At 45.6% G+C, this 211275-nt stretch overlaps 3 protein-coding genes across 8 annotated transcripts; 2 read left to right on the top strand and 1 right to left on the bottom strand.

Annotated features, from left to right (window-relative positions):
• Window positions 1-333: 333 nt before the first annotated feature.
• Window positions 334-72850, bottom strand: LOC144822141 (uncharacterized). 3 transcript variants are annotated; one of them, XM_078679291.1, is made up of 9 exons: window positions 72756-72850; window positions 57463-57526; window positions 49336-49462; window positions 47904-48011; window positions 32301-32414; window positions 27196-27294; window positions 19256-19366; window positions 13488-13598; window positions 334-2187 (listed from the first exon to the last, which is right to left on the bottom strand). In XM_078679291.1, exons 1-9 carry the CDS (start codon window positions 72800-72802, stop codon window positions 1445-1447), a joined length of 1524 nt encoding a protein of 507 aa, XP_078535417.1. In that variant the 5' UTR covers window positions 72803-72850; the 3' UTR covers window positions 334-1444. The 3 variants fall into 3 exon arrangements, with proteins under 3 accessions (XP_078535417.1, XP_078535418.1, XP_078535419.1); XM_078679292.1 differs by having other exon boundaries at window positions 72586-72765; XM_078679293.1 differs by lacking the exon at window positions 72756-72850 and adding an exon at window positions 72443-72494.
• Window positions 72836-123842, top strand: LOC144822143 (uncharacterized). Of its 4 annotated transcripts, none has more exons than XM_078679296.1 (7): window positions 72836-72971; window positions 105620-105746; window positions 106643-106753; window positions 107514-107627; window positions 119873-119986; window positions 122137-122229; window positions 123019-123842. In XM_078679296.1, the coding sequence occupies exons 1-7, from the start codon at window positions 72948-72950 to the stop codon at window positions 123669-123671; spliced, it is 1236 nt and encodes a 411-aa protein (XP_078535422.1). In that variant the 5' UTR covers window positions 72836-72947; the 3' UTR covers window positions 123672-123842. The 4 variants fall into 4 exon arrangements, with proteins under 4 accessions (XP_078535422.1, XP_078535421.1, XP_078535424.1 ...); XM_078679295.1 differs by having other exon boundaries at window positions 123016-123842; XM_078679297.1 differs by having other exon boundaries at window positions 72844-72971; window positions 105626-105746; window positions 123016-123842.
• Window positions 123843-149563: 25721 nt separating this feature from the next.
• LOC144822142 (uncharacterized) lies at window positions 149564-203682 on the top strand. Its single transcript, XM_078679294.1, has 9 exons — window positions 149564-149696; window positions 164375-164501; window positions 168466-168576; window positions 172653-172757; window positions 173859-173972; window positions 177470-177553; window positions 181741-181857; window positions 190982-191095; window positions 202054-203682. The coding sequence occupies exons 1-9, from the start codon at window positions 149670-149672 to the stop codon at window positions 202722-202724; spliced, it is 1470 nt and encodes a 489-aa protein (XP_078535420.1). The 5' UTR covers window positions 149564-149669; the 3' UTR covers window positions 202725-203682.
• Window positions 203683-211275: the final 7593 nt, after the last annotated feature.

Raw genomic sequence — 211275 nt, 5'->3', positions numbered from 1 at the left:
GAAAGGCAAATAATTGGCTAAATAAAACCACATCCAATACAGTACAAATCCTAAATGTGATATCACGGTCAACCACTGGTACTGCAACACCATGCCAGAGAAAATAACAGAGGCAAGGACCAAAAAGTGAACCCCATAGCAAATAATGCAAAACTAATCATTTAGACTTATATATATATATATATATATATATATATATATATTTACACATATGTAAAACAAATGTGTTAAGAAATATTTTAATAACTTTTTATTGTAAAAGTAAATGCAATGATTTGTTTAAAAAATAATTACATTCATTTAAATTAATTATATGCATACCATTTTGTAATTTTTAATACATAATAACTAAATGCAAACAGTTAACTTTATGTCGGATTTTAATGCATCTTAAAAAATATATTTAACCTAATTGAATAAAAAAATGTATCTAATAATCTGAAATTACTAACACCTTTTCACATGTAGTCGGAGTTCTCACCTGCCAGGGCACAGCTCTCCTTATAGTACAGTAAAGGGAAAACGTAAAAAGGTTTTAAGCTTGATAAAAAAACGAATAAAAATGTGTTCATGTTAAAAAGTATTGTAAATTAGTAATGTTAAGTAAAGTAAGTTGAAATAAATATATGTATTTAAACATTACTTCCTAAGGGGCTCTATTTTATGTACCGGAATCCATTATTTTCTACGGGAGGGTGGTACAGTACCAGGAGTTGGCTATATGTGGCACTGGACTTTCTCCATGGCTGAACACGAGTACATTTACTACAATTGTGGGTCCTTTTTGGCAGAAGTAACTTGATGAGTGGTTTGGGAATAGCAAAGGGCGTACTCTTTTGTGGGTGGGTATCTGTCCCTCACTAAGCCCCTCCTTAGTCCTACCTAACACTCTCCCATTTAGTTGTAAGTATTCCCTGTTTTCCTGGCACTCACTAAGTCCCTCCCACTCATATTACTAAGTAGTAAATTTACAGGTATGAGGATCTCGCCACAGAAAAAACAGGAGAGGTGGAGGTATGGTAGTACCTCACAGAAGTTGCCTGGTGATTGCTTAGCCTTGCTCCGAGCGACTAAGTTGAGTGTGGCCCTTTTCACCTCCATTAGCCATCTGGGGACTCCTCATTTGTGTGGAGCTTTGATCGAAATGCAGTGCACCACTGTGGTTTTTAAGCATGAATTAATAAACTAGTCGAGTAACAATGATCTTCAGATTACCTAATACGAAGCCGTGTATCATTTGCATAGGTTTAGAAGTTCAAAGACATTTACTTTTGCCACTCATGATAAGACTCTGATTTATGGATCTATTTATTTTCTTTTGTTTCCAAGTTCAGTTATGCTTTTGCATACTTATGAAGACAGGAGAGAATTTGGTTGTCCAGTCAAAGCATGTTAGCAACCTGCATAACACCAGCAAATGCTCAACTAAGTTCAGTTCTCTCGGTTAGGGTATACTCAGCTCTCTGGTGTGTAGTTGTTGGTGTCGCTTTAGGTTTGATGAATTTATGAATCCCCTTTCACATACAATACATACAAAAGGCTTCTCTCCTGTATGCCTTCGTTGATGCTTCACAAGGTGTGAACGCTGTCTGAAATCTTTCCCACACTGATTACATGTATAGGGTTTTTCTCCAGTATGTACTCGCTGGTGTATCAACAAAGACTGTGCTATTCTGAAACTCTTCCCACATTCTGTACATTTGTGTGACTTCTCTCCCATTTGTTCCCCCTGATCATTGTTCAGGTTGGTTAACTGACGGAAACTCTTATCACAATCATCGCAAATATTTGGCTGCCTGTCCATATTGCTTTGATGACCGACAGTCCCTTTCAGAGACTGCTGAAAGCAATTTCCACATTTTCTACAAATATACAGTTCCGATTCAGTTTGCATATTTTGATATGAACCGATAGGAGTCAACTTATTGATACTTTGCTTGGTTTTGGCCACAACAAATTGCATCTTCTTCCCCTTGTGGTTTCTTTTACGCTTAACTCGGGGTGACCAAAGAGGGAAGCCATTGTCAGAATGAGCGTATGGGATCATAGAATATTCTGGGTTGATGCTATGGTGCGGAGTGGCATCTACTTTGTGAACAATGGTGTTCTCACATTCACTGCTAATTGATGCTCCCTCCAAGTGGCTTCCTTGTTGATTTTTGATTGTGTGTCTGAATGTATTAACACCTGAGGCAGACAGAAAAAAACATTTTAATAACCACCACAGATTAAATAACATGATTTTCACACACTCTTTCAAATAGGACCAGGGATTTGTCACATTAGGAAGCAAGATAACTGGGCATCATTCAGAGGTACTTGCTAATTCATCACCACATCTTCAGTGGTGCTCTCTAGCACCTGATTAGAACATCTTAGGCAGAAATACTCATCTCCAGTACCCCCCATGAAGCACTTATTTGTCACCATTGCTGGTAATAACAACAGGAGGGGACAGAGAAGATCAGTTAAAGGTCCAAAGGCAGATTTGGTATCCTTGGAAAAGAAAACAGGATTTTAAAACAAATTGTCTCTAGTTACATTTTTGTTAAGCGCTAAAAAAAACAAAATCAAGAATCACATCATGATGCAAGGGGGCTATTTACCGAGCCCACCAATTATCTTTTAGAGAGTCCACAGGAACCAGATAATCAATCAGGTAGGATGACAGATGGTATGACAGGAGTGAAAGGGCCAAAGGATTTATGTGAGGATGTTGGCATATGATGGGAGTGAATTGGCCAATGGATTTATCTGAGGAGGGTAAATCCCTAAGTCCAGTGAATCTAGAGTGAAGCAAAGTATATCCAACATTGGGGGACTTACTGTATCCACTGACCTGAGAGGTCTGGGAGGGCATTCCTTGGGCCCCGACGTCCACCGGGTTCTTCTGCTGACCTGCTGCCTCTGTTTGCCTGCCGCCTCCCGGCCATTGCGGCGAGGCGGAGTTTTGGGACTACATCCCCCAGCAGTACTTGCGCCAAGGAGGGCGCGCATCCTGTCCCGCCCCCGGAAGTGCGCATAAGACCAGCGCGAGCCCCCGCGTCGCGGGACTGCGCCCGGGGCTAAGCCCGGGCCCTCTGTGGCCCTCAGAGGCACGAGGAGGACGGGACGGGCCACTACACTCGGCATCATCATCTGGAGAAGGTAAAGCCAGGTTTTATCTCATATCTCTATCCCTTGGAGTTGTCTACCTCTGCCACCAGGACTGTATCTTCAAATTACAATGTCCATCTGGGAAGAGCTGAATGCCCTCTGTGGCACAAACTATATCCCGGATGCACCAATCACTCCAATAGTGACTAGAGACACTGATCAAGTTATTTGTAATCCCCAGGCAACCCCCAACATAACTCTCTCTCCATTTAACAACTGTAGCCCCTCTGTATCTGGCCTGATCCCTGCCTCATTACCATCGGATAAGGCTGAGACTCTATCCCCTCTACAATCGACCCTACTGGCCCAAATCGAGCGACTGATATACACTGCTCTATCACCACTGGTAGTCAAAATAAATGACTTGGGGGACAGACTGTGCAGGATCGAGAAAACTATTGTCCGGTCACACCCACAAATCGGAAACCCTGTTAACTCCATAAGCCCTACTCCCATCAATACTATGATCAATGCCCCCACGATACTGCAAACTTGTGACTCCCCTGTCATACCACCTATCCAAAGTGGTCCCAATGATACTCTCAATCTCGATCACCCCCCACATAGAGCTCCTGTGATCGCACTAAAAAGAAAGCATTGCATTGATTTACCTCCTGAAGCAGCTCCATACATCACTCAGACCAGGAAAACGCGAACTGCATCAGGACCTACTGAACAAAGCCATCTTTTGGCTCCAAAATAATAGACCATTACCTTCAGCGCTAGACGGTGGGATACTGAGCGTAAGAAGGGTGGGGTGGCTTGGTCTTCTGCCCAAAAATGTTCCAGGGGACTTGATTTTGGTTAAGTTTAAACATAGGAACATTGCCCCCTACTTGCGATCTACCCAGCCCAAACGTGGCGATGGCTCCATCCGTATCTGGGACCTGTATGACTTTTACCCTTGTCCCCGAGCATCGAATCACCATAACAGCGGGTGTAGGAAATCCATAGACTGATATCGGTCATAACAATTGTTGTTTTTAAATGCTGCTTCTAATTGTTTCCTAATCTACCTTTTAATTTTACATTGGAATTTTATGTGTTTCCTTTTTTTTTTTTTTTTTCTTCTCTTTCATCTTGTTTTTAAAAACACTGTATAATAATGTACGCTTATATGATATTTCTTTGTTAAATATCGAATAAAGCTTATTTTGAACCTTTGAACCTATCCAACATTGACATTACTGTGGAAAGCTGATGATGGCAGGTAGGATAGTAAAGCACGGACTGAACGTGAACAAAGCTCTGAAGCAAAGACTAGTAAACAGGGATTTGCTTGCTGGTCTTTAGAATGGCAAAAAAAATAAGGAGTGAATTAGGAATCATGAAAGACGAAGCTCCACTAGAAGTAGAGTAAGGAAAAATTACTCTACCGACCAAAGAAAGGGGTGTGTTTTCAACCGTATACAAAATCTATGAATATCCCTTTGGGTATAAAGCGTAAAGAGAGGTTGCTCCATAGGGAGTGAATGTAGAACAGGTACGGTTCTGCTGCTGAAAGGAAGGATGGAAAGAAAGGATAGTTTGAGTAGCGGGCCATAGGATTCTGTGTGATAACTTTTGCGGGTATAAAGAAATGCAAACATAGATTCTCTTACGAGTGATGCACAGAGTCTTAAGCTGCATAAAAACCCTAATTAGGAGAAAATTGTGAGCTTTCAGAGCCAGACTAAACAAAAGAAGAATCAGGCTGCTTTGCTCTGAATTTCCAACTTGGTCTTTGAATACCCACAACTAGCTTTACTAGATCACTGGCCAGGGAGCGACTATATAAATATAATAAATAAATAATCCACATTTGTAAAGCGCACAATCACCCGTAAGGGTCTCTAGGCGCTGGGGGCCGTCGGGAAGATTAAGCGAGCTATTGCCCAGAGTCACATGGTGCTGGGCTAACCTGCCGCCGGAGCCGGGGATCGAACCCTGATCCCTAGATTCCAGCGTCAGTCGCCCTGGCCGCGGCGCCACACCTCTCACTATACCAACCAGACTTTATCCTGCTCCAATGGAAACCGTCAAGCCCAAACCTTCAAGCCACATCCTCTCTGAATGGGATCACAAGTCATCTCAGAATGGTTGGGCCTCAACAGTGAGGTGTGGATTTCATTCCATGGCACAGAGAGCACAAGACGCTTGTTTAGGCATACCAATCGTATTTATGCGGTCCCGTTAAAACAAAAAAAGTAATGGGTGGAATTCTCGCACCCAAGTCACCCACTGTTTATCACTCAGGCCAGACTACAGACCACTCAGCCTTAATGCTGCACTATTGCTAACTTACATACAATTGCATCGTGGCTATAGTGGCACAGCAAACTAAAACACACAGCAGACTGGAATATGGCCAATAGTAAATGCCAGTGGCTGGGATTAAATCAAGCATTCCACTTATCACACCTCCAGGAAACCCACCTCCTACACAAAGACCAAGGGAAATGTAAGCACGGGGCATACCCTATGAGTTACTACTCATCTGCTAACACTGAAAAAGGGGAGTGGCCATACACATGTGGCGCAACCTTTCCATGACAGTTCACAAGTATATACAAAGACTGCAGTTTTCTTATCTGGGTAGGGACACTGGAGGGGTACTCTCTCACAATAGCCACACTGTATTCACCTAATACCGCTCAGGAGGCATTCCTTGAGAGACTGGCAGGGATGGCATGAGGGGAAATCATCCTGACTGGGGACCTTAACATGTTGTGGGACCTATGGCGTCCTTACCTAGCTCTGGAGCGTGCAAATGACCACGCACGGAGCTCTGTAAAACATCTTTATTCTTCGGCATGCCAGCGTTAACTGAACGCACTATGTCTTAAACTTTGACCACACCAAGACTCCTCCCAATGATATGTAACATTGTACGGAGTCCACCGAAGATCACAAGGGTCTTACTGCACATGATCACACGACTATACAGGACCCACACAAAGATAGGGAGGGGGGAGCCGATTCCAGGGCAGGAGCCTTCTCTAAGAAACTAAAAAAGACCCTAGCAGAGCTGGCCCTGAGGGTGCCTGGCGAGAGTTAAATACGGCACCCATGGCATGTCCACCACACTCACAAATAGACTACATACCAGTGAGCAACTCTCATATGCGGCAGACACACTTGGCTGACTTTGCACCTGCTATGGTGGAGCACGTCCTGGGAGTAAGGCAACTTCCAGGAACTGGAGGCTTCATCCATCCCTGCTCAGAGACACAGTCACCAGAGACGAAACAGGACAACACATAAATGACTACTTCGAACATAATGGTGTTGGGGGAGTCAATCACGGCCCAATTCTATAAAACATACTCCTCACTACTAGTGTTAAAGCTTAAGTCCCCATTCAACTACTGCGACACAGATTATGGTATTCCCAATCATGGGTGAAGCAGTGGTCACAGTTCTACCTAAATCCAACAAGGACGTAAGGTGCTAAACTGTATGCGAAAATTCTGGCCATTCAGCTCAATGAAGTGCTTCACACTCTGGTACACCAATACTAGAGTGGTGCTCCTATTACTGGACCCAGAGAAGGCCTTTGATAGTGTGGATTGGCACTTCCTGTGCCTCACACTTTTGAGGATGGAGTTTGGACCAAAATTCCTGAAGATGATATCCCACCGATAGCTAGAGTCACGCTAAATGTCCTCCTCTCGAGTCAATTCCCACTCTCAAAGCACGAGGCAAGGATGTCCCAATGGCGCTCTTATTTGCACTATTCATAGAACCCCTGGCTAGCCAGAACTGTCAGGCAGCAACAGTGATGAGAATCAAATTTGGACCTAGAGAATTAAAAATCTCTCTTTACCCCCCATGACATACTTTTACCTTTGGGTGCATCATTGTCTCTTTCCTGGCCATTATGGCCCTTCTCCGAACCTTTGGGAGCGTCTCAGTTATAAGTTAGAAGAGGTGAATAGGCTGCTGACTGACTTCTCTTTCAGAGGGGCATATTCCTCAATAAAATATTTGGGAAACCAGCTTACACGGACCATAAAAGAACTTTTAAGGCCACTATGCCCCCAACCCCCAAAAGAACCTCCATAAGCGGGGGAACCTAATGCTCTCTTGGCTATGTAGAATCAATGCCATCAAGATGAACATTATTCCTTCGTCTACGATTGGGTCCACACATTTCACAGGTAGCTTAGGGGGAGGGCCAGACAAGGGGAACATGACCGATTTAGACCAATTTATGGTATAGAATGAACAGCTCCCGAAAAGTTTGAAAATGTGAAGGACCCTTGCTATGGAAAAGTAAGGCCTTGAGGGGTATAAGAGCATATCATCGGCATATAGGGAGATGCGTTCCTCCCAACTGCCAGGCGCTGAGAGGCCCCATATCATTGGATCTGACCTTATCCAGTGTGCCAAAGGTTCCAGCGCCAGGGCAAATAGCAGGGGTGACAAGGAACATCCCTGACTGGTTCCCCTATACAGCACAATGTGTCTTGATACCTCATCATTGACTTTCACCCTCGACAGCGGCGCTTGGTAAGGATGTATGACGTTACAACGCATACTTTTACAACGCCTACCTTCACAATGCGGTTTTTACATCGCATACCATTACAACGCATAGTGCTTTTAGGCGCTGGATAGTGATTTATTTTATTTACTATTCCAACTCCAGTCCCCGTGGATAGTAGGGAAGGTGTTGGATAGTATATTAAATACATTCCCTATCCTAGACCGCCCCCCAGCGCAATGCGTTGTAATGGTTTGCGTTGTAAAAGTTGTGTCGTAATGGTAGTGCGTTGTAAAGGTTTCGTTGTAAAGGATGTTTACCGCTTGGTAAAGTAGTTTCCCCCAGCTGCAGAATTTTGGACCGAAACCCAGTCTGGACAGCACAGCGAACAGATAGGCCAAAGGCCATTGAGGCAGTGCCATCAAGGCGGTCTGCTGGGGTGAGAGGGTCTTTGTCATGTGTAAGACTCCATATAACCTACATAAGTAGTGACGGGTACTTCTATGCACAATGTAGCCAGATTGGTCAGTGTGGATGATGGTGGTGAGGGTAGTCACCAACCTATTTGCTAGGGCCTTTGCAAACAACCTTTGCCTCTACATTTAGGAGAAAGATCAGCCTGTATGAACTGCAGCTTTCTGGAGGTTTGCCCGTCTTATGTATTACCACAATCATGTCTATGCGCTGGTCTGTGGGTAGGGAGCCAGTTTCCCTCTCCTCATCGAACATTCTGAGCAGTGGTTGGACAACAGCTCGACCAGTAGTCCGTTTGAGCCTACCGCTTTCCCTGACTTAAATGATCCAATAGTTCCGCTTCTGCGAGGTCAGCCTCTAGGGCGTACCTCGCCTCTGCAGTGAGTGTCTGGAGACAGAAGTCGGCCAGCAGCTCCTCACAGTCTCGATCGGATCTAGAGCCGACTGGGGCATAAAGACCTTCATTATAGGAGGCAAAGGTCTCAGCAATTGCTGTGTTTGTGGTCATCTCAGTCTCTGACGCCTGCCACCCATGACCTTTCCTTATCCCTTTTGTCCAGCCAGGCCAGTAATTTGGAGGCCTTATCCCCCACATCATATTGTTATTAGCAATAATTTAACAAGTCACACATCAAAAATCAAGGAAGGCTATCTGTACTTGAGTGAGGAATGCTCTCAAAGGTCCTGTGCCCCTGTATTCCTGTGGAGATGAAGATCTCTGTAAAGCTCTCCTGTACCTGCTGTGTCGCCAAAGCGTGCGTCGTCAGACAGAGCCCGCAGATCTTGCTAGCGCAGAGCTAGTTATGTCGTAGCTCTATGCTCCCACCGTACACCACCTCCTGCTGTAATGCCAGTATTTCTTGCTCTCAGGTATGGACTTTAGACGTTTCCTCTTGTTTCTTTCCTCCAATTAACGCTTGGGCCTGCCCTCACAGCACTGTCTTAAAAGCCTCCCAAAGGGTCTGATGGGATGCCACAGACCCCTCGTTCTCTTTGAAGTACAGGTCGACTTCCTTGTGAAGTCTATCTCTAATTTTGGGGCCCGTGGGTACCAAAGATCTATCCTGGGGAAATCAAGCCTGTTAATTAGTGGGCCCTTGAGGACAATATTTAGCGGGGAGTGATATAAAATTACTATTGCTCGGTGTGTCGGCCTCTCAAAGCTCCCCACCCAGTCATGGTGTGAGTAGGTAGTTAGGCCTCAAGAAAGACCCATGTCGTGCCAAGTAGTATGTGTATTATTTTTCATTTGGGTTGTGGGTCCTCCATAGGTCCACCAGGCCCATGGCTGACAGGAAGCCCAGGAGAATCAGCCTACCAATGTGTCCCCTTGTTGCACTTGATCGGTTTAAGTCAGCGTCCATCACTGCATTAACATCGCCTCCTTCTAGAAGAATGCCCATGGGCAGGCCCATCAGCAGTGCACTGATTTTCGGAAGGAAAATTTTGTGCAGCTTAGTCGGGCTGTACAATGGACAAAAGGCCAGGGAGTGTCCCTACCATCGGGCCACACAGCAACCTGCGTCGTCATACCAAATTTAAACCACTTTTGAGGGGCAGGGAGTTTCGTAACAAGATGCCGACACCCGATAGCCCGCAGTGTATCCAGTGTGAGCCACTAACTTGTACCCAAAGCGGTCTAGTGCCTTTTAGTAGTTTCCCTTCAGGTGTGTCTCTTGTAATAATACCACATCTGGAGCATTGCGTTTAATGTCCTGCAGGACTAACGTACGTTTAATCGTGTGCCTCAGTCCTTTTACACTCCATGTCTATGCACCTATGCTTGCTGTTTTCATCCCTGTTTTAGATGTGCCAGGTTCCATGTGCAACTTTTCTCCTCGCTAGGAACCCAGTGTGTACATTTGTTGGGTATTGGCTATGTATTATGAAAGCAACATTGAGCATCTTAAAAAAGATAAACAATTCCCACAACACCCCCCTCTCTGCATCCCTGCTTGACGAGTTACATACCCACCGTATTCCCAACGTGCAGAGTGCCTATCGCCCCAATAGTGTTACTATGACAAGAAAAGTAGGGTGGCGAAAGCGCCGTCAGTGTCGATTTGGATGCCATTTAGAACGGATAAGTCAATACCCCTAGCTCCCTAGTAGGCAGCACCTAGCTGTAGCTGCCTGAAGACGGGGAGAGTCTTAAATTGCAGGGTGAATTTCTAACAATGGAGATTAAAAAGTCTACCTCATCTCCTGGCACCTTCCCCACCGGCTCCGCTCAACACCCAAAAGAAAGAGTCACCTTTGTCTTCACTGCGACCTATTATCTGCATCTTGTGTCTGACCTGACAGGTACGATGGGGAGCCCAGGTCTCTCTCCCTCGGCAACTGTTCTTTCATGGGGCGCATCCGTTCTCGCTTGCCCCTTTGCCCAAACGTCTTACAGCACTCAGTACTCAACCCTCGCCTCGCCTCTTCCGGCGCTGTGAAGAAATGCTATTTCCCTTCTGCCAACACTTTGAGCTTGGTGGGGTACAGAATCATGTACTTCATATTTCTGTCTCTAAGGGACTTTTTTACTGCATTGAAGGTTCATCTTAGGCGCTGCACCTCGAAAGTGAAATCCGGGAAGAAGCGGATGGTAGCATTTTCACGGAAGAGGTCGCCATGTAAGCGTGCCGCCTGCAGGAAGGCATCTCTGTCTCTGTAGCTGAGCATTCGGGCCATGATCGTAAGAGGGGGGCCCCCCACTGCGGTCCCAGTGCTCGATGTGCCCGCTCTACAGAGAAAAGGGTGGACAAACACTTTGGCTAGAGGGTGTTGAGAATGTAAGTCCTCCATGACTGAGTGTCCCTCCATTCCCTCCGGGACCCCCACAACTCTGATATTATTGCAATGGGTACTGCCTTCGTGGTCTTCCAGGTGGGCTAGAATTTCAGTTTGCAGCTTCGTCAGGACCGATACCTGTTCTTCCACGCGTTTAGTTTTGGTTTGCAGGCCCCAATGTTCATTTCAGCTGTGGACATTTTGTCTGCCAAATATCGGAAGTCCACCCCGAGCAGATTCACCTCCCCCGTCAACGAGTCAAGCTTAGGCTCCAGGGTGCCACACAGGTCTGTGATTGCTTTCATAATATCTTTCAATGAGGGGTCTGGCATTTGGTCTTCTTCTTCAGTTGGTACAGGATTACCAGTTGCACCCCCTTCGCGGCCCAGAATGACCGTGCACTGGTCTGTTTGTTTGGCTTGGCCAGGGCTCGGGCCTTTAGTGCGGACCATTGTCACATTATTTCTAATGCCAAAAGCAGCACCAATGCCGCCTGAGGGGGGTGGTTGATATTCACTCCATGTCTCCTCCACTTCACCCAGTGTTTAGTTTACAAATTATGGCAGGAAGGAAACCCCTACTGTAGGAACCTGAGCGTTCTAATAGAGAGCTCTGATAGGGTTTGTGTCTTTGGTCGCTGTTTCTTTTGTGTTGTGCCTGTCCCACTTCCAAAGAATTGCACCCGCGTTGAACTACTGTCCTCAGCTATGAACAGATGCACCATGATGTACCAATCATTCACTGACTTCCAGGTCCTCTTGTATTTGTCAGTGCACAGGGTAGGCTCTCACTTATGCTACTTCAGTACATCTTGTAAATGTAAATGTATTGCGACTTATATAGCGCACGTATCACCCGAAGGCATCAAGGCGCTTGCCTTGGGAACCCGTCCTGGCTTTTCCCTGTGAGATAACCCCTTCTGGGTATCCCCAGGGTGAAAGCCAGGCATCCCGCAGCGGGTGGGCCGCCGTAGTGGAGATTAAGCAACTATTGCCCAGAGTTGCAGCGTGGGACCCCATGATTAGAATAGGCACCGAGGCGAGAATTATCGAGTCCGTGGACATTTTTGGGCTCAGGACCCTGCCGCGTCGGGAATTGAACCCTGGTCCCGGGCCAGACCTCTGCATCAGGGTCTGCCGCTCTAATCAGTGAGCCACACTCCTCCACTGCTTTACTCCGTGGCTCTGTAGGGTCACTTTGCAGAAAGCGAACACCTTTTTCCACCAGCTGTCTTACATGTGGGTCTGACTGCACAGCCCTGCACCAAAACAACCACTGTGTTTACCTTTTAATTTTTAGCAGGCGGTGGGCTATTGGGAGTACTGTGCATTTCTACTAAGCCCAGCAAGCGAGAGAATTACTTGAAGCATCCGGCTCCACTATGCATCTAGCCTCGGGGCCCTCCGAAGGCAAAGGCCTGGCGCTGGCGACTCTCGCTGGTCCCTGCCCACTATGCAGTTCGGAGCCTCGGGATCTGCCGCCACTGTTGCCGTCCTGTGGGTATGCCTCAAAAGGCTTCAAGCCAGCCTGCCAATCCACGGCCTCAGTTTTGTCTCCATTCCACTGAGGCAGCGCAGAATGCTTCAAACACTCTAGCAGGCCTCATGGGCCAGCGCCAGGGCAGCTCTCTACGATCGACTGGTGTTTCGGCTGATTAACGGTAAGGCGGGGGGAGGACACTCGATGGCAGAGTCGCTCCACCGCTCAACCAGTCTCCGCTCTCACCTTGTTAGATGGTCGCCCACTTAGCAGCAGGTCGTGGCAGGCGCCATCTTCTCTCATCCGGGCAGTATCTCAAGGCTTCTACTCCACCATGGCGTCCGCTTTCCGGTGCCTTTGTTTAGACGAATAATGATGGATATTCTGGGGTATGATCGTTGTCGGCTACCGCAGTGCGCTCAGTGTGCAACCATCTTCGCCAGCTGGAGGCCATGCCCCCTCTATATCCATCATCCTTTATATGCAAGACATCACCCAACATCTGTGGTGTTGCATTTCAGTGCTTTAAATCTGTCCGAAACCTGGTAATTCTTATATTGCAATTTGGATATTACTTCTTTTTTAAAATCAACTGAGGCTACATGGATGATCAACGGCGAGGTCATCATCAGAAAGGGTAATGTCAACAGCTTTTCGCTGACGATTTAGTTTTGGACGATAATGCTGGAAACCAAAAGGTATTTGTTGAGGAGATAATAGGCACATATTTTAAGTGTTTTAGAGAGCTGTGTCAAAGAGTGCACAGTCAATGACGAGTGCTCTTTAGCAGTGAAAATGGAAAACTGGAGCAGAACTTCTCAAGAGTATCGGTCTAACAATCTCTCTTCAGACCCATTTCTTTTCATCTTCACAGGGTCAGGAGAGCTCTCCAGAGATCTTCATCTCCACAGGAATTTAGGGGCACAGGACCTTTGAGAGCATTCCTCACTCAAGTACAGATAGCCTGCCTTGATTTTTGAAGTTTGACTTTTTTAAATTATTGCCAATAACAAGATCATTAAAAACAGATGATTCACTTACATTAAGATTTTACAAATCTCTCTCCCCCTCCATCCACTAGTGGTGATGTGAATTGGTAACTCTGGCACCCCATTATCAGTACAACTTAACTCACCTCTAGAAACCTTCATGTGGTCTTTTACTGTAGGGTCTTGATAACACATAAAGTCAGTATCATCTTCTTCTTTAATTCTGATTAAAATGTCTTCACTGTTAACGGCCTGTCCTGTCATAAGAAAAAAATTTGATCATATGAGACTAGAAGTGTACTCTTGTCTGTATGGCGGAGATAGATGGGAGAACTGCCTCTGCTTCCTGGGCGTTTATTGGGTCATTTGTAGAATACAATTAAATAATGAAGGCATACAATTAGTCCTTACAAGTTTGTAATATGGCTTCATTCATAACAAAAGGATGTAAGGGAGACTGCTCAATGTAAGTTTCTCGCAGGGCCTAGTTTATAAACAAGGAAAGTAAGAAGATGTGTTTATACAAATCTATATCAAGGTTTCATTCATAAGCAGCAAGTACTAAAGTGAGATCTCACCGCAAAAGAAAAGGGCAAATGAGATCTTTCAGCATCACTCTTATACAACTCATTGGGCAACTTCATAAAAAACAGTTGTCCAACAACTACATGATGTCCAGTGGGTATGTAGCCTATTTGACTTGAAGAAATGGGTCAATGCTGAAGTAGATACATTCACCAAACTAAGGAAGGGTGGTGTAAAGGGTCCATCAGGCCTGTATCAGATACTTAACTAGTGGCATTAGAGGCAAGGCCAGATGTCAGAACACCATGAATGGGATGTAAACACACGATATGTGAAACTTAAGTAGGAACTGGGTGGCTGTTTGAGGAGGGGGGCAGGAGCAGAGACAGTGCCTGGATTCAGGGGAACCGAACGTGGAAAATACAAATATTGGTAGGGAAGATGCCTATATTCAGTAGATCACAATATTTACTGAGGCCAAGTAGGATGCCCACAGGCACCACCGTCGTTATTTAAGTTGTCTTCCTAGATGTCTGCAAACACCATGGTACTGGATAACTCCTGTGACATGTCCCAGTTATTGTTAATTTTACTTCCGTTAAGGTTCAATTGCTTATGTCTGACTGTTCTAGCTCTTCACTTGGAGTAATATTATACAATTATGCTGGTCAGATCAAATGTAAGGGACTTTGACAAGTAATCCTTTGTGCGAAGAGAACAGCTCACTCACAGTACCCACTTTGGGTGCACATGAGCAGTGCGGTGGTGGAGAAGCGAAGAAACGTGCAACACATCCCTAAGCCGGAGCGTTTTCAGAGTGGCGCACTTAGGTCAAAGCAATTACACCACAGAAGTGGGAACAAAGGCAACATATTTTGCACAGAGGCCACTTCTTTTTGTGTTATAACATTTGAGAAGGGTTGCTTACTATACCCACTCTGAGCCTGCACAATAATTGACCAGTACCAACTGATAGGCAGTGCAGTATTTGAATTATTAGGTCACTCTCTGTAAATATTCGGGGTCATGCGTTGTGCTTGAGTTGAGAAGGGTCTCTTGCAGCCAATTTTAGTGATGTAACAAACCTCAGCTATCCGTATAATACATGATATCAGAATAGTTTTTTTCTTTTTCGTTTACATACAGCTTTCTGCAATTCTCCTCCAAATGTAAAAAAAAACAACAATCACCTTTGCAGTGGCAATATGAAATTAGCCTTTTTCAATACCTAGCCCCACTACAGACAAAGTAGATAAATTAAAAAAAAAGGTGCCACTTTATTTTTTCCTGTATCTTTTCAAATAAAAAAACACAAGTTATCTCCTTCTCTTTCAACTGCTACCTATATAACACAAGCATTTGCAATGCATAAGGTCTCGCATTAGGAAAGTTTGAGCTACTGGTATTGTAAATGACACATTTGTTATATATGTGTTGGTTTTGAAAATAGCAAAAATAATAGCTTTGTCATTTACAATGCCAATAGTTATAACTTGTGACACCTATACCATTTGTAATGCAATATGTGTTGTATTCACGTGACTTAGATGTATTGATATTACAAATAACAATGGCTTTGAATTTTTTTAATAATTAATACTTAAATAAAAGTTATTGTAATTTATAATGGCAATAGCTTAAACTTTTGTAAATAACTTTTCTGAAGAATATGTTCAGTGTATTTTATTGTGACGAAAATCCAAGAACAGAAGTGAAATACTAACCTCTTTTTGTGACATTTGTAATAAAGCTTGAAACATTGAGAGATCATATTTGACCCAGTTGTTGGTAAATGGTTGCACAGATTGATGCTGTGGTGGGGCTGAGAGATGTTGTGGTGGCGACTAGTGATGCTGTGGCATTCAATGATCCTGTGGTAGCGCATAGTGATGTTGTTGTGGTAGCGCATAGTGATGTTGTTGTGCCCCTTAGTGATGCTGTGGTGATGCGATAGATAGAGTGAGTGGGATAGATAGATAGAGTGAGTGGGATAGATAGATAGAGGGAGGGCGATAGAGAGATTGAGTGAGCGAGATAGATAGGTAGATAGATAGATAGGAGTGAGGGCGATAGATAGCTAGACAGATAGATAGAGTGATGGCGATCAGTATCTAAATAAGTAGATAGAATGAGGGCGATAGATCGATAGAAAGATAGATAGAGTGAGGGCGATAGATAGAGTGAGGGCGATAGATAGATAGCGTGAGGGCGATAGATAGATAGCGTGAGGGCGATAGATAGATAGAGTGAGGGCGATAGATAGATTGATAGATAGATAGAGTGAGGGCGATTAGATAGATAGAGTGAGGGCGATAGATAGATAGATAGAATTAGGGCGATAGATAGAGTGAGGGCGATAGATAGAGTGAGGGCGATAGATAGAGTGAGGGCGATAGATAGAGTGAGGGCGATAGATAGCGTGAGGGTGATAGAGTGAGGGCGATAAGATAGAGTGAAGGCGATAGATAGAGTGAGGGCGATTAGATAGAGTGAGGCCGATAGATAGACAGATAGAGTGAGGGCGATTAGATAGATAGACTGAGGCCGATAGATAGAGTGAGGGCGATAGATAGACAGATAGAGTGAGGGCGATAGATCGATAGACAGATAGAGTGAGGGCGATAGATAGATAGATAGTTGTGTGTGTGGTTGTGTGTGGTTGTGGTTGTGTGTGTGGTTGTGGTTATGTGTGCGTGGTTGTGTGTGTGTGCTTGTGTGTGTGTGCTTGTGTGTGTTATGCTTTGTTTTTCTATGTTTTGTTATGCTATGTTTTGTTGTGTTTGGTATGCTATGTTTTGCTAGGCTATGATATGTTTTGTTTTGTTATGCTATGCTATGTTTTGTTATGTTATGTTTTGTTATGCTATGCAATGTTTTGTTTTGCTATTCTATGCTTTGTTATGCTATGCTATGTTTTTTTGCTATCCTATGCTTTGTTTTGTTATGCTATGCAATGCTTTGTTGTGTTTGTTATGCTATTCTTTGTTATGCTATGCTATGTTGTGTTGTGTTGTGTTTTGCTATGCTATGCTTTGTTTTGCTATGCTATGTTTTGTTATGCTATGTTTTGTTATGCTGTTTTGTTATGCTGTTTTGTTATGCTATGCTTTGTTATGCTTTGTTATGCTTTGCTCTGTTTTGCTATGCTATGTTTTGTTGTGTTTGATATGCTATGTTTTGCTATGCTATTATATGTTTTGCTATGCTATGTTTTGTTATGCCATGTTCTGTTATGCCATGTTTTGTTAGGCTATGTTTTGTTTTGCTATCCTATGCTTTGTTTTGTTATGCTATGCTCTGTTTAGTTTTGCTATCCTATGCTATGTTGTGTTTTGTTATGCTATGCTATGTTGTGTTTTGTTATGCTATGCTATGTTGTGTTTTGTTATGCTATGCTATGTTATGCTATGTTATGCTATGCTATGTTTTGTTATGCTATGCTATGCTTTGTTATGCTATGCTATCTTTTGCTATGCTATGCTTTGTTTTGCTATGCTATGTTTTGTTGTGTTTGATATGCTATGTTTTGCTATGCTATTATATGTTTTGCTATGCTATGTTTTGTTATGCCATGTTTTGTTATGCCATGTTTTGTTATGCCATGTTTTGTTATGCCATGTTTTGGTTCACCCGAAGGCATCAAGGCGCTTGCCTTGGGAACCCGTCCTGGCTTTTCCCTGTGAGATAACCCCTTCTGGGTATCCCCAGGGTGAAAGCCAGGCATCCCGCAGCGGGTGGGCCGCCGTAGTGGAGATTAAGCAACTATTGCCCAGAGTTGCAGCGTGGGACCCCATGATTAGAATAGGCACCGAGGCGAGAATTATCGAGTCCGTGGACATTTTTGGGCTCAGGACCCTGCCGCGTCGGGAATTGAACCCTGGTCCCGGGCCAGACCTCTGCATCAGGGTCTGCCGCTCTAATCAGTGAGCCACACTCCTCCACTGCTTTACTCCGTGGCTCTGTAGGGTCACTTTGCAGAAAGCGAACACCTTTTTCCACCAGCTGTCTTACATGTGGGTCTGACTGCACAGCCCTGCACCAAAACAACCACTGTGTTTACCTTTTAATTTTTAGCAGGCGGTGGGCTATTGGGAGTACTGTGCATTTCTACTAAGCCCAGCAAGCGAGAGAATTACTTGAAGCATCCGGCTCCACTATGCATCTAGCCTCGGGGCCCTCCGAAGGCAAAGGCCTGGCGCTGGCGACTCTCGCTGGTCCCTGCCCACTATGCAGTTCGGAGCCTCGGGATCTGCCGCCACTGTTGCCGTCCTGTGGGTATGCCTCAAAAGGCTTCAAGCCAGCCTGCCAATCCACGGCCTCAGTTTTGTCTCCATTCCACTGAGGCAGCGCAGAATGCTTCAAACACTCTAGCAGGCCTCATGGGCCAGCGCCAGGGCAGCTCTCTACGATCGACTGGTGTTTCGGCTGATTAACGGTAAGGCGGGGGGAGGACACTCGATGGCAGAGTCGCTCCACCGCTCAACCAGTCTCCGCTCTCACCTTGTTAGATGGTCGCCCACTTAGCAGCAGGTCGTGGCAGGCGCCATCTTCTCTCATCCGGGCAGTATCTCAAGGCTTCTACTCCACCATGGCGTCCGCTTTCCGGTGCCTTTGTTTAGACGAATAATGATGGATATTCTGGGGTATGATCGTTGTCGGCTACCGCAGTGCGCTCAGTGTGCAACCATCTTCGCCAGCTGGAGGCCATGCCCCCTCTATATCCATCATCCTTTATATGCAAGACATCACCCAACATCTGTGGTGTTGCATTTCAGTGCTTTAAATCTGTCCGAAACCTGGTAATTCTTATATTGCAATTTGGATATTACTTCTTTTTTAAAATCAACTGAGGCTACATGGATGATCAACGGCGAGGTCATCATCAGAAAGGGTAATGTCAACAGCTTTTCGCTGACGATTTAGTTTTGGACGATAATGCTGGAAACCAAAAGGTATTTGTTGAGGAGATAATAGGCACATATTTTAAGTGTTTTAGAGAGCTGTGTCAAAGAGTGCACAGTCAATGACGAGCGCTCTTTAGCAGTGAAAATGGAAAACTGGAGCAGAACTTCTCAAGAGTATCGGTCTAACAATCTCTCTTCAGACCCATTTCTTTTCATCTTCACAGGGTCAGGAGAGCTCTCCAGAGATCTTCATCTCCACAGGAATTTAGGGGCACAGGACCTTTGAGAGCATTCCTCACTCAAGTACAGATAGCCTGCCTTGATTTTTGAAGTTTGACTTTTTTAAATTATTGCCAATAACAAGATCATTAAAAACAGATGATTCACTTACATTAAGATTTTACAAATCTCTCTCCCCCTCCATCCACTAGTGGTGATGTGAATTGGTAACTCTGGCACCCCATTATCAGTACAACTTAACTCACCTCTAGAAACCTTCATGTGGTCTTTTACTGTAGGGTCTTGATAACACATAAAGTCAGTATCATCTTCTTCTTTAATTCTGATTAAAATGTCTTCACTGTTAACGGCCTGTCCTGTCATAAGAAAAAAATTTGATCATATGAGACTAGAAGTGTACTCTTGTCTGTATGGCGGAGATAGATGGGAGAACTGCCTCTGCTTCCTGGGCGTTTATTGGGTCATTTGTAGAATACAATTAAATAATGAAGGCATACAATTAGTCCTTACAAGTTTGTAATATGGCTTCATTCATAACAAAAGGATGTAAGGGAGACTGCTCAATGTAAGTTTCTCGCAGGGCCTAGTTTATAAACAAGGAAAGTAAGAAGATGTGTTTATACAAATCTATATCAAGGTTTCATTCATAAGCAGCAAGTACTAAAGTGAGATCTCACCGCAAAAGAAAAGGGCAAATGAGATCTTTCAGCATCACTCTTATACAACTCATTGGGCAACTTCATAAAAAACAGTTGTCCAACAACTACATGATGTCCAGTGGGTATGTAGCCTATTTGACTTGAAGAAATGGGTCAATGCTGAAGTAGATACATTCACCAAACTAAGGAAGGGTGGTGTAAAGGGTCCATCAGGCCTGTATCAGATACTTAACTAGTGGCATTAGAGGCAAGGCCAGATGTCAGAACACCATGAATGGGATGTAAACACACGATATGTGAAACTTAAGTAGGAACTGGGTGGCTGTTTGAGGAGGGGGGCAGGAGCAGAGACAGTGCCTGGATTCAGGGGAACCGAACGTGGAAAATACAAATATTGGTAGGGAAGATGCCTATATTCAGTAGATCACAATATTTACTGAGGCCAAGTAGGATGCCCACAGGCACCACCGTCGTTATTTAAGTTGTCTTCCTAGATGTCTGCAAACACCATGGTACTGGATAACTCCTGTGACATGTCCCAGTTATTGTTAATTTTACTTCCGTTAAGGTTCAATTGCTTATGTCTGACTGTTCTAGCTCTTCACTTGGAGTAATATTATACAATTATGCTGGTCAGATCAAATGTAAGGGACTTTGACAAGTAATCCTTTGTGCGAAGAGAACAGCTCACTCACAGTACCCACTTTGGGTGCACATGAGCAGTGCGGTGGTGGAGAAGCGAAGAAACGTGCAACACATCCCTAAGCCGGAGCGTTTTCAGAGTGGCGCACTTAGGTCAAAGCAATTACACCACAGAAGTGGGAACAAAGGCAACATATTTTGCACAGAGGCCACTTCTTTTTGTGTTATAACATTTGAGAAGGGTTGCTTACTATACCCACTCTGAGCCTGCACAATAATTGACCAGTACCAACTGATAGGCAGTGCAGTATTTGAATTATTAGGTCACTCTCTGTAAATATTCGGGGTCATGCGTTGTGCTTGAGTTGAGAAGGGTCTCTTGCAGCCAATTTTAGTGATGTAACAAACCTCAGCTATCCGTATAATACATGATATCAGAATAGTTTTTTTCTTTTTCGTTTACATACAGCTTTCTGCAATTCTCCTCCAAATGTAAAAAAAAACAACAATCACCTTTGCAGTGGCAATATGAAATTAGCCTTTTTCAATACCTAGCCCCACTACAGACAAAGTAGATAAATTAAAAAAAAAGGTGCCACTTTATTTTTTCCTGTATCTTTTCAAATAAAAAAACACAAGTTATCTCCTTCTCTTTCAACTGCTACCTATATAACACAAGCATTTGCAATGCATAAGGTCTCGCATTAGGAAAGTTTGAGCTACTGGTATTGTAAATGACACATTTGTTATATATGTGTTGGTTTTGAAAATAGCAAAAATAATAGCTTTGTCATTTACAATGCCAATAGTTATAACTTGTGACACCTATAGCATTTGTAATGCAATATGTGTTGTATTCACGTGACTTAGATGTATTGATATTACAAATAACAATGGCTTTGAATTTTTTTAATAATTAATACTTAAATAAAAGTTATTGTAATTTATAATGGCAATAGCTTAAACTTTTGTAAATAACTTTTCTGAAGAATATGTTCAGTGTATTTTATTGTGACGAAAATCCAAGAACAGAAGTGAAATACTAACCTCTTTTTGTGACATTTGTAATAAAGCTTGAAACATTGAGAGATCATATTTGACCCAGTTGTTGGTAAATGGTTGCACAGATTGATGCTGTGGTGGGGCTGAGAGATGTTGTGGTGGCGACTAGTGATGCTGTGGCATTCAATGATCCTGTGGTAGCGCATAGTGATGTTGTTGTGGTAGCGCATAGTGATGTTGTTGTGCCCCTTAGTGATGCTGTGGTGATGCGATAGATAGAGTGAGTGGGATAGATAGATAGAGTGAGTGGGATAGATAGATAGAGGGAGGGCGATAGAGAGATTGAGTGAGCGAGATAGATAGGTAGATAGATAGATAGGAGTGAGGGCGATAGATAGCTAGACAGATAGATAGAGTGATGGCGATCAGTATCTAAATAAGTAGATAGAATGAGGGCGATAGATCGATAGAAAGATAGATAGAGTGAGGGCGATAGATAGAGTGAGGGCGATAGATAGATAGCGTGAGGGCGATAGATAGATAGCGTGAGGGCGATAGATAGATAGAGTGAGGGCGATAGATAGATTGATAGATAGATAGAGTGAGGGCGATTAGATAGATAGAGTGAGGGCGATAGATAGATAGATAGAATTAGGGCGATAGATAGAGTGAGGGCGATAGATAGAGTGAGGGCGATAGATAGAGTGAGGGCGATAGATAGAGTGAGGGCGATAGATAGCGTGAGGGTGATAGAGTGAGGGCGATAAGATAGAGTGAAGGCGATAGATAGAGTGAGGGCGATTAGATAGAGTGAGGCCGATAGATAGACAGATAGAGTGAGGGCGATTAGATAGATAGACTGAGGCCGATAGATAGAGTGAGGGCGATAGATAGACAGATAGAGTGAGGGCGATAGATCGATAGACAGATAGAGTGAGGGCGATAGATAGATAGATAGTTGTGTGTGTGGTTGTGTGTGGTTGTGGTTGTGTGTGTGGTTGTGGTTATGTGTGCGTGGTTGTGTGTGTGTGCTTGTGTGTGTGTGCTTGTGTGTGTTATGCTTTGTTTTTCTATGTTTTGTTATGCTATGTTTTGTTGTGTTTGGTATGCTATGTTTTGCTAGGCTATGATATGTTTTGTTTTGTTATGCTATGCTATGTTTTGTTATGTTATGTTTTGTTATGCTATGCAATGTTTTGTTTTGCTATTCTATGCTTTGTTATGCTATGCTATGTTTTTTTGCTATCCTATGCTTTGTTTTGTTATGCTATGCAATGCTTTGTTGTGTTTGTTATGCTATTCTTTGTTATGCTATGCTATGTTGTGTTGTGTTGTGTTTTGCTATGCTATGCTTTGTTTTGCTATGCTATGTTTTGTTATGCTATGTTTTGTTATGCTGTTTTGTTATGCTGTTTTGTTATGCTATGCTTTGTTATGCTTTGTTATGCTTTGCTCTGTTTTGCTATGCTATGTTTTGTTGTGTTTGATATGCTATGTTTTGCTATGCTATTATATGTTTTGCTATGCTATGTTTTGTTATGCCATGTTCTGTTATGCCATGTTTTGTTAGGCTATGTTTTGTTTTGCTATCCTATGCTTTGTTTTGTTATGCTATGCTCTGTTTAGTTTTGCTATCCTATGCTATGTTGTGTTTTGTTATGCTATGCTATGTTGTGTTTTGTTATGCTATGCTATGTTGTGTTTTGTTATGCTATGCTATGTTATGCTATGTTATGCTATGCTATGTTTTGTTATGCTATGCTATGCTTTGTTATGCTATGCTATCTTTTGCTATGCTATGCTTTGTTTTGCTATGCTATGTTTTGTTGTGTTTGATATGCTATGTTTTGCTATGCTATTATATGTTTTGCTATGCTATGTTTTGTTATGCCATGTTTTGTTATGCCATGTTTTGTTATGCCATGTTTTGTTATGCCATGTTTTGTTAGGCTATGTTTTGTTTTGCTATCCTATGCTTTGTTTTGTTATCCTATGCTATGTTGTGTTTTGTTATGCTATGCTATGTTGTGTTTTGTTATGCTATGCTGTGTTTTGTTATGCTATGTTTTGTTATGCCATGTTTTGTTATGCCATGTTTTGTTATGCCATGTTTTGTTAGGCTATGTTTTGTTAGGCTATGTTTTGTTTTGCTATCCTATGCTTTGTTTTGTTATCCTATGCTATGTTGTGTTTTGTTATGCTATGCTATGTTGTGTTGTGTTTTGTTATGCTATGTTGTGTTTTGTTATGCTATGCTATGTTGTGTTTTGTTATGCTATGTTTTGTTATGCTATGTTTTGTTGTGTTTGTTATGCTATGCTTTGTTATGCTATGCTATGTTGTGTTGTGTTTTGCTATGCTTTGTTTTGCTATGCTATGTTTTGTTGTGTTGTGTTATGCTATTTTTTGTTATGCTATTTTTTGTTATGCTATTTTTTGTTATGCTATTTTTTGTTGTGCTTTATTACGCTATGCTTGGTTATGCTATGCTTGGTTATGCTGTGCTTGGTTATGCTGTGCTTGGTTATGCTGTGCTTGGTTATGCTGTGCTTGGTTATGCTGTGCTTGGTTATGCTGTGCTTGGTTGTGCTGTGCTTGGTTGTGCTGTGCTGTGCTTGGTTGTGCTGTGCTGTGTTTTGCTGTGCTGTGTTTTGCTGTGCTGTGTTTTGCTGTGCTGTGTTTTGCTGTGCTGTGTTTTGCTGTGCTGTGTTTTGCTGTGCTGTGCTGTGTTTTGCTGTGCTGTGTTTTGCTGTGCTGTGCTTTGCTGTGCTGTGCTTTGCTGTGCTGTGTTTTGCTGTGCTGTGCTTTGCTTTGCTGTGCTGTGTTTTGCTGTGCTGTGTTTTGCTGTGCTGTGCGGTGTTTTGCTGTGCTGTGCTTTGCTGTGCTGTGTTTTGCTGTGCTGTGCTGTGTTTTGCTGTGCTGTGTTTTGCTATGCTGTGCTTTGCTGTGCTGTGTTTTGCTGTGCTGTGCTGTGTTTTGCTGTGCTGTGCTGTGTTTTGCTGTGCTGTGTTGTGCTGTGCTGTGTTGTGCTGTGTTGTGCTGTGCTGTGTTTTGCTGTGCTGTGCTGTGTTGTGTTTTGCTGTGCTGTGCTGCGTTTTGCTGTGTTGTGTTTTGCTGTGCTGTGCTGTGCTGTGTTTTGCTGTGCTGTGTTTTGCTGTGCTGTGCTTTGCTCTGCTGTGTTGTGTTTTGCTGTGCTGTGCTGTGTTGTGCTGTGCTGTATTGTGTTTTGCTGTACTGTGCTGTGTTGTGTTTTGCTGTGCTGTGTTGTGTTGTGTTTTGCTGTGCTGGTAAGGGTATGTGAGGGTGTGTGTGAGGGGGTGTGAAGGTGAGGGTGCGAGGGTGAGGAGGTGTGTGAGGGTGATGAGGTGTGTGAGGGGTGAGGGCGTGAGGGTTGTGTTGTGTTTTGCTGTGCTGTGTTGTGCTGTGCTGTGTTTTGCTGTGCTGTGCTTTGCTGTGCTGTGTTGTGTTTTGCTGTGCTGTGCTGTGTTGTGTTTTGCTGTGCTGTGCTTTGCTGTATTGTGTTGTGCTGTGTTTTGCTGTGTTTTGCTGTGTTGTGCTGTGCTGTGTTTTGCTGTGCTGTGTTGTGTTGTGCTGTGCTGTGTTGTGCTGTGCTGTGCTGTGTTTTGCTGTGCTGTGCTTTGCTGTGCTGTGCTTTGCTGTGCTTTGCTGTGCTGTCCTGTGCTGTGTTTTGATGTGCTGTGTTGTGTTGTGTTGTGTTTTGCTGTGCTGTGTTGTGCTGTGTTTTGCTGTGCTGTCCTGTGCTGTGCTGTGTTTTGCTGTGCTGTGTTGTGTTGTGTTTTGCTGTACTGTGCTGTGTTGTGTTTTGCTGTGTTGTGTTGTGTTTTGCTGTGCTGGTAAGGGTATGTGAGGGTGTGTGTGAGGGGGTGTGAAGGTGAGGGTGTGAGGGTGAGGAGGTGTGTGAGGGTGAAGAGGTGTGTGAGGGGTGAGGGGGTGAGGGCGTGAGGGTTGTGTTGTGTTGTGTTTTGCTGTGCTGTGTTTTGCTGTGCTGTGCTGTGCTGTGCTTTGCTGTGCTGTGTTGTGTTTTGCTGTGCTGTGCTGTGTTGTGTTTTGCTGTGCTTTGCTGTGTTGTGTTTTGCTGTGCTGTGTTGTGTTGTGCTGTGCTGTGTTTTGCTGTGCTGTGTTTTGCTGTGCTGTGCTTTGCTGTGCTGTCCTGTGCTGTGTTTTGCTGTGCTGTGCTGTGTTGTGTTTTGCTGTGCTGTGTTGTGTTGTGCTGTGTTTTGCTGTGCTGTGCTTTGCTGTGCTGTCCTTTGCTGTGCTGTCCTGTCCTGTGCTGTGTTTTGCTGTGCTGTGTTGTGTTTTGCTGTGCTGTGCTGTGTTTTGCTGTGCTGTGCTGCGTTGTGCTGTGCTGCGTTGTGCTGTGCTGTGTTTTGCTGTGCTGTGTTGTGTTGTGTTTTGCTGTGTTTTGCTCTGTTGTGCTGTGTTGTGTTTTGTTGTGCTGTGCTGTGTTTTGCTGTGCTGTGTTGTGTTTTGCTGTGCTGTGTTGTGTTTTGCTGTGCTGTGTTGTGTTGTGTTTTGCTGTGCTGTGTTGTGTTTTGCTGTGCTGTGTTGTGTTTTGCTGTGCTGGTAAGGGTATGTGAGGGTGTGTGTGAGGGGGTGTGAAGGTGAGGGTGTGAGGGTGAGGAGGTGTGTGAGGGTGAGGAGGTGTGTGAGGGGTGAGGGCGTGAGGGTGAGTGTCTCCAATGAATGTCACTGCTTCGCCTTCTTTGAAAATGTTCAGTGCTGCAAATAGAGCATGCCACCGTAATTATCACAGCATGAGGCCCCAAAGTGATAATTATCACAGCATGCAGAGAGCCGCCCCACGCTGCTGGAGCACTCAACTGCACATTAATTATAGTTGAGTGCTCCAGCAGCCTGGGGCGCCTGTTGACATGCTGTGATAAGTGGGTCTCATGCTGTGATAATTGTTGCAGCGCCTGAGGAAGTGGAGACTCCTGCTGGGATAATTGGTCTTGTGGCGCCTCAGGAAGTAGAGTTTCATGCTGGGATAATTGGTCTGGCGGGCTTGCAGCGCCTGACGTCCAACAAACGTGCACAAGCTGCTCAACCTTGAAGCTCGTTCACAGACCTGGGTCGGCTCGTACCCAGGTCTGTATCGGGCTCGTTCACAGCTGTTACTCCCTTGACAGGGAGGAAGGTGACTATAGTCTCGCTGGCGGGAGCGCTTCGCGCTCCAACGCCAGCTCGACCTAAAAATGAACCAGAAATTGGAAAAGTCATTGGAGATGGTTGCAAAATGAAAGCATCCACAAAAGCACAGATTTTAGCCTATTTGCCCTGGCACTGAAGTGCCTAGGCGGATGACGACAAGTAAAATGCCATTATTCTCAGTAAAGAGCCAATTGATGAAGGGGACTGACCATGTATGCTATGGTGGACAGTGGCAAAATGTGAATGACACTCTAAAACGACCAATGGATGACGAGGACTGGCCTAAAGCCATTGTGCATATAAAGTATATGAAAGTATTTTTATTATGATTGGTTTAAAACATACGAATAAAAACATGTAATATCTCACATTTAATGACACTTTAAAGAGTAATGCCAGACCGGATGGTTAAGTGAGAAGGGCATTACAAAGAGAAAACACCAGGAATAAGATGAAAGTAGTGTGAGGCGTCCAGCAGAAGTTAGGTATGCTTCCATTAGTAAAAGCACTCAGGCCAACAGGGATTCGAGGGGAATGGAAACGTAAACGCTGAACCTGCAAGAGGTTCATCAAATGACTCTGGTAATGAAATCTGAAAATAGACTATGACTGCAGCAGATCTGAGAATACCAAGAGATGTCTGTCACTGTGCTGGGACATTGTGGAAGTGTCATATTTGAGTGCTATGGCGTGATTACGGACTTACAAACCTGATTGAATGCTGGCGTCTTGTGTCCCAGAGTGTTGATGGGAAATCGCAGACTTTTCCCCCTCTTGGATTATCCTGAAAGAAGTTACTGGTCCTGCTCCTGTGTATAGAAAAACGCTGCAGTATGATCATAGAACACTAGAACCTCTGAAATTTGTGTCATGGCAATCACACCATTCATCCTCTCGAACAGCTGTTAAGGCTGTAGTTTGAAATCTTACCTTTCAAGTCATGCACTCCATTCACTTACTGTTGATGAAACATGGGTACACACAACCATAAAAGTCACACACAAACGCCCCCCCAACCCTATCCTTACCCCCGATTCATTGCATCTCTTCCACTGTGCAAACCATATATTGTAGACAGCAAGCCATCACCCAATAATTCTCAGCCACACTTACAAAAAGTACTACACTCTACAGTCGCTGTGATCAAGTGGGCATCAACATACGAGTACTGGCCTACCACTCCCTTCCTTCTTGCAGCCTTTAACCAACCTGTAGAGATCATCATCCAAGGATGGTCTACAAACGTGTCCCAGCATCAGCAGAGAACCTAGTCTGCTAAACACAGTTCATAGAGAACCAGGCACACCAAAACATTTCAACGTGGCCCAGGAACCAGAGAACATCTTCAATGACAAACACTGGACAACTGACAACAACTGAAGATGGCAAAGACACTCCTTTCTCTGTATTTAAATGAGTGGCTGTGCTAAGCTTTTTCCTGCCAGATAGGTATCTCTGATATCAATGTCAAATGAGCCTCTCCTACCAAAAGAGAATGCTGGTTGCAAAGCTTTTCAAGTCAGGAGTGTGAGGAAGGCTTTCAGCCAGGTCACTGTATATGCGAACACTAACTGTCAAGCCACTCCTGCCAGAACTTTCAGCTATTCACCTCACTTTGCTACTGCAAGATCCCCAAGCTGCCAACATCTTTTGTTAACTTATCAATGCTACTCACTCGCATTCATCAGAAAAGGGAAGTAGTTCCTCCTGCTGGACTGTAGGCGTCCACCTCCTGATGCAAGGGCAACCGGCTATCCTCCTCTCCCAACTAGGACCCAATCTGTCGACATTTCACTGGGCAGTTCACAAAATGAACTGAAAACACCAATCAAATATCATAGATGCCAGAACCATCCCTTAAGACTATTTAGTATCCTCTTCTCTACTGCAAATACATGGGCAAAAAGGAAAAGTTACTTGCTGAGCACAGACGCCTTCCCTTTCTGCTTGGACTTATTTCTTGCATGGATCAGAAAGGTAATTCAACCAACATTTGCCAATTTGTTTTAACTGTTATTTTTACATTTTGCAAACTGCGAAGTTTCTACGGTTTATACAGACTTGATGAAATGTTGTTATATTGGAGTAGGTGAAGTTATAACATTAAAGCTAACCATGGGTCTGAAAAGACAAAAAATGGCAAGACCATTGCCTCCATTGTTCCTGACCTGTAATTGGAAAATTGTTGTTTTGCATTCGATCAGTGTCCTGGTTATCGTCACTTTTGATCTTGTGTAACGCATCAGTCCTGTCAACTGGATAAGTTGTAGCGGCAAACAAGGAAACTTTACAAACTCAAAAGAAATATTTTAGACCATCAATTTATCCCTACGTTCCTGTGACGAAAAGGTCTATTTTTCCTAATGGAAATATGGATCTTGGTACAGCAAACACCTTCTTTTACCAGGAAGAATGGAAGGGTGACAGGTAAGCCAGATCGGCTTTACAGAGAGATATATCAAAGCTTTCCACTAAAAATCCACTCCATGTTGTCTCAGTTCTTTTTGGCATCTTTACCTGCATTTAAATCCAAGTTATCCAGCAGAGATGGTGGGTTGGAGTGACTGATCCATGCTAGACTGTCAAGATAATCACCGACTCTGTGAAGTAACCCCTTCAGGATTCATTTGTCTAATGAGAATCTGGTATCGATCTGCCCCAAAGTTTGAAAACTCCTGATCTCAAATATCATTGTTTAACTACCAATGAGTAGTCTAGTCCTGGGAGTTATAAAATCAACTTTTATCATCTCAGCTCTACGCTGTGTTAAACCACAGTTAACTGTGCAAAAGATTTTCTTAAAAAGACGCTGGACCTTAATCCCCCATTTAAAGGTATGCTTCATCATCGACTCCACTCCTCAATATAGACAGATGCCCATGGTGGGCTCACCATGAGCTCCTAATCTTTTTGCTTAAAGGTGTGAGCATTCATACTCTTGTCACAAAACTTAAAATTAAATAGTAGTAGGTGTGCATTTGTTTAATTGTGAATTACCTACCTCCCTATCACGGAAGAACAAGTATTGGTAAAGCAAATTTTTTTAGCTTACATTTTGAGCCCCAATCTAAGGCTTATTTGTAGTCTGGCGGGCAGAACATGCAACGGCAATCTTGGTGCACGTTCAATCCGTTATATTACAAAATGCTTTATAGTATGCGTAATATGTAATATGGCAGAGTGATATCCTCCATGTTTGGATGGAGTATGCCATCAGCCTGATTCTGAACAAGACCCTACAACATAAAAAAAGACTGCACTAAAAAAACAACCAAAAAAACAAATACTTTGTGTAGTACGCATCTATGAGCAAATATAGGAATGTGCAATGGTTCACTGTACTTTTGAGATGTAAAGTAGTCCCTCAAGCATTGCAAAGCATGATCTTCTTACGATACTAACCTACTTAAATAGTAATATACGCTATACGTTAACAGGAAAATAGGAATCGGACGTACGTTTCTGGACAGAAAAAGGTGGGCATATGTTCACAGGGGAAGCACATGGAAGAATGGTGGAAAAAATAGTTGGAGAAGGAACCTGGTTATACTTTGATCAAATGAAGACCAGGGTCTTGAGCTTTTATCTGAAACACTGCATGGATGAAAGGATGCATTGCAAATTTCAACTCGGATTGAAAAGGACTGTTTAAAACTTGCCTACAGTGAAGGGACTCATCAGGGATTACTATGCAGATCATTGGCATACACGTACATTGGGTACCCAAAGTGGTAATTGCCGAGGAGATTGGCCAGGAGGATCATTAAAAGGTATTAAATGTGTTGCTGAAGAATGCCAATCCATGTGGAGTTCCGCACTAAATGTTGGATGATTTACATAGGTAGGAAGCTAGTGTGATCCAGTGAGTACTACTGGACAAAAGGGAGGTGGGATATTGATAGGCTGTCTGCTGACTTAAAAGGTAGAGGAGAAGCCATTTAAGAGTACCGCACAGTCCATGGTGTCAAACGTCACTGAGAAATTAAGCAGATTAAGAGCCAAAGGCTGGCCTTGAACTAGAGAAGAGAGTAATTCTAGTGATGTGGTTCTGATCCTTGGTATTGGGCAGAACCGCACTAGTCTGAAGTCTGTATTGAGCAATGGTCTCTGAGGATTTATCTGCAGTTGTATGAAAAACCGGGGTTATCTTTCTTCAGCAATTAAGTAATCTGAGAATGATAAACTTGATGAGAGATACCTCCTTTTTCAGAGAGGCACAGGGGAATCTCATGAATGTGGGAGCAAGTGCTAGTTGTTGTAGTTTGTAATACTGTGTAATTCTATGAAAGCGACTATGGTGATGAGGGAGTTGATATACCGTGATATTACTGTAGAATCATGCATAAAAAGAAAAAGGGAGGGTAGAGGACTCTGCATAGTTAGTAATGTGTGGGGTGCCCTAGTGGTACCCTGAAGCGAAATTTGTTGCAACAATTTATTGTGATTGGTCCATCTCTTGATATAGCCTGTTTAATTTGTTTGACAACTTTTATACTGGGATAGGGACTTGGAGATTAGCTTATTTTGGATCAGTGGAAAGTGCACTTGTAACCTTGGTAGTGAAGGTGTTTTTTCAGTGCAAAGGTTTAGCCAGTGTTTTCAGGACTGTTTTGGAAAACCATGACACTGTTTGCAGTGAAGCTGGTACCAATGGTGTACTGATGCAATAGAACTACAGGACTATCATGCCTATTGCCTGGATGTAGTGCAGGACATATTACATTGCTTTATGTGTTTTTGAAATAAAGATTTGAAGTACAGGCTTCATCTACGTCAAACAAGGCTACTGTAACAGTTAAATGTTCCAATGACTGCAACAGTTTTCTCAGTATCCAACTAAAATGGCCCTTTTTCCAGTTTGAACATTCAAAGTAGTTCTTGAAATCAATATGTCAGTCCCTTTATGTTAAATACCAAATCTTCAGTACTCTTCACATGGTATTATGCTCATATCTGGCATCTTCTATGAAAGTTAAACACATTAAGCTATTTTGGTCATTTTTCAGATGTGAAAGCCTCTGTGATGTTGAAATATTTCATCAAATTTCTCTGACTTTTCGGCTCATAAAATTATTTTATACAATTGTGACCACAGGTGAGTAGAGGTCCTGGCATTTATAAAAATGCTGAATATTTTTTTTTTTACTGCTTTTATTCCCAGGATTCTTTAACTGCATTACTGTAATTGTTAATCACAATAAAACTGCAAATTTAACATTAAATATGAACCAACATGTGAAAATGATGGTTCTGCATGTTTTTCTATGGGAAAATGCAGCACGTTAGTACCAGCGTTTTCTGGTACTGACAGGAACGGCTTTGCCTTTCATTGATGGTAATACAGCATCACTCACAACTGCAAAACAGTGTTACCTAAGCTGAACCCAGGCTACCACAACTTTTCAGTATTTTTCCCATCGCCCAGGTATGGTGGTTTACTTTTAAATAACACTGGGTGCTCTCCTTCAATTTGCTACACCTTATTATATAACGACTCTTTTCTGTCTTTGCCCATATAATTTAGATTGTTTAGTGTTATGAAGATAGAAATGATGTATACTTGTATGACTATGATTATTCAGAATAGTTACAACTGTTTAAAGAAAGGTATTGCACCTCACCAGGTCTATTTTGAGGCACGGTTAGCCCCAGCAATGACTCTTCCTCCTGACTTATGGAAAAGTCCATATATACAGATTTCACATGCTATCAAACGCACCGGATACACACAACATACAAGACTGGCTTATTATTAATACTATGAAGCATAGCCTTGTGTTACTAATGGAAGGATTTAGAAACATTTGTAAGCTACCAGAGTGTGGAATAATAATACTTTCTTCTCCTTTTGATGTACCATCAAGCGCCAAGCCGACTTCGACATCTTGTTCCATCGGCAAGATAACATCATCATTAAGAGCAGGAAATCCTATTGAAAACAGAAAAGAAGCAAGCATATAAAACCTTAACTATTTTTTTGTGACTTGGGGGAATAGTTACGCTCTACAAATATTCCTCATATGTGGTGAGAGATGGACAAATGCAGCTGGTTCCCAAAGCACCGAGGCATTTGCCGAACACCAGCTGGCATAAAAGAAGCACAAGATATAAGTAGGGCTAATAGCCTTGTAGGTCCGAGTGAAACTCACAAAAATAGAGTTACGGCAGATTATTTGAGGGAAAACATTACATATATCTATTATTTCTATGTTGACCAAGCCCAGTAATGACTTAGCTGTGCCAATCAGTGTCTGAAATCAGAGTATCTTGGACAGCTTTACAATCAAAGAGATTACACAAACATACATAAGATCAATCAATCTAATGAGATTTCTTGTAAAGCACGACTACTCACCCATAAAGGACTTAAGGCGCTGCATCAATTGCAGAAGTACAGAAGGTCTAAACAATTTCATAGGTGATCGACTTTCTTGGCTGGCACATTTTATTAATTCTGAACTACAAGAACTGTTGTGGCCAAAGAGCGGCCCACCATGGATTCCCAGGACTAATCACAGCAGTACGAACAAGAGAAGGCTGTCCAAAAGCAGTGACAATAGAGTCTGATTATGGTCATCCCATTCAAGAGGAAGGGTGGTGTGCAGGAGGTTTTCAATATGAGCAGCAGGGAGCACCCATTCATTTATGTCCAGAAGAAGAGATGCATATAGCAAACACAGACTATATAGATCAACCTCAACATGCAGAAACAGTTGCCCATAACTGGAAGATGTTTTCTTCATAATGGACACATCAAATTAGCCAGTAGGCCTGCTAAAAATACTCAACTGGATATACACATTTCTTTCGAAAATTAAAAATATGCTGATCTTTACAGTTTATGTTTATGTTTTAACTTTTCATTAGCATGAGGATAACCTCACGGGTGACAAGTAGCGCTCTACAAATCCACCTTACATTACATTATGCGTTCCTTTGATGTTGTCTTTAAAGTTAGCTGTCATTAGCCTCTAAAACTGGTAGTGATATCAAAAGGTGACAGGAATTGTAATCTGGGCACCAATAACAGAAGCACAAGTACAAATTAAGATTGAAGTGTCCTGATTTTACTGCTGTGATAAACCTGTAAACACAAAATGATGGATCGAGTGCTGAAAGGTTTCAACCCCTCACCCCAGTCAAGACATAGGAGTTTAATCCATCATTCTTTCGGCCACTATGCCAACCCAGCCATATGCAAATCAGTCCTGACCCTGCTACTCATGAGAGCAGTCCAGCCCGAACTGTCAGGCTAGGTCCTCGCTGGACCAGAAAAAAGTATCCTGGCCCTGGATGCTATCACCCCTCAACAGCCAGAATAGATTGAATCCAGTGGTACAGCGAGGAGGGACCCACGTTTGGGCATACCCTTGGCCCCTATGGGCGAACATAGCAAACACAATTAGATGATGGATGGAGTGCTGAAACTTTTCAATCACTCACCCACGGTCAAGAGATCAGAGTTGAATCCATCACTCACCATGCCACCCCGGTTTGAACCTACCCTTTTGCAATTCAGTCTTGACCCTGCTCCTCATGAGAACAGTCTAGACCGAACTGCCAGGCCAGGTCCTCCCTGGACCACAGAAAGATACATTTTCAAGGTATCATCCCTCATCAGCCAGTTAGCTTATGAGGCTGGGTCCAAACTGTGGTGAGCAGAAAAACGATGTATTAAACCCAGATCTGTGACTGGTGGTAAATGTTTGATTTGTTCAGCATTCTGTCCATCAGCTGTACTTTTTGCTTTTGTCGCCCTAAGTGGGAAGGGAGAGGTGTGGCGCCGCGGCCAGGGCGACTGACGCTGGAATCTGGGGATCAGGGTTCGATCCCCGGCTCCGGCGGCAGATTAGCCCAGCACCATGCGACTCTGGGCAATAGCTTGCTTAATCTTCCCGACGGACCCCCGCGCCTAGAGACCCTCACGGGTGATTGTGCGCTATACAAATGTGGATTATTATTCCCAGACATAGGACCCTTGCTCACTGTGCCACTGAATTAAAGCTATTCTGGCTGATGAGAGGTGATACCCTGAAACCGGTCCCAGGATACTTGTTTCTGGTCTGGAGAGAACCTGGCCTGGCAGCTTGGGCTGGACTATTCCCATAAGAACAAAACAATGGATTAAACCTAGATCTGTAACTGGGGGGGTGAATGTTTGATTTATTTAGTATTCTGTCCATCATCTGCTCTTTTTGTGATAAACACTGTAGTCAAACCTTGTGGAATGGCACTTACTATTTCAAAGGTAGAAGGAAGTAAACAAATTTGAAACAGCCCAAGTAAGAAATATTTTAAAAACAAGTTAAGCTTAAAGTTTAATAGTAATGTAACACCTTCTTAGGTTTCGCCTAGACAGCTCAGGCACTGACCTGAGAGACTATTGTTTAGATACCGCGGGCTTACAGTCAGCCCATATCTTGCCATTTGTAAGTTTTAGCATTGCTCTCATTTGCTTCGCTTCCATTTGCATGTCACAGCATGCAGACATCATATCTGTTTCTTGATTTTGGCCCTCCCGTTGAGCATGGACCAAGTACTTGTGTCCATACACTGCTCTCATTTTTTAAGGTACTTTTTTATGTTCATGAGTGATTTGGTTTTCAGTCCGTCTTCCATATCCCCATACATATAGATTCTATGCTCTCCCACCTGCCCCCCTTCCATGTTGCTTCTTTTCCCTCCCACCCTTTACCCTCTACTCTATGCCACTGCACTCTATGGCACTGCACTCTACACCCATGTACTCTACTCTGAACCACTCTCTGCCACTGTACTCTATGGCACTGCACTCTACATCCCTGTACTCTACTCTGAACCACTCTATGCCACTGTACTCTATGCCACTCTTCTCTAATCTCCACCACTCTACTCTATGCAACTGCACTCTACTCTGCACCACTCTATGCCACAGCACTGTACGCCATTGCACCACTTTACATCACTGCACTCTATGCCACTCCACTTTATACCACTGCATATGCACTCCACTTTACATTATTCTACGCCACTTCACTCCCCAGAGTACCGCTATATGCTACTCTACCCCATTCCACTCCACACAATGCCATTCTATGTCAGTCTAATCCAAACCACTCCGCACTAATCTACCCCACCGCACTGTAAGCCATTCCACTCTACGCCACTCCACTTGGTACCACTCCATGCTACTCCACTCTACACCATGCCACTCCACACTGCTGTAGAACAAGGCTAAAAAACATAGTCATAGCCAATATGTCTCGCGTAGGTGAAATAGCTTGTATTTGCCAATGTTTGGTTGAAAAAATTCTGCCAGCATTAAACCTGGAAGGCTCAGTGCGCTGGATATGAACAACTATTCCACACAGGCAGGCTGGATGAATTCCCACCATGAGCGTGGAATCTACTACAGTCATCCAAGGTTAGCAAATACAGGCAAGTCAAAGAAGCACTTCCAAAATAAACAAAATCCGTACACAATGGTTCTACAGAGTAATCTGTGTCAGTAATATTCAACAAACAACTCTGAACTCAGAACAAATGGTGACAGCAAACAGAGCTTCATAACCTAGCTTGAATTGCCAAGAGAGTATTTCTACTTGGCCAGACATTATGTAGTCTGTGCGGAAAACGTATCAGCAGAATTGTTTAGGACATCAAACTTCCCTTGTGTCATCTCCCATTGGACCACAAAACTATGAGCTGGCCACAGATGAATATGATACCGAAAGGAGAATGTGTGGCCCGAATAATTTACATCTGTTCACATTGACAAGCAGCAGGCTAGAAAGACTCCCATGCCTATTATAAGGCTACAGTACTCTACATCACAAGTGAAAGCATTTCATACCCTTTATCATACTTGTCTTAACCATTATAGCTCTCCAACAAATACATTATTTTCAATTTTAAAAAATGCTCACATTTGCCCTTATTGTTTCCGAACTTACACAGAGAACATCACTGCTTTTTGTTACTGCCTACACTGTGGGACATGAAAATAATAGTTTACCTCTTTACTTAGCACGAATAAGTGAGAAGTAGAAATCTTTGCACCTGTAAAAGACACATTTTTAGGCCTCGCACCTGCGATGCATTGCGAAGCAATGTCGCTGCGAGGCCTATGGTGATCGGTTCTGCTTACAAGGAGCTAAGGGAGACAAGAGATGTGCACGTGCCGCCTGCCGTAATCGGATCAGGTCGCGCGCGCGTTCACCATCTCCTGTCTTCCCTAGCTCGTACAGCACACAGACGCACGCACACACACACACACACACACAGACACTCGCGCGCACACCCCCTCTCCCGCCCCATTAGTCATCGGGCTCTTTTTACACACGCACGCATACATACACACGCGCGCACACACAGACACACACACTCGCACACACATGCGCGCACACATCCCTCCTCACACCCCACTAACCGGGTTCTTTTTGCGTGTCCCTCTCTGCCTCTGCAGCCAGCGGGTCATTCTCGGCAACAGGCGGGGCTCTCCACAAGCACGGGAGCCCCGCTAGCTGACACGCAAATCTTCCGGCTGGCGTCACGGGCACAGGAGCGCAGGGTAGGCTCCCGTCTGCTTCCTGTATTTTTGCGGCCCCGCCCCCGTCCCAACACAGGTTGCCTGGCTTCCTGTTCAAGCCGGGCTGCGGCGGTGAGTTTTTTTCAATACCTAACTTGTTTTCTAAATAGTCTGCTTTCCCACATCTGACACGGCTGTTGTGTAAAACGCTCATGTGAAATGTCTTTGTGGCATCTTGATATCCTTGCATAACGTGCAAGGTCTCATTCGCGATAACTAGGACTTCACCCCAAAGCCGACAACGCTGCTCTTCAAAAGCCCCATGTCATGCGCTGTCTGTAGTAGAGCAACATTGTTTTACAGCACTCTGCACGGTAATCGCCTGTACATAAGATCACCCCTCCAGAATATAAATAGGCGTCCTCTCCATACACTTCTCTCAGGCTGAGGCCCACGTGCACATATCCCCAATATTTAGTCACTGTCACTCCCGCGAATTTTTATGATCTCGTCGCTTATAAATAAGAATTTGTGCAACACATGAAGTGGGGTTCTAGCGGCATCGTGTTAAAATTGAAAATCCTGGTGTGCCGGAACTCGACCAGAGTGTTGTTCCCATCCGAAGTCACACAGGGCGAACTCAAGTTTCTCCACTGGCGAGGTTGTTATCTCACCCCTAACCCTCGAGGCATCAATGGACAGAGGGCAGGTGTGCAGAAAATGGCGGGCTTGCACGCGGGCAGCAGTAGCGGTCGTGCAGCTAATATTAGAGGGACCCCACGAGGCCACGCTGCACCAGTGGCGCTGGCTTGGGGGAGAAGGAACCATGGTAATACGAGGATGATAATACCTTGGTTATGGGAAACCTGAAAAAGGGAAAGCTGCAAAATAAAAACATCAGCGGCAGCGATAATTATATACGCAGGACTCGAGGGATACACGTGCTGTTATGTACAGTATGGATCCCATACACAGGACGCCACATGCACTATAGACAGAAGGATATGAGTGATGTTCTGTGCACTGATAGCGAGAAACTTTAGTCTCCGCGGAGACAGAAATATTGCCTTGTCCACTATCACAGGAGGGAGAAATGTTACTCTGTGTAGTGATGGAGAGAAAAATATTACTCAGTGCAGTGAAAGAGCTAAACACGTGACCCAGCGATAGAAATGTTGACCATTGCAGGGACGAACGTAAAGACATCGCACTGGGGAGCGATGCACAGAGCTGCAGTTTCTATTCATGTCAGGGGGATTTTAGTTTCGCTCATAATTTGAAGTGATACCGCCCTATAAAAACGGTCATCACGGGATTTACTTTAATATGAATTAACCAGTCGAGCATCTGCGCCCACACATTTTAGCGATAACATGTTTGCAAGAGACTATTTTGTCTGATGCCCGATGGAGCTACCTGGTTTAGCTATAGGGGAGATGGGCCGGGGACTCCCTCCTTGGTCGTCACCTACCCAGTCGGCCTTTAGACAGACTTAATTTCGTCTCTCCTTGTTGTCTCTTCCCCTATCCTCTCTTTCTCACCTTCCCTGTCCCCTCCCCTCTACGCTCCATTTTTGCCCTCCATGTTCTCTAAATGTTTCCCATTGAGACCTAGCTATTTGGCCAAAGCCCGATGGAGCTACCTGATAGCTACAGAGGAGATGGGTTTTGGGTCTTCCCCTTCGACCGTCACCTACCCAGCCGGACTTTGGGCAGACTCTCCTTAGTCTTTCTGCTGTATCTCCCTCCCACCCCTTTACCCTGACCCCCTTCCCCTCTACTCTTCCCTTATCTCTTTTTCTATGTTATTGTAATTGTTTGTCTAGCAACTTATGTAAATTGGAACCGATGTAATCGGGTAATTTTGTGGAACCTCATGTAAAGCGCTCCGATACCTCCGGGTCTAGCCAGCACTATATAAAACTCTTAAAATAAAAAATAAAATAAAATAAATTTACTTTTTAACCTAACCAATTGTAAATTGTCAATCGTAATATTAAATCTATTTTAGTCATTGTAAAAAAAAACTCTAAGGTGAACTTCTCAGAGCCTATGCCATGTCTTATTGCATATTGCCAGGGCGCCCCTCTCCCACTCCATGCAGGGTCGGACCAGAACAGAAATAGGACCGGTCACCAAATTAAAAAAAGCCCATGTCAGTGAACTAAAATGTTTTTTTTTTAAATTGCAAATTGAGGCAGTTTTTAACTTGTAAAGGCATAGTGTATAAGTGTTTTGCAAGTTATGGAAGACGTCATGGATCTGAGCTTGCCGCATGAAGTGTTTATTTTAATATTAGAGAAATTAACTGTAAAAACCAGCCCAGCAGACCTTAAAACCGACTGCACACTGACTTGACAAACTAGCTTATGGTGCACTGCCATAGCCCTGTAGGTAAGGCCACTGAAATTATGACAGTCTGGCTGGTCAACTTTCTGTTGCTATATGTAGGTGCTAAAGTAGTACCAATGGGGTGCAAACTTAGCACAGAGAGTGTTACCATTTCCAAGTGTAAAAATAACAAAATAATACTATCACAAACAGTGCCACATTATGCCGCATAAGATGCCTTTTCTTGTCACATAGTTTAATCAACCCCGTCGCATAATTTGGCCCTCTCGTTCCGTATAATTACAGTTGCCCTGCCTGTATGCCAGTCCAACCCAGGCTCCATGTATTGTATTATAATTGCATTTATATAGCGCTTACTACCCCTGATGAGGCGTCAAAGCACTTTTTCGGCGAGTAGGATTAGTGTTGAATTAGTATAGTGAAACAGTAAGTACATTTTAAGTGGTGGATAGGTTAGTCAGTTAATTTGATTTGGAATGATAGCAGAAGGATAGAGGACAAAGGTTTGTATTTATATAGCGCTTGGTGATGCACGCTATTCAGGAAGCCTACAAAGGATTAGTGGTGAATTAATATGGTGAAATATGAAGTAATGTCAGTGGTGGCTATTAGTCAGTTACTTGGACATTTGTTCGCAATTCGCCATGTGCCTTTCGTTTCTGTCTCACTCTCTCCTACCCCTTCACTGTCTTGGCCTCTCCACTCTTCATCTATTTCTGTCTCACTCTCTCCTGCCCCTTCACTGTCTTGGCCTCTCCACTCTTCCTCTATTTCTGTCTCACTCTCTCCTGCCCCGTCCCTGTCTTGGCCTCTCCCATCTTCCTGTGTTTCCATCTCACTCTCTCCTACCCCTTCACTGTCTTGGCCTCTCCACTCTTCCTCTATTTCTGTCTCACTCTCTCCTGCCCTTTCACTGTCTTGGCCTCTCCACTCTTCCTCTATTTCTGTCTCACTCTCTCCTGCCCCTTCCCTGGCTTGGCCTCTCCACTCTTCCTCTATTTCTGTCTCACTCTCTCCTGCCCTTTCACTGTCTTGGCCTCTCCACTCTTCCTCTATTTCTGTCTCACTCTCTCCTGCCCCTTCACTGTCTTGGCCTCTCCACTCTTCCTCTATTTCTGTCTCACTCTCTCCTGCCCCGTCCCTGTCTTGGCCTCTCCCATCTTCCTGTGTTTCCATCTCACTCTCTCCTACCCCTTCACTGTCTTGGCCTCTCCACTCTTCCTCTATTTCTGTCTCACTCTCTCCTGCCCCTTCACTGTCTTGGCCTCTCCACTCTTCCTCTATTTCTTTCTCACTCTCTCCTGCCCCTTCACTGTCTTGGCCTCTCCCATCTTCCTGTGTTTCCATCTCACTCTCTCCTACCCCTTCACTGTCTTGGCCTCTCCACTCTTCCTCTATTTCTGTCTCACTCTCTCCTGCCCCTTCACTGTCTTGGCCTCTCCACTCTTCCTCTATTTCTTTCTCACTCTCTCCTGCCCCGTCCCTGTCTTGGCCTCTCCCATCTTCCTGTGTTTCCATCTCACTCTCTCCTACCCCATCACTGTCTTGGCCTCTCCACTCTTCCTCTATTTCTGTCTCACTCTCTCTTGCCCCTTCACTGTCTTGGCCTCTCCACTCTTCCTCTATTTCTGTCTCACTCTCTCCTGCCCCTTCCCTGGCTTGGCCTCTCCACTCTTCCTCTATTTCTGTCTCACTCTCTCCTGCCCCTTCACTGTCTTGACCTCTCCACTCTTCCTCTATTTCTGTCTCACTCTCTCTTGCCCCTTCACTGTCTTGGCCTCTCCACTCTTCCTCTATTTCTGTCTCACTCTCTCCTGCCCCTTCCCTGGCTTGGCCTCTCCACTCTTCCTCTATTTCTGTCTCACTCTCTCCTGCCCCTTCACTGTCTTGACCTCTCCACTCTTCCTGTATTTCTGTCTCACTCTCTCCTGCCCCTTCACGGTCTTGGCCTCTCCACTCTTCCGCCATCCCTCGCCCTCCCTCTATCTCTTGCCCTCCCTCTATCTCTCTCCGCCTCTATCTATCTCTCGCCCTCCCTCTATCTCTCGGCCTCCCTATATCTATCTTTCGCCGTCCCTCTATCTATCTTTCGCCCTCCCTCTATCTATCGCCCTCACTATCCATCGCATCACCACAGCATCACTCGGCACACCACAGCATCACTCAGCGGCACCACAACATCACTATGTGCTACCACAGCATCACTGCATCACTCGTCGCCGCCACAACATCATTCAGAGCCACCACAGCATCAATATGTGCAACCATTCAACAACAACTGATTCAAATATGTTCTCTCAATGTTTCAAGCTTTATTACAAATGTCACAAAAAGATGTTGATATTTCACTTCTGTTCTTGGATTTTGTCACAATAAAATACACTGAACACAATCTTCACAAAAGTTATTTACAAAAGTTTAAGCTATTGCCATTATAAATTACAATACCTTTTATTTAAGTATTAATTATTTAAAAAAATTAAAAGCCATTGTTATTTGTAATATCAATACATCTAAGTCACTTAAATACAACACATATTGCATTACAAATGCTATAGGTGTCACATTTGCAAAAGTTAAAACTATTGGCATTCTAAATGACAAAGCTATTATTTCGCTATTTTCAAAACCAACACATAAGTAAAAAATGTGTCATTTACAATACCAATAGCTCAAACTATCCTTATGCGAGACCTATTGCATTGCAAATGCTTGTTAAATTACTTCTTACTTTTTTCCTCAAAGGGCATTATAGTCCATGTTATTCTTTGGGCTTTTTGTGGTGGGCAACTTTCATCGGAATTATTTTCAATTGTGCTTAAAGAAATGAAAGATGTCAGTCAAATGACAAGGCTAAAAATACAGTGCACTTTCCAGCACTTAGTAAAATCAAGAGAGTAAATATTGTGAATTTCTGATTCTACTTATATTATTTTACATGTAATTAGTGCTGAAGGCATGCCAAATGCTAGCCCGCCTGCGCCCATCGGCGCCCCAAAGAGGATAGGTCTAACCACTGTTCCGGATTTCGGACTTATTTCCCCAAACTTGTCCACTGGAATCAAGTAAAGCTAAAACCCTCGAATGACATTTTGAATGTTCTTCATACAAATGGGATTTTAAACTGTCGGAGAAAAAGAGAATGGACAAGGATTTGAAACGTCCCACCATAAAGGCTGATAGTAAAATCATAAAGAGAATATATCTGAATAGAAGATGGTTGGTTAAACATAGACTGTTATACTCTGATCAACCAGATTTACTCTTTCTACATGCTTACCAGGGATTTAGACGCCATACTTGCTAGAAGCGATTCCTGAAGTTTATTTCCTACTGAATGAGAATCGCACTAACACCAAAACAGGAGGGGGAGTTGTGGCGATCATAAAGCAAGCCCTCGTAGCCACCAAATTACATATAGAGCCCATTTCAGATACTTGTCTCCATTTGATTAAATTAGAAGTTGGAAACAGGCCTTTTATATTCTTGGCAGAATAACTACATCTAACTACAGGACCGCTGCTCCCATAGCAGGAGTTTTGCATAGTATTGTGTACTGAAATTATATCTCAAGTACAAATCCTACATTGACCAAAGCTGAGTTGCCCTGGTGCCATTTCACACGGCTCTCTGCATAGAAGCCTTTTAGTGCCAGCGCAGCTGATGACATCATCCGCCAGCAATATTAAAACTCTGGCGCTGCAGTTTTCTTTTTTCTGTATAACTTTTATAGAGTTTTACTCACACAGGTTACAAATGAGTCTCATGGACTAAACTGAAGCAACACAACTAGTCTCAGATATTAATGATCATAGTTCTAGCCGAACGAAAACGGAATATTGGTATTATATGCTGATACAGTAAGATATGAAGCGCCCCCACAAAGCAGCCCAGTGTAAAAAGGCACTGAATTGAACATAAAGAACCTGGTGACCCGAGTGGATAACTGGGTTATACAGAACCTCCCAAAACCCAAACATAAAGAGAAAAATACTTCAAACAATGCCTTGTACAGAGTTACATCAATGAATATAAGTCCTACAAATGTCCTCACATTTGTGTAAGTTCACTATGCTTCCTCTGCTGTTTTTAGCCAGTGCGTTTTTTACAATGACAAAGATAAACAAGTGCTAAAAGGGCTCCCACCAGGTGCACATTTCAGATGTGGGAAAGTGACATTCAGATTCCCCGATTGTGGGCTACCTGACATTGTAACGGACAAGCTCATCTTAGCATGGCGACGTGTGCAAGTCTTCAATCAGGAGTAGGCCATCTAACACACTAGTGCTATCATTGTGGATTGGAAGATTGAATTAGTAAGTGGTCTGAATGAAAATAGAACAATCTGTGCTAAAGTTTGAAGAAAAAGAAAACACATCATCACAATGTTAACTCAATATTACAGCTACTTCTGACCTTTATGTTTTGGAGAGCAGGAAACGTTTTATTTAGGAATGGAACTGGAACAACAAGATTTTGTACAAGGCGTATGCAGTGTTGTGTAAAAACGAACATATAGAAAGTGGATTTTGTAGGAACATTAACAATGACGGACAAGCAAGGCAAATTCTCTCAAGAAAGAAAAAATATCGTAAACTCGTAATATAGCTAGATCAACCCGCAGCCTCATCACGTCTCTGCTCCACAATGAAAAATGATTATGAAAAAAAGATAGTAAGAAAGAGGAAGACCTAGGCTATTTACATTTCTGATTTGTGAAAACTCTAATTCCAACAAAATACAATTGCAAAAGTGGCAAACCTCTCATATACACGAAAACGTGAAGTTTGTCATTTTCACAAAACTTTGCCAGTGATAGAAATTTGCAACAAAAAAAACAGTTTTTGCAGAAGACAATTCATCACAAAATTGCATAATAACTCTTCTGCACAAAGTAATTTTTTATGCTGTATAAACAATTTTTGTGGAATATGTCACCCCGTATTTAATCTTTAAACATTTATGTTTTTAAACAATTTGAGATTAAATAAAAGAGGGCACAGTTTTATAAACATAATGAAGATGGTAATGTTTAACACTCTTCGCTTTAATTGGTTTAAGTAAATTATAAATTAGAGGTTCAAATGGATTTTAAATATATCTCTTTCTCTATTCATCTCCTCGTACAAACTTTTCTTGAATCAATTCAATAACTTCTCTAACAACAACTTGTTGGTAAAGTGTGTTCATCCATTGGTCTACTGTTGTGTCATTCATATTTTTATCCACCCACTACAGAATAAAGAATGGGGTAATGGGTAAACCCACCTCATCCGTTAGCTAACTTCACTATGACTGACAGCATTCTGCCTTTTCACAAGTAGCACCACCACACACAAAGTAGTGCCATTCAGTGTCAGGGACTCCTGTAGCAATGTGTACTTTTTGAGACCAAAAATATATTTTAGTTTTTAGCCAGTGTTTTTTTTACAATGTGGAGGACTTGACAATAACGTTTTGCGAATACTATCACCAAAAAAAACAGGCACTGACAAAGCCAAAAGACTGGCATGCAAAGCCAGGCCTATTGTTTCCTTTGCTGAATCATGTATATGTGCCCTTCCATATCTAGTACCGTTTTTTTTGTTGCTGGTTTCGTTCAATATTTATATATCTGCACCATCTCATTTAACCTATTAGATGCTTTGGAATTGAATATTACAAGAATGTCATAGACTTCAAGGGGACCATTCATACAACGTACTCCAGGTGTAAATCTGACTTGAGCCTAAAAAAACAAAACTTGATCATGAGTGATTGATACATGATTAACAGTGTATGAAAAGTATAAATATTTATTACCTTTAAATGTGCAATAAATGAACTCAGGTGTACACTATGAACTACAGGGATGATTAAACTTACTTTAGTCCACCCAGCATTCTCAGGGATTTTGGCTAGGAAAATATAATTGAAATAAGTTTCACATCTACAGTCTTAATTTTGTGGGAATTAAAAAAAAAATTGCATTAGAAATTTACACTTAAAAGGTTTGCACGTAAGTGCTGCATAGAGTAAGTGGGGGACAGTCCACTAAATTGAGTTTACATCCCAGAACTAGTGGTGGAAGGGCTAATTAAATGATTTTTTTTTTTACTGAATACACAAAAAAATTAATTTTAAAGATATGAGAAATTCCTTATATTTCCTAACCCTAGAAAATACACAAAACAAGAAAGACCTAGGCCCTGATTACGATGCCGGTCAGACGAGCGGGACTCACCACCATCGTGTCGGAATGGAAACCGACCAACTAATAGTCAGCGATTCCATCTTTCGAATTTGGATGCGACCGCCCACAAGGTGGTCAGAAACAACCTTTTTTGTCCATTGCCGCTTGTGCAGTGGCCAGAAAAGGGCCGCAGCACAACCCGCATTGGAAAAATGGATGTTTGCAAATATCCATGCCCTGTGTGCCATGCGCCATGTGGTGCCTGGCCTGCGAGCAAAGATGTTTGGGGGGGGCACCACAGAGCAGAGGCCTCAGAGGGACGGGGGCCATGCTAGGGCCCCCCAAAGTCCGTTTTGGACCGCCATTGAAAGGCTGCCTGAAAGGGAAATCGCATTCCCTACGCTACGGCGGAGCCTGAGCAGGCACCGCCCCATTGTTGGGGATTACTTTCCGACCGGCGGTCTCTTTGAGCCTGTCAGAATCATCAGTCAGTCCATCCGCATGCTACCTTCGACCGCCGCGCCTCTTAATGCGGCGGTCAGACCAGTGCACTAGATGTCGGTCGGACCGCAACCCACAGGCTGCCGGTTGCGGTCCGACCGACATCATAATGAGGGCCATATTTGGAACCTAGTCAAAAGTGGATATTCATATTAAATTATTATTTGCTAATATGTAACATGCAAACTATGCAGGTAGAAGATGGGAATGTTTGTTAGTTAGTCAAAACACTTATTATGACAACGAGTAAACGTTTACTAGTAATATGATTTATAACTCTTTTTGACATTTGGGGCTAAAACACCCTTCAAAATGCCTCAGAAGGTGTCACTACCCAGTTCAAAAACTGATTAATAGTTACTGACACTTGGATGCTGATCAACAATTCGGATCTTGCAACATTAAAAACTGATATACTGGACAACCTCAGTCTTCGATGCCAGAAACATTGATTGTGGTGAAAGGTGGATCTGGATTTTAATATTAATGTTTTTTCCCCTGAATCACAATGTAGCCTCACTGACCCTGTTGTGGCTAGACCGCCTAAATACTACACATATTTTGTCTTCTATCCTGCCGGAAAGGTAGCCTATAGCTTCTGTAAAATGAAAAAACCCTCCTCTGACTTAAACTGCATTTCCGGGAAACATGGAAGTATGACTACATGAGATCCCTTCACTGGATTTCAATTCATAAACACATCACCTTCTAGGCTCTGTTAATTACGCTGCAAGCCATACACAGTTGAGGTCCAGGCTCTGTCATTGGCAAAGATGTACAGTAACTTCACTTTTCATCTTTGACCCACCTAACTGGTTAAGTAATGCTAACCCATTTCTCATCACATTAAAATCTCTTCAACCAGAGAGAATTGTTAATAGATGAACTTCTGCTACTGTTTTCCAAACTACTAGACTGTGCAAGTTGTTTTGTTGCAAAAGACCTAATGTGGCCTTACACAGAATCCCATAGTGGCCAATTTGTGAGATTTCTCTTTTTTTCTGATCTCGCCTAATAGACAGCACGTGCTGCCTATGACTACATACCATTACTTGGCTTTATTGTCACTCCCATATGCTTCATTCTTATTCAATGACTTTCCTTGTTCTAGTTTCTCCATCTTGTGTCCCCCCTCTCTCAAAGGTGCTTTACCATCTCTCTGATCGGCAGACTTCTATCCATCCACTGCTCACATTTAGGAAACAACTTTTTTCTTTTCGCTTAAACACTCAATTTCCACATTTTCCGTGTGTACTCTCCCCTACCCCCCACCAAATACTTCCTTGAGCCCTATGTTGCTGTCTCTCTCATGTAGCAAGCTACCATGTGTGATTTTTCCGTGCCAAACTCCCTGCCTCACCGGCTCTTTGTTGCTTTTTCTTTCATGCGCTTCTCCCCTAACCCCCCCCCCCTGTTGCCTTCCCTCATGTCCTGATTTTCTCCATCCACACCCACTCCCCATTGGTCCCCCCAACTCACTCCCTTGTTGCCCCACTATCTTTAAAAACAATTTGGGCGAAGAATCAGGCAGCAAATTGCTTCTGGTCCCACTGCATTTTTTATCAGATCATTACATTTAGAAAAAGACGGCTGCATCGTCCTTCTAGGCACACATGTCACTCATACGCATGCCTACAAAATGATCCAGCTGCTTCACTTTTTTCCCTACTTTTGGCGATGGTGGACAGCAACTTGCAAATGTTGTGCAGTATTGCCCATAGACATTGGTAAAGCCAACAGATCCCAAAGGGGGGTTCATTTTGGCTTTGCCAATGCTTATTGTTTCAGGATTTTCACTTCTATGACCCGGTGACACCAAAGAGGCTAATTGGAAAATCACTCCACTTATTAGTATTAGATGACATTAGATCTGCAATTCACACTCACTTGCAACAGGACTGTCATTTCTTCTTTCCAAGTCTTGACTGTATGAGAGATTCTGATGTTCATTTTCTTTAGCCCGCAATGAAAAGACAGAGGAGGCAATCACAGGACCTTTTATAAAAGTAAAAAAGAAACATATGCATAAATAATATCTTCTTGTTAAATGGTGTAACAGAAAAAGAATATAATCACTGAGAAAAGTGTGACATTAAAGAAAATAATAACACCACTCTTCCTTTCAATAATAGGTGGAATCTATCAAGAGACTTTTGGGCTGAAATTTACACCATTTTCTTGGGCATGAATTAAAACTGACAGCCACATGTGCCCCAAATGGAGACAAGATCATTCAATTATCATATTCACCGCACTTTGTTTAATACAGAGATGATACTGACACAGAGCACCTATGAACTTCTAGAATGGGTGAAGTGCATGCTGCTACATGGAGTTATCCAATGTACAAATATAACTTTGTCTTAATAAAAAAAGCCCACAATAATATCCTACACCAAGAGATACCCTTGTTTGTGTGTGAATATATACAGAATAAGAAACGCCTGGTTGGAAACTGCAGACTGAAATATTGAAGACATTATAAGTTACTATCACCCACTAGAAAATCTGAACAACATTTAAATATGTACATTTTTCGAAACATGCTTGACCAATAGAGAATGAGATGCTCAGTGTAGGATAACTTTCCATAAGATGATAAACTGGATTTTATCCATGTTTTTGCACGTAGCCAACTTGTACAGCATAAGGAAGATCGTGATTAGTTGCATTTGGTAGTAAATCTTAGCCAGCCCTGGTCTGATTCACACTACATATACCTGGGAGTCCGTGCACTAGTGCTGAAGACCCAGACAGGTAATGGTGTTTCTGCAATGATCCTAGGATGCACAAGATTGCAGACAAATGCGAGCAGCATGCAAGGATTATCCACACGTGGATTCCTTAACTTTACCAACTAGCTTTCATTGCCCAAATATGTACTAAAATAGTTTCCTTTTTTCACAAATAAGGGTAAAACCGAAGACATACAAAGTTGCTGTCAATTGAAATGAGTAGAGTCACTGGTGATTAACAATGCAGTACAGAGAAAGCATCCGTCATTAGCCTCCACCTGTGAGCAATGATATGCAAAGCAGCAGTTTTGCGTGGTAATCACATTTTTTAGCAAGTCAGCTGCTCTGAGGTGCAACAGGAAGGTTTGCCGGCTTTGGAATTGTAAATGTGGTGCTGGACGAGTTCAAGGCTCCCAAACGAAGTCACTGCTGGAAGTTACATAAATGCTGAGTTTTCTGGCCACTGTCAGGTTTTATTAATGTGAAATCAAACTAAATGTATAGTAAGAGTCCTCACTTGGTCAGAGAGTGGCTGTGCCACAGCTTGTGTTACTTTTAGAAAAATAAATGTAATGTAAACATACCTAGGGATGTCAAGGCATGGTGAATTTCCTTCATCACGTTGTTGAAAAGTTCATTCTGCCATTCATGCAAAAGCTTCCACTCGTCTTCAGAAAAGCAAGCAACAACATCAAGGAATGTACCTGCTGGCTGCAAGCAAAAAGTGCCAGAGCAGATAAGTCACAATATTGGTGTAACTTCATACTGAAAGGAAAATGCATAACATAAGAAAATCTTAATAACCACAATGGAATTGTGGTACTGTTAGCAACTACCTGGCTTTTATATTTAGTTTGTGCCTTCTTTTTATGACGGTGTGAATGAGAGCAGCGAATCGATGCATTTTGAATGTTCTACCGGTGTATTCTATCAGTGAACATGACATAGACAATGTTGTATTCTGTTGGCCCAGTAATGTCAATAGGAAGCAATCATTAAATACCTGGGAAGTGGCGGCAGAATAAACTAACCAATCCAGCACAGGGGCGGGTAAGGTACACCGTTACCCCCAAGTGCTTTCTAATTCAAGTTTTGGTCATTGTATTCTTCAACATAAAGAGAAATTTTTGTGTTCGCCTTCGGATGAGAAGTAGGTGTGTTTGAGAATTTACAACAAGAAGTGGATTACAGCAAGCGTGATTCACACAATAGTCATTTATTCAATTACAGCATTCATGCACGCCTGCATTGTGGAGAAGACTGAAATGAAAGTGGACTTATGAAGGAAAGAAATGCTGTTTTCTCTGACTAAGGTATGTTTGGTTTATCATTGCCGTCACACCCTTCATGAATAATTGCGCATTCATGATTTTTTATAAATTGGGCATGAACGAAGAGAAAACACTGATCTGAGAGGTTTGTGTGGAAAAGGTTGCCACTCGGCAGTTTGTATTTAATCATGTGGCTGTATGCTGGTATTGTCAATGGGCAATAAACATTGACAAGGGATTAATCAATGTGGTGAGATAAATTTGATTGTTTTACAAGTACTGCTTTACTATAACATTACTAACTGCGTTTACCTAATTTCAACATTCATAGACATTGATAATTCAATTAATATTCAAGGCACCAAGCTTTGATGTCTGCTCACCTTTACTGAGATGCGCACACTAGAATACATGACCATCAGAGTTCATCAATTTTTTATTTTACGGAGTTTTATATAGCACGAACTTGACCCGAAGGTATCAGAGTACTTCACATGAGCACCAGATTCGTTACAGATGGACGTGTTCATTTTTGTTAGGCATGGGGAGATTAAGTGATTTGCCCAGAATCATAGGATGCTGAACGCCCCTGCTGAGTCTCGAACCCAGTTCCCCAGCTTGGAGGTCGACCGCTCTAGCAGTTAGGCCACATCCTCTCCATAAAGTAATGTCCTCCCTCTCCTCAATGTATTTTGACGGGATTTTTGAAGCAAATCTATGATGTTCACACACTTATTTATGCAATCTAATCTGAATCTAATCTGAATGTAGTTTACACATCAGTGTGACAGTTTCCTTTTCTCTCTTCTTGGTTTTCACTAGTTTTTTAATTGAGTTAATAGTAATCTTTGTGAGTGTAATTTTAGTTTGCATGTTTTTTTTTTTTTTTTTTAGACATAAAGGCCTATTTCAAATGCAGTTTGACCCACCATCCACGTTTTTCCAGTTTAAGAGAACCTCCTGTTCCACGGACCAGATGGAAGGAGGAATTTTTAAGCTCATTTGAAGCTATTGAAGCAGAACAAATATCTGTGAAAAGGAGAAATATATTGCTGCATGCTTTGGGTATTGAAAGACAGGTGATTAACTGCATTTTACCAAAGGTGTTTCCTCTAGTGGGATAAGTGAACATTAATGAGCTTGAAGAAGCTATGTTAAGGATGGAGGAAGGTTTTACACCAAAGTGTCAGTGTAGTATTAGTTAAGTACAAATGTTATACTAGAGCACAGTGTTAAGGTGAAATTTTCAACAGCATTGAGAGCATTATTAATGACATGGAAGATAAAATGATTACACGCCTGATTTTAGACAATATCAGAAGTAAGAAAATTCGGGGGCAGTTATGGATTTTTGGACTCCAAATTACAAGGTGCCATAGCAGCTGCGAAAGCTACTGTGGAATCTGAGAGGTGGATGCGGACTGACAATTAAGAAAAGAATGAATTAAAGTGTGCATGAATATTCAATTGATTGTTTGTCGTAACCAAACAGATTTTTTTTTTTTAAAGGAGAATAAAGTCTTGGTTTGTTACAAATGTGGAAGTAATAGTCATTTAGCATTTCCAATATGTTGACCCGTCATTGATTAGGAGTGCAAGAATTGTGATAAATTGGGTCATTTTGCTAAGGTGCAGAGATATAGATAAAATACTAAAGTTAAGAAAGGGGAGTGGCTTTTATGACTGAGTACGAACAATCAAATGATTCTTGTAATTCAAACAGGTCCGGCTATTGGTCTCAGAAGACAAAAAGGTGTTTTGGCTTTGAGGAGCAGCAAGGAGAGCTAGTGAGTGATTTACATGTTTTGTTTCCAACCAAGTTCATAGTTCTGATTTTAGGAAAAAACATGGAACTCCAATCGAAAATTCAGAGTCTCATTGGACAATAATTACAAGATATTTGTTTACAGAAAAGTTAGGGGATTTGATTGTAGAAAATTATCTAGCACAGTCTAACATTTTGTCAGAGCATTGGATGGTACTATGATTGAGATTGTATGTTTTGCCAGGGTGAAACTGAAATTATAGAAAGGAGAGCAGACAAAGTTATCGGTGGCCTCTAAGGGAGTTAATGTATTAGGTTGGGAGGATTTGTGGAAATTGGAGATTATATTAAATCTCAGTAGCAAAGAACAAGTTCTAGTAGATAATGAGACTGACAAGGGAAGTTGGTTGATTGAGCACTTTCTAGAAGTATCTTGTAAGAATTTGGGGTTACTGAAGAGATTCTCGCATAAAATTAAATATAAAAATGATGATGTGAATGTAAAACAGAAATTGAGATTTGTTACTTTAAGTGTGAGAAGCAATTTGAAAATTCTATTGAAAACAATTTACAAGGAAGGCAGGCTAGAGGACATCTGAATGGTTAGCCCACTGCTCACGGGAGCTTTAAAGTTACAAATGGGGGTGAGGTCGCACACTACTCACACACCGGCGGTGTCGCCCCTAAGGACTCTGGTCAATGTAGTAAAGTGTTCGCGATGCATCATCTTTCGATCCCGTGAGCAGTGGGCTGACGAGCCTGGGATCCCGCACCTACGCGCCTGAGTGGTACTATACCTGGCAGATATTGGCAGCCATCGGCAACCCCAGTACACGGCCTATCCCTGCTGATGAGGGGTAATACCCCGAAACACGTGTCCAGGGATGGCGAAGACAGCGAAGATAGCAGAAGATCGAAAGATGATGCATCGCGAACACTTTACTACATTGACCAGAGTCCTTAGGGGCGACACCGCCGGTGTGTGAGTAGTGTGCGACCCCACCCCCATTTGTAACTTTAAAGCTCCCGTGAGCAGTGAGCTGACGAGCCTGGGATCCCGCACCTACGCGCCTGAGTGGTACTATACCTGGCAGATATTGGCAGCCATCGGCAACCCCAGTACACGGCCTATCCCTGCTGATGAGGGGTAATACCCCGAAACACGTGTCCAGGGATGGCGAAGATAGCAGAAGATCGAAAGATGATGCATCGCGAACACTTTACTACATTGACCAGAGTCCTTAGGGGCGACACCGCCGGTGTGTGAGTAGTGTGCGACCCCACCCCCATTTGTAACTTTAAAGCTCCCGTGAGCAGTGGGCTGACGAGCCTGGGATCCCGCACCTACGCGCCTGAGTGGTACTATACCTGGCAGATATTGGCAGCCATCGGCAACCCCAGTACACGGCCTATCCCTGCTGATGAGGGGTAATACCCCGAAGCACGTGTCCAGGGATGGCGAAGACAGCAAAGATAGACGAAGATCGAAAGATGATGCATCGCGAACACTTTACTACATTGACCAGAGTCCTTAGGGGCGACACCGCCGGTGTGCGAGTAGTGTGCGACCCCACCCCCATTTGTAACTTTAAAGCTCCCGTGAGCAGTGGGCTGACGAGCCTGGGATCCCGCACCTATGCGCCTGAGTGGTACTATACCTGGCACATATTGGCAGCCCCAGTACACGGCCTATCCCTGCTGATGAGGGGTAATACCCAGAAACACGTGTCCAGGGATGGCGAAGACAGCGAAGATAGCAGAAGATCGAAAGATGATGCATCGCGAACACTTTACTACATTGACCAGAGTCCTTAGGGGCGACACCGCCGGTGTGTGAGTAGTGTGCGACCCCACCCCCATTAATACAGAAGATAGCATTTGGCTTCGCTGCAGCAGCCTCAGTATTTCAAACAGCAAGTTTCACAAAGTTAAAGACACTGAAATATATGTAAAATGCTTTTAAGATTACTTTCTTGTTTATTCTCAATCAGTGGAAGAACGCATGGATCACATGTAGACGTCTTAGAGAAAGCAGATTGACCCCTTGAAGTCAAAAATACAAATTTTTAGGACATACATTGTCTGGAAATGGTGCTGTGCCAAATGCTTCACATATTGATGCAATAAAGAGAGTTCCGCCTCCAGACAATAGGGGAAAGCTTTCATCTTTCACTGGTCTTAAAATATTATTGTAAACTTATTAGTAATTTTGATGAGAAAATGGACCACATGAGACTGTTATTGAGGAAAATATTTAATTTTCGTGGTCAGAGGTACAACAAGAAGCATCTGAGCAAGTCAAGGCTATTGTTGAGGCACCAACTTTCAAAGTTTATTGCGTAGGAAATGTGATAACAGTGGATACTAGTTTGTATGTTGTGGTTGTTGCTCTCCCTTAGAGTAGAGAAGCAAAAATAGAAGGTTTAATTATCGTACGTGACATTGAACGCTACAGATCAGAGATATGCAATAATTGAGAGGTAATTGTTTGCATTTCTATGGGCGGTGTTACATTTCCACAATTATGTGTAGGGTAATTGTTTTTTTCTACAAGTTGACCACAAGCCTATCGCTGGTATTTCATCTCCTCAGGCAATTTGAAATGCTACCACCTAGATTGTAAGATTAACTTCTAAATTGTGAAAATATTGGTTTTTGTGGAGTATGTGCCTGAAAAATGTAATTGGACTTCTGCCTGTCTTTCAAGGTTACCTTTAGATTTGGAGGTTTTTAACATAGAGGTCAACTATGCAACAAATTAGAAAATTAAAGTAGTGGATTTCTTATGAAAAGTCCCTTCTCCAGTTCTGACAGATGTTTCTGAAGAAGACTGGAAAAATGCTGAAAAGAATGATCTGTACAATGGTAGAGTTAAAGAATGGGTGGTCGGCCAGTAAAGACATGTATTTCTCCAGAAACAGTATCATTCTGGAAGGTGGCAAATTAACTGGGAGTGGAAGTATTGTTATTGTTTAATGGAGGTAAATCTGTGCCTCCGTTAGGTATACGTGAAAATAACTATTCAAGTTGCTCATGAAAAACACCAAGAATTAGCTTGACAAAATATCAGACAGATGGTCAAGAGGTGTGGTAACAGTGATAGGATGATTAAGGCGAGCCTGGCGCTCATCACTCCCGGTCCAGGGCCAGGGTAGCAGTAGAAGGTCACTCTTGATATTTCACATCCATTCCAAAACTTGCCAAGTGATTCTCAGTATGCGCTTGTGTCAGTGGATTACCATTTCAAATGCCCAGAAGCAAAATGTTCCGGTAGAGCCACAGGTGTGGTGACTGATTTTTAGGTCGAGCCTAGCGCAGCCCGCATGTGCTGCTCTGCGAGGCTTCTTGTTACTACTCTGTGTGGGTCTGACTCCTCACACGTATATGGTTGGCTTTTGCGTGGGTCTTTTTCTAATCGTAGCCTGCAAATGGCTAAAGGTGGGTGCATGTCCTACCTCTACTGAAAAGGTTCACTCCCACAGCGTTTTTCCGCGGGAGCGAGCAGCGGCAGGGTGGCAGCTGCAGTGACTCCTTGTCTCCTTGTGCTGCTCCCCACACTCCTCTGTGTCCCTGTTTCCCTTCTCCCACTGTACTTATTCTGCCTGGTCCCCACGCTCTCAGCTCCTCGCTGTTTTCCAAAAAGCTGGTTAGTGTCCCTAGCTGCTGCTATTAGGGGCACCTCTTTGCATTTCTCAGGTCCCGATTCCGAGCTAGCGGCCTCTGGATCTGCCAGAGATCCATCTTTTACTCATAGGCGCTTAGCTTCCAATGGTTTGACCCTCACATCTGACAGACAGCAGCAATGCTGATGTATTGCACCACTTTCATCAGCATCCACGGCCCGAGACTCGCTTACTCTTCTCCTAGGAGACAGTATGCCAGTCTGAAGCAGTAGTTTGACCCTCACATCTGACAGACAGCAGCACAGCTGATGTATCGCACCACTTTCATCAGCATCGCCGGCCCCTGACTCCCTTACTCTTCTCCTAAGGAGACAGCATGCCAGTCTGAAGCATCACAGTTACTCCGCCACTCCCTCAAATACTGAGCTAGAAATGGGAACATAATCACTTCGGGAGCAGCAGGTTTTATAGGTAGGAGGGGAATAAGGGAGTAAGCTAGGGTAGCCAAGTCACCCCACAGCTGGCTAGAGCAAAGGCATTGATTTTTTTCACACACTACCCACAAAGAAGTTTTCAAATGCTTCTATACATTATCCCTACGCAAAACACAGATGCCCACATCTGGTCAAATCTTGAGTTTCTGGAGCTCAGTCGTGCTTCTGGAATAATAACATACAACTTGTGAGCAGGACCATCTGAAAATAGTGGTAGATTATACAGAAAAGTCGAGTCTGATTAAAAGTACATGAAGAAAACCAGAATGTGATGAGGTGGGGGTTGGTGTTAGCAACATCTAATTATTATAATAATAATAATAATAATAATAATAATAATAATAATAATAATAATAATAATAATAATGCCTATAATTATGCAGCAGGGTTAGGCGAAATTATACAGCCGGGTTATGTAATGAATTGTTTTATGTGGTACTTTTATGAATTTTATGAAATTCGAATAAAGGTCTTTTGAACTTGGAACAGCCGGGTTAAGTAAATTGTGCCAAAATATGCTGCACATTTTATGGTTATATTCATTATTTTTACACTTGTTAAGAGTTTCTGGGATTTGGTTGCACCTCATTAGTAACAGATTAACACCCAAATATAGTTGTGACCCCATTTGGTTTACTAAGGGGCAGAGTCACTAATTTGTATTCATGGTAGTTAAAAAATTATATTTCCAAAAATATAATGGCTTGTGACCAGGATAGTTACAAGAAATTGTTAAGCATGACTGTAGAAAATGCACTGATTTCTGACTTCAATTCAGATGATTGGGTGAGATTTGTAAAACCTGATTGGGTCAACAAAGACGAATAAAGATTTGGCAAACCTAAAGGTGGTGAAGTACAATCCTCATAATGTGCCGACTCAAGAGGGGCGGGTTTGGAATGTCAAGTGGACTGTGAAATGTCAGAGGAAAAATATCTCTAGTAATGTCTTGAGTGGATCCACTTGGTTGAGAATTGATACTCAGAATCAAGTAAGTTGAGGTTGGAGTGAGTCTTTTTCCATATTATCTAACAACTGTGTCAATTCCCAAGGGCATACTCTTCTGTCAGATACTGACACTAATGCTAGCAGAGTTAAACACAATGGTAAAGGCTCTTGGAAAACTCAGTTGGTATTAACTACCTTATGTTTACTTCCATTTTCTGGGGAGTTGTTTTGTCTTGTTTAATTTCCTTCAGAAGGATTTACACCTCATTAATTACATCCCTTAATGTTTACTCTTGTAAGTTCTTTCTTCTCTTCGATGTAGGTATTACTATCTTCAAGAGGGAAGCTTTATTGTGTTGTTTTTCTTATAAACAGCTTGGTCTCTTTTGGTTCACTGAGGCGCTAACCTGGCACGTAGAACATAATAAAAAAATCCTTAATTGAACACTGATCTGTTAGTTGAGCATGGTGCTGGATTAAAAGTAGACTTGATTCTATACTGGTTCCATTTCATCTTTGCTATAATAACATATGCTAAGGTTCAATTATTAAGCTATATGTGTTGTAAAAATGACTGGTGCAAACCTACCTTTCACAGGCTATTACTCACCTTTAAATCCTGCTGGTATAAATTCTTCCTGGATTTCATTGTAATTTCACAGGCGATAATATCTCTGAAATGGAAATAAATGAGTGTGAAGGAAAATAAAGAGACAAGCGCAGCTCTTCCTTCCTTAGGGGCAAAAGGAAACAAAAAAAGGTAACAACTCAGACATGCACAATACTCCACTACATGAATATTGTAGATGAGAAAAAACCACTAGCGCAAAAAGCTCACTCTCTAAAAACACATAGAATAGGAACGGGTGTCTCTACACACCACACCCACACACGGCTTATTCATTCTATTTTCGATAAAACAAGATATAAACCAGCCCGCGCACCTGCAAAGGTCAGTGGGTGCACTTCCTCTGTATGAACAGCAGCGAGAAAAGAAGCCTAGACCCACACCTCTCCCTGTATAGAGCAGACCAAATACCCCAGACAGCTGCTACAGCAGAGTGAAGGAAGTTCGCATAGAGACACACGTGAATAGCATACTGCCAGTACCATACAGTGGACCCACCCCACATAGTATAGTAAACAGTTCAGAGACCCACCTCACATAGTATTGTAAACAGTTCAGAGACACACAGCTCTATCTCCCTCCCTGTAAACAGCACACTGGGCCTATCTCCCTGAAATGAAATGAAATGAAATGAAAAGACCATTTATAAAGCGCGGTAGATACCCTCAGGCGTCCTAGCGCTGCGGACAAACGCTTGTGAAAGTGCAGTCGAAAGCTATTCTGGTTTGTTAAAAAGCAGAGTTTTTAGGTGTTTGCGGAACTAAAGTAGTATAGGCTCTGATCTCATTTGGATGGGGAGGGAGTTCCAGAGCCTAGCCGAGGTATAGGAGAACAAGCGCCCCCCACATCTGGCTCTGTTGATCCTAGGCACCACAGCGAGGAAGGAGAATGCAGATCTGAGCTGTCTGTTAGGGTGGTAGGCGGTCATCAAAGGTTGGTTGATGACAGCGCCCGTTACCCAGAATGCTTGATGGGCGATGCACATTGCCTTAAACTCGACTCTTTCCCTCATGGGGAGCCAGTGGAGATCCTTCAGCCTAGGTTTCACCGGAAGCCGGCGGGGAATCTGAAGGAGGGTTCTGGCTGCGCAGTTTTGAATGATCTGGAGTTTGTTCAGAGTGGCCTGGGGGGCCCCTAGGTAGAGGGTGTTCCCAAAATCCAGGTGAGACAGAATTAGACCCTGGACCATTATCTGTCTTGCATGGAAGGGTAACAAGGGAAGGATTTTACGCAGAAGCCTAAGTAGGCCAAAGCAGGTAGCTGAAAGTTTGGCTACTTTAATGTCAAAATTGAGGGACTTGTCTAGCTAGATGCCCAGGCTTTTGATTGTGTCTTTAGGCACGGGGGCAGGTACCAGGCAGGTAGGCCACAGTGATTCGATGGTGGTGTTGATAGGGTTGCCTAGGAGCATGAGCTCAGTTTTTTCTCCATTCAGTTTAAGGCAGGACGATGTCATCCACTCAGTAACTGCCGCTAGGCAGCTCTTCCATCAATTGGGAGTAGTGTGCGGTGGATTGAGAGCCACCACTAGCTGAGTGTCGTCCGCATAAGTGATGATTTTTACCCCGAAGGGGCGGACGATCTCAGCTAGGGGACTCATGTATATGTTAAATAGCATAGGGCTCAAGGAAGAGCCCTGCGGTACACCGCAGCCGAGAGGTTTGCTAGGAGAGGTGCAGTCACCCTCAAAGACCTGGAAGGAGCGGTTGGAGAGGAAAGATTTGAACCAGGTGATTGCCTTTCCTGAGATTCCCAGGCTGCTAAGTCGGTGCAGTAGGACATTGTGGCTCACAGTGTCGAAGGTGGCACTTAGGTCAAGGAGGATGATAGCTGCAGAGCCTCCTTGGTCCAAGATCCTCCTGGCATCCTCCGTCACTGCGACTAAGGCGGTTTCAGTCCCATGGAGGGGGCGGAATCCTGTCTGGGTGGGGTCCAGTAGGTGGATAGATTCTAGGAACTCTGTCAGTACCATATTGGTATGTTTCTCTAGGATCTTACTTAGCCAAGGCAACAGGGAGATGGGTCGATAGTTGGTGGGGTTGTTTTGATCTAAATTTGTTTTTTTGATGAGGGCTTTGACCATGGCTCACTTCCAGGGGAGCGGGACAATGCTGGTGGATAGGGAGGCATTAACTAGCTCAAGGATGGTGGGTAGAATGTGGCTAATGACAGAGTAGGGTACGTGGGGGAGGGGCGGGGTCATTGGGGGAGCCGGATTTTACTTGGTGCATAATAGATTCTAGCTTAGTGAGGTCCAGAAGAGGGAAAGGATCAAGTGTGGCTAATGACTGAGGCCATGGTTCAGATGGCTTATTGAACGGAGTCAGGGTTGAGGGGAAGCACAGCACATCGGGCCTACAACCACACAGCTCCACTCCATTAGTACAGTCGAGTGCAGCCAAGAAACTCACACAGCTCCCTTTCTCCATAACTACTGTAGAGTTGAGTCAAGAAAGAAATACAGCTCCCTCCCTTTATATGAGCAGCACTGTGGATCCAAGGCACAAATATCTCTATTATGTACTGCCGAGTAAGAAAAAACTGAAATAAACATTGTACTGGAACTCTGATTTTGTTTAGTACTTCGTGAACCTTTACAAAATCTGACCTTCATGAGACTACTCAAGACCTGGCTGTTCGAGCAGTAGCAGCACCCCTCCCCCACTCCCCCCAGCGCCTTGAGACCCTCGCAGGTGAGTGGTAAGCTTTACAAATTTTCTGATCGATTGATTGAATCATTCGGATCTTGTTCAAGCTATATAAAAAAACTCTAAAATAAAGAATTCAATAAGACCTACTTTTCTATGAAAGTTTTCAGAAAAAGTTCTCTCAAAACACCAAATAAACACAGTTAAAATCAGATAGAAAGGGCGCTCTGTCCAGTGCAGTGGAGACCAAATCACCCTCACTCCCCATGAAGAGCACAGAAGAAGTAACACAGAACTCCCCCATTATTTATTTAAGGCCTATTAATCTTTTGGGACGCAAGAGCGACTTCGGTATGTCCGAAATTTGCTGGTGGACAACCTGGTTCTACATCTACTGGCTCTGCAAAACACTCTCTTACTACCCACCTCTACTGCATATACCCACACTACAGAGTCACCTAGGTCACCGGAAGGAGGTAGGAACAGATTTACAAAAACCTTCAATAAATATTTTTGCAGAGCAAGACACACAACTCCCTAAGGACAGCACAGTGTGATAGGCACCACCAGTACCTAGAGTCAAGCAGAATGACCCAAGCAATATCTGGGGAAACAGGCAGTCTGACTCCGGCAGTACCTAGGGACCAGCAGAATTCCCATAGCAATATCTGGGGAAACAGGCAGTCTGACTCCAGCAGTACCTTGGGACAAGCAGACTGACCACAGCAATATGTGGTGGAACAGGCAGTCTGACTCCAGCTGTACCTAGAGACAAGCAGAAAGACCCAGCAATATCTGGGAAAATAGGCAGTCTGACTGCAGCTGTACATAGAGACAAGCAGAATGACCCCAGCAATATCTGGGGAAACAGGCAGTCTGACTCCAGCAGTACCTAGGGACAAGCAGACTGACCACAGCAATATCTGGTGGAACAGGCAGTCTGACTCTAGCAGCACCTAGAGACAAGCAGAATGACCCAGCAGTATCTGGGGAAACAGGCAGTCTGACTCCAGTATTACCCGAGCACAAGCAAAATTACCCCAGCAACAGCAACATCTGAGGAAACAGGCAGACTGACTCTAGCTGTACCTAGGGACAAGCAGACTGACCACAGCAATATCTGGTGGAACAGGCAGTCTGCCTCCAGCAGAACCTAGGGATTGTGGTTCCCAAAATCCGGACCCTGTGGTTTTCCCGATATCGAGGTCCAATACCCGTGTCACGAAACCTCAACGTACCGAGACGATTTTGGTGTCTACGAACCGATAATGATTAGGACATCATTCCTATGTATTTGCGTTACAATCGAGGGTTGCCAACACCCCTAAATCACAGTTTCCGTCCCATCCCTTAAAACTCCATTTTGTGAACGGCATCCATCTTGCATCTTGCCCACATGATAAGTCAATTAAAGGTCGAGCTTGATCCAAATAGACACGTCCACCTTTCGTGACTTTCCCCTGACCTGTCCCAACTGACTCCACTGTCTTCGGCCAAACCTGTTTAGGCAGCTCCTCGCCCAGTGGCCGAATACGATAGCATCTACGCATAACATTCCACGAACCATTCACTACATACAGCCCATGTTTCCTTCAAACACGCATCTGTCCCCGTATCTTGTTTATGGCCCTTTTTATGGCTGGGTTGTACCTTCCTTTATTGGTGGTTCATCTATATCTGATGGGAGTTCCCGATCCAACTGGGTAATCTATCAGCAAACTGGACATCTAAAATATGGGCTTGCTTACATGACTTCGCGCTTTGTATTGTTGTAGAAATATGTGTGTTGCCATACCATAAACTCAAGAATTCTTGCTTGAAGCCATATATTTGATATATAAGGAGACGGCTGGTTCTGTAAAAACGAACAGTCTCCCAAGAACCTACTCTCTGTGTGGTGTACTTCTGGGACACGTGTTACTTGGTAGCTACCAATAAAACTTGATCTTTTGACTGCGACTAGAAGACTACGTGTTTCTGTGGTCCGGAACAAGGGAACTCAGAGGTCTTCGGGTGTTATCCCCTGACACCAGCGGGTTCCTAAAAACCCGTTACCTCAGTTGGCGCCCAACGTGGGGCGATATCAAGCGGTGACAGTCCAAGCCAGATGTTCGTGAGGAGCTTCGTGTGAAAATTCCGGAGGACGGCCAGCCACTTCAGCGACCCCTGTATGTCGACGTGGTTCCGAAGGTCTTTGCTGCGAGGTTCCCCGCGTCCCGACGGCTACGAAGGACTGCTGCCCTGACTATCGCCTTGTTTTAGACCCAGTGATCCTTGGTAGAGCGAAACGATAGACGAGTCTTCTAGCGACGTCATCGATCTTCAAATACTTCAGTTAAGTATAAGTGGAGCGTCTCCTAGTCCTTAGTTTGTTCTTAGTTTTTGGTATCCTTGAGATACGACTTGATTTGGAACTTGCAAGCCCCAAAGCCGAAGGACTCGTGTATTCACGAGAAATATCGTAACAGATAATCCTTTGAAGTTTGAAGCTAGACCAGTGAGCGAAGATGCCTGGTTTTAGCAAACTTGGAAACTTGTTTTGTCTTGGTGGTAGTAAGGACTCCCAGTTGGAAGATTCTTGTCCGGTTCCTCCAATTGGAACTCCAATGTATGAACTCTATGTGAAGCACGGCGTAGGTCCTATCACATATAACGAGGTATGGATAAAATACGTCCGCAAGGATGGTGTTTTAAAATGGCCCCAATATGGTAGTTTCGACCAAGAAATATTAGATAACTTAGAGGTCAAATTGTTCAAGAAGAAAGCCCGGCCGGCAATGTTTGACTCTTTCCGCTTATGGCGCAAGGAAGCCAAACAGAAAGAAATAAGACTATCAAAAAAGAATAAAAGAGGTATGTCAATGGTGCAAGCTGCCGTTGCATACAGAGATAACGAGGAAGAGCAGGAGAGCGAACAGATGCTTAGGAGCAAGAAACTAGCGATAGATAAATGTTACCCAATGCTGCCAAATAGAGGAAAAGGTCAACAGGAAGGATCCGAGAAAGATCCATTGATGTCCCACCTATTAAATTCTCCGCCACCCTATGCACAAAATGCCACAGCACCTCCGCAACCTTTCGTTGCACCTTTGGTAGCTGTAATACAGGCTCCTTTACCGCACTCACCAGCTACTCTTCAGCTGGCTCCTGTTTCTTTGGCACAGCCTCCTCAAGGCTCACCGATCACATCTATTTCTCCTACCGTTACTTCTAAAATTTCGCCTAGCGCACCTTCCAGTCTCTCTGATACTCGTTCTACGAACATTTCTGTTTCTGCTTTGCGTGACTCTGTTCTACTACCAGCTATTCCTCCACTTTCACCTTTCGTCTGGCATAAAACGGCCAGCATTGTTACTAACTTTCCTTCACCACTTTTTCAGTCGCCTAAAACGACCCCTAACACGGAACGAAGACAATTGCGAAGCCAAATGCCTGATTATCAGGAAAGGGAAACATTGAATAAGTTAGCACGAAATTGGGCTATGGATACAGCGAGATATGATGTAGAGTCTGTCATGAACGTTTTCCGTCAATGGGATGAACCAACGCAAAGATACGTCTTTGAGCAGATGTGTGTTTTCCTGTGTGAGGATTTGGAAGATAATGGTCAGAAGAGCAACCTGCAGGAGTTGTGTAGGTTACGATTTAAATTTGGGGAGGGTATGATAGTTGGTCCCGAGGTTGAAAGAGCAGTAGAGATATTATTATCACATCGAAGTACAGGTGGTAATTCTGGGTCATCCTCTGACAGTGGTACGTATAGTAGGAAAAGAGCGAGACAGTACCCCATGAGAGAGGTTCCTCCGGTCTGGAGGGAAGGTGACGCAACTGCAGTTCCACCGGTTCTGCCTCATTTCCAGCGTGTATGGGTACATGTCCCCTGGAAAAGATCCGAAGTTCTAGCACTCAAGCAGACACTACCCGATCCCCGTAAAAACCCGACTGGGTATTATAAGGAGTTGTCCCAAACTGCAAGCTCATGTATAATGAATTTAGCGGATATAGACATGTTGTTTGGGAACATTGTTCCACATCCTTTATGGAGTAAGATACGTCATACGGATCATGACCAAGAATTAGGTGACTCATGGGCAAACATTGCGACTACAGATGCTAGACAAATCGGTGGTTTCAAGCCTGAGCCGTTAATAGCTGCACTTCCTGGTAGAATTATCGCATACATGAAGACAATTATGCCTGAAGTACGTGTAAACTGGGACAAGCTATCCGCGTGCAAGCAGAAGAAAGACGAGAATGTGTCTGACTTCTTCACGAGATTTGAGGAAACCTTCACTGACCATAGTGGTCAGGATATGGCCACCGAGGGTGGCCAAAGACTGTTTGTAGACAAGTTTGTACACAATTTGCTTCCTGAATTGTGTGCTAAACTAAAAGACTCAGAAAGTGCTTGGGCTGTCTCTACGTCAGCGCAGATTCTAGCAACAGCCCAGTACTATGAAAATAGGCGTAAAGACGAGTTAGACAAGGCAGACAAAAAGACGAAAGATTTGAAAACTAAAGTTCTTCTCCAACAGGCCTATCAGCCTCGTATGGCTAGCCAGCCTAATTATCAACAGAATCAGCAGTACTCTAGAGACGCGCAAGGAAACGAGCTTTCCCATCTGCGTCCTACGTATGGCCCGAATCAATGTGCGTATTGCAAAGAAGAGGGCCATTTTAGGAATAATTGTCCGGCTCTTGCACGACGTTTAAACGGTGCACAAGGTGTAAGGGAAAGAGGTGTTCAGCATGCCTCTAGAGGTAGAGGCCGTGGAAATTTCACTCAGAATATAACTTCTTTTCCACCTCCGAAATCAATGAATAGCTTTGATCAACAGGGTAATTCATCGTCCAAGTCAGCTCAGTACTATGCTGACGACTATTACACCGAACACGACAATGAGGGTAACGATCGCTAGGACAGCCATGGACAAAGAGAGGGAGTTGTTTCAGTTCCAGTAGATCAGGATGGACCTTATGTCGAGGTAATTACCTCAGGAGTGTCAGAGCCATTTCTGCTGGATACTGGTGCTACAAAAAGTTCTATTATGCACTCAAAACTTCCTGGCGCACCTTTGTCTGGCGAAATGAATGTCTCAGTAGGCTTCTCTGGCGCCCCTGTTAGAAACCCGATCTCTAGTCCTGTTTCCGTTTCTGTTGGCCCCTGTGAATTAGAAGCACCCCTCATTCTTACAACAGGTTGCGGTGAAAATTTGTTAGGATTGGATTTGCTAAAGAGGTTGTACGCGACTTTGTACTGTTCTCCCTCGGGAGTACAGCTTACTTTAGGGAGAAAAGTCATTTCTCCAATGTACTTGTCAAAAGAAGGTATCCCAACCGAATTGTCATCACTTCCAGATATACTATGGGCTAATGGTTCCAACGATGTAGGTCGTTTAGAGATAGCACCGTATGTCATAACTTTGAAAGCAAACGTCAGATTGCCACGTATTCCCCAATACAAAATTTCCAACGACTGCGAACAGGCATTGTTAACGATCGTTTATGATTTGGTCGATAAAGATGTTATCGAGGAAACAACAGGAAACATTTGTAACAGTCCAGTTTTACCGGTCTTGAAACGTACTGATCCTTCACAGCCCCCTGTGTATAGGTTTGTGATTGACCTCCGAGAAGTAAACAAGGTAGTTATACCGCAGTTTCCAGTCGTCCCCGACATTACTGCTTTATTGACAATGGTTCCAGCTTCAGCAGCTTGGTTCTCGGTGATTGACCTGAAGAACGCTTTCTTCAGCATCCCGATCGCCGAAGAGAGTAGAGACCTTTTCGGCTTCAATTTAGGAGGACGAAGCTTCCGCTTCAAATGCGCTCCTCAAGGCTACTGCGAAAGTCCATCAATATTCAGTCAGGCTTTGAAAACACAACTAGACACAATTGTACTGCCAGATGGGTCAACATTGATTCAGTACGTAGACGATCTACTGATCGCTGCAGACACTGAAGAGATTTGCAAGGAAGCTACGTTGTCGCTATTACGTCACCTATGTGACATGAAGCACAAAGTCTCCCTTTCAAAACTGCAATTTTGTCGACAAGAAGTAACCTACCTAGGTCACATCTTATCGAAGGAGACTGACACCAGAAAGAATACAGGCAATCACAGAACTAAGTGCCCCAAGGACACTGAGAGGTGTCCGAGCTTTTTTGGGCATTACATCGTACTGTAGACAATGGATACCGAATTTCTCACTACTAGCCAAACCCTTACTGTCACTACTCCGCAAAGACACGCCTAAACCTATGCCTTGGTCTGAAGATTGTCAGACGAGTTTCCGCGAGTTGCGCGATGCATTGTGTTCGGCTCCTGTGTTGGGAAACCCCAACTACAGTAAGCCTTTTACATTGTATGTCCACGAAAAAGAAGGTTGTGCATTATCAGTCTTAATGCAACTCTTTGGGGACAAACAGCGCCCATGCGCGTATTTTTCGGCAACTCTGGATCCAGTGGCTAAGGCACTGCCAAGTTGTCTAAGAGCAACAGCCGCAGCAGCTGTCTGCATTCGACAGTCTGCTGGATTAGTCATGAATAACACTCTGATCGTTATGGTTCCGCATGCAGTAGACATTTTACTAAATAGGACAAAGACACAACACCTTACTAGCGCTCGACTATCCAGTTACGAACTTACCCTGCTAGCAAGTCACATCCATATAAAGAGGTGTGATACACTCAATCCCGCTACGTTATTACCCATCCCGACAGAGACAGACAAGATTGACAAGCATGACTGCTGTTTCAGGACAGAGGAAGAGACAAAAGGGAGAGTAGACTTACAGGACACTCCCCTTCCCGAATGCAATGATACTCTATGGGTTGATGGTTCATGTTTCAAGTTGCCGAATGGTGATACGACTACAGCATATGCCGTAACGACGTTACACACCATTGTAGAGACTGCACGCATTCCCCACAGTTCTGCACAAGCTGCAGAGTTGATAGCGCTTACTAGAGCATGTGTGCTGGCGAAAGGAAAGCGAGTGAATGTGTACACTGACAGCCAATATGCCTTTGGTGTGGCTCACAGTTTTGGGAGATTATGGCGTGAACGTGGGTTCCTTACGTCCCATGGTGCAAAGATACAACATGGCCAGCTAGTTAATGAGCTCCTTGAGTCACTCACCTTGCCCCTACAAGTCGCCATTATAAAATGTAGTGCACACAGAAAGATTCAGGATGATGTTGGCCGCGGAAATGCATTTGCAGATGAGGTTGCGAAAGGAACTGCAAGGAACACAATGAATCGGATGTATGTCATGGGTCCCGCTAGATGGACTGCTGATGTAGGAATGTGTGAGGACACCATTGAAAGCGTAAAATCAATACAAGCCGAGGCCACTGAGAACGAGATGAATGAATGGAGAGAAAACACAGGTAGATTGGATGCGAATGGTTGTTGGGTCGAACTATCGGAACACCAGCGATGGTTACTACCTAATGCATACGTACTTGCAGTGGTAACGATGGCTCACGGAATGGCACACATCAATTCGAGAGGAATATGTAAACTATTGGCCCCAGTATGGCAGAATAGCAATATCCCAAAGTACGCAGAAAACGTGGTCAGAAAGTGTATGGTATGTTTGAAGTACAATCCCGGTAGGGGAACGCCAACTCCAGCTGGTCATTTTGCGCCTCCAACGTACCCGTTCGAGGTTTTGCAGCTAGATTTCATCCACATGGAGAGGTGCAACAACCTGAAATACGTTCTCGTTGTTGTTTGCGCCTTTTCAAGGTGGGTGGAAGCGTACCCCCTTAAGGACAACACCGCCTTATCGACTGCCAAAGCCCTTGTCAAAGAGTTCTTCCCTAGATTCAGTATGCCTAGAATTGTCTGGAGTGATAACGGAAGTGAATTCGTAGGATGCGTGATGAAGAGAGTGTGTGAGTGTCTAGGCATACACCAAAAATTCCACTCTGCGAATCATCCCCAATCGGCTGGACTAGTAGAATGCTACAACGGCACTCTGAAACTCAAACTAGCCAAAATCCAAGCCAGTACAGGTCTTAAATGGCCTGATGCCTTGCCTCTAGCACTTTTGTCAACCAGGACGACTGTCCACTCCAGGTTAGGATTTAGCCCCCATGAAATCGTGTTTGGCCGCCCAGCCAACGTCTGGGGCGTGCCAAGACCCAAGAAACTGAGCGAGATAGAGCACCCCGTACTGCTTGACTATTTGTGCGAATTGACAACTAAATTGCGTGTTTTACACCAACAGGTTCACAGTTCTTCTCCACCAGCCTCTGACGATCCAGGTCACCTCATCGAACCCGGTTCGTGGGTTTTGTTGCGGAATTTTCAGCGCACCAACAACGGACAACCGAGGTGGACCGGACCGCACCTGGTACTACTTTCAACAAGATCTGCTGTTCGGGTTGAAGGCAAGAAGAACTGGGTACATGGGACCCACTGCAAACGGGTCCCTCTACCCCTTCCATACGACTGGTGGGTCAACAAAGGACTTGCTGACTCTGAGACAGAATCCGTACCTCGCTTCATCCCTTTCAGCGATGCCCGTTTGAAAGAAACTAGCACCGAAAAGAAGAGTGATCATATTTTGCAAGGACTTGTGTCACCATCTATGCAATTGGACACTACTGACCCTGAAACGCTGTTTGAAGATCACACCGTACCTGGGAAACGACGATACAACCTGCGGTCTAGACAAAAGAACTAATAAAAGCTTGATCTCATGTAATTTCCTCTTCTCCCCTAAGAACTATTTTTGAATTTTCAGCTCTCTCGTCCCAAGGGATCTAGCTCATTTTTGATTTTTCGAACCGCCATCCGGTTCTGCTGCTAGGGTCGCGGTTGAAGTCTGGGGAGTGCAACTGGGAAGTTCTAGGTCCACGGTTCTGATTGGTCCACGGGAGTTACCCCGGACTGAGCAGAGCGCGCTCCCTGGGAGAATCAATCAACCACCGCAGGCAGCAACTAGAGGATGGAGTTTCCAAGGGTAGAGAGACCTGTCAGACTCACGAACTTCGAAAAACAGTTATGCACGATACTGTCCAGAAGAAGATTCCTGATATTATGTGTTTTAATGTTATGTAGCATACTTGTGTTTTTTATTGGTTATACCTTGTTCGTATTTAAAGTTACCTTTTTGAATGACACCCAGACACCACCTCCTCCCACTATTTCTCCACACTACTTTCACCCTTTACCTGAACACGAGTCTGCCCGAAGACTCGAATTTGTAAACAACTCTTTCATCCAGCTTCTACACCAACACCAGTCCATAATGAACACGTCAAACTGTTGGATATGCGGACTTATGCCACACACAACCGATAAGGGTATCCCATACTTCGTTTTGCCATTTAGCTACTATGGTTCTCTGTGGGCTTTCCAGACCATGTTCCTATTCGCCCTAGAACCATACCCGACCCGTTCCGCTGCGAGCGACTCCAGTAACAAGGCACTAATTGCAGGGATAAGGAACATGAGTAGGGATATCGACACCTATCTGACAATCCCCAAAGATGAACTGAGTCCCTACACCCGTTGGAACGTGACCAAACATGGGGTTTACCTGGTCAAGAGCCAGGCAGCACAGAAATCTCGCCCAGTTTGGATAGTTCCCCACCGAGGTCACTTATGCTTACAGGGTATTGGTAAGAACCCCACAGCACAGTTAGGAAAGAGCATTTGCACGGAAACATATGTATTTGCTTCCCGAACTTCCCCGATACTCTTGGCAGCTAAAGGCACGTATTTTGTTTGCCACGACCAAGCCTACACGTGGTTGCCCCCTGATTTCTCAGGTATATGTTTTATTTCATTTCTGCTGCCTCCTACCTACACGGCCCGAGCAGATTACCACCGGACAAGGACAGCTAGAGGTGTCGTGAGTAAAGACGACACCGCGGGTCAGGAATTCGCTGACTTCGCAAAGGGTTTTCTGCCATTTTGGGGGCCTATGGTGAACAGCAGGAATATTCGCCAGTTAGCGAGGATAGTTGAATCCGCCGTGACCACAACGGCCGGAGCACTTGGCAATTTGACAACAGAGCTTCAGTCGGATCGACTTATGACCCTTCAGAACCGAATTGCCTTAGACATTATACTCGCCGATCGTGGTGGTGTGTGTAGAGTCATCCAATCCAGTTGCTGCATTTTCATCCCTGATAACGCACCAACAGTATACCAGGCCATCTCCAAACTACACGAAATATCTGGTTCCCTTCACATTGAGAAAGGGGATTGGTCCCTGCTGGGGTGGTTCTGGGAACTGATCACTGCCTGGGGATGGAAAACTTTGATTTTCATCGGGATGATCTTGGCACTTCTGTTCATGTTTTGCTTGTGTATACAGTGTGCTCCTGCACTATGTGGCCTCTGTGCTACCTCGTGTGTACGGAAGCCTGTGTCACAGGACGAGCTGAGTAGCAGAATGATGCTCCAGCAACATCTCCACGAATTTCTTCATACCGATTTGGACTCAGATTAGCATGAGTTATTGCCTTATATGAGGGCAAAAGGAGGGTCTGTGGTTCCCAAAATCCGGACCCTGTGGTTTTCCAGATATCGAGGTCCAATACCCGTGTCACGAAACCTCAACGTACCGAGACGATTTTGGTGTCTACGAACCGATAATGATTAGGACATCATTCCTATGTATTTGCGTTACAATCGAGGGTTGCCAACACCCCTAAATCACAGTTTCCGTCCCATCCCTTAAAACTCCATTTTGTGAACGGCATCCATCTTGCATCTTGCCCTCATGATAAGTCAATTAAAGGTCGTGCTTGATCCAAATAGACACGTCCACCTTTCGTGACTTTCCCCTGACCTGTCCCAACTGACTCCACTGTCTTCGGCCAAACCTGTTTAGGCAGCTCCTCGCCCAGTGGCCGAATACGATAGCATCTACGCATAACATTCCACGAACCATTCACTACATACAGCCCATGTTTCCTTCAAACACGCACCTGTCCCCGTATCTTGTTTATGGCCCTTTTTATGGCTGGGTTGTACCTTCCTTTATTGGTGGTTCATCTATATCTGATGGGAGTTCCCGATCCAACTGGGTAATCTATCAGCAAACTGGACATCTAAAATATGGGCTTGCTTACATGACTTCGCTCTTTGTATTGTTGTAGAAATATGTGTGTTGCCATACCATAAACTCAAGAATTCTTGCTTGAAGCCATATATTTGATATATAAGGAAACGGCTGGTTCTGTAAAAACGAACAGTCTCCCAAGAACCTACTCTCTGTGTGGTGTACTTCTGGGACACGTGTTACTTGGTAGCTACCAATAAAACTTGATCTTTTGACTGCGACTAGAAGACTACGTGTTTCTGTGGTCCGGAACAAGGGAACTCAGAGGTCTTCGGGTGTTATCCCCTGACACCAGCGGGTTCCTAAAAACCTGTTACCTCAGGATAAGCAGAATTCCCACAGAAATGTCTGGGGAAACAGGCAGTCTGACTCCATCAGTACCTAGGGACCAGCAGACTGACCACAGCAATATCTGGTGGAACAGGCAGTCTGCCTCCAGCAGAACCTAGGGATAAGCAGAATGACCCCAGCAATATCTGGGGAAACAGGCAGTCTGACTCCAGCAGTACCTCGGGACCAGCAGACTGGCCACAGCAATATCTGGTGGGACAGGCAGTCTGACTCCAGCAGTACCTAGAGACAAGCAGAATGACCCAAGCAATATCTGGGGAAACAGGCAGTCTGACTCCGGCAGTACCTCGGGACAAGCAGACTGACCACAGCAATATCTGGTGGAACAGACAGTCTGACTCCAGCAGAACCTAGGGACAAGCAGAATTCCCACAGAAATATCTGGTGGAACAGGCAGTCTGACTCCAGCAGAACCTAGGGCAAGCAGAATTCCCACAGAAATATCTGGGAAAACAGGCAGTCCGACTCCAGCTGTACCTAGAGACAAGCAGAATGACCCAGCAATATCTGGGGAAACAGACAGTCTGACTCCAGCTGTACCTAGAGACAAGCAGACTGACCACAGCAATATCTGGGGAAACAGGCAGTCTGACTCCAGCAGTACCTAGGGACAAGCAGACTGACCACAGCAATATTTTTTTTCTGTGGTTTGCTTCCTTACTGCCGGCCTACTATGTAATGTAATATTATCCTGCTGTTTACTATGTGTATGTAAAGCGATATGATACTCACGGGATCAAGCTAGCGCGATATAAAACTTTTAAAATAAAATAAAAATCTGTTGGAACAGGCAGTCTGACTCCAGCAGTACCTCGGGACAAGCAGACTGACCACAGCAATATCTGGGGAAACAGGCAGTCTGACTCCAGCAGTACCTAGAGACAAGCAGACTGATTCCATCAATATCTGGGGGGCAAGCAGTCTGTCCTCAGGAGTACCCCGAGTAGCACTGAGTCAGTAGAGAACGAAGGACCACTCAGTAAGAAGGCTATGCCAGTGCGCATGCGTACTACTGTACCGTTGCTGCTGGGAAGGCGAGTACGCTGATCCAGATTCGTGACAAAACACCGAAAATATGCCGTACAGTCAGTCATAAAATCACTTGCAGTCGCAGTAACTCGTCCTCCACATGTTCATAAAGCTGCCTGCAGCGCGCTGATAACACTCTCCCTGCCTCTGGGCACTCACCGGCGGTCCATGTGCGCATGCTTCCTGTTGACATGGGCTCTGCGCATGCTCGGTGGAGCGGCGTCTCGCGCAGGCGCAGTAGCGGCCCTGAATCCTGTCCACCTGGAGGCTGCTGAGGGTCGCCTGTAGTCTCCTGAGCATCCCCGCCCTTACCTGCAGACCCCAGCGGGGACCACTGACCGCGCGAGAGCCATGTCCGGGCGGAGGCCAGACCCGGTGAGGCGTGGGAAGCAGTGAGCGGGGTGGGACCGGGAACGCTGCTGGGGAGGAGAAGGAGGTGGGACGAGATGGGGGAGGGGGCTTACCTACCACCTACAGACCCCCCTGAGTATACAAAGCCTCCTCCTTGGCTCCCCTGCCTTATCCCACTCAACGCCCACATTTCTGCTGCAGACTAAACTGGGACCACCCTTCCAGAAAACCTGCACCAAACTACCAAACTGCATACATCCATGTATATACAAATTGGAGTTTTTACATTATATCTTGTCTACAGCCCCCCTTTTATATGGGGTTTTAGATGATGCTTTATACTTAACATGTAAGCTGCGTTATGCGCAGACGTTTTCTTTTTTTAATACATGTCTTCTACTTTTTATCTTTCTATGCCCATGTGCAATATTTAGAGATGTGTTCAAGTTGTATCCTTCCAAGTGCTAAAATGCGGATCTGAGGTCGATTCATATCTGCTTGTTGCATGGAAGCACACCTATCAACCCACTCTCATTTGCTGTTTCCAATGATATTCACACCCACTAAAAACCAACATGCCTCCCAACACTTCAATAGGGCCACACTCTTTACAAATCTGTATCATCTTCATAAAATCTTAACTCATTTTAATGGAGTCACCCTCTTAAGTATAACACTGTGCCGTTCTCGAGCCAACAGGTTGGTAGGTGTCAATAACAAAATCCAGCAATATCTCAAGCAATCAATTTGCTTATCTAATGGCTCATCCTTAACTTATAACACACTTTCTAATTGTCTGCTGAACTAAACTGGGTTGCTTAAAACATGCAAAAATATTTACACATACCAGATAACGATTCAGAGTCTTTCAGCAGCAAACCTCCAAGTGTTGTTGGGAATTCCACTTTTATGTTACTGCAGATTTAATATATTGTACAAGATGTCCAGAATTTTAAGTTGGCTTAACATCACAGTGTGTGTTATATCCTGTGTCTCCTAGTTCGTTGCTGCTCAGCCTGTGTGAGTATGATGCAATAGAATGTTCACAAGTGCATGGTTTGAATGAGTGTTCCGCTGGAATAAGTGGTTCTGAACAGTAGGATGCTGCTCCCGATGGGGTTGTACCATCTTACCTGTAACTGAATAAACCTACATAATCAACACTAGTGGCCTGTTTACCTACACGGGCCTTCGTTTACAAAAGTGGCAATGATTTTGTAAAGAACCACGCATGAAGAGCTAAGAATTACACTAAAAACTCAAAGAAGATGGCCAGACTCTGAAATGAAACCTGAGCAGTGCCTTGGATGCCCCACCGGTGTCTTCCACAACAGACAGCCTACACGTTGTATGTTTTGGGTGTTAGACTTTGTGCGGCCTGAAATCTGCCAGACTACAGTGAGCCTACATAATTGAAGATCTGATGTGTGACCTAATGTTCAAAACTTGCCAGCTAACAGACAAATTACTGAAATGTTTGACCAATGGGGCTTTAAGACAGACTGCCTGCATAATTGAAGTTTTGGGTGTTCAATCGTAAGGATATGGAATTTTACACCCTGCAGTCATCTGTGATTAGAACAGGCTGCACTTATTCTATGCCCAGCCAGTAATCTTGATTTGGGAAGTGCACTTTCAATGAGCCGGCAGCGCTGTTTGTAATCAGTACAGCAAGTTGGACATACTTGAGCTGAGAATGATTTTGATGAGGAGAGAAGTGCGCTTATGCCGGATCAGCAGCGGTTGAAGGTACAAATATTTGTGTATTGTTAACCCACAGTATTGTGTTATAGAGAGTTGTGTGCATCGTCTGTTTGAAGAAATGGCATTCAGGGGCATAATTCGAGCCCCAGGGAGAGTTGACGTGTGACGGACCAGCTGCTTTGTGTGTTATGCTAGCAAAAGGGCATGTTGTGGATTTTTGCATTTCAAAGAGCGTAGGCAGCAGAACTTTTGTGGCTGCTTACCTATTGAGCTGCGATATACTAGTCCACGAGCAGCAGAGTGCAAGCTGTCGATCACAAACTCAGAAAGGCACGAGCCATGGCACCGTCATGGCACTGCCAGCGGATATTTTCCTCGACTACTGCATTTGTTTTCCCAGAGCTATGGCCTCCGTAAGCAGATTCGGTTTCAGTGTTGGAACCGCTGTGACGTCACAACAGGCAGTGGAGCCCATTGCTGTTGCGCTGACCTGATTCAACGGGTACGCCCCAGTCTTTGAGGATTGTCTGGTGCTTGTAGCAGTAATGTGGAACTGATGCAGCGCGTACCATCAGCTAATCTGGTTTGGCTGTGTTGGCTGCATAAACATAGTGACAGGGTGGTAGCACTGTATCTCTGCAAAGTTTGTTATGCTGCCTGACGTGCTGGTGGTCACCATGAGGAAAAGTTTTCTCTGGCATGCTATCGTATGGAAGTGATCAGAATTCATCAGCCAAAAGAGTAGTCGTGCAAGCTTTGAATTGAAGTCAGTGGTGGACTCATGCTATTCTGACGGTGGCGTTGGGTGAGAAGTCGCTCACCAGTCATTTGACTGTTGTGCTAACAACTCTCTAATGCCATGCCTATACACATTATGATTAAGGTTATTGCATTGATTGCTACCCAGATGTGGTCTGCTGTGGTGGATGTGTTTATCCGGGCAGGAGGTGTGGTTGCACTGTTGGATGAGTGCATGTGTTTATTTTTTTTTTTTTTTGCAGTATGAGTGCTTATTACATTTTGAGGTGCACAGTGATATTTGTTTATATGTTAGGATATGCTTGGGCTAGGTATTACTTCGTGACCGGGTGATCAGTGGGTAGGAATATACCCTGTATATCCTGCACAATACCCTTCATAATTCCCTATGTGTGGGGATGGGTTGGTTTGGATGATACCCTGAGCTGAGCGAGAGATGTGTCCCTTTTATGTTGGGTTGGATTATATCCTTAGCGAGCAATGAGTCCCTCTTTATGTTGAACTGTCTATGGTTGAAGATTCCTATAATTTACTGTAGTGGGAACACATGCATTCCTTAGTCCAGCATGATGTGCAGTAGTGGGAACATGAGGGTTCCTTTGTCCTGCAGTTGAGTGTGCAGTAGTGGGACCATGAGGGTTCCTTGTCCTGAAAGGGAGTATGCTGTAATGTAAACACATGAGGTCCTTTGTCCAATGAGATGTGGTGTGCTGTAGCGGGAATATGTGCGTTCCTTTGTCCAGCGAGATGTGGTGTGCTGTAGTGGGAACATGTGTGTTCCTTTGTCCAGCGGGATGTGGTGTGCTGTAGTGGGAACGTGCTAATACCAAAACAAGCATTTACAATGCAATGGTCTCGGCATTATTAAAGGTAGAGCTATTGGCATTGCTCATGACATTTATTTTTATTTATTTTTTAAATCATAAATAAATGGCATTGTCATTTACATTGCCACTAACTTAATCGTTAAATAAATGGCATTGTCATTTACAATGCCAATAGCTTAATAGCTCGCAAATGCATGACCTATTGCATTTACACCCACACAGAGCCACCCACACAGAGCCACCCACACAGAGCCACCCACACAGAGCCACCCACACAGAGCCACCCACACAGAGCCACCCACACAGAGCCACCCACACAGAGCCACCCACACAGAGCCACCCACACAGAGCCACCCACACACACACAGAGCCACACACACACACAGAGCCACACACACACACAGAGCCACACACACACACAGAGCCACACACACAGAGCCACACACACACAGAGCCACACACACACACAGAGCCACACACACACACAGAGCCACACACACAGAGCCACACACACAGAGCCACACACACAGAGCCACACACACAGAGCCACACACACAGAGCCACACACACAGAGCCACACACACAGAGCCACACACACAGAGCCACACACACAGAGCCACACACACAGAGCCACACACACAGAGCCACACACAGAGCCACACACACAGAGCCACACACTCAGAGCCACACACTCAGAGCCACACACTCAGAGCCACACACACAGAGCCACACACACACACAGAGCCACACACACACACAGAGCCACACACACACACAGAGCCACACACACACACAGAGCCACACACACACACAGAGCCACACACACACACAGAGCCACACACACACACAGAGCCACACACACACACAGCCACACACACACACACAGAGCCACACACACACACACAGAGCCACACACACACACACAGAGCCACACACACACCCAGAGCCACACACACACCCAGAGCCACACACACACCCAGAGCCACACACACACCCAGAGCCACACACACACCCAGAGCCACACACACACACCCAGAGCCACACACACACACCCAGAGCCACACACACACACCCAGAGCCACACACACACACCCAGAGCCACACACACACACCCAGAGCCACACACACACACCCAGAGCCACACACACACACCCAGAGCCACACACACACACCCAGAGCCACACACACACACCCAGAGCCACACACACACACCCAGAGCCACACACACACACCCAGAGCCACACACACACACCCAGAGCCACACACACACACCCAGAGCCACACACACACACCCAGAGCCACACACACACACACCCAGAGCCACACACACACACACCCAGAGCCACACACACACACACCCAGAGCCACACACACACACACCCAGAGCCACACACACACACACCCAGAGCCACACACACACACACCCAGAGCCACACACACACACCCAGAGCCACACACACACACCCAGAGCCACACACACACACCCAGAGCCACACAGACACACCCAGAGCCACACAGACACACAGGAGAGCAAGCACAGCCGGGGGGCAGGGAAGCAAGCACAGCCGGGGGGCAGGGAAGCAAGCACAGCCGGGGGGCAGGGAAGCAAGCACAGCCGGGGGGCAGGGAAGCAAGCACAGCCGGGGGGCAGGGAAGCAAGCACAGCCGGGGGGCAGGGAAGCAAGCACAGCCAGGGGGCAGGGAAGCAAGCACAGCCAGGGGGCAGGGAAGCAAGCCGTGGCAGGGAAGCAAGCACAGCCAGGGGGCAGGGGAGCAAGCACAGCCAGCAAGGTGGGGTCAGGAGAGCAAGCACAACCAGCGAGGGGGACAGGAGAGCAAGCACAAGCAACGAGAGGGCAGGACAGCAAGCACAACCAACTAGGGGGCAGGCGGCCACTGCGGGGACAGGCGAGCAAGACCACTGACTCATTGTCAGTGAAATTGCTCTCCCACCCTCGCAGCTCCACCATTAAGTGAGGTGCCCCTGCCCCTGCACTCTTGAGTGTTGGTGATCGAGGCCCTCCTCCACCCGCAGGTTTCCCTGCGCCTCATCCCTGGTGGTCCAGTGGACCTCTGTCTCCTTTCTTTCTTTCTGCTCCTTCACTCCTTTTTTTCCCCTTTCTATCTTTCACCTTTCTGCACCTCTGCTCTTTTGCGCCTTATTTCTGCCCATTTCCCTTTCTCTCCCTCTGCTCCTTCACTCGTTTTTTTACCCTTTCTATCTTTCTCCTTCCTGCTCTTTTCTGCATCTCTGCTCTTTTGTGCCTTATTTCTGCTTATTCTCCCTTTTTTCTTTATCCCTTCTTTCCTCCCTTTACCTTTCCCCGCCGCTGCTGCCCCCGCGGCCCCTCCCCCCCCAGCACGACCGGCCCAATCCAGCTCCCCTCCCCGCTCCCGCCTCCCAGCTGTCCAGCCCTCCCCGACCCCTACTTAATGGCGGCCACTGCGCGGCTGGTGCACCGAAGGTGCGTCAAAGGCAAGCACGTCTGCGCTCGTCTGCGACCCGTCCGCGACCAGCACCAGGAACCCTGGACCTCCGCCCGCCAATGCTACGACCCAGCAGCACTCCACGCACTCAACCCAGGCTGCAACAACAACTGCAAGCTAGCATCACCAGCCAACACCCATGGACCCTTCAGCTGTCACCGCTGCCGGCACACCTGCAGCACCGCCAAGAACACGGATCCAGCACAACCCGCCCACAAGAACACAACCGAACCGAAGACCCTGCAATGCATCCTCCTCAACGTCCGATCCCTCCACAAACACGCCACAGAAATCTGGGACCTCCTCGACAGCACAACCCCAGACGTAGCATTCTTCACCGAAACCTGGACCAACACCACCTCGGGACCGGACATCGCCATCCCCCAATGATACAAGATCTCCAGGAAGGACCGCCCCATCCACCCAGGAGGAGGAATCGCCATCATCCACAAATCCAGCCTCCGCCTGAGCACACTCTCTGACGAGTCCACAGAACTGATGGAACACCTTCACTTTAAGATACTGGCCAGCCCCACCGCCGCCCTCCGAGGAACCCTCATCTACCGACCTCCTGGACCCCGCGGACCCTTCGCCAACTCCATTACGGACATTATCTCCCTTCAGGCCATCGCATCCACCAACTACACCCTGCTGGGAGACCTCAACTTCCACCTCGACAATCAACTGGACCCCAACACCACATCCCTCCTGGACAACCTCCACAACATTGGACTCCGCCAGATCGTGACCGAGCCCACGCGCTCAGCAGGACACACCCTCGACCCTCTCTTCACTACAGGAAACTCCATCACCATTATTATTATTATTATTATTATTATTATTATTATTATTATTATCACCTTCAGCCACACCACCGAACTCCCATGGACCGACCATCGTTGCGTCCACTTCACCTTCAGAACACCCACCATCCACAGACACCAGCACCTGCTTCCACAAAGAAACTGGACCAAAATCACCGATGACCAGCTCACCTCCTCACTCAACAACTCCACCCCAACCATCGCGGAAAACGACGACCCCAACACCGCAGCCCGAACCCTGCATAGATGGATCTCGGACAGCACCAACACCATAGCCCCCCTCAAGAAAAACAACAATACCTGTGCCAAGAAAGCCAGATGGTTTACCACCGAACTTCGAGAGTCCAGGCGCACATGCCGCCGCCTCGAAAAGGCCTGGAGAAACACCAAATCCACAGAAGCCCACAACAACTTCAGAGCCGCCACCAACGCCCACCATCAACTCATCAGAGAAACGAGGAAAAAAGCGATTGAAGACAGAAACTTCACCCACGCACACAACAGCAAAGAACTCTTCAGCATCATCAAGGAGTTCGCCCAACCCACCAGCGAGTCTACCGACATCCCTCCCTCACAAGACCTCTGCGACAAACTCAGCATCTTTTTCCACCACAAAATCAAGAGCATCTACGACAACTTCGACGAAGACAACCAACACACTGAACCCTCACCAACCACCCCCGACACCCGGAAACCAGCGATTGATGACTGGACAGCACTCACCACCGAAGACACACTGAAGACAATGAAGTCAATCCACTCAGGGGCCCCCACGGACCCCTGCCCCCACCACATCTTCAACAGAGCCGCCAACACCATCGCACCCATGCTCCGCCAAACCATCAACCGCTCCCTGGCGACCGCCTCATTCCCCGACGACTGGAAACACGCCGAGGTCAACCCCCTCCTAAAGAAACCCTCAGCGGACCCCACCGACCTCAAAAACTACAGACCCATCTCCCTGCTCCCGTTCCCAGCGAAAGTAATCGAGAAAGCCATCAACAGCCAACTCGCCACATTCATTGAAGAACACAACATCCTCGACTCCTCCCAATCCGGCTTCAGAAAAAACCACAGTACGGAAACCGCCCTCCTCGCCGCAACAGACGACATCCGCACCTTACTGGACAAAGGAGAAACAGTAGCCCTCATCCTCCTCGACCTATCAGCGGTGTTCGACACTCCCACCGCACCCTAATACGCAGACTCTACGATGCAGGAATCCAGGACAAGGCCCTCGACTGGATCTGCTCCTTCCTCTCCAGCAGGACGCAGCGGGTCAGACTCCCCCCTTTCCTCTCGGACCCCACACCTATCACCTGCGGAGTCCCCCAGGGCTCCTCCCTCAGCCCGACGCTCTTCAACGTCTACATGGCTCCACTTGCCCCCATCGTCAGAACCTACGGACTCAACATCGTGTCATATGCAGACGACACCCAGCTCATCCTCTCCCTATCCAACGAGCCCAACACCGCCAGACGCAACTTTCGAGAAGGCATGGAAGCCGTCGCCAAATGGATGAAAAACAGCTGCCTACAACTAAACACCAACAAAACAGAAGTACTCATCATGGGCCCAAACCCCGACGCCTGGAGTGACACCTGGTGGCCCACCGCCCTCGGAAACCCGCCAACCCCCACAGACCACGCACGCAACCTGGGAATCATCCTGGACTCCGAGCTCAAAATGGACCGCCAGATCAACTCTGTCTCATCTTCCTGCTTCCACACCCTCCGCCTCCTTCGTAAGACCTTCAAATGGATCCCCCTCGAACACCGAAAGACAGTCACTCACGCCCTGGTCACCAGCAGACTCGACTACGGCAACGCACTCTACGCCGGAATAAACAAAAACCTCATCCGCAAGCTACAGAACTTCCAGAACGCCGCCGCAAGACTGGTCCTCAACCTGCCAAAACACTGCCACATCTCCCAGCACCTGCGCACACTCCACTGGCTCCCCGTCGAGGCGAGAATCACCTTTAAGATGCTCACCCACGCACACAAGGCCCTCCACGGCACCGGACCAGCATACCTGAACAGCCGACTCAAATTCCACGCACCCCAAAGGACCCTACGATCAGCCCAGCTTTCCTACGCTGTGGTCCCCCGCACCAGAAAGACCAGATCGGGAGGCCGCTCCTTCTCCTTCCTCGCGGCCAAAGCATGGAACGCCCTTCCGCTCCACCTCAGACAGACAACATCGCTCCCCATCTTCGCAAGAAACCTCAAAACCTGGCTCTTCGACAGACCCCCTCCTTGATGGAATGGAACCTGCACCCCCCAACCCCCCCCCCCACCCCTAGCGCCTTGAGACCCTTACGGGTGAGTAGTCGCGCTTTAACAAACTCCTGATTGATTGACAGCCAGCACAAGCAACGAGGGGGCCGGACAGTAAGCACAAACAACGAGGGGGCAGAAGAGCAAGCACAAGCAACTAGAGGGCAGGACAGCAAGCACAAGCAACTAGAGGGCAGGACAGCAAGCACAAGCAACGAGAGGGCAGGGCAGCAAGCACAAGCAACGAGGGGGCAAGACAGCAAGCACAACGAACGAGGGGGGGGAGAAGGCACAGCGAGGGGGCAGGGGAGCAAGCACAGCGAGGGGGTCTGGAAAGCAAGCACAACGAGGGGGCAGACACACAACAAGGGGTCAGACGCACAACGAGAAAACGGAGGCAAGCACACGGGCACAATCAAGGAAGAGAGACAAGAAAAGCGAGCACTCACCGGAGGACTCGCCAGCTTTTCGACTTCTTCCGGCGGCAGTCGGGCAGAAATGGCGTCAGAAAAGCACCGCCATTTTCGCATTCGGGGGCGTGGTTTTTGCTGTTGAATGACGGATGACGTCACAGAGTTAAAAACTGCAAAAAAAACACCCCCGAATCCGAAAAAGACGGGGCTTGAACGGAGTGACGCCCCTCTCCTCCAATGGCTGGCCTCCGTTTAGGAAGCCAGCCAATGGAGAAGAGGGGCGGGTTCAAGCCCCCAATACTGTTAACATAAAATCTCAGCTGCGCGACACTGCTGCGCAGTGTACGCTAGGCCGAGACCTAAACATGGGTACGAGGCAAACTCACGCAGAGTACTGCGACAAAAAAGGTGTATACGAATCAAGGGCTTAAACAAAGTGATGTATTTTGGCACCTCTACTTTTTAACTTATATACTACAGACCTGGGTAACTCCTTATCATCTGCTAATTTGTTTATCCCAAAAATCGGGCGGACTAGATTGTTTTTAATTCAGTACGCAGACGACATGATCCTCATGGACCACACACTCTATGGGGCTGCAGAAAGCACTTGATGCGGTAAGCAAATACAATATTGCTAATGAATTAATGGCCAATGTGAATAAAACAACGTTTGTGATTTTTGGAACATTTTCTAACAAATTCAAGCAACACTGGAGAATGGGCAATCTGAAAATCAGTACCACCTCCAAGTACAATTACTTGGAATTGTGGTTTACAAGTAATGGTACGCCCAACCAACACATCACCTCCATAGAAGCCTAGGCCAAAGCTCTGACTTACGTCATGTGCAAGCTGAACGCTAAAATGTACAGCCCATATACTGTAGCAATGCGAAAAGTAATAAAGGCCAAGTAACTCTCCTCAATTGCATATGGACAATTGGTTTTTCCAGAGGCATTGGCAAATAAGATGGTGACTGCCCAAAGCCGTACATTCAAAAGGATTTTTCAAATCCCCCCATACCCGGAACGCCTTGGTAAGATTAGAGTGCGGCTTAAATAAACAATCGTATGAATACTGGTGCTTCCATCATCCGATATTATCGCGGAATCTGTGCTGCTCCACCAAACAGAATGAAAGATATTTTGAAGTAATCCTTCACAGAAGGTCAAAAACCCTGGCCAGACTACTTGTCAACCGCCAGCAGTAAATTAAATCTTGACATGGCAAATTGGAGTACCTTCATCTATCAACCAGGAATATTAAAAACAGTATTGAGGAAACAAATGAGAATTTTATCCAGGCAAGAAGACATGCGCCTAATCTGAAAGTAATATCCAGGTTATAATAATTAACTCCTACAGGAATAAATTATGCCAACCTTATTTAAATAGTGCACTGAATAAATCAATTTTAAAACATATTTTATTAATTAGGCTCATGGCGCGCCCGATAAATGACATAAATGCCCATTGGAAACATCTTGAGATAGTTACCTCTTGCAGACTGTGCAACCTATATGAGGAATCCTTGGCCCACTTTGTCTGTATTTGCTCAAATCTGAGGAATGCACACTGCACTTTATTAAAACCACGTTTTTTAAAGTATGGCATTCACACTTGCACAGAAGCAATGGGCTCCATTTTAACCTAGAAATTCCAATGGAACTGGCATGGCTAGCCATATTTGCACGACAACTCCAAAGGTCATTAACTGAAAGACAAGCCCATACTGATGAACTCTGATGTAATTTATCTGTCATTTTAGGATAGTATATAAACCCATCGTTTTGACGATTCGATTCTCGAAATGTAATTATATTAGTATGACATGAATCAAATTAATTGAAATGTTGACATTTTTAGTAATACTATAGAATGCGTTAATATCATAAATTATGTAGCTTTGTAACAATTTTTATTAATTGAAACAAATAAATTCATTCACATATAAAGAAAGCCACGTGTAACTTTCTGGTTTAAATACGTTTTGCTTGCAGTAAATGCAAACACATTATTGTGGTAACAAGTAAAGCAATACTCCATAACATTAGAACATTTGAAAGAAATATATTACAACAGAACTTGAATTGAAAAAAAGAGGATTATTGGGTGTCTCAAAAGGTTAGGGGTATGCCAGAACTTCGGAATAGTCATTGCTTGATTGCCAGGATATAGCCAGTATGATGGCCACATCTCGTTTGTGATGTTTCCTAGATGTTGGTGCTTGGAGTCACATGGTCTTCTTAATGCACAAATCCCTCACAGACACAGAGATATGGGGTTGGATCTCAGTTAGATCTTTACTCTGAAACTTCGAACATAAATCTCCTTGGTGATATTTTGACCAAATGTTTGCTTTGGGCAAAAGCTGTGGCGTGGTTTTTTAGGTTTTGAGGAGGGGGTGAAAGTGTTGCTTTCCCTAAGGCAGGAAACATAACTTGCCACAGCTTCCTTTGACGTGTCAGTGTGGCAGAGACCGTAGGTATGAAGGGATCTACAAAGAAGACACACCCTCTACAAGCACAGATGCAGCCAAAAGTCACTCCAGTTACCACTGTACAACTACTTTAAAATTATGTTATTCCACTGGGGGTTGCGAACAGTGGCATACGGACACTCTCCTGCATAAATGAGACGCATGCTTCCAAAGAGAACGTATTTGTGGGACGAACAAGGCTTGTATAATTGAACACGCTTTCATAACCGAAGATTCCAGACTGTGGTACCTAAACCTTAATTGTACCTAAACCTTAATTTTAAAAACTAACTATACGCTCTGGTCCACACACCTCACATAGCTGCCAAGGTTTCAGATTGCTATGTGTGACATTTTCATAATGTCAGTGTAATTATGAGTGACATTTCAACCACTATGAGTGACACTTTCTCGCAAGCAAAATCAAGCAATGAAGATGAAGGAAACATAAATATCAGACATTATACCTATTTGAGGAACGAGGAACTCTAAGAAGATCTTTAAACGGCTGCAAAGCACCTGGGATGGAAGGGCACTACACTAATCTAGTGCCCTTATAACCTGATTGTATGTACTGGTACTGTTCAATCAGGTAAATATCAAGATGGTCTCCACAACTCAATGCTGGACTTCCCTCAAGCCTACAAATAGCCTCCGTAGAGCCTCTGCCATCCTGTTTCCGCCACTTTACCCTGTGTTTGGAACAGACTTTCTTTCCTTCCATCATTCAGAAGTCTCCCCTCCTCTCCACCACGCCCCTCCCTTTACCTTATGAGACTTCCCTCATATTCGGTTCACTTCCACCTCTTGGCAGACCTGGTAAGTATTTCAACAAGAACTCATTGCTACAAACATTTTCGAACAGGCTCTCATTTAACCAAATTCACAGCTGGGCTCAGGCATGGTAACAATGTTCAGCTCCCAGAGCAAAATGATGTTTATGCCCTTAGCCTTCATATTTGAGTCTCTTAATGCTCACCAAAATAACAGTTTGCATTTCCTTTCGTCTAACATTTCAATTTCACATCCTGAAAAAATATATCTATCCTGGCTGTCTGCGGAGCACTGCCAGTGTCTGGGCAAAAAAAGAGAAGCTCTGCCAGGCTGTGGGGGCATTGAAGGGAGAGGTAATGCCAGTATTGGAGCAGAACAAAAATATGATGAGTTGAGAATGCTCCAGTCCATCCTTGCTCGCCCTCGCTACAAAGAGTCCAGTTAATTACAAATCAGCCTTGGTGCTTTCCCAAAGGAAACAGCCAGGCCTAGAACCCTACAGTTGGGAGCACACCTAAAAGTGACCTGGCCTGGCAGTGAGAGGAGCGGCTCTGTCATGGTCGCTTGGAGAGAGATAAACTATTCTGCCAGGGTGTCCCCAGAGAAAGAAGAGCTGTGGTGGATTCTGGGGCTCATAGAAGCACTTCCACAATGTGTGCGGTGAGAGGAAATGCTCTGCCAGGCTCTGGTGCCATAGAGGGAGATGTTATGTCTGTACCGCCGGATTTAAATAATGTCAGCCACAGGTAAATTACTCGGGCTGTATTCCAATCCATTTTATGCCCATTGTACACAGAGTTCAGCCATGTGTTGGAATGGGAGGTCCCAACAACATGAACAGTTGCACACGGTCTAATCCACCTGTGTCACCTGCGAAGCGTTAGAGTAACTAACACGACCGCCCCCCACTGACTGCAGGCAGCCTCCTGATCCTGCGCTGCCTTTCAGGAATTTGTGTTATTAACACACACACACTTGTCTCGGGGGCTGGTGGTAACTTACTTCAACTTCATTGCTGCTTGACTCACCTGTGCCAAACCAGAAATGACTGACCGGGATGGCTGAGTCAGTAGATAATCACGTTCTGCAGTGCACCGATAGTAATAGTGTGTGTGCAGCCCTCGAGTGTCAGGCTTCACTGCAGGCTGTTTTCTAGAGTTGCTACCAGGCCCCAGTAAGGTCACGGTAACTGCAGTGGCCGGTGTGACTGTCTGACAACCAGCCTTGCGGCGCTCATAATTCTGCAACATTATGGATTCCAGAATTCTCTCAACCTACATATAAACACATGGCTGGGTTTCGTTTCCAATAGTTGCCTCTTAGTACACAATATAAGTTGCAAGCTGCATTGATGCAGAGCACGACGTGCACTGCAGTGACATTTACATAAAAAATAACTAAGTGCTGCCACCGGTGTCGCGTGCGCAGCGCTGCGTGGGGGGTGCTCGACTGTTACTTGACTGACCTGCTGCCCAGCCACGATTGTGCAGCACAGACACTGCCTGCTGCCACCATACTGCCAGTCAGTGGCTGTCTTCATCCACTCTGAGGCTGGCAGTCAGAGCTCAGGTCAGCTGCTGTGGCAGTCCTCCACTCTAGTCCTCGCTGGCTTCTACTACCGCAGCGCGGCTCCCCCGCTGCAGCCGCGCTCGTCCACCTGTGGAGACATTCGCCGGCTCAGCGCGGTGGTGCCGTACATGGGGCTAGACGGTCGGGACCCCCGCTGCGGCCGGCCCGCCTGGTGCCATGATGATGAGCGCCGACCGTACTAACTTCATGTTTGGCGGCAGGTCCTCAAACGAAAGTGTGATCTTTACAGATTAAAATGCATTTTACAGCATTTGTAAGATCGGTGTGCACAAGGCAATGTGAAAATCTGCCAGTCAGATGTGCATAATGAACCATTTCGTTAACAATGACTTCTAACCCTCAAATCCCGTCCCATGCTACGTCATCGTTTACCTGGTGCCACGCGCGCTCCGGTGCAGGAAAGGCCGCGAGAACTCGCTGGGCGTGTAGTGCGCATGTAATATTAAATCCAAGAGTTCTGCGTTCCTCGAGAGTCCCCTGAGGCGTGAAACGAGCGGGACATAGGGAGAAAACATGGAATCTCCACATAGCAGCTGGTAGAGCTCATTTCACGCAGAGGAGCATCGAGAGCGCGATGGGAACCGGCGGCAGTAATAAAGCGCCAGACTGCACTAGGTTCGTTGGATTTCATCCACAGAGGTTCAGCTCTTTAATATATTTACACTTTATCTGCACCAAATGTTACCTGTTTCTGATAATCTTGATAACTGTAGAACCCCATTTCTCGAACTTTGCAGCCAGGGCTGGCCTTTGCAATGAAAATTGGCGCCTCCGCTCTCCTGCCGTCTTAATTGTCTGTGTAGGAAGGGGGAGTCTCTGGTTGGCGCAGTGCAACACTGGCGACAAGCAGGGCCTCTCTCTTCCTCGTCAGGGCTGAGGGTTACCTTCAAGACAACCTCTGCTTACCCTCTAGGTAGTGTGGCTTAAGCAGTCTTAGGCTAATCTCTGGGGCATGTAGGGTTAAACATTTGCAATATTACACCATCACAACCAACCCACCACACAATGACACCAAACTGTGTTTGTGAAAATATATCTCTTTATATAAATCTCAAGCAGGCTTGTAAATACAGTCTTGGTTACTTTAAAAGCAGGTTCCAGTTACTCTTTTATCAAGGTCACAGTTCTTTCTCAATTTGTCTTTCTTATTCAAGAAAGGGGTTCAGGCTCTTCAAGGTACTTTCTCTGTCCGTGGGCCTCTCTGCGCACTTGGGCTCCACCGCGTGGGAAAAGCGGGCCCGGTCTGCCCACTCTCACGCTTCTGGCGGGAGCGGCGGCCGGGGAGTCAGCGTCCGCCTCTCTCTGCGAGCTGCACGGCTGTGCGCGGCTGGCGGGGGAGAGAGCGGGGGCCCGGGGAGCGTTCTTCACGCGGCTCCTGGGGCGAGGCGAGGCAGCGGGCGGTGCGAGCGAAGCAAGACAGATGCTCGCACCGCGGGGCAGGACACAGTACCTTTTCTTGTGGAAGCAGCCTGGGCACGATTCAGCGCGGGGATCCGCGTCGCGGTGTCTTCCTTCCGACGTTGGAGCGAGCGGCGGCTCGGCTCTGGCTCGGGGGTTGGCGTTGCGGCGCGGGCCGGGCTGAGCAAGTGCCTCAAGGTTTCCTGGCACAGGGGGGGCACACGAAAAAGGGATAGCGATCGGCAAAGTACGCCTCTCTCGATCCAGGCGACGTTCAGGCACCCCACGCAACAGCTGTTTCTCGAACAGCGGCGGCGCGTTCAGGGGCACCAGACACGGTGGGTGCAAGCAGGCAACGGGCACCACCTCCTCTTTGCGTTGCGAGCTGCGGCTCGGGGTCAGTCACGATGTTTGGGTCAGCTGGGCTGACCTTCACGGTGCTTCTGGGCCAGGCAGGCAGCAGTCACGGTGCTTGGAGAGATAGCAATACCCAGAGCGTTGCTGAAGAGCGCGATGGTCACAGCGCGCTCCGCTTTTCCTGGTGAGGCGGGCAGAGGGAAAGCAACTCCCCACAGTGGTTCCTCTGTCAGGGGGTAGCGCTCACTGTTCCTGGAGCGCTGGTCAGGGGGCAAGTTCAACAGCAAGCCCTTGGAGATCTTTCAGCAGAGTTTGGCACAAAGTTAAAAATAAAAGCAACAGTCTTTTGTCTTCCTCTCCTTTGGCAGCAAGGCACCAGACACAGGCCAGAGTCAGCACTCCTCCTTGTAGTCCTTCCAGGTCCTTCTCTTCGGGCAGAGTTTCTCTTGTGGTACAAACAGGATCTAATCTACAAGGAGCAGGGCTCCTACTTTTATACCCAGTTTCTTTTGTTCTAGCAAGCCAGGGGGGCCTCTGCATAACTGCTCCAGTCTCTGAGTACTTGTTGTGGGTACTTATGACTTCTGCATTCAGTGTGAGGGCAGGCACATCAGCCGCTCCCCAGGGGGGCGGAGCCGGCATTGAGAGGGCAGGAGTGGCCTGAGTACTTTGTTGACAAGCTTCGGTCCTTCCTGGGCCAGGTGCAGGCTGAGTCATCAGTCGCTCCCCAGGAGGGCGGAGCCAGCATTGTGGTGGCAGGGGCACAGCCTGATGCATCATTCAGGGGAAACTCCCACCACCCATTAAGGGGTCCTCCTGCTAATCACTACCTGTCAACTCCCAGCCCTGTCACTCACACACACCAGACAGTCAGATCCACATCCAAGCAGAGGCGGGCTGAAATGGTTAGGCAAGCAAATGCTAACTTTCTAAAAGTAGCATTTGCAAACACAGGATATTAAAATAAACTTTACTAAAAGAAGTATTTTATTATTCTGAGTTCAGGCATACTAAACACGAATTTCTACCATGTTCCCTGAGCCCGCCGGGATTATAGAGTGTAATAATTCCAGCAGCCCATCTGGCCTAGAAGGGAACAGGTAGCCTTACAATAGTGAAAAACGAATTTGGCAGTAATTCACTATTAGAACATGCCACACACATCAGGGCATGTTCTACCTTACACTTACAATGCACCCTGCCCTCAGGCCTACCATAGGGGTGACTAATATGAAGTTAAGGGAAGGTTTAGGGGCTGGCAAGTGTGTGCACTTGCCCAGCCAGGGTGACAGTACCAGACTGCACGCAGGTTCTGCCATGGCAGACCCTAGACACATTTTAAGGCTGCTTCTGTGGGTGGCGCAACCAGCGCTGCAGGCCCACTAGCAGTGTTGGCATTCACAAGCCCTGGCACTCCGGGTGCACTTTACTAGGGACTAACAGTAAATCCAATGAACCAATCATGGACATCAATCATATGTACACTTTACAGTAGGGAGCACTTGCACCGCGGCACGGGTTGGCCGTGGCGCAGTGCCCTGAGTAGCAGACACCAGCAAAACATTGGAGGCACAACAGCAAAAAGTGGAAGGGAAACTCACGCCAAGGTGCCAGGTCTAACAGTCTGCATGTTAAAAAATTGTAGGGGCGACGGGACACATATTAGAAGAGTCAGGAGAAGAACAAGCCGTGAGCGTGCAAGCTCCCGAACTTCCGGTTTCGGGATGTGCACGCTCACGGCTGTGCTGGGGCGGGACTTCAGTCTTTGCGAGAAGCCCACGGTGGATGGCTCAGAGGACCGGTGAGAGCAGAAGTCAGGAGTGGCGTCTGAGGCCGCTGATGCGGTAAGTGGGGCTTGGGGGGCTAGTGTGTGTGTGTGTGTGTGTGTGTGTGTGTGTCTGCGCGTGTGTGAGTGTGTGTGTGTCTGCGTGTGTGTGTCTGTCTGCGAGTGTGTGAGTGTGTGTGTGTCTGCTCGTGCATGTGCGTGCCTGTGTGCGCGTCCACAGACCCTGGTCTGCTCGTGCACCGCTCTGTACTCCCTTGCGAGCTTACTCGGCGACAATAGTTCTCATTGCCGAGACCTAAAAAGGGTATGGCTCTAATCAGTAAGGCTGAGCCCTATATACTACACAACAAGAAAAAATGCCAGTACTGATTTATTATTCAAAAAAACAGTTTTACCATAAATGCATAGACCACAAGACAATGCATCTGAAAGCTCATTAGTAACTATTTATTCAAATGTACTATTTTATAAATCACAAGAAGTTCAATACTTAAAAAAAACACACAGGACAAACAATCAAATTAATAATGGACACAAGGGCTTGTGAAAAAATTCACAAACATTCAGTCACTCTCACAAGCTCACTCTTTTCACAACACACCTGACACATTCAACCTACTGGTTTCAAAGACAACAAGGGAGATTCAATACACCACTTAAGTAGCACCTGGACTGCCAACACATACTATTTACACCATTAATTTTTCTTAAATACACCCTACACAACTCCAATTGACTGTACAACTAATCAAAAAAATCACAACAAATAGATGTAACACTGCCACATTTAATTGGCAAAATAACAAATTGGCAGAACCGAAAAGTATTGAACTTCTTGTGATTTATAAAATAGTACATTTGAATAAATAGCTACTAATGAGCTTTCAGATGCATTGTCTTGTGGTCTATGCATTTATGGTAAAACGTTTTTTTTGAATAATGAATCAGTACTGGCATTTTTTCTTGTTGTGTAGTAGTGGGAACATGAGCATTCTTTTGTCCAGCGGGATGTGGTGTGCTGTAGTGGGAACATGAGCGTTCTTTTGTCCAGCGGGATGTGGTGTGCTGTAGTGGGAACATGAGCGTTCTTTTGTCCAGCGAGATGTGGTGTGCTGTAGTGGAAACATGAGCGTTCTTTTGTCCAGTGAGATGTGGTATGTTGTAGTGGAAACATGAGCGTTCCTTTGTCCAGAGAGACATGGTGTGCTGTAGTGGGGCGGGCACTGCGTACAGTTGTGGGGTGTGGCGGTTGCATCCTGCCACATATATATTTTGTGTTCTCTCGCAAGAGGCAAAGATATATATATATAGTGTGTAATCTATATGTGTTCTATCTTTACAATTCTAGGAATGCAATGATTCTTGTTATATGATCGTATGTGACCTGATTTTATCGCACTACCTAAGGAACGGGATAATTTATGTAATGTAATGGGATGTGATTTTTCCTTGTGATTTAGGATTGGTTGCTTACATTGTACAGGAAGTGTGAATGTGCATTTTCCTTCACTTTGCTTCTGGTTGTTTTATTGTTTCCTGAAGGAAGGAGGTGTGTTATATCCTGTGTCTCATAGTTCCTTGCTGCTCGATCTGTGTAAATGTGATGCAATAGAATGTTCGTGACTGCATGGTTTGGATGAGTGGTCAGTTGGAAATGAATGGGGCTAAGCAGCAGGATTCTGCTCCCGGTGGGTTTGTAGCATCTTACCTGTAACTGAATAAACCTACATAATCTACACTACTGTTTACTGTACTGATTACCTATACAGACCTTACTTCCTTTACAGTATATAACAAGAGATGCATCTCCTGAATCAAATAATATACTCTCCACTTTATTTCATCAATGTTGCTTTCATTATATTCTGCACAGACCAATATTCTGTTCCATCTAAATCTTCCTGCCAACACTTTTAATTCCAAAGTGTATACTTCCATAGTCCTGAGGAGTGCAGTATATCCGCTGTTAATTTACCACTAGTAGTGCCTAATATGGTATCTTGGAAATGAAATGTCGAATGTGGTACTGTGGAGGTTCCACCAGTTATTAATGTATGGTTAGTAGAATGTTATTAAGGCAGTTGGAACTGGGTCCCTGTGGGTAGGGCTTTTATATGGAAGTAAACTTATACCAACAAGTAACTACTTTCCTGCTCTTTATTTGATTACCATATTTTGGCGATGAGGTAAATACTTCTTGTTACTTCTTTTGCCCTAACCCAGCGGATTTGTTTATTCTCCCAACTTTATTTTTTTGACTTGCTACAAGATCGTCTATATTGGAAAGAAATCGAGAGAGGTGAGGTTGAGTGAAAACAGGAGTGGTCACTTGACCCATGTTGTGTAGCTGGTGGCGGATTTTGACTTTTTTGGGACTCTTCCCCAACTGGTGGCTGTTGAGGGGAGCGCAAGGTGGACGCGCAGTGTAGCGGGAGACATCACTCAAGAGTTAGACCATCAGCAGACATCACTCGAGACGCAACTCGGGAGCTTGGATCACGTGAGTCGATATCTTCTTAGCACGTCACAGCACAGTGTTACACACTGGCGGTCAGCGGGCCCGCATACGTCATCGCGGCAGTAGTGTTGCGTTCTGCCACCATCTTACATCAGTGTCTGCGTTGTCACTCTCGTTATGCTGCATCTGGTGGCCATCTTGTGTTCTTTGGTATGTACATTAACCTACGTTGATGCGCACACCAGCCAAACAGCATGCCTGTTAGCACACATATTATGCTGTGTTTGGCATCACACCAGCGAATCACCACGCCTGTTAACACCCGCCTTACACTGTATTCGGCAGCCATGTTGGGTGTGTGAAATCTGATGTTTGTTGCATTTGTGCAAAAACTATTCTGCGGTAATTCGCAAACCAGCGAGTCTGTGTTTGTTTAACAATGGTGATCCCCAAACCTCATTTTAGCGTCTCTACAGTTATTTGCGAGTTCTTCTCAAGCACTGCTGTGGTTATTCGCAGACCTCAAATAAATGTGATTATATGGATTATTGGCTGAAAGAACATGGTGGTTGGTGCCTAGAACTATGTGAGGTATTTTCAAAGCTAACGATCAGTTGTGAGGTACTTTCAGAGTGAACGGTTATTTGTTTAAGACCGTGTGAAGCTTTGGTAATTTTGTGAACATGATGCACTGTGCATTATTTGTTACAGTAGTGAATTGGTGACTACGTATCAGCTGATTGCAAAACATTTCTCCCCCACCATTTTTTTTAATCATTTCTAGGTGAACCATTAATCAAGTGGGAGAAATGGAAAAATGTTTTCTGGAGGTATGCCAGAGTGTTTGGGACTAGTTTCAGAGCAGAGATAAAAGCATCATTGTTTCTGCTTTATTTAGGTCCTGAGGGACAAGAAATATTTGATCACCTTCCGGAATTGACAGGCGAAGAGAGTGATGGTTTGAATGAATTTGAAGTATGTTTTAAAAAAATGTATAGTCATAGAAGTCTCATCAATTCTGGAAAGATTTAAGGTTGGGAAACAGATGCAAGTGAAAGGGGAGACCATGGAAGAATATGTTACAGTACTAAGGAAGCTAGCTACATCCTTCAAATCCAGAAGTGCTCTGGTTGAACGCATAAGATATCAATTAATGCTAGGATGCTTTAAAGATAAGGTCAGGGCCCCGAATGACGGGACAGCTTCACGAGGTTATGGAGAATATAGGGGCTGTTGATATCTGGCGACAGGCCAATCCGGTGCTGCAGATATATACCTGCTTTCCCCCCACTCATAATACACACAGTCTCCTTGACAGGGTACTGGTTGCTAATGCCGAGAGCAACATGACTATGGAAGTGACACATCAGGCGCGAGTACAGTGCTGCCCAGGATCATACAGGGAGTCAGAGGAGAAAAAGGGATCCAAAGGGGAAGCCTGTACAAGCGAACAAGATGGGTAAGACTCCGAAAGGAAGGGCACTCACAAGGCAATTTAGCATTCAGACTAACTACACCCAGGACGGACGTGCAAGACATATATATAATACAACATTAACAATAAAGGGGGGTGTGGGGTAAAGCACTCAGGAGCTCCACATGGTAAGACTGAAGCTCAGTAAGTTTCTTACCCGCAATTGCTGTCACAGATACTGACTGCAAAGACCCATATATAGGATATGCATGCAAAGGCAGGGTCTGTGGAGTTTATAACTATCGTGATGTTATAAATGTAACTCAAAGACAAAACTCACAGTGAACAAGAAACACCACCTTGGTAGTCAGCTGAGCCCACGGATCCTGGCGATCAAACAGTAACGCGCAAGGCAGTAACAGCAAAGGGGTAGAACTAAACACAAGCACAATAGACAAGGAGCTAGCAAGGAGGAGTGCTTAACAGGAAAGGAAGGAAACGACAGGGCACACTTGGCAGAAAGCAGGTAACAAACATACAAGGTAACAGAAGTAAGACAGCAGAATAGAAAGGCAGCAAACTCGAACTGGAACCAAGGAAATGGGAAGCAAGGCAGGGACTGGAAATGGATATACAGAAGGGGAGGCTACAATGGTATACTAGAATAGTGCAGGTTAAGGAATCAAGAAAACAAAGTAGCATAGAGGGCAGTGCTGGGGCAGGAACAAGAAGTGAGCTAAGGCTCAGGAGTCAAGGAAGCACTGCAGACAGTGCTGGTTCAGGAACAGGGAACTACCAAAGCTTCAGGAGTCCAGGTAGCACTGCAGGCAGTGCTAGTTCAGGAACAGGGAAATTACTAGAGCTCAGGAGTCAAGGTAGCACTGGAGGCAATACTGGTTCAAGGAAACAGGACATAGCTACAGCTCGGGAAACAAGGAGTCAAGAGAGCACTGCAAGCAGTGCAAATCAGGAACATGAAATAGCTAAGCCCAGGAACAAAGAATAAATATAGCTCAGGAACTCAGGAAACAAGGTAGCACTGCAGGCAGTGTTAATTCAGGTACAGGGAATAGCTATAGCTCAGGAACTACTGGAAACAAGAATAGCAAAAGCTCAGGGAACTCTGGAAACAAGGATTGGTCTCACCGGTAAACAGCTACAATGACCAACCTTTGCCTGAATGGAGCTAGGGCTTAAAAGAGCTCACAGTAATCACATGCAGCTGGTGTGAGTAGGCTAGCAGCAGCCATCCACAGGTGAGCTGAATTCCTCCACCCACCCTTGGCCTGCAGGGGTGGAGACAAAGCAGTGAGCAGGGAATTCTGGGTAATGGAGTTTCAGGCATGAGTAGGCTGGCTTCAAGTATAAGCAGGCTGCCTTTCACAAAACCCGGCATGGATTGGGAATGGATGTCAATTCCTAAATGATGTCAGGATATGCATACAGGGGAGTGTCTGGGGGCATATTAGAACACTGGAAAGTCCCACAATTCAGCCCCCTGGTGGTTGGCACGAGAGCACAGGGAGCCAATCGTGACACTTGGATGCTGCACTATCAGCGGAAGAGGTGCGGGCGGCCCTCGCCCGCCTGCCGCGCGCAAAGTCACCGGATAGTGATGGCTACCCGCCGGAGTTTTACCAGGAGTTCGGAGCCGTGATGGCGCGTCTTTTGGTCCAGGTCTACGCCGAAGTCTTTGAGACCGGATCGTTCCTGCGGAGCATGTCCAGTGGAAAAATCTGTATGATCCTTACCCCGGGGGGGGGGAAGACAAGCTCGAACCTTCCGCATATCGCCCTATCACCATGATTAATACCGACGTTAAAATTTTGACTAAGTTATTGGCCACCCGGTTGGCCCCGCATATGGTGCACTTGGTCCACTCGGACCAATGCGGCTTTATTCCTGGGCGTAACACCGCCATGAACCTGAGGCGCTTGAACCATATCATGCATGAGGTTCAGGGGTCGGATGAGCAGATGGTGCTCGTATCAGTTGACCTGGCCAAGGCGTTCGACACAGTGGACTGGGCTTACCTACAGGAGGTTCTCCGGGTGATGGGCCTGGGCCCGAACCTTTGCCGTTGGGTCCGTATTTTATACAACTCCCCCAGAGCCCAGGTGAGATTGGGGACTGCGCGTTCGGAGAAGTGGCAGTTGGGGCAGGGTACACGACAGGGGTGTCCCCTTTCACCACTTCTCTTTGCTCTAGCGAAAGAGCCTCTAGCCGTCCGGATCCGTCTGGAGATGCCGCAATGGGGCATACAAGTGGGAGATACGTGTAGCGTTGTCTCCTTGTATGCAGACAATGCCTTGTTTTATCTGAGGGCCCGAGAGAGGCACTTCCTGCGTTGTTCAATCAGTTGGATAGGTTTGGGGACGCGTCGGGGCTGTGGCTCAACAGACGTAAGTCTTTGATTTACCCGCTGTCGGGATTCGGCTCGGTGCCCAAGGACGATTTGCCGGAGCTCGGGCTCTGTTGGGAGACGGATACTTTTCATTACCTGGGGATTCAGGTGGCGCCTACAGAGGCGAGATCCCTGGCCTGTAATATTGATAAGGTGCTTCAGTCCCTGCAGCGCTCCGTGTCCTTTTGGAACACCCTCCCGCTGTCCCTAATGGGCCGACTTGCTGTAGTTAAGATGGTGATGTTGCCTAGGACTCTTTCGCACACTGAATGCGCTCCTTACATCCCTACTTTGGGCGAACCGACATAGTCGGGTTGCCCTTCACACAGTGGTGAGATCCTTTGATGAGGGTGGCCTAGTGGCTCCACGCTTTGACCTGTACTATTATGCTGCGCAGCTGCTGCCGGCCGCCAGATAGTTTGCAGAAACGGATGTCTGGGAGACGCAGCTGTTGGCGGGTAAAGCGACGGTGCAGGAGCTTCAAGTGGCATTGATGCGGGGAAGGGGGGCAAGTACATCGTGAGACATACGGCGAACGTCTGGCACCACTTTGTTGAGAGGGTGCTCCGGGCGGTGCCCTTCCACAGGGACCTGTCGCTTTGGATCCTGGCGACCATGGTATTGTTGGAGGAGCAAATGTCCTTTCGGGCCTGGGGGGAGGGGGGCTGTGAGATCCTGGCAGATCTGTACATATGAACAGGCGGAGGAGGCTTTTGCCCTGGGTAGAGGACAGTTCCTGCATTACCAGGGATTGCGGGATGTGGTGAGGTCGCTATGGATACAGTATCTAGAGATTCCCCCAATGACTCACACCCTGGACATTATACTGTCTTGTGGCAGAGGACGTCAACTTATTTCCCTGCTGTATGCGGCCATGCGTAGGGACTCTGCCCCGTCTGTCTCTCCGGCGTGGGCGGCCTGGGAGGTGGATTTGGGAACCCCGGTGGAGCGGGATCAACGCAAGTGAATAGGGGCCCTTACAAAGAAGGTTTCTTGTAATGCGTGCTTCAAGCTAATACATTTCAATTTCCTGCACCGCACCTATCTCACTCCGATCTTACTGCAGCGTTACTCCCCGAGTGGGAGGGATGATTGCCCCAGATGTGGCACGGGGGTAGCGGGGTTCCTGCACTTGGCCTGGGGATGCCCAATGGTCCAGAGTTTTTGGGGGAGGGTGGTGGAACATATTATTGCCACAACGGGGATTCGCATTACACTGACACCTTTACACTGCTTGTTGGCGTTGGTACCTAGGCCAAAGAAAAGGAAATTGTCTTATAAATTGATGCAATTGATGCTGGTGCTGGCCAGGCGTAGGGTGGCTATCACTTGGATGGGTCAGAGGGCCCCAGAGATTCCCAAGTGGCTGAGTGAGGTGCGGGAGTGGTCCCTAGCGGAGGAGGCACATATGCAGAGCTGTAGGAGGGAGGAGAGGACCTGTTGGCATGGCGCGTAATGTGTGCCACGATAGGAGTCCTGGACCACGCCTCCCACAGTGAGTCAGAGGGGACGAGTGGAGAGTTATTCTCACCGATGGGTTTGGGCACTGAGGAAGATAATGGGGACGCCCCCGGAGTCGCGGTGGCGGTGGAGTGAGGTGTAGGAACTGGCCCAGTGCTCGCAGGACGCTAACTGTTGTCTGATAATTTGCAATGTTTCATGCGTAACTATGTATCTCAGTGTGACCTCTGGTCAACCAACCGTGCCTTAATGAGTCTGTCAATGTGCATATGTGATGTTATGATGCCAATAGGGGGATGTTATTGTTTGTTTATTTTCTGTGAAATGACAAAAATCAAGTTTTTAAAAAAAAGATGAGGTCAGGGAAGAATTGAGGTCACAGGATGATTCATCATTGATCGAAATTATAAATTTGGCAAAGAGATTAGCGCATAGTCTGAAATGTGTTGAAGTAATTAAAAAGAATGCGATTGAATGTGGAACCAGCAGTGCAGTATCTGCTATAAATATAACACGCACTGTTGTAAAAGAACTGGATGAGAAAAATTGCAAGGGGCAAAGAAAAACTCAACCGTTCAAAGGGAAATGTTATAGATACGGAGCAATAGGACATATGGCCAATGACAAAAAATGTCCAGAATGGAAGATTACGTGTAAAGTAGAGTGTGAAGAGATAATACTACAAGTGACTAGTAAGCCGGATGATGGACTTCAAGGTTTTGCCTTGGTACAATGACAGAAAGTTAAAATGCTGTTTGATTCGGCAGCTGAAAACTAACATTCATTTCACAGCAGATGTTTCAAAATACCTCCTGATTAAGGTAGCTGCATGCTTTACAAATGATTACTGATTGGTTGAAAACAACATGAAAAACGGAGTGCAACTGTTTAAGCCAGATATTAGTCCTCCTGGTTATGGTGGTGAACCCATAAAATGTTTGGGATATTTTAAAGACATGTTAGAATATTTGGGAAGATTAGCTGTAGGGAAGATGAATTTTGCAACTAAAGGGGATTCAGTTATAAGCTGGAACCATTTTGGATCCCAGTTCAGACCCCACCAATCAGGTTGAGAGATGATATTGAATGTGATCACGCATTATGATAATGGGAGGGCATGTTAACTCGGGTTAGTCTAAGAGTGTTCAGAGAGGGAAGAGAGCTTTTTCCATTTTGCCGCCATCCTGGACAAAAGAATGCAAAGTGGTGGGTGAGTGTGGTGAGGATGAAGAATGGAATGGTAAAGTGTGTAAAAAAAAATTGGAGGAAAGATAATACTAACAAGAGGAAAGCAGTGAAGGCTGTGTGAGTTAAAGTGGATGATGTGGTCAAGATCAAAGCTCCTTTTACTCATGAACTATTCCAAGTGTAGCAAGCAGATAAAAGTATTCAACAAGGATGCGAAGACAGAAGATGTGTGTATTTGGAACTTAAATCGAGTTGCTAAAGCCACCCATGGCTTTTTTAGGTCTCGGTGAAGCGAGCGAAGCTCGCTCTCGCCAAAGACCTATAGTTACCGTGTCAGCTTTCCAGGAGGACAGCACTGGCCGCGCGCGGCGATTTGTTAAGGTCACGCGCACGAGAACGCGCTCGCGGCCAGGTGCTATCCTCCTCGAAAGCTGCCTCCCTTCCCCGTGCAGGGCGGGCCGCCGCGCTGCCTGCGGCGACCCGGAAGCATTGCCGGCCAAACCGGAAGTAGGCGCTCCTCCCGGGCTGCTGCAGCCGGATGGCCATTTTCTCGATGGGAACCTGAGTGAGGCCGTCACGGCCCCAGACCTGGAGCGGGTCTTCCAGGAACAGCACATCCCCGTGGCCGGCCAGTTCCTTCTCAAGGCGGGCTATGCCTTCGTGGACTGTCCCGACGAGCAATGGGCCATGAAGGCCATCGAAACTTTCTCGGGTAAGGCCCTACGCTTTGCCGGCTAGGTTTCATTCAGCCTGTTTACCGCACACACACTTCCTCTACCACACTGCAGCGCCCTGGCCCTGTTCGCACTCACACGTGGTAGGAGAAGAGGGTGCTTCCTTGCATGCACACAGTCTGTGTACCTTCCGTATCGTGTCCCTTCCGGAGGTAGACCTTTCACCCGTAAGCGCCGAGAGTTCATGTGGGTTCCCGTCCCTGCAAGCCAATTGCAGCCACACGGCGCAGCCCCTCTCGCCCCCACCCTTTCCAGATATGTGTTGACTCATTCAGCCTGTTTACCGCACACACACTTCCTCTACCACACTGCAGCGCCCTGGCCCTGTTCGCACTCACACGTGGTAGGAGAAGAGGGTGCTTCCTTGCATGCACACAGTCTGTGTACCTTCCGTATCGTGTCCCTTCCGGAGGTAGACCTTTCACCCGTAAGCGCCGAGAGTTCATGTGGGTTCCCGTCCCTGCAAGCCAATGCCAGCCACACGGCGCAGCCCCTCTCGCCCCCACCCTTTCCAGATGTGTTGACTCATTCAGCCTGTTTACCGCACACACACTTCCTCTACCACACTGCAGCGCCCTGGCCCTGTTCGCACTCACACGTGGTAGGAGAAGAGGGTGCTTCCTTGCATGCACACAGTCTGTGTACATTCCTTATCGTGTCCCTTCCGGAGGTAGACCTTGCACCCGTAAGCGCCGAGAGTTCATGTGGGTTCCCGTCCCTGCAAGCCAATGTCAGCCACACGGCGCAGCCCCTCTCGCCCCCACCCTTTCCAGATATGTGTTGACTCATTCAGCCTGTTTACCGCACACACACTTCCTCTACCACACTGCAGCGCCCTGGCCCTGTTCGCACTCACACGTGGTAGGAGAAGAGGGTGCTTCCTTGCATGCACACAGTCTGTGTACCTTCCGTATCGTGTCCCTTCCGGAGGTAGACCTTTCACCCGTAAGCGCCGAGAGCTTATGTGGGTTCCCGTCCCTGCAAGCCAATGCCAGCCACACGGCGCAGCCCCTCTCGCCCCCACCCTTTCCAGATATGTGTTGACAAGAAGGTAAAGTGAAAGGCTGTCGTAGGGCATCGCTTGTGTAGGAGCATTTTGTACCCACCCCCCTCGGAATCCTCCTCATTCGTTTGCGGGTTATTGAGCAACAACATCCGGGTTGGCTAGAGAAACCATGTGGTTGGGTGGGCTGTGCGCCTCCTCCACGGGGACCCCACATGTGGAGTGATAGGCTCTCTAGCAGGCCCCATCATGGCGAAACTTCGAGCCAGTGTTACGTTGGGGATTCGACCCTTACTTGAACCTATTTCGCCATATTCTGCCTGCAGTGTTTTCTATGCTGGCCCCACTAACCCCATGTAGTGGAGACCACTTTTAAATGGGTTGGATTGGTGAGTTTTTGATCAGAATGTTTGAAATCCAAATATTAGCCAGTGTGTCAATCAGCCTTCCGCGGGTGTAGGCACATTTTTCTGTTGGTTCTCCGGCCTTTTCAACAGCAAACCAACTAACCGGGACTAAATCCTCGCCTACTCTGATCCGCTTAAAAGAGACAGTAAAAACTGCCTATTGATTCGGGCCCCTTGTAGGTCCCCTCCTCACGCATGCTTACATTTAGGATGAGTGTGCAGAGTAGTGAGTGTGCAGAGTAGTGAGTGTGCAGAGTAGTGAGTGTGCAGAGTAGTGAGTGTGCAGAGTAGTGAGTGTGCAGAGTAGTGAGTGTGCAGAGTAGTGAGTGTGCAGAGTAGTGAGTGTGCAGAGTAGTGAGTGCAGAGTGAGTGTGCAGAGTAGTGAGTGCAGAGTGATTGTGCAGAGTAGTGAGTGCAGAGTAGTGAGTGCAGAGTGAGTGTGCAGAGTAGTGAGTGTAGAGTGAGTGTGCAGAGTAGTGAGTCCAGAGTGAGTGTGCAGAGTAGTTTGCGTAGAGTGAGTGTGCAGAGTAGTGAGTGCAGAGTGAGTGTGCAGAGTAGTGAGTGCAGAGTGAGTGTGCAGAGTAGTGAGTAGTGAGTGCAGAGTGAGTGTGCAGAGTAGTGAGTGCAGAGTGAGTGTGCAGAGTAGTGAGTAGTGAGTGCAGAGTGAGTGTGCAGAGTAGTGAGTGCAGAGTGAGTGTGCAGAGTAGTGAGTGCAGAGTGAGTGTGCAGAGTAGTGAGTGCAGAGTGAGTGTGCAGAGTAGTGAGTAGTGAGTGCAGAGTAGTGAGTGCAGAGTAGTGAGTGCAGAGTAGTGAGTGCAGAGTAGTGAGTGCAGAGTAGTGAGTGCAGAGTAGTGAGTGCAGAGTAGTGAGTGCAGAGTAGTGAGTGTGCAGAGTAGTGAGTGTGCAGAGTAGTGAGTGTGCAGAGTAGTGAGTGTGCAGAGTAGTGAGTGCAGAGTAGTGAGTAGTGAGTGCAGAGTAGTGAGTGGCTGGCCCTGTTTCTAGCTCAAGCGGCACCGGCACCTGTAGTCTAAAGATAATACCTCTGCCTCAAGTGAAGTACTCTGGTACCCAAGGATGACTAGCAAACAGTATTATTCACAACGTTGCTTACTATTCAGCAACATTTGACAGTTTGCAATCAATCTTTATAAAACAATTCAGAGTTTGATAACAAATTAATGCAACACATTGTAATATACAATGCCAATAGCTCAAACTTTAATGCTGCGAGACCTATTGCATTGTAAATGCTTGTTAAGAGAAGTAGTGAAGAAGAATTGGTAGAGACAGAGCCGAAGAAACCAAGAGGATGGGAGCACAACCGGAAGAATCCTGAAAGATTACAATTTTTGGCAATGTATAGATGAATTGTTTCTTGTACAGCATTAAGGGCCAGATGTACGAGCCTTCCATTTTGTGAGTCGCAAATTGCGTCGTTTTGTGACTCGCAAAATGGAATGTACAGCAGTGACTCAGACACTGTTTGCGATTTCCAATGGGTGAGCAAATGACCTGCCTCATTAATATTCATGAGGCAGGTCGCAATTTGCTAATCCATTGCGAATGACCGGCACTCACAGGGATGGTGGCCTGCCAGGGTCAGCAGACCACCATGTCTGTGACTGCTTTTTAAATCAGTTTTTTTAAAATGCAGCCCATTTTCCTTAAATGAAATGAAATAAGATGCATTTAATATAGAAAAATTAAACGCTTCTGTTTAGTTTTTTACGGGTGGCAGTGTTCCGTGGAAAAAACGGTCAAACATCTGGCCCTAAGTATTTTTATGTGAAATGCATTTTATGTTCATAAAGAAAGGGAGATGTGTGGTGTCTTGGAGCAGAACTGTGGGAATATGATTCTGTGTAGGTGCTTTTATATGAATACTCTCCTGCTCTTTATTGGCTTACCATAGCTAAATAGTTAATTGTAGTGGCCAGAAAAACACAAATTCACTCAAATGTCTTTATCATTAACATTGATTTCTTCTATTAGTTTATTCAAATATTACATATTTAAATCCGAGGTTTGCAAAAGTTATTTCTTGCGCTCTTGTTGCCCGCTCGCTCTTGTTGCCCCCTTGCTCGCTCTTGTTGCCCCCTTGCTCGCTCTTGTTGCCCCCTTGCTCGCTCTTGTTGCCCCCTCGCTCGCTCTTGTTGCCCCCTCGCTCGCTCTTGTTGCCCCCTCGCTCGCTCTTGTTGCTCCCTCGCTCGCTCTTGTTGCTCCCTCGCTCGCTCTTGTTGCTCCCTCGCTCCCTCTTGTTGCCCCCTTGCTCGCTCTTGTTGCCCCCTTGCTCGCTCTTGTTGCCCCCTTGCTCGCTCTTGTTGCCCCCTTGCTCGCTCTTGTTGCCCCCTTGCTCGCTCGCTCTTGTTGCTCCCTCGCTCGCTCTTGTTGCTCCCTCGCTCGCTCTTGTTGCCCCCTCGCTCGCTCTTGTTGCCCCCTTGCTCGCTCTTGTTGCCCCCTTGCTCGCTCTTGTTGCCCCCTTGCTCGCTCTTGTTGCCCCCTTGCTCGCTCTTGTTGCCCCCTTGCTCGCTCTTGTTGCCCCCGTGCTCGCTCTTGTTGCCCCCTTGCTCGCTCTTGTTGCCCCCTCGCTCCCTCTTGTTGCTCCCTTGCTCGCTCTTGTTGCCCCCTTGCTCGCTCTTGTTGCCCCCTTGCTCGCTCTTGTTGCCCCCTTGCTCGCTCTTGTTGCCCCCTTGCTCGCTCTTGTTGCCCCCTTGCTCGCTCTTGTTGCCCCCTTGCTCGCTCTTGTTGCCCCCTTGCTCGCTCTTGTTGCCCCCTTGCTCGCTCTTGTTGCCCCCTTGCTCGCTCTTGTTGCCCCCTCGCTCGCTCTTGTTGCTCCCTCGCTCGCTCTTGTTGCTCCCTCGCTCCCTCGCTCGCTCTTGTTGCCCCCTTGCTCGCTCTTGTTGCCCCCTTGCTCGCTCTTGTTGCCCCCTTGCTCGCTCTTGTTGCCCCCTTGCTCGCTCTTGTTGCCCCCTTGCTCGCTCTTGTTGCCCCCTTGCTCGCTCTTGTTGCCCCCTTGCTCGCTCTTGTTGCTCCCTCGCTCGCTCTTGTTGCCCCCTTGCTCGCTCTTGTTGCCCCCTTGCTCGCTCTTGTTGCCCCCTTGCTCGCTCTTGTTGCCCCCTTGCTCGCTCTTGTTGCCCCCTTGCTCGCTCTTGTTGCCCCCTTGCTCGCTCTTGTTGCCCCCTTGCTCGCTCTTGTTGCCCCCTTGCTCGCTCTTGTTGCCCCCTTGCTCGCTCTTGTTGCTCCCTCGCTCCCTCTTGTTGCTCCCTTGCTCGCTCTTGTTGCCCCCTTGCTCGCTCTTGTTGCCCCCTTGCTCGCTCTTGTTGCCCCCTTGCTCGCTCTTGTTGCCCCCTTGCTCGCTCTTGTTGCCCCCTTGCTCGCTCTTGTTGCCCCCTTGCTCGCTCTTGTTGCCCCCTCGCTCGCTCTTGTTGCCTCGCTTGCTCTCACTTGTTGCCTCGCTTGCTCTCCCTTGTTGCCTCGCTTGCTCTCCCTTGTTGCCTCACTCACTCTCCTTTGTTGCCTCTCGCTCTCCCTTGTTGCTTCACTCGCTCTTGTTTTCCTCACTCGCTCGCTCTTGTTCCCTCTTTCCCTTGCCACCACTCTTCTTTTTTTCCTTCTTTTGCTCTCATCCTGTTTAAGCCTTTCGCTTTCCATTGTTTTTCTCTCTTTCGCTCATTCTGTTACAGCTCACCTGTTCGTTCTCTCTTCCAATCACTATTTCTCTCTCTTCCTATGTCTGCCTCTTCTTTGTTTATCTCTCAAACAGTCTTTTGCTTTACGTGTTCTGTCATAAAGAGAAAGTTAGTGGGGAGGGTGATGGGTGAGAACAAGTGAAAAAGTATACTGATTAAAATTAAGATATCTTTAGTACGTATTATACTTTAGTTATTGAAGTTGCTGAGTAAGTGATATGTTTTGATCTCCAAGGCACAGGTTGCATTCCTTGATGTTGCTGCATATTTCCCAGAAGAAGAGTGGAAGCTTTTGCATGAATGGCAGAAGGACCTTTACAGGAACGTGATGAAGGAAATTCATCAGGCCTTGATCTCCCTGGGTAAAGTTGTACTGTCTCTATCTACACGTTTCAACCCATCATAGCATGCCACATTTTTATTTCGACATTTTAAGAACATTTTGATTTTCTATCTCTTGTACTGTAAATATCTCTGTTTACAAAAATAATGTTGCTTGTGATCGGAAATTATGTTACATCCCCCAGTTGCTCGTGTTTGATTGGCGTTTACTGGACTGTCTACAAGCAATGCATAGAATGTGAGCAAATTCTGGATAGGTGATTTTAAAAGAGCCTGTGCCACCTGTCTTGGAAAATTTCACCCATTGGTGACTTCCGGGTCTTCACCTGTCCTCCCAAATGCATTGTGGTAAAGCAGCCTGTTTATCCTTATGTCTTTCGTGGACAAAGTGTAGCAAAGCAGTGTTGGCCACTTGCCTCCCCATTTCTCTAAGTGTAAATGGGAATTGATAGTAAATTTAGGCTGACATTAAAATAAACGAACTCACGTTTGCAGACAATGTTGGCTATATCATGAGGGAATCTTCACAGAATATTGCAGTGAAGGTTTTGAATTCTGTTAGAGTAGCCTTTCCTTTTAGGTCAGAAAACCCCACTTCTGAGCACTGTCTCTTCTAGTTCAGTTCGTACACCTATGTTTTACTCCTCACCACCTCCAAACTATTTACCATTCTCCCACTATATACTACCATGCCTTTCATTCCCTGTGTTCATATTGCTTTCTCTGTTTCGGTGCATCTATCACTTTTTATTTTACTTGCCCTGAGCTGGCATCCCTAGTCTTTCTTTGTAGTTAACAACTTCCCCCATCCCATAAGTGTCAAGCTCTATCGTCCCATATCTCAAATGCTCATTAAGTCAGGTAATTGAAAGATCTTTGAGATGTATTTTTAATTTCTGTTTACTTTAAATAACAGGTCCTCTTATCGCTACCACTATATTTTCGTTAAGAGCGAAAGAGAAGGAGGAGCTGTACTCAGCGGACAGCCGGGACTCTGAGAAAAGGCACAGTACCAATAATTCCACAAGTGAGTTCTTTATTGCTCACTTGCAAAGTCCTACCATGGTGTATGTTCCTTACAACACTACAGTTTGCTGCCTGTTGAGTCAATTTGAATGCTACCTGTATGTATTTGCTAGCCGTGTCTTTGCATTGTTTGTTCTTTTGCTTCCTGCCGGCCCCTTGGGCAAACCATCTCCATGCCCCTTGGTAACGTGATCTCCAACCTTTCAGACCCTTGTTCATCTTCCTGTCCTACGGCCTTTGTCTCACTCCTGCCTGCCATTTTGAAATAACATCTCCCTCGGATATTTAAAGAGTAGAGTTTGTACAGTTCAGCTTGTAATGAAGTTAAAAAGTCAAGAAACTGACCATTTCAGGTGGGTTTATTTATATGTTGTATAGAAGTTCATATAACTCTGTAAGTCAAGTAAACTAATTTTTACATTGAAATAGAAGGCTGCAAGGGGAGTTGATTTAAGTAACTGCTTTCTATTTTTGATAAGAAGCACAGTCATCAAAATATGCTGTCTACTAAATGAAAATTTAAATCTGGAAGACCTATTTCTAATGAAACTAATGTTGTCCCATTCATTTACGATGTGCAGAAACCCAGTTTAATCTTTTATTATGTTTGAATGTCGAGCTCTGTTATTTTATTGTGATATTTGTTTTTTAGCAAAACATGATTTAAATTTATTTTACCTAGATGTAGAATCTGCTACTAAATGGGAAGTTATTTCAGATACTTAGCGTGAGTAAACCATAGACTTTCTGTTTTGTGCTAGGTGATGCAATTACCAATCAAGATGTGTATTTTGAGGAAAATGGAGAAGAAAACCTACACGTCAATAAACCTCAAGACACCGAAGAAAGAGTAATCCAGGACAGTCTCAAAACAGGTGAATAAAGGGGTGATTGATACATGTGCACCCTTATTATTTCAGGCAGTTTCCACACTGCTGCAATACCCAGAGCAAAGTACTGATAAATTCATCCTAATCAATTAAGGACATGTGGGGCACTACTGTCTGGTGTACAATTTAGGAAACACTGGCAGATGTACGGTAAGAGTGAAGCATGCGCACTTCAGTGCAGCCTTACCATCGTCGCCCGTATCACTTAACATTTTTTTTCCATAAGGCACATCATGGCCTCTTTGGCCTCGTGCTCTTCCAGTGAATGTTTCAGGCCTGCCATGGTTATGTTATTTTACCTCATTGTGACTCTGTTTCTTAATGGCAGGAGCTGGTTCATGCCACATAGGTCTTGATTTAATCCCTTGGCTGCTAAGTCCTTTCCCTCTAGAATGCAAAGCCCTTTTTTGACAATTAGGGGTAGTTAGAACTGCATCTTCCAACAGTAGTTCCTGACCTGGGAGCTCCGGTTGTCCCGCCCAGTCGACCCCAGACTAGTGCCTGCGGCCCTGGTCTGGGAGCTCCGGACGGTCCATCCAGTCGACCCCAGCTGAGCACCCCAGCTCTTGGTCTGGGACCTCCGGAGTTTTTCTCCAGTCGACCCCAACTAAAATCTTTCCCTCGTCCTTCCTTTGAGGAATTCTGCAGTCTGGCAAACATGGTATCTTCGGGCTCTCCGCGTGATCCTTTGCCTCCCAAATTTTGGAAGGTTTTTCATGCTGAACTTTTTCAACCGCTGCATTCCATCTGCCTCCAGTCTCTGGAGTTGGCATCAGTCCCCGAGTGTTGGAAGTTAGCAGTAGTGTCTCCGCTGCTCAAGAAACCAATACTGGACCCGACCTGTCTCTCCAACTATCGGCCAATCTCTTTGCTCCCTTTTCCTATTAAGATCATGGAAAAATGGGTGACCCGCTCGCTCTCAGGCTTCCTTGAAAACATCGGTTGGTTCGATGAGGCACAGTTCGGCTTCCGCCCCGGGCACGGGACGGAGTCCGCGCTGGTAACCGTGTTGGACAATCTTCGTTCGCGGGTCGACAGTGGGAGGGCAGCCTTTCTAGTGCTGCTCGACATGTCGGCCGCGTTCGACACGGTTTGTCATCGGACCCTTGTCGGGAGACTTGAAGAGTGTGGGGTCACAGAGGCTGCAAGAGACTGGCTTATATCTTATCTTGGCAGTCGGCAACAGCTGGTTTCGCTTCCTCCTTTTTGCTCTGAGCCAAGGAAAGTAGGGCAGGGGGTGCCACAGGGCTCGGCCATCAGCCCAATACTTTTCAATCTGTACCTCCGCCCTCTGGTCCAGCTCATAAAGTCCTTCGGTGTCTCGGCTTTTAATTACGCTGATGACACCCAGCTGGTCTTTTCCTTGGAGGGCAATAACGCGGTCTAGCTGGAGATATTCCATCGCTGCATGACAGCCACAGCAGACTGGTTACGGGCCAACTCTTTACAATTTAACAGTGCCAAGACGGAGGTCCTTCACTGTTCTTTAGATCGGATCCCGCGGGCACTTCCAGTGAACTTTTGGCCTGCTTCTTTCCCCGAGCCAGTATTGGCTGCGGCATCCGCTCGCAACCTGGGGGTGATCTTCGGCCCAAATTTGCAGCTTGACCTACACGTTAATAAAACCACGTCCACGTGCATGATGCTGTTACGCATGTTGCGTAAAGTTCTGCCCCTTCTCCCTGCCCAAGCCAGACCGGAAGTAGTTCGTGGGACAATACTTAGTCGCTTAGACTATTGTAATGCGCTGCTTCTGGAGGCCCCAAAACATCTGGTGGGGAAGTTACAACGAGTGCAGAACATGGCCGCTAAGCTGGCACTCTCACGTCCTAGGTCCAGTTCTTCGACCCTGGCTTTGAGAGAGCTACATTGGCTCCCGGTACATCTGAGAGTGATGTACAAAGCTGCTTGCTTGGTGTTTAGAGCAGTACATCAGTTGGGCCCGATACCTCTGCAGAACATGTTCACTTGGTACGCTGCCCCGCGACTTTTACGTTCTTCTTCTGCGCATTTGCTGGTGGTCCCGCGGTTTCAGAGAGTTAGGATGGGTGGCCGCTCGTTCAGTGTGGCAGCGGCCAAATGTTGGAATTCTCTGCCACTCTCCTTGAGAAGCCACAGTGACTACCTTCCGTTCAGGAAAGCGCTAAAACGCACTTGTTCCCAAAAACTGCTGTGTAAGTGAATAGTGCCACTGCTCTAGTTCAAGCACCAGGATGCCCTCTGGGTGACAGGACTGCGCTCAATAAATACACAAAATAATAATAATAATTTAGGCTTTGGCATGCATAACAATTTTTCGACATAAGATATCCATGCCAAATTTGCATCCTTTTTTCCAACATCCTGGGATTCCAAATGTACCCAGGGTTTGTGGATTCCCCTTGAGTGGGCAGAGAAAATAAGCAAAATATAGATACATTTTGAGTTTTGGGGGGAAAATAGGAAAAATACTATGCAAAAAAAGAATCTCTTTTTTTCCTCCTAAAATAGCATCAATAAAAGGTTTGCTGTGCCAATGTCACACTTTTCCTGGCTTTCAGGAACATGCATAGCTGAATCAAGAAACCAATTATGTTTTTCAACACATTTTCCAAAGAGGAAGACATTTTTCAAACATTTTGTTATTTCAGTATACTTCCAGTTTGTATAAGAAACCGCTGTGAAATCCATGGATGAACTTGGAGAGCAATTGATTTCTGAAAAGTAGACTACATTCCGAATACAATAAGGGGTCATTTGTGCAGATTTGTTAAGGTTTACCCAAATAAACAAACTGTTGAATTAAAATAAATATTGAAAATTTGTAGGAAAAAACTTCGATTTGTGACAGAGTTTTGATTTGTAACTTTTCGTCACAATGGCTGATTTACAAACGCAATATGCCATTCCATCTGCTAGACCCTTCTGGTTGCAGAGATATATACGGTTTGTGGGTTTCTCATGAACCCAAGTTACCCAGAGCCGATAATGGAGATGCGCCTGACAATGGTTTTTAATTGTGTACCCTGTACAGAGCAGTTCATATGGCAAACTGTAAAGTGTGAAAAATAGGTATCAAGGAACCCACTGTATTTCCAAAATGGGCACAGGATATGGAGTTTAGAAGCAGTGGTTATTTGCACATCTCTGAATTTGTGGGTACCCGTACTAGCATGAGAATTAGAGGGCATTTCTCAAAATGTCTTATTTCTTACACACTGGCTTATATTTGGAAGGCACAAATGCAGAGAAATTCAGTTGTTATTAACACTTGTTCTGCTTTTCTGTGTTCCCCTAAATATAGTATCCCACTGGGGTGGGTAGGCCGATTGCCCACGATAAGAAAGGGCCCAGCACACAACGTGGGCACATCTCTTTTTTCCACTGAAAATGGACAGTTTTTTTTGCAGTATGGGCAACTGTAGATTTTGTGGCCCTAGATCAGCTGGCACCTAAGGACACCTAGTAAACCTGCACATTTTAAAAAACTAGACGCCTGGGCGAATTCAGGGTGGAGTGACTTGTGTGGCTCTTGTGAGTTGTTCTTACCAAAAACTTTTTTGCAAACCTCAAACTTTGCCTAAAAACACATTTTCATCACATTTCTGTGATGAGGCGTTGTGGAATCTGCATGGAGCAACACATTTCCTACCATTTCCCCAAGTCTTGTGTGCATAGAGCTTGCGGCTGCGAGAAGAAAGGCACCAAAACTCAACATGGGCACATTACATTTTTTTGCTGAATACTGGCCCTTTTTTTTTGCAATGTGGGCAACTGTAGATTTTGGGCATTAGCTCAGCAGGCACCTAAGGAAACCAAGCAAACTTACACATTTTTGAAACCTAGAAACCTGGGGGAATACAGGGTGGAATGACTTGCGTGGCTCACTGCAGGTTTTATACCCAGAAGCTATTGCAAATCTCAAACTGTGACTTAAACAATTTCCTCATGTTTCTGTGATAGAAAGTTCCGGAATCTGTAGGTTGCAACAAATTACCAACCATTCTCTCAAGTCTCCCAGTTTCAAATAGTACCTCACTTGTGTGGCTTGGCCTAGTTCCCCCAACAAAAACAGATCAAACCAAGGTCCCTTTGCAAGGATTCCCATTAACCTTAGCTTGATCTGTTCCTGTCACGGGCACTAGAACCAGCCACACAAGTGGGGCAGCATTTGTATCGGGACAAGTTGAGGAACGCTGGGTGGTAGTCATTTTATGGGTTCCTTCTGAGTCTGAAAGAATACATCACAGAAATGCACAGAAAAGGTGTGATTTTTAGGCAAATTTTGAGGTTTGCAGGGAATTGTGGGTAAGAAACATTTGTGAAATCTACGAGAGGCTCACCGCCCTTTTCTCCCTTGGGTGTCTAGTTTTTGGAAATGCATGGGTTTGGTATGTTTCTCTGGGTATACAAAAGAAGGGGGTTGGGAGCGGAAGCCGTTATTTAAATAGGTCCTGCATGCAGGGCTCCTAGTAAGCTGTGCTACAAAAGGTATGCAGTTCCTAGGGGGACGGGGAAGACAAGTATTTCTTCATAATGCCCTCACACACCCCAAAGGATGTCATGCTTCATCATTGGGCTTTGCTCCTTGTCGGGCCGGCGCTGCAATGCCCCATGGGCTCACCGTAAACTGGGCTCTTTGGCAGAGATCTTTTTGAAGAATCCGTTGGGGTGCGTGCTGGTAAGAGGGCAAGGGGTAGTGTAGGGGATGTGGTAATTAAAATAAGTATGGAGCAGTCGTAATCAAAAAATCTTTTTAATGTTAAAGGTAGTTCCAGCTATGTTAAAAATATATGTGGATGCCCTATGTGGATGTAATGTTCTTAGAGGGCTATCACTATGGAATGGGTCAACATGTTTCGTGCCTTGATTGCTCCTAACGAGTCATATGGCACTTCATCAGGACCTATGTGAAAAAATGGTGCACTACTAGGTGTCTGGCTCCGTGTTGGTTGTGTGGTAACCAGACAAAGTAGAGTGGCGCCCTAGCAGACCTGTACTGGGCGGCAGCGAAAGACCTGTAAGGATAAAAGAAGGAAAAAGGGGGAGGGGGGACGCATGGACAGACACAATGGCTGTTAAAACCTGGGTAGTACATTGGGTTTGTGGCTCTGTAGTAGCAGCAGTCTATCACCTGGCTTATATGGTGCCGTGGTTGGGCATTCATAAGTGGTTAATGTTTCTGGCGTGCAGGTAATGGTATGGTGCTACTGGCCGTGCTAGCGGCCCTTGCATACTTGCTTGTGATCCCGGGTACAGAGTGACTGTAAACGAGAACGCAATTGGTTAGGTTTGGTTCCTATTTACACCTTCTATGTGCTTGTTGTATTCTAGAATGCACACTGGTTTGCGCACTTGTGCAGCCTGACCCCAAACAGTCACAGGTGCAGAACTTTCATCATGAATAGTTGTCAGCATGTGGACCTCTCTTCTGTCTGAAAATCTCATAGCAAGGAGTTCATTACTTTGAAAAGCACTGCTCTGTCCCCTTTCAAGTTTTTTACACCCAAGCTGTTTCGGGTAACCTTTTCAGTTAGAGCAGAGTGTGCCACATGCCACACTGTCCACTCTGGACAATTATTTAAATAATTGCACACTTGTTTAGAAATTGTCTACATATAAATGGTGACCTTTGTGGAAAAGTGAACTGGCAAGTTATCACACAATTTACTCACTGACTCCAAAAGTAGAAGGGCAACAATTGAAGAGTCCTTACCAGTGGGCACCTTGAAATTATGTGCATATCCAGTGGCTCGTTTACACAGCATATACAGCTCAATACCATAACATGCTCTCTTGCTGGGAATGTATTGTCTGAAAACCAAATGCCCCTTTAACAAGACCAGAGACCTGTCTACAGATATACCTTTCCCTGGAGCATAGATCTCTGAGAAATGGTCCACTAAATGATCTCATGGCAATGCTGTAGCATTATCTAAAAAATGTAGCATCCGCTGCAGAAGCAAATATTTATCTTGACTCATAGTTGCTGGAAATATAGCAGATGCCATTGAGGGACTAGTAGATCAATATAAAGACAGTGATGGCTTCCTTCTCAATCCTATCAGGAAAGGTAACCCCCAGAATTGGAGAATGCGCAAGTCCAGTGGGTAGCTCTGGAATTGGTCTTAAGTGTGGCACTGTTGTTCCTCAAAAACTGTTCTGCACACTATTAGTCTGCTCAACAATATCATCCCAAAATACATCATCAATAATCAGTTGGAAGAAATTGATAGGCAGACAGTTCTCTGCATTTCTGTGACCCTGATATTTATAACCGCACTCATTTTACAGACTTCATGAGGATGGGCTGCTCAGTTGCAAACATGTAAATGTAAATGTAAACATGTGATGTCAGCAGCAAGTATTAACTCGCTGGTCCATTTTTAGGTCGAGCCTAGAGCAGTGCTCGACTTTTAGTAAAGGGTAAAAAAAGTACTACCTACCAGATGCTTTTGCTGGCCTGAAGCTTGTGTGCACATTGCTTTCCCCTGTGTCTCCGTCCGATAACTTTAACTTTAACTTTTGTGGCTTGGCTTGTTTTTTTTTTTTCTTTTGCTTTCAGCACTCAGCCTTCAGCTTCATTTGTGTCTTCTAGCTGTGAATCATGCTCCTCTGCTCTTCTACCCCTCTTCCCCCTCAGTTTCATTTCTATCTTCTATCACTGTGAATGCTCCTGCTTCCACCAGGCACACACTCCCTCAGTCGTCAGTGCCTGCTTTCACTAGGCACACACACCACCAGCCGTCAGTGCACGCTTTAACCAGGCACACACACCACCGCCGTCAGTGCACGCTTCCACCAGGCACACACACCACAAACCATCAGCGCACAATTCCACCAGGCACACACACCACCAGCTGTCAGTGCAAGCTTCCACCAGGCACACAAACCACCAGCCGTCAGTGCATGCTTCCACCAGGCACACACACCACCAGCTGTCAGTGCACGCTTCCACCAGCCACACGCACCACCAGCCATCAGTGCACGCTTCCACCAGGCACACACAACACCAGCCGTCAGTGCACACTTTCACCAGGCACACACACTACCAGCCGCCACACACTACCAGACATCGGTGCACGCTTCCACCAGGAACACACCACCAGCCATCAGTGCACGCTTTCACCGGGCACACGCACCACCAGCCGTCAGTGCACGCTTTCACCGGGCAGACACACCACCAGCCGTCCATGCACACATCCACCGGGCACACACACCACCAGTCGTCAGTGCGCGCTTCCATCAGGCTCACACCACCAGCCGTCAGTGCACGCTTCCACTGGGAACACACACCACCAGCCGTCAGTGCACGCTTCCATCAGGCACACGCACCAACAGCCGTCCGTGCATGCTTTCAACAGCCACACACACAATCAGCCGTCCGTGCACGCTACCACCAGGCACACACCACCAGCCGTCAGTGCACGATTCCACCGGGCACACACACCAAAAGCCGTCAGTGCACGCTTCCACCGGGCACACACACCAAAAGCCGTCAGTGCACACTTCCACCGGAACACACACCACCAGCCGTCAGTGCATGCTACCACCAGGCGCGCACACACCACCAGCCATCAGTGCACGCTTTCACCGGCCCCACACACCACCAGCCGTCAGTGCACGCTTTCACTGGCCCCACACACCACCAGCCGTCAGTGCACGCTTTCACCAGCCCCACACACCACCAGCCGTCAGTGCATGCTTTCACCGGGCACACACACCACCAGCCGTCAATGCATGCTTTCACCGGGCACACACACACCACCAGCTGTCAGTGCATGCTTTCACCGGGCACACACACCACCAGCCGTCAGTGCACGCTTCCACCAGACACACACACCACCAGCCGTCAGTGCACGCATTTAGGTATGCGCTCCGCGTCCGTCGTCGGCGTCGGTCTGTCAATACCGCATGCCTCTTGGGCCGCTACACCCACACCCTGTGGGATACGGTCGTGGACGTGCTGCCACAATGCCCGGAGGAGGTCCGGGCTAAACTCGCCCAAGCCCTTGCGGAGGGTCGAGATGCAGCGCGATATTCCATCCGGTGTGGGCTGGATACCACGGACTCACTGGGCAGGGCGAAGGCAACGACTGTGGCGGTTCGACGCCACGCCTGGTTGAGGACCGCCAACTTTTCAGCCGATGTCCAGTCCACTCTTCTGGACATGCCGTTCGATGGCCGTCGCCTCTTTGGTGACAAGGCAGACCATGCGCTTGAGCGTTTTAAGGACTCCAGGGCTACAGCCAAGTCCTTGGGCCTCTCGGCCCCACGCCAGCAATCGGGTGCCTTTCGCTCCTTTCGTGGCCACGAAAGGGGCGCCCCCACACCAGCTGCCAGCTGCCAGCCACGCACCGCAGAATGTTCAGCGGTTGGCCACGAGCACTTTCAATTTACCGTGCTCCCCTTCGGCCTTACCAGCGCCCCACGGGTGTTCACAAAGGTGATGGCGGTGGTCGCAGCTCATCTGCGCAGGTTAGGGGTTTCAGTCTTCCTCTACCTCGATGACTGGTTGTTGAAGGCGGGCTCGCCCCAGACAGTCGTCAGCCACCTCCAGAAGACGGCAGACCTCCTGCATCAGCTGGGGTTCTCCATCAATGTGCCAAAGTCACACCTGTGCCGCTCTCAGAAGTTCCTCTTCATCGGAGCGGTTCTCGACTCGGCGCAGTTTCAGGTTTATCCTCCCGAACAGTGGGTCCGGGATATTCAGGCTATGATTCCACTCTTTCAGCCTTTATCCCGGGTATCGGTCAGGTTGACGCTGCGGCTTCTGGGGCTGATGGCCTCCTGCATCCTTCTGGTGCATCACGCTCGGTGGCAGATGCGGGCTCTGCAGTGGGACCTGAAGTTTCAGTGGGCCCAGCATCAAGGCAACCTTTCCGACCATGTCCTGATCTCGGAGGGCACTGCGAGACAGCTGCAGTGGTGGCTCACGGACCGCGATTGGGTCAGTGTCAGATCCCTCTCTCTTCCCCAGCCGGAGCATGTAGTTGTGACGGACGCGTCCCTCCAGGGCCTCTGGTCTCCGGCGGAGTCCCAGCTCCATATCAACCTTTTGAAGCTGCGGGCGATTCGTCTAGCACTGAAAGCATTCCTCCCCTCTGTCCGGGTGAGTGTAGTGCAGGTGTTCACGAACAACACCACCGCCATGTGGTACTGCAACAAACAGGGTGGGGTGGGGTCGTGGACCCTTTGCCAGGAGGCTCTGCGCCTCTGGCAGTGGCTGGAACAGCAGGGCGTGATCCTGGTGGTTCAACACCTGGCAGGTTCTCTGAACGCCAGGGCGGGGACGAACTCAGCCGTCGGTGCATGATGGATCACGAATGGCGTCTGAACTCCGACGCAAGGCCTCTTTCAGCAATGGGGAGAGCCTTGGTTAGATCTATCCATCACCGAAGAGAACGCGCAATGTCATCAGTTCTGCGCGTTGGAATTTCCAAGGCGGCACTCACTCGGCGACGCTTTTCGTCGTTGTTGGAATTGCGGTCTGTTATACACCTTCCCGCCTATACCACTTCTGCCCAGAGTGCTGACGAAGATCAAGCGCGACCGGGCACAAGTCATCCTTGTGGCTCTGGACTGGGCACGAAGGTACTGGTATCCAGAGCTACTCAGTATGTCAGTCGATCCCCCGGTTCGTCTGCCTCTTCAGGAGGACCTTCTGTCGCAGCAGCAGGGGACGGTCCTCCACCCGAACCTGTCCAGTCTCCACCTCCATGCTTGGAGATTGAGCGGCGACAGTTGAGGCCATTTGACTTGCCTCATGAAGTCTGTAATGTCATTCTGGTAGCCAGGCGTCCCTCCACTAAGTCGGTGTACGCCTGCAGGTGGAACAGATTTGAGGCATGGTGCACAGCAAAGGCTGTGGATCCTCTTGCTGCCCCTCTTTCGGAACAAAAGGGGGTGGTGATGGACGGAGATCTGAATCAATCAAACACTCACACCCAGTCAAAGGATCTGGGTTTAATCCATCACCGTTCTTTAGCCCACTCTGCCACCCAAGTTCAGACATGGCTATATGCAAATCAGTCTGACCCTGTGCCTCATGGGAACAGTCCAGCCCGAACTGCCAAGCCATGTCTTCCCTGGACTGGAAACAAGCTTCCGAGGACCGGTTTCTGGCATTCCAGCCGTCTTCAGCCCGGCTTGCTTGAATCCAGTGGCAAAGTGAGCAAGGGACTCACGTCTGAGCATACCCTGCCACACTTATGGCGGCCAAAAGCGGTACAAAAGAGGGTGGTGATGGACGGAGCATCTGAATCAATCAAACACTCACACCCAGTCAAAGGATCTGGGTTTAATCCATCACCGTTCTTTAGCCCATTCTGCCACCCCAGTTCAGACATGGCTATATGCAAATCAGTCTGACCCTGTGCCCCATGGGAACAGTCCAGCCCGAACTGCCAAGCCATGTCTTCCCTGGACCGGAAATAAGCTTCTGAGGACCGGTTTCTGGCATTCCAGCCGTCTTCAGCCCGGCTTGCTTGAATCCAGTGGCAAAGTGAGCAAGGGACTCACGTCTGAGCATACCCTGCCACACTTATGGTGGCCAAAAGCGGTACAAAAGGGGGTGGTGATGGACGGAGCATCTGAATCAATCAAACACTCACACCCAGTCAAAGGATCTGGGTTTAATCCATCACCGTTCTTTAGCCCACTCTGCCACCCCAGTTCAGACATGGCTTTCGGAGGTTCTTCTCTTCCTTCTTTCTCTTGCCCAGCAGGGCTCTGCTCTGGGCACTATCAAGGGCTACCTTTCTGCCCTTTCAGCCTTTCTAAGGCTGCCTGATCAACCTTCTTTGTTCAAGTCCCCTATTGTAACTCGATTTCTGAAGGGCATCACACACACATTCCCTCCTGTTCCGTTTGTGATGCCTCAGTGGGACTTGAACCTTGTTCTTACGTTTCTGATGTGTGCTCCCTTCGAGCCACTTCACAACTGTCCTCTTCGTCTTCTTACCTTGAAGACTGCCTTCCTGGTTGCCATCACCTCTGCCAGGAGAGTGAATGAGCTCCAGGCTCTTTCTTGTACTCCACCTTTCCTTTCTGTCCATCCGGACAAGGTTGTGTTACGTACTAAGCCATCTTTCCTGCCCAAGGTTGTCACGGCCTTCCATATCGGGCAGTCTATCACCTTGCACACCTTCTTTCCGCCACCGCATCCCTCTAAAGAGGAAGAGCGGCTCCACCGTCTGGACCCAAAACGTGCGCTTTCATTCTACTTGGATCGCACACGCCAGTTCCGGATGGATGACCAACTCTTTGTTGGTTACGTGGGCGCTAAGAAGGGGAAAGCGTTGCACAAGCGGCCCATCTCGCGGTGGATCATCTTGTGTATCCAGGCATGTTACTCCTTGGCTAAAAAGGAGCCCCCTGTTGGATTGCGGGCTCATTCCACCCGAGCCACGGCTACTACAACTGCCCTGGGCCGGGGTGTGCCCTTGCAGGACATTTGCCAGGCAGCTACATGGGCCTCGCTGCACACGTTTGCAAGACACTACTGTCTGGACAGTCAAGTCCGGAGGGATGGCTTCTTTGGCCGTTCCGTCCTCCAGGACTTTCTGGTGTGATTATTGGTTTGCAGACCCACCACCGGGGTTGGTATTGCTGGGGTATCTATTCTAAGGTAAGGAATCTGTCACTAACGTGTCTGTTTCAGATGCACAAGTTACTACTTGTGTAACGATATATCTGTAAGAGACATTAGTTAGTGATAGATTCCTTACGGACCCACCCATCCTCCCCGTTCTGCGAACCGATATCTAGGGATAAGGTCATCCCCTTTCAGGGCCCTAGTTTCATGGCACCAGTGTTGGTTCTATCATGGCTCTGCGTATCTGGCGCGGAAAAGCTGTGTATTAGAACTGACGTCAGCGCGCATGGGCGGCGTCTAAGTACTCCGACGACGTCATTCCGGTGCTAACGACCGGACAAATTTGGGAAACAGAATAAGTTGATGTGTTGAACCTTGGTCTACTGCTTTTTGGTTTTGAAGCCGCGGACGACGCCTGCCGGCGCGCAGGGGTATTGCTATGCAAAATTTTCCAGATCCAGTCGGACGCCTGGGGATATTCTAAGGTAAGGAATCTATCACTAACTAATGTCTCTTACAGATATATCGTTACACAAGTAGTAACTTGTGCAATAGCTATTTCTTTAAAGTGACAATGTGTCTGTAGTATGTGTTTTTAAAAATGTTCGATTTATTTTTTGAAAAATTAAATTTTGGCAAATAATTTGATTTGCAGGGTATTCGAATCTCAACAGCAGCCTCTGTTTACAGAATGAAGAAGAGCCAGTTTCAATTTTCATCGATCATCTTGGTGCAGAGGTTAGACAAAGCGGCACCCACTCCAGCTCAGGTACCCTATGCATGCTCCTAAGGAACATGATCTGAATTGGGTGCTAAATCTACCAGCATTAGTTTCTCCACTAAACCAGTAATGTGGTGCTGGTAATTCTGGCAGAGTAATCTTATCTGGATTTAGCCCTTACTCCTCAAATGTGAGGTCTGTAAGCCTCTGGTTGGAAAATGATGAGTCATGGATATGTACTTTTATTGTATAGCTATCAATAAGTTTCTAGATAGCTGTTCACTTTTGCTTTTCATTTGTTTCATTCCAGTTTTAAAGCCTTCTGTGAACCTATGAAAGAAATTCCAAATGCTGTTCAATCATGGTAAAAAGTTTAAAACTCAGTGCTTTCATCTTTGCCAGCACTTGATGAGTTCCCTTATCATATGTGGATTGCATAATTATATGCCATCATCGGTAGGGCTACATGATAGATCCATGCAGGTGAACAGGAATTTCCACTCTGTCAATGCCAGCTCCACTGGGTAGGCACAAAGTAAAAATGTCTACGTTGTGTTGTCGCAGATCTTTCCTGCCCATACCACATTTTGTAATGCCCATTAATAGATATGCAGTTAATGGCTCTCTTCATGTTCATATCCGCTTCTTATAACCCTTCCATAGGTGGGATAAGTTCCCCTTCACTCATGTCAGTTCACGTTAAGGGTCACATTGTACCAAAAAAGAGTTTTGCAATTCTCAAATTGCGATTTTTAGCGAATCGTAATTAGAGACTCGCAAATGGCAATGTATGTAGGATTTTCAAAAAATTTAGCGAATCCTACCTATTCTTTATTTGCGATTCATAAATTGAGATTCGCAAATAAGGAATACCTTCTCATTCATTCCTACAGGCTAGTAGGCCCATAGGAATGAATGGGAAGACATTCTCAATTTGTGACTACCAATTAGAGAATCGCAAATTGAGAATGCAATTTCAAGGGTGCCAAAAGGACACCCTGTTGCACCCCTGAAATATGCATGTGTGCATATTTGTGCCCTTAGGGCATGGATGTGCAACATATGGCACTCTGAAAAAATCTAAAAAGTGCTTTTTTAAAGAAAATCGCAAATTACCACCAACTTTAAGTTGATGGTAATTTGCAGTTTCTTTAGGCCAAATAGCAACTTTCTGGTGCTTCCAGAATTGCATTTAAGGAATCGCAATTTGCAATTCCTTAATTGCTTTAGCAAAATGGAGAATCGCAAATTTAGCAATTCTCTATTTTGTGATGGCCTTTTGGGATGATACACCCCAAAAAGCCTTTTTCCAATTCGCAAACGGGCAGATTCTAAGAATCTGCCCGTTTGCAAACGGAAAAAAGGCTTGATACATATGGCCCTCCGTTCCTTTGATAACCATGTGCAGTTCTCACTTGTTTCCCGAACTCTATGGAGCTTACTTGGAGAAAACAATATCTGCCCATACTCTTGAAAGCCTGTCTCGCTTCCTTTAAGACCCTTTTTAATACATATGTGCTTTCAGCAAGCCTTCTCAGGATCTGGGACAACATCCTCATATCCATCAGAACTGTCCAATGCTGCTTCAGTTTAGGAAAGAGTTGAAGGCTCACTTCTTAAAAGAACAAAACATCACAATTTATTAATAACCCAGTTTCCTCCCCTATTACTCGTTTGCTTTATGATAACTTCATACTTGTCTTTGATCATGTATAACACTCTGCTGACTTTTGGATAGGTTTGCGCTATAGTAATACATCCTCCAAATATGACCTCCAAAAAAAATAAATATATATATTTTTATATATACATATATATATATATATATATATATATATATATATATATATATATATATATATATATATATATATATATATATATATATATATATATATATATATATACACACACATACACATACATACATGAGCACATTGCTATTTGTCCATGGGGATAAAGTCAAGAGTAACAATCTTATGGACTCCTTGCCTAAAAGCCTCAATCAAGTCTTCCACCTCCATTTTGATATAATGTGGAGGTCAGTTGTGATGTACTGGAACATTTGCTACAGATCTGAACTGACTGTTTAATTGTTGATGCTCAATTGTATTCTGTATATTACAATGTAAATTGTACTACAAATCATTAAATAAACCACTTTTTTTTTATAACATTGCACTTGGTCGCATCAACAGTTCTTTCCTTGTGTATAAAAGAGGAGGAAGAAGAGAGCTGTTCCATTGACCATCAGAACCGTAAAAGAACAGAATGCATCAGCAGCCACGCAGGTTAGTAAACAGTCATTAATTGCTTGGACCCAGAAGAATACCATGTGTTCAACTTTGCACTGACGCCGTCTAAAAACAAAACAATTTGGATACACCTCTTACAAGCAGCATCTTCAAGCCAGTATTATGTGCTTGTAGGAGTGAGACTCCGTTTTCATGTAAACTCCATTAACACTAGCTGTGTGTTTGAAACCCTGGACATCATTGCAATTTTCAGTCTTGTAATTACTGGTGATTTTCTAATCTCAGTTAATCTAAAGTGGGAATCGGGGGTTGTGCCATGAAGCTTCCTGTGGGTGGAGCCCATTGAAGGGTAATATAGGTGGCCATGAGAAGCAGGCAAGCAGCATGGTCCCTGGTATCACATTTTGTGAGAATTGTATGTGAAAAATCATTTTTATGGTACCACCAAAAGTATTTTTTTCTCAGCAAGTTGGTCATCTGAAGGATTGTGGGGTCTTATCATCTTTTTTTTTTTCTTTTTCTTAGTTTTATATAGCACAAACTTGACCCGAAGGTATCCGGTATCAGAGCACTTCACTTGAGCACAAGTTGCTTTACATAACGACACACTCATTTTTGTTAGGCACGGGGAGATTAAGTGATTTGTCCAGAATCACATGATGTTGAGCGTTATTGCCTAGACTTAAACCCTGTTTTCCAAATTTGAGGTCCACCACCCTAGCCGTTAGGCCACATCCTCTCCCCGTATCTTATTATACTATTCTAAATATTTGCCATAAAAACAGTTTGAATGCTACTGATTACACTCTCGTTTTACTCCAGTAGATGAAAGAACCATGAACAGAAAACGTAATGCGGCAGAGGCTGTAAATTCTGCAGTACAACATTATCATGGAATGCTCCACCATGAAGAGGCACAAATGGAGATTCCTCACCGCTCTGAGAAAGGAAACCATTATAGTGGCCGACTGTGGTCTGAAATTATTCATGAACTTAAAGAAGAGACAGCTACTCCACATGGCTTTAGTAATCCAGGACATTTTATTTTAAATCCGGAGACTCTTAAAGTAGAGCGATCAGATACATTCAGTAGCCTGGATGCTGATCTGGATTTTGCAAATCTTCTTGCATGTCAAGAAAACACAGAACATGCCTGGATTCTCTACTCGTGTACAGAATGTGATAAACACTTCAGTAAGAAGGAATATCTCATACGGCATAAGCAAACACATATGGGAGCCAAACCGTACCAATGTGCCGAATGTGAAAAAACTTTCAGAAAAAAGGAATACCTTGTAGTGCACAAGAGAACACATACTGGAGAGAAGCCCTATCACTGTACTAAATGTGAAAAATGCTTCAGTCAAAAGGGAGTCCTCAATAGACATCAGAGAACACACATTACTAAAGATTTGATAGTTTATCCCAGCATACCTTATCACAACTGTGCAGAAGATATGACCCTATCGGGGACTTGAACTATTAATGAGAGACCTGGCCATTTTACTAAGTGTGGAAAAAAAATATTGATTCTGGTGGAAGACCTTTTCCCAAATCCACTGTATTTGTTATTTAGCACTTTGAAGAGGCCAAAAGGCAACCTGACTGTGCACAGTAAATTAATAAATCTGTATCCCCCCTACTGTCAATTTTTTACATTGTTTGTTGCTTTCCATTACCATTTGCTCTATACACCTTTTTTATTTTTTCTGTGTTATCCTTTTTTGTATGTGCTGTTCACCCATTGCGCTTTTTATATTCATTCATGTTTCTGGAATTCATGTCTTTATCCACACCACCACCTCAAAATCCCTTCACAGCGTTTGCCAGCTCTTAGCGTTTCTTTTTTTACCCATATTTTTGGAAGCGTCAACCCCTGTGTGGCTACAGCTTCTGTTTAAATGGATATCAAGCTTTTCAGAGACTTTGACAATTGTGGTGCTCTATGTATAAATCATTTGCTAATAAAAAATTTTTTAATAACACGTGCTAAAATAGAGGTGCAGTGTCGTAGCCCGGTAAACCAGCTGTAACTGTTACCCAACTCAATGATTCAAAGAGCAGTCATGGGTTTCTATTTATCAAACAGTTGCTACATAGCCTGTTTATTTTCCGGTAGTAAAGCAATTGGGCATATAAATTATTATAATTAATCTTAAGTTTCATTTTCAGTTGATATTCTTCGAAGAACCCGCTAGTGATGTTTTCCATCTCTTGGTTGGTTGAAACGAACACATTAGCGATTGAGATCTACTGCTAAATGCTTCCAGTACCACGTTGGCTCTCCAGTCATATCAATTGACCATGCAATATTCCTCATATACAAATTAGCCTACTATGATCATATCTGAATGAGTGATAACTACAACTTTAGAAAAATCAGAGGCATGACCGAATTCAACCCTCATGCATTGATTCAACATAAGGTGGAATGAAGTCTCAAAATAATAAACATATTGTTCATAATACTTCTAAGAATACAAACTGGAAATCTGCGTATTTTTCTTCTACTCTTCCATAGACGGATTTGCCTGAAAACTGCAAAGATGAATTGAGCATATGAAGGTGAGATCCATAAGCAAGTGAATATTAGACCATAGATTGAATCTACTCATGAGACAGGAATTTAGTCTCGAACTGGAGAGATTTGTCATGATTGGGAGGTGTATGTATTTGCATTCAGGTGAGCATAAACCCTCTATTTGATATGGTGCTATCCAATATACATTATAGGATTGGAATGTTATAAGGTCTTCCAGAAACTTCCACTGCACTTTTTGCACAGAATTTAAGATTTGGGCATTTAATTTGGGGAAGTTTTAACAATGTGCCTCGTCTGTCTGTCCTTTTTCTAGAACTTGTATTACAGTGTGTATCTTAAAAGTGACTCGTTTGACTCACAATAGACCAGTTGGGGACTGTAGTGCAAACAGTCATCCAATATACCATCTTCGGTACCAGATATATCTCCAATATGCTTTTTCAGGTATTTCGTAGGATAGCTGACCTGCACAGCATAATATGAATTCAGTTCCACAAACATTTCATCTATGTCTAAAGATTTATTTCTTATGTACGTGTTATGTCATTTCACTGGGATGAACGTATTTTTTTGTTTAGATAGTACTTTGTTGTTTAAGTCCAATTTGGCTCTGTTAATGCTAGTTTTTTCAGCACTGTTTTCATTTTTCTGCAGTATTACATTTTGTCGTAAGCTGTACAGTGCGCTTGAGCCCACTAACATGGCTCACTCTTGCTACAATTAAATAAATATTTAAGATAATACTAATTTTATACGTTTTATTGATTTGTGGAAGTGTCTTACAGTTTAATAAATGACCAACAAGAGGAATTACTAAAACATACAGAATATTAATTGATCCTTTACACTTAAGCTCATCACATAAAGTGTTCAAAATTCACTAAAGTCAAGCAAATTATAACTTGTATGTAGAAATTGGGTTCATATCAGCAGCTAAAATGTATTCTACATTATATATATACCCGATTTACTAGCCATACATTTTTTTTATCTAGATTGTTACTGATTACAATGAATGTCTTTTTTTGCTGTCTCTATGTTCACTACTACTAAAGCACCATAATTCACTTGTTTAATATGTCAGCAAGAACTCTACATAAGTGTGCAAGACTTGATGGTCTGCATACTGTTGAAGAAAATGTCCATGCGCTTTGTGTGTGCTAAGGGTGGAAAATGTATTATTAAAAAGGGGAGGAGGTGTGCCCTAGCCACTGGAGCGACAGCCCTTGGAACCTAACGAACCAGATTTGAATCCCGGTCTTGGGGCCAGACTCAACATGGTGTCACGCTGGGCGAATCACTTAATCTCACTTGTCCCTAAATATGTGTAAACTGTAATTTTTGTAATTCCTACTTTGTGTATACTTGTAGATCATCTTGCTTCACTGATAGGTTTGCGCTATATAAATACCAATACATACATATAGCTGTGATTACAAATATTGGCAGATGTCCTTTCACCCTCATCCCCCCCCACCACACACAGTCGCCAACAAGAGAAACTCCCTAGGCTAAGTCTGCACAGACTTTAAAGCAAACTACAGATGCCTCTAACCACATGACCTTAAGTTTCAGTTTTCTAACGAGCACATGAGTGAGACCATGAAAAATGCTGATATTTAGAGAAAGTGTCCTTCAGTTACATCTAAACAAAAGTCGGGCTTCTTCAGATTGATACATCTTGCTTCACACACCAAGATATAAAGCTTGTCTAACTGTGAGACGAGAGCTTCCAGTTGCGGCCAATGGAGGAGGCTGTACATTTAAACATGATTACGACTGTATTTCTAAAATCTCCCACCGCATTACTGCTGAATACTCATTGTATCAATAATGTCTTGTACTTTCCCCTCTTCTCTTCCTTTTATACAAAGCATGAGTATATTCCTTTATCTTTAGGAGAATATGAAAGGGATAGAGAAGGAACCAAGGCAGACCCTTTCTAAGTAACTTTTATTATGGCCCTTAATACCCAATACAGAAAGCAAAGGAAAAAAGCTTAATTCTCCTGTCAAACAAACTTGTCAACTCTTACCAAAGGTCTGACCGATCTGAATTAATATCATCAAACTTATAAAGTTCTTCAGCTTGGCTATGATTGCTTTCAACTGGCTGATCCATAGTTTGAAAGTTATTGAGGGTATATACCCTGCATTCAGGGCCAACAATATCAAAGATTCCATGTTTAGCTGTAAACACAAGGCGAGGGTCATTCTGATTTGCAGAGTGATAGCTCTCTGAGGAGTCAATTCAATGTTAAGAGCTTCAGCAGTGGTTTTGCCACTTCTTCTGAATCCTAAACCACCTTTCTCCTTTTATTGAGACACCAGTCCCATAGTTTGGAAATATGATTGGGAAAAACTGGCCAATGCGTGAGATTTCTCTTCTTCTTAGGGCTCGCCTACTAGACAGCACATGCGCCGTCTGTTGAGAGACCTATTGTTAGCGTACTGTGGGCTTAGAGCACACCAATTGCTTACCATTGGTTGGCTTTATTGTTAATCTCATTTGCTTGCTGCTTATTCATCAGCTTTTGTGAGCCTTCCTTACTCTTCTTGTGTTTCTCCTTCCTCTGTAGCATAGATACATTACTTGTGACACTGTAGCCTGCGGGGTAGGGAAGGGCAGGAGACGTGTCTTGGTTTGAGAGGGTTTTATTTGGTGAAACAAGTAATCAGTACAGGACTTCCGTGGGGAGCTTCTTCGCGGTGGTCGGCTTCTCTCTCGTCTGGTCTTTTGGAGCAGTCCCTCCTCCGGATCGGGCTCCTCCTTCGGGTATTCTCCTCAGGCTCCGTAGTGACCAAGGCTCCACCGGCGAGGGGGAAACACAAGAGAGGAAAGCGTCAGTCCACACTCTTGAATATCTACAGCAATCAAGGGATGGGGAGTGAGGGACAACCGTGCTATTTACATGACGTGAGGACGTGAAGGTATGGGGTCCCTGGGGGTCGGGGATTTTAGGTGAGGCTTCTGCCTTTCTTTTTAACCCAGCCCACGATACGGGTACGCACCTCGGATAGTCACACTCCTCCTGGCGTGCGGCTGGGCGAAGCGTGGTGATGTTGGCCTCCCGGCTTTCTCCAGGCAGCTGGGTCTTGTCCTCCCACGGGTTCTGGTCCTCGCGACTCCTCCGCCTCCGGTGTTACTTGATACTCGACCGCCTCTATCTCTTCACCGTCCTCCGACTTCTCCTGTTCCACTGCTCTCGTTGCTCCTTTCTCCGCACTGCTCCACGCCGCTCCGCTCTGCCACTCTCTGTCCACTCCTCCGGTGTAGTAACACACCTGTGTGTTCTCACTGCTGCCATTTGACGGTGATCGGGACTCCTCCCCCTCCATGCGTCCGCCCATCCAGTTAAAGGGCCCGATCCCGTCCTCTTCATCGCAGCTGTACTGCTCTACTCGGTTCCATTCCGGGAGTCTCGGTGGCTGCGGAGACAAGAGGGGGGGGTCACATGTTATAGGTACGCTCCGGGTATCGGGGGCGGTGACCTGCCATCGTCCTCCTGGTTACAGACACATTCAAAGGACTATTTTTTTCTGTTTGATTAAGCCCTCTACAAGGGTGCATGTGTTTTCTAACCATCTCCCTTGTGTACTTCTCTCCCACCATCTGCCACTCCATGTTCTCTCTCGCCTGTGTGCTTCTCCCCACCAGTTCCATGTTGTCTCCCTCTTGCCTATTTTCTTTTCTCCCACCCAGTCCATCCATGTTGCTTCCTCCTTACACCCATGTCCTCTGTGTTGCTTCCATGCCTTCGGCCATGCCCTTAGTTTCACCAACCGCCCTGTGTTGCTAAACCCCACCTTCACCCTCCAGTTTACTACCCCACCCCACCGTCTTAAAATAAAAACGTCCTCACTTTTATTTTGTTACCCAAAAAGTTAAAAAAATATTTTGTAGCCCAGTGCATGGGTTGTGCACTTGCATACAAAGTGTTGAGGTTTTTTTCTATTCTTTAGCCAAGGTGCACAAAATTGGGATGCTGTGCAGCTTGGCTACAAACTGTTAGTAAAGACACGATTTGTTGGCTCAGCCAACGCTTGTTTTCCTTTGGGAGGGTACACAGTGTATGTTGGCAGAAGCTACATATGCAACATAACAGGAGTCAGGCCAGTCTTTGACCAACCACATGTATGCCTTGCTTCCAAAGATACAGTCAGCCTTAACTCTGGTAGCTATGTTTCTTTAGGTGAGAATGACTACTGATGAAAAGCTAGTTCTGACCCTGTTCACTTGCGAGCAAATCGTAAAAGGAGTCTGGTCCGTTCGCTTGCTTACAGTACTTCTAGGTGCTGGTACCCACACAGATGTTCACATTTCGCTTCTCGCAAACCAAGATTTGCCCAAGAGCAGCTATAAATGGCGGGGTTTGGCAATTCCAGCATTTTGTGATAAAAAGGCCATGCAAATTAGTGCACTGTTGTACCCTGTCCTATTGAATGGGGTCATGTGCACACACTCCCCTCCCTTTGAAATCTGTGGGTACATGTGAACAAAGCTAAAAGGAGAACAAATTTAGGTTACTTTTATAATGATCCGGACCTGCAGGAACACTTTTTTTAAAAATTACGAACGTTTATCTCTGCGAATGGTGGCTAGCCCGGTTTCATTGCATGCTTTAAGCCCACCAATTAACTTTGCTTCCGACACTGCCACATGATGAAACAGTCAACCACCCTTGCTATGAAGAGGACTACCCCCACCTAAAGTGGAAAGAAGGGTTCTAGTTGTACGCATGAGTGGATGTCCCATCTTAATTTCTAGTGACTCAGCAAAGACAGAAATCCCACCCCTCCACCCCCTCCTTTTTAAGCCTCTATCACACTGCAAAGTGTGGATCCAGGAGGGTAGTCTTGCACTTTACAGCTCTACTGGAATTGGGAGCACTATTAAATGGACCATTTGACTTTGGCTAAAGCTATATTTTTGTTTGCACTGATTCAATCTGACATGCACCCAGTTCTCCTTTTACATCTGTGTGTGGGCCTCATGAAGAAGCTGAGCAAAAAAAAACTCCTTTTAAAAAGAATTGTGAAGATTTGTCAAACAGCATCAAACTTAACCAAAAACAGGCATGTCCTATGGAAACATCATCTTAACTTTCATTTCTCAGTTCCGACTGCCACTGGGTAATATTTAAGAAGGAGTAGTGGTAGCCACTCTGTAGTTCTAGTTGGGGATACCAGAGATAGGAATTCCTTTGATCTTCGCCATTAATAGCTTTGTGCCAGTTTCACAAACATCCACAACACTTTACAGACCTATTCCTCCATCTACATTGGCGGATGATACAACGTTTTGCAATGACTGGTGAGGGGGTGTAAAGAAAAAAGAGGGGTCCCAAAATAGATTTGGGGACCAATGCATTTCCCATTGACTTTGTACTCATTGGTAGCGCAAAACTGGCTGAACAGATTGTAATGTAAATTTGCCATAAACATACATTAGGATGTGTATATGATCCTTTTTGGTGTTTAAATTGAATTGCTTCTGTAGTAGGTAAGTTATAAGACAAAATAACCTAGTGATACCTGTAGACGCAGTAGTACCGCAGTATATGGCGATGACAAAACTGAATATGATTAGATAATCCAAACCTTTGTCAAATGAAAAAGCTGCCATTTTAATTACAGTATTGTTGCAAAGTCATCCTGTGCCCTGGGCACCCCCCAACTTTTTGCTGACTGGAACTGGTGGTAACTGACTCTGACTGACCCTGGGCTCTGTTTAACCAGGCCCAGGCCCAGTGCCAAGCCAAAAGGAACACATTAGAACACAGTTAAGACACCCAACATACACTAGGGTACACTATAGTATGGTGGGGTACCCCTGTAGTTGGCATGACCTACCACCTAAGCCCCTAGTATGTAATAGGGCAGGGGATTGAAACTACCTAGAAGTCTCCAGTATCCTGGGGCATGGCATTTTAGAGGCCAGCAGATTCTCTGCACCAGCATGTGTGCAGTGCTGAAGCCTGAGGTCAGTTTAAAAGCTGCACTGGTGGCCAGGACAGATTTTTAAACCTTAAATTGTGCCCAAACTCGACTTTGGGGGTAGGGGCCCTTAAAAATTAAAACCCTACCATGTTTTTGCATATTAGGGACCCCCAGGGTCACCCCTAGGTATCCCAGGGGTGGGGGGTCAGTTATCTATAAGGAGCGCCCTTATAAAATGAGTTTTTAGAAGCCTGGGTAAAGTGAAATTTTACATTTCACTCCCCACATTGTCTTAAATAGGTGCTCAAATTCGACTTTGATGCTGGAAGAATTGGGTAAGGGTGATCTGCAATATTTCTGCAGATTCAGAACCCCTGAAGTCTCCCCTAGTTGCACAGGGGGGGGGGTCCGGTAGAAATTAGGGAACTACTTATAAAATATGGTTTTATAAGCCCTGGTGCTACAAAAGTGGCGCAAGTCATTTTCCCCATTGCAAACCACATGGCCCATAGGTTAACATGGTAAAAAGTGATTGATTAATAAATATTGATAGGAGAGGACTAGCCGGACCATTCAAAGACTTCCCAGAATGGTCGTAGTAAATCCAACAATATTATATTGTTGAATTTCTCCTAAAGTGTACATACAATAACTTATGAGACTTTCTTGTTTGTAAGTCCAAATTCAGCCTTTCAGTGGTCTGCCCTGATTGGTCAGAGTTAAGTGGATTAGCCAGGCTGCTGGGAGGGCAGTGATCTGTTCTATAGGAATGCCAGGCCAGGAGGTGGCGTCGTAAACTACGCTCTTCAAAGGCAAGAGGGGAGGCCTGGGTTTTAGTCCACTATGACAGTCGTGACCCAGAGTCAGGACTAGGCTTAAGAAAGGTATTTGCAGATGTTACTGGGATTGTCCATGGAAATGAGATATCCCAGGGGGTGAGTTTAGCCAGCTCTTACCTCCTTGCTGGAAAATCAGCCATTATGGATTTGGAAGGATGATGCACTCTGGGACAAACTAATGCCACACTCCACAGGATGTGGTCATAACTAGGAGGAGTTGCCCAGCTCTCATTGGTCAGCAGTGACCTGGTGCTTGACCCAGAGAATTTTGAATAAGTATCTGAGAGGGGCAGAGCCCTCCAGATCTGCTGCTTGAAACTGAATGAAGCAAGAAGTGCCCTGCTGAAGTTTGCTGTGCATGGAACTCTAAGGCCTGACCTATGAAGACTGCACCATTTGAAACTACAGCCCTGTGGATTACCTTGCTGCCAAAAGACTCAAGAGGGGAAACTCCCTGCAAGCTACAGGTTAACAGAGCTCACCTGGACAGCCCCACAAAGAATTCAAAGCCTGGAGTACCAGTGGATTTGTAAGGGTTTTGTTCAAGTGGATTGCGGAATTGAAGTTTCACACTTTCAAGGACCCTCTTGGAGATTCCAGAACCTTGGATTGTGTGTTGGATACTTTGGGACCTGCAAGCAGAACGCCAGGAAGGTGATCTAACTGGAGCCCGCTTGCTGAAGAAGGCGGCCCACTACAGTGGTAAGAATTCTTCAGAACAATTTATAAAGGTGTGTCCCTGACAGAGAAAACAAAAAGACTTAAAGGGGCGCTGTTGGTTTCTAAGCACTAGAAAGTGACTAATCTTTAAAAATTCATGTATCAGGTTCCCTACAGTGGATTATTTTCGTTTTGGTGTCATTTAAAAGATAAAAATATTACCTATTTTTATAAATTGGTGTGGGATTTTTATTTTGTGTTGTGTCTTAATTATTTACTGAAATCGTGTTTTTAAATGCTTTACATACCTGTCTTTGAAGTTAAGCCTGTTTGCTCGCAGCCACGTTACCAAGGGTTGAGCAAAGGAATAATTTTCTAAGACCTATGCTGAGTCTTATCATGTGTTAGTGGCCTTATTGCCAGTGGCAGACCTACATTTGCCCCTACCAATAACCCACTTTCCAACAAGTATACTTTACAAGTGTTCTGTTAAAACATATGAAATACTCTACATTACCTATGCTGTACAGTACAGCAACAAATAAGGCAATCCAATACACTGTGCAGTCCTTAAGAAATATGTTTTATATATTTATACCTTATAAAAAGAATTTATGGAGTACCGCAGACTTCTGTGTTAGTGTTTAAGAAGTTCAGCGGTACCAGTAAAATTGAAAAAAAATAATTTCACTACATACAATTATATTGTACATCATACTGGGTGTCTCACACGAGCCTTTGGTGTTTTAGAAAAGAAAATAAACTTATGTATGTTGGATAAGCCAACATTTCAGGTTTGAAAGGAAGATCTGGGTTCCATAGGTGGTGAAATGGACTCCCATCTGGACAATATAGTGCTGCTTCAGAAAATGTAATATTTAAATGAAAAATAGAGGACATTCTGAGATATCACAAGAATGCAAAGACCGTCTCTTTGATATGTCTGAGAGTATTTTCAAACTTTGCAGCATCTACACAAGATCACTTACACTTTGTTGGAAACCTCAAAATGTGTGTTGGGAAACATAGACATTAACTTGGATAATGGGTTCTTCATTTCTATTTCTAGTCTCACTCCTGTTAGGTGTCAATCTCATTTCCACCACAGTGGATGATCCACTAAGAGAGGAAAAAAGAGGGAAAGTTAGTTCCTCTAGTTATCTCTAATAGTGCTATGAAAAGGCGGGCAGGGGCACCTTCAAGTTTCATATGCAGGCTCAAGAAATCCACAATAAAAGACAACGGTAATGCAATGTTATTTCCTCTATAGGCATATATGAAGTTTACAACAACTCCCTTGGTGAACTGCGAACAGCTCAATCCGTCATGAGGGTGAGTGACTATAAATAGAGTACTTGCACGTAGGCTAACGTGCGTAATTCCATTCACCTGCAAGTCATTTATGTTCTCTAGATAAATGTACACATAGTGATTAATATTTTCTTTTGCGAGTAACCTAAAGGATTTTAGCTTTTTGCTTATTTTGGTCTAAGGCTCGATAGTTCCGATTACAGAAAAGAAAGGATTTTCTGAATCTAATATTTGATGACATTATTTGGATCGTTGATGAGAATATTCATCATTGACAAACATACATGGGATTTACAGTGTGCGCATGCTATGTATGACTTTTTAGATAGCACATAGCCTGCCTTACACTAGTACCGCAAAGGTTTGTATGAGGATTTTTTAATTTACATGTGAATCATTTGTATTGCAACATTTTGTACATGTTCGTAAAGAAGGATATATGAGACTAAGGGCCAGATGTAGATAATCTCGATTTACCTACTCTTAAATACCGAATCATACCGATTCGGTATTTAAGAGTAGGTAAATGGGATGTAGGTAATTTCTCTGTTTAAATTACCGAATCGGTAAGATTCGGTAATTACCGAATCGGTATTTACCGATTCGGTAATTGACATTCATTCCTACGGGCCTCCAGGCCCATAGGAATGAATGGCAATTACCGAATCGGTAAATACCGATTCGGTAATTGGGTGAAACATTGAAGGGTGGCAGGGTGTCACTTTGACACCCTGTTGCACCCCTCAATCGTGTATGGGTGCACATGTAGCAGACATACATGCCCTAAGGGCATGTATGTCTGCAACATGGCAGCGTTTGAAAAGCAAAAAAACTGCTTTTTCAAGACTTTTCATTATTTACCACCAACTTCTAGTTGGGGGTAAATAACGAATTCTTAAAGCCCTGTAGCACTGATTACAGTGCTACCTACATCTCATAATACAGATTCGGTAATTTTACAGAATCGGTAATTTTACAGAATCTGTAAACTTACCGAATCTGTATTTTAGGTGGCCCTACATCTCAGTATCCAAATACCGGTCGGTAACGTCCGAAAATCGGAATTTTCGGCCGTTACCGACCGGTATTTGGATACCTACATCTGGCCCTATATGTGGTGCTTCTGTGTTCGCACACACGTTGTCGTCAACCCCACATAACGCAACCCACAGGGGCAGGTGATCAAATAGACCACATGTGTGGAGTTACAATTAGTGTGGGTGCGTTGTGTCCAAGTTTTACCTGGTTCCAGGTTAAGGACCTTCGTGTGTGTTGTTAAGTGGCAGATGCTACAGTTTGCGCAGGGAAAATGACCCACTACTCTTGGTAGGCTCCATGCTTCTGTTATGGATGGGGTGTCAGTGGATTCCTGGCTTCTCGGTCGTCTGTGGACCAGGCAGTCTCTAGGACTACGACCCATTCTGAATGAAAAGAGGGGTTTCTCCCATGTCCTATTGCTACTTGTGATTATTCTCCAGTGTTTGTTTATTACTTTCTTAACTGTAACAGAAGTAAGAGGGATTTCCTTGTAGGTGTAGGAGAATCACAACAAAATCAAGTGAGCACTACATACAACAGAATCACACCACAAATGACCTGAAGTGGACTATCATAGAACTGGTGAACACAGGCAGAAACATACAGCAGTCGCTGTTCGAGAAAGAACAAAGGTAGGTCTACCGTCTGGGCACAGACAAAGAAGGGCTCAATGATAACATCCCATGGAGCACTGTACTATGAGGATAATTCCTCTACAGCCTTACATCAATCAATCAGTGAATTTGTAAAGCGCGCTACTCACCCGTAAGGGTCTCAAGGCGCTGGAGGGAGGGGGGTGCCGCTACTGTTCGAACAGCCAGGTCTTGAGGTGTTTCCTGAAGGTGAGATGTTCCTGGGTCAGTCGAATGTGTGCGGGGAGGCAGTTCCATGTCTTGGCCGCCAGGTAGGAGAACGATCTTCCTCTGGTGGTCGTTCTGCGAATCCGAGGGACGGTGGCGAGGGCGAGGCTGGTGGAGCGGAGCTGGCGGGTGGGACTGTAGAACGAGAGGCGGTTGTTGAGGTATTCGGGGCCCGTGTTGTGGAGGGCTTTGTGTGCGTGGGTGAGCAGCCTGAACGTGATCCTCTTGCTGACGGGGAGCCAGTGCAGGTTTCTCAGGTGGGTAGATATGTGGCTGTGGCGAGGGATGTTGAGGATGAGTCTTGCAGAGGCATTCTGTATGCGTTGTAGTCGTTTCCGGAGTTTGGCTGTGGTTCCTGCATTCAGGGCGTTTCTGTAGTCCAGTCGGCTGGTGACGAGGGCCTCAGTGACTGTCTTCCTGGTTTCGGTGGGGATCCACCGGAAGATCTTTCGGAGCATGCGCAGGGTGTTGAAGCATGAGGACGAGACTGCTTTGACTGGCTTGATCATCGTGAGGGAGGAGTCCAGGATGAATCCTAGGTTGCGCGCGTGGTCCGTGGGTATCGGTGCGGTGCCCAGCGCCGTGGGCCACCAGGAGTCGTCCCAGGCGGATGGGAAATGTCTGAGGATGAGGACCTCCGTCTTGTCTGAGTTGAGCTTCAGACGGCTGAGCTTCATTCATTCTGCGACCTCTTTCATTCCGTCCTGGAAGTTGGTTTTGGCGGTGAGGGGGTCTTTGGTGAGGGAGAGTATCAGTTGGATGTCGTCGGCGTAAGAGATGATGTTGATGTTGTGCTTGCGGGCGATGGTGGCGAGGGGGTCATGTAGATGTTGAAGAGGGTGGGGCTGAGTGAGGAGCCCTGAGGTATGCCGCAGATAATCTTGGTGGCCTCGGAGCGGAAGGGTGGGAGGCGGACTCTCTGGGTTCTGTTGGCGAGGAACGATGAGATCCAGTCCAGTGCCTTTCCTCGGATCCCAGTGTTGTAGAGTCAGGTTATTAGGGTGCAGTGGCAGACGGTGTCAAAGGTGGCTGAGAGGTCAAGGAGGATGAGGGCGGCTGTCTCTCGGTTGTCCATCAGGGTCCTGATGTCATTGGTGGCTGCGATGAGGGCGGTCTCGGTGCTGTGGTTGGCTCGGAATCCGGACTAGGATGAGTCGAGCGAGTTGTTTTCTTCGAGGAATGCAGTCAGCTGTTTGTTGATGGTCTTCTCGATGACTTTAGCCGGGAAGGGGAGGAGAGAGATGGGGCGGAAGTTCTTGAGGTCTTTGGGGTCCGCTGTTGGTTTCTTCAGTAGGGCGTTGATGTCTGCGTGTTTCCAGCTTTCCGGGAATGTGGCGGACGTGAAGGAGTTGTTAATGACGTTCCGGAGGTGGGGTGCGATGATGGTGTCGGCTTTGTTGAAGATATGATGAGGGCATGGGTCGGAGGGGGAGCCGGAGTGGATGCTGTTCATGACGCGGGTGGTGTCTTCGGTGCTGATGGGGGTCCATGCGTTGAGGCAGGAGGTGGGGGTCGTTGGTATGGTGGTTGGAGACGGGGTCTGGGGTCCGAAGCTGTCGTGAATGTCTGTGATCTTGCGGTGGAAGTAAGTGGCGAGGGAGTGGCAGAGGTCTTGTGATGGTGAGATGTCGTTGCTGGCACTGGGATTTGAGAGCTCTTTGACGATGCTGAAGAGTTCCTTGCTGTTGTGGGCGTTGTTGTCCAGCCGCTCTTTGAACGATGTCCTTTTGGTGGTGCGGATCATCTGGTGGTATTCGCGGGTGGCGTTCTTGAGGGTAGTCATGTTTTCTTGTGTCCGCCTGTGGCGCTAGGCTTTCTCGAGGGTTCGGCAAGATTTCTTTGCGAGTTTGAGGGCGTCTGTGAACCATGCGGTTTTCCGGTTGCTAGTCTTGCCTGGGGGTTTCTTCAGGGGGCGAGGTTGTCGGCGCAGTTGGTGAGCCACAGTGCGAGGTTGTGCGCTGCGTCGTTGGTGTTGGGGGTGTTGGCAGGTGGGTTCTGGCTCAGCGATGTGGTCAGTTGGTCTGTGGTGACTTTGCTCCAGCACCTGCGGGGGATCTGCGGTGTCTGGTGGTGACAAGTGGTCTTTTTGAAGGTGAAGTGGACGCAGCTGTGGTCGGTCCAATGTAGCCCGGAGGAGTGGCTGAAGGAGACGTGGTTGCTGGCGGAGAAGATGGGGTTGAGTGTGTGGCTGGCGAGGTGGGTGGGAGTGTCCACCAGTTGCTTGGGTCCGAGGTTGGCGAGGTTGTCGAGCAGGGTGGTGGTGTTGCTGTCGTTGTTTTTCTCCAGGTGGTAGTTCAGGTCCCCTGGGAGGATGTATTCTGGAGAGGCTAGGGCGTGCGGGCTGATGAAGTAGGCGATGGTCTCGCTGAATTGTGCTCGTGGGCCCGGGGGTCTGTAGAGGAGGGTTCCACTGAGGGTGGTCTGGGGGTCGGTGTGGATCTGAAAGTGTAGGTGTTCGGCGGCGGTGAGTGTGTCTTCGGCGTTGGTCGTGATGCTGATGGTGTTCCTGTAGATGATGGCGATTCCTCCTACAGTTTTTTTGTTGACCCGGTCCGTCCGGGTGATTTTTGTAGCCGTCCGGGATGGCTATGGCGATGTCAGGGGCCGAGGAGGTGTTCATCCAGGTTTCCGTGATGAAGGCGACGTCTGGAGCTGTTGTGTCGAGGAGTTCCCAGAGTTCGACGGCGTGTTTGTGGACGGAGCGGGTGTTGAGCAGGATGCACTTGAGGTGGTTGCTGTTGTCGTTGCTGCGTTTGGTGTGTGGGGTGCAGGTTCGGAGGCAGGTGAATTTGCAGGCTTGGCAGGTGAATGGTCCGTGGGTGCGCTTCGGGGTGGCTTGGTAGCAGGCCGGTGTTCGGCCGGTGTTGAGTGCGTTGAGGGCGGCGGAGTCGTATCTCAGTCGGGTAGCTTGGCTTCGGCGGGGGCCAGGGGTTCAGGCGCTGGGCGCGGACGGGCGCAGACGGGCTTGACGTTGGTGCGCCTTCGGCGCGCCAGCGGTCGCTGCGCGGTCTCCATAAGAGGGGGGCCGGGAGGGAGAGGCAGCTGGGTGGCGGGAGCGGGGTGTCGAATGGGCAGTGAGGGGGCGGGCCGCAGGGGGTCAGCGGCAGGAAAAGTGCGGGAGGGTGGGGACGAGCGAGCGCTGAAGCAGCGCCGGGGTCAGGGCAGGCGAAGGCAGGCAGGCTGGCAAGGCGGGCAGCAGCGGTGTGGGGGCGACCTAGCCAGGAGACAGGGTCAGAGGTCGTTCCCTGCGTCGCCGTGTAGTTCCCTCAAGAGGGAACCCGGGAGGGAGGGGCAGCTGGGTGGCCGGAGCGGGGTGTCGAATGGGCACTGAGGGGGCGGGGCCGCAGGGGGTCAGCGGCGGGAAAAGTGCGGGAGGGTGGGGGCGAGCGAGCGCTGTAGCAGCACCGGTGTCAGAGCAGGCAAGGGCAGGCAGGCAGGCAGGCAAACAGGCTGGCGAGGCAGGCAGGCAGGCTGGCAAGGCGGGCAGCGGCGGCGTGGGGGCGACCTAGCCAGGAGGCAGGGTCAGAGGTCGCATCTCGTTCAGGCTCATTGACTGCCTCCTCTATAAAGTTCCTGTTAAGGGGTTTTTCTACCTGTGTACCCCATAAGATACCCATAATATCTGTACATTTTTAAATGACTGACTTTCTACAGTCACATGATGTAGCTTACCACTCATGCACATATGACTATCATCATCACGCCCTATGAGGGACTTATAGTACCAACACACTTACAAAGATAGACTCTCGACAATCACTGATGTGGCAAGCCATGCATGCACATATCACTATTAGCATCGTGCCCGCACTAATGGCAGTGTTGGACTGCCAAGATATAGCATGTTAATTAATGTACAGTGATGGACTGCCAAGATATACCATGTAAACTCATGTACATAAGATTGCATATTTAACAAGTGTCCTAACAGCTTTCCCCCAAAAATCTTTTAACTCTTTTAATTCTGTAATATTCCCCCTTTCTTAATATCCCCCCGTCTCTAACTAAATAAACCATGCGATGCAGGCCATTTTCGTCTGTCGATAAAGCTTTGTTGAATATACAAAAGGCATGACCGAGGTTAGCTTTCCAGTAATACTTATTGTATTGTATTGTAATTGCATTTATATAGCGATTACTACCCCGGACGAGGCGTCAAAGCGCTTTTTCGGCGGGTAGCACGCTACTCTCGGACCCGTAGAGGATTAGTGTTGAATTAGTATAGTGAAACATGCAAGTACATTTTAAGTGGTGGATAGGTTAGTCTGTTATTTGGATATGGAATGATAGCAGAAGGATAGAGGAGGACAAAGGTTTGTATTTATTTATCGCTTGTTGACGCACGCTATTCAGGAAGCCTATAAAGGATTAGTGGTGAATTAATATGGTGAAATATGAGGTAATTTCAGTGGTGGATATTAGTCTGTTACTTGGAGTGAGAAGGATAGTGGAGGGTTAAAAGGGGAAGAAAGATTAGCATTCATATAGCACTTGTTACCCCTGATGGGTGTTGAAGCGCTTTTCTGGCAAGTAGCACGCCACTCGGGAACCCATAAAGGATTAGTATTGAAAATTAGTATAGTATAAATATGAAGTAATTTGAGCAGTAGATATGTTATTCAGTTATTTGGGCAGTATATTAGTATAGTTGAATATGGAATTTGAGAAGTGAACATGTTAGTCTGTTAATTTTGATTGAAAAGGATAGTGTAGGGATAAAAGAGTGAAGGATTTTTTATTTTTTTATTGTTTTTTAGGTCTTAGCAGTAGGAAGAGGCTTTTGGATGAGTAAAAAGGAGTTTTGGAGGGGAGGAGTCGGAGGGGAGAGTTTAGAAAGGTTTATTTTAGGGGATCAGTGTAGTAAAAAGAGGTGTCAGATGATGCAAGGAGGGGTAGAGCAGGAGAGAGTCTAGAAAGGGTTATTTTGGTGATCATAGTAGTGGAATGGGGTTTGGGATAAATGAGAGAGTGGATGTAGAGGATATATTGATAGATGTATAGGATGAGAGATAGGGTAGTGCATTGGAAGGAGTAGTAGAAAGAAGTTTAAGATGAGTCAGAAGGTTGGGCTAGAAGATATATTGAGCGAAGTATAGGCTGAGAAATAGGCTAGTGAATTGGAAATGCTAAATTAGAAGAAAGCGATAAATATATAGATCCATAAGTATATTGAAAGTATATAGATACATAAAGGAAGTAAGTATATTTAGATTAAATATATTGATAGAGGCACAGGATGAGAAATAGGGTAGTGCATTGGATCTGCTTTTTCAGGAGAAAAGTAACAGACACACAGATCCAAGTGCATGGAAGGTACATAAATGCATAATGGAAGTATGTACATGTAGACCAAAGATGATTTTTATTTATTGATTATTATTATTAATATTATTATTTTTTTATTTATTTTCTCTTAACATAATTATTTTACATGTTTTATAAAGTAATACACAAAGATAGGTACATATCTATAGTGAAAACAAATGCTTAAATACAGAGGGATATGCTGTAAATTTCTGTTTCTGTATGGTGTTTATGTGGGGAAGAGCCAAATCTTGAGTAGTTTTCTGAAGATAAGGTGGTTGTCGGTGGATCTTATGTTGGGGTAAAGAGGTCCATAGTTTGGCTGCTTGAACAGAGAAGGATGTGCCACCCATGGTTTTTTTCTTGTATGGTGGGATTTTGAGAGCGGAGATTCCTTTGTTGAATGTGTTTGGTGATTTTATTCCTGATGAAGAGTGGTCCTATTCCATGTATTGCTTTGTGGGTAATACAAAGCAGCTTGAATGCCACGGGGCTCATGACAACACATCCTCTGCCCTGATTGGCCCAATTGACGTCGCACACGTAATGAGGACAGCACTATGGCACCCCCAGTGACCCCACGTCCAAACCGAGTTTGACCGGTTTCTTCAGCCCCATGAAAGATCCTGTGGAATACCGGATCACCCATCGACTGGGTCCAGTATCTTGAGGGCTGTATCAGGTACCAAGCGGGTGCCTGGCTTTGCCGGTGTGAGTCAAACTCTGCGACAGCGCTGCCAAACAGATAAGTAACTTGCTTGCCGGAGTAGGGACATGATCAAACCTACCCGTATTCCCTCTCTTTCCCCCACATGGTGTGCCTACTAGCCACCACCCCCCCTCCCGAGACCCATGGTGTGATTAATGACCACTCCACATGTAAGAAGTTTTCCTCTGTTGCGGTTTCTTCCACCTGCCAAAACAGCACCGGCATGTTCCTTCGGTTAATGATAGCGTGTTTGACACTGCCGCACTGATACCGCTGAACGCCCAATTAGGCGTGCAGGTGAAATAGCGATATAAAGAAATGAGTGGACATAGTCAACACCATTAGTAATAATGTGAATAAATATGTTCACATCCTTATCTCACTATAGTACCCCGTAGCTCCTTGAGGTATAGTTGCAGTGCATTCCGAGAAGAGCATGAGAGCATGATGAAACTGGAACAACAAACGCACTGTGACTACATTCTAAACAATCGTTTTTAACTTTGTGGGTTTGTTCTTCCTTTCAGATGAATGTTGGGTTCCTACAATTAAGAAGGATCCCGCAGTAACAGCAGGTTACAAAATTCTTTCCTGTTTTTCCACACTTTGGACTTCTTGGTTAGGGTGAGCCTTAGCGCGCTCATACCTCTGGGATCCACACACTGGTCCTGAAGAATGCCTAGCCAGTAGCACCATATAGACAGAAACATGTTTACCACACACAGTGAGACATAGCTGACCAATCTATCCAGCACATACAACGCTCACTTTGTTTTTACCCGTGCCTGGTTGGCCGACGAATAAATCTATTTTTGGACACATCCAAGACACTTTTAAACTCAGTTCATAATCACTAGCATTCGTCAATCAGACAACACTAAGGGTAGTGTAATCTTGGTGTTGTGTATCGGCTAGGTAGTGTCAAAGCGCCAGCATACCCTCTGGGTGACAGTTGCGCTATATAAGTATGCGATACATACATACATACATACATACATGCCAGCCCACACGACGGACCTACGACGCCGCCACCCTCATTGCACTCAAACCCGACCGTAACAGAGCCTGCCATCGAGCCATCCCGAGAGGCACCCACGGACCCTTCACCTGCCAAGCCTGCAAGTTCACCTGCCACCGGACCTGCACCGCACCCACCAAGCCGAGCATCAACAACAGCCACCTCAAGTGCATCCTGCTCAACACCCGCTCCGTCCACAGACACGCCATCGAACTTTGGAACCTGCTCGACACAACTTCACCAGACGTCGCCTTCCTCACAGAAACCTGGATGAACGCCTCCTCTGCACCCGACATCGCCATCGCCATCCCAGACGGATACAAGATCACCCGGAGGGACCGCGTCAACCAGACTGGAGGAGGCATCGCCATCGTACACAAGAACACCATCCGCATCACGACCAACTCCGACGACAACTTCAATGCCGCCGAACACCTTCACTTCCAGATACACACCGACCCCAAGACGACCCTCAGAGGCACCCTCGTCTAGAGACCCCCGGGACCACGCACACAATTCAGCGAAGACATCACGGACTTCGTCAGCCTGCACACCCTCCCCTCCGCTGACTACATCCTCCTAGGGGACCTCAACTTCCACCTGGAGAACAACAAGGGCCGCAACACCGCCGCCCTGCTGGACAACCTCGCCAACCTCGGACTCAAGCAACTGGTCAACACCCCCACCCACTACGCCGGCCACACGCTTGATCCCGTCTTCTCATCCAGCAAGCACATCACCTTCAGCTACTCCGCCGGACTTCACTGGACCGACCACAGCTGCGTCCACTTCAGCTTCAGAAGAACCACGACCCACCACCACCCGCAACAGGTTCCTCGCTGGAGCAAGATCACCGCCGAGCAGCTCACCGCCTCCCTCAGCCAGAACCCTCCCGCCAGCACTACGGACCCCAACGAAGCAGCCCGCAACTTCACGCAGTGGCTGACCGCCTGCGCCGACGACCTCGCACCATTGAAGAACCCTCCCAGCAGATCCAGAAGCAAGAAAGCCTCCTGGTTCACCGACGAACTCAAGGACTCCAAGAAGCACTGCCGCTCCCTCGAGAAGGCCTGGCTCCTCGACCAGACCACAGACAACATGACCGCCCTCAAACAAGCCACCCGCAAGCACCACCAGCTTATCCGCACCACCAAGAAGACATCACTGAAGGAACAACTGGACAACAACGCCCACGACAGCAAGGAACTCTTCAGCATCGTCAAGGAGTTCTCCAACCCCAGCACCGGCAACAACGACATCACTCCTTCACAAGATCTCTGCGACTCTCTCGTCTCGTCTCGTTCTTCCACCGCAAAATCGCCGACATCCACAACAGCTTCGGCGCACCATCCACACACCCAACCGTAGAACCAACGCCCCCCACCGCCACCCTCCGCATCTGGACCACGGTGACCACCGAAGACACAGCCTGCACGATGAACACCATCCACTCCGGATCTCCGACCGACCCCTGCCCCCACCACGTCTTCAACAAGGCCGACTCCACCATCGCACCCCAACTCCGGAACATCAACACCTCTTTCAACACCGCCACCTTCCCGGAGAGCTGGAAGCATGCCGAGCTCAGCGCCCTACAGAAGAAACCAACAGCGGACCCCACCGACCTCAAGAACTTCCGCCCCATCTCGCTCCTCCCTTTTCCTGCCAAAGTCATCGAGAAGACCGTCAACAGACAGCTAGCCGCCTTCCTCGAGACGAACGGATCCTTGACCCCTCACAGTCCGTTTTCCGAGCTAACCACAGCACCGAGACTGTCCTCATCGCAGCCACCGACGACATCAGAACCCTGCTCGACAACGGGGAAACAGCAGCCCTCATCCTCCTGGACCTCTCTGCAGCATTCGACACTGTCTGCCACCGCACCCTAGTTCAACGCCTCAGCAACATCGGTATCCAAGAGAAGGCACTGGAGTGGATCATCTCCTTCCTCGCCAGAAGAACACAGAGAGTCCGCCTCCCCCCGTTTCGATCCGAGGCTACCGAAGTCATCTGCGGCGTACCGCAAGGATCTTCACTCAGCCCCACCCTCTTCAGCGTCTACATGGAACCTCTTTCAGCCATCGCACACCAACACAACCTCAACATCCTCTCCTACGCCGACGATACCCAACTGATCCTCTCCCTCACCAGAGACCCTGCCACCGCCAGAACCAGCCTACACGAAGGGATGAAGGACGTCGCCGAGTGGATGAAGAACAGCCGCCTGAAACTGAACTCAGACAAGACGGAAGTCCTCATCCTGGGACCATCGCCCTCCGCGTGGGACGACTCCTGGTGGCCCACCGCCCTGGGCGCCACTCCCAAGCCAACAGACCACGCACGCCACCTGGGCTTCATCCTGGACTCCTCCCTCTCGATGACCAGACAAGTCAGCGCCGTCTCCTCATCATGCTTTCACACCCTTCGCATGCTTCGCAAGATCTTCCGTTGGATCCCGACAGAAACCAGGAAGACGGTCACCCAGGCCCTCGTCACCAGCCGTCTGGACTACGGAAACACCCTCTACGCCGGAACCACAGCCAAGCTACAAAAAAGACTCCAACGCATCCAGAACGCCTCCGCCCGACTCATCCTGGACATCCCCCGACGCAGCCACATCTCCAGCCACCTGAGGGACCTGCACTGGCTCCCCGTCAACAAGAGGATCACGTTCAGGCTCCTCACCCACGCACACAAGTCCCTCCACGACCTGGGCCCCAAGTACCTCAACGACCGCCGGACCTTCTACACGCCCACCCGCCAGCTACGGTCGACCAGCCTCGCCGCCGTACCACGCATCCGAAAAGCCACCGCCGGAGGCAGATCCTTCTCCTACCTGGCGGCCAAGACATGGAACTCCCTGCCCATCCACCTTCAGCTGACCCAGGACCACCTCGCCTTCAGGAGACAACTCAAGACCTGGCTGTTCGAGCAGTAGCGAACCCCCTCCCCCAAGCGCCTTGAGACCCTTCCGGGTGAGTAGTGCGCTATACAAATGGCATGATTGATAGATCGATTGATTGTCTCTCTAGACTTCCCTGTGATATCAGTGAGGAGAGTGAAGTTGAAGAAGTTGTTGCTAATATTTGTGAAATTGTTTCTGGAAGTTTCAGTTCCATATCAGAAGAGATGTGGAAAAAAGCAATGAATGATGATGCAATGTTGTCCAGTGTCATAAATTTCACTAGGGTAGGGTGGCCTCCTAGGACGGAGATTCCACCTGAACTGTTTCCTTTTTGGAAAGTTTCTGATGAGCTTGTCATTGAAGGAGATTTAATTTTCAGACAAGGTAAATGCAATCCTCCTGTGTCACTTAGTGAGCATATTCTATCGGTGAGTCGCGAAACACTTTTGGGTCTGTCTTCCGTGAGAAGGCTGATAAGGAATGTGTTTTGGTGGCCTGGGTTGGACAGGTATGAGACAGGATTATGACAGAATGTCCTGAATGTGTGAGTAGTGAAAAGATGCTTAACCCCTTCCACGCTCATGACGAGCTGGGCTCGTCATGAAGCAGGGCGCTCACACGCTCATGACGAGCCCAGCTCGTCATGAATGCACTAAATCCCCCATACCCCCAGCACAGCAGGGGAATGTGCAGAGCGGCGAAGGTGTTAAGTGTGACCCAGCTCCCCTCTTTCTGGTGTCTTGGCCAGAATTTCCTTGGCAAAAATTAGGTTTTGATATTGCAGGTCCGTTCAATTTTTTACCCCAAGATTGCAGGTTTGCCATGGTGATAGTCGATTGCCACTCTAAATGGCCGGAGGTGAAACTAGCTCCACATGCCAATTCTGACACTGTCATTTTATTTCTTAAGGAGGTATTTGCTTGTGAAGGTTATCCAGAGGTTCTCATCACGGACAATGGTGTACAAATGAAATCACGCGAAATGGCTGACTTTCTTGAATTTTTTAATATTAGACACACGACTACTGCTTTATATGAACCACAAGGTAATGGTCAAGTAGAGAGGTACAACAGAGTTCTTAAACAAGACATCTTGTGGGCACGCAATTTTGGATCTCAGTGGAAAGATAGGTTGAGGGAAAAGTTGTGGTTGTACCGTATAACTCCTCACTCTACCACTGAGATTTCTCCTTTTCGTTTACTTAACCCCTTCCACGCTCATGACGAGCTGGGCTCGTCATGAGGTAGCCTCCTGCTACGCTGATGACGAGCCCAGCTCGTCATGGAACATGTGTTTTTGCATTTTCCAGCACACAACGGGAAAATGCACCGCATCGATGCGGTTAAAGGCAGGGAGCCGATCTCAAAGCTGTGCCCTTGGTGGTTTAAAAAGGCTGTGAAGAACCAAGGTTCTATGGTAAACAAAGAAGATGTAGCACAGAGGGTGGAAGAGAAACAACAGAAAAGTAAAATGTATTATGATGTACGTATGAAAGTGAAAGAGCCACAATTTGTAATTGGTGAGTGGGTCAGGATACGTAAACCTGGTATTTTACTCAAGGGTGAAGCGAAGTTTGGTAGACCCATCAAAATTGTGAGTTAATCGAAACAGCATTGTTACCCAAGAATGTAAAGTTTGGGATGCCAAACGTGTAGCTAAATGTGTAAACATATACTGTTTTTCTTTTTTTTTAATCATTATTAGTCTCTTATATTGGTTATTTGTTTATTTTCCTTAGGGAAGAAAAGTGTTAAATTGGTACTTTATGAATCCCTTGTATATTTTACCTTCTTCTTTAATTCCCTTGCATACTTATGATTATGGCACATGCCTTCCTTGATTCTAAATGGCATTGGAATCCTTTTCATTCTGACATTGGGCTGCTCTTGGCAGTACTGTGCCTTATGGAATAAACATCTTCCTTTTTACTACAAACTGTTCCTGCATATAATTATTGGAATTCTACAAAGCATATCCAATGCACTACCTCTTTCTCATCCTGTACCTCTATCAATATATTTAATCTACATATACTTACCTCCTTTATGCATCTATATACTGTCAATGTACTTATGGATCTATTTATCACTTTCGTCAAATATAGCATTTCCAGTGCACTACCCTATTTCTCAGCCTATACTTCTCTCAATATATCTTCTAGCCCAACTTTCTGACTCAACTCAAACTTCTTTCTACTACACTTTCCAATGCACTACCCTACCTCTCACCCCATACATCTATCAATATATCCTCTACATCCACTCTCTCATTTATCCCAAACCCCATATCACTACTATGATCCACAAAATAACCCTTTCTAGACTCTCTCCTACTCTACCCGTCCTTGCATCATCTGACTCCTCTTTTACTATACCGATCCCCCAAAACAAACCTTTCTAAACTCTTTCCTCTGACTCTTCTCCTACAAAAACATTTGTACTCATCCAAAAGCCTCCTCTTACTGCTATGACCTAAAAAAATTAATTAAAAAAAACGTCACTTTTCTATCCCTCCACTATCCTTTTCAATCAAAATAAGAGACTAACATGTTCCCTTCTCAAATTCCATATTCCACTATACTAATTCACCACTAATCCTTTATGGGTTCCAGAGTAGCGTGCTACTCGCCAAAAAAGCGTTTCAACACTCCATCAGGGTTACAAGCGCCATATAAATGCAAACCTTGTTCTCTTTTGTACTCCTCCCAACCCTCTCAATCCAAATAACTGACTAACATATCCACCACTCATATTAATTTCATGTTTCACCATACTAATTCAACACTGATCCTTTTGGGTTCCAGAGTAGCGTGCTACTCACCAAAAAGGTGCTTCAAAACCCATCAGGGGTAGTAAGTGCTATATAAATACAAACCTCTTTCCCTCTTCTATCCCGCCACCTACCCTTCTCTATCCAAATAACTGAATAACATATCCACCACTAAAATTACTTCATATTTCACTATATTAATTTTCAACACTAATCCTTTATGGGTTCCCTAGTAGCGTGCTACTCGCCAGAAAAGCGCTTCAACACCCATAAGGGGTAACCGGTGCTATATGAATGCAAACCTTTCCTCCCCTTATATCTCTCCGCTATCCTTCTCACTCCAAATAACTGACTATATCCACCACTCAAATTACATTCATTTTTCACCATGCTAATTCATCACTTATCTTTTATGGGTTTCCGGAGTAGCGTGCTTCAATAACCCATCAAGGGAAACAAGTGCTATATAAATACAAACCCTTGTTCTTCTTCTATCCTTCTGAACCCAAATAACTGACTAACCTATCGAACACTTACAATGTACTTTCATGTTTCACCATACTAATTCAACACTAATCCTCTATGGGTCCCAGACTAGCGCGCTACTCGCCGAATAAGCACTTGGACGCCTCATCAGAGGTAGTAAACGCTATACAAATGCAATAACAATACAATAGCATGGTACACATGTTTGGTCGGGATTACAGCTGGCAATGAGCCAAACATGGGTACATGGTGAAAGAGAAATAATAACCATAGAGAAAAGAATGAGGCAAATCTGTAGATATCAAATAAGAAGAAAGGGAAGAAGAATGCAGATATTGAATGAGATGGAAGGAAATAAAACGCAACGTATGGAAGGCTAGAATTAATGAAGAAAGTGGAAGTAGAACAATTGCTGAAAAGGATAAGAGTAGAATAGAAAAATTGAGGGCACTTTGCTTGGGGGACAATTTCAGTCATTCATCTTAGAAATGGCTGGTATCGCATTATGTGCCCACTCATGTATTGTCATATGTTTCAAGGAGGGGAAAAAATGTTATTAATTTTTCTGGCTACTCTATTGGAAGTAAATATTTTGGAGGGTGCAGAGCCCAAGGGGCACGATATTTTAACAGATGAGGCGAGCGGGAGCAGTTTTGTTTCCCAAAAAACAAACAATATCACCCTCGAGCAACACCTGAATAAACATTTTGGACAGAGGTGCATCAAGCAAATTAAAGGAAACCTCTGAGCCCCTCAAGAACTGTGCGATTACCTTCCATTGCGCATGCGTACAGTTAGTATCTCCTGCCATGAGCCTGCTCTCTGTGGTCGAGAGGTGTGTAACCTTTCTGAGCCTGCGCCACAGCACAATCCGTAAAATGCGCATGCGCAGAAGAACTATTTTCTACTTGTGCGCGTGTTCAACCGTGCCTCTGTTTACATGACTGTGCGCATGCGTGGGGCTTAGTCCGCTTGGCTGTGAGCATGCGCAGTGGACAGCACTGTGGCCACCTAGTAGACAAGTGCTTGGCACAGGCACCCGGGAGTGTCTGAGCCCACGGTACATGCTGACAGCGGAGTGGAAGCCTCAACAGCCATGCATCGACAGCAGAGGCCGGCCCCGGTGAGTCCCGCGACGCGGCGAGGCTAGAGAGAGCGAGTACCGCCACTGACCAGTTTTAGATAAATAAAAAGTCAGCTCGTACAGGTGCTGCAGACCTTGAAAGTGAGCTCTGGAGCCTGACACCAAAATACCAGTTCGTACTCGTGTTTAGCGTGCTTAGCACCTTTTATGCAGCTGTCGGGGAAAGGCTGGGTTGATCAGGTACTGGGATACATTGAATTAAATATCAGCTCGTACCGGGGTCAGGTGTAATTCGTGCTATAAAGTACAGCGAGGACTTATTTATTTATTTATTTATTTATTTTTTACACTTATAGAGCGCACTGATACCAGTCGGCGTCCTGGCGCTGAAGTGATAGTTCCAGAGAAGCGAAAGTCTAGGTACTATAGTGCACGTCAGCCCGTTGCACTGATTATTACCGTGTGCTTTAATGATTTAGGTTTAGAGAGTGTCATCTTGCCAGTGGTCGAAGTTGGGGGGAAAAAAGTAGGGGAACTTGTGAGTGGAGAATCAGGGGTGGGAATAACCGAAGATTGGATCAGTGGGCGGAGTCAGGGGTGTGGCTAGAAATAGCAAAACATACCAATTTTTAGTACGTTTAGCATTTCACTGACCAGTTACAGCTTACAATGTTATTTAATTCAAACAATGGATAAACATGTTTATTTGAGGTTTAATTCAGAAAAAGCAGACCCTCCTAGGGAATACAGGTTTATGTAAAGCGTGCAAAATATAAGCAGGAACAACATGTTACCTTAATGCTTTTACTCTCATTGTTCAGAAATCTATTAGTATTGTTTTGTCTCAAACCTTGAGGACATCAATACATGGCTCCTCCTGTACACGTATTAAGCAGGACTCAGAAGAGAAAGGAACTCTTCAGGAGAATCTATACTCACGGAAACCCACAAAAGCTCCTTCATATTCATGTCAGCCAACTAGCTACTCAATCATAATATAGCAAAAAGAATAACCGTTGGACAGAATGCAGAACAATGTCATACATTCACCCCAGTACAGAGATTTGGGCCTAAATCCATCGTTTTTTGCTCACCATGTCATTCCAGTTTGGACCCAGCCAGATGCAAATCAGTCTTGATCCTGCACCCAATGGGAACATTCCAGCCCGAACTGCCAGGCCAGGTCCTCCCTGGACTGGAAACAAGCATCCTAGGACCGGTTTCAGCTTTCAGCCCTCATCAGCCAGGATAACTTGATTCCAGTGGCATGGCGAGCACGGGACCCGCGTTTGGGCATACCGGCCCCACTCTGGGTGACAAAAGCAAAAAGAACAACTTGGGCAGAATGCAGAACAATGTCAGACAGAGATCTGGGCCTGAATCCATCGTTTTTTGCTCACTATTCCATTCCAGTTTAGACCCAGCCATATCCAAATCAGTCTTGATCCTGCGCCCAATGGGAACAGTCCTGCCCGAACTGCCAGGCCAGGTCCTCACTGGACTGGAAATAAGCATCCTAGGATCGGTTTTGGGCTTTCAGTTCTCATCAGCTAGAATAGCTTGATTCCGGTGGCATGGAGAGCACGGTGCCCACGTCTGGGCATACACGTCCCACTCGGGGTGACAAAAGTAAAAAGAACAACTGATGGACAGAATGCAAAACAAAATCATACATTCACCCCAGTACAGAGATCTGGCCCTAAATCCATCGTTTTTTTGTTCACCGCTTCTGTCCAGTCACCTCTCCTGCCCGGTCACCTCTCCTGCCCGGTCACCTCTCCTGCCCGGTCACCTCTCCTGCCCGGTCACCTCTCCTGCCCGGTTACCTCTCCTACCCGGTTACCTCTCCTGCCCGGTCACCTCTCCGTCCCCGTCACTTTTCCTGCCCCATCACCCCTCCTGCCCGTTCACTGCTCCTGTCTGGTCAGCACTCCTGCCCCATCACTTCTCCTGTCCCATCAGTTCTCCTGCACCGTTCACTGCTCCTATCCGTTCACTGCCCCTATCCGTTCACTGCACCTGCCAGGTTACCGCTCCTGCTCATGCCTAATCACCGCTCCTGCCCCGTCACTTCTCCTGCCCCATCACTTCTCCTGCCACGTCACCTCTCCTTTCCTGTCGCCTCTCCTGTCTCGTCACCGCTCCTGCCCCGTCACCTCTCTTGCACTGTCACTTCTTCTGCCAGTTACTTCTCCTGCCCCGTCGCCGCTCCTGCCCCGTCACCGCTCCTGCCCCGTCACCGCTCCTGCCCCGTCACCGCTCCTGCCCCATCACCTCTCCTGCCCCATCATCTCTCCGAGCCTCTCACTTTTCCTGCCCCATCACATCGCCTGCCTTTTACTTCTCTTGCCCGGTCACCTCTCCAGCCCATCACCTCTCCTTTCCTGTCGCCTCTTCTGCCCCGTCACTGCTCCTGTCCCGTCACTGCTCCTGTCCCGTCACTGCTCCTGTCCCGTCACTGCTCCTGTCCCGTCACCTCTCCTGTCACCTCTCCTGCCCCGTCACCTCTCCTGCCCCGTCACCTCTCCTTCCCCGTCACTCAGAAAAATAAAACACTATCTGTCCCCTCAGGCGCAGGAGCAAGTGGTGGTAGCTCTTGTCGCTTTGCGACTTGACTACTGTAATGCACTATATATGGGTATGAATAAGAACTTGCTACAGCGTCTTCAGACCGCTCAAAACGCGGCAGCCAAATTTGTTCTGGACGCCACCAGATCCGCGTCAGCAACAGCAGCCAGGAAGGCCCTACACTGGCTTCCAATTGAATCAAGGATTACTTTCAAAATCCTCTGCCTCACTTACAACGCTCTCTCTGGTAAAGGTGCGGGGGCGTAAGAAGCTGCTTCTACCATACTTACCGGGGAGAGATCTCCGTTCCTCTTCAAAGAATCTGCTTGTGGTACCTCGCTTCCGTAGGAACAAGTGGGGTGGTAGGGCCTTTTCCACAATTGCTCCCAAGCTATGGAACACTCTCCCTGGCGAAATTAAATCAAGGCCCTCTGCTCTGCTGTTTCGAAAGGCCTTGAAAACTTGGCTTTTCGCTAGGGCGTACCCGTAGTTGTTTTATACTTATTTGATGGTTTTGTTGTTAGGCGCCTTGATGCCTTCGGGCTTAGTTGCGCACTATAAGATTTCTTTCATTTCATTTCATTTCATTTCACCTCTCCTTCCCCGTCACCTCTCCTTACCCGTCACCTCTCCTTCCCCGTCACCTCCCCTGCCCCGTCACCTCCCCTGCCCCGTCGCCTCCCCTGCCCCGTCGCCTCTCCTGCCCCGTCGCCTCTCCTGCCCCGTCGCCTCTCCTGCCCCGTTGCCTCTCCTGCCCCGTCGCCTCTCCTGCCCCGTCGCCTCTCCTGCCCCGTCGCCTCTCCTGCCCCGTCGCCTCTCCTGCCCCGTCGCCTCTCCTGCCCCGTCGCCTCTCCTGCCCCGTCGCCTCTCCTGTCCCGTCGCCTCTCCTGCCCCGTCACTTCTCCTGCCCCGTCACCTCTCCTGCCCCGTCACCTCTCCTTTCCTGTCATCTCTTCTATTCCATCACTGCTCCTGCCCTGTTCGCTCTGTGTACACATTGAAAATTACATAAGGGGCAAGTTCCCCACAGTACTCTGTTTGGGGAAACCTCATCTGTAATCACAAACATAGATGTCACTGGCACATGACATGCTAAAGGCAGAGGGCGGGTGCATTGTCATTCAAATGGGGGTAATCAGCCTTGATCGGAATGACAATGGGCCAGCCCACTGCCTGTGCGAGCTCAGGGAGGGGTTGCTGCAGCCTCTGGAGTTCAAGAGAAGTGCGAGACGCCCCAGGAAGCTGAATGAAAAAGTTATTGTTGTGAAGTAGAACTATTCTTGCCGTCCCGGGATGCTTTTTTGAAAGACAGAAGTAGGGGAACGGACTCAAATTTTTTTTTTAAGTAGGGGCACGCTGTGCCCTTCCGTTCCCGCCCACTTCTACCGCTGTATCTTGCACCTTAATTATGAGCATCATGAGTACCTTAACCTACTGTGTCAGGTGAAGTGAGTACCTTCATGAACCGGGTCGAATACAGCGAGTAGCATCATATAACTTGTATGAAGAAGAAAAAGTTTATTGTTTCAGTTAATTAAAACCATAACAATACATTTAGTAAAACCGGACCCTACGATTAAAAAGTGTTAATATTTTCCTAAAAACCATAAAACCTTCAGTTTCTGCTGCAATTATGTATAAAAAATGACAATGTTTAAAAAAGAAATATATATATATATAGACATTTTAATGTACACAGTATACAGTTTTAGTAAGTCTGAAGCATAAATTGGTCCATGAAAAGTGTTCCTCCCAATGTTCTGGAATTATTCTGTATTGTGTTCGGGAGTACGCTCTGCTTCTGAGTTGGCCGTCTTATTTGCTTTTTGTGAGCAGGGCACAAGGTTACATTTTAGTGCTTGTGCTTGAGCTAAGAGGAACTTTATTAGTTGGCAATTCAATGGAGGGTCAGTTGGATCTAAGGTCTCCATAATTGCTGATCTGCACATTCTTATGCCTCTAGTATTCATGGCTTTTTTTTAGGAAGGTGGCTCGTGCTTGGGATAAGTTTGGACAAATACAGACAAGGTGGACAAAGTCCTCCTTACTGCTCCCACATAGTCTGCAGACTTTGGGCCTGTCATGGACTCAAGTTGGCTGGTCCATGGTGGATGGAAATTTACCCAGACGTAGAGCCATTAGCTGTAGTTTTCTGTGGACAGAGAACGTAATTGTTAAATATGAAGCTAGTGTAAGTGATTTGTAATTGGATATTACCATCCAAGCATGTTTTCTCATGCTAAAAGTGGTTTTGTCTGCTAGCAACGAGTGGAACTTTGTTGATTTGTTAATAGCTTGCTTAAAGGCCGGGTAAGGCAGATTGGTTTCCCAGAGTTCTCTTGTACAAGTGTCTGTAACGGCCTTTTTTAGGTCTCGCCTCATCCAGCGCATGCGTTGCTCTGGCGAGAGTTTTAGTAAGGGCTTAAAAAAATGCTACCACTGTGGCCTAGAGCTTGCGGTTACGCGTGGGCGCTTCCGTCATGGCTCATTAAGTGCATCACTCGTGGGCACCCTTCTAGCCCGCGATTGTGATCACTTTCACTTTGACGGGCGCAGCTGAAGGCAGGATTTGCTGCTCCCTCCGAGCTGCGTCCCCATCCAAACTTTTCAAACATTTGAGACATTACCTGGATTGCCGTAGACGTTACCCACTCGCCCTCCTTTAGCTTCTATTTCTCTTTTACCTTACTTCTTTGGCAGGCCACGCCCCCGGATTTTGTCACCTACCTACTGCCAATGGGAGACGGGCGCCTGCAGCATTGAGTGCTGGTGCGCTAACTGCAGGCGGCTGCAGCATCGCCTGCTGATGAGGGCCCCTCTGCTCTGTTGCTCGTCCCGTGCTCCCCTGAGCCCTGCTGTCAAGTGCTTTGTCACTTGGGATGCAAGGCTTTTGCACAGGATGCTAAGATCCACAGTGCTCGCTGGAGCTGGCCGCAGAGAGGATCTGTCAGGCACTTCCTCCGCCCTGGTCGGGGTTCTCCCCAGCTCTTCTGCGCGGGGTCGGCACGTCGAGCTGCCCTCCCATCAGATAACTGAAAGGGAGAATTACATATGAGGCATGCCTGGTGTTTTGTGTTGATGACTGTCACTGTTTGGAAGTCCGGCTTTATGTTCAGAAAGGGTCCCTGTGTTTCAGTACTCTGTGCTATATATAACGCCCTTTGTAAAGTTCAAACTTTCTAGGTGACCCCCAGTAAAGCGGAGCCACCGTTATAAGCTGGCGACCAGTCAGGTTTAGATGGGTTTACCATGAAGTGGGATGAGTTTACCTGTTTATGAAGTGAGTATTAACATAATAAATCACATAGGTGGGTTAATCACTTTATCTTTAGTTGTCATTTTTGGGACATTATTGCTAGGCGAGTGTGCTGATAATAAGTCACTTCATTGCTACAGAATAACACTTTTGCACCCAGGCTTTCCGATAACAACTTGCTGTTTTAGACCATATGGTACACAATAAGCCAGTTTTGTTACATTTAAATCCATAACTGTGAAACGATTGTTTTGTCCACAAGTAGTTCAGGGGTGTCGTCATAGATTGCCCAATAAGTTACATGCCAGGTGTGAGAGATGGTTTGTTAATCTTTAATCGTGAATCTTTGCTTAGAGTGGGGTACGTCCATTTGTGCTGAAGTAATTGCCCCTTGGTCAGATATAATCACGTTTTAGGTAGTGTGGCTGTCACCTTTACAATGGGGAGAGTATGAGGTGTGTGGTCATTTAGCTTGGTCATGCCTGTTCTGGAAATAAATCCCCCCCCGCCCGTTGTATGTGCAATTTAAATAAATCTTTTACTTTGTTAACTTTATGGTTAGGCTTAGGTTATGTTATGAGATTTTTATATAGCACACATGTTTTCCACCTGTCTCTGTCATGTACATCTATCCCTCTGCAGTCTGTGTAGTTATCTGTTACCTGTGGAGATTTCCCTGCCCCGCCTCCATGTTGTTACATTTACTCTTGTGCCCTCCCCTGTTGAGCTTTTACCAGTGTGCTTCTCCCCCACCTACTCCACATTGCTCACTCGCCCCCTGCTTCTCTTTCCCACCTCCGCTCTCTGTTTGTCACCCAGCTCTTCATGTTCTTCCCCACTCCCTTGCCCTCCTTTGTTGTCACTTGTTGCTTCTCATGCCCACCCACATTGCTTCCCCCACCTGCACTCTATGTTGCCACACCAACTCCTGCCACCTGCACTTAAAAAAAAAAGAACAACAAACAAGCTTTGGCATAGCCAATAGGTCTCGCCTTTGGGACCTTATAAGTGTTTAGCCATGCAACAGGTGATGTTGTTGCACCAAGGATATTGTGCTGCATAACTAAATACTTATAAAGTCCCAAAAGCGAGACCTATTGGCTATGCCAATGATTGTTTAGGAATTGGTTGTATGGGGACTTTGCGTCTTCCTCTATTTCGTCCCACAGAGCCTTATTCAGTTCCGAGGCTGCTATGTTTTGCTTCAAGCTATACCAATGCTTGATGGTTGCATACTTCCTTCCCAGCGTTTCGTTTGCTACCCCAAATTCTAGTCTGGTCTGCGCTGGTGAAGCTCCCTGATGGATTTGAAAGACTGTTTTGTAGATTGCCACCTGCGCTTTAAGCAGGTCTTCGTCTTTCCAGTGGAGAGGTAAGCTGCCATATGATAGCATAGGTAACATTTTGGCTTTTATTGTTGCCAGTAGGGGCTTGAACGATGGCCCCTTGAGCTTTTTTGATAGGGACCTAAATGCGAACGATAAAGCGTTTGCTCTCTGAAAAATTTAGGTTTTTTGCTGGTGGTGGTTTTGCTGATTATCGAAGTAGAACCCCAAATACTTGTAATTGGGTACTGCTTCTAACTTTTTGCCCTCCAGTTGGAGTTGTTGATTGGCAGTCTGTCGTCGGGTGATAAACATTGTTTTGCTTTTTGTGGTGTTCATCTCTAAGTTATTGTTGGCCTAGTTTAGGTGGATGGGATGTGATCTTGTTGAGCCTTGGTGTGAGGTCTGCCATGAAAAGATTCAAAAGATGAGGGGCCAGGACACAACCTTGTTTAAGCCCTTTGCTGCTTTAATCTTTCTTGATAAGCTTGCTCCATCTCCCAGTTTTACTTTTGTCCATGTATTGGAGTGTAAGAGCAATATTCCTCGTAGTATTTTGTCCGGGACATTCCAGCTGCGCATTTTTCCCCATAGAATATTGCGATCTACGCTATTGAAGGCCGCCTTTAAGTCGATGAAGCAGAGATGCAACTGTTGTTTCCTTCGGATGTATTTATTGGCTATCCGTGAGAGTGATAAAATATTTGTTGTTGTCCCACACACTCTTTCCTGAAGCCTGTTTGGTTAAGCGGGATTCGTTTTGTGCTGTCAGACCAAGTAGTCAGATCTTCCAGGAGTAATGAGGCGTAATACTTCGCGTCCACATCCAAAAGTGCTATCAGCCTGTAGCTCGCTGGGGATGTTCTTTTATCCACCTTTGAAGATCGGGGTAATTACTGAGCCTTGCCAGCTTGACGGAATTTGACTTTCTCTCTCTACTTCATCAAACAGTTTTTTTAGTCCTCCGCTCCAGAAATCCGGGTCAGATTTAAAAATGATTGGGGGAATGCCATTTGGACCTGGGGACCCGCTACCACGGCACTTCCTAAGTGGTGTTCTTATGTCTTCGTCACTGAAGCCTGGATGTCCAAGTGTGTCTGCTGTCTTGTAGCTCTCACTCGATTGTGCCTCTTCTTTCTACGTAATGCAGTGTAGGCCGTTGGCCCGTTCCTGGTGCTTGCGCTGCCCTCCGTTCTTCTCTCAAGTATGCTTCTTCTGTGTAGTGCAATGTAAATCGTCCACAGGTTAAGGAGCTGTTTGTTGTTTGTGGGGCCTTCTTGTCATTGATTAGTTGTTCCTCGCACTCCTTGGGCAACACTTGCGTTCTTTGCCCCCATTCTAGGTGTTTCAGAGGTGCTGTGTCTGTAAATCTCTGTTATTAGTGTGGCCCAGTCGGCTTCTGGTACGCTTGATGTGTTTGGGTTTGCGGGATGGTTTGGCCCGTTTACTATACTCCAAAATGCACTTGAGTTGGTGTTCTTTGCCGTGCAAAGTAGTTTTGCCCAGAAGTTGTCCTTCATTGTTCTTTTTCTGTTCCCACAATGCCTTTTTGTATTTTTTCTTGAGGTTCTGTCTTTGGTCCCAGTCTGTGAGTGAGGTAGTTGTTTTTTCAGTGTCCTTGCATTTTTCCCTATTTCTAACTTGAGTTTAACCAGTTCAGTTGAAAGTGGCTTATTATGTTTTGGTGCCCGAGCTCTTTTGTGTGTGACGGACTTAATTGTTGTTAGCTCTTCTGTGAAAGTCTTCCAGTTATGAATCTGGTTGTGTGAACTTGTTTCACTTTCTGTTTTTATTCTCTGAACTTTTGCTTGAAGGTCTTTAATGTTGTATGTTGACCATTTCAATCGTTTCAGGTTGGTTAAGAGCGAGCTGTCTTCAATTATCCTGCTGTTTTGGTGTTTAGTGGGCTTTAAGTTGAAATGGATGTGCTGGTGTGAATGGTCACTTTTTGACGTGAATTCAATTGAGAACTGCTGTAAAAAGGGCAGTAATGGAAGTGATACTGCTCTATAGTTGAGCCTTGATGGTATCGACCCTCCAAGATGAGTGTACTTTGGAGGGTAGTCGCTTGGAGTTCTACCATTTAAGATCTGTAGGCCCAGGTATTCCAAGGTTGTTACCAGGTGTTGCCACAATAGCGCAAGCCGCTGAATAAGCGCATTTGGAATCAATGGCCAGTTGAGCCGAGCCATCGGTATAGATGATACATTTATACTCATCTAGAGGATGCAACAACAGTGGAGGAGGATGAACATGTTCACACTGTAAAAACTCCTGTGGCTAAAGAGCGGGTCAAAGATAAACATGACATCAGCAGATCAAAGAAGTAGCCCATTGTATCCAACGGGGATTTAATGACTTAGAGCTTGGTACACTTGCCTTAGTCACCTCTTCTAAAGCAGGGAGAGGCGCGACCAAAAGAATGTGTTTTTCTTGCACCAGCGTGTGTTCTTTCAGAATCTCCATTTGGACCGCTGTCAAAACTTTCTTAATATTTGAAAATCGCATTTCAGATGAAGTGTGTAAATGTGACTTGTATGTAATAGGTACTGTGTCTCCCTCATTGAAGTCAAGTTAGTGAAACCCACCGTCCTCGGTACTATACGGATCAACAGGTTGTTGGTATTGTCACGCGTCAACAAGAAGTTAGTAGCAAGCAAATCTGATTGCAGAATTGAGGTATATTCCAGAAGCCAGCTGGACAAAGAAAGGGTTGGTTGTTCCAATGCATTTAGCGTTTGATACGCTGGGCATAATCGGGAATGTAGAAGGAGGTCGCAATCGTGCACATTTCTTCAGAAAGTAGGGGGCCAACCCTGACCTTCATTGTTGAGCTCGTAGCCCAAAAATAGCACCGCATAATGAGCGATGTGTGATTTGGCAAAATGTAATTTGTATCCATAGTTGGCAAACAAAATAATGTGGTCGACTCGAGCAAGATGTGGCACCCGCTCATCGTCCGTCAGATAAATATCAACGTACGAGAACGCATCAGGATCTATGCTGTCTAACAAGGACACAACACGTGCAGCAAAAGCCTGGGGTTATTCTTATAAACCATAGGCAAACGTGTACATTTTTCGGATTTCCGACAGCAGTGAATGCTGTCCAGTCACTGCTCTCAGGAGCCAAGTTGTGACTATAGAAACCACTACAGAAACGCTAGCTAGAAATTTGACAGGAAGCTTGGGAACAACTGCACATAGCCTGCCAGAGCAGAGACTAAAGATTTGTTTCTGGCCAACACACGCCTGTGGCTAACGCTACTAACAAATATTTTAAGCTGCTATGCAGCTCAAGGCCCTCCTGACTCCTGGAGAACTGTGACAATAGTCTCCATTTTTTAAAAGGGCAATTGGGCTGATCCGAAATGTTACTGGCCAATATCTTTGATTGACTGCACCTGCAAGATCATGGGCAGAGTAATCTTAGAAAGACTGGAAGTTTGGGTAACAGAGAACGGCAAGCTCTCTGACATCCAATATGGTTTTAATAGAGGCCTGGGTACGGTTGAACAGTGCCTCAATCTGCATCTGGCCATAGACAAATACACTTTAGCTAAGCTGGGTTCCCTTTATTTAGGGGTTATGGACCTGACATCTGCCTTTGACTGGGTGCAGCGAGGAAAGCTCTGGGAGAAGATATTGGTGATGGGCATAGAACCATCAATTGTGCATTTCATATCTGCTATGCATCAGGTGGTCACCGGGAGGGTCCGATATGGAACAGGTGGGGAACTTACCGCCTCAATTAAAATGAGCCGTGGAGTCCACCAGGGCTGTGTGCTTGCCCCATTTTTATTTTGTCTTTATATAAATGATCTGGAAATTTCTATTATAAATGATCACGTGGATGCTCCCCAGATAGGCAGACGGTTATTACCGGCTTTATTATATGCAGACGACTGTGTTTTAATGTATCGAACCGTGGTGGGGTTGCAACGGCTTTTAATTGGTTTTAACAATTTTATGAGTGACCTTGGTCTCAAGATTATTGTTGCAAAATCTCAGTTCATGGTGCTGGGTAAACATTCTACCACTGTACAGACATTTTTTATAGGCAGTGAGAATGTGCCCACTTTTTCTTATTTAGGAGTTCTTTTACAAGGCTCGAACGTGCGCTGCCATTCTATATGGTGCTGGAGTCTGGGGCTCATGCAATATTTTAGGCCTTCAGCGAGCGGAAAATATGTTCTTGAAACGCCTGCTGACCCTTCCACAAAGTACCTCAGCCACCATGTGTCATAGTGAACTTGGCGTGATTCCCCTATCCTTTCGAATACAACTGGCTGCTCTTTTACTGTGGTATGATATCTAGGCAAAATAAGAACTGGCTGGTGTGGTAGATGTCGACGTTTCGACCCCGTGATAGTGGTAGGTTAGTGTGTCCCTTACGTTGGGTCTTCCTCAGGACAGGAGTGTAGGAGAGGGGATGGGTTACCATCAGTCGCCTAGTCGTTCCGTAACTGCAGGAAACGTTGACATCTACCACACTAGCCAGTTTGACCAACAGCGATTCATCACTGTAACCGTCTGTAACCATGGCTATCTAACATTAGTACCCAATGTGAATTACTTGGCTCTTGTTTGAGCCCCTTTCTGTTTTGTAAAATAATTGATTACTAAGCAACAGCGGCAACAGAGGACAAGTAGGCAGGGAAAAAGCAACTATGGCAGTGCAGGGATAGAGAGAGGGTAGACACTATGCAAAAGCTGCAAGGAAGGGAGGGTGTGTGGGGGAAAAGCAGCAGAGGCAAGGGGGCAGTTAGAAGCTTCAGGGAAGGAAGGGGGGACAGCACAGCAGCAAAAGACATGAATGTGGAACGTGGAATTAAAACACATGGGTGGGGAGCACGCAGAACACAGGAGAGGAAAGAACTTGGAGCACTCTACAGAAACAGCTGAAAAACACATGCACTCTCATGGAGTGCTTCACAACAAGGAAAAAGTAAGTTCCTGAAAAGTGGTATCAAAGGAGCCAATTAGAGAGATGGTAAACCGGCTATGCTCCATGGAAGGGACAATTACAAGCTGCATAAGCTAAACCAAATAAAGTCAGCACATAGGAAGCAAGCAAATGTGAATGACAAAACGGAAAACCTATGGCAAGCAATGAGGGGAATGCATTCCTAGGTAAACTTTTGCATGTCTCCAATTTGTCTTTGCTATCAGAGAGTGCATGTTAGGCTACGATCTAAAAATTAATAATGAAAAATCAGCATTACACCATTATAAGCTACAAAAAAAATAATCAAGATAGTGTCACCATATGTAAAACAAAACTGAACCTGCAAGTCTATGACCCAGAATGAGTTCAGAGTTAGGAGGAATTGACAAGTTTACAGAAATAGGCTTGGAAACCTATGATAGTTACAAGTCTCTAGGCGATTTGTGAATTCCATTTTTACATTAGCAAATATGTAAGTGTATATTTTCTCATGTGAAACTGTGTTGAGGAAGGGCAAATTAACCTAATAAAATGTATTTCATGTGAGAGAGAGAGAGAGAGGGTTTTTCTTTCTTTTCTTCACAAGGAGAGTTCCATTTTACCTCGGAGAGGCTGCGCTTTTGAGGCATAGATTTCTAACCTTGTCCAGGGTGGAAAGGGGTTGGCGAGGAGGTGATGAATTAAACACGGTTGGCTGTGCGCAAACTGACAGGGCATTTCAGCTCTAGAACTACCACTTCCTGCCTACCTCCAGCCCTGTGAGTAGATTTGCGTAAACAAAAAGTAAATCCTTTTGAGTACAAAACTACCTATTGCGCAAGTAAACCTAGCCTGTATTCATAAATAGCTTCATTTTGATCTTGACAAGACTACAGAGTTTATCTCGTTGTGAAAGGTAAAGAAAGGTTCAGTCACCGAATAGCGCTTGTTTAATGATCACCCCTGAGGCAAAAAAAGCAATGTGTGGGACGGGGAGAAGGTCGTCCCTAGCATGGTCTCGTTGCCACTCTGTGGGCAGCTCATGTACTGGAATGCAAGCAGCTTAGGGCTCGCTTAACTTACTAAGAAACGGAGTGGATGCTTAGAGGTGAATGTGTCTTAGAAACTTGCAAGCTTCCTCTTTAGAAACTGAAGTAGGAAATAAAGCTTTGGTACCATCTCTACAATGATGCATTGTGAACTCTGCTATAAATCAGAACTCCAGCACAACAAATGTGCTGAAATATGCAGAGCCATATCCTGGTAAGAAAACAATCCTAAACAAAGTCCCTTTATAAACAATGTCCGTGCCTAGAAGAAGCATGAGAATACTTAAAAAAATGACTGATAAACGCTTGCACGCTCACGGTCTAGTACAATCATACATATGTGTGGTATTTCGCGCTGACACGGTTGAAGAAAGCAACAACAAAAAACAGTGGTAACATATCGTAGGAAAGAAGCACGGCCGCTAATGCAGCTGCAGCTTCCCGCGAGTGGTGCGCTCGCGAGCTGGTGCACTTAACAGCAAGCCATAGGCCGAAGTCAGCCGAGAGCGATTCCAAGAGGTCTTTTTTCCTAGAGCAGCACATGCGTGCTGCTTAGACGAGACCTAAAAAACAGGGTTGGATATTTTAATGGCACGCTATTCATGCTTTGCTTAGTTGATCTTTGTTGATGATATCCTGTGCACATTGTGCTTGCTGTAAACAATAATCTGTGCATCCAACAAAGGCCTTTATGACCTGTAGACTACAGTAGTAGCAGGAACATTCTGTATAAACATTCCATATAAGAGGCCAACCGTTTTTTGAACCACTGAAAGTCACATTGTCCCTGCCACACATCAGTGACCCAACAACTGCTTCCAGATTTTCTACCCGTGAAGTAAATATAAAATAGGGACAGACATTGGAGGTATGCAATGTTTGCGTAGTGAAAAAGCGCAAGTACAATTAGCGGTCGAATGTGTCTGCTCATCAACCTGACAACCTGCAAATCTGTTTTTGAGTTCCATAAGAGCTGCTGACGGTATCTTCTGGGGTTAGGGAAAACAAGTATCATTGATTTGAGTGTGCAACAACACCTACAGAATATTCTGCTCTAGACTGCCAAGCTGTGGCAGGTGGCTTGTGAAAATATTAGTAGTATTGTAAACTGTATGTATGTATCATGCCTACATAAAACAAGTGTATTTTACTACACAGTAGGCTAAGCACCACTGCAGTGCACCTAATGTGCAGTAGTGGGTATGGGTGATAAAGTCATGCAAGCTGTATTGCTGAACATTGCTTGGTAAGTGACATACTGAGTTGCAAGGGTCTCTGTCATTTTGCAAAGATGGTTGTTGAAAGGAAGTGCCCATGAGATTCAAGCTGTGCTTCTCAGAGTTTATTGACCTTTGGGACAATCTCTATTTGTATTATGTGATTGTTACTATTCTATGAAAAGTGGCATCTTTACAGCAGATCTAGAATTGTCGGCCCTATTCTTGTACTTGAACTACATGGCATCTCAAATTTAATGGGGCTGTTTTCCACATGGCTGCCTTTTAGTTAAAATGGGTGAAAACAAAGAGGTGTCTCTGTTTCCTATTTTGCTTAACACTGTGTTTTATTTTGCGGCACATAATGTTTTTCCAGGCACCGGTTACATTCCTTGACGTTACTGCTTATTTCTCGGATGAAGAGTGGAAACTCCTGCACGAATGGCAGAAAGAACTTTATCAAAGCGTGATGCAGGAAATTCACCAAGCATTTGTCTCTCTGGGTAATGTTGTGCTCAATCACTGTGATCAGGTGCAATTCTAACGTTTGTATGGTCTGTTATAGAACTGTCATTGGTCCAGTTTCGTCCAGTTGCACTCATTATACTGTTTTGACCTGATTTCACATGAAGAATTGTAATATAATATCATATTGTGCTATATGCAACAAGAAACGAAGGGCCTAATTACAATGTCGGGTGGACATAAAGGAACCGCCCGATATTAGTTCAGCTGTTCCGAACCGCATTATTACAATGCAACCACCCATAGGGCGGTGACAAACCTGCACTCGTCAATGGAAGCTTGTGTGGCGGGTGGAAAAGACCTGCAGCACAAGCTTCCATTGACAAATGGAAGTTTGTAAACATCCTTGCACCGTGTGGCAGGCATGGTGCAGGTATTTTTAGCTGGCCCATAGATGCCCCCTAGGCCCCATTGCGGAGGGCCAGGGAGTAAGGGGGCCCTGCTGGGGCCCTCCCAATGTTTCTTTCTGACAGCCTTTCCATGTTGGAAAGGCCAACATGGAATGGCTGTCCGAAACCACATCATAATCCCAAGGGCGGAGCCGCCGTCTTTAAGAGATTATACGGTCTATGAAACAAACTGACGGGCTCACGTCGGAATCCACCCTGTAGGTTTCACTTTGACCGCCGTCATCCTAATACGCCTGCTGGTCGGAGGCTTTCCGCCCAACATTGTAATTAGGCCCTCTGAGCCAAATGTCAATTTTCAGTCTCCAGATAATGATTCTAAACTCCCTTGTGAAAAATGTACAAGCTCTAAGACTTACAATATAAGGTAAAATTGTGTGGTCCTTGAAGTATCAAGGAAAATACACCGACACTGGCACAAATTTCCCATGGTGCTCAATTGTAATGCACTATGTCTCTTCCCTTCATTCAATTTCTTATCTGTGTGAACCTGGTAGGAGAGGGAGGCATTTGCCTGCACACTGATTTGCAGTGCCCTGTGTTATGAATGCACGACTTTTCGTTGCACTGTTTCTGTCTACTATGAATGTATGGCTTCCCTTGAATGTTTCTTTGATTAATGCCTTACTACATGTTTGTGTATGTTGAATACCTAACGTTCCTTCACTGAGTTTCTGCAGTATGAATGCATTGTGTTCCTTCTTCATATCTTAGTGCAATAAATGTGTTGCTGCCCTTTACTTTCTTTCTGCTAAAATAACTAACGCCTTTTTTTGTCCTATTATCTGTACACTAAGGGCTTTATTCAGAGATATTTTTATTTTTGAGTAATTTAAACTTTTGTGTGCATTTACTATATTTTGATTGTTCACTAAATCAAAGTTTATATATACTCCAAAAGTGTAACTTGCACTTTTGATTTTGTGGAAAAAGTGTCAAAAGTAGTAAACGTAGTCAAATGTGTAAATTACTCAAAACTGTAAATTACACTTTTGGAGTTAATTTACACTCAGATTTTGAGGCTAGCCAAAAAATAATAAACTTACTCAAAAGTGTAAACTACTCAAAAATTTAACCTTTCCTGAATTTTGTTAGACTACTCAAAAAGTAGTAAACTACTTAAAAGTTTATACTCCCTAGGTTCTTTAGTTTTTTGGAGACATGTAAGATGCACATTTGGAGTAAATTTACACTTGGATTTTGTGAATAGCGAAAAAGTAGTAAACTTACTCTAAAGAGTAAATTTCTCAAAAGTGTAAGTTACCTTTGTGAATGAGGTCATACTTGGGCAGCTATATGGGACTATGAAGCATTGTTTTCTTTGCTCAATCATGTTACTGTGATTTTGCTACTTTGCTTAACTGTTTGTCTATACTATTAATTTATTTATTTCCACTATCCTGACTGTGCCCAAAAGGGGAAGGCCCTCAATTATTTCTTTTTTTGCAATAAAAGCATCCCTTGTCTTTGTCCTGTCTCAATCCTGTGAACATGTTCCCTGTAGTTGGTCTCCGTACTTCTTTCATCTTTCGCCAAAATTTGCATGCAAGGTTTCAGGGGTTCCTTTATGCTATATAAGATACATACAGTGCGAAGACTTGGTTGAGTGGCGCATGCTACCACATAAATCAAGCAAGTTCAAAGTCCTGTTAGTTCAATGTCCAAGTATTTTCTGGTGCTCAAGAGAAGGAAGAGCCATCCATTATTTCTTGCCTGGATAGGTCCAGGCAAGAACAACAAAAATTCTCCAGGCACCCAGAAGTGAAATGAGGTTGTGGTTTCAATAGTTCTTTTATTCTTCTTTACATTCAATCAATCAATCAAGAGTATTTGTAAAGCGCGCTACTCACCCGCTAGGGTCTCAAGGCGCTGGGGGGGGGGTCTTGAGTTGCTTCCTGAAGGAGAGATGGTCCTGGGTGAGTTGTAGGTGGTGGGGAGGTTGTTCCAGGTCTTGGCCACCTGGCGGCCAAGAAGGATCTTCCTCCGGTGGTGGTTCTGCGGATCCGTGGGACGGTGGCGAGGGCGAGGCTGGCGGAGCGGAGCTGGTGGGTTGGCGTGTAGAACGTGAGGCGGTTGTTGAGGTATTCGGAGCCCAAGTCGTGGAGAGCCTTGTGTGCGTGGGTGAGGAGTCTGAACGTGATCCTCTTGCTGCCAGTGCAGGTCCCTCAGATGGGCGGAGATGTGGCTGTGTCGGGGGATGTCCAAGACGAGTCGTGCTGAGACGTTCTGGATGCGCTGGAGTCTTTTCTGTAGTTTGGCGGTGGTCCCAGGGTAGAGGGCGTTCCCGTAGTCCAGACGGCTGGTGACGAGGGCCTGGTATACCGCTTTCCTGGTTCCAGTGGGAATCTAGCGGAAGATCTTACGGAGCTTGCAGAGTGCGTTGAAGCAGGAGGGGGTAACATTATACACAGCCCTTTGCCAACAGGTGTTTCATCTCAGGCTGTTCTTTTTACAATTGGTGGGTTCTATTTTGATGAGGTATCTTATCACACTCCAAATCAGTGTGGAAGGCTTAGTGTTTGTGTAAAATGCCAGTATTTGTAGAGCGCACAGCTACCTCCGACGGAGGTGTCCCAGCGCTGGGGGCCCTCGGGAAGATTAAGCAAGCTATTGCCCAGAGTCACATGGTGCTGGGCTAACCTGCCGCCGGAGCCGAGGATCAAACTGTGAACCCTGTGGTCTGGAGTCAGGCACCCTGGCCGCTGCGCCCCACCTCTTCCCTAAAGGGTGTATATATTGATTAATATTTGCAAAGCATGACTTTCGTCTTCTCCGTTACTGCCTAGTGTCGCTGCATGTCGAGTGTATTGGCATGGGTAACGAGAACAGCCTGAGATGAAACACGTGTTGGCAAAGGGTAGTGTATAATGTGAAGAAGAATAAAAGAACTATTGAAACCACAACCCCATTTCACTTCAGTGTGCCTGGAGAAGTTTTGTTGTTTTTATGCTATCTCTGTGAAATGAATGGCTTACTTCCCTCAACTCTTTCAGACAACGCTGAAATTATCACTTTAATATTATTTTTTCTTTATACAGTGTTCTGATTTCCTGTACTTTTTGTGTTTAATGAATGCATCTCTTCCCTTAATTGTTTCTCTGTATCTTCCATGCTTGTTTTCCATTTATCTATCTCTTTGCTCTGCATACATTACTTTAATTTTCTCTTTCTTTATAGTATGAGTGTTTTACTTTTATTTACTCTGTAATTTGAATGTATACTTTTCCTTTCCTCTATCTCTTCACAATACATACCTTTTCTTTACTTACTCTCTGTACAGTGAACACTGAATTTTCTTCTGTTCTTTCTTAGTACTGTCAATATATTCCTTTCCTTTGATCTATGCCTGCTTTACTATCATTGTCTATCTTTGTAATATGAAGGAATTTCATTTGTTTCACTGTCTCAGTACTATATATATGTATATATATATCACTATCTCTTTTCTCCTTTGTCCTGTCATTTTACCACCAATGTGTTACGAGTTCTGGGGAAAGACTAAATTGTGTTTATTTTACTTTCCCTTTACTCGTAGGTCCTCTCATTGCCACCTCTGTCTTTTCCATAAGACCTAAAGAAAAGCCTGTTCCTCCTTCTATGGACAATCCAGACCTGAGGAGAAGATACAATATCAGACATTCCCCCGGTGAGTGATTTGATTTGTTAACTTGTAGAGCGCGCGAATGCCCTTGGGCGTCTTGGCGCTATGCTGAATCCTTCCATCCCTTGAGCGGTGTCTAAAGTTATGCAGAGAATAGCCATGTTTTTACTTCCTTTCTAAAGGATTCCAAAGATGGGCAGATTTTTATGGCAAGAGGCAGCTGATTCCAGGTACGTGCTGCATGCACAAGGAAACTTCTACCGCCCCAGCTAGCTCGTCTAAATCTGGGAACGGTAATTAGTTTCAATTGGCCGGATCTCAGAGGTCTCGTTGGTTCATATTGTTTCAAATGATACCTCAAAAATTGTGATCCTTTTCCCTGAAATGCCTTGTAGGTCAGGCAGAGTGATTTACATTTCATCCTCTTTGCAATTGGCAGCCAGTATAGAGTTTTTAGTTTGTGACTGATTGGCTCAAACTTAGGTATGCCCAGAACCAGTCTGGCTGCTGCATTTTGCAGACGTTGTAATTTGTCTAACTTTTGTCCTAGCTCCGGCATATAGACCATTTCCGTAATCCAGTCTCACCAAGGCTAGTGCTGTTACTACTGTTTTGCGTGAATCCTGTGGTAGATAGGGAAGTAGCTTTTTTATCATTTTTAGAATATACCAGAGTGTTGATGACAGCTTGCTGGCTTGGGCTTCAAATGATGAATTCATGTCAAGAGTGAAGCCCAGATTCTTCACTTTTTCTGATGATCCTGGGCATCTACCCAAATCCTTGGGCCACCAAGCGGGGGACCAGATGTTTGTGTCACCCCCTAGTATCATCACTTCGCTCTTATCTCCATTGAGCTTTAGGCAGTTCCTTTCCATCCATTGACTGACCTGTGTCATACAACGTTGGACTTTTTCCGCTGTTTCCTCTACCTCCTTGCTGATGGTCACCACAATTTGAGTGTCATCAGCGTAGGATATTGGGGTAAAGCCACAGTTTCTTATTATCTCTGCTAGGGGGGCAACGTACAAGTTAAAAAGGGTGGGACTCAGCGAGCATCCCTGCGGGACCCCGCATGGTAGATTAAAAGATTTGGATTTTGCTCCTCCTACTTCTACTGAATATGTTCTGTTGGCTAGGTAGGATGCGATGAGGGTACATGCTGAATCATGTATTTCTGCTGTTTTTAAACGATTTAGAAGAATCTCATGACTGACCGTATCGAAGGCCGCCGATAGGTCGAGTAGTATCAAGGCGGCCTTCGCTCCGTTGTCCTTCACTTTCCTGAGTTCCTCCACAGCTGTAATTAAAGCAGTTTCTGTTCCGTGTCCTTCACGGAAACCAAGCTGAGAGTGGTCCAGCCAATTGCCATCTATCAGATATCGGGATAGCTGTTTGTTTAAGAGTTTCTCCAATATTTTGGCAGCGAAAGGGATCCTGGCTATTGGTCTGTAGTTACTTGGTTCTTCACAGTCCAGATTTGATTTTTTTAGTAATGGTCTGATTGATATCTTTTCCCATTCATCTGGAAAGGTATTAGTTCCGAGTATTTGACCAAATAATTTTTTTAATACCAGGCTCAGTTGTTCTGAGCAGATTTGCATTGTTTTGGGCGGACAAGGGTCTGTTGGACTACCTGAGTTCATGGTGAGTAATTCTTTCTGAATTTGATCCTTTGTTGGAGGGGTAAATTGGAATAGTGTGGGTTGGACTGATTGTTACTTTAAATTTGTTGATTGTGAGGTGGCCTGATTTGTCTGGTTAGTCCTTTCTTTATTATTGCTTTTGAAAGATTCATAAACTGAGGAAACTTTTTTTACGAAAAATTCACCTAGAGTGTTACAGAATTCTGATGACATTTCTTCTAAAGTATTATTTTCAACTTTTGAAAGTTTTTTAACAGTAGAGAAGAGGGCTTTACTGGAGTTTTTTGATTCATTAATTTTTTGGACGAAGTATTTGCTTTTCTCTGATGTTATTAATTTTTTATAACTGGCTAATACTGCTTAAAGTGGCACTAAAGTGGGAGTAAAAGTGGCATATATGATTAAGCTAGGTGCATGTGCACCCGCTACCTGTCCAAAAAACACCAGTTGCACATTATGCAAAACTACATACACCATGTTTTTGGAGATATTCGCCATCCCAATACAGTCAACATGTGGAAGTATTGATTTTATGTATAGTTAACCCACAGAAATCCACCCTTGTGATTAGGGTTCGAAAACTTCTTTAACAAACCTAACTGAACTAAATCTTTCATCAACTGCAGACCCACACACTTAGTTTGACACTTTCTAACTCTAATTTGTTTGTGAGTGGCTGGGATTTGGGTTTCTGTTGGCTATGGTGGATCTGCATTGAAAAAAATAAATTGCCTTTGCTTTCCATAGGGGACCCTCAGACACACAAGCCCAGCCATATATAAGTTTCCACTTTTGTGGGGTGGAAAGCATTCACTGATGATATATTTGTGGCTGTGTCCTCACCCACAAGGTGATTGATGTTACCCACAATCTGCAGGCGTCTTGCAGAGGCTGCAGCTGCTTACCACGGACTCCACATGATGATTTTACCAATGTACTCATCACAATCACTATTAATTTCTGGGTGGTCTGTGGACTTTAAAATATGATATCAAATCTCTCAAATTCACTGAAAGAAGTTGGGTGGGAGTGTGTTTACACCCTAATAATCGCTTACATTGGAGAGAACTTTAAAATTGTGTTACTTTAAGATGGAGGTGGTACAGATACTCAAATCTAGACAGTATTAAGAGTGTTTAAAAGTTCAAATAGATATCAACTATCTCATCCCCTTTCGTACATTATTTTGTCACTCATATACGTGTATTTCAAAGGACATGATTGAGTCTTTGTAGTTATGATGATTTGCCATTTCATATAGGAAAGCCATGTTTTGGTTTTTTTAACAACTTTGGTGCAGGCGCATCTGATCCTGGGTGGAATGTATGTTGTAGGAGCAGAAGTCCCAATATGAACTGACTCCTGACTGGCTTCCACCAGTGCCACCAAAGGTGGTTAAGTATTGGCCCTTGGGACCAGTGACATTTTTCCATATCAGTGTTCGAGGACCTGGCTATATCCCTGAGTATCACAAAAATAGAGACACAGCCAGTCATATTCTCCAACATCCAGTAGTCTATGGATCTTTCCCTTAATTACCTATGCACTTCGCAACCTCACAATTTTGAAAATGTATCAAAAAATGCTGGTTGGATTTATAGAAATTTATAAGGAAAACAAAGCAAGTAGTGGACAAATTTCATTTTGGCAGCCTCACAATACCTTTACATAACTATGACCAATCTGCATGCATAGGATCAAGATGAATTTTACCTTTCTGGGGATTCGTGCAGAAATACTTTTAGAGTTGTTAACAAAATAAAAAAATGATTTTCTATTCCACTAGCAAATTTAATTCTAACTACAGTGGGTTTGTCACACTTTTTGCTTCTGTAACTCACATATATCTGTGGGAAACAAATAGGACAGGAAGGCAAGCATGGCGCTAGAATAAGGAACTACCTTTAAATGGAGGCTATGAAGGGAGCCACATTTCGAGATAGCTTCATTACAGAATGGTCTTGGATGTAAGACAGTGGAAGTGGACTGGAAATTGTTCCTTGGAGATTCAGAAAGACTTCAATAATTACTTAAATAATCGAGTGAGTGTCAAAATCTGTTTACAGGGAGACAAAAATCACCCACTTGTTCATCCAGCTTCAATCTGCACTGACTATCAGGGAGTTTCAGCATGCAAGATTAAGAGTAATCTTTGATTTACTGCAGAATACCAGCTGCCAAGATCTTCTAGGTCAGCTGGATTTACAAATCCTTGAGCTCTGTGTCAATCATCCTTGATTTGCTCAGACACACGTTGAAACTGGATTCAGAATGATAAAGGAGAGCGACTCTTAATTGTAGAAATTAAAGTGTTCGTGTCATATTTATAAATGTGATAAGCCCTTGCTTATCAGCATAAACCCACTTACCAATATTCATACAGAACATTTAAACAGCAAGTCATAAAATGTATGGTATGTGAAAGAGGGAAATCACTTCATTGAGAATGATTAATGGATTTCTGTCTTTATATCACAGGTGATTCACACACTGAACATGATGAGCCCATCAAGATAAACAGGAAGAGAAAGCAATGTCTCAGGATTCCGCGGGAAGCAGAACAAAATCATTGCCTCGGGACAGGTGAAGCAACAATAAGATGTCTGGTATTCTAGATCATTACAATCCATTACAGGCCACAACTTCATTCTCACGTACTCCCAGTGCATTTGATGAAAGCTTAGTCAGTATATTTGCATGTGAAATTCAGGCCACTTTCTGCTAAGGTAGGCCCCTTCCTCACTAGCTCATGCTAAGTCATTAAACGGGGAAGGGACACTGATCAGTTGTAAATCTGAGCTGTGAGCAGCGGTGGTATCATTGTGCGAAACCTCTGGACTATATTGCTTTCCATCACTTGCAGGGATGGAAAGCTTTATCATGTTTCAATATAAATATATAAAGGTATGCAGGTATTTACAAGTAAAGGTATTTACAAATATGCTAAGAAAAACCTAAAGGAATGAAATTCTGTTTAGAAATGTACAGGTAATAACAAAATACATCTTAATTATCTTGATTACTAAGTTACAAAAGGGAGGTCCTATCTGGTTTTCAGCCATGCCAGAAAAAAACGGTATTTGTTAAACAAGCTATCAGGTGGGTCCAGCATACTTGTCAGATGCTGGTGAGATTGCAGGGAGGGCATTATAGAACACTGATGATTTAGGTTCCCACACTTTCTTTAGGCTACCTTGTCCTAGAAACTCCGCATTCCTTGAAATATCGATCCGCTGCAGACGGCGTTCGTAATGTGCAAATGTGGAACATATTGATGTAGGTTCCAGCACTTTCTTAAGGCTACCCTGTCCTAGAAAACTTAAAATGCTTTAGTTTAAACCTCGCACGCGTTGTGTGTTTATTGTCACAATAAGAAGTCCTCCTACAATGCAAGCCCATCACAGGACATCATTCTACGGTTTGATGAACTACTTGATACGTCTGAGGGCACAAGAAAGTGCTACAGTGATGATGACAAATCCAATGAGTTTGCGTGTTTCCCAGAGACATTATCATGGTCTGGTTACAGACGTTCCCTATGATGCCTGTAGTTTGTTTTGAAATATATTAGAACTATTGTGTAACAAACCACCAGACAGCAAAACAGGCAAATGTGTACATCTTACTGAGCTAAAAAAGTACTGATACAGACCATTAACATTTAAAAAAAACTTTTGTCTAAAGAGTATCAATTTACCAATCCTGACACTGCTTTGACCAAAGAAGGAGAGTCCAGGGCTGGCTTTGTGGAGGATCTTGATGTGATACCAGGACAAAGTAACCACCTTCCCAGTCCAGGTAAAACACTGATTCTATTATTTGACTTTGGAAGATGAATACTTTGTGATGTTAGCTTTTCCCTTTATGATCTATTTCCTCTTCCTGTATTTACATGTGAAACGTATTCCTTACCCCTTACCTGTACAGTGCATCATAGTTTGTAATCTCAATACACTTAAAAGGTTTTTATGTAGTTTTTTACTTGATCTCCTCTTAGAGTTTAGTTTCACGGCACTGGAAGGCCCTCCTTATAGGCTGCAATACTGAATGAACCAATCTTCCACACAAGGGGCTGATTTAGAAAAAAATGCAATTTAATAATAATTAGTAACTTTCGTCGAAGTTACATTCAGTCTGTGTACAAGAAACAATAGTGGTAAAAGTAATTTGTCAAATGTATGGATAGATGCGGGCGGCAAAAAAATAAAGTTGTCACCCAAACAAATAAAACACTATGGTTTGGGTGCCGAGAGCTGGCAGTATAAATATGCAGTTGTTGAATGTTAAGAGATGTGAGTCCTTTGAATCAGGTTCGTGCACCACAGACCATATATGCCATATAAATAGCAGCTTAAAATAAACTATCTATTAAAACATAGATGCAAGTCTTGTGCAGCTTTTCGGCCATTGATAGAATGTTTTTCTGATGATACTTTAAATATTCTAAAATGCTGTTTTATTTTTAAATCAGCTTTCCATGTGGAAATGCTTTTTAGGTTACTTACGTACATACCAGGTTCCTCGTGGGATATTGGTTCACCCTTTTTTGCAGTAGTGAATGGTGCATGGTTTATTTGATTTGTTTTACATAGTGGACACATTGCCTCAGTTACAGTGGCAATAACGAGCAATCCAGGAGACCATTTGTGTAGAATGGCCTGTAGGATATTAACTATTGGAATGTTTGAATGCTTGTTGAAAGGTATGTGCCTTTAACCCTTTTGCTGCAGGGCTAATTCCCCCGCGGTGCTTGGGGTAGGGGCTCCGCGTTGCTCGTGACAAGCTTAGCTCGTCACGCTGCACGGCGGCGCTGTGCTCATGACGAGCTGAGCTTGTCATGACCACGCCCGTTTCTTCAGAATGCTCAGCACAGCAGGGAATTAGCCCTGTGTGGGAGCGCTGCGGCGGTCATGACAAGCTCATCTCATCATGAGCACAGCGCCACCATGCCTCATGACGAGCTGAGCTCGTCATGAGCACGCAAGGATTTAAACTTTAAGGATTCAGGCTCTTAGATTTCAGTTGTTGATGGTGCTATGTTAACCCTTAAGATTACAGTGGTCTCAGAAGCAACCAATAATGGTTTACAGTTTAATAATTGAGTGTGTATGGTTAACCCTTAAAACTACAGTATTTGATAGGGCTTGGTTGGCCCTTACAGCTGCGCACTGCTCATATATTCCCGTTGGTTAAGTGAACCATCTTTTGTAGAATTGATTTTTGGTGATATAAAAAAAGTTTGTAGTCCCAAGTGGTAATGTAATATCTTTTACTATTCAATCGGTGAAATACAAGGTATATCATCTTAAACCAAAAGAAGATAGTGGAGCCTTCCTAGTTATAGCACCTAACCCAAATAACTCAACATTATTAAATTTCCCTAAGTATTAGTTAAGGGATTTGTGTGCACACTGATTGGCACCCACCATCACAATGCTAGTTCATAAGAGAACTTTTAAACATTATACATAAACGCACAGGTGCACAACTCTCACTTGGTGCTGCACGGGACCGGGATCGCAGTTCGGTGTTGGAGGAGGTTATATCAGGCTGTGACGATTCTATCACAAGCCGTCTTGTTTCTTATGGATGGGAAATGTGCTGTCTTTTTATGAGCCATGAGACACTCTTCAATATTTGAGGGCTCATTCTTATCTTTGGCATGAGGTTACATGCACTTTTTCAAGAATCACCCAAAGCTGATAAGTCTTTTGAACTATACCCTTTGCCTGTTTGGCCCTTTTAAAAAAGTTTGGCCACAATTACATGCTTCACATACCGATTAATTGACATTGACCTCCGCACGACTATCTTCGATCTCCAATATCCATCACTTGGTTCCGGTATTTTCCAAACACGTCCACATCAAGAATTAGGACCTACCTTCACGTCTACGCATATTAGAACAAATCGCCCTGAAGAAGTCCCTAGTGGACGAAACACGTCGGCTGTACAATCGTTTTTCTTCACGTATTTTGGAATAAAAAGGAATCGAAACTAAGGAACACTATTCCTGTGGTTATTGGACTTTGAACCATATTTTATTGTTTAAATTTGTGTTGTGCACCTGTGCGATTATGTATAAGGTATATCATCATTGTCCTAAAAACAGATGTACTTTTTTTTGTTTTAAAATAGATTTTATGTGTCAAAATATCACAGGTAATGCAGAGCTCTGCGACCCATACTTCTGCAGCATCAATATACATCAATTGAATTTGACCATTTTCATGTATATTCAGGAAAGAATGAAAAGGAATACACTTGGAGTATAAACCCCAAAACTTCAACTCCCGCCCCCACCCACTCCCGTCGCACGGTCGTCTATTCCGGAGCAACCCATTCGAACTAAGATCTCATTTATACAGTCATATCATTTCATCTCCTACAAAGCGATAAAGCAGCCATACATCAAAGAAAGGGATGCTACCAGGTTGCAGTGGCTCCAGCTCCAGGCCCCCATAGTCTGTCCAGCACTTCCAGATTTTAACAAAGATTGGGTTTTCCAGACCCATACAGAAGTCCAGGCCATTTTCCAGGCAGAAATAGGTGGCCCGACGCCTTCCAGACCCTAGCAATATCCCTCTTTGCCTGGGTGAATCCCAAAAGCATAAGATGGCACTTATATATGTGGCCCCCAATTCCCTCCATGACATGCAGGAGAACCAGCTTCGGTGAACAAGAAGGTCCCACCCCAACACCTCCGAGAAGCAGGTCATCACTCCCCTCCAGAATTGCGCCAGTGCAGAGCAGTGCCAGACAGTATGGAGCAGGGTACCCTCTTAGTGTTCACATCGGAGGCACACAGGTGAAGCCACTAAGCCCGCCCTCCACAACCTGAGCCTGGTATAATATACCCGATGGAGATATTTGAACTGGATAAGCCGTAGGCTCACTGCAATGGCCGCCCCGTGTGGAGAGGCCAAGGCCTCTGTCCAATCTTCCACAGATGTACTTTTGAGCAAATAAAGATGTTGATTTCTAAGAGCATTGTTCATGCTGTGATGTTGATGCTGTACAGAGAGTCCTGAAAAATTCACACATAAGCACGTTAGAATCTCCTTGAAGGGAAACCTTGCTTGAGGATGTCCTGTGTGCTTGGGATTTGTAGAACTTAGTGCCGATTTCTTTACCTAATGTGAATGTAAGATACAAATTGATGTCTGAATGTATGCCACAAGAGCCAGGCTTGCCGTAGAAAGGCAGTTCATAGATGCTATTCTAACAAGCCTTGATAGTTACTATGATCACCCTATTATATTTGCCTCCTACCACCTGTCTTTGTTAACACATAGGCATGACATATTGCCCGACAGATGAGCAAGAGGCCTTATCCATGAACCATCAGCATCGTGCAAGGATAGATTGCAATCCCTCTGGTGAGTATAGGGTTATTTTCTATTTGCTTATAAATATGCTCTTAAAATATGTTGAATTGTATTTTATTTTTAAAGTGTGCTGGTTGTGAGTTAACCAGACCTGTGCTTGAGTGATGTGGTCTTTGATTGCTTCTGCTATTGCCACCTAAAAGTGTGCAAACTGATGTGGTTGTGGCAATGCTGAGAAGATACTACATACCTTGAGTATCTGTAGGTTCCTCTTGCATCAGCCCTATTATATATCTTTGTGTTCCTGTTTGTAGCATTCAGCTTTCATAGAAGAGTAACTAACTATCTTTTGAATTGTGAAGTCTCTTGAATCTTGCATTTCTATAAACTTCACTAGTCTCTTTCTACAAATCAGTGTATGGTACCTCAGAAGTCCTCAATAGCATTTTCGGGAAATGTGTCTGTTAAACTTGGCATCTTTTGGCGTGTTTCCCCTGAGTTTTTGCTTTCTGACCTCCTGGTTTTGACTGTTTTCGCTGGCGTAACGTTTCAGTGCACTATTTGCACTGCTGACCAGTGGTAAAGTGCAGGTGCTCTATGTGCCAATTGTGTTATGGATTGGTATTTCCACAATTGGATATTTGATTTACTTGTTAGTCCCTAGTAAAGTGCACTGATTGTGCCAGGGCCTGTGAATCAAAATGCTACTCATGATCCTACAACACTGATTGTGCCACCCACATGAGTAGCCCTGAAAAGGTACCTCAGACCTACCATTGCAGTCTGCACGCAGTTTGTAACTGTCATGTCGACTTGGCCCGCACACACACTGGCCAGTCCCTAACCTTCCCTTTTCTTACATGTCAGGCACCCCTATGGTAGGCCCAAAGTACCCCTGTTGGCAGGACGCAGTGTATGTGAAAGGCAAGGCATGCCCTGGTGTGTGTGGCATGTCCTGATAGTGAATTACACCCCATTTCGTTTTTCACTATTGCAAAGCTACCTGTTCCTATAGGCCAGAATGGGCAGTTTGATTATAACATCTTATAATCCTAAACTGACCCAGGGAACAAGGCAGAAGTTCGAGTTTACTATGCCTGAAATCAGGATGTTAAAATACATCTTCTAGTGAAGGTGATTTTTACATTCTGTGTTTGAAAACACCACTTTTAGAAAGTATTTTCTTGCTCAGTCATCTCGTGTGCCTCTGCTGGAATGTGGCTTGACTGCCTGGGTTTGGGATGTTAGATGGCTGGAGAGCAGGATGACCACAGATAGTCTAGGTAAGGTCAGGAAAGGGCTGAATAGGTCTGAATAGACCCTGGCTGCAATGAGGGAAGGGGGAGGAAATTTCTTGCACCTCAAAGGGCCTGGTCTGCCTCTGACAATGCTGTCTCTACCTCCTGCCAGGAATTCACACCAGAGAAGGCAGAACTGGTTCTGGCTGGGCACAGACAGTTTCTGTCTAGAGAATCAAAGGATTTTTTGATACAAATACTGGGGCCCAGACCCCTGAACTTTAGAACTCTCCTGGATCAAGAAGACTGCCAAGAAGAAGAGCTGGAGAAGTTGTGAGGATGAACTACCTCTATGCTGTGTGCCTTGCTGGGCTGACCTTCAGTGGCTGCTTCTGTCTTGGGCAGTGAAAGGCCTGGACTGGACTTTCTGCAACCTATTTTGTGAGTCTCTCCAAGGGCTTGAAGTAGAGCTTGTCCCCTGTTCAAGAAGTCTCAGGAACAGCGAAGACTTCAAGCTCTCCTGCCCCCAGCACTGGGGACTGTGTGTTTTGTGCTGTATCAGAGGAAAAGCAACTCTATGACGCCGCTGCCAACTCCGGGTCCTGAAGGCACCGCAGAGGGCACCGCCGCACCGCAACCTTGGTCTCACCGACGACGCCTGTCGCTGCCGCCACCGAGCCACTGCTTGCACCGCGACCTGTGGGCACCGCACTCCGCACCACCTCTCTTCATCCTGAAGCATTGGCCCCGCAGAGAGCACCGTTGCAACGCCGCGCCGCGACCTTGGTCTCACCGACGACGCCTGTTGACGCCGCCACGGAGCTCCTGCTCACCGACGACGCCTGTTGACGCCGCCACCGAGCTGCTGCTCGCACCGCTACCTGTGGGCACCGCACTCCACACCACTTTGCTTAACAAGGACGCCTTGGCCTCCCCGACGCTGTTGCTCCATGCCGAAATCAACACCGCTGCTTGCACTATGGTTCATGGGCACCGCTTGTACGTCACACGAAGCACCGCCCTCATCCCTCACCGTAGCCTTGCCCCAACGACGACAGCACCATCGACTCCCGCTTGTCAGCCAACGACAGCACTTCAGCAACGCCGCCGCCGCTGCTGGCACCATGACCTACTAGTACCGTGGCGAGCACCGTTCATATCATACCGCGACCCTGGTCTCACCGACTCCGCCATACGATGCTACCACGAGCCGCTGCTCGGACCACAACCTGGGGGCACCGCACGCCGTACCTCTGCACTTTGCACCACAGCACCCGATGCTTGCCGACGCCAGTGCTCCTGATTCCATCAGAGAGGAGACCGACCAGCAAAGGGAGTGACTTCGAGGTCCTTTTCGCCCTGCATTTCTCACAGGTACTGTTTACAGGTCTTCCCGACACTGTAGATGGCCCGCAACTCCGCAAACAGCCAGAACTGTTGGATTTGTTGTTCACGACGCCGTGGTAGCCCCGGACGGAGCTATCAATCAAAGAATTTGTAGAGTGCACTACTTACCCGTGAGGGTCTCAAGGCGCTGGGAATAAAAGGGGGGGTGCTGCTACTGGTCGAACAGCCAGGTCTTGAGTAGCCTCCTGAAGATCAGCAGGTCTTGGGTCTGTGCCTAACCCACCTCTACAAATACCTGATAGCTGCTGACACCGCTCCCCTGTTTTGCTCTGTGTATGTCCCAGTGGCAGCCCTCTTTCCCCCCCGGCCTGTTTACCCATCCAACCCCACATAACTGCTCGATTACCACCCCTACAGACTCCTGCAGGGCCAACAAGTCATGCCAAGCACTCCCGCCCGCTCTCCACTTACACCAAACACTTCTGCTTCATTCCTACCTCCCACAAGCACCCACTGCTCCACCTGCCTTAGCCTTATCAAGCACTCACACCCACTCCACATGCAAAGCATGTGATCGACAGCTCATATGCCTCGAATGGAAAATGCTACTTATCCATTATGCATCTGTTCATGGCATGCAGAGCTGTAAAATCTCAGGCGCCCACCCACCCCCCCAGGTACCTGTAACTGCTGTAGTTCTCTATTTTACAAAACCTACTTACGCATGAACATCTCTATTCTTTACTACTACTGCATACTCTCACCCTCTGCGGAAAACAATCTGAAGATGGAGTATATGACCATGCGCACTATCACCTAAGGGAGGAGTCCTCTACCTCGTGACTAGGGAAAACTTCTTCCAGAAAAACAAGTGCAAACATCCAGACCCATCACTAGATGGCGATCTTATGCAAAGCTTGAGATTCTACTGCTCTACATGCCAAGAACAGATGCATACTGGATAAGTATCATTTTCCTTATAAGTTATTTATTGCCCCTGATAATGTACTCCAGGATATTGTTATTTATCAGACGCAATAAATAACACCTATTACGAGTTGGTTGGGAAAAAACTTCGGATTTGGGTGGTTAAAACACCAAAATCCCTATTACAGAGTAAATACCATGTTGTTCCTTGTTAAATTTCTGCATGTGAAGGTTTAGCTGATAATTGTCTGATGCATTAAATACCTAACAACTCATAATTCTGACCTGTGCATGAAGATGCGATTACGCACAGGCCGAATTTACCGACTCGTAATCAGGGCCTTAGAGACATTTGGGGAATAGAACCAATTAAGAGCCACTTTTCTTCTGCGATCCTCTGCAGATGGTGCAGTATTGCAATTTGCAACATGACCGATTTGTCACAAATTGCATCCCAGTGCACAAACTAGTTGTGTGCAATTTACAAATGGGCATAGTATATAAGGCCCAATATATCATGTCAGCGACACAATAAAGAGTGATAGTACTATATTCTCATTTACTGTAAGCAGTGATAGGTATATGCCATAGACATGGGTGCAAACGGCCGAAACGGAGAAGGTTTAACTCATTTCATGTTTCCAATATGGCTGGTTTTAGTTTGTATTTTCTAATTAATATGTTGCCCAACAATTTTCTAAAATCTAATGTTTATGGCTCTTTTAGCAGGATTCCCATTTCTGGATGCCGATTTTTGTTTGCGAAATGAAGACGCTTCTGCTATGAGTCCGATCGGGCATTCTGATGCAGGAGGAGGAGAAGGTAGCCATGAACCCAGCTCAGGTGACCAGCATATACGGCTTATTGTTGCATAGTTCGGATTGGTCAAAGAGTGTTTGTCTTCCATGATGTAGGAGGCAATGAGGTTTAGCAGCCGTGTTGGTCATCTATGAACCTGTAGCTTTTTATTTTAGTCCCAGTGTTGGTATTTTATAAAACCTCTGCATCCGCTGCACACAACTGACTGAAATCCAAAATTGCAATTGTCTATGTTTAGGGAGGGCCGCTGGAAATATGCAGCAAGAGAAGGCCAAATTATACTACACAATTTTCTGCAAGGAACATCAAATTATGCATCATTTTTTTGGCATTATCCAGCTACTTAGAAATGGATACAAAAGGGGTCCTATTAACCTTATTTACGTTTCTCCAAGAATAAGGCTGTACGTCCAGCAGATCATATTTAAAAGATTATTAACAGTGATATGGTCTTGCATGAAGACATTTCTTTGGATCCAAAGGAAATCGGTAATCTGGGAAGTGTCTGGTGTTATCTTATCCCTTATGTCAAAGGGTAGGCAGTACTGTTAAACTCCTACTGGATTACCAACTTACTCTATTTGGACTCTTGAGTCTCCAGGGTAGGAAAGTCAAGCTGTCCAGGAGCTTGGAGCATGATACAGTAACTAAATCGCAAGTAACTCAATGCCCAGCAGGGCTATAGCTTAAAAGAAGAATGCTTTTTCTATACATGTAGGTAAAAATACAAGTTATAATATGTTTTTTTATTTACAGGGTTAGTAAATAGTCCAGTTAAAATATTATATACATGAAAAAAAAGATGGTCTATCCTTTCTTTGCTGAGATACAACCCAAATGGTTCTAATGTTTTTACATATAAGATTTTCTATAATCATGGAGCTTATTTTGAGTTGACTCAGAAAGCTTTATAATGCTCCAGTTTTACTGTAATGCACGCTTATTATTGAGTCTCAGTCTAAGGGGCATGAGTGGCAGACAAACATGATACAAAGAAGCCGCCTTTCTATGATATGGTTGGTCTTTGTTTTGATGGTTTCAGGCTTTGGGTTCAACACCGGACTATTCAGTGAGAAAAAGCCACAGTTGTTGGGTGTGCCTTTCTAGATAGTAAACACCCCATGCTCCCTATAACCAGGGCTTTAAGTGGGCCGGGTCTTACCAGGTATGAGCACCAGCAGTTTTTTAAAGGAGGTCTCGAAACGGGTCTCTATCGGGCTGTGTTTTGTGCCCTGGCACAGGCGGTTTGTTTTTCCCAGACTGCAATGACAGCAGGCACAAGGATGTGCGCTGCTCACTTCTCACTAGTGGAGAGTTACAGCATGACGTGAGCGTTGTAGGGGAAGAGGAATACTTTAAGGAGAGACAGTTTTTCTTTGGATTTCCCTTCTCTTTTTGAATCGCAGGAGCAGCGACATTGTCCTGGTGTAACCAGGGCTTTAAGTCAAAGCTTTTTCAATAAGCCATAGTTGCTGCGTATTTATCTTATGCAAATAACAACCATTGACAAAGCCAATAGTCCTGACTTGTAGGTATGATGTTACTTGTTGTATCATATGTCTGGATGCAATGACAGAAGCAGCAAAATACAAGTCCGGCAGCACTCTATGCTAAACACAGATTTTTAGCTTGTGTGTTTTTAAGCCACGCCCTAATTACATTGGCCACGCCCCTTTGAGAGACCCACAGTTTTTTCATCCCACTTAAAGCCATACCTATAACCCTCCCCCAAACTAGGATCCAACCCGATTAAAGCCACTGTTGTCGTGCTGACAATCTTAGTCCAAGTCATTGATAGCCATGGGCCCATTAGCTAGTGTCAAGGTAGGACACACGTCAAAAGTTTTAAAAACCAGTTAGTTCCAAAGTAGTTGCTCGGTTTGCATTATGGGCAGGTGTGGTATTTTTATCCACAGAAGCATTAAATAGAACTTCATAAAGTAGTCCTCGTTCCATACACATTTAGTACTCTTTCCCTCTGCTCTCTCTTCGTCCCTACTAGTTGGGAATTGCCTGAGCTGGCCAAACTACAATAAGCTTCTCAAATAAGTATCTGTTTAAGAACTGTGCTTGATTGTGATTTTCAATGTATGAATCCCTTCTAACCCTATACAGGACTTTTGGAATCAAACACATGTCGTTCCTATTTTTATAGCTGATTAGATAGTATGCATGGATTAACTACGTGACCACCATGATTTTTAATTGAAATTGTTTGAAGAAATCATCCTTCTCTACAATGCATGCTGTGCTCAAAAAGTATCAAGCAATCCTCGTTGGCTTCCCCTCATAGGACCTTTGTTTTCTGTCTTGGGAGTTGGCATCCATCAGGTTCTTGAGTTTTCTACTCTGGGGATCAAGTCTTTCCATCTCCAGAGATGAAAGGAACCAGTGCTTTAATAGTAAAGATCTCAGACACCCTAACCTACCATTGAAATGATGTAAAGGCTCTGTTTGTTTGTTTGTGCAGAGATCCTTTGGTTTCCTTACAGTACTGGGTTCAGCCTGATGACTGCCATGCGCCTGAAGAAGTTTCATCTTCTCCTTTGTATGCAATTCATAGCATCAATGTGAGACTGTTCAGTGGGATTACCTTTTTCACCCCTGGTATGACTGACGTCTGAAACACAGAGTAGGACAACTTTGAAGTTGACTCGTGACTTAAGCCTGGCGATTTCAGAGACTATTGGGTCAAATAGATTTTTGCATCCACCTTGTTACCTTGCTTTGACTTCCGACAAAAAAACCTCTGCCTCCTGTGGTCCTCAGTTAGACTATCTTTTGTTTCTCTCTTAATTCTAGAGGCAACTTTTACATTCTCTTTGCTGGTGGAATGTATTGACCAAGCTTCTGAAAAGGGCTTGTTTTCAGAGTCCCATTCCTGCTGTTCAACCGGCCATAGATTGCTCTGGGTACGGCTGGTGGGCTCATTACATTGGCCATCAAGTTTATGGTTTGTTGATTACCTAAAACACAGGCCTGTATAACAACAATCTGGGGCCATAATTACACTAGTTTCCGGGGGGGGGGGGGGGGTAGCAATGGGCATGTGTGCTCGCTTCGTATGCCACCATAGTATTACAGACGCTGGTGCAGTCCCTTCAGTTAAACTGATAGAGCAGGCACACCAGTAGCTAATGAATCTCTATAGCTTTGCACCCGTGCCATATCATAGACGTGGGTGCAAAGACAAACAAGCCATTAGGAGGCACACTGATGGTGTGCTTCAGAAAGGTAGCATACTGAGTGTCCCCCCTGAGGGTAGCCCTCTGGAGGGGACAGAGGAGGTCCCATGGACCTTCCAGGCATCACCCTGCAAGCTGGTTCATTCACTCACTACACCCCCCTCCAAGGGGATCTCTTGCCTCCTCTCTAAAGGGGAGACAGGTGCTGTCTGCACAGTGAAACACAGAGCCCTTGATTAAAGCAGTCGCTCTGTATTTCCCTGCGTGCCATGAGGCAACACATGCGTTGTAAACCAGCGCACTGTTCATGTTTGCACCCGGTGCACCTGTTTAAAGCTGTGAAGTGGGTGAACATGAACAGTGCACGTGCTATGTTAAAACAGGCCCTTTAGCTCAAGGTCAAATTTCTGGCCATAAAATATTTCTTTCCTCTCCGAAGAGGAAAAGTTGTTTGGGGTCTCAGTGACAATATCAGTACAGTGTTTTATTTAAACAAACTACAGGAATATAGTCCTATTCTGTTTGCAACCTAACAAATCAGATCTGGGAATAATCTTGTTAAACCCACTTACTCCCAGTAGCAACCCATCTTGAGGGGAAATAAAGTGAGGGTAGACTTAGTGAGAAGATTGTAGCATGCTTCAGACAATAGGAATATAGAGATATTCTAAAGACTAATTTTAGACTTGGGGCTATCCACAGATCAATCTATTCACCACGTTTGGATTCTGCTTCCTGTTTGGGTCAGAAGTCATCCACCCCAGGCAGCGCTATTTTCGGGGCGGCGCGCGTCACTGATGGCCCATGGCAGCGGCCTTTATAATTTATTTGCGGACACTGACAGTGTCCCCAAATAAATTATGAAGGCCGCCGCGTATGTGGGTCCCAGAGCCATCAGTGGTAGCGCGCGAAAGCGATACCAATGATGGCTCTGGAAATAATTTTTGGCCAGCCCCCCCTGCGCTGAAAGAGCTGAAAGCGCTGAAGTGACGTGCGCCGCCACCGCGCGCTCTCGAGTCTGGAGAGTGCAGGGAGATTTGCAGCAGCTTGCTGAACTTCTTTTAAAGAAACCAAAAAAAAGTAGTTAAAAGTGTGTTTTAAGAACATTGGAACCAGTGCGATTTGTGGTTCCTGCTGAACACCTATCATTACTCGTCGATGGGTGGTCTGTGCGTGGTGTATGATTATCGAGGCCGGCTTGATGATGTCAGGGAGGTCACGGCGGCAGAGGTCGGAACATGTATTCAAGCGACGAGGCACGGTTGACGCCGAGTGAGTTTATTTACAATAAAATAAAAGCTTTGTGGTGGTAATGAACATGTCCCAAATGACGTGCAGCCGGTTTGATCAGGCTTTATTGAAAAACATTTGTGTTTGTTGGTGTTGCAGGGGCCTTTGTTACGCCACTGGATCGGCCAGATTTTAATAATATCCATGATTTCCATTTTGCCTTTTCTCAATTTGTTTAATGGGACGTATTGGATTGTAATTGCATTTATATAACGCTAACTTCCCCTGAAGAGGCGGCAAAGCGCTTTTCGGTGAGTAGCACGCTCATCTGGAACTTAAACACGATTAGTTGATTTGGTGTAATGAAATATAAAAGTAATTTGAGCGTGGACATGTTAGAATATTATTTGCACTGAAAAGGAATAGTGGGGGATATGTGGAGTTGGACAAGAGGAAGTCATTGGGCCTCTTGACCTATTTAAAACCTATGTTTTGTTTGAACTAATATTTTTGGTTTTTCTACTGCAAACAGCGTGCCAATCGCAGGCAGTTTAGCCTGCTTCGAGGTGACTCAAAAATTTATTTAACGTCTTCCTCTCTTTAAGTGTCTTGATCCATAAGGCATGTCAGAGTAGTGTGTATGTGAGGGGGTTGGGAGGGCAGCTGCTGGAAAACGATTCCTTGCACTGTTGTAGATTTAGGTTTCTCTCGAGTTTTCCAGATCCAAGCATGAGGAGCTCACTCAGTGCATTTGTTTTTCCTTTGCATTCTGAAACTTGTGGTGTTGGGTTTATTGTGGGATGAACAGGACTGGGAACCCCTGAGTGCAATGAAAACATATGGACGGGATGAGCTACTCAAGCTTGGAAATGGAGAACCTGAGAGGTCTGTGGTTTATCAGAGGAGCCCATGCCACCAGAAACATCTCTTTCCAGTCATGAGCTTTCCTCTTAGAAATCTTTGCATTTTGTACTGTGGTCCAGTAGATTCTCAATTTAAGTGAATCACAACTGCGACTCCCAGCATTCAATAAGTTGTGACATAAAAATCAGAGACCCGAACATGGTGTCCCATTGAGAGGATGTAGCGTTAGGGCCAGACTCCAACAACTATGAGTGATACTTCCCTGTGAGCAAAATCAAGCACTGAAGATGAGGGGAAAATATAAATATTATAAATTACACCCATTTGAACAACGAGAAACTATAAGAAGATCTTAAAACGGCTGGAAAGTTCCAGAAATGGATGGGCACGCACATAGCTAGGGGGTCAAAACCCAGGCTGGAAGGTACTGAATGTGGTGATGAGGAATAAGGTTAAAAATACATGATAATGAGATGGATTAATGTAGTATGTCTAACGTTATGATGTAAAGCATGCCAAGAATGTCAGAACACAAAAGCAGTGTGCAATTTCTCTAAGTCACTAGGCCTTGTGTGAAATGAACTTCTATATATCAATAACAAGCTGGAGGTTTTTGGTGCAACAAAGTCAAGCTACATGGTTGACTTCATTGGGGGCTCTGGAGCAAATACGTCCTTTTTTGTGCAGCCCTCTCCCCTACTCCTCCCCCTCCCGCTATATGAGCTAGGGATGGCAATCTGAGGGATAGCCCCGGGCGCCAGAAGTTCTAGCTACGCCACTGGCCCTAAAGCAGTAGACTGCTGCGATCCGTCCTGTGGCAGCATGAAGGAAGCTGCTCTGTCTGGCTCTGCTCTAGAACTGAAGAATTCTACACCCCTGTTCATTTGATCATTCTCGTACTATTCAGGAAGACTATTAGGACATGGCTGTTCCATAAAGCATAGTAACTAACCTTTTGCCATATGAGTAAGTAAAAGAAGTAATTGCAAGTACAATAGGTTTTGCAATGTCCAACCCTCTCTCCAACACCACAGGCAATGGCACAGTCATTTGTCGTGGGATTTGGAGACGTTAGAAGACCATATACAGTGTACATTTTACACTAACATACCTGTCATATGTGTTCACTTGCATTGGTTATTCTCTTCTCTGAACCTGCCTGAACGTTAATGCATTCATATTAATTCACATTTGGGCCCTGACGCCATCACACCATGGCTGCCCATGGTATCTTTCATCGTCCCACCACTGTGCCAGTATGTGGCAAGGGAATAACAGCAGGGTGCCAGGGATTACCACCACTGTGCCAGGGCCTTGATTTTACTAGGAATTACCACCATTGTACCAAGGCCAGCATGTTTCTAGAGATAACCATCATTGCACCACAGACAGCTGTGTACTAGGAATTATTACCATTGTGACACCGTGAGTACCTTGCTGGAGAATATCACCACTGTGTCAGCGCCAGCCTGTTGCAAGGGATTACCTGTATTGTGGCAGTGCCAACATGTTGTCAGGGATTACTACCATTGTGCCACAGCCAGCATGTTGCAGGAGATTACCATCATTGGGCTGTGGCCAGCATTTTATCAGGAATTGCTACCTGTCTGGCCAGCACGTTACCAGACATTACCTTCATTATACCAGTGCCAGTATGTTACCAGAAAATACCACCTTTGTGGTAGGTCCGGCATTTCACGACTAGACAAAACACACGCTTCTCAACACTACATACAGACATTCACCTACACATAGACACACAGGCACGCACAAACAGTGCAGACATGTTTTAATTTATCTCGCTTCCTTAAATGTGCTGCTGTTGGGATGGGCCCGCTTCTCTCCTCTCACTCGGGTAATTCATGATTGGTCTTCCCAGGAGGGAGAGCGCCTTGGGCAATCTGGGAGAGTGCGGAGCAAGGGGAGTGGGTGTGAGTGCCTGACAAGGCGAGGGCAGGTGGAGCAGTGGGTGCTTGTGGGAGGTGGGAATGAAGCAGAAGTGTTTGGTGTAAGTGGAGAGCGGGCGGAAGTGCTTGGCATGACTTGTTGGCCCTGCAGGAGTATGTAGGGGTGGTAATCGAGCAGTAATGTGGGGTTGGATGGGTAAACAGGCCGGGGGCTGCCACTGGGACATACACAGAGCGAGACAGGGGGCGGTGTCAGCAGCTATCAGGGACTTGGGGAGGTGGGTTAGGCAGAGTGGAGGCACTGGCTGAGGTTTTTTTTTCACCCATGCATCTCCATGGAGATGAAGATGTAGTTGCAGTGCAGGCTTTGCTCCACAGGGACTGTGTGCTGTGCAACAAAGGATACACTTTTCAGCTAGCATAGCAGTCAGTTTTACGATATGCCTAGTGAAGTGCCAAATGCCCATATTTCACTTCCTCCACAATAGATTTTATTTAAACTCACTGCAGTGACTTTGAAGTAAAACCTAAAATTTTACATGTATAGGGCTATCGAAAATATATATATAGGGCACACCTTAACATTTCAGATCCCTACTTGTTTGTAAGACATGTTTGCAATCCCAGTTTTCCATTTACAAATAATTATCAGGTGTAACGGCAACTGGGTTTGATTGAAGCAAACAGAATTCACTGATTTGTTAAATGAAGTCCAAAATTGCCAACTTTGTTTCCTATCGACTCTATAATTGGATGTGTGTTTAGTGCCTCAGAATCCATAAAAGGGCGTCGGTCACTGTGGTCTGCCTAACATGTCCATCCAGGTGAACTGACTTATCCTTAATAGACTACCAGGCACCAGTGTTGGTAGTAGGCTCTGACTCCAAAGCTAGGTTAGGATTACTAGGTCCACTCACTCCCTGTGATCAGTGTAGATTGTTTCCTTTCACTGCAGCTTCATCACAAACGTCTAGATTGCTGCAATGCATATGATGGTCTATTGTCTGAATTGTTGAGTGGGTTGAGAATGCTTCACTTTCTTGAGATCTGCAGTGGTTCAGTCAAGCGGAGAAATTGATATGCATAGATTATTGAATTGTTCCATTTGTTGAGCTGCCTGGGTGTGTGACAAATTGAGACACAATACTAAAGTTGTCATCGCCTTTAGTATAATTCAATCTAATGTCAAATTAGCGAGGGAGATGAGAACTCTTTAAGTGGTATTTTGGTACATTCACATCCCAGCCTCCCTACCTAGTACATTTGCAGACCGTGTACCCCTTTCATACATGTTCAAATTGCCAGTATGAAATACACGCTAGAGACAGAAGCTCCTGAAAACATCACTGGCTATATGAGTTTAAGGCTTACATGATGGACAACAATAGTGAAACTGATAAAATAAGGAGAACCCCCCCCCCCCCCAAGGTTGGTATTTCTCAGCTTGATTCTGGGCGATTAACCGAAAAAAAGCAAACAACTAAAGACATAGGACTAACGAAGGCATAGTTCCAGGAAGGAAAGTTTTTATTCAATGGCAATAGAAATATGTATTCTAGATAGTGACTGCCCAGAATCGAAACAGGCAATTTAGTACACAAAAACAAAGGGGTTTACAATTGAACTCAGGATGAGAATGCCTCATTAACCAATTCCTATTTTTAAGTGATTAACATTCTGCATCCTTGGACGTGTTTGCCTGTCCTGATAAAGGAAAAAGGAAACTACAAGTCCCAGAGTCAAGAGGGTTGCAGGACAATACATCAGGACTAATAGTAACATAGTAGTAGTTGCCAGTGACCGCTTTTACCTTTTTACTTTAAATAACATTAGCCCCTCATCATCTTGCTTGACCAATTGTTTGCTCTTGTTCAGTTTTCTGAGCAGTGGCACACTAAATGCTAAACGGTATCATTTAATGCTGTATTTATAAGAATGTTTGCTTTTTATGTTAACAAACAGGACATCCAGATTCACCCAAACTTATTTTAGTTCACATAAAAGAGGAAGCGGAGCCCTACCCAGGGGACCAGGTTGATCACGAGGGGCTAATAGACATCAACAGTCGATCTGCAGGTAAATGAATTGTTTACAACTAAAAATGAGAGATGTTAAGGTGTTGCATGCCTAATAGTGCTGTGGTATGCTTGGGGCTCATCTTTGTAAATAGTGTCAGTGCCTGCATAAGAACTGTCAGAGGGTGCCTCCATATACTTACTACCCTGGCTGTCGGCATTGGAAAAGCGGGGGAATTAAGCCTTAAATAATTGTTGTGTTTAACTCACTTGTTGATTCTAGGAAAGGAGTCTGCTTTCTTTACTGTTGAGTGTCTTCTCCAGGAATCTTCTGTAAAAAGGGGATTTATGAAATTAATTGGATGAACAGAAAACATTCTGCTTTCGTAGTCAATACCTTTTATAGACTGTAATAATGGCCTTTGTGACCACGGTTCCTCTATTTTAGCGCAGCAATAGAATGTTTGTGAGTGCGGTTTTCTCAGTTTGTGCTGATTCAAGCGTAGTAGAGAGCTACTAAATTGTAGTTCCCATTGCCCATCTGTACAGAAAGTGACATCACTGGATTTCCCATCATCTATCTGCACAGGAATTGACATCAATGGTATCCTGCCCACAGGTGAGGGCCATAGGTAAGCCTGTTTTCTTAAACCCAGCTGCCCCTCGCTGCACTGCTGCTACATCGCCCCACACAATACGGGAGGAGGGTTCACATGCGCCTCCTGCAAGTCATCATGCAGTCTCCCACACCAATAGCTTCCAGCACCCCACCTGCTCACACTTATCAAACATCACCCAACCAACACTCCACACTCACATTTATGCTCCTCAACAAACATACTGTGGAGATTTAGGACCTACTGCATGGCCATGCTCCAGACTTGCTCTTTCTCAGAGAAAAATGGCTAAACCCACCCTCGGCACCAGATATCTACAGCCATCTCTGCTGGTTACAAGATCGTTAGGCAAGACCATCAGCACAAGCCCAAAGGTGGAGTCACCATCATAATCAAAGATACCATCAGCTGCACAACTTATACGTACACCTCCACTAGCTACACGACGGAACACCTCACGTTCAAGATGCGCATCACAGCCACACCTATTCTGGCAGCGACATCACAGACTTTGTGTCACCCCATATCAATGTCAGCACCTTTATCGTCTTTGGAGATCTTAACTTTCACCTAGAAGAGCGCACCACCCCAAATTCTACTGCCCTTCTAGAAAACCTTGGCCTCATCCAGCACATTACCGAATCTAGCCACACCACCGCATGCATGAAGCAGAACCCACCCGTGCTGTTGGACACATAAAGCAGAGTGCATGGTGGGAAGGTAAAGTGGATGGGAGTGCTTGGCATGACCGAATTTCTCATCAATTAGCCAAATCATAGTCGACAAGCCCGCAGCTATGACCTGAACAGGCCACACCCATGTCAGTTTCAGCATACCTATGCTGCACTTTCACTGGCCTACCACCACTAGAACCACCTGCCACAGCTGGAAGTGCATCTCAGAAGAGGAGTGGACTTCCGCTTGGAATGGAAAGCCCACAAGGTAGTTGTGAGGTGACAATGCACACCAAACTGTGAGGAGTGTCTGACAGACTCTCGGGAAGGAGCTCACGGTGGGGGCCTGAGCGATAAGACCGCTGGAGATTGTGCTCACATTGCAGGCTACGGAGGCGAGCTACTCAGAATTCTGGGACAGTAGGACCAAGACCTAGAGGCGCTTGGAGAAGTAGGAGTTGCATGCTTGCATGTGAAAGGTGATAGAGCGGGCTGGTCCGTGATGACCAGACACACTCACCGATTGGTGCAATGAGGTTGGATGAGGGGTGCTTTGTTAACACACAGGCAGCCATTAACAAAGCCTTTGTGGCTTATTATCTGGCCATGTATAATGGGAGCCCTCCCATGGACTTTTGACGGGGACTCCCTCGTCCTTGGTTGAACCCACTGCAACGTGTGGAGCTTGATGTTCCTCTTCCGTTGGAGGAGATCTATTTGGATTTTATGCAGATGGCTCGTAACAAAGCCCTGGGCATGGATGGACTCCCCACAGAATACTATGCTGCCTACAGTGGTCTGCTCTCCCCAGGTTGCTGGGCATGTATAATGAGGTGTAAGACAGAGATCGACTTCTGGATTTAGTCTAAGAGGCCCTTATAGTGGTGCGTCTCAAACTGGGACCTGACCCATTGGATGTCTGGTCTTATAGACCACTATCGCTATTGAACTTAGATTACAAAATACTTGAAAAAGTTCTGGCAAATTTGCTGCTACCTTTACTTAGTGTGCTAGTGCCCGGATCAGAATGGGTTAATTTCTGGGTGTAACACTTTCCTCAACATCAGTCACCATTTACTACTGCTGAAGGACCGCCCACCACCCCCCCGTATTCCCCCAACCCACTGACACCGGGATCCCGAAGGCCTTTGATAACCTGGATTAGAAGTTCTCATTGACCACCTTGAGGGAGAGGCACTTTAGCCCAGGGTATCTTCGGTGGCTCCACGCTCTCTATGGGTAACTTGCGGCATGAGTTAAGATGGGGGAACTGATTTCTGAGAAATTTGATATCCAGCATGGCAACAGGTAAGGATGCCCTCTATCCTCCTTGATCTTTGCCCTAGCCATGGAGCCATTGGCCTGTAACTTGTGCCTGAGGGTCTACCAGTGGATTATTGATTAGCAGGACGACCAATACGTGATTTCCATATATGCCCAACAATGTCCTAGTTCATTAGCGGGATGTTTGTTTCCGGCCCAGGGTGGACCTGGCTTGGCAGTTCGGGCTGGCCTGTTCCCCTGAGGCACAGGGTCAAGACTGATTTGCATATAGCCAGATCTAAACTGGGGTGGCATGGTGAGCAAAAGAATGATGGATTTAACCCAGATCTCTTGACTGGGGGTGAATGTTTTGATTTGTTCTGCATTCCGTCCATCAATTGTGAGTCTTTTGCTTTCTCGCCCTAAGTGCGATGGGTATGCCCAGACGTGGGTCCCGGGCTCACTGTGCCACTTGATTCAAGCTATCCTAGCTGATGAGGGGTGCAACCTGGAAACCAGTCCTAGGATGCTTGTTTCCGGTCCAGTGAGGACCTGGCTTAGCAGTTCGCGCTGGACTGTTCCCATGAGGCACAGGGTCAAGACTGATATGCATATGGCCAGGTCTAAACTGGGGTGGCATGGAGAGCAATAGAATGATGGATTTAACCCAGATCTCTTGACTGGGGGTGAATGTTTTGATTTGTTCTGCATTCAGTCCATCAATTGTGCGTCTTTGGCACCTCACTCCCAGGCTTAATGTCTCCACTGGATGTCTTTGGGGCTGTATTGGGCCTTAAAGGGAACTGGTCCAAGTCCTTTCTGTCCCTCTTTGCCTTATTCCAGAACGAGAGAGGAAAGATTGCCCCCTTACTCATCTCTCATGGCAATTTGACACATTCAATTACCTGGGCATACAGATTTTCCATTCCAACTGTGACCTTATAGAGGGAAATGTGGCACGTGGTGTGATTGGAGTTGCATCCTGTTAGCCCCGGGACCCCTGGTTGGCTGAGGTAGGTACCTTAGGCTAAGTAGGAACCCGCGTTCCAAAGCCAGGGAAAGGTAGGTCTCCTTCATAGATAGCCCCGCTCACCCCCTCTGTAGCTTGGTATGAGCAGCCAGGCTTATCTTCAAGGCAAACGTGTAAAGTATTTGCAACCATGCTCACAATAATCCAATGATGACACCACAAATAGACTCCACACAAGTTTTATAAAACGAGTATAAACTTTATGTAAAAAGATATACGCTAAGACCACACAATATAAAACCAACATATGAGGTTGTGTAATATTTCTCCTGGCCGGTTGTTAGGCCAGTCAGCTCTTGTAAGTTCTGGTGATGTCAATGAGCACTTCTAAACATTCTCCTGTACTCCTATTATCACGTCATACCGTTCGTAATGCTAGAATCAGGCACTTTTAAAATGTAAAAATACTGTAATGCGTAACGCATCAATCAGACACTGCAATGGAAAGAATGCAATGCATAATGCAACAATCAGGCACTTTGCAAGGTAAAATAATGCAATGCGTAATACAACCACCAGATATGTCGTTCTGCAAAAATAGGCAATGCTTGTACACTTAACAGGTCATTCGTTTTGCAGGAATAATGCAATGCGCAATACATTAATCAGCTAGTTCGTCTTGCAGAAACAAGGCAATGCGTCATACGACAATCAGGTAGTTCTTTATGCAGATAAAAATGCCATGTGTCATACACTAATCAGGTAGTTCGTTATGCAGGAATAATGCAATGCGTAATACTCTAATCAGGTACTCCGTTATGCAGAAATGATACAATGTGTAATACGACAGTCAGGTACTCCGTTCTGCATAATTGGAATACTACGTAGTACACTCTGGCCCTGATCGGCGGGCCTTAGGCAGTCTCTCCTCCTCTCCTTCGGACTTGCAGTCAGGGGCACAGTTGCCCCCAACACAGTACGATGTTATCCCTTAGTGCAGCTTCGCACTCTGGCCCCTGTACCGCCACTCCCTTGGCAATGCGGGCCACAACACGAGCAGAAGCAGAGGCTCGCACTGCCAACACGAGAGAGAGGCCGGGAACGTCTCCCTCCAAACCCATGCCCCGCCCCAGGAGTCGACACACGTTACCTGGGGCAAACTTACTCTCCTCTCTTAGTCCAGCTGCTGGGCCTCCAATGCAGCTTTGTGAAATGGCAACGGCAGCTTGGGCCGACAACTCTGCTTCTCCGGGACTGCCGGTCCGGGCCGTTTCAGTTACGAAGATCTCAGGCTGCCACAAAGCACAAGCACACAGCGTCGCCGAGTCTTCCTTCACTCTGGGTGCACGATCACTGGGCACTCCACACACAGGTCTCAGTCTGCACGAAGAAAATGCGCACAGCGTCACTGAGACTCACTTTACTCCGGTGCACAAGATAACAAGGCAAATCCTCACGAAGGTCTCCCTTTGCACAACGCACCTGCATACAGCGTCGATGAGACTCACTTGGATTCCGGTGCACACAATGACAAGGCAAATCCTCACGAAGGTCTCACGGTGCACAACACACACTTACACAGCGTCGCTGAGACTCACTTGGATTCCGGTGCACACGATCACTGGACAATGCTTACAAAGGGGTTCAGGCTGCACAAAGCACATGCTCACTGCGTTGCTGATCCTTGCTTGGACTCCAGGCGCCCCCCCGATCACAGGCCGATCCTCCTGAAGGTCTCAGGTTGCACAAAGCACATGCACGCAGCGACACTGAGACTCACCTGGACTCTTGCACCTACAATCACAGGACAGTTCTTACGAGAGTCTCAAGCTGCAACAAGCACGCACACACAGTGCTGTGGAGACTCTCCTGGAAACTTTTGTGTTCCTGTGTTTTCCGAACAGGGAGCCAGCTCACCTCAGGCCCTTGGGGATGTTACTTCAGGACACAGCACACAGCAAAGAACTTCAAGACAGGGACACAGCAGAGTCCCTTTAGCCTTTCCTTGGTTGAAACAGCAAACTGCAGGCCAGCCCCAGATCACACAGCAAGGGTCAGTCCTATCCTTCAGTCTCTTCAGTTGTTTCTTCCTTGGCAAAGGTCCTCTTGACCACGAAGTAGCTCCAGTCTTGTTCATACTTGATCAAGCCATTCTCCAAAGTTCATGGGCTTCAGCTCTCATAGTTATCCCCTCAATGTCTTTGAAGTCTTTGTGCTTCAGGGGGCACAGACCCCTGTTCAAATCAGTTCTGGGCGCCTCCCTGCCAGTGACACCTTTCTTCCTTTGATTAGTGGGGGTCTGGATTCTCAATCACTCAGCAGGAGATGGGGCAATTGTTTTATAGCAGCAACCCAGGCCTCTTCACTTCTAGGGGCTTCTCCTCCCCCTACACCCCAGATGCAGGTCAGCCTGTTGCTGTCTCACCTCCTCCCCTGGGTCAAGACATTCCAGAGTTCCAATTGCTTTCAAATCCATACAGCCAATCCACTGCCAGGCAGAGAGACATACAAATGTTAGAGGAGAAAAACTCAGCCACTTCTAAAAGAGTGGCTTCTGAACAGAGAATGCAAAAACCACCTTCATAAAAAGATGTGTAATTACAATGTGATTTCAGGCATACTAAACTTCACCTTTCCATTTAAGCTTTTAAGAAGATAGGCTGGAAAACATATTACCCAGCCTTCCCATCTGTCCTATGGGCAAGATGGCCTTTCAACAGTGAAAAATGAAATGGAGATAATGTCACTGTCTGGACATGACACACCTTAATACATGTCCTACCTTTCACATGCACTGCACCCTGTCCAGGGGGGACCCTAGACCTACCATAGGGGTGTCTGATTTGCATAGAAAGGGAAGGGTAAGGTCTGGCAAGTGAATGCACTTGACAGAACAACATGGCATTTTAACAAACTGCGCGAAGGCCCTGCAATGGCAGGCCTGAGTTCCCTTTTTAAGGCTACTTGTGTGGGTGGCACAAATAGTGCTGCAGGCCCACTAGTAGCATTTGCATTACCAGCCCATGGACAACCAATTACCATTACTTTTTAGACTGGGAGCTTATGCACTTTTACACTGATCAGCAGTAGTAAAGTGCCCAGAGTCCAAAAACCAACAAAAACAGGTCAGAAACAATACAGGAGGAAGGCAAAAAGTTCAGGGATGACCCTGCAAAACGGGCCAAGTCCCACACGTCCCCCTACATTTTGACAGTTTACCCTACTTTTGAGGCGCCCATACACTTTCATCCAGGTATGGGGATGCCCTGTTCCCTACACGATTAGAAACCTCAAGCGGGCTCGCTGAAGGGTGGACCTGGATTCTATCTCCCCATACCATGGACTTCCAGAGTGGGCTACGTGCTACTGTTTTATAGGTCACTGCTGATTTAACTGCTTGGTGACAAATGTACATTTAACTCCACTGTGTTCTGTCCTGAACCCGGTTTGCGCCCTGAACTGTTTGCAGACATGGTTCTAGGTCCCATGTTTTTAAAATTAATAAAGATATGTAAAAAAAAAAATGAAGCCTTCCAATAGCAGCCTGTGAATTATTCCCCTATAGAAACATCAGATGCCCAAAACAACGGGGCAGATTTACAAGGATTGGCGCATCCCTGCATATTAGCAGGGATTCGCCAGTAAAAATGCGACACGTAGAAATACCATTGCGCCACCACGGATGCGTCGCATTTACAATGCGGGACACTCTGGCGCAAGGTTAGTCAGATGTTTGTTGCATCTTTTGTTGTAAGGGCAGTGCATTGCTGGAGTCGTGTCGCAAGCACGATGCAATTTCAGCAATGCTCTGGGGTGGCCTATCCTGTTGTGCTGCGTCACTCCTTACGCCTGCTTCAAGCAGGCGTAAGGTTTTCACGCAGCAAGGTCATAGATGTGACTCAGTGAAATCTTGTGGATTTCACTGCATCCCTTTTACGAGGCTTCCTTGCTACGGAAGCCCACCCTGAATACATTATACCTGACGCAGGTATAATGTAGCACAGGGCTTTACAACTTGACACATCTCACTAGATGCATCACTTTGTAACTATGTCGCATAGTGGCGCATTGTTTACGATGCCGCTGCGTCACTGAAGTGACGCAACGGTGTCGTAAAGATGTCACAAGGGGCTTGTAAATCTGCCTCCTGATTTTCTGTGTTCTTGTCCATAGATCTTCACCATCCTCTCCCTATCATGTTAGTGTTTAAAAGCGCAAGAAAGAGACTAAAATATTCTAACAATAGTGCATACCCTGAAACCCATACTGCCAATGTCTAAATTAACCAGAATATGAAAAAAGCAATAGCTCCTCTCTTTCTTGCATTACCTCAGAAGATTGGTAGCACACATTCAATATAAATTGCACCACTAGTAAGACCTTAGACATTCAAGAAGACTGCCACCATTTCCTGTGGCACCTTCAGAATCTTACTGTCAACATATACAACAACAAAACCATCATGGTTTAGGCCAGTGTCCAGACTCTAAAAAAAAATACAAAAAAGAGAAATCTCCACATCTCTGCATCACGGCCACCTCCATCTCCCATAGGGTAACCTTTTTTTTTTTGGGTAGTCCTGAATAAGCCCAAGGATTTTCCTGAACATTTTTAGGATCCCCAAACAGGTATCTGAGTGGAGATTTGGTCCGAGAAAGATAGAGTAGAGTTGAACCAAACATCAAGGTTTTTAACTTTGTGGTCCGGGGCGGCAGGGAACTAATTTCACTCGACCACCAGATCAAAATTGCTTCCCCACCACTAAAATATCAGTTTTAATGGCATTTAATCTCAGGCAGCTATTTCACATCACGTTAGCCAAGTCAGCTAGGCAAAGTTTAAAATCCTCTGCCGCTTAGTTGTTGTCCTGGTAAGAATCAATTGCGCCTCATCCGCATAAGACAACATCTGCACTCCATGGTTTTCCAAAAGGTCTGCCAACAGGGCCATATACAATTTGAAGAAGGTCGGGCTCAAAGCTGAGCCTTGCGGCACCGCCTGTCTCAACTGTTGAGTGGTTGAAACAAATGATTGTAGGGTGACTTGGAAAGTGGGACCCTCCAGGAAATTAGCCAGCCAACCCAATGCCATGCCACCCACCCCTGCATGGTGTAGCCTGTCCAATAGCAAACCATGAGAGACAGAGGCACTCAAGTCGACCATGACTAGAGCAGCCGTTTGACCGTTGTCTGCTATTTTGCGGATAGATTCAGATGCGAGTAGCAGAGCAGATTCTGTACTGAAAGAAGGTCTAAACCAGATTGTGTCTCATGGCGAAGAGCCCCCACCTCCACAAACTGCATGAGTTGTTGATTAACAAATTTCTCAGCAAATTTTGTGACGAAAGGCAGTAGCTATATAGGTCTGAGATTTTCAGGCAGCGAAGGATCTAGAGTTGATTTCTTTAGAAGCGTAATCACCATAGCGGGTTTCCACTCTATGGGAACACGGCCCGAACAGAATTATAGATTTAGCCGCTCAGTAGGTACTGGTGCAATGGCTTCTCTGCCCCGTTCTAGAATCGTCAGGGACGCGAAGTCCAGAGGAGATCCAGACTTAACTTTCAGCAATAGACTATTGGTTTCAGCCTCCGAAATAGGTTTCAAGTTAAGGAGCTTGCTCCTTGAGCAGCTAAAGGAGTACAGGGAAAGGTTTTCGGCTGAAAAGTCTTGTCACTCTCAGGGAAGGAGGTATAGATGTTGTTAATTTTATCTAAGCAGGATTGTGCAATCTGATCGCAAAGACCAGTAGAAGATGGAATTGACGCTGCTGTACAGTCTAAAGCGGTTACAGTTTTAATTATCGGGAAGAGTTCCCTCGCCGAATTAAGCATCACTCGGTCTACAGCAACTAAAACAATCTTCCTGCCAATCCACTTCTCATCCGGCATTCACCTCTTTCGAACTGTATGAGACCAATAAGATTTAATCCGGACTGCAAAGTTAAAACTGTTCAATTCCATATGTACTTGTGCTCAACTGCATACCTTAAACAATTCTTCCCTCCTCTTGCACTGGACACAAAAAATATGATACACACCGCACTACTGTAAAGGAATACAAACAACTATATTATGGCTAATTACGAGTTGATATCTAAATCTATTTCCTCAGCAAGATGCTGGAAAACGAAGGTGACCGGTCATCATCAAAAGTAGTTGTTGCATTTCTTCTAGGAGGGCATGTTGTGCTGCTGCTAGATGCAGAGCATTTCCCATGTCACACTACTACTCCTGTGATGCTTTTATCTCTGGATCCTGCACTAACTACCCTTGACCATGAAATCTTCCCCTCATTAACACAGTCAGCTCCGATACCCTCCTGACCTACTTCCTGTGCTGCTGCATGCTCCATTGCACATTCACTGCTCCATGAACTGCCCACCCTTTGGCTCTGCCCTATAGCTATCCAAACATGACCTGTGCTGGACCCTTGACTATGTGCTGCTATGTCCCATTCCTATGGGACCCAGTGCTGCTCACTTACCCTCTTGAATCCAACGCTGCCATTGCACAAGCCTCTGAGATTTTAATATAATTTAGCTTTTGTATAGTAAAAAGATAATTACCAATCTTACATCAGCAAAATACATCACACTTAAATGTTTTATCGTCAGTAGTGTAAGATGTACTGCATGTGGCAAATAAGCATTGCTACCTCTTATACCTATTACTCGAGCTTGCAAACAAAATGGTAAAATGTTCAGTTTACTTTGTTTGTTATGTAGTTTCTGTAGCAAAAGCACAGGGCTTGTATAAAATGTGAGCACAAAACCATAGTGTGAGTACAGAGTGGAGTGGGCATTTATAAGTAAGATAAATATTGTTGGAACATTAAATCTATATTTAACTAGATATTTATACATTTATATATAATCACAATTATTGGTTTGTGGATGTAAAAGAGGACAAGGAAACAGTAACAACTAGGGAATAGTGTACAAGGACGCATGATATTTGTATTATAAAAATGATTACCTAAAATATGGCAAAGCTTTCGGCAAGTCATAACAGCTATTGTTCAAAAAACATTGGCCTTATTTAGATTATAGTGGCTGGAACACTCCTTCACAAACATGATGGATATCCTGTCCAAAAGAGCATTGTATCCTACGGCACTTGTAATGAGACGGATGGAATATTCATCATGCCTTTACGGAGTAACCCATCCAGTAAACTCCAAATCAGGTCTGCAGTTTCCAAAATAGTAGAACTAGGTGTTCAAATGTCACAATTGCATAGACATAAGTCAATAGTTTGCTCAGAACATGTACAAGAATTGGCTAGAAGAAAACCTAAATGGTTACAGCATGTTAAAATAAGATCAATAAACAGAAATATGAAGAATGCTGTGTTTGTACTCCTGTAATGTTTAAATGAGTTGCCTGCAGCATAATGTGTAGACCATAAGGTTTCAACTATTTATAAAAAAATATCTCCATGTAATTGTTCTTACTAGGTGAACGATAATAACAGACTTTTGTTTTAATCTAACAGACACTGGAAACATGAACAAACAACGAAATGTTGTGAATTCCATCAAATGTACCCAGAAAAGTAGCGGCAGTCAAGCAATTCCAAGAAAAGCCATTGGGAAAGAACTCCACAGCTCTTACAAAGGAACAAAGTCTAAAATCCATGTGTGGTCTAAAAGTACCCAGCAACTGATAGAAGAAAAAGCTCCACAATGTGAAAGCGATTTGAGCAATCCAGTACAATTCAGTATAGACCAAGGACAACCTAAAGGAGGATACTGTGAGGCAAATACCGAATGTAGCACAAATTTAAGACATTCACAGTTTCTTAACTGTCCCCAAAACACGCAGCAAATCCAGAAACCGTATGTGTGTAATCAGTGTGAAAAAAGCTACAGTTTAAAAGGTGAGCTTATTAGACACATCAGAACTCATACGGGAGTAAGACCATATGCATGCACTGACTGTGAAAAAAGCTTCTTTCAAAAGACTCATCTTATAACACACCGAAGAACACACACTGGTGAGAAACCTTATGTGTGTTCTTTCTGTTATAAAAGATTCAACCGGAAAGACAATCTCAATGGACACCAAAGAATTCACACTGGGGAGAAACCATATAAATGTATTGAATGTGACAAAAGCTTTATTCGTAAAGGTGATCTTAATGAACATCGAAGAAGACATACATAGTTGATGGTTATATAGAAAGTATGGTACTGTTGCAAACACCTTATAATAATGCTATGTTAGTAGTGGGTAACATTTTACACTGGACATGTGGCACTAGACTAAAACCTCATCTCAAACTCCAGAATGAGAAGTATTTTCTGGCATGGCACGTTGGTCAAATGAAACCCAGCTAAGAAAATGTATTCCAGTGAGAAAAGTCGTGTCACACCATAGCTCAAACATTGCATAGCACAAATCTTTGAAATGAAAAGTTCAAGAGAAGAAGTTTAAAACCTGGATTTATAATATGTATTAAAAAAAAAGGTACACTAATCCTATCAGCGGATCCATTACATTGCTGTGAAGTGTTCTAAAAGGACATGGCACCAGAAAACATAGTTAAATTAGAGAATAGAAAATACAATAGCAAAATTCAGTAGATAAATGTTAGTGTTAGAAAATGTACTTAGGAAGAGTCAGTGCAAAGACTTGAATGCACTGGGAAACATTCTGAAAAATTGCATCTTTTACATTTTACCATATCCAATAGTGAACTTCAATCTCTAGAACCTAGCTTCAGGGTGGGGGCTGCGGCGAAATGTTAGGGGTGTACTGTAATTTGCTATCTGTGCTTGTGAGGATTGTTATCTGAAAGCTCTGAGGTAGTTCAATTTACACGGATAATGGCAATGTACTTGAGACCCTTCCGGGCACAGTTTGCCATCTTGAACGTGATTCTACATTAGTTTAAGATATTGCCCTGATTACGTCCCAGTAACGCAGATTGCATCAAATCTTGCTTTCTTGTTTCCATTGTTACACTTTGAAATGGTATACCTTTTCTGTGAGACACGTGCATTCGTTTGCAGATGTCATTTTATGTTTGGTGAGGGGAAACGTGATAGTCATTTCTTTTTCTAAAGTTTTTAAAACTTCCACGTTTTCAATATTGGAATTAAAAGGCAGTATGAGAAAAACAGTACTCAATCTCTGGATTGGGGGTAAGTGGATCCTCTCATTTCGCATTTTATTGATAGTTACTATGTTCTCAGGTTTTTGCTTGGAACACGATAACACACAGATACAATACGTTACAACATATTGTACTCACTGTCCAGTTCCAGTGCCTTACAGTACACAATTTGATAAAAATGTATGCTACTAATATACAAGAAGAGGCAGCCGGGTAAGAGAGGATTGCACTGCCAGGACTAGTCAGAAACGTAATCAAAAAATTGCCCGCTTCACATCGTCAGCTGCCACATACATTCAAAAGGGTATGAGAGGCAACTTGTATACAGTAAACAGTTATTATGTGCAAAAGAGAACGAAGAAATTTCACGTTAAAGAGTTTTGATCTTAAGGTGTCTTTTATTAAATGCTGCCATCTTGGGGATACTCAGATAGGGAAAACAAGCCCTTCAGTCAATTCAACAATAAGTGTGAGGGACCATAACTGCATGTCAAGCAGAAACCGAGCTCTAAATGTAGTATAATATTTTCCCAATAATAGTGAGAGCATGAGAGAAATAGGGATAAGATGTACATGGCTTTGGGAACCAAGTCATACATGAAATGTCCAGTCCCAAATTGATGAATGGATTAGAACCGTAAGAGGCACTGCAGTATTGGGAGGAAAACATTTCTAGAGAAGGCTACTCAGCTGTAAAGCCTGTTTCGATAAAGAGATCTAAATTAGGCCAATCTGAGTATTAATGTGTAGGTAACAGCCGGCTTGATCTACTTTAAAATCTTTTTTCCTAGATTATATGATGCCATCAGAGTGGACAGATGAATATACAGCCAATAATCCAAAAAATGAAGTGGATATCACTGTCATTTGCATAGGCCCTTGCTTCCTGGCTTTGACCCTAGACACAGACTAGCAGATGTAACGGGATGAAGTAAAGTTTAGGAGACCGTCCAACACTGTGAGTCAGATCCTTCTAGTAGTGGGAAGAACTGACAGAAGGTCAAAGTCCTCATAGTTTTTGGTACGCCAGATAAATCAGGCTTGTTCGGGGGGTTGTGCAGTATCTAGTTAAAGAGCATTTGTCAAATGGCTGGCTTAGGCCAAACCCTTAGCACCACCACCATGGTAGTTGCCACATCCCTCTGGGCCTGGATCCAGCTACTGGCATATGCATATTTCCATTTCAGAAGAGCAGAGATGAGCCTAGAACTAAATTAAAAAAGAGCACATATGTGGCCTGGCAGTGACTGCGAAAAAGCTAAAGTGTTGGGTCAATATCCAGTGAAATCTTCGGGAAGTCTAGCTATCCATGGCTATGTAAGAGATTGCATCCCTGACGAGTGTCTTTGGTGGCGTGAGATATAGTTTAAGCACGGTTAGACAGTGTGCCCGGTATAAATGAATCTTTGCCTTCACACTGTACTCACCCTACCTGTGGAACCAGATACACTATAACGACTGCTAACTGCCAGACCAAACGGATTTGCATCTTCTATGTTCACTGATGAATAACCAGCTTGATTGGTATTATTCGTGTGATTTCCCTCAGGAGATTAGATACCATGCAGATAGCCTTCAAAATCACCCCTTCACATTCTGATGCAGAAGAAGGAAAACTGATTACGTCAATTGAAGATACCTTCTGTTTCAATAGAAGTAGAGGACCTCAAGTGTGAACAAATTTGACCCATTTCACAACACACCGGTTTTTATGTATTTGCCACCCATCTCACCACCCTGTTCCACACACAAACATCCTGAATATGAATAGGGATCCTCAAGGTTCAAATAAGGCATCCCTTAGGAATATTAAGGTAATTAACTCATGGTGGGGTATGTGAACTGGATCATATGAGTGAGATCCCTGGATAGGTGTCTTTGTCTGGAGTGACAATGATGCTTGTAGGACTCTCTGGGACATGACCTGAGGCTAAATTAGAAGAGGACCTGTGATAGTGGTTCTTTTCTCTCTCTGTGATCCTTCAGGACTCAAATCAGCCAGAGACAGGACCGGCCCATCACTAGAGAAGACACATCCCATGTGATGTCAGCTTTACTGTGTCTAATGGTAGTTTTCAATGTCTCCCTGCCTCCTTTGTGACAACATATTCCTTTACCCCTCATGGAAGGTCAAACATGGAGATCTCCTTCGCTCATCCGAGTTGGATACTTAATTGCTGAATTCTGGACCAACCTCCACCACCTGATCTTTTTCCACGGTTCCATATCATTTTGCTAAGGTCCATTTTGGGCCTTTCTAACCTGCTCTCAGAACTGTGGAAGCTTGGGGAGAGGGGGACCACTGACCAGAACAACAGCTATGTCAGCTTTGTGGAGAAGAGTACACTCTGATTCAACAGTACTTACCTGGGGATGTTCAAGGGAAGAAATATTGCATTTACCTACATATGTAAAAGAAAGACATTACCGATACTCAACGTAATATGGAGAAATAAAAGGAATTATCTGGAAAGCGCTAGTCCATTGGACTCAAACAAGGTAAGCATGTTTGCGGTCCTCCCAGAAGGGCTCGACCTAAATTGAGGTGGGATTGCAACAAGAAAGACGGGTAGGGATGATAAGTGCATCATATAAATAAATGAAGTTTTAGTAGGGCCTAGCTCAGCTCTCCAGATAAAAGTACCCTCTCTTGCTGTATTGAATCTAGAGATGCCTTTTGAGTGTAGTCTCAACCTGCAGGTTTGCACAGTTGTCTTAAGAGGTTCAGGAGCTTTAAAGTGCTTGTTTGGTAACACATCTGTCTCTCCACTGTCCTTTGGTGCATATTTTTATGTACACTGTAAAGTGAGTAAACACCCACTGTGCAGAGGTTCCATCTGATATACTCAAGCAGCTTCAGCTGGTACAGGAAATGTCCTTACAGATACTCATAAGTACTAGTTGCTTAGGGCCAAGAACTTTGAGGGGCAGATTTACAATAACTGGCGCATCCCTGCATATCAGCAGGGATGCGCCAGTTATTGTGCGCCGCGGCTCCGCCACCATGGATGCACCGTATTTACAATGCGGCGCACCATGGGGCAAAAACGGCGCAGATGTGCGACGCATCAGTGCCGTAAAGGCAACGCATTGCTGGAGTCGCGTAGCAAGCGCGACGCAGCTCCAGCAATGCCTTGGGGGGCCCCATCTGTACAATGATGCGTCAATCCTTACGACTGAGTGAAATCTTGTAGATTTCTCTCAGCCACGTTTAGAAGGCGTTCCTGCTCCGGAACAACCCCCCCCCCCCCCCTGCGCAAGAACGCCTACTTCTGGTGCAGGGCCTTACAACGTGACGCATCTCCCAGATGCGTCACGTTGTAAATACGCCGCACCATGGTGCCTCTTTTGCGCTGCCGCTGCCTCACAAAAGTGACGCAACGGCAGCGTAAAAGAGGCGCAAGGGGCTTGTAAATCTGCCCTGGTCTATAGTCATAGTATTTTCTGATCCGTCTTACCCATCCCTTGTATTTGATGGAAAATAGTTTGTAATATTTATGAACTGTGCACCTCACTTTGGCTCGGATCTTTCACTGAACAGTAGTGGGTGGGTTGTGCTATTATACTGATCCAGAATTTTTAAAACTACCAATAGGCGAAATGCTCCAATTGTGTAGCTCTTCTAATTGTTATGCAAGACTCATGCTCTCAACTTGACTTTGTCATAATACTGGTGCTTATTTATTTATGCGTATTGTTTGTGTCTGTATTGCTATCTACTTGTCCACTACAAATAGAGATGAGGATGAAAAATGAAATGCTCAAAAAGCTGTAAAGACAATGTGCCTGGTACCACCAAAAGAAGATTTTAACGGAGTTCCTCTGGTGAAAATTCTGTGAAGTTGGATGTGAGAAGTTGGCCTGGTATATGATGCTCACTAGTTCTAGTGATCACCTTGTACCATGCCAAGCAACCCTTATGGTGCAGGTTGTAAAGTCAACCTTATAGACAAGCTATCCTAGGGGTAGCATGGACTAAGCAGTCTTAGGCTAAACTCTGTAAAGGCATGTGAAGCAAGCTGTTTTACCATACACAATCCCTTGAATACCAAATGAAAGGACACCACACAGATATATATTGAAAATATATATAGATTTATTACTACAAATATCCCTGATACTCTTTATGAGCACAGAAGCAAATGCGTTAAAACAAAACACAGTTTAAATACACAAAAGTTGCACAATATGGATGAGCCCTAGGGGCCACCTAAACCATATACTAAAATAGTGGTATAAGAACCACTATGGGGAAAGTGAAGAGGCCTAGGGCCTGGGGAATCGCTGGAGCTGTTCGGGACTAGCAGTGAAGAAGTCGGGAAAGGCCCGCGGGACTCGGGTGCAGTGCGGAAAGTGCACGCTTTACCAATGCAATGTCAATGGTGCGTAAAAGTTACAAAGTTAGTTAAAAAGGAACCTTCCGAGTGACCTAGAAAGCTGAAACTTTAGACACAGGCCCTAGAGGTGTGTACCAGTGTGGGAACACCGGCGGAGCTGAGTTACCTCACCCACAGGAAGCGGGTGCATAGGGTCGAAGTAGTGTCGGGTTTCGTCACGCAGGTCGATGGTGCTTGGAGCTGAAGATGCTGCAGGCGACTCGATGTGAAGAGTTCCGGTGGATCCAAGGGTGGATCTGAAGAGGTGAAGACCTGAAAGCAGAGGGGACAATGTTCAAAGTCACTAGCCAGTGACTACCGTGGAACCAGAGTGGAACCAGGCGATGTCGGGTGCAAACAGGCGTCGAGGTGTAGCTTCTCTCTGCAGCCACGTGGACACGAGGGGTCGAAGACGTCCAGGAGTCGGTCACGAGCTGTCCCACGCAGGCTTCTCGCTGTTGGCGGTGTCGGCAACTTGATTGAAGCAAACAGGCCTTGGCTAATGCAAGCCACGCAGGAATCGAAAAAGGCTTGTTACTCAGACCAGGTACTCCTTTTTACAGGAGCAAGGGCAAGTCTGGAGCAACCAGACCCGCAGTGAAAGTTGTAGCTTTCGTCGCCAAGATGGCCGCTAGCCACGTGGCAAGTGGCCGGGATGGCGCGTCGAGTGGCACGATGCAAAAGGGCCCCACGCAGATCGTGGAGAGGCTGGGGGGCTGATCTTCGGTGCAAGGGCTGCTCGAGGTTGGGGCTTCTCAAACCCCAAAGCACAGCATCGAGGGTGCCTCTGATGCTGCGCAGTCAGCGTTTCGGGGGTCTTCCAAGATGTCCGGTCCCACGTCTCTCGTGCCTCCACGGGTCCCTTCTTTGCAGGGACTGTGGATCGGGCGGTGAGAAGTCTGGGTCTTGTCAGGCTCTGGGCTCGGGCTCCGGCGGGAGGCGGGAGGCGGCGGCAAAGCAGACGTCGAGTTGCTGGATGGTGCCTGTGTGAACAGGGTGGTCACTCCTTGGCCACAAGGGAGATTCTCTTCCGTCTTCTGAGCAGCAGAATGTCGAAGTCCAGTCTTCTTCTGTATTTCAAGTTGATTCAGGATGATCTGAAGTCTCAGGACACAGCTCCCACTCTTATTCGAATCTGGGGGGCCGGATCACCTACTAGGTCCCTCCTCTGGGTGGAACCAGGAAGGGGGGTGGTTACACCCCCTTTCCTTTGTCCAGTTTCGCGCCAGGACTGGGGCTGGAAAGCCCCAGCACCGGTTTGAACTGGCCTATGCACAGGGACACCTTGTGTGCCCCAGGCATGTCTGATTCTATTCAGCCCTGTCCTACCCAATACACAAAATCCTGTCTGGAGTGGTGCTAGCACCTCCCCAGGTAGGAAACCCTTTGTCCAAGCTGCCCTCGCTGGAAGGACTCCCAGCAGCAGGAGGTCAGACTTGTGTCTGTGGTGGCAGCATCCATTTTGAGATGCTAAGGCTCTGTTTAACTTTAACCGGGGTTCAGGCTAGGTACATGTCGTGTCCCTCTAGAAGGGTGGAATGCTACCCCCGTCGCCAGAACTGGCGAGGGGGTAGTATTCCAATTCGTATGACACCTTACTCGACATGTTTTGATAAAGCCAAACCCAAGATAGCATTTAACCGCAAGGATTATAATGCACTTAAGAGTATATGGTATGGCAATATCATGAAACAGCTAAAGTACATGGTTCCGAAAGCTGCAGACAGGCTCAGCTCATGCCAGAGCACCATCTCACATATTTCCAAGCACTCTGCCTCCAGGATTGATGAGGCCTTCCATAGGAGTGACTGATAGGAACATATGTGTCCATTTTAGGTTAGGTATAGGCATACTACACCTAAGTAAGGGGTGGTTACACCGACTTACCCCAGCTGAGTGATCAGCCAGTTGTGTCAAATATGGAGGCCAGGCCAGGGGTGGCATAATACATGCTGCAGCCCCTGGTAGGCCTTGGAAGCACCTATGCCCTGGGTACACTGTTACAGGGGCCAATAAGGTGAACCAGTTCCAATTGTGTATGTACCTAAGGTACATGGAGTCCATTTTAAGGAGAGAGCAATTAGCCTGGGGCCCTGAATAGCAGGATCCCAGGCCAACTATGTCAAAAACCAGCTAAACACCAGGCTAAAAGTTTGGGGGTAACCATAGTCAGATATCCACCTTCCTACATAACCCCCCCCCCCCAAACGAAAGGTGATAAGGCTATCCTTGACCAGGTAAGCCTATATTGCCTAAGTGGCCATATAAGGAAGTACCAGCTCTGGCTTGGTTACCCCCTGTCTCATGGTCCACTAAGCAATCCCTCACCCTAAGGGTATCTGAGGGTCTCCACCATAGGGAATCTCTACCTGTGGTGTGTCTTTGCAAAGTTAAAGGCTGGTGTTGGGATGGAGTACTGAAGTGAGATTCCTCTGTAGGACTCAGCTTCCTCCAATCACTCTCCACCATGTGTGCCTTTCTTTCTTTGACTGAGTTGCACTGTGCTCTCAGGGTCAACCTCTGGCTACCTAAAGCTGGAGGCTGGGTCCCTCTTGTTGGTTTACTGGAGGGACAGTTCAGGTTTGGGCCCTTGGGGTCCCAGGTTTGGCTGTGCCCAACAGAATCCATCTGTGGGAGGTCCCTAACTACTTTTAAGGGGGCTCCCTCAGGAGTTTTTAAAGTTTTCACCTCACTAGGGCTACTAGTTTTGGTGCCCCTAATCTGTTGATGGGGGTGCTTTATTTGACAGGGGGCCCTTTGGGGTTCACTGTCCTTCTTGTCCTCTGCAGCCCTGGGCTGAGTAAGGCAAGGTAGAGAGGGGTAGGATACCTGCTCCAGACTGGGTCCCACCTGAGAAGGGTCCACTGACATCAGCGGCTCTGTCAGGCTAGGCCTGACTACCTCTGGGGCAGTTCCTTCATCAGGGGTAAGATCAGTTCCCTGAGGAGGCTGATCCTTTCCTAATGTCTGGTGGGAGGGAGATTTCTCTTCCTCCTCAATGCTCTCTGTTTGTGTGGAGTGATCCATCTTTTCAGGCTTCACAACACATGTATCAGTTTGAGTTTGGGCTGTGGCCATCACAGCCCCACCAACCTTTTCAGGAGGAGACTCAGTTTGGGTATGGGCTGTTACCATCACAGCCCTGCTAATCTTTTCAGGAGGGAAGTTAGCTAAAGATGGGGCTGAGGTTTGCTCAGCCCTACCAACCTTTTCAGGAAGGACA

Source organism: Lissotriton helveticus, chromosome 3_1 (assembly GCF_964261635.1).
Source record: "Lissotriton helveticus chromosome 3_1, aLisHel1.1, whole genome shotgun sequence".
Lineage (NCBI taxonomy): Eukaryota > Metazoa > Chordata > Amphibia > Caudata > Salamandridae > Lissotriton > Lissotriton helveticus.
The sequence above is the reverse complement of the archived record's forward strand: the minus strand, read 5'-3'. Positions and strand labels throughout refer to the sequence as shown.

Bases quoted from the DNA above. Each gene is read 5' to 3' on its own strand.
- LOC144822141 (XM_078679291.1), bottom strand. From the start codon at position 72,802: ATGCGCAGAGCCCATGTCAACAGGAAGCATGCGCACATGGACCGCCG. The intron at 27,295-32,300 runs GTAGCTTACAAA...TTCTATACACAG, and splicing joins TATTATTATTCCACACTCTG to GAGCAGGACCAGTAACTTCT. The intron at 2,188-13,487 runs GTGAGTTAAGTT...TGTCTGCCTCAG, and splicing joins CCACATGAAGGTTTCTAGAG to GTGTTAATACATTCAGACAC.
- LOC144822143 (XM_078679295.1), top strand. From the start codon at position 72,948: ATGTCCGGGCGGAGGCCAGACCCG. The intron at 107,628-119,872 runs GTGAATAAAGGG...TTTGATTTGCAG, and splicing joins CCAGGACAGTCTCAAAACAG to GGTATTCGAATCTCAACAGC. The intron at 122,230-123,015 runs GTTAGTAAACAG...GTTTTACTCCAG, and splicing joins ATGCATCAGCAGCCACGCAG to TAGATGAAAGAACCATGAAC.
- LOC144822142 (XM_078679294.1), top strand. From the start codon at position 149,670: ATGCATCGACAGCAGAGGCCGGCCCCG. The intron at 168,577-172,652 runs GTGAGTGATTTG...TTTATATCACAG, and splicing joins CAATATCAGACATTCCCCCG to GTGATTCACACACTGAACAT. The intron at 173,973-177,469 runs GTAAAACACTGA...GTTAACACATAG, and splicing joins TAACCACCTTCCCAGTCCAG to GCATGACATATTGCCCGACA.